Source organism: Dunckerocampus dactyliophorus, chromosome 13 (assembly GCF_027744805.1).
Source record: "Dunckerocampus dactyliophorus isolate RoL2022-P2 chromosome 13, RoL_Ddac_1.1, whole genome shotgun sequence".
NCBI classification, from domain to species: Eukaryota; Metazoa; Chordata; class Actinopteri; order Syngnathiformes; family Syngnathidae; genus Dunckerocampus; species Dunckerocampus dactyliophorus.
The window spans coordinates 5,895,227-6,141,996 of NC_072831.1; the positions used below are offsets into that span (position 1 = coordinate 5,895,227).

At 40.4% G+C, this 246,770-nt stretch overlaps 2 protein-coding genes across 17 annotated transcripts; one reads left to right on the top strand and one right to left on the bottom strand.

The window, feature by feature from the left end:
* The first annotated feature begins 14,119 nt into the window (after positions 1-14,119).
* On the top strand, positions 14,120-191,224 carry nrxn3a (neurexin 3a). Of its 15 annotated transcripts, none has more exons than XR_008573310.1 (25): positions 14,120-14,393; positions 32,647-33,768; positions 44,196-44,216; positions 45,417-45,443; positions 47,455-47,523; positions 93,690-93,991; positions 97,562-97,723; positions 115,792-116,085; positions 116,266-116,413; positions 118,341-118,724; positions 128,547-128,750; positions 134,765-134,791; positions 138,166-138,285; positions 138,546-138,666; positions 141,751-142,011; positions 143,373-143,563; positions 145,169-145,342; positions 158,588-158,707; positions 160,417-160,598; positions 164,322-164,493; positions 164,786-164,875; positions 167,072-167,367; positions 170,391-170,484; positions 174,290-182,386; positions 188,805-188,954. XR_008573310.1 is itself a non-coding variant. In XM_054795478.1 (24 exons), the coding sequence occupies exons 2-24, from the start codon at positions 33,081-33,083 to the stop codon at positions 189,732-189,734; spliced, it is 4,446 nt and encodes a 1,481-aa protein (XP_054651453.1). In that variant the 5' UTR covers positions 14,120-14,393; positions 32,647-33,080; the 3' UTR covers positions 189,735-191,224. The 15 variants fall into 15 exon arrangements, 6 of the variants coding, with proteins under 6 accessions (XP_054651453.1, XP_054651455.1, XP_054651454.1 ...); XR_008573311.1 differs by having other exon boundaries at positions 180,671-182,386; XR_008573306.1 differs by having other exon boundaries at positions 181,828-182,386.
* Positions 190,932-237,025, bottom strand: dio2 (iodothyronine deiodinase 2). 2 transcript variants are annotated; one of them, XR_008573315.1, is made up of 4 exons: positions 236,858-237,025; positions 220,247-220,530; positions 198,293-209,728; positions 190,932-197,875 (listed from the first exon to the last, which is right to left on the bottom strand). XR_008573315.1 is itself a non-coding variant. In XM_054795483.1 (3 exons), the coding sequence occupies exons 1-3, from the start codon at positions 236,868-236,870 to the stop codon at positions 209,138-209,140; spliced, it is 888 nt and encodes a 295-aa protein (XP_054651458.1). In that variant the 5' UTR covers positions 236,871-237,025; the 3' UTR covers positions 190,932-209,137. The 2 variants fall into 2 exon arrangements, 1 of the variants encoding a protein (XP_054651458.1); XM_054795483.1 differs by having other exon boundaries at positions 190,932-209,728.
* Positions 237,026-246,770: the final 9,745 nt, after the last annotated feature.

Sequence of the window (246,770 nt, forward strand, 5' to 3'; positions counted from 1 at the left end):
GGGACCCTCAAGATGTTGAACTCCAGAGAAGAAGCCATCATTGCAGAAAAGTAAGGTCAGTCTATATTATCTCGCAACTGCAGAAAAAAAATGCACAAAGAGCAGGAAGGAGGCAAACTAGAAAAAAGGAGACATCTCTTTGGGCATTATGATTAGTTATTAAGAGAAATTCACAAGGAAGATGCTGCAGAGGCTACAGAAATGACTTGAGAATTCCCCCCCGACTTGCTTCAAGAGGCGGTGGAAAAGTTAACCCATTCACGTGAATGAGACACTCTTTGTTATAATTGGGTATAGGTTGCGATGTCTTCACGTTACTTTCACTACTCGTTCACAGAAATGATGCATGCCACAAGCGCATTGTCCTTGCACGCAGCCCCGCCCAGTTTAGACATACTTCACACCTGTTTAAAACCAGTTTACTCACTGCCGTGCAAAATTGCGTACCACTGCAGGGTCATAATCCATATAAAGGACACTTGGGGGTGACATGTCACTGCTGACTATACCCACTGTGCCATTAATGCCAAATGAAATGCCAAAAAAAAGGGGTACACTTTGGACTGGTCCCAGTCTATCACAGGGTAATAGAAACGCACAGGGAGAACATGCAAACTCCACACACAGATTCAAACCCAGATCTCCTGACTGTGTGGCCAACATGCTCACCACTTGGCCACCGTGCGGCCAGAGGAGGGATGCTCTCCTGCCCATGTGTTCGTCGGTGCCGTCACAGTGTTTTGATGTGTAAATTGTTTGGACAGCATAGCGTGAGACTCGAGATGAAAGCATGTGTCACACCTGACCATGCACAAATCAAACGGGAGAAAGAAATGATGTTTGATTGCGTCACTAATTTCCTTTTGCTTTCACTCGTGCTTCATTATTCCATATCCTGAAGGAAGGAATGCACGTTGGTGTTTATTTCACCGTTGCATTTGTTAGCCACCACCTGGTGCAGCAGTTGTGCCACTTGACAATGTTTGTTCACATACTCGTTCATCCAGTGGCCGAGTGCTCCTACGTTTGTGTACCACATCACAAAGCAGGAGGCCAGGTGATCGAATTTCACAGGTAACAGTTGGCAACTGTACGTGTGTGTGCGTGTGTGTGTGTGTGTGTATGTGTGCGTGCGCTTTGGTGTCACGTTTTGTGAACACAAATTCTGTGGACTCACATTTTATGCTGAAGGGTACGAGCAGTATTCAGGTGCACGTGAACATTTTCCAAAGCATGTTTTTTCTGAAGTTGGTTTTGCAAACCACATGACTAAAGAAGATAGCTAGCATCCAAAGTAGAGTGGGTAAAGTAGATGCGGAGTACATGGACACACACTGACAACCCCCCTTCCAGTGTAAGTTCTTCACACCTTCACGCCGTCTCTATGCACCGATGTCTAACAGCTGCTATGCGCTCGCCGGCTTGATCTGCCAGGCAGGAGCAGAAAGGCGCTGCAAATGAAAGACGTTTGTCCGATTGTCCCAAATGGCTCCTCAGCTTTTATGTTCATTAAATTAAATTAGTAGCAAAATAATGTAAAATGTTCAAATAAAAAAAATATTTCAAATAATTACAATTATGTTTTCAATCATAATAGTAATGCACATTATATCAAATGTAACATTACATTTTAAAGTACAAACCATTTGACAAAAAATATATTTGATTTTTGCTCAAGATTTATAAACTTGCAACAATACATCTTCCAGTCTCATACAACTAAATTGTGGGTGCATTAATTAATTACATTAATTAATTAAAGCATTAATTAATTACACTCAATCAAATGTTTTATTTCAAACTTTACTGTTTTTGTATTCCGTTGCCTTTCAGTAAAATCTGTTTTTATAGCGCTCCAGACGTCACATGACTAGCTTTGCTTATAGCGCCATGTTGGCAGGTCAAGCAGCGCTAAAACGAATTCCACCAGCATCATTTTCAAGCCTTGTGGATTTACTGAATTGGTTAAGCATAACCGACCAGGATACTGTAATGCACCCGGTGTGTTTTTTACATCTAAAGGACAAAGTTCCAGACCTATAGCGTCTGCGCCGGTTAACATGTTATTTGGGGAACGTCGAAAATGTACACCACAATTTTGCCCCGGTTTGCATACATTCTCCGGTTAGCGTACAAGATGGCACACGTCTTGTCGTGTTGTTCATTCACTGCGTTTGTCCAACTATGTTCTTAATAGGAATGTCCGATATTGGCATTTTTGCCGATATCCACTATGCCAATATTGTCCAACAACCGATACTGATACCGATATACTATAAGCTCACATATCTCCTGTTGTGGAATTAACACATATTTGATGTGAATCTAATGGATACAGCATCAGCATTTAGCTTCTCGACGTGGCTGTAAACAACATCACACACGAGCAAACTACCGTGTCTGCCTGACACTTTTTCCGTGTTGTTTTACGGGCTGCTACCCCACAGACATATGATGAATTAACTGTGCACAGGAATACAGTGTTTTCCACAACGTCGGAAAATGATGCTCTCAAAACGATGTTCTGATGGCCAAATCCTGCAGTCTACCGGCCAAATGCTATCAAAGGTGATTGTTAAGTCTTACCTGTGAAACATTTTTCCCTGGGATTTGGTTTGCAGCACATGAATGGGACATCTTCTTCCACGTCCTGCCACCCCGAACACGGTTAAGCAAAGCATCGGCTCAAGTATATGCTGCGTGTTGACTCTTATGGCGACAGCAATGTTGCTTGTGTCGCTTAAAGGGCTATATCGTTTTTTATCATAGGGAAAAAACCTGATACTGTCCGAAGGCTTTACCTGGCTAGATTTGAATCTTCCACTACGGAAAGCGGCAAGCTAACTGTGGTGTACCGGCGACAATAGACATTGACACCTGGACTTACAACCGGCTTGAGAGAAGACATCTGACAAAAAAATGTTAACTTTGTGACCCGTCTTTCAAATTTATACAGTTTCTTATTGGGGAACTGTCCTCATCTCCCGAACCAAACACATTTATACAACCCAAAAATCCCGCTCACCCAAAAATCACAAAATCATTCAATGTACTGGTGTCTGCAAAACCGGTCCTGAATTTACTTGGTATCTGATTGATACAAACATTTACATTGCCCAGGATGAGCCACTGTACAAAAATGTTATTATCGCAAAAGAGTCACAGAAGATGATAAAGCAATTTGCAGAGCAAGAGCTCTTTGGCATGGGGATGGATCGAAGAAGACAAAGGACGTTGGTCTTTGGTGCTGAAACTTGAGTTGCATTGTTTTTGTCATATGCTGTCCATTTCAGTGGACAAAGGGAGAGACAGTGATGAATGTCTCATATACACTCTGCGGACAAAGTTATTACGGCCCATTTCAGTTCATGAATCAATCCAGCGTTTCTACTACTACGAATAATAGTAGTGATGCTCCCCTCCTTGCAGATGTAGAGACCAGTGTTTAAAAGGTTAACACATTCTCATCATCAGCAAGATTCAGTATTCTTCAAATCGGAGGAAACAAATTCCTAACAAATAAGTTGTGCTTGCGTGCGAGTTGCTGTGCATTTGACGGCTTGAACGAGCGCGAGCTGGGATAATGTCATTTGTTGAGGGACATTGCTTGTATCTAACTTGTGAATTAAAATTGCTGTGTAATCACTCTGCATTGTGGAGCGGCTCAATACTTGACACTGCAGGTCGTTGGCATAACAAGCAGCCCTTGGGCCTGTTTCACCACTCATCTGCACACCGGCCTGATTTCCATTGTGCCGTTTCCTGCTTAGACCACACAGTCAGACAGACATGCCTTTATCCCCTCAGAGGACATTAGAATGATTACAATAACCCCCATGTACACTTTCCATACCCATATAAACTTGTTCAAAAGATGAGGTAATCCAACATTGGTTCACCCCAGGTAGCGGGTAGACTTGTGTGGAGAGGTGAACCTTCCATTGCTGCATTCCAGCAAAACATACATGTGCTACATGCCAGTCCAACATTGACATGCTATGAGCGGATGCGATGTAAAGCAGCCTGCGCTTTGGACACCCGTGAGGTATGCACACTGACATCTTGTGAGATTTTCAAAATCACACAATAATCAATCCTCCTTTTCGTCCTTTCCCCAACTTTTTACTTTTGAGGTATTTAGAGGCGTTCTAATTTTGAGATGACAATAATCCCTTGACACATGCTTCTAATTTTCAGCTTCACTTTATTGTGTTTTATCAAAAATATATTAAGTTTTGTGGTTGAATATGCCCAATTATTAGTCAAAAATATAAATATTTAAGCACATTTTACCTATTGTTTTGCCTAAATTATTAATTTTATAGCATAAAAATGGCTAAATGACCTAAAATATAAATATGAAGCATTCAGAAGACACATTCAAAGACGTTGTGATGATATGTAGTATTCTACACTGGTCACTAGCTGTCAGTAATGTTACTGTAATGTTCGGTGAGACACACAAGCACCAGACTTGAGGTTTGAATTCTCTCACAGCAGGCACAATAATCCCAATTAAAAACACAAGCTACGGTTGTGGACGTAACCCACGTCAAGCTGAAACTCAACTGTGAACCCCCAACGCGTCCTGTCTGCCCACCACTCTACTCCCCTAACACTGGAACACATTTATAGCAACACACGTGAGTACGAGTCTTATTTAAGTCTTCACTGGCTTATTTTCTGTTATTACGTGTCTAATACAAGTGTGACTACAGGTTATTTCATGTCTAGAGGGCTCTAATAATAAACCCCATATTTATAAGGTAGTAAACACTTCTATGTTATAACGACGAAAATATTCCATTTATTAAATTCACCTATCATGACACGTGGAACCAATTACCCACAATAAACAAGGGATTGCTAGCAGGTGAGATGTTTCTCGGGTTGGGCATTGTTTGAATTTGAATGACTCCGGTCCGGATTCCTCATTTCCTCATTTTGCTTTTTAGAGGCTGGGTCATAAAAGTCTGCACAGTTTAAATGAGGGCGTTAACCAGAGTGATTTTAGGATGAAATGTCCGAACTTTCCCATGAATTGTTTAATGATATGTTTGTTTTTTTATCAACTTTACCATGAATTTCATATAGGGCTGTTTTCAACCAGTATATAAATATCAAAGCATTCAACTTGAATATAAATGTTATAAAGTTATTTTTAAGGAATTATTATTATTAAGGGAGACAAAAAATCCAAAGCTACATGTCCCTGCATGAAAAAGTGATTGCCCCCTAAACCTAATAACTGGTTGGGCCACCCTTAGCAGCAACAACTGCAATCAAGCGTTTGTGATAACTTGCAATGAGTCTCTTACAGCGCTGTGGAGGAATTTTGGCCCACTCATCTTTGCAGAATTTGTATGAAGCGCCTTTTTAAGATCATGCCACAGCAGCTCAATAGGATTCAGGTCAGGTCAATTTCAGCTTGAGGTCACCAACAGATGGTCGGACATTCTCCTTCAGGAGTTTTTGGTAGACAGCAGAATTCATGGTTCCATTTATCACAGCAAGTCTTCCAGGTCCTGAAGCAGCAAAACAGTCCCAGACCATCACACTACCACCACCATATTTTATTGTTGGTATGATGTTCTTTTTCTGAAATGCGGCGTTACTTTTACGCCAGATGTAATGGGACACACACCTTCCAAAAAGTTCAACTTTGGTCTCGTCAGACCACAGAGTATTTTCCCAAAGGTCTTGGGGATCATCAAGATGTTTTCTGGCAAAATTGAGACGAGCATTAATGTTCTTTTTGTTCAGCAGTGGTTTTGGTCTTGGAACTCTGCCATGCAGGCCGTTTTTGTCCAGTGTCTTTCTTATGGTGGAGTCATGAACTCTGACCTTAACTGAGGCAAGTGAGGCCTGCAGTTCTTTGGATGTTGTTGTGGGGTCTTTTGTGACCTCTTGGATGAGTTGTTGCTGCGCTGTTGGGGTCATTTTGGTTGGCCGGCCACTCCTGGGAAGGTTCACCACTGTTCCATGTTTTTGCTATTTATGGAGAATGCCTCTCACTGTGGTTCGCTTTATAACTTCCTTCCTTTATAACCCCAGACTGATATATCTCAATTAATCTCAGTTAAGTTATGTTTAAACGGGGGGGTGACCACGTTTTCATACAGGGCCATGTAGGTTTGGATTTTTTTTCTCCCTGACTAATAAAAAGTTCCGTTTAAAACGCCATTTTGTGTTCAGTTGTGTTGTCATTGACTAATATTTACATTTCTTTGATCTGAAACATTTTTAAGTGTGACAAAAATGCCAAAAAATAAGAAATCAGGAATGGGGCAAACACCACTGTATCGCAAGCAACACCTTTTTGGGGGTCTGACGAGCATCGGCATGTCGAGCCATTAGGGAAGATAGTATTGTTGATCTAAATGCCCTTACGTGCGCAACAGATTTGCTCTGCTGTACCCCTGTTATACAGAATTTATGTGACTTTATTTCATGTTTTGTTTTATGCTAATGTGGAGCGGCCGGACCGGAGCAGGAGGGGATCGAGAAGAAGAGAAAAGAAAACAGAGGGGGAGGTGCGGGGACAAGAGGGGGACAATACAGAGAGAGACAAGAGCAACAGCAACAATTGCGACGACACTAACAAAACAACAGGAGCAAACAGGACTACATCAGCAAATGCCTGTGACGCACATGATGATGGACCATCCGTGTAATAAAACCAACAACATAATAACACCCAAATAAATCGGTGAGTTATGTGGGGAAGTACATATGTACTGTGATTGTGTATATGTACACGTGTACAGGTATATCTGTGTATGTGTGCATGTCTTCATACTGACCATGAAAACAGTTCTGCTTACCAAGTGGCCCACTAGGCTGCTTGCATTCCACGCCGTGGATCCAAGCCAGCGAGCCAGGCTGCTTATGTATACTGTCTGAGATAAACACTAAAAATATATTCAACTTTTGTCTGGACAATGTTAGTTAGTAGAGAGTAGAGAAACGATCCGGAAAAAAAGATCCGGAGTCGCCCTGGTAACAACAGAGATGCATTGTTCCTTATTATTAGCCAGTGTATAAACCAAATGCTTTTCCAGCCGGGCCACCTCCAGAAAAATGGAAGAATGCGGGGTGGCACTTTAGATTTGGCGCATTAAAAACACTAAAACCAATCCAAAGTTGGTGAAAACATCCACATTTTTAATTTACATAATGAGGTCCAGCCTCCAATAGGCTGGGGTTCATAATGTCGAATGTGACAAAGATAAAGATTTTTCCTTAAAAATACCCAACTATATACTGGCTTTCTGTGAAGGTATTCCATTTACATACACAACTGTCTTTTAAGACATATATGCACACAGACACCAATACTCCCTGTGGGGCAGGCATGGCTTTTATCCTCTGGAGTAGAGTAGATAAGAGAGATGTGATCAATAGTACTTTGTTGGCAACCATTACCTGTGTCCTTAGGATATATACTCTTTGAAGGTAGTAAAAGTCCTAATGGATTCAGCCTCTCTGTTTCACACTATCTTTATCACCATCAACAAACCCCAGTGTTCCATTCCCAACTGAAATTTCTTTACTATCCAAGGGCAACTAAGGTATTCTCAGCAAAGTAAACAATCATATTTTCCACATAGACTGCTGGATAACTGACGTTAATTGTAATTTACCACGAGTGCTATGTAACAAAATGTCTTTAGGATTGTTGAAAGACTTTACCAGATGAGTATAGGTGAGTGAATTTTCCATTTAATCCAAAAATACCAAGTAAAGACTGGTACCAATCATTTTTACTTTTGTGCCTGGAAAGCAAAAGCCAAGTCTGCGTGAAAATGAGAGTTAGCTGGTGTGAGTGAGAACAATGCATCCATTGTGTCTCCCAGTAATTTTCCATGAGTCATATCTAAGTGTTGCGCAACTTCAATTGTGCTAGGTGAGTGTGTGTGCCCATGTGTGTGTGAAAGCCCCGATAAGAAGTTATTAAGACGAACAAAGCACTGAGCTGTAAAAGAACAGTTCTAAACCAAACCAACCATAAACCAACTCATGTTTTCTTATGAGAGTTAATTGTTGAATTTGCCGCATGCAAACATTTCCACTTCTCGAAGTCAATTATGATTTTTTTTGCTTGATGTTTTTTTTTAAAGAAATCTATTGTATTGACCCGAAAGACTTCGTTTTCAAGACATTTGAGAAATATTTTTTGAGAAATAAATCAAAGACAGCAAAATCAGGCAAAATGAATCTCTATTTAAACAGTAAAGAATCTAGTAGTTTGCAATAAAGTCTCTTCCAGTGTAAGTCCAATCCAGTCCAGTTCCAGTAAGAATTTTTTTTCCCATTGCTATTTCCAAAGCTTTCTTCTGCAGAACACTTCCGGTAACGGGCATACCCTGGTTACAGTTTTTCCGTCACATAAAGTATTCCCTGTCCTGTCATTCTCATGGAAGCAATCAGTTTGTGGACGACGATTAGCCTTTTCTGACTGTGTGCATTTTTCAGCATGTCTTTTTGGACGCACCATCTGGGTACATTACGCTCAGTGGCTCCTCTGCAGTTTGATGATCTGCTTCATTTATCACCATCATCTTAAAGTTAGCATCATAAATGGTTCTTTGCTGTTTGCTCCATTGTCGCTTTGAATAACCTTTTTCGAGTGAGTTTCTTTGTTGCGGTTGCATCTCTCTCGGTCACTGGTGTGCGTGTATCCAGGAAGAAACGCGATCGCCCGGTGAGAAGTCGTTTGGCACCACCTAAACTCCCAAACTGTTCAGACTGTACAATCATAATCATCCAAAAACTGAATATAATACTCCTGTTTTAAGATGAACCCTGAAGATATCGTTCACAAGGTAGCCAACATTACTTATTGCTTGACTGCACATCCTGAGCAATTTCCTTTACATCGATCTTGCACTCCATCCTTCCCTCACTTGTGAAAAAGACCTCACGGTACTTGGACTCCTCCACTTGGGGCAGGATCTCGTCCCTGAACCGGAGATGGCACTGGTTAGGATGTTTAGGACCACCCCAGGAACCACCAAAGCTCAAGCCTGCCACCAACTGCAAACTGCCGGAACATCCGTGTCACTGTCAGCAGTGAAGCCAGTTTTACATTGTCATAGACATTGTCATGGACCGAGAAAAAAGCCCCTTCTCCGAAGTCAACCCCTTCAAGCCGGACTATTTGGTTCTGATGACCAGGATTGGAGGAGTCAAGGTGGGGTTTTCAAACCTAAGACCACTGTTGCCACCATCAAGCATGGTCGTGGTACATGGTTCTGTTCCTCGTCAGCTCCAAAGTACACCTTTTTTTTCAACCAACAATTATAAGCCTGTGTTGCCAGTAGTGGTTCAAAAGAGCAGATTGAACAAATGTCTGTATTTGTCACAATTCAAAGTTAAACTCTGTAAAAATCTAATTTGACTCGAGTAAGAGGATTGGTGTGCAGGGCTTGCACTCAGCGCTGTCTGGTGTTCATGTAAACGTCCACGGCGTGTGCTTAATACAACAACAGGCTCAGAGAAGCGACCAACAATTTGGAGGCATTGTTTGGTTATGGTAGCTAACGTTAGCAGCTAAACGTTGTCACATTGCTTTTGTTAGCTGACAACAAACATGGGTAATGTGTGTGTGTTGCGTGGGGGTGATTTGCAGTGTCGGAGCAGGAAGTAATAACTGTTATAAGTAGAGCTGTTGATTAAAATGTTTTAATCAGATGAATCACAGTTTTTAAATTAATTAATCATGATTAATCACCTTGTCACACCATGTTACCTCATACCACCTTACCATATTACCTTATCCTTTTCATATGTTTTTTTTAACTAGTAAAGAGTACATTTGGAATACAGGAAGGGAACAAATGTAGGATTAAATAAGCTTTGCTTCCTCCTACTCCTTTTCGGACATGTAGAACTGTGAATTGTATTATGTGATGTATTCCATTTTAAGTTGTACTGTATGCATGATCAAAATAAATTAAACAATTACCATTACCATGTGCAAAATATGCCCATTTTTACTGTATTTTATTGAAAGAAAGATAAATGACAGGGCAGGATTCTATATACCTATATTTCTATGTAATAGAAGCGCCAAATTAACTTAAAATTTAAATCAAGTTAAGAGATGGCACATATATATGAAAATCTATTTACCTAACACTGGTTTCTTTAATAGCAGAACATATGAATCACACCTTTAACTGTGTTTGTTATGAGCAATGAGGTGTTGGGTTCAAAGACACCACCTCATGTAAGTTGCATTTTTGAGTGATTTTCTGGGATTTCCGAGCACACTTAAATGCAGCAAATTGTGCTTCCTCATTAAGTGTTACAAAGTGAATGATAAGAATATCCACATATTGATTTTCATTGCATTTCTGTTTATTTAGACCACCCATACAAGCACAATAAAGACGGTGTTGTGATGGTCGGAGTGGCAGTAAACGCATCTCGCGGTCTCTCGTGGCAATGAGGGAGTGTCGTTCCAATAAATGGACTAGAGACGTGTTTGTTTGGAGTGTTGCACTGTTGGTGATGTGTTCAGGTAACAATACAGTTATAAGAGAGCGTCAGACACTGTGTGACTGTGGGGAGCTCTACTGTGCCGCCGTCTGTCGTCACAACAGAGAGCCGTGGCTTGCCAAAATGCGTGTGCGTTAATTACCTTAAAAAATCTAATGTACTTAATGAAATATATTAGTTACCGCCATTAACGCGCTATTTTTGACAGCCCTCGTTAGAAGTGTTTCTTCTTTTTAATTAGAGGCATGTTCCAGCACCTCGGACAGCAGCACTTTCGCCTTCACAAACCACCGGGAACTTTGAGTTCGTGCATTTTTGAATAGCAAATGCTGAGCTGTGTAGTTTACTGTGAATCAGAATGTTGTATCAATTTCCATGAGCCCTCTTGTAATTCATTAAGCACACTAAAATCACCAATGTGGGTCAAGATAATCTGAAGAAAAAAAAGAAAAAACAGCCTGGTTTTAGCTAATTCTTCAAGATTATTATTATTTCAGAAAATAATTGCCTTTGCCTTTTTGAGGACTTTAACGTACTGCAAATCCTACCAATTCTTGCTAGCATGAGTATCCTGACTGCTGAGATATTTGTTTCCTCTCTTGTTCATATTGTCCAGTACATCTGTTAGGACAAATATAAGAATGACAAAAAATAGCTCATAAGAGTTGAATTTAAGAGCTGCTATCGAGCCATTTCCAAGGTTTTCATGATAATAACCAAAATCACTTAAGTTCTTACATCAATAGCTACTCTATGTATATGGTTTTGTACTGCCAAAAATTGAACTCTTTTGAACTATTTTTGTTGTCATCATTATATCTGTCCAAGCAAATGTACCTTTAGTTGTACAAGGCATTAAAAACCGAGGCACGTACCGATCAAAATTTTGATATCAGTTGAAAAATTGCAAGAATTTACATTTTGCACTGTTGGATCTTAAGGAGGTTCTTAGTAGAGCCTCAAAATGCAAGGGAGTGAGAAGAAAAAAAAACAGTAAGCAATTCTTGCAAACAACTATTAAAGTGAAGTAGGCTGTTCATCAGCTGATCAAAAGTTTAAGACCACAGCCTTTAATAGCCAAAATCTTGGCAAAAAAGTGGATTCAGTGTCATGTTCTGTCAAGTATACACACAGTCAAGATCTCCTGATGGCAAAGGCAAAAAAGCTTTCTCTCTTTGAACGCGGTCGGCCTCTCCCAGTGCGCCATTGCTGCTGAGGTTGGACTTAGTAAGACGGTCATTTCAAACTTCTTCAAACATCCTGAGGCTCATGGAACAAAAAAGTCAAGTGGTAGACCCAAAAAAATGTCACCGGTCCTGAGCCGGAGGATCCAAACAGCTGTCTGTCAAGACACGGGAGGATCCTCAGCCCAAATGAAGGTCGTTACTGGTGCAGAGTGCAGTCCAATACCCATCAGACGGCATCTGCGAGAGAAGGGTTTTAAGAACAAAAACTGACCTCAAAAGGCCTCGCCTTCTTCAACGCCAGAAAATTACCAGTTTGGAATCTGAATGAGAGCACCAAATAGTGGACACAGTGGAGCGGGTGCCATCATGATCTGGGAGCTTCAGGTTGTGCAGGGATGTCAAACGGCAGCTGGCTATGTGGAGATGTTGCAGGGGGCATCCATTTTGACTGAAGGCCCTCGTCTGTGTGGTAATGACTGGCTTTTCCAACAGGACATCGCTGCAGTTCACAATGGCCGCCTGACATGGGACATCTTCCAGAGGAATAAGCGCACTCTTTTGGACCATCCTGCGTATTCCTCTGATCTAAATCAGGGGGATGGATGGCAAGGGAAGTTTACAAAAATGGTCATCAGTTCCAAACAGTGGATGCCCTCCGTAAAGCCATCTTCATCACCTGGAGCAAGGTTCCCACTACCCTTCTGGAAACACTCGCATCAACCAAGCCCAAACCCATTTTTGAGGTGATTAGCAAGAATGGTGCAGCTACTCATTACGGAGTCCTTCTTTGAACATTTCATTTCTATTGTAGGGGAAGTTTCAGATTTTTTTTCAGCTATGGTTAGGGTGAGGAGCTCGGGACGGTCTCAGAGTAGAGCTGCTGCTCCTTCACATCAAGCCAGTTGAGGTGGCTCCTCATCTGCAACTAGTCCGCATGTCTCCCAGATGCCTCCCTGGTGAGGTGTTCCGGGCATGCCCAGCCAAGACAAAGCCCCAGGGCAGACCCAGGACACGCCGGAGGGATTATGTCTCACAGCTGGCCTGAGAACACCTTGGTGTCCGCCCGGTGGAACTGGAAGAGGTGACTGGGGATGAGGAAGTCTGGGCTTCCCTACTGAGACTGCTGCCCCTGCGACCTGGACCCGGATAAGCGGAAGAAAATGGATGGATGGATGGATGGATGGATGGATGGATGGATGGATGGATGGATGGATGGATGGATTGAGCTATGGTCTTAAACTTTTGATCACCTGATGAACAGACTATTTTACTTTAATTCTTTGCATTTTTTTGTCTCACTCCCATTTCTTCTTTTTTCATTTTGAAGCTTGACTATGAACCTCCTTAAGACCCAACAGTGCAAAATGTACATTTTTACAATTTTTCAACCAGTCTTAATATTTCGATAAGGAGTGTGTGTCTTTTCACAAGGTTGGCGAACAATGGCAAAAGTCTGAGAGTAATCCATAGTCCCATAAAATTGTCTTTTTGACACGACTCTCTCCCCCTAACCCGTACCCACGCTAGCTTGACGTTGTCTTACGATTTCAGATCAACATTTGCTATAAAAGTGACTGTTGTAATGATTAGATGAGATTCACCTCCAGATCCCTCCCCATCTGTCTTCAATATGCCTCACACGCGTATTTAACCCTTTTTAAACGTAGAAAACACTCACCTCTCGGGAACGATCATGTAAGATGATGCAGCTAGGGTGCATTGAAGGATGGCCGAACAAGTGCCAAATCTTGACACTTGCCAAAGAAAACAGGAACAAACATACATTTCAGTGAATTCTAAAGACATAAACAAGTCAAAATTGTGGGCTTTTTTTTTTGAGCAGTGATACATGCGTGCTGTACATTTTACCTGTATTGTCACATTTATAAATGATTACAAACATACAGCGAATGACAAAAAAGATCTCTCTCTCTCTCTATATATATATAGACATATTTTTTAAAATACAATTTAATATAGTTTCATAGATTTTTTTTTTTATTTTTACCAAAAATGCAAATTCAAATATGCGGGGTCCTGAATGCTCAATCATGACTGTGCAGGGATCCACTATATACAGTATAGGCCTACGATGTACATTAATGATGCAACATTAACTATTGTTAAAATCAGCATTATTACTGTTTAAATGAACCATTTTTGGCACCGCACTCATATATTTCTGTATATCTGCCTGTATATTTTAAAATACATATTCCTGTGTTGTTTGGAACCAGCCCAGACGTTGAACTGTCCCCAGGGATCCTGCAGTGCATCGAATCCCACGTCCACACGTGTACTGCTTGTGTGTCGGCCTTTCGCTGCGCGTCGGAGCTGTGCGCCTTTAACATGACGCGCGCCGCCGTGGAGGGAAAGGGCGGGCCCGTGCTGTGCGTGTGGGCGCGGGTTGCGTGTGCGTGCTCGTCTCTGCCCACAGGCGCTCCGAGTGGCACCGAGGCGACCAGCGGCTTGTGTGTGGACGCCGTGCACCGTGGTCGACGTTCAAGTCCGCCGGTGGTCACCCATCACCACCCAACAACTTGCACCAGCACCAGCGAGCTGCTTTTGACCACATCCTGGATTTAAAATATATATATATGTATATTAAATATATATATATGTATATTTAGCAAAATTACAGCTCTCTGGGGACTTGAAATTGGATTTACCATTTTTATACTGTTGTTGGTCTTAATGGCGGAGGTCAGTATCTTCATTCTTTTTTTTTATTGTTTAAGCTGTTTATTTGCATTTAAAGCTCCCCAATGGAAGGGGAAAATGGTTTATTCTCAGGGAGGGGGGTAAATGTTTTCCTCCCAGTGGACACTTTTCAATGCCAGTTGAAATGTAAACATTAAAATAGGAAAATGTGTTGGATCATAATGGAGGAGACGCGGGGTGCAATTAACGGGTCTTCTCCTCTGTTTTCTCTATGAATATTTTTTTTTCTTTTTTTGGTCTTCCAAGCACTTCACATGCGGCATCTCGTCTTTGCGCCTGTACGACCGTTGCCAGAAATAATACTTTAGTAATTCAATTTACCTTTATTTATTTATTTATTTGGAAGGATTAATTATACATGGTTTGAACGCCGGTGTCAAATGTCCGCGCATTGTTCTCGTTGGCATGGATGTCCCTTTGCGCATATCACGCACACGCACACACACACAAACACACCGTGTAAATGCAATACATCTGCCTATTTAGCACGTCATGCACTTGCATATTTTTTTACGTCTTATTGGCGTGGATGGACACCAGCAGACTGCGCATTTGGCGCTCCACGAAGCCAAAAGCACCAAGTCACATCCCTTCCATTTCTGCGGCTGCACAGTCCTTGCACACGCATACACACACTTGCGTGCGCACACTTCCAGTATTTGAATTCCAGATGTGACAAAAGAAGCCAGCGTATATACGTTAAACAGTAACGTTGGCATGCAAACTGGATTTATATGCGACGGCATGCTCAGCAAACGTGAGTGACTTTATCACATTTCACTCCTCGAACGTCTCCTGACACTGCAGGGGGGATTAGCGGAAATGTGGCCAAATAAACTGCGTTCCGTGCCGCATTTGCGCCAAAAATTAGCCGTTTCTCATATATTTTCCTCCATCTGTCTCTTATATAACACGATAAACCGATTTTTTTTGGACGCGAATACGTGTTTTTCTGTTTTTTCGGAGGGCACTGAAATGGGATTTTTTGCTGTCATTTTCAACAGCAACGAGGCCTTCTGTGGTGCGCCATCGAAAAGAACTGAAGTGCGCCTGCAGTGAAATAAACAAGGAGGCCCGATGGAGTCTTCTCCATCTAACGCCCTCCCTTGTAGAGAAAAAAAAATGTTGAAGGGCTAAAGTGGCGCAAAAACGGCCATGTGATTTTTTTACGCACTACGGTAGCTCACATTTCAATGTGTCGGATTTGAAGAGTTAATAGGATTAGATGATTGTCGTGCATTTTTTCATGCGAAGGGAATTCCTAATCAGGCTTTTTTCCAGTAGGAGCAGGGATGGGAGTGGCCCTCAGGATTTGCCCCCCACCCCCCTCAAAAAAGGGTGTTTCATCTTCCACTTTTCCTATTTACGTGTGGTGTGTGATCACGGTTTAGTCTGGGGGGGGAAACAAAGTATTTGCCGCATTGCCGAGTGTGTGCTAATATATTTGCGGGTGTGTGACCAATATTGACAGTTTGTCAGGCGTGAAATTGATGCGGATGCGTAATGATGTACATGCGTTATATGAGTTTTGTGCGCGGGGATTGGGTTGGGGGGGGGGCGGTATTTTATTTTTAACATTTTCACTCCCCCTACTCCATTTTGAAGGGGTTGGAACGGGCAGTTTGGGTAATTTGGCTGTCCTGTTTTTTTTCTCCTCCTCCGGTTGGCAGGCGATTAACTGCTCTGACAAATCAAGCGCGAAAAGCCAAGGGCTCTCAAGGTAACTCGAATCCCTTTTGGGCGGGTAAAGTCAAATATTACGTGGGATTTCTGCAGAACGTTCGCTGTTAATTTCGTCAAGCTTGTGTTTATGCACATTTTCAGTTCGATTTTTCGGAAAGACACCTGTGCGTATAATTACGCACACGTTGAAATCGGGTAATAAATACGAAAAAAGGCAATTATAAAGGAAAATGGTGATCATTGGCCTTTATGTTGTGTACTGTTGTAGTAGTGACATGTGTGTATGTGTACGTCCATAATGTTGTGCGACAGTGTGTGTGTGAGGTGCTCTCTAACTGGGTGATGTAATGCCGTGAAGGGTGCTGCAGCAGAACCACACAACCCAAAGAAGGCGTGTCCCGCCTGCGGGAGTAGCGGGAAAACACACACACACACACACACACGCACGCACACACAAACAACGTTTTGCCCACGCGTGCAGTGCACTCGCCAAAAATCCACAAATTGCCTTTGCGCATTTGCTCTCGTGCATGTTCTAATCAGACTAAAAAAAAAAACCCAACAAAAAAGACTAAAACAGATTAAGCGACAATCACATAACAATATTCCCCCCGTTTTTGGTAAAATAATTTATTTCATGTGTTGTGTTAATTAAATAAAAATAACATTATATCATAATGCTCTTTCTAGGGTGTTCAAAGTGCGGGACAGGGGCCATTTTCGTCCCACAGCTCGTTTTTGATCGACCCGACTGTAAAAATATAATGAATTCATTACAAATGAGATCTTTTATTAGACACTAATTTGTTTTGTCGGCCACAACACAGAGCTACGCTGCGGAGGCATCTATGCCATCCTTGGTGGGAAAGCTTTGGACGCCTTATTTTAGAAACTGATCCAAACGTGATATAGATTTCACAGGGAAACATCAAATAAGATAAGAATGAAGTCCAATATGTATTAAAAGCGGTACTTTAACAGACACTACATCTTTTCTACACATTTTACATTCTATCTTCGATAATAAAATGGCATCACGGGGTGATGGAGTGTTTAGTGAGTGTAGGGTGCAAAAAGGCGTAATGCAAAAGGGAAAACAAAGAAATGCAAGCAATTATATTTGACACTCTGCCGTTACTGCTTGGAACATACGTGTATACCCGCTCTGGGAATCATTGTCCCTGGGAGGTAACTTTATAGCAAGGGTGTCCAAAGTGCGACCCATTTTTGGCCCACAGCTCGTTTTTTGTTTTTTATGGGCCCTCGGCAGACTGTAAAAATAACATGAATTCATGTATTCTTATATATTATTAGATATGACACTACTCTGCTTAGATAGCTGAGCGACATTGGATTGGTTTTAGCGTCTTTATTGTACAAAATGCACCCAAGTTACCCTCCGTCATTTTTATGCATGCGGCCCTCACTGGAAAAAGTTTGGTCACCCTTGATTTAAAGGTTTATTGTTGGGTTTGAACGTTTTTATTTTTGAAATATCCTGATTATTTCACTGAACAGAAAGCATTCTTCAAATTTTGTTTGCAGTTATGTCATGTCACGATTGGAGCTGCAACAATTAATCGATGATTAATCAGTTATCTCATTAATTGACAACTATTTTGGTATTCCATTAATCATTTCAAAAAGCAAATATGCTCTGATTTCAGCCTCACGAATGTAAATAGTTTTTAATATTCCTGGGTCATCCGTGAAAGCAGACGTATGTTGTTTGTGTTTCAGGCAAAAGAGTGATGGACATTTTTGCCTCTTTTCTGTTAGGTTATGGACCAAACCGCTCACCGCTTGTGTTTGGTTCGTATTGATTTGGTTCGTCTAGGGCCCAACCGATTACTCAATTAATTGAAACAACAAGCTTCAGATTAATTGACTGAGAAAATAATTGTAAGTCATAATAATTGTTGTCGTTTTTGTATAAAATGCTTCATCCAGGGTAAGCACAGGTAAAAGTGAGTACACCTTAATGAAGCTATGGACTTAAGGACTACAGTGTATCCCCCTCACATTTGTGATTTAGCATTCATGATCTACCATTTTGCAGATTTTTGCTTCCAAAATAATTTATATTATTTTTTTTTTCCTCCGAAATCAGGCCGTTTTTTTCCTCCGCAGAAGTGGGGAATAATTTTTAAACACGTGATAGAGGAAAGATGTAGAGCGTACTGTACAGTCCACAAGTTTTACGTTCGTGTCTTTGTGATAGTTTTTTTTCGTCAAGCAATGAGATTTCGCACTTTGTGCAGCAATCCTTAAACGCACCATACTAGCCATGAAACATACACAGTATTGGCCTATAACTTGTGGTGAGTACCTATACATTTTATGCTTTAAAAACGGCATATTGGAGGGAAAAAGGAAGCTAAGCTACTAATTACAAGTTACTCTTATTGCAAATGTTGATCCAAAATCGAAGGAGAACATCAACGTCAAGCTAGAAGGAGGCAATTGAGCCGTGTATCAGAAGTAGACATATTTATGGGCGTCTCGATTACCCGCGTCTGGATTTTCACCATTCGCTGGCGGTCCCGTTGTGTAAGTCTCGCGAAAAGCTGGGATCTGCTGTACTGTTTACACGTCGTGCACAGGTAGATGCAGCCGTGTGACTTATAACACAAACTGGCGACCAAAAAAACCCCAAAAACAACACATTCATGTTGTTTCCTGGGCTGCATGGAAATGAACACTGATTTCTTTATTTTTTCATGTATTTTCTTTACGATAACTCCGCTATTACACTTTTTTAAAATCCTTTTCTTTTACTGTAAAAACACAGGAAGTGAACAACCGATCACTAAATTGCTGAGTCATGGAGAAGGGGTGGTAATAAGCTCTGCTTCTTCCGACTGCTTTTCGGACATTTTAATTGTGCGAGTGTAACGGCGATGTACTTGTTGTGGTTCACTGTAACTGGAAACAAAGGGTTGCGTTCAAAGACAATTTCATTTGAATTCACGCGTTTTGAGTGTGTTTTCTGGGATTTCCGAGCACGCGTAAATGCTGATTTAGACCACACGTACGCACATAATAAAAATGTTGCTGTGATGTTCAGAGTATGGCGTGTCCGTGAATGCACCTGGAGGATGAAGAAGCGAACGTGCAAACGTGTTTGTGCGTTGGAGATGCATGCGTGGTGCTGGAATTGCACTGCTGTTGATGTGTTCAGGTCAGAATAAAGTTACGAAAGAGCGTTAGACGCGTGAGGACGCCAGCAGTGCCTCCGCCTGCTGTCATGTGTCATGTGCACATTCGTTAACCCCGCTAAAAATGTTAACGTAATAGATTAAATAAATGTGTTGCCGGTTTTTAACGTTAACGCTGTTAATGCATTATTTTTGACAGCCCTAGTTTTTTGTGGTTTATGGTTTATTTTTTTTGAAAACACCACTGGTGTGCATAGCGATGCTTTTGAACTGCGGGTTGGGGGGGATGTGTGCCCGTGCGGACATGGCCTTAGAATCATGCGTTCCGTTCTTGTTCCCGTGAGATTGAGATCGACCTAAAATGGCTGGCTGGCTACAAGCTTGTGTGTGTGCGCGTGTGTGTGTGTGTGTGTGTGTGTGTGCGTGTGTGTGTGTGTGTGCCAAGAAAGTAAGCTTTGTGCTGGAGCAAGGTGATAAAGAGAAGAGAGGAAGGAATGGCTGATTTCTGGGTGCTTTAGGTGCTGCACGAGTGGATGAGGTGGAAGATCCCTCCATCCCCCCCCCTCGCTGTCTGTTTCCACTCGTCTTCTCCTTTCCTCGTCACGCGCAGCAAATATGCATCAAACACACTATTTCTAAATACTCACGTGGCTAAATCAGAGCGGGATTGCAGTCAATCCTTTCAAGCTGTGGAGGACATTTTGTCACCGGATGTGAGCTGCGTTACTGTGGCTTTTTGTCCATCGAGTCACCTGCTGTAAAATTACTGGCAAGTGGCACCCATTTAAACACAAGGGGCCCGCTGGTGGGCTGCTTTTATTTGTATTTACACACGCACGCACACACACACACGCACACACACACCACTTCCCCCAGTGCTCATGTGGTCGTTAATAGGATCCAGAGTGCTGCTGCCTTTTGTCAGCCTGTGTGTACGTGGACTCATCCCTGCGGTGTTGGTCAAAAGAGCCTTTCACTGAGAACAATGATCCATGTAGTTTAGCCTTTTAACCCCTGACGCTCCCTGCACCGCAACAAAAGGCACACACACACGAGCACACGCGCAAGATTGGCGAAAAAAGAGAAATACGGCGTGCCGTTCTGCAAGTGTGTGTTTTTGCTCTTGCATAAAGCACAGTGTGATTGAGTATTTTACCTGCACAGGCCTTAAAGTGCGTTCTCTAGCGACATCTCCATCCATGAAGAGTCCAACAATGTTCTTTGAGTGCACTGCTAAACTGGTGGTCCACTTACTTGGTGTGAACGCAGCCTAAGATAAGTGGATGTGAGTGTTAAGTGACAGCCCCACACCTCCCCCCCAGACTTCTACTTAATTCATTCATTCATATTAACATGAGATTTAGATTTGACGCTGCAGGCTTCAGTTGTGTGATGGAAAAAATACACAAAGAGAAAGAACGAGGGGCCAGTGTCAAAATAATGCTAATACGGCAAAGTGAAGCAGAACGAAATCGGTGGACGAAAACCTTTCTTAAAGCTTTTAAGCTAAATTGATTGTGGCCAGTTTTTGTGTGTTAAACTCAGGGGTGCTGCCATGAAAAAAAAAATCAGGTTGGGCCCCTCCTAAGATTCAGAGATGGGTTGGGTGGTTTTAGGAAAAGCTTTAGGAAAATACCAGTTGCCCACTAAAAAAAACAGCTTTTTGTGAAAAGATGCATTTCAAGCATAACTTTCACTTTGACACACATTTTTGCTTTTGTTACAGCTGAAATATCTAAACAACGATACCACAACATAAACAACACAAAATGGGTTGTTTTACATCACAATAACAATTGATTTGCCAATATAACACCATGAACTATTTACAATTTTCACATTTGGAACTAAGATGTGTGTGCACACACGTGTTAAAATGTCCCTACAATGGGTAACCTTCTGCACGTGACACTCCTCCACGCTCTCTCACTTCCTCCTTGCTGTCGAACACGTTAATACACGGAAAAGATCCATGCCGAGCTCTTAGCAAATGCACTCCTGCCACCCTGTGGCCGTTTTTATGGCTTAAAACTGCATGAAACGTGACCTGTTACATTGAGCACTTGCGTCATCACCTCTTTTTGCCTCTCACGCAAAAAAACGTAAAAGACGTATAAATAATACATCTTTGATGTATTTATACGTCTTTGGGAGCGGGCGTTCGGGTTTAACAAAACATATAAATATGTCTTTGGGTTGAATGAGTTTATCATAATATGCAGATTTAAACAACTTTTATGTATTTTTTTCCTAAATTAAGCATTTTCAAGCATAAAAACTGCTAAATTAACTAAAATAGAAATACTGGGCATTCAGAAGATACATTCAAATATGTTGCGATGATATGTAGTATTCTACACTGGCCACTAGGTGTCAGTAATGTTACTGTAATGTGCGGTGAGACACACAAGTACCACCCTTGATCGGCACAGGCTTTTATTGCAGGTCTCACAACAGGCACAATGATGGTTAGCATGTTAGCAATGCTAACATTAGCATGCTAACACCTAGCATGACAGCACAATGTACCGGGAAGGCTAAATGTCTCAAATGAGTTGAGAATTTTGACTTTGGAACGGTCTGAATCGGTTGAGAAACGTGGAAGTAGTCAAAACTCTTTAGATCAAAGGCATTTTGTATTGCCAAACATGGGAATGTCAAGAAAAGTGCTCATTGGTATGTGGAAAATGGCATGAATGTCCTTAATTAGTTGAATGCTTTGATGTTGGAACGGTTTGAATCGGTTGAGAAAAGTGGAAGTAGCTAGAACTCTTTAGATCAAAGGCATTTTGCGTTCTGGAAGAATACATGTGGGAATTTTTGTGCCGTGGCTAATAGCATGAATGTCCTGACTTTGTTGAATGAGTTGATGTTGGAATGAGGTGAAGTGGTTGAGAAATGTGGAAGTAGTAGCAGGTCATAATAATTAGTTGTAGGGGAAAGGCTGAATTTTGGGAACATGTTCAATTTGGAATTTTGGATCACCCCCAAAATTTAATCACTTCTTCCATAACCCATTTCCGACAATTCCTGAAAATTTCATCAAAATCCATTCAGAACTTTTCAAGTTATTTTGAACACAAACCTACGAACACACAGACAGATAAACGTTGGTATAAACATAACGTCCACGCTGCGCTTGGCGGAGGTAACAATTACAACAGTGGCCTGAGCTGTGTGTCACAAATTAACATTTTTTATGGCGTATCAATTACTTATAATTACGTGCGTTTTTTTCGCCATTCCCGATTGGTCCCGGAACATAAACACCACAAAAAGGTGGGATATTCTATACATTTAAGAAATAACATTGGTGCGTTAGTAATACTGCACAAGTTATAAATGATAATCAATGATGTTATGCATGAATTATACATACTGTACAGTGTTATCTTCACGAATAGCCATTAGGCCTCTCTTGGCTATGTTTATTGTGTAATACAAACGCAATGTCATCAATCAAGCGGTGGGATAGCATCTTCTTGCTCGCATCAACACAATAGCGTATAATATCGCTCGAGCAAGAGCGGCATGTCGTCATGCTGGTGTGAGTCCTTCCTTCCTCATCCCTCTGAAATGCTGCACAGAAACACACCACAATACAAGAGTGCAGCGTTTGGTTATGCCACTTATTCGTGACCGACAACACTGTTGTTTTGTGGCTTGCACATTTATTTACCTCGACGTCTGGGCCTCTCAGCTGAAGAGGAGGTTTGATTGTTGTTCCAGACATGAATAGTAAGCTTTTAGAACAGCAAAAGGCATATTTTTGCTCACGTCGACGACATGAACACCATCATTGCATGTTAAGATAAATGGCGAATCGCTGTCTTATTAGACAATACAGCCATCTCTTGCAACATCGCGGTTCGAATATCTCTCCCTCACTTGTTTTGGTTTTGCAAAAATTAATTCATTAATAAATGATCGCTGTTTCGTGGTTGACTATGGCCTATTATTAGTTATATATCCTATTCTGGCCTCTAGGCATCAGTAATGATGAGACATGACTTTACATCACATGACCGTCACACTGCATGTCCAACATGATAGAGTGAAAAGATGTTTTCCTCGTATTCCGTGTGGAAGTGGTTAGCTTTTGACTTCTTATTTTGTCTTTCTTCCCCACTTTTTGTTTGAAACCATTTCTTAAGTTTAGCATAAATACACTGGAGGCTAACTAGTTAACTATCTAGCATGCTATGCTCAAAGCCGTGGCTGTCTCTCGTGTCCCCACAGTGACCCCGTAGCCTGCACATTAGCAATGTGGTGTAAACAAAGAATAATAGGAGTGTAAAGGTGACTATAGGGATGCTATTTCATGGCTACAAGGCTCTAATAATATCCAGAAAGTCATGTACAGGTTATCTACGCTCTAACTACAAAAATATTCAATTTATTACCATTGAATCTTATTTCACTTAAGGATCTAGGTCTGGAGCCAATTGACCGCGATAAACGAGGGACGACTGTATACCACAATTAAAGCAAACAGCTAACTCTGGTGAGAGTTAGCTAACAAGCCAAATAGTCGTACTGAGCTAGGGTAACAATAGGACAGGCCTGTCACGATAACACATTTTGCTGGTCAATAATTTAAATTATCATTGCTAATCGATATTATCGGCATTTTTTAGCCCATTTTTTCATTAATTATATGGCATAATATAAGCAAGTGTGTCTGGCTCGCCTCTTCCCTCAGCTCACTGCGATCGGTTTTATCTTTGTTTTATTGTTTGTTGTGAGGACCACGGACTCTCTGCTGGTGTATGATTGTCAGGAATTACTTAAATTCCAGGACATTGTGGCCAACTGTGCGAAATAGGAGGAGCCAAACAAACCGCACCCCTCTTACCTGGATGATGTGCCAGACTGTGCTGCGTTGGAGGCGGGAAAACATGGGCGCAGGGGAACACAGGCTGGCAGACTTGTGAAGCTCAAAGCCTGGCTGGCACTTTCTCCTGAGGTGGTACGGTTCCCACATAATGTTCTACGGATTGTTTTCGCTGCTTCGTTTCTCGCTGCAAGTTGGTCGTGTTCCCCTTTTTCCTCGGAACTACTTTCGAACAAATGCGACATTTCGGTTCATCTGTGTTCATGTGCTCACCTTGTCTGAAATGTCTGAAATTCATCATCAGAATTTCTTAGCCAATATAACATAATTTTCCAATTTTAGTTTATAATATACATTAAAAAAACCTTTTAATAAGGATTTGGTGTACAGTATTTCATGAACATGAATGAATTAAATGCCTTCACATGTGACAAACTAATTCTTTATCTTTCCAGAGCATTGTAGAGGAAAGCTCTATGATGTCAGCAATGGAAGGCATTGACTGGCTGATACGTCGTATTTCATGCAGGCTTGGTAAGCAGCTCAGTTTGTATAGATTGAACCTGGAGGCACAATATAGAGGTTCTGCTCAAGTTTGATAAGAGTGCAGCTTAAAGAACATGATAGTGGTTGATGTGTGGTGCTTGAAGTTGCTGTCACATGCCAATATAAGACGCTTGGGTTTGATTTTGAGGTACTGAACAGGGGAAATGCAGAGGTTTGTACTGTTTTTATATGTATACTGTCATGTACTTTCACAATTATGCACTAATTGAGCATGTGAGGCGCACCACCCCTAAAGCGGCATCGTGGGGTGACACTGGCAAAGAAAATATGACAGAAAACGACATTGAAAAACCCAAATTATGGAAATACTGATGCTAAATGTTCAAACTGAATGCACTGAATGTGTAAGCATTTCTGCCATTGGTTTCCTAACAGAATGATACTTTGCATTCAAAGACGTTAGACTTTGAAAACAAACCAGACAAATCATGCAAGTGATTTTGTTTTTTCTTGACAACAAATCCTTAAAAAGGATCATGTAAGATGACTGATAGGAGAGCCGTTGGAATCAGAGTCTCGCCTAGCCTTCAGCTTGGCGGTCAGGCTACCACAAACTGCGCTTCTGTCTTCTGACGCGCTTCCTCCGGTTCCCCCTAAAGCGGCTCGTGGTGGTGTGTTGCTCTGCTGCTCCACAGTCCGCTGGGTCATCCTGGCTAGCAGAACGAGTTGACTGATGCAGGTGTTCCTTCAGTGGCGCATCTACATAATCCACACGGCTTCTTATTATCAAGCATTTATAAATTATGACCGACTTGGGGCGAATTAGACGGGTTTTCAGCAAAATATTGCCTATTTTGAATGGGCAGGTTTTCACACACACTCTCAAAATATCAAAATCTGTGAATATTGAGCCGATACCAAGTAAATATACGACCAGTAATGATTTTGTGATTGTTGTTATTGTTATTTGTGAGCAATATATGAACACAACAGTAGAGTACAATGTCAACAAAATAATATCATTACCTTTTCCCTTTTATTACTTTCAGTTGTTTCAGCAAAATAAAGTCAATAGAGGAAAATAAAGCAAAAACTATTACTGGCTGTCATTCAAATCCTTTGGCTTTTTGCCCCTAAAGCCCTCGTGTATGCAAGGACAATATCAACCATCTAACAAAAAACACAAAAAAAACCCAAAATGGAAAACACACAGATATTTGTGAAAGTAAACATAAAATAGAACTGATCTCATCGTGCTGATATCAGTCCCATACTGACACTACCCTTGGCGTCAATACAAAACAATGAAGTCATGCGCCTTAATGTTCCTCTTGTATTAACTTCTTAAACCCTGGCCTTGAGAGGCTTGCAGGAAAAAGACATATCCCAAATAAATAAAGATTTTTCTCTGCATCTGCAAGTTCTACATGCACAACCTTGGCATCGACAGTAAAGAGGAGACTTTGACGCTTTCTGTAGATGTGAAAATGTACATACCATATCTTTGCAACTGGGTAAGAGTAAATAGCGTTGCTTCTTCAGTGACTTGCACTGGTAGAGGAAGGCTACTGTACTTGTATCGTGTTTTGTTTTATGAAATTATCCATGACATGCTGGTCTCTGACTGCTTTGCCCATTTAAACGTGGGCGTAATTGTCTTGTTTTTCTAAGATTGCTTTGGTTGAGCTTTTAGCTGAAGTCCTTGCAGTTACGTGGACGTGCATGTATTAAGGACACCGGTTAAAATACCGGACCTTTCGGTTTGCCTGACCGGGCTGGCGAAAAGCCCTCCCTGTGACGTAATGTCTCATTTCCCACAATCCCAAATGAGGAACTGTCTGACTAAAAGCAGACGAAAAAAGCGCGGCATTCGTTGTGGGCTGCCTGGCGGTGCCCTGCTCGTCGGTGCCGGTGATATGTGTGGAGGAGACTCAGGACGTGCTCCTGGTCAGTCCAGCGGATCTCTTTAGCTCCAGACCTTGACCTCCAGGTGAAGTGCACCTATGTTGAATCTCATTCAGCCTCTTTGTGGAGGCCGGGCTACTAGCTACTACCCTAGCAGCAGTTAGCTTTGTAAGCAATACACTAACATGAATGGCAATACAAAAGCGATAGTTTTTAAGGCGAATGCCATAGCCACAGTGTGGGAATATTTCGGTTTTACTGATGACCTAGACGGACAGTTTTATCAACTGGGGAAAAAAATGCTAATATCTCAAACAGGTACACCGTACGCTATACTTGAGCACCATCCATTACACCTCTAATGGCAATAATTTATGAAAAAATTGTCTCAAAGACTGCTGCCGATAATATTGAATATCGCCGATAATTCGTTGCACAATTATCAACCAGCAAAATTTGTTATCGTGACAGGCCTAGGTGCACCTGTTTTTAAACACTTCACCTCCTGTGAAATACGTAAAGGGACAAAGATGAGTGCATAAGATGAAAGCAGCATGCTGCCATTGTTCAGTCGAGATGAGAACGGGCCGACACGCTGCAACTATTAATGCTGTACTTCAGGTAATAAGGAACTTTACTAAAAATAAAATAATCATCACCATGTTCAAACTTACAGTTGCACCTTCCTAAAAAGAAACACTGTAAACCAGGGGTGTCCAAAGTGCCTTCCAGGGGCCATTTGGGGCCCGTAGCTTATTCCTTCTTGGCCCATTAATTGTTATTAATGAGCTATATTTGTATATATTACACTAATTTGCTGTGTCAGCTATAACACAAAGCTTATATAGCGTGTAGTACAACATACTGTTCGACATTGGATTAGTTTTACAATTTTATAATCTCCCCCATGTCTTTCAATCATATTTTTTGGAGAGGGCCGCATGGTGGCCTAGTGGTTAGCATGTTGGCCACACAGTCAGAATATCTGGGTTTGAATCTCCATTGGGCATTTCTGTGTGAAGTTTGCATGTTCTCCCCACGCGTGCGCGGGTTTTCTCCGGGTACTCCGGCTTCCTCCCACATTCAAAAACATGCATGTTAGGTTAATTGGAGACTCTAAATTGTCCATAGGTATGAATGTGAGTGTGAATGGTTGTTTGTCTATATGTGCCCTGCCATTGGCTGGCGACCAGTCCAGGGTGTACCCCGCCTTTTGTATAATGTCAGCTGGGATAGGCTCCAGCATACTCCCGTGACCCTAATGAGGATTAAGCGGCACAGAAAATGAATGAATGAATGAAAAATGAATCTTTATGCAGAAAAAACACACAGAAAGCGAACAGCAACTGGGGCCCAAAAACCAAGGTCGGTACTTGGTTGCACCCCGAGTGTATATTGAGTATTGAGGTGTTGCGGTTTTAAAAGGTTAAATGTGAGCAAGCCTTAGGGATATTCTTGAGGGTATTGGAGCTTCTGGCCGCTCTACAAACCAGTCGCAAGACAGTTTGTCTTTTGTTTGAACAAAAGCATCACACTGACATGTTTGAAATAGTAGATGGAAATAAACTATGGGTGCCCGATATTGATTATTCATCAACCAGCGTATCACATTACCCATAATCACAGAAATAAACCATGTCATCCATCAGACTGTGTTATTGGGACTCATACGTCTTCCCTCCTCCACATCTTTGGTGGTCGCATTGCTGATTTTCAGGTCCATGACCGGGCTAACATAATACAACCAGATTATGCACATATCCTGGATACTACAGTAGTACACATCAGTAAGCATTATTCTTGACAATATTGTTTCTTGAAAATCCAATGACTGTACACAATATTGGATTTTAGCAAAAATATCCTTTTAAAAAGGCCTTAATTCAAGCATGGACCATATGATGTAAGCGAGGAGCAAGAAAATGGTACACCTCTATACCCAAACAAAGGTTGTGTGCCTATAGAATCTGATTATAAGTGAATTCAATTTCAATGCTCTGATCCAATAATCAACACAGACTAGAGTAGTATTCAATACAATCCAGGCTTTTGCTAAGGTCGAACAATCCTTAACATGTCGGTCTGACCAAATTTTAAAATCATGACAGTCCGGGGGTTAATGCTCTACTCCAGTCCTGTACAAAATTGGTAGCAATCACAACCCACAGTAGGGTTTCTGTCACTACAGCTTCAGCTAAGCAACTAGCCACCCAACAGTCACTGATTAAAGCATATCAGCATGCGGTCCGTTTGGAATGCTCAAAAACCTCCACTGTTTTCGACCATTTGGTATCAATAAAATTGGTTTTGCCTATCAAACTATCATGTTTCTGTGAATCAACTATATTTACTACAGTGTTTGCTTTCACGGATTTGCTGTTTTTTGAGTGCCCCCTTTTTTTTATTACAGCGTATGAACGCTGTTACAGGCCGAACCTGGCCCTTTAAGAAGAATTATGTTGTGGGAAGTTGAGTGTCTTTCTCTTCCCTCTCTCATCTGTCTGCACCGCCCATTGATTGGCCGTAGACCATTGTCAATAAATCTCCTTCGTGCCGCCCTGCCATGTCTCCTGTGTCATCGCTATCTTGCTTGCTTGCTAGCTTGTAAATGAAATCTTTGGTTCGTCTGCAGCAATATGTTTTAGCAAGGATACAAGAACGCTACAGTAAAGCGGAACGGCAACAGTACGAAAGGGGTGAAGCACAAATTCATACAAAGGTTTGAACTTTTTTGAGAGTGTTTAAACAAGAAAGAAATGTGAGAAAATGTTATTGCCTGTCTGAGAAAAGTATATAAAGTGTATGGTGAGGGGTTTTACAGCCTTAAAACAGATATAATCATTGTAAAAAAAATGAAGTTGGCTACTTTGCCGGATTTCACTTATTGCGGGCTATTTTGGGAACCTATCCCCCGCGATAAATGAGGGAACACTGTATATACGTATCAAATAAAACAAACCGTAGGCTTGAGGTGCCTGTGTGATGTAATGATATGTAGTATTCTACAGTGGTCACTAGTAATGTCACCTTGATGAGACAATAGCCACCGCAGGAAGTACTCGGTGATGTGATGCTCCCAATGCTAACATGTGTGAGTCTATATTATGTCTTATCATGTTATCGTGTCTACTATATTGGGTAATATGAGTGTAAAGGTGACTATAGAGGTATTTGGCTTTAATGTTAAAAACCGTATTTAGAAGGTCGGAAACAGGTTTTTGACTATGTAAGTGTTCCATTTAGGGATCCTCCTTCGCGGAAATTCATTTATCACTGTCGGTCTGGAGCCAATTCATTTACATAAACGAGGGATTACTGTATAAATCGTACTTCTCCGTCCCTCTTCGTCACACAGGCTCCTGCGTAAACAAACCCTCACTCTGCTTTGTGCCAAAGCCTTGTTTTCTAGCAGTTGCTGTGACGCGCTTCCTATGATGGCTGTAATGACATGTTGTACTTCTCTGAAAAGTGCAGTGCCTCTAGTTTCACAAACCAAATAATTTCCAAACTGCAAACGACTCATGGTACGGTATGACATTGCAAATCCTGCCACCCGTGACAGTTTCCATGTCAAATAAAATCATGTGGAAAAGTTATACAAGTTATATAAAGTTTGAGACCATCCCATGCAGGATTATAAAAAGTAATTAATTGAGATGTCCGATATTGGCTTTTTTTTCCAATATCCAATATGCCGATATTGTCCAACTCTCAATTTCCGATTCCGATATCAACCGATACCGATATGTGTAACATCACATATCTCCTGTTGTGGAAGGCCTGGACTGGACTGGACTGGACTTATTACCTTATAATGTATTATTATGTATTATTGCACTACAAATTTGATGACATCTGTTCCGTATTTGTTTATTTATTTATTGTTATTCTATGTTCTTATTTTTCTTGTTGCTCATGTCTTGCCTTGGTTGTTTTATTTTGTGACTAAGTTCATTCTGGCATTTTTGCAGCGCTGCTGTAAACGTGAATTTCTCTTGGAGATTAGTATCTAAGTATCTAGCTGTCCGCCCACCCGTCCGTCCGTCTCAACACACATCTGCTGCGAAGCCAGTGGATACATCATCAGCAATTATCTTCTCAAAATGATACCGATATCAACCGATATCACATTTTCATGCCAACAACTAGCCGATTATATCGGCCATCTCTAGTAATTAATTACTGTTCCAATTTACTTTACCAAAAAGGTCACTGAATTACTAACGGAATTACTCCTTAATAAAAGTAATTTGTTGCCAGGGAAAGCAATCATGCCGTATGTTTTTCAAATATGCTAATAAATTGGGATTTAGCTTTGCAGTGCCACCGAGAGATCTTTCATGATATTGGAGTTACTCATAACGGATGTGGACAAACACTTTGCTCTGGGACATAATGTACACTTCACATGCCTTTCACATCAATGACATTGAAGTGTCCTACCAACACGGTTTTGCATTTACAGACTGCCTCTTCTTGCCATTGCGTCGATTTCTAATCTCTTGTGTGTGTGGTGCATTGAGGTTAACGCCCACCTACCTCAACTCTGGCACTGATTGGCTTCGCATGAGACTGTACTGTACCTTTAGTCAACCATCCTTATTTATGTCTGTACTGTATGTCTGCAATCCCTCCACAAAAGGACCATCAGGACGAAAAACACTTTTTGTACATGCGGCGCTTGTGTGCTCCTGCCTGGCTGATCGAGCCGGGGAAGAATAGATATCGGTATTTAGTAACAGGACGGTAACAGCGTTGTATTGTTTGAAATAGTAATTTGATTGGAAAACAACGGGGTTACTCTCAACACTGACAAGACATCATCAGGAGGGTAAAACTCACATGCATCACGATGGTCTTGTTAGATATTTTGGACAGATCTTTCACATTCTAATAGGTTTAATTTTTCTTCCTGTTTTTGCTAGTGAAGTTGTAATGACAGCTGCATGTGTCCAGTGTAAAACAGAGCCAGGAATCTTCCTCACTGCAGCCACAAATCTGTCCCATGGCCCACTCTCATATGGTCTATATAAGCTGTAGATGTGCACGCATGTGTGTGTCTGCATCCGGTCGGATTCAGCAGAAAGCTGTCTCTCCAGACTCATCATCAGATAAAAGGCGTTCTGCCCGGCTGACTGATAGTAATGCACTGCCATGAGAATAATGGGACTAATTTACCCGGCAGATGACCGATAACTACAAACAACCTTTGTGAGGAGGGGGAAATGCTGCACTATCAAAGGCACTTTTAATTAAGATGGGTGACTTCCAGCCATATAGTAATATAATACATGTTAGCTGTGAGATATCCCCAATATAACTCCCTCATCTTGTATAACCATTTCTATAAAATATTTCACATCCAAATACGCTAAGATTTAGAAGAATTCAATGGTGTTGCTGTCATACCCGTCAAACCATCCATTTGCCTGTTTTTACTGGCAACCTCCCATTTTAATAGTTTCCGTATTTTAACATTCAGGAAAAAAAACTCCCCTTTGGTTTTGGCGGAACTGCACAGCTTCCGGTCGGCTCTGCAACAACATCGGCGTACTACATCCTGTACAGTAGCCTTCAACGTAAAAGAAGCTGGTGGAAATTCTTCTGGAAGAGCCCTTATTTTTCCTTACTTTTCAGGAACATTTCATTTATTTTATAATGCGAACGTTGACATGTGTGAGCTGAATCAATTAATTCATGAATCAATTAGGGCCGCAACTCACGATAAATTTGTTAAATTTGTAAATTTGTTTAGATTAATCGAGTAATCGCTTTGGCCGTAGACGGACCAAATCAACACGAATGAAATAAAAACAGTGGCTTGGTCTGCAATAGATCACAAAAGAGGCAAAAACGTTGATCACTGTTTGCCAAAGTAAAAGCTGATGGTTGGGAATATTTAGTTTTGCCTAAAACAAAAAGATGATAGGCCTGCTTTCATGGACGACTAAGGAAATGAAAAAATATTCAAATTTGAGGGGCTGAAATCAGAGGATGTTTACATTTTCAAAGAAATAAACAATGAATCAAATACCAAAATAGTTGTCGATTAACTGGATAATGAATTAATCATCGATTAATTGTTCCAGCTCTAGAATCATTGCTGTTTGACCTTTTGTGACCTCCTCTTTTTCTCTGTTTTCGACAGTAATGGAACACAGAGAGACCAGAGATCCCACGTCAGCGTTATGTCTCAGTATACAACATGAAGAAGGATGTTCCGCTTGACCTTATAGCCAGAGGGCTCACTTCCAGCAGGACCTTGCACCATGAGTCTTCACAACATATGCACTAAAGTGTAAAAAAAATCATCTAAACGTTACCTCCTCTCCCTCTGTGGACCCTCAGGAGGAAAGCAAAGACCACTGCCTCCCAACTGACAATTTGACAATTTCCTGATGTGATCGGCCTCAAGACTGTTAGCCGCAACGACTGTTCTCCTGCTACTGCCCTTGTTCCTTTAGAAGCATATTTTTTTATATATGTACAATATTTATCTGAATAGATCTCTAAAAAGATGAATATGATTACTGGAAATTAGTCCAACCAGACTGAATTCCAATCGAACATCTATTTTTTGCAATGATGGATCTCCTAAGTTTTTCTATCAAACTGCAGATGTTCCTCAGCACGTGTATGGGACTGGAATTTTTAGGCACACCAGGTCAGTGGGCTCGCTACCTCCGTTGGGATGCCAGCACTCGTGGTGATCTCAGCTTCCAGTTCAAGACAGAGTTCGCCGAGGCGCTGCTCCTCTACTTCGATGATGGCGGCTATTGTGACTTTCTGCAACTGTCGGTGGTAGAAGGTCGACTCCAGCTGCGTTTCAGCATCGACTGTGCCGAAACAACACTTGTGTCTGACAGAAGGGTGGATGACAACAACTGGCACTTTGCGACTCTGAGCAGGTATAACTTGCGCACTGTTCTGGCACTTGACGGACAGGCCAAAGCGGACGAGGTGCGGCCTCAACGCCAATTTATGAAAATTGTCAGCGACCTGTTCCTGGGTGGAGTGCCTCAGGATATCCGCAGCGGTGCACTCACACTGCCCACAGTGCGAAACATGCAACCCTTCAAGGGTACAATCACAGACCTTAAATATGGCAACTCACAGCCCCAGTTCTTAGGAAGTCTTAAAGTTCCCCTGGAGTCTGAGGGCTGGTGCACCACGAACCCGTGTGAAAACGGTGGCACATGCACCGTGGTGGACGGAGAAGCTGTCTGTGATTGCTCCAAAACAGAATACAAGGGCCGCTACTGCACTGAAGGTAACACACATTTCTTACTATTGCTTCGCAATTTAAGTTGACAATGTAAAATGGACAGAAGGATAATGGATGGAAATGTAAAAGAGCATTTGTGAGGTTAGTGTCACGGTCTGCTTTTTTGTGTTTTTTTGTGCTTCGTGCTGGTTTGTCTTCCATTGTGACACGGTCCACACCTGGGCCTGTCATCAGCACACCTGTGTCTTGTCCTGATCCTCGTGTCTTCTCCAATTAGCTCTCTCCTTCACCTCGGGTCGTGTCCAGGTGTACCTTGATGTCTAATCAGTCTGTGAGTATTTAGTGTCCCCTTTTCCGTTAAGCCGTTGTCTGGTCATTCTGTCACGGTTCGGATGTGGCGGCATGGCAGGTGGACCCAAATGCAGGCAGGCAAGAAAGGAGAGGCGACAGTCATATGCAGGTTAACAAAAAAACCCCGAGAGCACTGGGGAAATTCAGTATTTGAAATGCAAAATAAAAAGACTGCGACTGTCCAAAACAAAGAATAAACTCAGGACACACAAGCAGAAAAAAAACTACAGATAGCAAGGGGCAGACTCACTACAAGACGAATGACCACCAGACAAAGACTTAACAGAAAACAGGGAAGTAAATACATAGAGACTGACAGACCTGTACCTGGATAAGACACAAGTGGAAGGAAGAGCTGATTGGAGGAGACCAGACACAGGGCATGGCACGGGTGTACTGATGACGGGACAAGGTGGAGACCAGGGGTCACCAACGTGGCCATTTTCATTTTGTAAAAGTAGCTCTCACAAGGAAAAACGTTGGTGACCCCTGGTGTAGACCATGTCACAATGACCACACGGAAGACAAACCCGCAGGAACCAGAACACAAAAAACAGACGGTGGCAGTTAGAGATCAATGATGTCCACAATCTCCAGTTCCGCCCAAACATGTTTGATGATGCTGTGGTCAGGATTGGTTTCCAATCCATGTGGTTTCCAACCATACATCTATGGAGCTGGCTTTGTGCTGTCATGCTGTAACAGAAATGGGCCTTTGTCCGTAAGGTTTTGGTGTGCCAAATAATTAAAATTAGGAAGGGGAATAAGTGGTTTAGTCCCCCCACTGATTTATTACCTTAATAGGGGGTGTGTCTCAATACGTTTGTCGTTTGTAGTGCACGTCACAGTGCTCATCCTTTGGGACTTTCTGTGACACTCTTATAACTCTTAACAAATAGGGAAGACAGCAAAATTTGAATCAGAATGATCAAGACTTTGAAGACATGATGTGCTTTCACAGTAGGGCTCATGATTCTTTCCCTTTTCCATGCGTTCTACATAGCCACCTTGTCCTGGCAGTTTTTCAGTAACAATTGAGGTAATTTCGATTCACCTATTTCGCCTTTAGAGCCCTCTAAAAAAAACATCCAAAAGCAGCCAACAACACTCCATGTACAGTACGTTGTATGTATTTTGGCAGCATAAAACTGAAACGCAGCCTCGCCGTGTTTAGTCCTGACTCTGGGCACCTGCAGCAGACCACTCCCTGAGCTTCTCAGAGCTCGACACGGTTTATGTGGCTCTAACGTGTCAGAGATGTACTTTGGTGCAAGACCATGAAAAGACTTGTACACAAGCAGAGCCATTTTAAAGTCTGTTCTCTGATCGACAGGAAGTCAGTGCAGAGGTCTGAGTACTGGACTAATAATGGTCATATTTCTTGGTTCTAGTCAGGACTCGAGCAGCAGCATTCTGGATGTACTGCAGCTGTTCTACGGCTTGTTTAGAGAGCCCGGTGAGAAGGCCGTTACAGTAGTCTAGCTAGAGTTAACGCAGAGGAACTACTTTTCTGGCGTAGTGACACGGCTAGATGGATTTCTGTTAGCATGGGTCCACATTGACAACACCAAGTCATGCCGGTCCTGACAATCTTGGCCCTCGTCTGCTCCGACGTTTCATCCTCTCTTCTTGTCCGCTTCACTTCTAAAACCTATATTTCACCCTCCGTCCTTTCAGGCTAAAAAAGATCAGGTTCTGGATCTTTGTTTGTCTCAAAGTAGTCATCTGAGGCTCCCACAAAGTCTGCCATGATAGCAAACACAGGACACGCTCTCTGTTCAGTCATTGTTGACGCCATAGCATTAGTTGCTCTGCGCTCTGTGAAATTAGTGCGCCCAGGAAAGAAGTTCCGGTAATGCTTGAAATGATCAAAATACTGTAAGTATTAGGTGTTTTCATGAATGTGCCTGTTAGTAGATGGCACAGCATGTATGTAAACCATTGTTGGAGGTATTTGGATGTTTTTTTTAGAGGGCTTTATAGGTGAAATAGGTGAAGCCCAATTGTTAGTGAAAAACTGGAAGCAACATAAAAGGGAAAGACGTGTTCTTGTCTCACAGAGTGATTGTGGATGGGCAAAAACAAAAATAAAAAGTGCAGTTTTCCTTTAAATAAATGACCATTGGTCTTTCTGTTGTTCTTAATAGAAAAGAACAGACAGAAAATAATCTGTCAAGTCAAAAACTTGGCATGCTTGTCATACATTCATGCACGTAATAAAGACAAGTCAAAAGAAAGTAATTTAGTTAATGCACTGGCTCCCTCCTGGAAACTGATAAATGACACCGTAAAAGGCTCGCTGGTGTCATCAGCGGGTATGTGGAACCAGGGCAGCGCAGCTAACGCACCCCGGCCGGCGCGGCTCGCAGGGGGAAGGTGAGAGCAAGGAGGAAGTGTTGGCCGCTAGGCCAAAGAGAGTGCATCGTGGTTCTTTGAGTAAAATAGCAATGCTTGTTTGTGATGCAGCTCGTTAAGTGAAATGTAAAAAAATAATTCCGAAATGCGATTGCGTCGTTAGTGTGAATCAAGGTCTCCATTTTTTTGGGTGAACACTCCTTCACCACCTTGACATGTCCAATGTCATATATTTTACTTCTCTGTCTCGACTTAAATTACTAAGTGTTGCAGACTCACAGGAGTTTCAACTTGATTGGCTGTCTCTCTCACAGTGATCGAGCCTCATGTACGCGTATGTGTGAGGGTGACTGAGCTGTAAAATCTGAAAGCTAATCTCAATACGGTTAGCCAGTATGACACATTCTAATGACATTGGTCCTGCAGCCACTGATAAGGATGTCTCTCGAGAAAATGGAGCTCCCCGGACCCCCTTTCATCACCCAATAACAAGATGGCAGGTGTTTTATATCACATTCTTTTGTGCTGGAAATTGCATCCGCACGGCGCACCGCTCTGCCTGCTTACTTGGCTTTTCTCCGGGTACTTCGGCTTCTTCCTCCCACATCCCAAAAGCATGCCTGTTAGGCTAATTGCAGACTATAAATTGTCCATACCTGCGAATGTGAGTGTGAACGCTTTGTCTGTATGCGCGCAGCGATTAACTGGCATCCAGTCCACCGGGAAGAGAGAGCACAAAGACTAAATACACAAAGAGGAAAAGGCAATCAGGTGCAGGTGGAACACATTAGGGGTTGACAGGGAGCGGGGAGCGGCACACATGAGGTTCCAGCGGTGGGACTCTGAAATGAAAGGAAATATTAACACGAGATACCATTATAGATGATGTAGAGAAAATCTGCTGATCCGCTGTGAAACTTGACTGGTTTATCAATATCCGATTAAGACCAGTGCAAATAAGATGAGCTCTAGTGCTCTTTAATCAATGATTAATTAATGAAATCAGAAGGAACAGGAAATTAGTGGACGTGCTAAGCTGGATAAGTAAAATTGATGATGGAAGAGAAAGCCAGAGATAACCCCCCCCCCCATGATTAGGTCATTTACAGTAACGAAACATTTAACGGCACTGTAAACATTGCTGCTCGTTACACAAATGTTTTTACATTGTTGTACACTTCAGCATTTCTGCTTTGTTGCACATTTATTCTTCTTCCGGAATGACTTTTTTTTAACCTGGACATGTGTGTAAATATTTAGCATGAACACACACACAAACACACTCTGAACACCCATCCATCCATCTATTTTCTATACTGCTTGTCCACATTAGGGTCACAGGTGAGCTGGAGCCTATCACAGCTGACAGTGGGGAGGCGGGAGGCGGGGTACACCCACCCTGGACTGTTCACCAACAACCATTCACACTCACATTCACACCCGTGGGCATTTAGTCTCTAATTAGCCTAACACACATGCTTTTTAATGTGAGAGGAAGCCTACTGTGAGTGTATCTTAACTTTAACCCCCCCAAACCTAAACATGTTGCATGTTCGGTGATGTGCGGTGAGGTTCATGGCTGGTGAGGTACTGGCTTTAGAGGGTTTTTTGAATACAGTAGAGCTTGTTTATTAAGAAGATACAAGGAGAAAGAACAGACTAATTCTCTTTTCTTAAAAACTATACTACTAATACTTTTTTTTTATTAACTGAAAAACATCTATGGTCTTACCTTTTTATTTGTGTATGAAGTACATGCAGGAAAAGCTCTGATTCTTTGTTGTAAAACCTTCTGGTGAGCTTGGATATATAAGCCTCCGTCTTGGCAGTCAAATTTGTTCATTCATTCAACAGAGCAGAAACATATGTTTAATGCATTTGACTTGCTGCTCTCCAGCTGGTGCTGCTGCTGTCCACCAACAAGTACTGCAGCGCCGGCGTATGACATTTCTCTGTATTTTGTTTTCCGATTAGCAAGAATTATGTCACACCTGCATTAAAGACATCCGACAGGCTGGAGAAAGTCTTGGTGTATAATAAATGTTTCTGCAACATTGGTGACACTGGTGATTGCTGATTATTGGTGACACGCTTACAAACAGAAACTGGCAGGCGCCATGATCCGAGTCAGTGCAGTCCGATGGTAGGCAGGGCTTGTGCTCAAAGCCTGGCACCCTCATCTTAGGTGTCTAATCTGTATTTGATCAGGAAATTGTCAAATTCAGTGAATTCTACTGAAGAAAATGTTAAATGATTAAACATTTATAATAGTTTTTAATGGACAAATGTTAATATTTATGTTACGTTATCATTATTGTTTTTTGGGTTTTTGTTCATCGTGACAAGTGAGGAAAGTCAGTTGAACCGCTCGTGGTATCGTAAAAATGTCACTCAGAAGTGTCACTCAGTCAAGTCAGTGTTTCCCCTACTTTTATAGTGTATCAGGTGGGCACCACGCACCCCCATGGCAACTCCGCACTTTTCTATAGCGCCCGAGCACAAAATAGGCAATTTACCTTTCCTATTGAACAGGTATAGAACGTGTCCTTTAATGAAACAAACCAAATAGCTTTAGCTTAATCATCTTGTTTACACAACAACATGTCATGAACTGTACATGATCGCCGGAGAGGTATTGTATTGAGTATTGAAGTGGTGACAAGCTGCGGTGCGATGTGGTGAACGGTGACCTTTATGCTCTTTTGCTGTGCTCTGGTCTGCAACAACATGGAAATAAACAGTGCAATGCAACTAATGTTACACCTAAACGTCCATCCATCCATTTTCTATGCCGCTTCTCCTCATGCTGGAGCCTATCCCAGCTGACTTCGGGCGACAGGCGGGGTACACCCTGGACTGGTCGCCAGCCAATCCTAGGGCACATATACTGTAGACAATACACGTCTGTCTGTGCAGCGTCGGAGAAAGTCGTTCACATAAATCTCAATCTGTGTCAGACATGGTGTGTTCAAGGACCACCGAACAAAGTCGCCGCAACACCCGAAGAAGACACATTATTCATGAAAGCATAAACGTACTTGGGGGCTTTCTAACATAATCAGCGCGTCCACTCAACAAACAAATGACTCATGCAGCTCAGAAAACACTAATTAGTCACAGAACCACGTAAGAAGACCAGCTCTCATTTATCATCTAAAAGATTAAACACTTTTAACGCACGACACCGTCATCAAACTTACGTATTTGTTCATCTAACGCACACAGAACAGTGAACAACCTCATGCTGTCACCTTTCTTCTGCACTGCGCTACCGGCTTTGGCTGTTCACATGAGGCGTTTGAGCGCATTACGTAAATCTCAGTGTTCGGCGCTAATGTAGTTAATTTTTTATTCACGTCCCCCCTACGGCAATCTGCGTACCCCACCTTGGGAACCTCGGTTCTACGGGATTAAAGTTCAAAGACTGGCGAGGCCACTCCATGATCTTAATGTGCTTCTTCTTGAGCCACTACTTGTAGGAATTGACCTTCACAGACCACTTATGTGCCTGCGAATTAGTCCTGTCAGTGAATGAGGTGAGTGTTTTGAATACCACTAAAGTAGAAAAGTGACATAGAATTGGTAGATTTAGTTATATAAACATAGATGTTTCCACAGGCTCTTGTGTTCCTGTCCACTCTGAATGTCCTGAAGTCAGCTAGCTTCACGTTAGCATCTGGGACTCTAGCTGTTAGCCATTCAGTGACACACAAATAAGCTGCCTTGACGTTCTTGCCTCGTCCTCGTCCTCCTGCTCGGTAGTGAATTCACGTTTCCCATGATAATAGAAGGTACCGAAGGCTTGAATCTCCGCTTCCTTGCTGGCCGCTTGACTTTCATCTTAGCCCCGGCTCTGCCGCCTCGATATCAATGAGTAGATGGCACGTAAAAATGTGCTTAAATAAACAAACAGAGCTGCTTGACAGGCAGCCACTCGTGGCGGCGGTGTTCATTCCGCGACAGCAGATATGTGATGTTACACGTATTGGTCATTGAGAGTTGGACAATATTGGAAAACGAGTAGATAGATAGAGAGATACCTAGAAAGACACTTTATTGATCTCCAAGAGAAATTTCCAGCAGCACTGCAAAAATGTCATCATTTAACTTAATCTTAACATAACTTAACATGAACTTAATCACGTAATCACAAAATAAAACAACAAAGGCAAGACATGACAGATAAGAAAAATAAGAAAATAGAATAAGAATAAATAAATACGGGACAGACCACGTCAAATTTGTAGTGCAATAATACATAATAAATAACAATAATACTTAATAATACACAATAAGGTAATAAGTCCAGTCTTGTCCAGTCCAGTCCTTCCACGACAGGAGATATGTGACGTTACACATATCGGTACCGGTTGATATCAGAATCGGAAATTGAGAGTTGGACAATACCAGCATATTGGTTATTGGCAAAAAAGCCAATATCGGACATCCCTAGTCTTTATCCTTCATACCAATATGAGACTCTCCAAAGCTTTTATGTTGCCTTCCTGAGTCAAATCAAATTTAAACATTGAACTTCTCACACAAGCAACAAAAAACACAAGAGAAGCTCTCTTCCAAAAGGGAGATTATGACAAATTAAATTAATGCACACACACGCTTTGCACACACCTCCAACTTTCCTCTCCTCGAACACCATTTGACCAAGTCCACTTAAACAAGTTTTCATTTGAAAATGAATTAATAGTTCATGCATATCTGATTGCCGTCCATCTGCTTGTGTTCACATTACCAGCCACACATGCCCAATTAGTCCTCCTCCAGGACATTTAATGCATCTTAAATCAATTACCTTTTATATTACATTACATTACAGCAACATGTTATAAAGCACACCGAATCCAATCAAACTCAATTGCCAGTATTAACTAACAAAGTCAGGTTAATACATAATAAATAGTTATTTTTGTTTTGCATCTAGTAACTATAGCGTTTGTCTGCGTTGAAAAAACGTATGTGAATGCCAAGAAGGATGATTGTATATCCAAGCTCGAAAACGTCTCCAAACTGGACTATCAGACAAAAACAGAAGGTCATCAGACTTTTACAACAAAGTAACAGGTTTTCCTGGAGAAGGATAGGGTGCATGTGAACCACTGTCATGCTCTGCATGACTTGCTGGATTGGTTTGTGTTGGTTCTCTGTTGGTTTCCTGTTTTACACTCTTATTTTGCGAGCGCTTCCTGTTTTTGTGCCGTTTTCAGTCACAGCGGGTCTTCGTTTGTAATTAGTTGGCTTCTTCAGGAGAGTGTGTGTTCTTTGTTGTTTGCTGGCTCATTGTCGTTTGGTTGGACTCTCACTACTTCTGTGTAGTCTTTTCCTCCCCGCAGTGCTTCCTTTTTCGCACGGTAGCTTTTCATTGTATTTTGCCTGTTTGCATCTGATTGTGCAGACATTAAAGACTTTATTACCTGCACTACGCTCTTGTTTCTGCCTCCTGGGGTCATGATGGTGCCTAAACGTGACAAGCACAAGTGGTCTTCAGTTTTATAAAAAATAAATAAATGGGACTAAGAAGTACAGTGGAACCTTGGTTCGCGTCCGCCCCACACCTGTTTTTCGGTTAACATAGAAAATTTACGCCAAAATGTCATTGAAGACAGACACGGACACAAGCTTTGTGTTTTTCTATGAATGATTGAATTCAATAGGGTTTCTCCCCTTCTTTTTCAAACACCGGGACTTGCAACTTTCTTTGGCTCCATTTTGGGTTGTTGAGGTGAATGAAGAAATAACTCAAGGCAAAACAAGAAGGTGGTGTTCGTATGGTGTCTCGCTGCCACATCGTGTTTTTGGGAACAGTCACGTCAAGAATTAAGGCTTCAATGGTGGTAAAAGTAACCATAAATATTAATTTATCCCTTCCATTCATCATTTATATGTATACACAGTGGTGTGAAAAAGTGTTTTTTTCTTCCTGATTTCTTATTTTTTTGCATGTTTGTCACACTTAAATGTTTCAGCTCATCAAACAAATTTAAATATTAGTCAATGACAACACACCTGAAAACAAAAAGATGCAGTTTTTAAATGAAACCTTATTTTTAATAATAATTGAGATTTATCAGTCTGGAAAAGGTTATAAAGCCATTTCTAAAGCTTTGGGACTCCAGTGAACCACAGTGAGAGCCATTATCCATTTGTGGATAATGGCTCCATTATCCTCCTAGGAGTGGCCGGCCAACCAAAATTACCCCAAGAGCGCAGCAACAACTCATCCAAGAGGTCACAAAAGACCCCACAACAACATCCAAAGAACTGCAGGCCTCACTTGCCTCAGTTAAGGTCAGAGTTTATGACTCCACCATAAGAAAGACACTGGGCAAGACTGGCCTGCATGGCAGAGTTCCAAGACCAAAACCACTGCTAACAAAATGAACATTAAGGCTCGTCTCAATTTCGTCAGAAAACATCTTGATGATCCCCAAAACCTTTGGGAAAATATTGACGAGACAAAAGTTTAACTTTTTGGAAGGTGTGTGTCCCATTACATCTGGCGTAAAGTTAATGTCGCATTTCAGAAAAAGAACATCCTACCAACAGTAAAATATGGTGGTGGTAGTGTGATGGTCTGGGGCTGTTTTGCTGCTTCAGGACCTGGAAGACTTGCTGTGATAAATAGAACCATGAATTCTGCTGTCTACCAAAAAATCCTGAAGGAGAATGTCCGGCCATCTGTTGGTGACCTCAAGCTGAAACCAACTCCTGACCTGAATCCTATTGAGATGCTGTGGCATGACCTTAAAAAGGTGTTCATGCTGGAAAACCCTCCAATGTGGCTGAATGACAACAATTCTGCAAAGATGAGTGGGCCAAAATTCCTCCCCAGCGCTGTAAGAGACTCATTGCAAGTTATCACAAACGCTTGATTGCAGTTTTTGCTGTGACCCAAGCAGTTGTTAGGTTTAGGTGGCTTTTTTCAACACGGCCATGCTTTGAATTTTTTTTCTCCCTTAATAATAAAAAGTTCAATTTAAAAACTGCATTTTGTGTTCAGTTGTGCTGTCATTGACTAATATTTAAATTTGTTTGATGATCTGAAACATTTGAGTGTGACAAACATGCAAAAATATAAGAAATCGGGAAGGGGGCAAACACTTTTTCACATCACTGCATATACATTTAGAATTGTTTTCTGCATCTAAAACTATAATTGTAAAACGACAAAAAGGTGTTTTGTGTTAACATTTTTTGCTTTCTGTAAAGGATTAATTGGATTTACATTACTTTTTTATGGGCAAAATGTGAGTCGGCCCTTCTGGAACAAATTAATGATGCTACCCAAGGTGCCACAAGAACAAGATTTTTACTAAAGCGAATTATTCTCTTCTTTTCCTTATCCTTTTAAGGACTAACCTGTATTAACATTGATTAGAGCCTAAGAACATAAAGAAAAAAAAATATGTCCTTGCCTCACTAGCCATGAACCTCATTGCACGTCACTGTTACACAGTACTTTCATATTAGTACACAAACGCGATTTGAGATACAGCCAAAATCTGGGTAATTTCTCCTCATTTCCTCATGAAGATTGGGTTGTGATTTCAGACCCACATGCTCCTTCTTGAACTGCTCATTGCCTCAAAAACCTGTCTGCTCGGTACCGGACATGCACATGGCTGTGCTCACTGCCAGCCCTCTGTATGGACAACAAAGAGTGTGATCATTTGCATGACAGACAACATGCAAGTCAAACGAGTGTGTCTAATTCTGTCTTTGTTTGCTTGTTTCTTTGTCTTCTTTTCCAGAGCTCAACGGCAAAACACCAGGTGAGTTGGAATGGGAAAAGAACAATATATGCGAATGTGAAGGGCAGGTTTACAAAGTCTAAAAGAAGGGACATTCGTTAGACTTTTTCATCTTGAGTATTGTACAGTGGGGGAAATAATTGTGTTCCCCCTCTCATTTTCTACATATGAATTGGTTGCTGCAGTGATCGCTTGCCACTTGCGCTTCGAATTTTGCGGCTTCACTCTAGCACGGGTTTTTAAAAATATATTAATAAATCATGCTCAAACTCATATTTTAGTAAAATGGATGTATCTTTATCCCTAATTTGAGCATTTAAAAAAATAATAAAATAAAATACAACTATAAGGCATTCAGAAGATGCATTCAAAGACATGGGATGATATGCACTGTTCTACACGGGTCTCAAGGGTTTTTTAGTGCAGGTTTGAATTATCTCACAACAGGCAAAATAATCCCTAACACGGATTACTGTGGCCAAGCTAAAACTCAACTCTGAACCTTCGACGTCACTTCCTGTCCGCCCCCAAGTTCAGTTCCGCTACCACCAGAACACATTTACAGCAACACACACGAACACAAGTCTTATTTATGTCTTAAATGGCTTATTTTCTGCTATTTGTCTACTATATTGGGTAATTTTGAGTGTAAAATTGATCATGGGGTGTTAATTCATGTCTAGAGGGTTCTAAATATGTTAAAGACTAAAATATTTAGAAAGTCATAAACGGGTTTTCTATGCACTAACTACGAAAATATTCAATTTTATTAAAAAAAGCAATCCTACTTTGCGGAAATTCACTTATCACCACCAATGAACCGCGATAAACGAGGTATATTGCTGTATATTCAAATGAAGTCATTTGGTAAAATGTAAAAATAACTGAATGAGGCTGAAGATGAGGTCCCTTATTATTTTATAGAAAAAAAGTTATGAAATTTATTGCTGTTTGTCCATTTAAAAATATATACATGCATCCACATTTATCTGTATCTATTTATGTGCATACTGTTTGTACACATACATATTCTATAGTCTTTAAGCAGCCGTTCAGCTGTTCAACCTCAACTTTGTGTTCCCTGTCAGTGTGTCCTGATGTTATGCTTTCTCTCCCTGGGAAAACATATCATCACAATACCGATAGTGTATTGGAAATGTGCTGAAGTGTTCCATTTTCTTCTTCTTTGTGCTCTCTTCTTCCTTCTCTTACTGTCTCAAGGCGTTGCACACATGATGGCAGAGCAAGGTATGCCTCTCATCCTTCTTTCTGGCATGTACTGTAATTGCATAGCATGTTGTGATGATACTGGTGTGATAAATACATAATGGGCATAATGTTGCTGTAGACACTGCAAAGGAGCACTTTCACCTCTTTAGACTTTGGCCATGGTTCTTGGAGAAAAATGGTCAAAATCCACAAACAAGGTTTCACTGCAGCTAAAGATCGACACAGTTTAGAGTTTGATGGTTTGATGTATGTGGCATCAGACCAGTAATTTCACTTTTTTGCCGGGATGTCTAAGAATGGCACTCACCTGTACAGCTTCTACTAAAAGTCTTTATAGCGTTGCTCCAGTCCATTTTATGAGCAAAAGGCTTTGCACAGGTGATAATCTGATGTTTTTCGACTCCTACAGCATATTACAAAATGGAATTTTAAGCCTAAATTCAGATTTTGTTTCATGAGACGGAAATAATGTCCACATTTTGTGCTATATGTACAATCACATGCATCTACGTGCTCCATCAATCATGCTAGTTTGTAACCAGAAAAACTTCCTCTTGCTCAAAAGGATGCTCAGATACGCACTCATGTTTGATGTGGTTGCATGTTTGAAGTGGCTTGGGATGTACAATTTGGTACTGTACATCTGTTTATCTCAATGGTGCAAGATCTCATGAACAGTTTATAGAATATTACGTGCAAAGTAATACATCGCACAGGTGGTCCTCTTGTTATGAAAGAATTCCCTTTCTACCGTGCGTTTTAAGTCAAATTTTAGTGCAAGTCGTAACTTATTGAATTAACATTTAAGTCACTCACGCTGTGCTGAACACATGAAGGACATGAAATCCAGTAAGAAAAACATTAAATACAAGAAGTAAATGAAACAGTAATAAAAAAAAACACAACATAAAACCAACATGCTCAAGGATAATGTTGCCACCTGGCAGTGTTCCAGTGTTGTGACTGCGATCGTGTGAGGGACAAGACGAGAGGACAGCTGAGTTTGCTGATGTTGTTTTGCCGTGGTTGTGGCCAACAGCAGCCGGTTACGTCATATGTTACAATATGATCTTTATCCTCGATGAAGGTCGTGGCAGTCACTTGTTGAGTTGTTGAGCCGCACATAGCGTATTCCTCCACTCTGTTTAGTTCTCGACTGAGTCTTGTGTTTACGTATCAAAATGACATTTTTAATTAATATGTGGGAACGCGTACGCAACCACGAAACGTGGTAACGCAGGATGCCGCAAACCGAGGACCACCTGTAATACATATCGTTGCTGTCCAAAGACTCAAAATTATTTTTTGCCCCTGAAAACAACAAACCGCATGCCATAATCAATATCTGTGAGGAAGCTGGACTACCCGAAGAAAACCCACGGACACACAGGGAGAACATGAAAACTCACACACAGAGATGGCCCAACAGAGATTCGAACGCTCGAGCTACTGACTGTGAGGCGGACATGCTAACCACCAAGCATCTAATTAAGAATGAATTAAGCTGCGAGCCAAAATGGTCCAAGGTTAACAAGGTTTCTTTTTAGGAAAATGCAATGATGCACACAAGTGTAACAGTAACCATTTGTACAGTCTTGTTGTTTTATTTTTTGTAAATTTCTTTATTCACCTGTCCATTGACCTTTTTCACCGAGAAGGCCGTGTTTTCCCAAACAAGAGACTCCTTGTCACTCGCGGTAGCCATGACTCCCGCTGTCCAAAGGCCGGGCTGCACCATTTGTTTACCGAGTAGACGACTAACACCAGGCACACTACTTGTCCGTACTCAATGTGAGGGACATCAGTAGTGAAAGGACCGTAGCAAAAATTTGATTCTGAATATAATATCTCTAGTATCCTACAAACAGTTCATGAGACTCCATTTCCTAATAACATGTATTCATGAATGCAATGATATATGTGATGACAGAGTCTAATTTTTGTCTCACTTCTTCTCCCCGTCTGTGTGTCTTGGCTGTCTTGGCTGTGGACTCTTCTCTCCTCTTTCCACCTACTGCTGCTCTTCTAGCTAAAAGCAAAGGTACAGCTTTTTCGAAATCTTTCCTTTTTCGACATTATGAAAAGCGCCGCTTTCTCTGTGAGTGTGTGAGAGCCTTGCTGCAACATATGTACAGTAATGTTCTTGATGCTCTAATGCGTTTGCTCTAATGTTTACTTGTCTGTGCTCATTTTTTTGTTCCGTAATGACTTCTCAACGGAGGATTAGGTTAGTAATTAAGCCACTCTTAATTGGAGGAGAAAGAAAATAGAGTACATTGCTTTGCTGTGCACGTTTGCTAATTCGTCAGAGGGCTGCATTATGTGTGAAGTGTTGCCGAAAATTATTTTTACAATTTCAAGAGAACACCTGACTCATAGATCACCTTTCCCTAGGAAAATAATTCCCTAACTCAAACAGTAAACCACTAAACTAGTACAGTGCGACCTCGATTGTTGTTATTGTTATGTATAAGCCGCTACTTTTTTTTGCGGCTTATACAGCGATGCGGCTAGTTTATGGCTAAGTTCTAATCTCGTTTACTGCAAAAGTACTACTAATTGTTTAAATACATTGCCACTCAATATAACAGTCTAATGGTGTCATCTTACAAAGAACACTAAACTTATCACACAGCAACTTCAAACTCAAAAGGTGTACCTAAGAAATATACAAAGAAGTACCAATAGGAGTTTAAAATGAAAAAACAACTATTTAAACGTTTTCCCATAATGCATTGTGTCTGAGCAAAGCACTCATTGGTGACTGCCGGGGCACTGCAATGACGTCAGCTTCCCTCTCGGCTCCTCTGGCTCTCTCTGGTGGACAGAGGCAACATTGCAGCACCATCCAGCCATCTATTTTTAATGCTCCACAACACAGTGTTGGGTAGCGGCGTTACTAGTATAACTACATTTCTCGGTTGAGTCATCGTAACGACGCTGTTTTCCACATCAAATATCTTGTCAGTAGTGAAGGTATTTTACTGACCAAATAACGTGATAGCCTGCACAGGAGCTACATTTAACCAGACATTTCTAAATCTTAAATGCAGCAGAGTTTCTGCTGCGGTCGTAGCGGTAACCATGGTGATGACAGACGCTCCTTCAAGTGACATTACGTACCCGTCCTGACTCCTGCTGCAGCGGGGCGGCTTGGGAGCACGCAGCGGGTGACAGTGACAGAGGAAAGGAGAGAAGTGTAGAGCGACTTCATGTCGTGAATCTTGACAAGCTTTGGGAAATACCTGAAGGTGTTCCCTTAAGTTCTGCTTTCACGTCACTTGCCATTTTTAATCGGCCTTTTACCATTTCAACATTTACTAAGCTTTTTTTTAATAGAAGATTCAAGAATGTGATTGCCGATCAGGTGACCAAAGAGAAGGATGTGACCATGGAAGCACAGCCTAATCACAGTAAAAGTATCACAGTGTATTTCTAATACAGGCACGCCAAATTACCCTGGCTCCTTTTAAAAAAAGTAAATGATTCAATAAATAAATGAACAGGCAAAGATTTTAACCCCCCCAATGGTGGGCCCAAAGTCACGCCCTTGGCCATAGCACAACTACTAACTAAGGCTGCATTCACACGGCATTTCAAGATGTTTATTGTCATGTGCACAGGAAGCCTGTTTGGTACAAAATGTTTTAAAAAGGCAACGAGCGCACAGGGAGCAGCAGTAATGGCACTGTATTGATGCCGTACAGCGTGACCCTGTGTGAGAAAGAGGGACAGAGTGACAGAGAGGCGAGCTTTATATGACAAAGTTCTGCGAAAAAAGTGATTAATTAACCAGACATTTGTACCATTTGTTTCGCCCTGTTCCTTTTTTTTTTTTTGCAAACATACTGAGGTCAAAACATGGCTGATACGAAGTTCTTTTTTTGTTTTTAGTTTTACCTGTTTAATGTTTCACATTCAGGGCGTCTTATTCAGTCAACAACAGTAAAATTCAACTCTACTTTTTTTCTTTTACTGGTTTGTCACGATACTTTGGTGTAACACTTAAAGCATGCACTCATGCAAAACAGATGTTGAAAGACTTGTTGAACTGTTTGTGTGTGTCCGCAGTTTAAACAAACACTCCATCCACCTGCCAAATTTCAATACTTACTGTGGACGGCGAGTGATTCCGTAGTCGAGGGCACCTGTCAGCTATGAGGCCTTAGAATTGTTATCACTTGATCACACGTCGACACTGGACAGCGCAAGTCAAGGGATAGATTAGTTACTATGGACATTTTTCATTGGTGCCCAATTATGTTTGAACAGAAAACGTTGTCAAAACCTCTTCACCCCTGGGCTTGAGTATCCAAACTAAACAACATTTTCAGATGCATCTGCATCTGGTATCCAATAAAGGGAATACACTTATGGTTATTGTACATGTGACAATGTACAGTACATACTATAAGTGTATCTTTGCCCACTGCTATATAGACTCTGTGTACTTTCTTTTTGGGCTCTTTTGGGCTCAATCTTCCTAACTGATGATAGAGTCCAGCGCTGTAACCTATGACGGAGTGTAATGGTCACAATGGAAAAAAAAAAAAATCTGAGATTTCGTGAATTTACGAGACAAAAAGTCGTAAATTTACGAGAATAAGGTTGTACGTTTAAGAGAAAAAACATGTAACAATACGAGAGTAAGTCGTAAATTTACAAGAGCAAACTTTAAGTTACAGGCATTGCCTGAGACTTACTGTGTGTGACCTTTGGCCTTGGGCATGTGGAGTGGGTGGGGTAATGAAGGCGAAAGTGAGAAGGGCTCAACCTGCTAATCTGTTTGCGCCCAACTGCTCTGTTTTGCTGCCACGTTATAAATAACGCTTGCCTGAAGCGAGAGGAGAGTTTCCTTCCTTCCTGAAGAGCTACGCTGACACGTATGACACGTAATACTACGACTTGATTCTTGTACATTTACGACTTTACTCTCGTAATATTACGCCTTTTTTTCTCTGAAATTTATGAATTTATTCTCGTAAATTTACGACTTTATTCTCGAAATATCAGGGTTTTTTTTTCAATGTGGCCCTAATGCTCCATTTTATTAACCAAATATATTGCTCTTATTTTTTAATACATTTTGAAAACCTTTTAAAATGTGTGATCATTGACTACTTCTCCAATAGCAACGCGATCCAAAAATCCAGGAAGAAATTCCACAGAGAAGTAAGAGACATTACAGTGGAAGGACTAAGTGTTAGCCTTCAAATGGTGCCAAGTTTGTTGCATTAGTGTTTTGTTTTATGAAATTCTTCATGAAATTGTTGTGGTTTGAATTGTGTTATTTCTGAGCATTTCGCTGACTTTCTTCCTGTTACGTGTATGTAGAGCATATGTACATTGATACAAGCATTGCGTAGGAGTTATCACAGCATGCAACCGTGCTGCCCCCTGTGCTGGGGTCCAGCGGTTTTAAAAGGTTAAGCTAAAGGAAATGCATTTCTCCATGTCTTGTTGAATGAATGAATTTCAAAATATATGTAAGTAAAAGGCCATGAGCTAAAACAAATTCACCCGCAGTAGTCTGCCACAAACAGATATGTAACATGTGAAACCGTGCACCCCATCCCAGGTCTCCGTGCTACCATCTGGTCATAGAAACAAACACCCCCGTCTGGAAAAAAGGCCAACTGTTCGGTTACGGGGACAGATCTATGAATGTATCTCATGATACGTGTCTTCTCGAGGCACCGAATCGATCGCAACGGGGCTGTTCAGGTTGTCCTAGAAGACGTTTGGCCTCTCATCCAAGCAGGATTCATTAGCTTGTGCTGAAAGACTAGATAGGACAGCGCTAGTCTATACGTGCCTGTTATGTAATTGTTTTGTTTTACACACAAGAATGAATCTGTATCTACAAAGAAAGTATAATGCATCGCATTGTCATGTGACTCATGTGAAATCCATGGTTAGTAAGCTTCGCCCTCACACTCTGTTAAAGCAGTGCCATATTGTGGGGTGCTCTGAGCTGTCAAGTGTCTGGTGCCAAAAGACAGCAGTGGCATCATATAAACAACAGACTCAGCCATGCTGGAGCAGACCGAGCAAAGCCCTGGCAAATCATTCTTTACTGGTTGCATCTCCCACCTTCTCCCTGTACACGCTCATAAATATTTAAGCATTAAAAAAAATGTTTGACAACTATTTTCTCAAAAAAGGAATCAGATGTATCAGTCTTATAAAATTGTCGAAAATGTGATATGGAAGAACTGATTACATTTTGGGGGATGGTCCAGATCACCGTCTGGATCCAGGAAGATTTCAAAGGATTCTTTAACATTGCAAGATAGGTCAATTTTCAGCATTTGTGCATATAACTCCACAAAAAAATGGTTTGACCACTTGTTCGGGACATTTAGCTTCCATTTTACTTGTTAGCATTCTAATGTTAGCATTTTAGCATTGGTAGCATGCTAACATTAGAATGCAAGCATTTTTGGCTATTTTCATGGGTAGACATTTGTATAGACACTTAACACTATCATGCTATGTGTTAGAATGCTAACATCAGTATGGTAGCATTGCTAGCATGCCTTTATTCGCATAGTAGCACTTTTAGCCATTTTTATAGGTAGACACTATTATGTTAGCATGCACTTAAGCAGCCACATAGCGTTATCATGCTAGGTGCTAGCATGCTAATGTTAGCATGCTAACATAATTATACCAACATTTTTAGCATTTTCAAGGGTAGGCACTTAAACACAGCGCTATTATGCTAGGTGTTATCATGGTAACGTTATCATGCTAGCATTGTTAGCATTTTTTAAGTCATTCAAACCGTAGGACTAATATTTATGGTGGAAATCACAACATAGGGGCAACTATGGCGCTTGGCGGAGGTCTTTTCTACTTCCTATACAAAATAAAAGTTTTGCTCCAAGTGTCGACCCTTGAGGTACGCCTGAAACCATGTCCCAACATGAATATTTGTCTTCTCTTGGTGAAAATGTGACAAATGTGTTTTAAACAATAGAAAAAAACAAAATGGGCTAAGTAAAATTATAAACCATTAAAATAAATAATGAATGATTAAGAACTACTATTAGAATGGAAAGTAATTCCCAATTCACACATGGCTGTGTTTACTATCAGTCGTCGTGCCAACAGACTGAGACCGACTGACTGAGCAGTGTGCTGCTGCGCTTATGCGTTACACACTTACCCAGGCCGAAGACAAGATCTCAATCATTTACTTACTTTGCACTGTGTTCCTGTTAATGACATACATTACTTCAAATGACTGACGTGTCAAAGTATTGGTATTTGGATTCGAGAATCAACCGGAGAGTATGAAGATCTGGTAATGGAAGTATGGATATTTCCGTATCGATCCGTGCTAGTTTGCATGATGTGTATGAAATATGATTCAGTTAGCGGAGGGTAAATTTGAAATGAATTTGAAGAAACACCTCTCATTTTATGTTCTATACTTGAGATTGATTTTACCCCAGCTTAACCACTTTAACTTGTCATCAAAATCACCCAAAATGTGGTTAACACATGCCAATATTCATCACTATTGCTGATCTGTAGACTTAAATTAATATTTGCAGCCGCTTCCAGATAAATTAACAATAAACATACTGTGTAACATTAACATTAACTCATTTTTTTATCACAACTGGTCAGCACATTATAAGAATATCATTATAAGAAGAGACATTGAATGGCTTCAGCAAGATGCTTGCTGCTTGTCAAGCTATATTAAAGTCCCTGATTTACTTCAGAGTGAAACTTGACAACATTTAATTCCTCATTATGTCAATTAAATGCTCTCATCTTCTGAGGCCCATGCATTAGTCACTCTAAGCTATTTAGACACAACTGAAGAGCGTCCTAAAGAGCAGGTCGGACATGTCCCGAAGACCCATACAATGAATTGTAGCCCTTTTAGTTGAGGATGCCAGCCCCAATAGTCCAATTGCCCCGGAGCAAACACATTTGAGCTGCAGAACACTCCCCAGACGACATTTCAAAGAAGAGGTGGGGGGGTGGGCGGGGGGTGAGAACATGCTTCAGGGGAAGAAAAACATGCTGCTGATCTGGGAAACGATTAAACCCAAATTCCTACTGACAGCGTTCTCTTTTCCCAGAGGGAGATGGCGATGGGAGCAGGAGCATAGACAGAATTATGGCTTGAGAGAGAGAGAGATAGAGGCAAGAGATTATGGTCGAGGAAAGGTTGGTTATCATAATTAAATGGAAGTGCTTTTTATCCTTCTCCTATTGATATGTGCAAAAGGCAGCGTGTGTTCACCAAAGAAAAGTATGAGCTGTAATTCCGGTTTGGAGCCGGTATTTTTGCTCTTGGCAAATGTGGATACCGCGGTCAACCAACTATTGACTTAGTCATTAACAGGACTCTTAGGAATAATGTACGTCTGCCAGATTCAATTTGGGTCATGCTTTGATAATGTACAAATAGGTGAAATACTATACCATATATGAACAGGACTGTTTTTATAAATAATAATGCACGTTTACACGTGTGTTTGCATGTGTCATCCATGTTCTATTCAATGGCAGTGATAGCATCTCACAGACAAGAAAAGACCTGTGATATAAAAGGCAATGCATTGATACAGGTCCTGTCCAGGTCTGGTCAAAAATTGTAGACCTAATATGCACACATCATATACAGTGTTGTGAAAAAGTGTTTTGCCCGCATCCTGGTTTCTTATATTTTTGCATGCTTGTCACACTTAAATGTTTCAGACCATTAAGCAAATTTAAATATTAGTCAATGACAACACAACTGAACACAAAATGCAGTTTTTAAATGAAACTTAAAATTTTAAATGAAAAAAAAAATCCAAACCTACATGTGCCCCTACGTAGTAATTGCCCCCCCTGTTAAAACATAACTGAGATTAATTGAGATTAATCAGTCTGGAAAAGGTTATAAAGCCATTTCTAAAGCTGTGGGTCTCCAGTGAACCACGGTGAGAGCCACAAATGGCAAAAACATGGAACAGTGGTGAACCGTCCCAGGAATGGCCGGCCAACCGAAATGACCCCAAGAGCGCAGCAATGACTCATTAAAGAGGTCACAAAAGACCCCACAACAACACCCAAATAACTGCACGCCTCAGTTAAGGTCAGTGTTCATGACTCCACCATAAGAAAGACGCTGGGCAAAAACTGCCTGCATGGCAGAGTTCCAAGACCAAAACCACTGCTGAACAAAAAGAACATTAAGGTTCATCTCAATTTTGCCAGAAAACATCTTGATGATCCCCAAGACCTTTGGGAAAATACTCTGTGGTTTGACGAGACAAAAGGTGAATTTTTTGGAAGGTGTGTGTCCCATTACATCTGGCGTAAAATTAGTGCTGCATTTCAGACAAAGAACATCATACCAACAGTAAAATCTGGTGGTGGTAGTGTGATGGTCTGGGGCTGTTTAGCTGCTTCAGGACCTGGAAGACTTGCTGTGATAAATGGAACCATGAATTCTGCTGTCTACCAAAAAATCCTGAAGGAGAATGTCCGGCCATCTGTTGGTGACCTCAAGCTGAAACCAACTTGGGTTCTGCAGCAGGACAATGATCCAAAACACACCAGCAAGTCCACCTCTGAATGGCTGAAGAAAAACAAAATGAAGACTTTGGAGTGGCCTAGTCAAAGTCCTGACCTGAATCCTATTGAGATGCTGTGGCATGACCTTAAAAAGGTGTTCATGCTGGAAAACCCTCCAATGTGGCTGAATTACAACAATTCTGCAAAGATGAGTGGGCCAAAATTCCTCCACAGCGCTGTAAGAGACTCATTGCAAGTTATCACAAACGCTTGATTGCAGTTGTTGCTGCTAAGGGTGGCCCAACCACTTATTAGGTTTAGGGGGAATCACTTTTTCACACAGGGCCATGTAGCTTTGGATTTTTTTTCTCCCTTGATAATAAAAAGTTAAATTTAAAAACTATGTTCAGTTGTGTTGTCATTGACTAATATTTATATATACTGTATATATTATATATATATATATATATTTGTGTGTGTGTGTGTGTGGTGTGTGTGAGTGAGACTCCAACCTCAGCCACATTTACTCAACTTATTACTAATGAAAACGGATGAAAAAAAATTGTTTACATGACAACAGGGACTATTCAGTTAAGGCCAGGGGTGTCCAAAGTGCAGTGCAGGGGGCCATTTGTAACCTGTAGCTCATGTTTTATCAGCCCGCGACATATTCTACAACTACAAGTTCTCTTGGAGATGAATAAATTACCAACCAGCCATCCATCCATCCATTAAAAACAGCCAAAGGAGGATTAGCGCCACACAGAAAACAAAAAAAAACAAAGAAAATTCTGCTCAAAGTTGGTCTATATGACAGAAGGGCTCTGCTGTTTTTAAGGACCAACTGCAAATATGCTAGTCAGATTCTCTATATGACAGGAGCACTTTGCATTTTTTAAGGACCTACCCCAATAATTGCAGACAAAGTTCCCCTGTATGACAGAAGAGCTGTGCTCTTTTTAAGGGCCTCATTCAAAAACACTAGTCAAAGATCCTCTAAATAGCAGGAACGCACTGCCGTTTTTAAGGACCTGCTGCAACAGTGCTAGTAAAAGATTCTTTAGAAGACAGGAGAGCTCTGCTGTTTTTAAAGACCCAATTGAAAAACATTAGTCAAAGATCCTCTAAATGGAATGCTCTGTTGTTTTTAAGGAACTGCTGCAAATACGCCAGTAAAAGATTGTTTAGAAGGCAGGAGAGCTCTGCTGTTTTTAAGGACCTAGTCCGAACATTGTAGTCAAAGATGCACTATATGACAGAAGAGCTAGTCTTCAGTTTTTAAGGACCAACTGCAAAAACATGAGTCAAAGATCCTCCTCACGTGTCAGTGGAGGGCTGAGACTCTGCAGGTTTTTTCTCCAACCAGTTTCTCCAGCAGGTGATTTAATTGATGAGCTCTTTCCATCAAATTGAAAGAGGCGTTGACCATTAAAATCACCTGTTTTAGTGACCGGCTGGAAGGAAAGCCCGCAGTGTCTCAGCTCTCCATGGCACGAGTTTCAAAAGATCCTCTATATGACAGAAGCTCTCTGCTGTTTTCAGGACCTCCTGTATAAAAAAAATAATCAATGATCTGCTCCATGACAGCCATCCTGCAAAAGACTTTACCAGACAGCAGTTCAGCTTTTTTTGGGGGGGATTTTTGTGGCTTTTTTGCAACGCAAAAACGAGCCGACCTTATTTACTCTCCATGTCAGATCAAACAGCATCTTCATGTCCTTGTAGCGTCTACACAGGCATGTATTGCTGATCATGATATTTGATGACTTGACATTTTGCAATTCAAAAGAGAGACCACTGAATGATGAATGAATGACAACATTAAATGATTTTCATCACAATAGTTTCAATCCGATACAGATACTGCCCTTGGTATAGATTCTATGGAAATTTAGATCGATCCACCCACCCCTAATTTTTGCCTATGTGTCCAGATTTAGGGACACCATGCATTCCCCTTACTTGCCTTACGTCCCCTACCCCCTTATTCATTTTGATTTTAGGAACTTAATGTTAACGTTTGTGTCAAATGCACTTTGCTCCAGGCAACATAGCATAAGTATATCTTTGCAATTTTAGCGACCGGTTTTCTCGTTGGCCCATTTTCCCATTACAGGGAATGACATTTCTTTCTCCACCATCATTTATCTTGCCAGACTTTAGCCCTAAGCTCCCCTCCCTTCTTTCATGTGGTTCTCTGTGCACACACAGTATGTTCACACCATAGAATTATTCCCATTTGATGAGTTATGCTATTATATTATCATAAACGTGCCATGCACTGGCTGTATAGCGTACTGCACATCATTGACACAAACCTGTTTTGCATACCCACATATAGATTTGTGTTGTGATGTTTTAACGTATGTACATTAGGGGTGTAAGAGTACGCCGTAAGTACTTCAGTTTTACAGTTCAGTCCATTCTTGCTACAGTAAGAGAACACAATGCAAAACATAAAACGATTAGCTTTGTGTAAACAGTTTTAATTATTTAAAAATGAAACTAATAAACTGCAAACTGCTGGCAGTCAATTCTCCAATAAATTCTCAAATAAAAATAATAAAAACTAGAAAAGCACTCGGAGAGCACAAACCTCCGCCAAGCGCCATAGTTCCCCCCATATTGTGATTTACACTGGAAATATTAGTGCTACATTTATTGTATCTCCATATTTCGATTCCTTGACCATGAAAACACACCTTTAGCAGTTGCATTCATAATGATATCAATGTTAGCTCAGTAGTAATGGCAGTTTTCTTCTGGATCTAGTGCCATAGTTGGTGAAGATACAGCAAACCCGTTGGTGCTCTCCAGATTCCACAGTGCCTTGGCTGTATGTTATGGTGTTTATTGTAGGTTTATAGCTTCATTTGTTGTCTTCCTATGATGAAAAGGTCCCCTGTTTTTTCATATTCTGGATCATAGTATGCAGACTTATTCGTTATCTGGATCAGTCTTTGATATTTTGTAGAACCTTTTGGAAACTTCCCGTATTTTTTTTTCCAAGTGCTTTGACCATTTTTTGTGGAGTTACAGTATAAGCACAAATGCCGAAAACGGTCTCGCAATGTTAAAGAATCCTTTAAAACATTCCTGGATCCAGAAGGTCATCTGGATCACCCCCAAAATGTAACCAGTTCTGCCATATCACATTTTCGACAATTCCTGAAAATATCATCCAAATCCGTTTAGAAGTTACAAACACTGGCAAAAACACAATCTCCTTGGCGGAGGTTAAAAATAATATATCCTAAAAATCACATTACAAATATACTGTATGTATCGTTACACCCCTGATGTAAATGTATTATATTTTTGTACCCTAAATCCCAGAAGAGCAAATGTACTGAAATGTGGAGCAGAGACACACAGGAGTTACATACAGTTGACAAATGAGCACAACTCTTTAACCCGCCCCCACGCTTTAAAATAACAGCTTTGAGCAGTCGGCCAACTTCTCTCGTTTGTCCACACGTTTGCCATTTCTTCCTCTGGTTATTAACATGACTGTCGTCTCTTAGGCAGTATGGAGTGTTCGTGTGCTTTCTTTTGATTCCAGTGATTTTGATTCATCCCCAGCTTGAGAAATAAATGGGGGGCACTTGCCTTCTTTGATGTGCACAGTGTGCGTGTGTGTATTTGTACTTATCGTCTGCTTTGTCTTAACATAATGCTTTTGTGTGTGTGTCTGTGTGTGTGTGTGTGTGACAGCATTGTTTTTACTTGGTTTCTATGTTTAGCTTTTGAGTTTCTTCCAGAGTGAAACAGTGTTTAAATTGGCTTTTAATGGCCTCCGGTAAAGGGGGGCTGCATACTGCAGAATCGTGGTCAAGCTTTTAACATTTGAAGAAAATGAGCTTTTATGAGTGTTCAAGTAAAAAGCCATTGCAAAATAAAGAGCCCGCTGGGTAGCAACAGGACCCGGAGTGTCTTTGTTGAATGCATTTCTTTTGCATGAAAAAGTGAAGCCCTACCCATGTATATTATTTGTTTTGGGTACACGAGAAATGTGTACTGAATAAGCAGTGTTACAGACATTAAAAAGTGCTGTGGAAATGGCAGGCTAAGTTGACCGTACTTGTCAAGGAAACCTCACTGAGGAAAGAATCCAAAACCTAAGCCCTAAGCCTAGCTTTACTCTAAGGGGCCCTCCTGGGGGCCACATGGTGAACTGTCAGGCCGTGAGAGGCAGGGAGGACTTTCAGTATTAGTGCAGAGTCTAGGACTGGGCGATATATCGATATTTTTAAAATATGGATATTTCTTTTAAGCACAATATCAAAAACAAGCATATCGTTCATGTCGATATAGACTGGATTTGCGCTGTTCTCTTATATCTTGACACTAAGGTCTGTCTTGCTCTGTTGTGTGTGTCAGCGCTCCTTAGCGGGGCTCCCTGCTCCCTCTCCCTGCCCCCCCTCCCTGTTCCGTGCTAGATCTGGCGACATTCCAAACCCTTTTCAAACCTTTCTCAAAAGCGACTCGCAGCAAATCTAGCTCCTTTTCCTTGCGTCGTTGGAGAGTTTACTGGTATTTGGGAACATAAAAGTGAAAGTAAGGCTCCCACTGCACACTGCATAGTGGAGATCCACGCATCCTAGAGCTGTGATGCCACCGAGGTGGATCTTGCCCTGTTTTACAGAGCGAGATCTCAGACATAAATGTTTCTTAATCTTCATTAAATGACTACTCATTACACTCAAGGCTCATTTGGACTCGGTCACTTACCTGTCAGTGTGTCAGAATATGTGATTGAAAATGTGTGATACATAAACAAGTAGTCCTAACTAAGATAAAAGGTGGAGGCTGGAAGCAAAACACCAGCAATCAAACTTACTGTAGCATGTTGGCAGGTAAACATAGCACACGTCACCAAACACCTTATAAGGCGTCCTCGCTGGGGCACTTCAGCGGCGTCACTGCCAGCAGCATTTATTTATTTATTTTCTATTTTCTATATTAAACAGTAAGTTACATGTTTACATGTGCATTATTGGTTGTAGAACATTGATATTTAGTTTGATATATTTTTTACATGTTTACAAATTGTGGTTGCAACAGAATAATGTGTTTATTTTGTGTTATTTTGTTAATTGACGGTTTTGTGTGTGAGTGTGTGAGTGTGTGTGTGTGTGTGTGTGTGTGTTTGGGGTGGGGGCAACAAAACTAGGTAAAAGTGTTGTTAAATATTCAGTTGTCCATTCATTTGTCATTTGTAATTATTTTTGCATCGTTTTCCGCATGTAAAACTATAATTATTGTCTATAAAATGTGTTTTGTCTTAACGTTTTGGGTCGATTCACTTACTTTGGTTAGAGTCCGTTTTGGTTTGAGTCGGACCTTCTGGAACGGACTAGCACCACTGTATTAATATTAGTCACATGGGAAAATTTTGTTAAAATATCACCTGTACAATTAATAAAGGTTTTACGATGGTGAAATTGTAACCCTGGAATAAATTCCACCCACTAAATTTCTAAAATATTTCAGGATACAGTAATCCCTTTGTTTTTGGCTGAGGCGGTGGAGTGGTTGTCTGCCAACCTGAAGGTTGTGGTTTTGATCATGTCGAAGTATCCTTGGGCAACATACTGAAGCCCGTGTTGCTCCTGATGCTGCGTCATCAGTAGGTAAATGTGCTAACAGTATCAAAGCACTTTGAGTCCCTGGGAGGTGGAACAAGCGCTGTAGAAGTGAAAAAACATTTACCGTAATGTTCAGTGAGAGACACAAGCATCAGACTTGATCGACGGAACAACAGGCTTTTATTGCAGGTTTAAATTATCGCTATAATCCCTAACATGAGCTACTGTTGCGGCCATAGCCCACGCCGAGCTAACTCCATACCACGCAAGGTCACTTCCTGCCCACCCCCTCTGAGCTCCCCTAGCGCCGGAACACATTTACAGCAACACACACAAGCATGAGTCTTATTTCTGTCTTAAATGGCTTGTTTTGTTATTACGTCTACTATATTGGGTAATACTAGTGTAAAGGTGTTATTTAATGTCTAATGATGTTAAAAACTGTATTTAGAAGGTCATAAACAGGTTTTCTATTCTCTAGCGCCGAAAATACTCCATTTCTAAATAAAGGATCCTACTTCATGGAATGCTGACTGTATCAGTAAAGATCAAGGCAGAGTAACTTTTCCACTCAGTTGGACTATTTATTGTACTTGTAATGTCAACGTGATTGGAAAAGAACAAATATGCTGTCATCTGTTGTTTTTTTTTTTGCAAAGAAAGTGTTGTCACCAGACGGATCTGCATGATTTTGTCATCATACAGATTCACATACATTTTATTCTATGCAATAATACTCGGTAGTCAGAATTGCCATCCATCCATCTTTCGTTGCTTCTGCCTTGTTCCATTTGGCTGAGTCGCAAAGATCATCTGATCGTTTTTACTCAGCTGTAACGGCAGCAATCACAAAGCTCTGACAGATACCGGCACATTTGAAGAGTCTCACTGCCTCCTCTTTTGATATTTTTACAGTCGGAGGAATTATTACTTATGCTGAATATGTGAACGGACAAAAGAAAACTATTTCTTTGTGTTGAAGGTGACCTGTGATCCTTCACGGTCCTGCGTATGAAAATTAGAAGGTTGTTGCTATCAGATGTAAGAAGGCTAAGCCGATGTACACACCGTGTGAAGATGGCGGAACGTGTATTAGGTGAATGCCTATCATTGATGGATCTGCCTTGCAGTCTCACGTAATTTTCAAAATCCAATCTATAAATGTTCCCCTCAGGGCCGTGTAGTTTCTCCAAGAGGTCAAACCGTCATGCTTTGTATTGTTATTGTAAATGAGACTCCTTTTTTGTACCTCAAGGCTTTTCAGCAAGCCCACTGAGGTTTTAACCATTTGTAGTTCGTATTGTACCTCCTGCGCAATACGTCTACAGTTGGTGACTGGCTTGGGTGTGAAATTTAAGAAATTAAAAGAAAATTAAGCAACAACAACAATAAAAAAAACACTTTAAACAAGTGATATCCATTTGCAGCTGTCTCAGGCATTTTGACAAGCCAAATATTCTTGTTTTGTTGGTCTGATCAAATCATTGTGGTAATTGTTAGTAATATTTCTATTTATTTTAATACATCTTAAGTACATATTACTTAAGACAAGCAAATCGGTACTCTCTAGTTTAGGGGTGTCCAAACCTTTTCCACAGAGGGCCACATACTGAACTAGAAAAGCACTTTGAGAGCGCAGACCTCCGCCAAGCGCCATAGTTTCCCCCCATACTGTGATTTACACCATAATTATTAGTCCTACATTTATTTTATCTAATATTTGGACTCCTTGACCATGAAAACGTACCATGGAAGGATTTGAATGACTTAAAGAATGCTAACAATGCTAACATTATCCTGCTAACACCTAGCATGATAGTATGTGCTTAAGTTCATATTTGTGAAAATTGCAAAAAATGCTACTAACATTCTAGCAATGCTAACACGCTAATGTTAGTATGCTAACACCTACCATAATAGTGTCTACCTATGAAAATGGCTAAAAATACTTAATTAAAGTACTTAGTTAGCATGCTACACTCAGCATGATAGAGCTATAAAAATGGCTAAAAATGAGGATACCTTTAAAAATGGCTAAAAATGCTACTATGCTAACATTAGCATGCTAGCAATGTTAACATGCTAATGTTAACATGATAATACCTAGCATGATTGTGCCAAGTATTCATTGTCTACCTATGGAAACGGCTAAAAATGCTACTATGCTAATATTAGCAATGATAACATGTTAACGTTAGCATGCTAACACCTAGCATGATAGCGTAATGTACCAGGAAGTGTTTCTTGAACAAGCGTTCTGACCATTTTTTTTTTGTGGAGTTATATGCACAAAGGCCTAAAATGGTCCTATCTCGCAATGTTAAAGAATCCTTTAAAAAAATCCTGCATCCAGACGGTGATCCGTTTCACCCGCAAGATTTAATCAGTACATCCATATCCCATTTCCAACAACTCCTGAAAAAAACTGCACCTCAGCTTTGTGATACAGGTCTTTTATTAGTAGGAACTTTAGGCTTTGGTGTTTTTTTCCAGAAATTTTCCAAATATTTCAACTTTCTTTGTTAATAACCTTTGTACATGTTCTTTTCATAATATTATTCCCATAATATTTTGACTTTATTCCCATAACTTCTTCCCCAACCTAATTTTCCAAAAATTACAGCCTTTTTTGTTTTGTTTTTCTCATAATATTAAGACTTTTACAAAAGTAATGTATTTTTTCTTTAACATTAAAACTCTATGCTTTATTCCCCTAATATTTTGACATTATTCTCTTAACTTTTTCTGCAAGCTAATTTTCTAAAAAATTATATCTTTATTTGTTGTTTAGTTTTTTTTTCTCAGAATATTACAACTTTTTTAAAGTCTGTTTTTTTTATTTTTCAACTTTATGCTACTAAAATTACATGATTTTTCCTCATAATAACGTCATTCTAGTAAAATTACAAGTTTTCACGTAAAATTACAACTTTTTTCTCTCAATATTTTGACTTTATTCTTGCAAAATTACTGCTGATTTTTCAATTTTTTTTTGCTGTTGTTTTAATTTTTTTGGAGTTGTCTTGTTAAATAATATTTTTATAATATGCCGGGCCACTAATGGCCCCCGGGCCACACTTTGGACACCCCTGGTGTACAGTATTCCCTTGTTTAGCGCCATTAAGTAATTCCAGAACCAACAAGTTAATTTTTGCGAAGTACGAGTGGTTATTCATAAATGGAATATTTTTGTAGTGCAGTAGAAGAACCCTCTACATCTGAAGTACCACCCCTACAACCACCCTTACAATTGTACAAGTATTATCCAATAATCCCCACATCATCAGAGAAAACAAGCCTTTCAAGAAATAAATAAGGCTGTTGGTGGGGTGTGTTGCTGTAAAAGAGGACAGGAAGTGACTTCGGGGGTTCAGAGTTGAGTTTCAGCTTGGCGTGGTTGACGGCTGCAACATTAGCGTGTGTTTTTATTCGGTATTTTTATTAGGTGTTATTGTGCCTGTTGTGAGATCATTCAAACCTGCAATAAAAGCCTGTTGTTCCGGCGATCAAGTCTGGTGCTTGTTTGTCTCACTAAACATTACTGTGACATTACTGACACCTAGTGACTGGTGTCAAGTACTACTTATAATCATGTCTTTGGATTAGCCATTTTTATGATTGAAAATGCGCATAACCACACAATGACAACAAATTATTAGTCGCTATTCGGAGGCCCTTGTTGTGTATGTGCACGTGCGACGTATTGTATGTGGTGAGGGCAGTAAGGGGTCACTGAGTGGGCCCATTTGCTATGCTGAGTTTTTTTTCATCATTATGATCAAGACAGGTAGGGGCACGGAGTGGTTATGTGTGTGTGTGTTGTACGATGCGATGGGTTGCTAGGTTGATTGAAGCACGCGGAAAAAAGAGCCAAATTATCCGATCTGCAGAGTGCAATCTGCAATCAGTGCTTTGCTCCGTCTCCTCAGTTTATGCAGATGCGGACGTGTGCGTGTTGTGCATGCGGTATGCGCACTTTAGAAAGTAAGATTAACTCTCTTCAAACAAGGTATTGTGCTTATTTTTTGTTCGGTAAGAGTCTCAAGGTTGTTTATTATTAATGGACATTACTTGTTTTATCCCATACATCAGGGGCGCGCACGCTTTCTCAGCCTGCAAGCTACTTTTAAAATGACCAAGTCCCAAAGATCTACAGTACCTCCTACTATGAATATAGAAAAGATATATATTTACTATATTTATTTTAAAAAATATGAGTAGGTATTTATGTAGGTTATACATGTATATCAGGGGTGCACGCGCTTTTTCAGCATGCAAGTTACAAGTCAAAATGATCTACCTCTTTCTATAAAACATCCATCCATCCATTTTCTATACCGCTTCTTCCTCATTAGGGTCGCGGGGGCATGCTGGAGCCTATCCCAGCTGACTTCGGGCGACAGGCGGGGTACACCCTGGACTGGTCGCCAGCCAATGGCAGGGCACATATAGACAAACAACCATTCACACTCACATTCATACCTATGGACAATTTAGAGTCTCTAATTAACCTCACTTGCATGTTTTTGGAATGTGGGAGGAAGTATGTGGGAAGTACCCGGAGAAAACCCACACACACACGGGGAGAACATGCAAACTCCACATGGAAATGCCCAGGGGAGAATCGAACGCAGGTCTTCCCGATCTCCAAGCTGTTACTGTGTTGGCCAACGTGCTAACCACTACACCACCGTGCGGCCCTCTATAAAACATAAGATCAATAAAATCTAACCGGTAAACTTTGAAATTCTATTGTAAATATTAATGATTATTATTTCCCATTCCCATTTTCAAAGTTTACAGGTAAAGTAGTTTATTTCCTGATTCTATTCAATAATAATAATTTGATAATTACACATAATTCCTCATTAGTTGTGTACATAACCTGAGTACTGGTAATAAGTCTGTCAAAATAGCTACGTAACGTTCATCAGGAGACAAAGTTCACGTATTACACCCAGTTAGCATTTGCTATCAAACGTTACCCATATACAAAAGACAATGCAGCCGAAGTCAAGGCAAAATATTGAAAAGGTTTCAGCAATGGGCACATTTTCCATTTCATCATAAAATAATAGTTTAAGAAGGGGACGTGTAGAAAACACTTATTTCTGTAGTGGAGTTCATAAGCATTTTACCGCTGAGTTATTTTATCCGTAGTCAGAATAATAAAGATGAAAGTTGCATCTCCGTGTGTAGCTTGAAATGCCGCTGACTGATGTCGTATGACATCTACAAAGTGATGTTTACGTGATCTACCGGTAGCACGTGATCGACGTAGTGGGCACCCCTGCTGTACATACTGTTTGTATTTTCTTTGCAGTTTAGTTTAGGTGAGTTTTGACCCGGACTGAGAATTCCTTCATCATCCATCATGTCCTTAGAACTTATTTCCTTTTAGCTTACCTTGGGCCACACAGCCAGTATTACAAGCCCCATGTAGGCCTGTACAGTAGTGTGCAGGTGTGTAGCATATGCCCCATCATTTTCCGTTTTAATGGGTTGACTTAGGGCTGTCTAGGCCTGTCACGATAACAAATTTTGCTGGACAATAATTGTCCTCCAAAAGATTGTCGATAATAATAGTAGTAGTAAAATTTTAATTTTACCATTTTAATTTCTCAAGAGTATTTACAAGTATTTTTTGTAATTGGAATGTCAAGAGCTTGTAACAAAACCTAATAAATTAAACACACAAGACAAAAAAACCCTCAATGAAAATAAAATGGACTCTTTGTACGTTCTCCCAGGCAATTCCTACTGTTTGTCAAACATTTCTTGTCAACCATGTTGAAAGGTTGCATTTCTTTTGCAGTGTTGTGCGTTATTTTGTTTGTATTTACTTTGCCGACCAAACGCCTCAGTCAGCGTTGGCTGTCGGGACAAATGCTCCGCTGCACCTCCAGCTGTATTTTTTTTCTCAGCTGGGAAAACTGAAATGGATGGTTGCATTTCAGGTGTGCATACAAGTTGGTCACTACCACTACCAGTTCCTCGTCACTACTTTCAAACAAATGCAACATGTCGATTTGTCGGTGTTCATGCGCTCACCTTGTTCATTCTGTTTAAAACCGAAATATTCCCACACCGCTGTGGCATTCACCTTAGAAACCATCGTGTCTGTGCCTTCGTTCATGTTAGCGTATGCTGGCTTTCTGCTGGCACGCTGTATCCACTCACTAGTCGTCCGACCTCCACAAAGAGGCTGAATGAGAAAAGGGTTCACTCTCTCCGTTCATTCCACTTTAGAACCAATGATGCAGAGTGAAGCCTCTTGTCCTCTCGCCTGTGTGGTTTAGAGAGACCTGGAAATGAAACACACAAACATGCACATGTCATTTTATCGAGGCCGGCATAATTATCGACATTGTTTTTTGTATCGTTCCATCAATCGATTTATTGATTATCGTGACAGGCGTAGGGGTGTCTAAACTTTTTCCACCAACAGCCACATACTGCAAAATGAAAGGATGCAAGGGCCACTTTGATATTTTGTAAAGCAACACATTTAGCTAAGCTAAAAAGTTATAGATATCAAGAAAAAACTGCATCTCAGCTTTGTGATAAAGGTGCCCTTTTATAAGCCCTTTTTTCCCCCCATTTTTGCTGTTTTTTAAATATATTTTCCAAATATTTGAACTTTCATTTTAAATAATTTATTGTTTTCTAATATTTTTGACTTTATTTACTTTTAATAGTATAACTTTTTCCCAATTTCCCTAAATTAAAGAATACCACTTTTGCCTGTTAATATATTGATTTCATTCTTGTAATTCATTCATTCATTCATTTTTTCCCATTGCTACTGCTGTCTTCTTGTAAATTTTCTTCTCGTATTTTTTTTCTCATTAGAATGGGACTTGAAAAAAAAGATTTTCTTGTTGTAATCATGGCTTTATTTCCATAACATTTTGACTTTATTCTCGTAACGTTATACATTTTTCTGCAGCTTTAACTTTCCAAAAATTCCCACTTTATTTGTTTTTTTGTTTCTCATAATATTACGGCTCCAAAAAATAAAGTGTCGGTTTTTTTCTGTAATATTTCCATTTTATGCTACTGAAATGACATTATTTTTCCTCATAATATTACGACATTATTCTCGTAAATTACAACTTTCTTTCTTAATATTTTGACTATCCTTGTAAAATTACAGATTTTTTTTATTTTTTCTCTTTTTTTTCTTGTTAAATAGTATTTTCAAAATGTGCAATAAAAAAAATGCCAGGTTATATGACTAGAGGGCTCTCATAATATTAAAACCCGCATTTAAGCAGGTTTTCTTTGTTCTACAAAAATATTCCATTTATCAAGAAGGAATCCTACTTTGCGGAAATTCACTCGTCACGGTCGGGTCTGGAACCAATTAACTGCGATAAACAAGGGATGACTGCATTTTGCTCTGTGGATGCAATCTTTAGTTCCACATAAAAATGTATATCCAAGCATGCAAAGTTTAGTTTCTCAAATGACGCTTTGTTGGATTAGTATTGGGTGTTTACGGAGCGTGCGGGTTTTGATTAACACCGTGCCTGAGTAAATTTGATTATTGGTAAGATTTTTCTATACAGTTTGTGGAAGTGTTTGCGGAGCAGTTTACTGAGGTGGACCGGGCCCTATCTCTGCAGGCCAGGTGCTCACTGTGACACACCGCTTACATGATGAATCAGAGGGAGAGCTGTTATCTCTTTCCCTGCAGATTCGGCCCTCCCACACCCCCAGCCCTCCCCCTCATCATCACCTCTCCTGTCCCTTCGCATTACTTACCATTGTCTTTCTCCTCCCGCCGACTGTCATCTTTATTTATGAAGGACGACTGCGCTATTAGTCTGTATAATGTTGGAGGAGTATTTACATTTCTATAGCAAACAACTAAACATAACCAACATTTTTATTATTGTGCAGAAAACAACTCCAGATTCCTATTTGACGCCTGTGAAATATCTGCATACATCAATTATTGTTGCAAACAAACAGTGATTGATACTGTAGATTGTAGGATACACACAGGGCTGGCGATATATCGATATTTTTAAAATATCAGCATTTCTTTTAACCACGATATCAAAAACAATCATATCGTTCATATCGATGTACACTGGATGTCATGCGGTCTCATGTTTCAAGATGGCGCCACAAGAGCGGCAGCTAGTTACAGCAGCGCCGTATTTTCTGCGGCGTTTTTAGTGTTTATTCGTGCTTTCTTATTGTTTTTTGTGCCACACCGACCCCTTGTTACGTTTGTAGCTTGCCTCTTGCTTGTTGCGAGAGACACATTCATTCACGGCTCCATTGTTTACATTCGGGAGCAGCTGTTAGCTTTGAGCCACACAGCCATTCGCTACGCCGAGCGACCGGAGATCCCCGCGGAGGATGCGTCGCGGGAGTGAACAGCGGAAAGACGGTCTAAATGTTGCTCTTTAAAAATGGTATAAACCATGGAAGAGCTAACGGCGCTAACCAGAGCAGCCTGATTAAGACTGAAGATTATATTTTACTTTTTCTATATTTTTCTAAAAAAGAGAATGGACTATTTTATTTCAGCGGGCTATTTTTATATAAATATATGCGCATATTTGGCTGCGACTTTTCTCTAAAGTAAAAATATTGGCATATATACAGTATCGTATATCGATATTCAACCTAAATATATCGGAATATGAGTTTTGGTCCATGTCACCCAGCCCTAGATAGAAATAGAAGTTTTTGTTTCAAGAAGAAAATAGGGAATGGTGGGAAAAGATGCTGCTGAGGGTGGTGCTGAAAACAAGCCAATCAAGGGTCTGTTACGCTACGCTCCACTGACTCCCACCTCAATAACGCCCCCGCCCCTTGTTGTTGAGAACCCATCTACTCACACACACACACGCACACACACACACACACAGCTAGGTTCATTTATCATCCGGAGATTTTTTTTGTTTGTTTTTTATTTTTTATTTTTATTTTTTTTTTACAACCATTGTGTTTTTGGACTTGTTTGGAAGAAACCCAGGTTTATACAGCCGTGCTTTTTTACTGGAGTTCTCAGTTCCTTACAATTCCTGATGGTTATCTGTGTCACATTGGTGCCAAGCAGTTCTTACACATTTTTGTTGCCCGTGCATCACTTTAAGTCGGGTAAGCGAGTTTTAGTTTAAGTTTTAGGTCACACAATTTGAGCAATGTTGCATAATTACAGAATTGGGGGAAAAAAAGGTGTTTGTCAAAATGGTTTGACAAATTACACTCAATAAAATTATTACAAAATTGTGTTTTTATGTCTTTTCTTTCTATACTATACACAAATCTAGATTCATTATTTAGGAATTTATTTATATAGTAATCCATTTATTTTCTATGCCGCTTATCCTCCTTAGGGTCTGTCTTTGGGCGAGAGGCGGGGTACACCCTGGACTGGTCGCCAGCCAATCACAGGGCACATATAGACAAACAACCATTCACACATAAAAGGAATGTAGGAGAAAACCCGCGCACGCATGCAAACTTCACACAGCCCAAGCAGAGATTGGAACCCAGGTCTTCTCGATCTCCTGACTGTGTGAACAACATGCTAACCACTCGGCCACCGTGCGGCCTATATAGTAATCCCTCGCGATGAATTGTTTCCAGACGCAGTGAGTAACTGTAAAGTAGGATTCCTTATTTATAAATGGAATATTTTCGTGGTTAGAGTGTAGGAAACTTGTTTAAGACCTTCTACAACCAAGCCGTTACGGCCGCAACATCGTATCTCGTGTTAGGGATGTGCCGGTTGTGAGATAATTCAAACCTGTAATAACCTGTTGTTGCGGTGATCAAGTCTGGTGCTTGTGTCTCTCACCGAACATTACAGTAGCATTACTGACACCTAGTGACCAGTGTAGAATACTACATATCATCACAACTTTGAATGTGTCTTCTGAATGCCTTAATTGTATTTTAGTTAATTTAGCCATTTTTATGTGTGGAAATGCTTTATTTAAGCAAAAAATAAGTAGTATAATAGGCCATATTCAAAACTCGAAAGCATGATTTATTAATTCATATATATTTTTTAAAAACGTGATAGAGTTAAGCCACAAAATCAGAAGCGTAAAGCAGTGAAGGACGGCTGTAACCTCTTTTAATTTTCATGTACAATACGGGCCAAACATTTGGACACACACAACACAACTGATGGTCCCAACCCCATTAATAAGGCAAGAAATTCCACGAAGTAACCCTGACAAGGCACACCTGTGAAGTGAAAACCATTTCAGGTGACTGCCTCATGAAGCTCATCGAGCGAACACCAAGGGTTTGCAGCGCTATCAAAACAATTTGACATAAAATATATGTCTAAAATATAAAACATATTTCAAGTTATTTCACACTTTTTTTTAACACACAGATAGTTTTGAGAATCTACAATGTAAATAGTCATGAAAATAAAGACAACACATTGAATGCGATGTGTCCAAACATTTAGCCTATACTGCAATTAATGGATCAATATGTATCAATATTTTTCTATTATATATTTGAAAATGACTTTTTTTTTACCCTTTGTCACTGCACAAGTCATTTATCTACTAGTATTGTTACACATATTCATTTCTCTCCCTCATTAGAGTTCGCAAAATGTGATGTCAGTGAGAGTGATTTTATTCCTTGTCTTTCTGTAGTGGATGTTATAGACAAGACTCACGTCATGTTATAGACAAGACTCACCTGGATTCTGGGAATTGGAGAGGTGGTAGGTTTGAATTATCTCTGCTTCTTCCTACTCCTCTTTGGACGGGATGAATGGTGCAAATGTAAACGCAATGCTCGTCAGTGTAACTTGTGAAGCATGTCTGAAAGAAATAAAACCATGACATAGCCATTCCAAGACAATTTAGACATGTATGTGTTTTTTATATTGAATCACTACAAAATGCGTTAAAATGCGAGCGCGTCAATTTATTGTCTTCTTTTTTGTATAACTGCTTAACTAAGTGTCTTTTAAGCTATCTATGCCGCGTCTATCTTCAGGTTTATTGAGTTCCACAGCATCTGACTTTATGCCACAGTGTCGTTGCACAAAACAAACAGTATGTTATCAAGTTGGGTTTTTTGGAGTATATGATGATAGATATTGCCCAGAATGAGGTCTGAGCCTGGTGGGTTGTGAGGGGAAGGGGGAGGGGGCGGATAGACGGAGGTGATTATTAGCGGTCTTCTGGGGCTTTTGTCTGGGCCCCATGAGAGAAAGAGGTTAATGCCACTTAGCCTCGGGATAGCCTACAGACGTCCATTGTGTGTTTGTATATGCGCGGCTCACGGATGTGTCTGGATGATAGGCCTTCCCGCTGTGATCCTAAATCACTTACTATTTTCCTCAACCCTTCTCTACCCCCCCTCCTTTCCTGCACCCATGGTTACACAGAGACGATTATGTTTGGGCAAACATAGTTGTGAAAAAGGCCAATCACTGCTTTTGTCTTTATACACATTTGGTTGTACATTACTGTGCAATGACAATACAGGCATTCTATTATATTTGACTCTATATCTGACATATTTTACTTAAAATACCTTTTTTGTTGTTGCTTATTTTAAACCTCAAGGGTCCAGGGTGTGATTTCCCACTTTTGCTTACTTTTTTGGGTTTATCTTTCTCTTTTATGTAGTTTTAAAAAAATTACAATCTCACATATTTGACTGTACAATTCTTTTTTTTCATTTTCATTTAGGTAGGTAGATAGATACTTGATTAATCTCCAAGAGGAATTTCCAGCATCCCTGCAAAAAACACCCCCAAAAATCAAAGGAAAATATTTATTCATTTCTTGATTTTTACTGGAAAAATCTCAACCTTAAATCTCAAAAAAGTATAACTTGCATGCAATTATAAAATGTATAGTGAAAAAATGTATGTCCAAATGTATTAAACATTAATTGTCTGATTTCTAGGGGTGTAACGATTCATCTACTACATCGATGTATGAATTTATAATCCTATGATCCAACTACATCGATCTGTGTTCGGCAAGTTGCCATTCCGGACTACACATATCGATCTAACATTGTTTAAAAGGTAATCGATAGATTGCATCGATATTAGGAAGTAAAGCATTGGATTTAAGCATTGCAGACTGCTGTTACAATTTTCAGTGACACATTTTCACTATGGTTCATTCTCTCACTGGAGTCATGTGACTTATGGCGAGAAACGGGGTACACCCTGGACTGATGGCCTGTCACGGGACAAAAACACGATCATTCACATTCACGCCTGTGGGCATTTTTAAAGTCTTCAATTATCTTAATGTACTGTGCATGTTTTTGGCATGTGGGAGGAAGACCCCAGGGAGAACTCGTGCAAGCAAAAGGAAAACATGTAGAATTGACATGTTCTCCATAATTGGTAATACAGAATGACCTTCGCTCATGACTCTTGCACTCACACCTACGGAACCTCTTAAAAAAAAAAACAACAAAGTAGAGGATGGTATTTTGTGGTCAGGCAAAGAACATTAAAATAATGCTCCCTGAGCCAAAAAAATCTTCCAGCTGCGGTGACGCGGATTGTTAAGGCCGATTGTCGTAACGCGTCGACCAGCTCTAGCCGCAACGACATTCGCCCTCTCCTCTCCAGAGTCAGCCATCAAGCCAAACAGAGTTGTGGTTTGCACACAGAGAAGAGGTGCCCAAAGTGTGGTCCAGGGGCCATTCGGGCCAGAGGCAAACCGTAGAAACAAAATTAAAACCAAAAAAAAGGTAAAAATAGAGCCAAAGGCCAATGAGTAAGAACTGAAACATTGACACCAACAACCAATACTAAGACAATAATAACACCATATACTGTATGTGTCTCCAACTCTCAAACATGCCTCTAGTCCGCTAATGGGCCTTCCTCATTGCTGCTACTGCGAGATGCATTCAGGGACATGTGTGTATGTGCGGTCTAAATAAACAGAAAGACAAAGAAAAAAAAAGTGAATAGTCTTATCATTCACCTTGTAACTCAACGCAGAAGTACAATTTGCTATATTTAATTATGCTCGTAAATCCCACGAAATCAACTAAAAACGTGAATTCAACTTAAGTTACATGGCGTCTTTCAACGCAATTCATCACAATTCATTATAGCAAGGTTAGAGTGTGATTCAAATGTTGTGCTGCTATTAAAGAAAGTAGTGTTAGGTAAATAGATTTTCAGTCATGTGTGCTATCTTTAAGCTTGGTTTAGTTTCCAATTCATTTGGAGCTGTTAATACAAACAAGTATATATACTGTATATATTTCTGTCCTGTCTTTTAGATTTCTTTCAATAAAATACAATAAAAATGCGTGTGTAATTCAGACATAGTTGCAAATGGTGATTAATCATGCTTAACTTAAACTGTGATTAATCTGATTAAAATGTTTAATAATTTGACAGCCCTAATTTAAATGCAAGTGATATATAGTATTCTGGTCACTAGGCAGCAGTCATGAGACTAAACATTGAGGCGTTACCTTACGTTACATAAAATAACATTAGCACTGTGTGAAATCATGAAGGAAAAAAAAAAATCTCCTCCCATCCCGTGTGGAAGTGGTAAGTTTTTGGTGTCTTAAGTTTAGAATAACTCAATTCGAGGCCAAGCTTAGCTCGCCAACTCGCTAGCTAGCCGTCTCGACTCCATGCAGCAAGAGTTGCAATATGGTGCAAACAATGAATAATAGGAGTGTAAAGGTGACTATAGGGGTGTTATTTCATGTCTACAGGGCTCTAATAATGTTAAAACACGTATTTAGAAAGTCATAAAGGGGTTTTCTATGCTCTAACTACAAAGATATTCAATTTATTAACATTGAATCCTATATTGCTGAAAAGCCCCGGTCCCAACCCGCCGTACTTGCAAGTGCGTGCTGTCTACTTCAGAAAATCATTCCATAAAAACATAAAATCATTTGAAAATGAATACATAAAGTTCCATAAATCATTCCATAAAACAAAAAAAAGATTAATGAGTGCAGATAAAATACTTTCCCTTGTCATATGCACAGTTGACTAGAAGTGTTTTCAGCTTGGATTTGAACATCTTCTGGAAGATTGTTCCAGATTTTGGCAGCATAAAACTGAAACGCAGCCTCACCGTGTTTAGTCCTGACTCTAGGAACCCGCAGGAGACCACTTCCTGAGCTTCTATTGTCTATTGTCTATTGTCTGAGCAACAGGAAGCCAGTGCAGAGACCTGAATACTGGACTATTATGGTCATATTTCCTGGTTCTAGTCAGAACTCGAGCAGCAGCATTCTGGATGTACTGCAGCTGTTTTACAGAGAGCCTGGTGAGAAGGCCATTACAGTAGTCTAGCCTACAGTATTCTAGCCTGCAATTAACCTAGCATGCATGTTTTTGGAAACCGGAGTACCCGAGAAAACCCACGCAGGCACAGGGAGAACATGCAAACCCCACCCAATGGAGATTCGAACCTAGATCTTCCAGATCTCCTGACTGTGTGGTCAACATGCTAACCACTAGGCCATCGTGCAGCTTGGCCAATCACATGTTAGCAAAAAACAGTATAGCCGGTCAATGAGCTTATGGGTGATCTAAAAGGAAAGAGGCTTCAGTGGCCGTTGTCCGCTTGGTCGTAGTGGTTAACCAGTCTCCATTTAATATAGCATAAAATTGTTTTTGGACAAAAAACAAAACTGCCTTTTGAATAACTCCAGCGGACATGTCTCCCCCCCAGCCCAAATTAAGTCAGTGCTGACAGGTGTCTCAACATTAGCATCATTATTAGCCCTGCCACATCTCATTGTTGCAGGTATTCATTTCTCCTTGTTTGGCATGACTGCTCACACTCCACCTCACAGCTGTCCTTCAGAAATGAGTTTAATGTTTATGATGATTCTGCCCCTTGTGTCATCTGTCCCTCTCAAAATGCAATTATGTCTCTGAGGTAAAGGCCAAATCATCCATCAGCCACATCTGAAGACAAATCAGCATGGAAGAGGAGGCTTGGAAGAGGAGCGGTATCAGATCAAAGAATGTTATGAGCACCCGAGAAGAAGGTGGAAAGGTGGAAATTATTACGTATATGGGACACAGTAATATCAAACATGTATTGGCAAGAACAATACCGCGGCAATTACAGTACATTGGAACCTCGGTTAACATGTTTTCCATATGTGACCACATTTGCCTCAGTCTGTACGCATTTTCCTGTTAGCGTACAAGATGGCGCGGTGTTGTCATGTTAATATGCGTACACTGCGTGAGTCCAACTGTGTTCTAAATTTATTTTTATCGCAAAACCTTCTTCCATGTTAGCCTCCGACTAGCTAGCTAACAAAATGGCAACCGGAACCGGAAGTCAGCCTGTCATCAGCAGTTGACTCTCAAAAATGTTAACAAAATACATTTTTATAGTTTTACAATTATACTTTTACAAGCATAACACAATTCTAAATGCATATAAATGATGAATTAAAAAGATAAATGAGCTTTTAAGGTTACCTCTACCTTCAGTGACTGTTTCCGAACACACGATGTGACAGCGAGATCATCACCTTCCTTTTCAACACAGCCTTCCTGTTTTGTTATTTCTTGAATTCAGCAGTGTTTCTCAGCTTCTTCATCAAAATTCTGGCACTTGCAGCTGTCCTTGGCTCCATTGTGGGTTATTTAGGTGAGAAACAGTATTCAATTCAAGAAATAACTCACGGCAAAATAGGAATTGAAGAGGAAGATGTTGATCTCGCTGTCACATTGTGTCTTTGGTCAAAACAGTCAAGTCAAGAATCACGTCTTCAATTAGGTTAAAGTAACCTTAAATGTTTCATTTATCCTTTCATTCATCATTTATCTGTATTTACACACATTTCAAATAGTTTTCTGCATGTCAAACTATCATGGCAAAACTATAAAAACTTGTTTTGTGTTAACATGTTTGGCTTTCTGGAACAGATTAATTGGAGTTACTGTAAATTCCTGTGTATAAGGCGCACCGGTGTACAAGCCACACCCACAAAATTTAGAGGAAAAAACAGATTTGTTTTTATATAAGACACAACGGTGTATAAGCCGCATGTGTTTACGTCATGAAGTGACATACTGTGCCATGCACGAGTTCGTGAGAACCAGTCAGCTCTTTATTTGATAGGAGCCAATCATGAGCTGTGAATAAACTCAAGACGAGCTTGTCAACCCATTGGGAATTGCAGAAGGTCATTACTCAAAATAACAGTCTGACTCACGGTGTCATCTTACAAACAACATTACACTCATAACACAGCAACTAACACTCCGACTTATACCTCAGAAATATAGAAACATTTATCAATACGAGTTTCATATGATGCCCTGCAATTGGCTGGCGACCAGTCCAGGGTGTACCCCGCCTGTCACCTTAAGTCAGCTGGGATAGGCTCCAGCATACCCCCACGACTCTAATGAAGATAAGCTACATAGAAAATGGATGGATGGATGGATGGATGGATGGATGGATGGATGGATGGATGGATGGATGGAATGTCATATGAAAAAACCCAACATTTTAAAGTGTTCCCATAATGCATTTAATTTGAGAAAACCATTTAATTGGAGGATAGCATAGAAAGCATAGAAAATAGCGCTGCAATTCTGCTTCTTTCCACCAGAGGACCTGCAGTCCAAAGCAAAAATAGGGAAGCTGACGTCGTTGCAGCGCCCCAATTAATGTGTTGCTCAGTCGCAATGCCTTATGGGAAATCATTTTATGTTAAAGTCATATTGGGACATGTTTGTATATTTGTATATACACCTTTTGAGTATTAAGTTGCTTTGTGATGAATTTAGCACTGCTAAATAGCACTGCTAGGAAAGTGTTCTTTAAAAGATGACACCGAGAGTCAGACTGTTATGTTGTTATAGTGGTATACAGTATACTGACCTCCGCTGACTTCAAATGGGTTGACAAGCTAGTTGTGAGTGCACTGAGAGCTCCTGATTGGCTCCTGCCAAAGAAAGAGCTATTGTTTGCTCACTGACTTGTGAGCAGTACAGTATTTAAACAATTAGTAGTAGTTCTGAAGTAAAGGAGATGTCACAAGATTAGAATTAGAATTAGAATTTAAATTAGCTGCCTCGGCTACAGGAGGTGCAATGTGGTTTTCGTCCCGGTCGCAGAACACTGGACCAGCTCTACACCCTTGCAAGGATACTGGAGGGTACATGGGAGTTTGCCCAACCGGTCCACATGTGCTTTGTGGGCTTGAAAAAGGCATTTGACCGTGTCCCTCGCGGTGTCCTGTGGGGGGAGTACGGGATTGGTGACGCGCTACTACGTGCCATTCGGTCCCTGTACAACTGGAGCAGGAGCCTGGTTTGCACTGCCAACAGTAAGTCGAGCCTGTTCCCGGTGAACGTTGGCCTCCACCAAGGCTTCCCTTTGTCACCAAGTCTGTTGATAATGAACAGAATTTCTAGGCGCAACCAAGGCATCGAGGGAGTCTAGTTCGGGGGCCTTAGGATCTCGTCTCTGCTATTTGCAGACGATGTGGTCCTGATGGCCTCATCGGGCTGTGACCTTCAGCGTTACTGAGGCGGTTTGCAGTGTGAAGCGTTTGGGATGAGACTCAGCACCTCTAAATATGAGACCGTGGTTCTCAGTCGGAAAAGGGTGGACTGCGCCCTCCGAGTTGGGAGTGAGGTCTTGCCCCAGGTGGAAGAGTTCAAGTATCTCGGGGTCTTGTTCACGATTGAGGGAAGGTTGGAGGATGAGGTTGACAGGCGGATTGGCACAGCGTCTGCAGTAATGCAGTCACTGTACTGGACCGTCGTGGTGAAGAGAGAGCTGAGCCGGAAGGCAAAGCTCTCAATTTACCCGTCCGATGTATGTTCCCAACGTCACCTTTGGTCATGAGCTTTGGGTTGTGACCGAAAGAACGAGATTGTGAATACAAGTGGGTGAAATGAGTTTCCTCCGTAGGGTGGCTGGACCCTAAGAGATAGGCTGAGGAGCTCGGTCATCCGGGAGGGGCTCAGAGTAGAGCTGCTGCTGCTTCACATCAAGAGGAGCTAGTTAAGGTGGCTTGGGCATCTAGTTTGGATGCCTCCCGGTGTTCAGGACATGCCCGGCCGGCAGAAGGACAGACCTAGGACACGCTGGGGCGATTATGCGATTATGTCTCACAGCTGGCCTGGGAACGCCTTGGTGTCCTCCCGGTGGTGCTGGAAGAGTTGGCCAGGGACCGGGAAGTCTGGGCTTCCCTACTGAGACTGCTTCCCCCGCGACCCGGACCCGGATAAAAGGAAGGAAATGGATGGATAGATGCATGGGTATATCCATGAAGCCAGAAGAAAGCTTAGCCAAACCAACTTTAGAAATTCAAACCACAGACACTTAAATATCTAACAGAAGCAAGTAGTCCGAGACCAGCACATGCCATGAATCATTATATAAAACAAAACACTAATGCAACAAACTTAGCATCATTTGAAAGGTAACACTTAGCCGCCCCAACGATGAAAGTATCATTCGTCTACCGCTAAAATTTGATGGACAAGCAGCTTTATTTACTCTTATCTAGTAGAAAAAAATATGTACATCTTCACAGTAACCATCAAAGTCTCCCCTTCACTTTGATACCAAGATCATCCATATAGACCTTGTAGACGCAGAAAAGCCTGTAAAGACGAGGGTTTAGGAAATAAATTGGGTTTTACTATGTTGCCATTGTCCGTAATTAGTGGTAGGCAATGTACTTAAGAAATATATTTTTAAACATGATCAAAACAAATACCAACATTTTCAGATCACAAGCAGTTTTCATTTAAATATACCCTCCACCCCTACCATTTTTGCCTCCCCCTTTATCCCCATGTAGCCATGGTGACCATCAGCTGAGAAATGGCAACCGTGGCCCTTCATTAGCTATCAAAAGAGGCTCAGACGGTGCAGATAATAGCCAATAAGTGTTTGTGTGTGTCTTTGTGAATGTGTGTGTGTTGGGAGGGTTTGGGGAGCACAGGGATGCGGCATTATGTTGGGCAGTAAATGAAAAGCCCCCAGGGATGAAGCCAACCTTGCTGTCATGCTTCAAGGAGTTATCGGTTGGTCGGGTTTGTGTGCCCTTCACTTCTCCGCATGTGGGAAGACACACACGTGTGGACATGCGCACACACAGACTGAGACACATCATGTGCACATGTATCCACTCGCATCCTGTCATTAACGTGTATGTGTCACTGTTCACTGTTCTTGGCCCATCTCTAAAACTGAATCACGAGTGCATCAACTACGAGTCCCCCAAAGTGGGTTTATTTGCAAAAAAGGTAGACACAAACAAATGTGCTGTACTGCGTGTGAGGAACGTTGTGTGATTCCACAATAATTCTTCCTCTTCCCCTCCAAGAAGATGCTTTGGTAGCTGCACCTCCCCTCTGACGCCCAGCGCCTTGATTTCACAGTGCTGCTTGGTACAGATACCCCAATGCACCATTGGTCAAGCCCTAAACAAATGGAAATCCACCAGCACACTGAAATTACTGATGGTTATCTGAGCTACGTGTCATTGACCCCCCCCCCCCCCCCCCCCACACACACACACATACACACTTACTCAGCCTATCTTCATAGACTCTCTCCAAACAGTCTTTTTTTCGCCTTTTTTCCCCTTCAGCCATTTTCCACCAAGCTGTATTTTCAGTGCAGTGGACATTGGGGTTGCTCCTTTATTTTCTTTGTTTGCGTGATTCTAAACACAAAGCATCTAAACCCAATCATACATACAGTGTAGAGCAGCAGCAATTAATCCATTAACCAATTAATCAGCAACTATTTTGGTATTTGATTAATCATTGTTAAAAATGTAAATATCTGCTTATTTCAGCCTTTCAAATGTGAATACTTTTTAATTTCTTTTGTCATCCATGAAAGCAGACCTATTATCTTTGTGTTTTATGTAAAACAAAATACTCACACACATCAGCTTTGACCTTGGAAGACAGTGATGGACATTTTTGCCTCTTTTCTGATGTGCTGCGGACCAAACCATTCACTGTTTGTGTTTGGTTCATATTGATTCGGTCCTTCTGGGGCAGGGGCGTCCAAAGTGCGGTCCGGGAGCCATTTGCCCAAGGCACATTGTAGAAATAAAAAAAAACAAAAACAGTACAAATGGGGAAAAATAGAGCAAAAAGGCAAAATGTAAAGAAAAGAAGCTGAGATGTTCTGATAATTAATCATAAAACAAAGCTTTATCTTTACATGTATATAAAGATTTTTTTTTGCCTTTTTACTAAATTAAAAAATTCATTAATACAATAATACATGACCCCATAAACCTTGGGCTAACCACTCACACACATGAACTGGACAACGCGTCACTGCACTGCTGTCATCGCACTGGACACTTTGTATTTATTTATTCATGTCAATTGTACGTCATACTCTTACATTTACCTCATATTTTTCACCATTTCTTTGTTGATCCTGTGTACTATATATGCCCTCTTTTATATTTAGATTTTAAAATGCTCTGTATCCACACCTCCTTTATGTTTTACTTTACATACTTCTTATTTATACTGTTTAATTTAATTGCACCGTGGAGGGAAAACCATAATTTGGATGCTCTGTATGTCCTTGATATATGGTGAATTGACAAGAATGTTGGATCTTGAAAGTGGGTAATCCTTTGATTTTCAATATGCGGCCCTCGATGGAAAAAGTTTGGATACCCCTGGTCTAGTGCCTTTTCGATTAATCACAAACAACAGGCTTTAGATTTATTGACTAAGAAAATCATTGTTACTTGCAGCATGATACAATGTACCAAATACAGTGGAAATTAAATCAATTAAATACCTGAAGTCAAGGTCAGTTCTTTTTTTTTTAATGACACTTTTTGCTGTGTAGTGCGGTCGCTCAGGGTGGAAAGATACATATTACTGATAAGCACAATGGTCTCAGATAAAGATGCCCGGTAACAAAAAAGGTCCTTTTAATCACAACCAATCAGCACTTTTTGCCTTGATTTAAAGCATTCAATCTCATTTAGAGCTCTGACGTTTTGCAGCGTATACACTGACTTAAAAAACGTCACGTCTGATGAGGACATGAGAGTCTGAAGCTTTGTCATGTTTTCACTCTTTTAACAATATTCTACTGACTTAATATCCCAGATATGGCCAATCGTGTGTATGTGGCTGCGAGTACTCGCACAAGAGACTCATTACAGGCTAAATGTGTCACTTGCAGTCATCACTCACGTCTCTTCCTTCCAGCCTTCTTTTCTTTTGTGCCATCTGTGCGTCACAGGCCATCATGTAGTACATAATGCACTCAGTGGGGCATGTAATAAGTTTTTTGCTGTGTGTCCTTTTCTGTGCGGATGCAGAATGTTGCCTACATTGCCGCATTGATCTACATCAGCATCATCCAATTAAAATCTGTTTTTGCCGACTAAAGCAATAGCTTTGCCTGAATGTGATGTGTTCCTCTGCTCTTTGTGTTGATATTTGGGATTGGTTCAGCTTGGCTGTCTGTCTCCCCTGGATTACTTTTCAATTGCTGATGTCCTTTGTTTGTTCTTCTGGTGTCTTTCCAGCATTGAAGACAAAACAGTGTCATATGCATACAAACATGGTTACATTTCATTACATCGATAAACTTAAAGAGTAACCGTACCTAACAGTGACATTAGGCCGTGTGCTTAAGAGCCAATGAACTCTTTGTTTAATTCTGTCCCACGTTTAGCTGTAGCATACGGCGCAGCATTTTTTTCAAAACTGAATGTGGAATCTATTGACCATCAAGAACATTTCTTAGTGTTCATTTATTTCCCTCTACATCCAGAATGTAAGTCAACACAATTAAATAGGAATACTCAAAATAATACACAAAAGCAAAACCCACAGCACCCACAGATAAATGCTTCTCGGCAGTTCCCAATGATGTTACATTTCATAAGAAAAAAAATAGGAACACTCAAAATAATACACAAAACCAAAACCCACTGCTTGCAAGTCCGTTAGAGCACGCTATAAAGATGTGCCATTTAACTCATTCAATCACAGCCATTTTTCAACAAACAAACCCCTTCAACCCCTTTTTGAATATTGTGTTCAATGGCTATATAAACATGGAACCTAACAAAATAAAGATTAGACTCTCATCTTATCAAAAAACATTTTTTCTACCTAAACATTTTTTTACGTTCTTTAGTAATCAGCAGTAGGTATTTCAGGAAAATATCAATTCCCGACTAAAAAAAGGGAGAAAAACACTTTTTTGTGAAAAGATACATTTCAAACATAACCTTTGCTTTGACACAAAGTTTTGCTTTTGTGACAGCTCAATTATCTCAACGACTATACCACAACATAAACAACAGAACAATGTTTCCATTAACGTAACAAGTTGTTTACAAATATAACACTATGAACTATTTACAATTTTCACATTTGGAATGATACTGTGTACGTACGTGTGTGTGTGAATGCGTTGAAATTTCCCTACAATGCTTAACCTTCTGCACGCTACACTCCTCCACACTCTTCCACTTCCTCGTTGCTGTCAAGTGTGTTTTTACATGCAAATGATCCATGTCGATGTAACGGATGCCAGCCTGTGAGGCTGTGCAAGTGTACATTGGTTAACCTCACTCCCCTGACTTGAGAGCTGCGCTGAACACGCGGTCGACAGTCCGGGCTTTTGGCCATGTGGTCAGTGCTCTCGCCTCCCATTGCAAAGGTCCCGTGTTCGAGCAGGCAGGTTACACCAAACTCTTATCAAATGTACTTCTGCCACCTGTGGCCGTTTTTATGGCTTAGAACTGCTCTCAAAGTGACATTACTAGTGACATATATTAGTGTGCAGTTGCACCATCGCCTCTTTTTAGCTCTTGTGCAAAAAAACGTTGGAACGGGCGTTCGGGTTAATAAAAACGTATAAATACATTTTCGGTATTGAACGAGTTGATTAATTTGATTGCTTATTTCCAGTTCGTAATGATAACTGTCATGTATTGTCAAAATAACAAAACAATAAAAATAACAAAAATAAACATAAATACTCAAAATAATAATAATACACAAAACCCGGTGCATTACATTCAAGCAGGTAATAAAGACATGCCATTTAATTCATGAGATTGCTTATCGGCCAATGCCAATGCTAAAGCTATTCATGTAAGATCTTAAGTGATTTGGGTTATTATCAAGAAAACCATGGAAGTTGCTAGATATCAGCTCTTAAATTCAACTCTTATGAGCTATATTTGTTATCATCATTATATTTGTCCAAACAAATGTACCTTTAGTTGTACCAGGCATTAAAATGGATCAATAGAACTGAAGAAGCAAGGGTGGTCTAATCATTTTTTCCGTGACTGTATTTATAAATGATAAACCCCAACAAGAAACCAACACAGACAGGATCATGACAAAATTGACCTACATTGGATTGGGTTATATACAGTATATATATATATATATTAATAGAGTTACATTTTTTAGGGTACCAGCGCAAGCACGCCTCTCTGTTATGACGGCAGACGGAATCACAGTGGAGCGTCCCCCCCACAGTCACACAGAGTCTGGAGCTCTTTGATAACTTCAGTCTGACCTGAACACATCAACAGCAGTACAATTCCAACACCACATACTCTACGTATCTCCGACTCACACACGTCTCTAGTCCGTTCAACCTGGGAACGACACTTCCTCATTCTCATTACAAGAATGTGAAATGCATTCAGGGACACTCCGAACATTACAAAAGCAACTTCATTGTGCGTGTGTGTGTGTGTGTGTAAACAAACAGGAAGATAAAGAAAAACATGAAGTTGATATTCTTATCACTCACTTTGTAACTCTTAATTCGGATGTATAATTTGCTACATATAAGAATGCTGGGAAATACACTGAAAACAAGTAAATGTACCTTAAATTACGAAATGTCTTTGAAAGCAACCCCTAAGTTCTCGTCATAACAAGGTTTAAAGTGTGATTCAAATGTTCCGCTACTGTTAGAGAGACTAGCGTTAGACACATTTTTAGACTTGTGGTATCTTTTAGATTGATTGACATATTCAGTTCATTTGGAGCTGTTAATACATACAAATATATACAATCCCGTCCTATTTTTTATCTTTCTGTTCATTAAATACAGTAAAAATGGGCATATTTCAGACATAGTGTGCTAACGTGATTAATCATGATTAATTAATTTAAAAAGAGTGATTAGTCTGATTACATTTTTTAGGCATTGGACCGCTCTAATATATTTCAATGGATCCTTCAATTTTTCTGGATGCATCTCTCGGTGGAAAAAGATTGGTTGAATAAGGTCATATCAATTTCTCTGTGCCGTTTGCCACGTCTGATGTCACCAATGGTTTTGTAATACATGTAACACTTCCCACAAATACCACAGCCCCCTCATTCCTCACCTTTGCTGTTGCCGTAAAGCTGTAATGGAAAGGTTAAAGGAATTAATGCAATAACGCTAATAGAAGAAGATGAAAAAGTATTTGTCAAATTCAAATTAGCCGGATGTGAAATTGCTTCTGAAGAACCACTCCTCGGCAGCAGCTGGGTTTGGATGGTGTGACCAGCAGTTCTGACAAAAGCAAATCATTTTCACAAGAGGTGAGAGACGGTCTCTAAAATTGATTTTATTTATCTTCTTTGTGTTACTGTTTCTAACAAGTACAAGCACTTAATAGACACAGAACAGTGCAGTGCACCAGAATAATACCGTACTTGATGCTCGAAAAATGTTTTTATTTTCAAAAGAAGATACTTCTATATAAATTTACTACTATATAATATCATATGAACACTGTAAATTCCGGTGTAAAAGATGCACGTGTCCACGTCATAAAATGACATACAGTATTGTAGCACACACAAGTCCGTGAGGACCAGGCAGCTCAGGAGCCAACCGTCAGCTCTGAAAAAACTCACAACCAGCTTGTCAATCCATTGGAATTTGCACGAGGTCATTACTCAATATGACAGTCTGACTCACGATTTCATCTTACAAACAACAATAAACTCATCACACAGCAACTTAACACTCAAACGTTATACCTTAGAAATATAGAAACATCTACCAATATGAGTTTAAATAAGAAAAAACCCAACACTTATTCCATAATGCATTTCGTTTGAGAAAAACATTTCACTGGAGGAGCATAGAAAATGGTGGATGGCACTGCAATGCTGCCTCTGTCCACCAGAGGACCTGGAGCCCAAAGCCCAGAGGGAAGCTGATGTCATTGCAGCGCCCCATGATTGCGTTGCTCAGACGCAATGCCTTATGGCAAAACTTTAAAATGTTGGGTTTTTTTAATATTTAAAATCATATTGGGACATGTTTTATTTCTGAGGTATACCTTTGGAGTGTTAAGTTGATGTGTGATGAATTTAGTGTTGTTAGTAAGTACACTAAGTCCCCAACTAACAAACACAATTGGTTCCAGACGACTGTTCTTATGTTGAATCATTCTTAAGTAGGGGAAAAGGTAATATTAGCAATGATATAGGTACTACATGTACGTGTATACATATACAGTATATGTGTATGTATATAACTATGAGTTTGGATGTAGTAGTAATATTAAACAAGGATAATTAATGAAAAAAACAATAATAAAAGTGATATAATAATACGTAATAATAAATGTTATTTACCTTTGAAGAGGAGTCGCCGAGCATACGTCATTGTGGAGGAGTTGGAGGAGGAGATACTGAAAAAAAGGACAAATGTAGTGTTCTGTGGGTGGTGTAGAATTAAGCAGGCCTATTAACTCTTCATAAACTTTAATCACACGCTCTGTCCGCGTTGTACAATTTAGCTTTCCATTTAGCTTTACACTGTATCTCCCCAGCGTCTAACTCTTCCTCTGTTGGTCTCATTAGCTCTAAGGCTGCATTAGCAGTGTCACAGTGCCCTCTACTGGTCAAGCATGTACAGTAGCAGTATAAATACTGATTGAGCGACTGACTACAAGGCAAAATAAAATAAAATACAGACCAGTCGGCTTGTGTTCGTATCCACGAGTGTTCGCTAGTCGGGTGTTCGTAAGTTGGGGACCTAGTGTATTCTTTGAAAGATGACACCGTGAGTCAAACTGTTATGTTGTTATACTGGTATATATACTGACCTCCAGCATTTCCATCAGGTTTACAAGTTGTTGCTCCTGCAAAAATGTTCTCACTTAATCGCATTTAATCGCGAAAATAAGCAACATCCATTCATCCATCCATTTTCTATACCGCTCCTCATTAGGGTCGCGGGGGCATGCTGGAGCCTATTCCAGCTGACTTCTGGCGACAGGCGGGGTACACCCTGGACTGGTCGCCAGCCAATCACAGGGCACATATAGACAAACAACCATTCACACTCACATTCATACCTATGGACAATTTAGAGTCTCCAATTAACCTCACCTGCATGTTTTTGGGAATGTGGGAGGAAGCCGGAGTGCCCGGAGAAAACCCCCACACACACAGGGGAGAACATGCAAACTCCACACAGAAATGCCCAAGGGAGAATCGAATCCAGGTCTTCCCGATCTCCAGGCTGTTCCTGTATTGGCCAACGTGCTAACCAGTAGACCACCGTGCGGTGGCAACATAGGATATGAATTTAATTATTTCTATTATTTATTTTTCTGATGTTTAGGAAAAACTAATGTTTACAACTAATGTTTAAGAAAATTGTTAGACTGTTTAAGATGGGTGACATGAAAGTATTTATTACCAATCAAAATGTAACTTTGTATTTGGTTGGAAAGCAACAAGAGAGGTCAGACTGCGTGTGAGTGCTTTTTTTTTTTTACCCAAAAATACCTTTTGTCAGACTATTTCGCTTATCTTAAAGGGATAGTTTGGATATTTGGATATGAAGTTGTATGACATCCCCATCAGCAGGGTGGTAGGTACATCAACAGTGACTTACCCCACAAATTGATCCCGTGTGTCCGGTTCTGGTCAGAGATCTGTGACGAGATACATAGTTCCGCTTAGTTGCAGGGGCCACTTAAGTAAAGAGATTGGCTTTTCAAAACAATACGCGTTCAAAAGAGCAATACATTTGCATCACCAAAATGCCTCTTCAAAAAACTCAGACCTCACAAATCGCTTGGCGTTATATTTGTCTCCTGACATATCCCTGCAAACTTTCGCCTGTGCATTTCTGTGCATGTGATGAAGACACTTGCATTTTCTTCCACGACGGAGCGCCTCAGCCATCTTGTGTTGCACGGCGGAAGAAAATGTAAAGTCTCTTTAATCAAGTTCAACAAAGGGCGATGGTGTGTAAAAGACAGAAACTCAAAGACACCATGAACAATGGTCACACAATTAAAGGTACCCAAGCTGGAGTGAGGGCAGCAAGTGGGTTGACCTTCCCAGGAGACGCTGGAGAAAACATTATCCTCAAGAGAAGAGACCTCATTAAGCACACAGGACAAAAGCAACCATGGCTAATGTCCACAAGTTTCAATTGAAGTCCATACATACGCGTGGAAAGCAGTGAAAAATAACCCAGTGTCTCCCAGGTGAAGTCCATCTACTTAAATGTGGTGGAGCCAATCAAGTTCTGCTGCACCCGGTTGTCCCACCTCCAGCCAGGAGAAGGCAGGGCAGAACTAAGGGCAAAAACAGGAGGAGCATAAAGTGAAACATGATATTTAATTTCATGCAACACACCATGCACACTCACGCAATTGGAGCTAATAATTTCACCTAATTGCTTCAATCTGCCGAACATTGTACAAACATACTGAGTGTGTATGTGGTCACCTGGTCCTTGAGGTCACGTGGTTGCAACCCAACAACATGTTGAATTGAACCTGAACCAGAACCTGAGCACATGCACATGCACATGCATTGACTGCGCTGACGCCTACTACTGATTGGAATTGCTAACTGTTATAACTACTGGTCTGCAATTTTGATTTAGATTTTTTTGATGGTGGTGTGAGAAGGCAAAGCAAATGACTGCATGATGGGAGACGCCGAGACGGAAGCAAAACAAACAAATAGAGAGCGTCAAATGTGGTTCGAAGCTCAAAATGAGATGGACTTCAGAAATCAGGACCGACTCAAGTGTTTGTTTATCGTATCCTGCAAGCCTTACCAACTATAGAGTTGGCCAGAAATGGCCACATCAATGGAGTTAGCATACAAGCTAACAGTTAGCCTATCTCTTCTTTGTCCTGGGTACCCTGCGGCTCTTTACTGGAGAGTCCAGGTACTACCAACAGTCTGTGATTGTTGGTGGACTAATCATTCTGTGTGTGGTCTGCTCCTTGGTCATCTTAGGCTGCTTTTACACTTGTCATTTTTGGTCCGGTTAAAACAAACTGGTGCCTTTATGCTGCTAGTACGGTCCGTTTCATTAAGTGTGGTACACTAAAGTGCATGCTGAGTTTTTGTAATTTTTGATCTTGACTAGGATACTGGAGTACAACACACTACAAGAACAATGACTGCACACACAATTTTTTATTGGTATGTGTTTAGCCTCTTACATCTTAAATGTTTAAAAAAATCTTTTACGTGTGTGTCGGACCTAATGTGAACATGAAGTTGAACAATGGCTGCCATTATAGTGGTGAACAGGTAAGTTACATTGCACAAAAAGCCCAACAATTAAATCACCCTTGTGACGACATTGCACAGCTATTCAGATCGACAGATTTGAGTGTTTTCCTTTATTGTCCACCTCCTGTATACTTCCCTTGAGCCATATTCTTTCAGCATGAGCAAGAACAGCTGCATTTTATATTCTGTGGGGGTGCAATTGATGATGAAATGCAGTTTTACCTCTGCCCCAGCCACCCCCCAACACTCTCACTGCTTTGTATCCCCTTGCTCGGTTCTGATTTCCAATCCCTACCCGCGGAGAAGGGGACAATGCAAGAATCACATTTATATTCTGCACAAGTCAAGATAATGCGTTTCTCATCCGGCGACTCATTCTCTTCTTGCGGCATGTTCACTGCCTTCTCTCTCTATTAAAATTACAGCTTTGAGGATGAAATAATTGCCTTAAAGCAAAGAAACAACATCGAATAGGAGAGAGAATCGATTGAGAAAGAGCAATAGATTGTCTACCTGGAAATAGCCCGATGCGTACCGTACTTTATGTTGAGATGATTAAACTGTAGCATATTTTTAGTTCTTGGACACCCGCAGCAAGCACCCTCCTATTACCTATAGTTGAGATTTAGTAAGACCATAACTTTCATGTTTGCTACCTTTCATTCTGACATTTTTATAGACAACCCCTTGCAGGACTTATTCTAGATAATCCATCAAATGATGGCACGATATTGAATGTCTTATATATTCCATTAAATCATTCATAGCATGACAACCTGCTTACTTCATCCTTCTTTTAGTAATAACCTTTGACTTGATTACCATTTCATGTTAGTGAAACAGCAGTGATGACTCACTGACTGACCACTACTTTCGGGCAATTTAACAAAAACATGGGTTTGTTAACAACTGACAGAAGTGAAGGGACAGCACCTATTCAGAGATTCAGAGTACCACCTTAAATTCCGCATAGTATTATTATCATTAGGGCTGCAAGGGCACGGCATAATCACGGTTCGGTTAATGATGGATCCAGAAAGGGAAGAAAATGCAAAACATAAAAGTATGTATTTTTATATTGTCATACAAATAACCACAAAAAGTAAAATTGCAGTTGTTTGCTCGCCTCAGTAATTAAAACCACAGATGTCTGGACTGGTCGTCCAATATTATAGACAGTAAGTCCTCCTCTCGGAGAGCATAATACAGCTGTGGCCTCTTCGACTCACTGGCGTCCAATAAAGTACAGTATCTCACAAATGTAAAAAAATAAGCATTTTGATTTCCACTTTTTGTAGCGTAGTGTATCATTGCCCTTTGTTCCTGCCATCAGACAATACGGTGATTCACTTTCGCTCTGAGATCTTTATGATGCGTTCACTTTGTGATGGCTAGTTCTTATCTTTACCCTTTCCTCCTGCGTCTTTGGACCACTATTGGAGAAGTAGTCAGTGGTCACATAATTTAAAAGGTTTTCAAATTGTATTACAAAATAAGAGCAAGTTATTTGGTTACAACATTGGACTCTGTCTCAATGAGGGAGACTGACGAAGAGCAAAGTATGAAAGTACACAGAGTATATGTAGCAGTTGCCACACCCCACTAAACAGTGAAAGTTAAGCTTGTGTGAGTAAAAACAATGCATCTATTTTGTGTCTCCCAGTATTTTTCCATCAGTCATATGTAGATGTTGTACAACTCCAATTGCGTGATGTGTGTGTGTGTGTGTGTGTGTGTGTGTGTGTGTGTGTGTCATGGAGGGTGCGTGTGTGTTTTGTGAAGGCCTCGATGGGAAGATTTTAGACTGACAACGCACTGAACTATTAGACTGAATATAAAGTGTAAAAATAATATCTACCTGAGATTTCTATGTGTTTCCTTGTGTCCGTTTGATATCGTGCATGGAACCTTGAAAAGCATACTGTAGACCCTTATGCCAGTATTGATCAGATACTGATACTGACACTACTCGTGATATCAATACTATCAATATTTGGATCATCCCCCTAAGATCATGCCGTAAAAAAACTGTGTAAAATGCTTTGAAAGATGTTTCTTGATAAGAATAATTTAGAAACAGCAAAAAAGTTATGAGTGGTGTTTGTATGGGTCTTTTTGTTGAAACTTATGGGTTCCTGTACAGGTGTTCCGGTGTTTACCCACAGTCCAAAAACAGTATAATTATCTAACATACTGTATGCTATTGAAGGTTTATGAAAGCAAATCATGCCTCTTAGCTGGACTGCTTTTTTTTGTCCAATCAGATTTCAGCTTCCATGGGTTGCCATGTCAATTTAATCTGCACAAGGCCTTTAGAATCAGCAATGCTGGCCCTGCCACTCACATTACTGTATGTTAGCAAAGGGGCTGTTTCTTGAACCAGTCAGATTTTTGATTCGCCTTACCGGGCCAGCTAACAGGCATACAATAAAATAAGCATTTATCCATCCTCTGATTGGTTGATGTCTGAAAGCCTATTCCCTAATACTCAAAGTAATCATTGCGTTTGTATCGATGGTTTGTGTAATTGTGACGTGATAGCGGTGGTACTAAGAGATGAATTGGGTTGCTTAGGTCTACACTGAAGGCACAGGTGCAAAATGCACCACACGCCACTAATAAAAGTGAGAAAAACGCACCTTATTTGTTCAAAATGTTCTGCTTATTTAGTGTGAGTGGGGGTGGAGCTCATGATGCCTCACAAGTGTTGATATTTTCTGTGCCATGATGGCTGATATATTGTCCAGTTTGTGACTGAGCCCTCTGTCTATAGTATTTTCCCCTCAGAGACAGTGAGTTAATTAAAGATGATCTCATAGATAATGACTCTTGACTAGGCCATTTTTCTGCATTATCCTGCAGCATTTCGATACCTTTTTTTCTCTCAGCAGCTGCTGATTCTCCTGAATTACTTGTTTCTCTTCCACCAAGGTCAAAACTAAAATGCAGTGCACCTCCTTTTGGATTTTTTTCTGACTTGTTTTATTGTATTCATTATGCGTTGGTCTGACTATTTGCCAGGAAGTTATTTCCACCGGCATTTTTAGACAATTATCAAATAATTGTTTTTTTTTTATCCTCTATGACTTGCATCTTTGCGAATCCTCTTAGCATTCACACATGTGCTTTTCTGCACCAAACGTTGTTTTATTATTATAACATTAATGACGCTAACTGAAACAGATACAACATTTTCACCTAAGAAATAATATGAATTCAATTAATCTGTTCCAGAAAGCCAAAATGTTAACACAAAACATGGCTGTATTTGGGCTGTTGAATGATTAAAAATGTTAATCAAATTAATCAGTTTTCAAATTAATTCATCATGACTAATCACCATTTGCCACTATGTGTGAAATATGGCAATTTTTGCTTTTCTTTAATGTACAGACAGATAAACAGTTAAAGTCAGTGTTCGTGACTCCACAATAAGAAAGAAACAGGGCAAAAACGGCCTGCATGGAAGGGTTCCAAGATGAAACTCACTGTTGAACAAAAACAACATTAAGGGTTGTCTCGATTTTGCCAGAAAACATATTAATGGTCCCCAAGATCTTTTGGAAAATATTCTGTGGTCTGATGAGACAAAAGTTAAACTTTTTGGAAGGAGTGTGTCCCATTACATCTGGCTTAAAAGTAACGCCGCATTCAGAAAAAGAACATCATACCAACAATAAAATATGGTGGTGGTGGTGTGATGGTCTGGGGCTGTTTTGCTGCTTCAGGACCTGGAAGACTTGCTGTGATAAATGGAACCATGAATTCTGCTGTCTACTAAAAAATCCTGAAGGAGAATGTCTGACCATCTGTTGGTGACCTCAAGCTGAAACCAACGTGGGTTCTGCAGCAGGACAATGATCCAAAACACACCAGCAAGTCCACCTCTAAATGGCTGAAGAAAAACCAAATGAAGACTTTGGAGTGGCCTAGTCAAAGTCCTGACCTGAATCCTATTGAGATGCTGTGGCATGACCTTAAAGAGGTGGATCATGCTCGAAAATCTTCCAATGTGACTGAATTACAACAATTCTGCAAAGATGAGTGGGCCAAAATTCCTCCACAGCGCTGTAAGAGACTCATTGCAAGTTATCGCAAACGCTTGATTGCAGTTGTTGCTGCTAAGGGTGGCCCTACCAGTTATTAGGTTTAGGGGGCAATCACTTTTTCACACAGAGCAATGTAGGTTTGGATTTTTTTTTCCCCCTTAATAATAAACTGTTTCATTTAAAAACTGTATTTTGTGTTCGGTTGTGTTGTCATTGACTAATAAAAAAATCAGGAAAGGGGCAAACAGTTTTTCACACCACTGTATTTGTTGACCATTTATGTAGATATGGCCTTGAGCGGTAACATAACATTGCCATGTGTGACTTAGGTATTTCACAATTATATACTGTAGATACATATAAATTAATGATATCAATCCTTTTAATTGGCAATCCACACAAAATATTAGTGGTGACTTGCTTATATTCCGGTTGTAAATTCCTATTTCTGTAGAGTGACTGTACATTTTTCTGGGATATGTTAAAGTGAACTAATGAAGATTTAATGCTTGAAAATTAATGATTCCACACTTGTGCTCTTTTTGTAATCTCAACACAGCACGAGAAGAGAACGTGGCCACCTTTCGTGGTTCTGAATACTTCTGCTACGACCTCTCTCAGAACCCAATTCAAAGCAGCAGTGATGAGATCACGCTCTCCTTCAAGACGTGGCAGCGCAACGGCCTTATACTTCACACTGGCAAGTCGGCTGACTATGTCAACTTAGCGCTGAAGGATGGCGCCGTCTCCCTTGTGATCAACCTGGGCTCCGGAGCCTTTGAAGCAATTGTTGAGCCTGTCAATGGAAAGTTCAATGACAATTCATGGCATGATGTCAAAGTGACTCGCAACCTCCGACAGGTAAGGTAGAGAATGTTGCTCTTGGCAACTGCCCTTGTGGCCTATAGCTAGAACCGCTGCTGCATTTGGTTACTTGGTGGGTTTCTCTGCCCGAGTTGAAAGTTACCTGCAAAAGTATTTAGGATTTGCTCAGAGCACAGAATTGGGTGTTCAATGTTAGGTCCAAAATTGTAATAATTGAATTTGTCTTACTCACTGCAATACTCAACTCATCTGAATCTTTTCCATTTGATTTGTTTTTATGTACAAACAAACCATTGCTTCTCATAAGTTGATCTCTAACCTCCGCCACCTTTTTGCAAAGCAATCAGGTATTGGGTACACCATGATCAACACACTCCATTGTCTGGTAGATATCAGTCATTCGTTATTGTCGTTTTTGGGTGTTGGGTGCTGTGGATTCTTCCATTTGCTCTTTCTTTTACTTTGGACTATAAGTTTTACAATAACAATTCACAATTCAAAGGTTTGTATTTCTCAAAATTGATAATGGAATAACTTCTCTTTCCTCTTTTACTTGAGTCAAGCTATGACCTTCATTTTCAGTGGCTATGTTTACATGGAACGTTTCCCAATTCTTAGCATTATTTTAAACATTTGAATTTTAAGGTTTTAAGGTTAAGAATAATTTCACTTACATGTTGTAAAACATAGCTTGCCATCTTTATCACACGTTCCATCCAAAAGCTTAACTCTTGTTTCCTCATCATCCCAAACATCAAGCAAGTCAAATTGGGATTATGATATCGTCATACCTGCTGTATAGTCATCTCCATGATTTATTATTTGGACTTGGTATTACAATCCCTGAAATTTCAACACATTTCTTGACGGAGTCTTCCTTTCTCAGCCTTGACCACAAGAATGAGGCCAACCTTCGACACATCAGCTCATCAGCTGTGTACCTCAACTCAGGTGTTTCGGCTCTGAATCACAATACTCCTCAGTTAAGGAAGGCGCACCGTAGGCTGATTAGATGTGGGTGTGTCTCGACTTGTTGATTCATCCTTCAGTCATCCCAGGGCCCAGACAGGATCCTTTGTCCTAATCAATAGCTAATGGCTACATCTTTGTGGGACATTGGTCAGCACGTTGATGGCTTTCATTTGTGCTTGCCCACTGATTCCCAAGACCTTTAGGAACCTTGTGGTGGAACTGGTGATAAAGCCTCTGCACATCTAGCTTGGCCACACCTCATCCTTCTACCCTACTGTTTAAACTTTCGTCCCAGGTCTGCGTAATGGAGTTTTTTTTTCATTTAAAGGCCTCTGCGATAGGATCCTCACAAGGGTCTGTCAGTTCCACAAGAAAGTTGCGCTGACAGGGCTTTGACCAGATCTGTTGTACAGTGATTGCTGCAATCTCTGGTGGACAAGATACACTTGTCCAAGTCTACATAGAATACATCTCCTTGTCCCTGGATCCCTTAACTACTGTTGCCCCATCACCCCAAATATCAATCAATTCAAATTGTGATTATAGTATTAGCGTACCTACAATAGTGTAACCAATATTGACAAACTCTACATTGATGATCACATTTTGGCTAAGATATTTTGAACATGATTTTCAAAGGTATGGTCATCACTGTAACAAGTATTGCCTTTGTAGAGTTAATATTGGAATATTGATGTCCATGTAAACATAATGACATATGGTGGTCCTGAGTTTTTCCTTCAACTACAGCTTCTGTATATCCTTTTGGTGAGATTACTGTGGAAACTGTTCAGGCCATACTATAAGAAACACCAAAAAGAAAGCATGGGAGCACTGGCTGTGGATTGTATATATCCTTTATATCATCTTCATTCACATTCACTGATGAGGTAACCCACACTGCAGAGATATCATTATTCCATAAATGCAGTATGTTTTCAGGATTGTGTTCAATAGCTTTTTATCATAGTATTTGGAATCTACCACAAAAATATTAACAAAAAAGTCCACCAAGAAAACTGTTCAAATCTCACAAACAAAATCTAAAAACATTGCTTACAGTCTAGTAAGTACATTCTTACTCTATGCCAGCATTGGGAGTAAAGCAGTTCTTGCTTTCAAGTAACAGGTAATTAATTAATTACTATTTCAAATGTTACAAAGCAGTTACCATTCCCGACCAATTATTACCAATGTGGCTGCAGGATTGGGTCTCTGCTGTTTGCAGATGATGTGGTTCTGCTAACTTCATCGGGCCATGATCTTTAGCTCTCGCTGGATCAGTTTGCAGCTGAGTGAAGCGGCTGTGATGAGCATCAGCACCTCCAAGTCAGAGTCCATGGTTCTTGCCGCGGAAAAGGGTGAAGTGCCATCTCAAGTCAGGAATGAAATCCTTCCCCAAGTGGAGGAGTGTAAGTAAGAGATTGACAGGCACATTGGTGCAGCGTCTGCAGTGATGTGGACTCTGCATTAGTCCATTGTGGTGGAGAGGGAGCTGAGCCCAGAGGCAAAAGTCTCATCTATGTTCCTACCCTCACCTGTGGTCAGCTTTGGGGAGTGACCGAAAGGACAAGATCGTGGGTAGAAATGAGTTTCTGCCGTAGGGTGGCTGGGTTCTCTCTTAGAGATAGGTTAAGAAGCAATGTCATCCAAAAGAAACATAAAGTAGAGCCACTGATCCTCTGCATTGAGAGGAGCAAGATGAGGTGGCTGAGGCATCTCGTCAGGATGTCTTCTGGGCACGTCTGACTGGTAGGAGGCCTTGAGGAAGACCCAGGACACGTTGGAGAGCTATGTCTGTCAGGAGCTGAACAAAGCAACCTGGGAGAGGAAAGCCTGGGCTTCTCTTCTTAGGCTGCCGCCCCTTCACGACCCGATCTCGGATAAGAGAGATGGATGGCTGGACGGACATTACCAGTGTGGCGATTATGCGCTGATCTTGATATCAATGAAATGGGTGTCGCTTCAGTCGCCATGGTTCACTACTGCTACACAGGAAACTAAGTACAGTACGTAGTCAACAAGAGTTGTGGTTGTTCACTTTGAAGAAAACACCGTCCCTAGCATTTTGGTGGAGAACTGCAAATTACACACTCAGCCTCCGCCTCATCTCATGCAATGGCAGACGTAACTACAAAGCTAAATCCCAATTCTTTTACATATTTGAAGCTTTTTCAAAAAAAGTAACACAAAAACTACTTACCCTGCTAACTAATTACATTTATGTCAAAGTAATTCTGTTACTACTTCAATTACTTTTTTGGGTGGGAGTAACTTGTAACTACAACTCATTACATTTGAAAAGCAATTTACCCAGCACTACTCATTGCTGTTTTTGGGTTGATAGTAAAACCAAAAATATCTTTGCTTCATTAAATTTTTAATGATACCCTGCAGAGTGGGTCTTTCATCCTGTGTGACCTTGCATCCATTTTCAAATAATCATATTTATTTTTATTTTGCATCGTACTTGTTGTAACGTCTCAAGGAGAAAAGGAATCTCAAATTTGCTGTGTACACAACCCATTAATTGTCATGTTGAATCACAGCAAATATTATTGCAGTCTTTCTCTCTGCGGTGAACATATAAAAATCATGATTACATCAACTCTTGTATTCCACCCACATTGTCAGGTGACAATATCGGTGGATGGGATTTTGACCACCACGGGCTACACCCAGGAGGACTACACCATGCTGGGCTCAGATGACTTCTTCTATGTTGGCGGAAGCCCCAGCACGGCCGATCTGCCTGGATCTCCTGTCAGCAACAACTTCATGGGCTGCCTCAAAGAGGTAAGATGTCTTATTTACTGTGTTTCACAAACTGCTTGTGTGATGATAGTCTTGAACCATTTGTGTTATCAAAAGCATTCCAAAATTTCTCAAACAAGTAGTCCAGTGCTTTCTAGTGATAGCTGGGTTATTACAGAAATACAAGGGACTGCGTCACAGCAGCTCCCTCATGACAAGGCTTTGATACAAAGCAGAGTGGAGGTTTGTTTACATAGGAGCGTGAGCCTTCGTGATAAAAGTTCTGCAGAAAGGTGTCGCACATTTGGGTTGTTTTACAAAATTACACAAAATTTAATGGAACAATGGACTTATACAAGGATTGAAGTTGTAAATAATGTAGGTCAGTGCTTCTGGTAGTGTTGAGGTCAGCAGAGAAGGCCTTGCCGGCGCTGACTGCACACCTCTGAGCAATAGTGTTATGTCGGTGTAGACTCAATCATCCAGGTCATGGTAATCCGGAAAAGGTTGAATCAAGGCAACTGGACACTTATTGTTGGTTGAAGATGACGACGGCAACCCGTTGTAACCACCCACATGGGTGTCACTCACCAGGGGTATATACAGTAAACGGGAACTCCGCACCTCAAATTTGGAACTGAAGAAGCCTTTCAAAGAACACAATTCATGGCGTTTTTTTGTAAAAGGTAACAAGGTTATGAATTCATTTGTATAGTATTGAGTGAAGTATGTACTGTATTTGGTTCCATGTGAACTAGCGAGAATTCTGACCCCCACATACAGAATCAGCTAAGTGCCCATCAAACACACACTTGAGGCATGTCTGTCCAACTAAAAATCTGGAATTGATGAAAGTATATACATAGTATACAGCATAGTCGACATGAGTTAATCCAATCTCTATAAACGATCTAATTAAGGTTTTTATAATTAAGGAATTTAGGCAATTGTTTACTTAAAGTGAATGTAAACACTAATTGTCTGTTCCCTGGTAAGAATTTGAAGTCATAACATCAGAACATTGGCTTTTTAGTTGTTTTGCCTACACCAGTTTGTAAGGTGTGAGTTGCAAGGGTGCCTTGATCACCGAAACACAAACATGCTCAGACAGAAATATGCTGCTCCCTCAAGCTCATGATGTCATATCTAACACTTGAATGGAGTTGGTTGCTGCAGCATGGCGGCAGCAGGGAACTGGCTTTCTGTGACACAGTTCCATGACAACACACACACACACACACACGCACTGAGTGTGCACGGTATCATATGGGCTGCAGGGAGAGTGAGGAAGTAGCGCAGTAGCCATTTAATCCCCCTCTGGCCTACTTCCTACTCTGTGCTGTGCTTGGCAGGTTTGCCGTTCCCTGTATCACCCACTCCATGCAGGCAGTCTCAAATACAACAATAATAGCAACTTACAGACATGTAAATAGAAGCACACATTCATTTTGTCTCCGGTTAAGTATTAAACTCTAAAATACTGGCCACTCTGGGATTTCAGTCAGAGAACGCGCAGTCATCAGATGGATTCATCAACTTTAACTGTGAACTTGTAGTGTACACACGGCGCAATAAAAAAAAAAATACCACAGGGCTGCACTACAAAGCAGGATTTCTTCTTATCCAGATCAGTTTGAGGCTAAACTCCGGATATGCAGTCCGACTAAGCTATGTTACCCTGCTCCATGGCAGGTTATATTCGGGTTAAGAAATTAGACTATTAAAGCACTGCCTACTGTACAGAAAATAGTTTCCATTTTCAAGTATCTTAATTTTATTCACATATCAATCATCTGCTATGTGTTGTTGTCTGTCGTTCCAGTAAGCAAAAGTAAAATCAGTCTGTTATTTATATATTTTTATATATTTGATTTTGACTTGCTCCAACATTTCCCGGAATCCACTCAGGTTGCAGCTGAAAGAACAAAATTAAGCTGTCAACTACACCAAAAAGGAGTAATACAGTATATTGCAGTCCATAGAGTGCGTGCAGTGTCTATTTGTTCATTTAATTATGTGGCAGTGATTTCATGAAAGGTTCATATTCACGCAGCCTGCAATTTTCTGTTTCCTTGGGTTAGAAATATATCTTTATATTTTTCATACTTAATATTATTCAGTGTTCTTTCTGTGCCAAATAAGCTGCTCTGCTGCTGGCCAGTCCACTTGTTCATACACAGTCCCTTTAGCTGACTTTTCTGTGCTTGTTACGTCCTAAAATAATTTCAGTGCAACTTTCTCACAAAGTTGCGGCAACAAATTCAATTGTTTTCAATCACATTCAGAATGAGAAGCTTATTTTTTTCAATAACATTGCATCAGCTATCAATGCTTATCATTTGCTGTCAATGCATCAGCTATCTATCACCTCCAAAAAGCACAGGATTTCAACAAATAAACAAAATCTGCTTTAAAGTAATCTCTTTTTTATATTGGTTAATTGGTTCCAGACGCAACCGTGGTAAGTGAATTTCCACAAAGTCCATCGATCCCTTTTCTATGTCGCTTATCCTCACTAATTTCTGGAGCCTATCCCAACTGACTCCGGGCGAGAGGTGGGGTACACCCTGGACTGGTCGCCAGCCAATTGCAGGGAAAACAACCATTCACTCTCGCATTCATACTGTACCAGTACCCGGAGAAAAAACACGCACGGGAAGAACATGCAAACTCCACACACAAATGCCCAACGGAGATTCAAACCCAGATCTTCCCGATCTCCTGGCGGCGTGGCCAACATGCTAACCACTAGGCCATTTCCACAAAGTAGGATTCTTCATTTGTACATGTAATATCTTTGTAGTAAGAGCATGAAAAACCTATGTACGGCCTTCTAAATACATTTTTTTATATTATTAGAGCCCTCTAGACATGAATTCTACTGAGAATTACTGTATGGGCAAGGTCATTTTCAATGTATTGTTTATAGAGAACGTGTACGTTTAGGCTTCGTGTATTTAGCTACATTTCTTAACCAGTACTTACCCACAGTGTTTTCCAGAGAAATACAAGTACCTGTCCCATATTGAGTTGACAAGGCACGCACTTTTGACCCATATTACTGTGACAATCAAAACTGTAAAATGTGGAGTCTGTTGACGACAGCTTGTCACAGGCTAAGCCAACTGATGCTGGCGTGTCAGATCGCTTCCCTATCAGTCTCAATGGCGTTCTCCTTTTCTAGCATCTTTGTTTACACACGTTTCCTGGCTGTCACTGTGCTTCACACTGGCAGCTAGCTAGCTAGCTAGAGCTATCTACCTAGCTGGTCTGGTCATATTTGTCTTTTTACCCCAATGGCATGCAATGTGGTTAGTTTGGAGCTCGTTTTTGTCCCACGGGGAAGCTACGAGTGGGAGGCACATGCTTACTTTTTTAAAATGTCATTTAACAACTTTGCTCCCATTATCGTTCTAATAATCTCTTATCGTCACAACACACCAGTTGTGTGTGTAGGTCGCGTGACACAAACGTATAGCTTTATGAGTGACGCTATCCCAGGGGTCTCCAACAGATACGTAGCTCGTGAGTTACAAGTTGGTCGCCATCAGATTTTGAGAATATTTGCTTAAACGCTTCGTATTTGTTTATTGGCAACCTTATTCCACACATCGCATGTAGTTTACACCCATTTTTGTTGAGAATATTAGGGAAGTGTTGAGCGCAATCCATGGCGGTGATTTGATTTTAGTTGGGAAATGAACGATTGAACGATGGCTGGGTTTTGGGACAAGTTCCTGGAATGGAAACCGCGTTTACTTCGCAAAAGACAGCAGCATGTACCATGACAATGCCAGCGTACACAGTTGTAGTATGTTACAACAAATAAAAGAAACCAATTAACTAATATAATTATCGGCCCAATATTGGCATAAAAATGTGATATCGTTTTTTTACCGACAATGAAAGCTGATATAGAGCATTTAGCACCAAGGTCGCAACATTGCAACATTGCTGAATCATGTAGTTAATACTGTCTCGCTCACAAGCCTGTGAGGAAGAAGTAACTCTTTATTTAACAAGCAGAGTAACAACAAAGCTCGCAATGAACTTCCCAGCTCCATAGAATTCGCTTCACGGGGGGGGGAGTGTTACCGTTCCACATATCATTCTTACTCATGATGTCTTTAAAGAAAGAGCGAAATAAAACATCACACAGCAACGTAATAGTTAGATAGACAGACAAGACCCTACCAACTATGTGAGCCCTAAACGTGTAACTCAGGCGGCCATTTACAACAAGAGTATAGCAAACCATGCTGAAAAACAGGAAGTGCTTTTGTCAAAACCACTGCATCGAGCGTCAACATCACCGCCATATTGGATGTGGCAAGGCTGCGCTATAAGTAAATACAAATAAACGTACTTACTTTCAGAAAGCGCCTTTCTGCAAAGAAAATTAAGTTAATGCCTCTCGTTTTTACATTCACACACGCACTAATATACTTGGTAAACAGTTAGGCATTAAAAACTTTATGGATCCCAAACAGTAATTCACATTACATCACCTATAGAGCACAAAGTAGTGCCGATATACATATACACACATATATGTGTGTATATGTATAGGTATATGTATATGTGTGTGTGTGTGTGTAGTAGTAGATATTGTAGTTTTAATGAATAGTTTTATTGCAATAAAATAACAATATAAGATAAGAACCTGAAAGTTATCAATCAGAAATAAATAACCAGCAAATTAATGTATTTTAAACAATTCCAATTTAACTAAAAATAAATTAAATCTTTCCAAAAATAACATAAATCAAGGCACAAGAAGCACAAATGTACTGTTGTATCAAATATTTAATACATTGATTATCTACTCCGAGATGGGTGGAGTAGCCAACAAAACAAATGTACTCATTTAAGAGTATTGTTACTTATGAACAGTTGTACTCAAGCAAAAGATATGTGATGTTACACATGTCGGTATCGAAAATAATCGGAATCGGAAACTGAGAGTTGGATAATATCGGCATATCGGTTATCTGCAAAAAAGCCAACGGCCATCGGACATCTCTAAATTTACGTCATTTGTCGTTAAATATGAAACGACGTCTCAGCCCTTGAGGTTTTATACCATCTCTTTTAAACTATGACAGTACTCCCCCTTACACAGTTTCACATGTTCACCGGTAACCAGCTAGCCTTTTCTTCTATCCAACACCCTCTTATCCTGCACTCCCCACCATTATGGGGCTAATTTGCTTGCTAGCATTGCTCTTGTCCTCGCTATCCAGAGTGGCATTATAGAAAAATGTTTTGTTACCATGGCACCAAATTCTGGTTGCTCTCGGTAGCCCATGTGGCTGGCTGGCCCATGATTATTTTGCCTTTCATAAGCCAGCAATTACAGAGAAAGCCTACATCTCAGAGCCTACAAAATGCATAATGGCCTACAATAACGCATAATTGCTGTAATTGTCACCCCCCCTTCCCAGTACCACCTATCTGCCTCTCACATTGAGTCCTCTTTCTGGATCAGCAGATAGTGAAACACAAAGGACTGCACCCTGAAGAAGAAAAAAACACTGCAGTTCTCACATCCATCTCGTCACATTGCTTAACTTCTCTATTTGAATTTGTATGCCGTGTGTGTGCGTATTGTGTGTACTGTGTATATATGTAGTTCCCCGCAATACAATTATCTGATGTATACCTAGGGTGTCCAAAGTGCAGCCCAGGGGCGATTTGCGGCCCGCAGCTGTTTTTTTTTGTTGGCCCGCGGCACATTCTAAAAACATAATTTAACAAGAAAACCAACAGCATCAAAAATTGAAAACCCAACAGTAATTTTACAAGAATAAAGTCAAAACATGGAGGGAAAAAAGTTGTAATCTAACAAGAAAAAGTCATAGTTTTAATAATAATAATAATATGATTAATAATAATAATAATAATAATAATAATAATAATAATAATAATGATAATATTACGAAGACAAAATAACATAGCATAAAGTTGAAATACTTTACAAAGTCATTTAAGTTGTAATATTATGAGAAACAATGTTATGAGAATAAAAACCAAATATTATGGGAATAAATTGTTTATTCCGAGAAGCAAATTTACACAAAGAAAGTGGAAATCGTTGGAAAATTAAACAAAACAACAACAGAAATGAAAATATCAGCTGTAAATTTAGGAGATATAAGTCACAATACTAAGAAAATTGTATTGTAACAAGAAAAAAGTTGCAATTTGATGAGAATAAACTCAAAAGTTTTCATTTACGAAAAAGTGGGGGAAAAGTTATATTATGAACTGACTGTTCTCCATTTACCATACTGTATATAGGGGAGGATTTTTTTAGTCCCTTGCAACCATGAATGATAGGCTGTGGACCTGCTGCCAGGCCAGCAGGAGCAGATGGTTCTCGAACAGGCTTATGGGAGAGTGGGAGGAAGCTCCTGAAGCTGAATAGCATTGGGTAGTTCTTAAAGAGCATAGCAATGCAACTAGCCAGACCTATGTTTTTAGACAAAATACTAAACAAAGAAAAAGAGTCCTGATCATTTACCCAAATAGTGTGCACAGTTGTATATTATTTCTGATAACGACAAAAACGCTAGTTGCATCATATTCTTAGATCAGGACAAAACAGATGATTTAGTACGACTGAGGCGGCGTACTAACTCAAAACGAGAGTTACGTGTATATCAACGGTTATTACGGGATATCATTGCCTTGCGCTTATAAGGGTCAAGTGGCTATCCCAACAAAGTTGGTTATATTTCTTTGTCTGTCCTTACTGAATTTTCTCACAAGAACAGGATTCTGAGTGAATGACTTCCGGGGCATCTTGTCTGGATCCTCCCTGGTGAGGTGTTCTGGGGATGTCCAGCTGGAAGGAGGTCTCCGGGTAGATCTAGGGCACGCTGAAGGGAGGATGTCACACAGTTGGCCTGGGAACGCCTTGGTGTGCCCCCGGTGGCAGTGAAGAAGGTGGCCAGACCAGAGACCGGTCAGTCTGTTGCCCCCACAACTTGGACCTAGATAGCGGGAAACAATGGGATTCATAGAGCCTTAGTTACATGCATAAAGAATTCTATATTTAATCCTTCGTGACTTCCAGAGGTGGTGCATAAAACACTAAATGACATAACATGACATGACAATGTCACGTTCTAACAGTGCCACAAGGAATCAATCCACTTACAGTGAGTAGTAGTAGTTGACCTCAGCAAGAGCAGCACGCTCACTGGATGGGCAGTGGCGATGCTCACTCTGTAAAATTAAAATTGGTTGATGCCCAAAAGACTTCTGCCCATATGGCCTCTTGGGACTCCCCTCTCCCAAGATGTGGCAATACTCACGTCAATCCAGATGGAAAAGTGCAGCCCACTGCCCTGTAGGCATAATGCATAACATCCACAGCCCAGTGAGATAAATGCTTTGAGAGGGTACAACCTGTCCTTCAGCCAACGTGACGCACTGCTGGTCTGACTAATGCAGGACCTAGGTACCTTCAACATAGGACTTCAACGCCAACAAGCAACAGTCATCATCCCTGCCTGTTTCCAACGCAGCAGATTAGTATGCCAGTTGGATGGTATGATTAATATTATAGCGTGGCAGCACCTCCTTACGAAAGCAATATTGAGTCATCAGGGACCGACCTCAAAGAGTTGCTCACTGACGAGGTGTGGAATTCCACAACTTGGCCAAACCTAGAGGAAGGTTGTATTCCCAGACAACCAAGAGTGACACCACACTGTGGTACTCCACTGTGCCACCATCACCCTGGATGTGGCAAGACCTAATCCTGTGTGTTGCCTGTGTGTTGAGAGCATCCAATCTCTGTTACGGACAGAATTAATGGATTCACTTAGCTGTGGTTTGGCCACGGCAAGGTTGGATCACCTCCGGCTCAAGTGCCGCACCCGCCCGAGGTCAGGTCACCTACCGCTGCCCTTTCCGCTCCACGCCAGGCCAAGGTTGACTCACCTCCTACCCTAATTCACACCAAGGTAGGGTCCAGTTGCCCCTCTACCCACTTCCTCACCTGCGGCAATGGGGTGTGAACTTCAGACGCCCACCTTCCCGCCAGCTGCTGCGTCGCTCTACTCACCGTCGTCACCTGGATCTTCTTTGTCGACTGTAAAGACACCGGGCACTGGTTATGGAAACATGGCTGCCAATTTGCGTCAATGGCCTCTCCGACCATCATCAAACATTCATTCACATTTATACACCAGTGTGATCGTCACTGGAGGCAAGGCGAATGACGTGTCTTGCCCAAGGATGCAGCAGCAGTGACTCAGATGGAGGAAGCTGGTTTTGAACTGCCAAGCTTCCAGTTACTGGATGATTCGCTCTAACTCCCGAACCACTGCCGTCCACTGTCTATTGACACATTTTGCATATATATTTATGGTTTAATGTGTGTCTCAAATCGCATTGTTGAATATGATTGGACAGGTGGGTGTTGCATCCCCTATTCTGGCACCAAGGATGAGGTTGCGCTATGGTCGCCTCTATGGTCAGAGTTTTGAGTAAATGCTAGGGATGTGAGCGGTAAACTGTTGTGACGGGATATCCGGTGTTTGAACGCCAAAGTTTGGAACCTCTTTGGATTAATTTCGAGAAGGGTGCAGAACTTGATCAACCAGACCAACAGGGGTGAGTATGCTTGCTAGCTAGACGGCTTTTGAACGCCGAAGTTTGGAACATCTTTGGATTAATTTCAAGAAGGTTGCAAGCAGAATTCACCAAGCTTTGGGTTGTTCACCCATTAATAGGGAATGTAGGACCAGCAAGACCTATAGCTCGGGACATTTTTTAACATGATAAAATGTATTTATTTTATTTATTTTTGCTGACATTTAAAGTAAAACATTACAGAAATCACAGAGTTAAAAATAACATTCAAAATCATAAAGTTTTTTATGCATTTTAATCCATCCATCCATTTTCTACCGCAGTGCGGGCGGCCAGAGCCAATGCCAGCTCCTTTTCAGACACCAAAACTTGATTATTACTGGACCATGCGGTAGCCTACCCGGGTCATTGAGAGGTCAAGGTGTAAACTCCGATCTCTTAATCAAATAGTCAGCTAGCTAATTCAGCAGAGCCAACTCTTTTGATGAAGAAGATGGCGAAAAGAAAGAAAGATACGGAGTAAGGTGCAAAACCATGCAGCAACAGAAGTTACATTAATGGTAAAAAGTATTTTATTTATTATTGGTTAGCATCAGTATAACAACAAAAAGGACCAACAAGCTAAAACAGCATTTTCATTGCACTCATGTGACAAATACTTCTATTTACTTATCTGTGCTTGGAAGAGATGAGCCATTATATAAGGGGCTTTGCAATATGTATTTATTTTGTATTATTAATTGGACTGAAGGTTATATTTCATTGTTATATTTGATATAGATAGATTGATTGATGTTTATTGTCATTGTACCTGGTATACAACCAAACTTCCATTTCTAGCAACATTAAGACATGCTAAAACTTAAAATTTGCAAATCCAAATTTAGCAGGTATAAAAATACAGATATAAAATATAGAATGTAAAATATTGATCCTATCAAAGAAAAAGATGTTCCTACCAAACTTTTCTTTTCTCAACAATATATACATTTGACATGTTATTCTGCGGACTTTATTTACAGCATGCTTGGGGATATGATGTGCTCTTTTACACATACAATACTGTAAAAATGACACATTTATATTATGTCTTCTTTATTTTATAATACAAGATTACGTAATATCTACATCAACAAACATTAACCGTAGAAGTGAATCGAATCGAATCATTTGTACAATGCATAGAATCGTATCAAATCGTTCTGTTTTTAACACATATCGTTTTTGAACCTGTGTATCTAGATTCAAATCGAATCGTCTGTCACAAAGAGATTTACATCCCCAGTAAATGCTGTACCTATGAAGTAGTCATACCATTAATGGGACTCCGGTTCATCGTCCAAATTATTGAATACGATGTCACAAGGATATCTGGGTTCTAATGTCCATTTTTGTTTTAAATTCTGGTCTCTGCTTGCATGTGTTTTCACCAGGTATGTATTCTGGCTTCCTCCCACATTACAAAACATGCATGTTTGGTTAAGTAGAGACTCTAAATGGCCTATTGGTGTGAACGTTAGTGCGAATGGTTGTCTGTCTTATGTGCTCCTTGATTGACTGGTGACCAGTCCAGGGTGTACCTCCCTATCACTTGTAGTCAGTTGGCTATAATGTATATTTAAATACTGGATGGATGGCTAATGTCAGGTTTCTTGGAAAGTCCCACTCTACAGCACAAAAGTGCTCAAATGTCGTACAAATCAAATGATTTCAAATGCACAACTTAGTTCGGTGTCAATATGCACTAGGTGTGACTGCTGGGAGGCGTTTAATTGTGAACTGGTGAAATGCAGTGAGGGAATAACCTATGGTAAGGCAATGATGCTAAATGTCACACTCAGGTTGACATGTCTGCCTACATTTGCACTCACTCACTGATCGTTTGTGGTGAGCAAATGACAGAACTATATGCAGCAAATCTAGTGGCTGCAGAGCAAATAGAGCATGATGGCTGTTCTGTGCTAAACAAATGACGCCACCTTGTGGGTAACACTGTAAAAACACTCACCCCTGATATTACCTAACCATGACCAATTACATGCTCCTCACCCTTGTGACCTATTTAATCTGGACATGCTAAAAATATATTTTCATGAAAAATATATACTGACGTGGATACAATTGTTGGTACCCTTATATAAAAGAAAGAAAAACCCATATGGTCATAGAAATAGTTTAAGCTGACAAAAGTAATAATTTTTAAAAAAGCCAAAATGCATAATGACAAGCTACAAAGCTTCTATGGGACAGATCTGGGGCTTTTTGGCAAGTAACATCAGTTCTTGCAAGGCTATCAAGGCATTCTGGAGCCAAGTGTCAGAAGGCCCGGTCACAGGTCATGGCTCCTCCCTCGGGACATTTATTAGTCCGGCATGGAGAAAATCCAGTTTCCCGTCAGCAAAGCAGACAGAAGCAAAACACCAGAATAAGCATCAGTACTGTTTAAAAGAAATTCACATTATCTATGTTCAAATACATACTGTATTTGCACCACGCTATTAAAATGAGCAGCAGCAGTGTACCTGGTCATTGTACACAAATACTACACTGTGTGGCATACACGTTCAGACATTTGACCTGAAGCCATGCACCCCCCACTCCTGCTCCTACTAAAAAACATATATAAATATTGAAACGTGATTAATTGGTTAATTGATTTTACAGGAAGGACAATAATTCTGGTTCAGAAATATGTATTTTGCATGGTCAAATTTTGATGAAGGTTTTACACGAGCATTGATAAATAGATAAGTATCCGTCCTGCATATATTTTGTTTCAGCTGGATGTTGGGATCCTTCCATTTGAGCGGGTTCAACTTCAGCATTTACTTTTGTCCACTTGCAATTGCTATGATTTAAATCTGCATATATTTGATACCAAACTGAAATGGAAATTTTAACAAACATGATAATGCAGTATCCAAAGTACAAAAATACACGCAACCAGTGATAAAGCCTCATTTTCGGGGGAAGCCGCACATCCACGCACATGCATTGACAGTTTCTTCGCAGTACGAGGATTGGAACAGCTATATAAAAGAAATCTGCAAGATTAAACGCTCTTAATTTTTGAAGAAGAAATTCCAAAACTCTCGACGATGGAGGAATGGAATGAAACCATAGATAGGAATCTCAATTCCATGTTTCTCACTGATGGAACTAAAAAGGAAATCACTGACGTTGTCAAAAACATCAACTGATTGTAATGGAATCAAAATGGAAACAATTAAAAGGGTTATCAATGAGACTGTGCAACCGTTATTAGTTCGTTATATTAGTAATTTAGCATTTCAGACTGGAACATTTCCTAACAAAATGAAAATAGCTAAGTAGTTCCAATTTTCAAAAATGGAGACAAACATCAATTTACAAATTACCGACCACTTTCCATAATTACCCCAATTTTTTTTTTATTATCGAGAAGCTATTTAATAACAGGTTGGACAAATGTATTGATAAGAATAAATTCTTAGCAGGTAGCCAAGAAGGATACAGGGCTAACATTTCAACTTCTATGGCACTGATTGAAATCACGGAGGAAATTACGACTGCTATAGACCACAGAAAGTGTGCAGTTGCAGTATTCATGGATCTTACAAAAGACTTTGATACAATTAATCACAATATTTTAGCAACAAAGTTAGAAAGGTACGGAATCAGAGGATTAGTTTTGAATTAGGGCAAAAGCTACCTAGCAAACAGGAAACAATTTGTAAAGCTAGGAGAATACACATCTGCAAGTTTAAATATCATGTGTGGAGTACCCCAGGGGTCACTATTGGGACCAAAACTGTTCAATTTGTATGTCAATGACATTTGTAAAGTGACAAAGGACTTAAAGTTGGTATTATTTGCGGATGATACCACTGTCTTTTGTTCTGGGGAAAGCACATACAAGCTAATTAAAAAGGTCAAGGATGAAATGGTCATAATAAAAAAGACATGGTTTGATAAAAACAGATTATCCTTGAACTTAAGTAAAAGTAAAATAATGCTATTTGGAAATAGCAGAAAGGATACACGTACGACCAAATACAAATAGATGGAGTGGACATTGAAAGAGTGAATGAAAATAAGTTTCTGGGGATCATACTAGATGAAAAAATTTGTTGGAAATCTCATGTCAAAAATATACAACAAAAGGTGGCAAGAAATACTTCAATACTGAATCAAGCAAAATTTCTTCTTGATCAAAAACACTCCACACTCTTTACTGTTCTTTGGTATTACCATATCTAGCTTATTGTGTGGGGATATGGGGTAATAATTTTAAAAGCAATCTTCACTCACTCAGTGTACTGCAAAAAAGATCATTGAGGATAATTCATAATGCCGCGTATAGATAACATTCAAACCCTTTATTTTTAAAATCACAGATATTAAAATTTGCTGATTTAATACATTTTAAACTGCTAAAATCATGCATAAAGTTAACAACTTGTTACCCAGAAACGTCATACAGTATTTCCCTATAAGAGAGGAGAAATATGATCTTAGGAAAAAATGAAACTTAAAACACTTATATGTGAGAACAACGCTGAAAACCCACAGCATTTCATTATGCGGAATTACATTATGGATTGGATTGAACAAGGAACTCAAACAATGTACCAATGCTAAATACAAGGCAGAAGAGTCTTGAACTTGCTTTTTTTATGCTTGTCTTCATCTTATTTATTTATTAAATTGATTATTATATTTATTGTTCTGTCATGCTTGTATATTTATTATTATTTATTTATTATTACACTGATTATTATATGGAATAATATTATATGGAATACAGGAAGTGAGTAATATGTGCTGCTGTGGAACGGATGGGGGGTAGGATTAAATAAGCTTTGCTTCTTCCTACTCCTTTTGGACATGTGGAACTGTGAAATGATTCATGAGATGTTTTCCATTGTAACGTGCATGCATGTTCAAATAAAATTAAACCAAACTTATGCACAACATAAAGTCTTCGCCCCCTTCCTGATTTCTTTATTTTGCATGTTTGTCACACTTTAATGTTTCAGATCATCAAACAAATTAAATGATTAGTTAATGACTAACACAAAATGCAGTTAAAAAAAAACTTTTTAATAATTAAGAAGAAAAAAATCCAAACCTGTGTGGCCCTGTGTAAAAAAGTGATTGCCCCCTAAATCTAATAAGTGGTTGGGCCAACCTTAGGAGCAACAACTGCAATCAAGTGTTTGCGTTAACTTGCAATTCAGCCACATTGGAGGGTTTTCCAGCATGAACACCTTTTTAAGGTCATGCCACAGCATCTCAATAGGATTCAGGTCAGGACTTTGACTAGGCCACTCCAAAGTCTTCATTTGGTTTTTCTTCAGCCATTCAGAGGTGGACTTGCTGGTGTGTTTTGGATCATTGTCCTGCTGCAGAACCCTCAATAATAAAACGTTTCATTTAAAAACTGCATTTTGTGTTCAGTTGTGTTGTCATTGACTAATATTTAAATTAGTTTGACAGTCTCAAACATTTAAGTGTGACAAACATGCACAACAAATAGCATAAAAATCAGAAAATCGGAAATTGAGAGGTGGACAATATCGGCATATCGATTATCGGCAAAAAAGCCAATATCGGACATCCCTAATTATAGGGTATATGACTTCCTGGATAGTTTTTGTATATGTTTTTTTTTGTCTTTTCACTGTGTCCTCATTTGAATTAAGTATTTTGAATTAAAGTACTTGTGACTAAACTAATCAATGGATCACACCATGATGTTGCCATCTGTACTTCATAGACATAGAGAGATGATTATCAGTGGCAGGAAGAAATAAGAGAGAAGAAAGGCAGGGAGTCTTCCAGAGAAGGCATAGGGAAGGAAACAAAAACCAGATAAGTCTTGATAATGCAGTAGAAAACCTGTTTACAACCTTCTAAATATTTTTTTAACATAATTAGAGCCCTCTAGACATGAAATAATTCCCCTATAGTCACCTTTAAACTTGTATTACCCAATATAGTAGACATAATAACATAAAATAAACCATTCAAGACATAAACAAAACTCATACTCGTGTGTGTTGATGTAAATGTGTTTCAGTGTTGGACAGGAAGTGACTGGGGGGGGTTCAGAGTTGAGTTTTATCTTGGCATGGATTACGGCTGCAACAGTAGCCCGTATTTGTATTACAGATTTTTATTCTGGATTATTGTGCCTGTTGTGAGATCATTCAAACCTGCAACAAAAGCCTGTTGTTCTGGCAACGTGTGTCTCACTGAACATTACCACTACATTACTGACACCTAGTGACCAGTGTAGAATACTACATATCATCGTCGTTGAATGCGTCTTCGGAATGCCTTATATTTGTATTGTAGTTTAGTTTAGCCATTTCTATGCATGGAAATGCTTAATTTATGCAAAAAACAACACATGTGCTTCAATATGAATATTTTTTGACTAATAATAGGCCGTATTCAACCTCAAAAACAGCATGAATTATTAATGAATACATTTTTGAAAAACCGTGATAGAGCGAAGCCGCAAAATTTGGAGCACGTAGTGGTGGGGGAAGATTCTATCGTAACATTTACTGTGCTTCGTGTATTACAATTATAACTGCCTACCGTATTTCCCAATCCTCACCATATAAGAATTGATATCATGACCACTTTCAGACCAGTGTTGCCCCCTTCTCATCAAAATGTATTGCTGTCATAATTACCCTCCGCATGCACCAATCCTCTCCAAATGTACTATGGTAGGTTTGGGACCATCCATTACTTGACCACATGCACGTATTGACTCCATTGGCGCCACCTTTGTAAAAAACAAAGTAAAAACCGGTGCTTCTGCTTAAGATGCTGTGATTTCTTTTGAACCCAAGATACGTCACGTCATGTTTTTTCAGTCAGTACCACCATATTATTCTCATGTGATACTATCTTTGCCATCTGGACAGATTTAAGCGCAAAAAATATGTAAATTTCAGGAAGCAGCTGCCTTATGGTTGTCACGGTTCCTTTCAAATTAGATAGCCAAACTGGACAAGGTCACGTAGATGATAAACTGTCACAGTGTGTGAAAAGACCTCAGCACCCGGCTGATGGCAGATTGTAGGGTGCATGTCTCCATGGAGTCTGTTTCGTCTCTATTCACTTGTGTTCCAGAGATAAGTGTGGAGGGGAATAATAATAGGGCCCGCGTGAAGCCTTCGTTCTCGGCTTGATGTTTCGCGCAGATGCGGGGCCATTTTTTTTCAGCTTATATATTCACAAAAGAACAAGCCTTGAAATAGTTTAGCTGTTTGTTGTTGTTTAGAGGCCATTCTGGAATAACTGGAAGCAGAAGGCAACATTTACTAGGAATTCATGTACATTGGGGAAAATAATAAGAAGAATAATACAATTTTCCAGACTACATGTGACAGTTTTTTTCATGGTTTGGCCCGGTCCTGCGACTTATACTCCGGAGTAACTCATATATGGGTTTTTTTCACACTGACAGCCGCGACAGGGCGCTCTACGCTAGTGTGCCATTGAGTGTATTTGTTGTGTTGTTACACTTCAACGCCCCTAGATGGCACTCATGTGTTAGGCCTCTGTAGAATATGTCTGTTGTATGGAGGAGCTATCAGTTGTGCTGTCGCTATGCTAGAGACAAGATGTTGTCGCCCGCTCTGAAATAAAGCCACCCAAACGAGAGATACGTTTCTCTCTTTTTAGTTGATATATGAGGGTAGCACAGCTAGTATCTGCTACTCCTATACATGCGATACAAGAACAATGATGTCACGTGACCAGAAGTGAGCATTGACAACAAGTCTAAATAATATCTGAATATTTCGACGAACATGACTCACCTCAGTCGAGATTCTCCTCATATTTTGTTGTCTTCTACTCCATAATGAAGTAGTAATTAAGAAGCTTTATAGGGAGAAACGCATATGGCTGCATGGAGGGTGATACTGATCGATGCAAGGAGGGAGCTGAGAGTGGAAGGATGTAACAAAACAAGAAGGAATGGCAACATAGAGAGGGAAGAGAAGAGAAAAGACAATTTCCCACCCAGTTCCCAACCACCTGGAGGGATGAGTTTATTTAGTGTCAGGTCCGCTGGTGGTTATTGATAATCTCAGCCCCTCACTCACTCACTCAGACAGAACCTTGGGCGCGCAGAGTAAAAAAGATATACATATAAAAGTGAGAAATGGAAGAGGAAAGTGTGTGTTTGTGTGTGACTGTGGCCAAAATATATCCAGACAGAGGGTATTACTCTGCCCGGAGAATTAGAGGGGGAAAAAGGACCTTCAATTTTCCACTTGAGCAGATTTCAATTTGCACACACGTCCTCCCCTCCATGTCTCCATCCTATGATTATTATTGACAGCATTTAGGACTGCTGTGATAAGAGATTGGCCACTTAATTTTTTCCCTGTTTTGTTATCCTCCGTGGACACATGCTCGTACGTAAGACCAGCCGAGTCCCACTTCTGACAACAGATGTTAACACACTTCCTGTTCCTCACTTTGAAGATAAAACCAGATTATACATGTACCATTACACCCCTACCAAATGTATCAAAATAGACCCCTGAAACCTTCAATGCATGCAGCCCTCAGTGGACAAAGTCTAGGCACCCCTGCAACCGACTGTACTCAAAATGTGTACAGTCGGTTGATGTCGGTTTATTCTGCCATTTTTGGGGGGATTAATGTGGAACAAACTGTAAGAAGGACCCCCGCACGTTACAGTGTCGGATTCATGCGGTTCGTGAGCAGAGCGGTATTTATTTTTTGGAACATTTCATGTAGCTTACGATAGCACAACTATGGCACACTACAGGCTTTGGTGGACACTTTTGGTCCTTAGTGCAATCTAAGCTAATTTCCACATGCAAGTACATATATGGCTTTATGTAGGGACACTTAAGAACTGGCTTGGAACTTTTGGTAGTTAGTGCTATCTTGATAGGTGCTAGCATGCTAACTGTTACCATGTTAGCATTTTAGCTAATTTACTCAAAGCCCACTCGCCCATTAGGCAATATAGGCAAATACTAAAGGTGCCATGGCGTCCAGGGGGCCATGCTAGGTGTTACCATGCTAAAATTTAGCATGTTAACATTAATAGCATGCTAGCATTAGCAATCTAAAAATGTATAAAATAAATGCAGCACTAATATTTATGGTAGAAATCACAATTTAGGGGGAAATATGGCGCTTGGCGGAGGTCGGCGCTCTCAGAGTGTTTTTCTAGTTTACTATTGACTTGGTTTAAATTGGTTTAACTTGAACTGTAATACAACAAGGGACTCTTAGCAGAAACCTAATGCCGGGGGGTAGAAGCTGCTATACAGGTATGTGCAATAATAACAATTGTAGATGACTTTCATTTTCACTTCTAAAACACTGCCAATATATCTAGCCAATATACATCTGCAGATTTATTTTTTTTATGTTGAACCGTGGTTTTTGAGCAGCATTGTTTTTTAATCTTTCAGTACGTGAAATCTATGAATTCTTCTATTGTTTTCTCAACACAGGTGGTGTACAAGAACAATGACATTCGCCTTGAGTTGTCCCGACTTGCTCGCATTGTTGACCCTAAGATGAAGATCCAGGGTGAGGTATCCTACAAGTGTGAGAATGTGGCCACCCTGGACCCCATTTCTTTTGAGACTCCACAGGCCTATATCAGCTTGCCCAAGTGGAATACCAAGCGGATGGGATCTATCTCTTTCGATTTTCGCACTACGGAGCCCAATGGCCTCATCCTCTTCACCCATGGCATACCACAGGAGCGAAAAGATGCCGCCCGTAGTCAGAAGAATACCAAGGTCAGGCTTTCCGTGTGACTAATGTGGGATAAGAGGACCTTGCTTACAGTCTCTGTTCTTCTTCATTCATTTCATTGTTTGTTTGAGCTCACAACTCTTGTCAGTCAAGTTTGTCCGCACCAAACTAAAAATGTCTTTTCAAAATGTCTTTTTAATGCTTTTTTTTGTTGCTTTGTTCAGGTGGATTTCTTTGCAGTCGAGCTGCTGGATGGAAGCCTGTACCTGTTGTTGGACATGGGCTCAGGGACCATAAAGGTGAAGGCCACTCAGACAAAGGTCAATGATGGTGCCTGGTACCACGTGGACATCCAGAGAGATGGCCGCTCAGGTCAGTTCCATCAGAAAATGCGGTAATGTTGAACACGCTCACACGAAATTTGAATGGTATACCATGGTCCTAAGGTTCTTTCCTTTAGCCTTTCTTCCTGGTTCTTTGGACTGTCTTGCTATTGGAGAATTAGTCAATGATCAGACAATTTAAAAGGTTTTCAAATTATATCAATAAGATATAAATAAGAGCAATATATTTAGCACTGGACTCTTAGCATCACGAGGAAGATTGAAAAAGAGCACAGAATGAAAGTACACGGAGTATACAGCATTTGCCGTGCCCCTCTAGAAGGTGAAACTTAAGCTTGTGTGCCTGGAAAGTGACAGTTCAGCTGGTGTGAGTGAGAACAATGCATCTTTTGTGTGCTTCCCAGTAACTTTCCACGAGTCATACCTAAGTGTTGCACATCTCTGATTGTGCTCGATGAGTGTGTGTGCGCGCGAAAAGTTATTAGACTGACAATGTACCGAGCTATTAGACTGTATATCTATATCTAACAATAATAGTAATAACATTTGGCGCTTTTAAAGACGCTCAAAAACACTTTACAGCAGAATTAAAGATAATTCATTATAGATTGTAAAGATGAAGAATCCTTGAAGGGACAAAATTACAAAGTCACATACTGTATTAAAAGCAGTTCTGTCGAGGTGGTGTTTTAACAGTTTTTGAAAGTTGTAAGGTTCTGACACGTGCGGATGGATAGGAGGAGAGAGTTCCAGAGGGAGCGAGTGAGGAGGCGTGCAGCAGAATTCTGGATGAGTGTATGAATGACTTTGGAGGATGAACCGTAGAAGATACTGTTGAATAGTCAGTCAGTCCTTTCAAACTTGCGAGGCAGGGAACTATTCTTTACGTTATCCTACATATTACATATTACACTTAGCTCACGGGACAAAGTGGATGAAAAGCCACTGATGATGCGCTACGCTGCTGATGGGGATGTAATACAACTTCATGTCAAAAAATCCCAACTGTCTGTTTAAGTTTATCAATGCATATTTGACCAATTATAATTCATTTTTTTATTATTATTAAAATATATATTGAATGTAAAGGGAAAGGTCAGCTTCCATTATAGTCAATGAGCAATCTGGACTGAAACCAAGGGTTTGGTGCATGGTTTGCAAATCCAACAGAAAGCTGAGTGAAAATCACCAAAATGTAGTTAAGTGTAACCCCAAAAGTGATTGCCCCCTAAACTTAATAACTGGTTGGGCCACCGTTGGCAGTAACACCTGCTATGAAGAGTTTGCAATAACTTGCAATGAGTCTCTTACAGCGCTGTGGAGGGATTTTGGCCCACTCATTTTTACACAATTGTTGTAATTCAGCCACATTGGAGGTTTTTTCAAACATTAAGCGCCTTTTTAAGGTCATGCCACAGCAGGTCAGGACTTGGACTTGGACTTGGCTGCTTAAAAGTCTTCATTTTGTTTATCTTCAGCCATTCAGAGGTGGACTTGCTGGTGTGTTTTGGATCATTGTCCTGCTGCAGAACCCAAGTTGGTTTCAGCTTGAGGTCACCAACAGATGGCCGGACATTCTCCTTCAGGATTTTTTTGGTAGACAGCAGAATTCATGGTTCCATTTATCACAGCAAGTCTTCCAGCCCCAGAACATCCCACTACCACCACCATATTTTACTGTTGGTATGATGTTCTTTTTCTGAAATGCGGCGTTACTTTTACACCAGATGTAATGGGACACACACCTTCCAAAAAGTTCAACTTTTGTCTCGTCAGACCACAGAGTATTTTCCCAAAGGTCTTGGGGATCATCAAGATGTTTTCAGGTTTTGGATCCTGACCCAAAGTTTGCCTAGAATGTCTTCCTGACACCATTCCATCTATTCTATCATGATACGTGTTATCCATGTGACCTAATCTTGATGTTGACTCTCTCCCCATCATCTACCCTACAGGCACCATCTCTGTAAACAGCAGACGGACCCCATTCACAGCAAGTGGAGAGAGTGAAATCCTCGATCTGGAAGGTGATATGTACTTAGGGGGGCTTCCCACAGATCGCGCTAACCTCATTTTGCCTACGGAGCTGTGGACAGCGATGCTCAACTACGGCTATGTGGGCTGCATCCGTGATCTCTTCATTGACGGCCGAAGCAAAGACATCCGTCAGATTGCTGAAGCGCAAAATGGTGCCGGGATTAAACCTTCATGCAACAAGCAGCCTGGGAAACAGTGTGAGAGCTACCCTTGCAAGAACCGAGGTGCCTGCAAAGAAGGCTGGAATCGATTCATCTGTGACTGCACCGGCACTGGATATTGGTCCCGCACTTGTGAAAGAGGTAAATCTGAGTGTGTGCACACTTAAATCTCTTTGGCTGTGTCTCAAATTGAATACTTCCATCAGTATGCTTCAATGTGTTTACTGTGTGCACTGTGAATTTTTACATTGTAGTGCTGTCCCAAATCGATTGCAATAATGCCTTGCCACTTCGCACTTCGAATTCTTTTTGCTTTGTTTCAAAAATACAGTATCTTAAATAATAAATCATGCTATTATTAGTAAAAAATATGCATATTTAAGAAAACGTTACTTATTTTTTTGCCTAAATTAAGCATTTCAAGCACAAAAATGGCTAAATGAACAAAAATACAAATATGAGGCATTCAGAAGACACATTCATAGACATTGTGATGACATGTAGTATTCTACAATAGTCACTAGGTGTCAGTAATGTTACTGTAATGTTTGGTGAGACACACAAGCACCAGACTTGATCGCCGGAACAACAGGCTTTTATTGCAGGTTCGAATGATCTCACAACAGGCACAATAACCCCTTTTAAAAATCCCTAATAAAAACACGGGCTACTGTTAGTAACCCACGCCAAGCTCAAACTCAACTCTGAACCCCTGATGTCACTACCTGTCCTTACTGTACTATCATTACGCATGTACTGCGCAATAGTTACCCGCCTCTCCTTTGTTCACTGGGGCTGATTTAAAATAGTGTTGGTGCTTAAATGGTCCTTGAACCAGTACTTTGTATTTGTATTTTCTATCATGCAAGTTGAACAGAATAGTAGGGCTGTCAAAAATAGCTTGTTAACAGCGGTAACTAATTTATGAATGAATGAATGAATGAATAGTTCAATGTTTTTAGCGTAATTAACGCATGACCGTCATGTCAAGCCACACCTCCCTGTTATGACGGCAGACTGAAGCATAGTGTAGAGTCCCCACATGTCTGATGCTCTTTTAGAACTTTATTCTGACCTGAACACATCAACAGCAGTGCAATTCCAGCTCCAACTCGCAAACACGTCTCTAATTTGCTCAGCTTCGGAACACCACGTCCTCATTGTCACTAGACAACCGCAAGATGCTTTCAGGGACACTCTGAACATCACAATGTCTTTGTTATGCGTGTATGTGTGGTCTAAATAAACAGAAAGACAAAGAAAAACAATATGTGGATATTCTCATCACTCACTAATGTAACTCTTACTGCGGAAGTATAATTTGTTGCCTTTAAGTATACTCGGAAATCCCAGAAAATACATGTACAGTCCACTCAAAGCATGTTACGTGGTGTCTTCGAACGCAACCCCTCATTGCTCATAATAACACAGTCAAAGTGTGATCAAATGTTCTGCTACTATTAAAGAGACTAGTGTTAGGCCAGTGCATTTTCAGACATGTGGCATCTTTTAGCTTGATTAAAATTTTCAGTTCATTTGGAGCTGATACTACTTACATACTGTACATATACAATTGTGTCCTGTCAATTATCTTTATTTTAATAAAATACAGTAAAAATTGGCATATTTCACACATATTCGCACATGGTGATTAATCATGATTAATTAATTGGAAAACTGCAATTAATTTAAGATTTTAATCATTTGACAGCCCTACACAATAGTAAATTAAATGTTACTCATCTAAATAAAATTATAACAAAATAATAAATTATATCTCTGCTCAGCAAACGACACATAAAAAATATATATATATATATATATATATATATTTTTTTTTGTTGTTGTTGTTGTTTTTTTTGCCGTCAAGTGCTCAACAGATTTACTCTGCCAGAGAGAAGTGTGATATACAATTCCCCTGTTATACAGAATTTATTTGACTCAGATGCTTGTTATTAAAAATATATTTTCAAAGCTTTTCAGGAAATCTGACCTGATAGAAATATCACAATATAATATAAAAATAGGCAACATATTTAAGGATGTGCCCACACTTTGAGAACCAACCACAGGTAAAACAAAAAAAACAAAAAAAAACAAGCAATAATAATCAAGCAAAGTACAACATTGAAATTGGAATATCCAGTATGTGTCAATAGAGTCTGCAGTAACTATTTATATATGTCATACAGCTATGGAGATAAAATTGCTACTTGAACAATATAATTGCAGGAGCCCATGCCGTAAGTCCATTTATCAACTCAGCTGCTCTTACTGTCAGACCTGCAATGCAGTGAATGCATACAACCACTTTCATTCCACAGTGGTTGTCAATTCTCAGGCCCTCCTTCCTGTCACGTGCTTCTCGGCTGCTGCTTCTGAGCTGCTACCACCGTCACACGTGTCTGCAACAAACCAGTTCTAAATATATTTATGTATGATGAAGTGCAAGTATGTACATACAGTGTGTGCATCCAACTGCACCTTTGCCTGTTGTAACTGTAATAATGTAATTATTTGTACAAAAACAGCTGCAGACTCACAGCCTGTGAAATCTTCACACTGCTGCCTGAAAGAACAGTGCGAGTACATGGAGCTGATTTAAAAAAAACCCACATTATCACTGTTGAAAATTAATTAACTTGACAGCCACAAATTGCCTCATCTAACTGTTTTTTCTCCTTTTTTTTATAATCGGGCTTGTAATTAATTTCACCCCAAATCTACTTTTTACTCCTAGAGTAAACACATTTCAGGGCATCACGTTGGTCAATCTGATGGGGTGTATATTTTATCCCTAAATTACTTCCCAAGAGAAGATTTAGTCAAATGTTAAAATCTGATTATGATAAGCAGCCTAAAACAGGATTTATTTTCATTGTAATTAGCCTTGCATTTAGACAAATGAGTAACAATCTGACTTCATTTCTTAAATAAACAGTGTAACAGTCCTTGTTTAAAAACACTGGACGATACTTCATACAAGGCAGGTGCCAGAGCGCAATTATAACATGCCCAATTGTGCTATTCTAAATGAGGGCTTCTCAAGGGGAACCCCTTATAATCCTCATGCTGATTAAAAGAATTAAATACAATTCTGCCATTTATAGGCCACACATGTCTATAAGCCGCAGGTGTCCACTTCATAACATTGAATATTTACTCCACAGAAAGATGTTACACACAAAGATTTTTTAAAGTTTTGATTAAATAAATGCTTTTTTCCCGTTGTAATATAGCTAGTTAAACAGTGCCGAACAATGAGTGTAATATGACTAGTTAAACAGTAGCCAACCAGAAAAGTCATTTAGCACCGTCCTCGTCCTCCTCCTCCTCCTGGGAACTAAAACGTCATCTTAAAAGCATCACAATTGAAAACCTAATAATTCCTTCATCAGTCTCTCTCTCTCTTTCTCTCTCCCTCTTTTGTTGTCGCTCTTTAGGGCTGGGCGACATGGACCAAAACTCATATCCCGATATATTTAGGTTGAATATCGATATATGATATACTGTATATCCTGATATTTTTTTCCTCAAAGTGATTTCAGACAAAATCAAAGCCAAATATGTGTGTCAAGTTGTTTTATTAAAATAAATACTTAACATGAGGATGTTTTTTTAAATGTTAAAAAAATCTGATCTAAAAATAGCCACTAAAATAAAGTAGGCCCTTGTGTTTTTGAAAGAAATATAGAAAAAGTCAAATCTAATCTTTTTTATAACAAACCTTTAGCTATGCTGAAATCCTCAGCTAGTAAAAAAAGCATGAAAGAACAAAATATGAAGGAGGAAATTTTTAAATGTCAGGAACTCCAAAATACTTTAAATTGAACAGAAGTATTTATTAGGTCAACATTTTTAGAAGACACGAGCATGTCCTTATTTTGTGCCAGGAACACCAACCTGCCAACCTGCAACTATCTGTCTAACTTCCTTGTACCTTTGTGGCAAAGCTTGTCGTGCTAAATAATTGTGACTGCAAAGCTCACTGGACTTTATGGGTCCATTGTTTTCAGCAGGTTTTTAAATCATTTTTCCCACTGTTGCAACAGGGACCATATCTTGCAATGTGATAGGACACCACTTTGCTTTTCCTTTCATGAGGAACGCAACAGGAAAAAGAAGCAAGCAGTGAGCATGGTGTTGTGGCAGGAGTTGTGCAGCCGGCGCGTAGCTTCACACATTCCTCGTATTGGAGTTTGTGCCAAATTTGAAGGTGGTGAAAAATATGTTTTTATGCTCTGAATTCCAAGTTCCTCCAAATTACCGAGCCACTGCTTTTTCGTTGCTGATTAATTCTTCCACCACAGACGATGTCGCGTCCTCCATTTTCATCGAAGACTGCTCTGCTGGGCTTCTGCTCCACCACTTCCTCCTCCTGCATGCAAGGAGGGGGGCGGGGCAGAAGCTCGCACACAGCGCAGAGAGATGAGGGAGATACAGCGCAAATCCAGTCTATAGCGATATGAACGATATGGATGTTTTTGATATTGTGCTTCAAGTAAATATCATATATTTTAATAATATCGATATATTGCCCAGCCCTATCGCTCTTTGTTGTCTGGGCAAATTAGCCATTTAGCTTGAGCTATCCTCGTCATTCAGTCCAGCCTTTTGAAACCCATTGGTGATAGGGGATGGTTGGCGGTCTGAGTAGTCCAAACAGAAGCTATAGTAATTCTACACTTGATCAAACTTACTTAAGATGTGTCAGAGATCACTGCATAAGACTTCAAAACTTGATATAGGCTTCCACTTCACTCATTCACTTCATCATGCGAAATTTAGTTTTTAGCCATAAATTAGTCACATCAATGTACAACCCGCAGGGTACAAAGCATAAGAAAAACATAGCTCCCTCATTCATATTAGTTGATTGGTTCCAGATCTGACCACGTTAAATAAATTTCTGTTATATAGAATTCAATGTTAATAAATAAAATATTTTTTAGTTAGAGCATTGAAAACCTGTTTTTGACTTTCTAAATACGGTTTTAACATTATTAGAGCCCTGTAGACATGAAATAACACCACTCTAGGCCCCTTTACACTCCTATTAATCACTGTTTACATCACATTGCAACTCTTATGTTGCAGGGACTCAAGAAGGCCGCTAGCTAGCGAGCTAACAAGCTACCGAGCTAGCAAGCAAAGTTATGAAGCCAAAAACTTACCACTTCCACATGGAATGGGAAGATAACTTTTTTTCACTCTGTCATGTCAGACATGCCATGGCTGATTTCATGACTTTGTGCAGTGTTAAGGTAATGTAATGTAAGGCAATGTCTCAATGTTTTGTTTCATTACTGCTGCCTACTGACCAGAATACTACATATCACTTGTACATCAAGATTTTTTGAGTAATAATAGACCACAGTCTACCACAAAACAGCGATCATTTATTATTAATCAATTAATTTCTGAAAAAAAACGCGACATAGCGAGGGAGCGATAATCAAACCGCGATATTGCGAGGTGGAACTGTACACCGGAAATTATGGTAATTAACTTATTGCAAAAAACGAAATAAATAACAGGCCCCCAGCCTATGGCTCGTGGACCCCAGTTTGAGAATCCCTGTTCTAAAACACGGGGGGTTACAGAAAGTGATTTTTTGCAAAACATTTGATGCAATTTAGTTAAGATAAATGAGTATCTATCTATATTCATATAACTACAATAAAGAAGCAAGACAACAAGTACATATAAGGAATAGTGCGAGCCATGCTTTTTGCCCACCAGACAGTCCTGACTTACTGTAACTCTTATCTAGTGTTTGTCCAACTTTGTGACTTTGTTGCTTGATTTGGTGACTTAAAGTGGTCAAGTAAGCTGAATACTCACACGAGGCCATTTGTACCATGACGGACTTGGGTGAATTTCCCCCCCCTTTCCTGGGCCCCAAGGGCATGCACTCGCACAGAGCATTCATGCTTCAGCTTGCTCGTGACATCGCTTGCACACTGCAATTTCTCTGACTTTGTGTCTCATTTGGAGTGGATCTGATTATTTCTATTGTGCAAGGTGGTGTCTGTCACTCATTACCATGAGAGGAATGATGGCATTAATTAAATGACACATCTTAGCAGCATGACCAGTGCCCCGGCCCACCTCTGCTAATCATGCACAGTGTACCTGAGCACGGATCAGAGCGCTCACATAAGCTTAAAGTGTCGTGCTTTGAGTGTTAAGTGGGCCCAAGCGCGGTACGATTGGCTTTGTGTGAGTACACCCTTTACCCCTTGATTTGGCAACTTTCCCAAACCCTTTTTGGTGACTCAAATTGTCAGAAGCCACTAACTTAGCAACGTTTTGTGGTGCTTTTGAAAAATGAAATAATTACTTGATGATTTGTAAGTTGACCCCCTTACAAAGATTTTGGTGGTAGGTTTATTGTAACAGAGATAGACCGAACGTCAAAAAAAAACAAAAAACGAGAGAATGAGAGTAGAGGGGCAGACGGTAGCTTCTGAGAGAAAACAGCCACACATGGGGAAGCAGGGAGTGCCAACCACAGGGGAGTGAGAGATGGAGAAAGAGGTTAGTCACATGCAGTACTGCATGGACGGGCGCAGTCCACCTAACAATAGCTGTATCGATAGCAGCAGACGTGACATTATAAGCAAACAGAGACCAGTGGCCAACTCCTCCGTAAGAGAAGTAGCTATTGGCTGTGTTAGAAACTCTTTACAGTCGCGTACCTCTTTAGACATTTCACTTGAAGCCATGTACCCCCTACTGCTGCACACTTAAAAAACATAAACCATTTTTACATTTCATTCAATTGAAATATTAAACATACATACATACATCAGCAGGTTTTCACCGTGCAGGGATTGGAACACCAATATAATATAATAATATATATATATATAAGTATATAAGTATAAGTAAACCTTCAAGATGAAACACTCTTACTACACAACATAATCATCAAACTTACTGACTTATTCACATAACTCGCACGGAGCAATGGCGGTGTGCTCTGTGCTATGAGGCATTCAGGTGCGCTTGTAATTGTGAGCGTTAGGCGCTAATCGTTTTTCATTTTTATTCACATAACCCCGATAACAATTGGCGTACCCCTGGGGGTACACATACCCCACTTTGGGAACCGAGGTGCTAGATAATGCCGTCTGATAATTTGCATATTATTTGCATATGATGTAACAGATGCTGCAGAAAAAAAGCATACCAAGTGACAGAAAAGTGAGTAAAAACACCTTGGTTACGTTTACAAATATGATAGATTCTTGGTTTGTTCATTTCAAATTGGCCATCCCTTCATTAAAAATAAAATAACTTCTCAAATAGCCTCTCAAAGTCTTGATGCGTAATAATGGGAATCATTTGCACTTTGGATGTGGAGGGGCGTAGAGGTCCGCCATGCTCTCGGTGCGCCACGGGAGCTGACTGGAGCGATCACTCTAGTGTCTGCTTTGTGGCTGAGAGGACCTCAGAGCCCGGTGAGAACAGAAACTGCAGAACAATACGTGTTTTCATTTTTAAGCATCCAAATACCAGAAAAGTCTCCAACGACTCCATAAAAAGCTGCTAGATTTGTTGATAGTCACTTTTGAGAAAATAAATCACCAAGAGGGTTTGGAAAGTCGCCAGATTTAGCGAGAAGGTTGTCAAGTTGGCAGCACCTATGGAGATGTAGCGATAGGGAAGCTAGATCGAGAGAAGAAAGGGAAAGCTTGGTGCAGTCTCGTCCGATGGCAGCAGAGATGACCAGGACATGCCTGAGTCAGCCCTGACTATAAGCTTTACCCAAAGGTACGTTTTAAGTTTAGTTTTGAATGAAGAGAGAGTCTCTTTCCCCTTGACTGAATCAGTAAGAGGGTACCACAGGAGAGGAGCCTGACAGCTGAAGTACCTCCCATTCTATTTTAAAACACAAGTAAACGTAAGCTGTGGGAGAGCAGGATTCTACTGGGTTGGAGCTCTTTAAGGTAAAGTGGTGCCTAGCCTTTCTGTGAAAAGCATGGACTATGTTTCAGCATCAGCAAGGGGCAGGAAAATTCCATCCATACATTTTCTATGCCTCTCGTCCTCACTGGGGTCACGGGGGTATGCTGGAGCCTGACTTTTGGGCGAGAGGCAGCGTACACCCTGGACTCCAGCCATTCGCTGACCTAACATGCATGTTTTTGGAATGTGGGAGGAAACCGGAGTAACCGGAGAAAACCCACGCACACACAGGGAGAACATACCAACTCCACACAGAGATGCCCAGACAGAGATTCAGACCCAGATCTTCCCGATCTCCTGACTCTACGCTGTTGTTATCCTGTTGTATGTGAGAATTAAAGGATAGCGCCTGATTAAATGTAAGGTTCCTGACTGTGCTGCTGGGGGCGAACATAAAGCCATCTCAAGCAGCTACAGTATATAATTAGAAACCTTGCCTTTGAGGTGATGGCACCCGAGGACTATAATTTCAGTTTTATTTAGTTTGGTAGGAGTAAAGGTTACCGATCATCCAGTTCTTCAAATCTTTAAGACTCACCTGGAAGTTGGAAAGCTGGTTAGTTTAATTTGGTTTCATTGATAAATAAAGTTACTGCATAAAAGTGGAAACTAATAGAATGCTGTCTAATAATATTAGCTAATGTAAGTATATAAAGACTGAGCAGTACTCGTCCAAGCACGGATCCATGTGGGACGCCATGGCTAATTTGAACAAATACAGTCTTTATTACTAGTAGATAGAAATAGTAAATGATCCGACAAATAGGATGTGATGATGTGTTATAATATCTGTACAGTAATCCCTCGTTTATCACAGTTAATTGGTTCCAGACAATGGAGTGAATTTCCGCAAAGTACGAGTCCTTATTTATAAATGTAATATTTTCATAGTTAGAGCATAGAAATAGAGAAATAGAGCATTAGCGACCTCTAGACATGAAATAACACCCCTATAGTCACCTTTACACTCGTATTAATAAGCAATTTAAGACATGAATGAGACCTGTGCTCATGTGTGTTGCTGTAAATGTGTTCCCTTGGGGAGCTGAGTGAGGGGTGGACAGGAACTGACACTTAAGTTTTAGCTTGGCGTGGGTTACGGCCGCAACAGTAGCCCGTGTTAGGCATTATTGTGCCTGTGGTGACATAATTCAAATCTGCAATAAATGCAAGTGTGGTGTTTTTGTGTCTTACCGAACATTACAATAACATTACTGACACCTAGTGATCAGTGTTGAATATTACATATCATCACATTGTCTTTGAATGCATCTTCTGAATGCCTTATATTTGTATTTTAGTTCATTTAGCCATTTTCTATAATTAATTTATGCTGAAATTTGCCTTAATATGCAGACTTTTTATTAGATAATGTTTTTAAAAAAATGCAAATCTAAATTCGAAGTGTGAAATGGCGAGGGATTACAGAAATTGATTTGAGACAGCATTACAATATCAAAATTTGCACCCAAGGAAGTAAATACACAGTGGACACAATGTACAATATAAGTCTGCGTCCGCTGAATGCCTTCTTCTGAATATTTTCTATTTTAGTTCAGTTCGCCATATTTATGCCTGAAAATTTTTGATTGAGGACAAAAATATCTGTAATGTTTGCCTAAATATGCATATTTTTGACTAATAATAGGTGTATTCACACATACATATGAGCGGTATTTACTATTAATATATTTTCTTTAAAAATGTGATAGAGTGAAGCCACGGAATTCGAAGTTGGAAGTCACGAGGGATTACTGCGTTAGGATTGGCTGTCAATTGTGTCACATGCCGCACTAAGATTTACATTTGCCCCATTACTGACTGGCGACCAGTCCAGGGCATAGTCCGCCTTTCACCTGACATCAGCAAGGATAGACTCCAGCTCCTTGTGACCCTGAACATTGTAAATTGTAGAAGATTATATTTGAGTTTAAACCTAATCTGCAAAATTTTATTTCACACAATCGCATGTCTCGACCTCTCTTTCAGAGGCTTCGATCCTCTCCTACGATGGCAGCATGTATATGAAAGTGGTGATGCCAACCATCATGCACACTGAGGCAGAGGACGTATCTCTGCGCTTTCGCTCCCAGAGGGCCTACGGCCTCCTCATGGCCACCACCTCCCGAGACTCAGCCGACACGCTCAGGTTGGAGTTGGATGGAGGCCGCGTCAAACTCACGGTCAATCTAGGTAACGTAGGCACTCCTCTTCCATCTGTGTCCACACCTCCATTCTCTTCACAAGATGGTTTGCTGTTGAGTGCTAATCTCCCCTGTCACTGTTTTTATGATTTTGTACATATCTTTTCCTCAAAGGTTATACTTTGGTCCCACTCAGGTTTCTATTAGCTTTATCTCATTTGCATGGGTTTCAGTGTAGTTTGCACACACAGATATGCATCTACAGACTTACTGACGACTGTAACTACAGTGAACCTCAACGGACACTGGTTGATTTATATTTTGAAACATTTTTTTCCCAAAGGACATTTGTAACTGCACTCAAGTTTACATAAATATAGTTAACCTTAATTTGAAAACAATACACCACTCTCCTGCAAAATAATCCCTTGCTGCTGGAGTCTTCTCAGTCTTCATTCTTTCAACATTCCTTGCTGAAGCACTGAGGTCCTTAGACAATAAATGAGGTTACTTCTTTGATCTTTTGAGCTACGCTGATATCTTGCATGATGTGAGCAGCGGCGGCTGTCTATTTTATTGGACTAAGTGTTGCAAAAAGTCACAAAAAGCTACCTTCAAGGAAACTCCCAGCCAGAATTAGAGGTGCAATGGTACGTCATAACCTCGTAGCTCGGCTGTAAGGCTACAGTTTGGTTCATGTTCGTTTCTGTGTAGGCAGTTCATTGATTTTTAAAATGAAACATAAAACCCTGCAAACTGCAGGCAATGGAACCTTGGTTAGCATCATTCATTCGTTCCAGAAGTTCGGACTGTAACCGAAAGCCCCCGTCACACGAAGCACAAATCAAGTTTCAAAATTGTCTCCACATTTGGGAAAAGATTTGAATTCCGTTCAAATACTTATCAGGAATAAGAGTTGGTGCTTTAGGTGCTCCCTGGATTTCAGCACCTCTGTAGTGTGCACGGGGGCAGCCGGTGGTAAGTTTGGCTCCGTTTTTTCGGCATGACGTGATGTAAATTGGCAAGTGGTGATGTAAAGTGGTGAGTGATGCTGGCTTTCAACCTCTTTTCTGCGCTGCCCACTCTGGCGGCCTTTTTGGAGTTAACTGGGCTCTTTTTCCCTTGGCAGTGATGTGATGTGAATAAGGCGGCGCTGAACTCATTCCATCCCAAAGACGTATTTATAAGTTTTTATAATCTTGAACGCCTGAGTCCACCAACGTATTCTGTATTTATCATTTTTGTCCGAGAGAGGCAAAAAGAGGTGATGACGCAACTCTCCACTAATGGATTTTACTTCTGAGCACTTTCAAGCCATAAAAACGGCCACAAGGTGGCAGAAGTGCATTTGATGAGAGCTCGGCCGTGATCAAGTGAAGGGAAAGTCATACATGACAGAAAGGAGGAAGTGAGAGAACCTAGAGGAGTGTAATGTGCAGAAGGTTACGCATTGTAGGGAAATTTTAACGCACACATGCACACTCATAGTTCAGTTCCAAATATGAAAATTGTAAATAGCTCATTGTGTTATATTTGTAAATACATAAATAGTTATTTTGATGTAAAACCACCCCTTTTTGTGTTGTTTATGTTGGTATAGTTGTTTAGATATTTCAGCTGTCACAAAAGCAAAAAAGATTTGTGTCAAAGTGGACGTTATGCATGAAACGTTTTTTAAAAAAAGCTGTTTTCTCCCTTTTTTAGTCGGGAACTGATGTTTTCCTAAAACTTGCCTGTGCTCTATTGCTGATTACTGAAGAACGGAAAAAGGTAGAAACACACTTTTTTTCTGATTCCATGTGTATAAAGCCATAGAACACAATATTCTGTGCGCCTTGAAAGATCAGTCAAAATTGTCTAAAATGGCTGGTACTGCAGGGGTTGTCTTTTGAAAAACTGCTGGGATGGAATGAGTTAATAGTGACACTTTAGTGGCTTTTTTATGTGATCAGGATGTTTGGAATGTTGTTAAAGAATATTTAGAATGCAGTCAGAGTGCATTTAGAATACATTTTGAATGCCGTTCAATGTTTTTCCACTTCGAATCCACCTCGAAAGTTTTTAGCAGGCTAAAAACACAAAGGCCGGCCACAAGAATGGGCCCTAATATTTGGAATGCACTCAGAATGCAGTCAGAATTTTTAGAATGCACTTAGAATATATAGTTTTAGATGCAGAAAACAATGCAAAATGCATATAAATACATGTAGAATAAATGATGAAAGGTTACTTTTACCTTCATTGACGATTTACCTTCTTTGATTGTTGGCAAAAACACAATGTTCCAGCGAGATCAACACGGACACCACCTTTCTGTTTTGCCATGAGTTATTTCTTGGATTGAGTAATGTTTCTCACCTCAAGTCTCTGCTTTTCTTTTGAACACGGCTGCAAAATAACCCAAAATTGAAGCCCAAGAAAGTTGCAAGTACCAGCATTTTGGTAAAAAAGGTGAGAAACACCGTTGAATTCAAGAAATAACTCAGAGCAAAATACAAAGGTGGCGTCCATGTTGATCTCGCTGCCACGTCGTGTCTTTGGCAACATTCAAGATAATCTTTAAACCTTAAATTTTCGTTTATCCCTTTCATTTGTCCTTTTATACGCATTAAGAATTGTTTTCTGCATGTAAAACTAGTGTTTTGTGTTAGCATTCTTGAGACTTGTTCCGTAACTGTGTTAGTTAGCAAAGAACTACAGAATCAACCGCTGACAAGACGCGTGCCACATTGTACGCTAACCGGAAAACACAGGAAAAATTTGGGCAAATATTCTACGTTAACTGAAAAACACGCTAACCGAGGTTCCACTGGAATGCTACAATAAATGAAATGATCAAATTAAAAATAAAATTATAGATATAGTGTACAGAAAAATGTAAGGATTGGGTAGTCACATTGATAGATTTTGTGCATTAAATATCTTGAAACCAGTCCAAAGCAGGTCAATATACTGTGGAGTGAAAAAGTGTTTGCCTTCTTCCTGATTTCTTTCTGTTTGCATGCTTGTCACAATTACATGTTTCAGATAATCAAACAAATATAAATATTAGTCAATGACAACACACCTGAACACAAAATGCAGTTTTTAAATGAAACAATTTTATTTTAAAGGGAGAAAAAAAATCCAAACCTACATGGCCCTATGTGAAAAAGTGAAAAATCCCACAACAACATCCAAAAAAACTGCAGGCCTCACTTGCCTCAGTTAAGGTCAGTGTTCATGACGCCACCATAAGAAAGACACTGGGCAAAAACGGCTTGCATGGCAGAGTTCCAAGACCAAAACCACTGATGAACAAAAACAACATTAAGGCAAAACATCTTGATGATCCCCAAGACCTTTGGGAAAATACTCTGTGGTCTGACGAGACAAAAGTTGAACTTTTTGGAAGGTGTGTGTCCCATTACATCTGGCATAAAAGTAACACCGCATTTCAGAAAAAGAACATCATACCAACAGTAAAATATGGTGGTGGTAGTGTGATGGTTTGGGGCTGTTTTGCTGCTTCAGGACCTGGAAGACTTGCTGTGATAAATGGAACCATGAATTCTGCTGTCTACCGAAAAATCCTGAAGGAGAAAGTCCGGCCATCTGTTGGTGACCTCAAGCTGAAAGCAACTTGGGTTCTGCAGCAGGACAATGATCCAAAACACACCAGCAAGTCCACCTCTGAATGGCTGAAGAAAAACCAAATGAAGACTTTGGAGTGGCCTAGTCAAAGTCCTGACCTGAATCCTATTGAGATGCTGTGGCATGACCTTAAAAAGGTGTTCATGCTGGAAAACCCTCCAATGTGGCTGAATGACAACAATTCTGCAAAGATGAGTGGGCCAAAATTCCTCCACAGCGCTGTAAGAGACTCATTGCAAGTTATCACAAACGCTTGATTGCAGTTGTTGCTGCTAAGGAGGGCCCAACCAGGTATTAGGTTTAGGGGGTAATCACTTTTTCGCACAGTGCCATTTTCTCACTTAATAATAAAAAATATATATTTAAAAACTGCATTTTGTGTTCAGTTGTGTTGTCATTGACTAATATTTACAGTTTTTTGATGATCTGAAACATTTAAGCGAGACAAACATGCAAAAAAATAAGAAATCAGGAAGGGGGAAAACACTTTTTCAAACCACTGTTAGCTAAGCTATGGGACGAAAACATCAACATCTTCGCTTTGTGTTATAAGTGACCAACAAATTAGTGTAATCTCTCATAATATATCTCTCAGTAATAAATTAATGATATTTTTAGAAGGCCAGTGGGACACACTTTGGACACCCCTGGTTTACAGTGGGGGTTTTTTAAGGCAGGGGTGTCCAAAGTCTTATCCTGCGTCTACTTACGGCCCGTGGCTGTTATTTTTTAATCAACCCTCAGCACATTCCAATTTGCAATTAAACAAAACAAAACAAAAAAACAACAACAAAAATGGGAAGAAAAGAGCAGTAATTTTTACAAGATTAAAAACGAAATATTTGGAGAATAAGTCCTAATATTAAGAAAAAAACATAAAGTTAACATGTTCAACTAAAATTAAGCTTGTAATAGTATAAGAAACAAACAAAACAAATAATGTTTTTTTCTTCCACCAACATTTTTCCTGAATTCCGATTTACTTTTGGACTTTTTTGAGGTTCTGCTGTGTATTTAAAGACTATATACAATGTTAAGCCACACCATCATAGCATTTGCTTCAGTTGTGCAATGTTTGGTAAAGACAAGCCACACTAATACTCACATTCTTCATTGCAGATCTTTTGAGCAAGTCACAGCGCTAAAAGCACAGATTGTGGTAGTTATGCCGTGACACATGCACCAAGGATTTTAAGAGCAATAATGTGCTGAGACGTTCTATCTAGGAGAACACGTCCACAAAGTACATCCACTGAGTCGCAGGACGCCAAAAACTTTATGTTCTGTCACATTATTCTGTTATGCATTACCACTTCCCTTTCACTTTTCTCTCACTCTGAGTGATTTGTTTCATTTACTGACGATGGTGTGTGGAAATTTCTTTTTGTATGTAAATGCCATTTTTCATTATGCGTTGTCAAAAGATGGTATTCACCCCTTCAAAGGCCTTAAGCCTGCGGCCCGTCAGGCGAACAGCCCGAGAACAGAGCCCAGCAAAACCTACAGCTGGCTGTGACCCCAAGCCTTTTCCCGAATACGTACTCTAAATTAACTAGGCGGAGCAACAAGTCACATCACTCAAATTGTAGCGTTTAAGGTGATGCTAGTAAAATCCTATGGTGTAGCATAGTATTAGAATAGCAGATGATGACTGCATTGTCTCAATGCTTTTACCATTTCTAACTTCTATATACGTATATTCATATGTACAGTACGTATATGTGTATATAGACATACATTCATACACACACACACACACACACACACACACACACACACACGTACATACAGTATATACTTACATAAATATAAGCATAGTATAGGATTGATGGCTGGGGTCCTGTGCCTCTGCATGGTGCTGGTGCTGACTGGATCGTGGCTGTTTGCTCCCACTTTTCTGTTGCGGTTGACGGCACATGAAACTATCAGCCTCATGGTGACCAACCCTTGATGTCCTGAAGTTTGTACAGTTTGAAGTTTTTATGGCTTCATTGGGACTGTTGACATAACTCTCAATTTCTAAGCCGTACCACTTTTGACTCACAAATTCAATGTTTTCTCCATAATAGCAAATCATAATCCAAACCATATCAGTCCAGTTCAACATTTGTGGGTTGGAAATCTAATGCAGCTGGTACTAAAAGTGGCCATTTTACTCTGTCTTAATCTATATTGTTCCTCAGTAATTGGCGTATAAACTGTGGTGAGCAAAAGCTCTCAATTAAAAAAAAGTCACATTTCTGTAACAGACAGACATGGCATTGTTTTATTTCAGTCATGTCTTTGTGTGAGAATTTATTAAATGGTAACAAAATGGCTGTCTTTCTACATGTGTACGTCCCCGGAAGGGTGGATCTTTTGTTTTTGGATGTCTGCAGCAGTAACCTTGAAGGATGCAATTTCATCTGTCATTTATTCTTCCCCATCTAGACTGTATCAGGATAAACTGTAACTCCAGTAAGTTAACACTCAAGTTTCATTTTGCTTTCTATGTTGATGATGTGTTGACATGTTGATGCAATATATGGCAACTGTCCTTTGTTTTTTGCACCGCCTATCACTTGCTCTGAATGCCGAACGTGGAGAATTACAAAATAATTCTATTGAATATTTACTCTCGTAGTTTTAAATGAACCTCATACTTCAATTTTCCTTTGCACCATAAACAGTAGTGATTCACATATGATATATAGTGCACTGATATACTGTAAATGATGCTGTCCAGGTAAGGATTTTGAAACACAATCTACTTTTGCCTGGGTAATTAGGTTGACTGTGTAGGCTTTGATTACAACTAATTTGGATCGCACAATACAGTATGTTGCACTCTGCTGCCCTCTCTCGGGGATTGGGAGCTTAATTTTACCTTGAATGTTAATGGAAAGTTTAATACAAACTGCAAAAGCATGAGAAAATGTACCTGTTTACAAACTGGACAGTAGCCTTTTGGAAATATATATTTTTTTACAGTGGCTTTCCATCATCCACAATACAAAGAAACTAATGACCAGTGATGATGGGAAAGTAGCTATTTGAGAGCCATCGCTGGCCTACAGTGAGGGAAAGAAGTATTGTGATTCCCTTATGAAGATATGACCAGTCTAGCTTTTGTGTGGTACGTTTATTGTAACAGAGAGAAATCCAGAAAAAAACAGAAGGTTACAAATGAATTTGCATTTGATTGGGGGGAAATATTTGATCCCCTACCAAGCAGACCGTAACCCTACAAGACCGTTTATGCCGCTTATCCTCATTAGGGTCGCGGGGTACACCCTGGACTGGTCGCCAGCCAGTTGCAGGGCACATATAGACAAAGAACCATTCACACTCACATTCATACCTATGGACAATTTAGAGTCTCCAATTCACCTAACATGTATGTTTTTGGAAGGAAACTGGAGTACCCGGAGAAAACCGGGAGAACATGCAAACTCCACACAGAGATGTCCAAGCGGAGATTCGAACCCAGGTCTTCCCGATCTCCTGACTGTGTGGCCAACATGCTAACCACTAGGCCACACATTATTCCTGTTCCTTTGGGAAAGTACTCATAATCGCAATCTGTTACGTAGGAAAAAGACACCTGTCACAGAAACTCTTACGTTCAAACCTCTCCACCCCCATGGTGAAGACCAAAGTGCTGTCAAAGCACCTCGGGGACTGGAATGGGTCATCAGTAAGAAGAAAGAGAGAACAGTTGACGCAATAATCTGGAAATGGAAGAAATACAAGATATCCATCAATCGCTTTCGCTCTGGAGCTCCAAGCAAGATTCTGAGACTAGTGAGGGCTCAGCCCATAAATACAGTTTGAGATCATGCAGTGGCCTTAAGGGGCCACTGCTCAAGAAGACACATGTACAGGCCCATCTGAAAAAGGTATGTCCCGATCAGCATTTTTGGCTTCCGATACCAAGACAATTTTTTGGCCTCAGATCCGATCCAATTTCGAGTCCTGATCCGATGCTTTGACAATGTTATTATAGATTCAGGAACAGAAAATGTTTTTAGTAAGTAACTAAAGTAAATATGATGACACATAAAAAAAATGATGTAATTACATTTAGAATTTGATAGTATTGTTATAAATCAACAATGTAGTGTCGTGATGGCAGTACATAACGTCAATCCATACATTCTAAAAGATGGCAAAACCACAACACACTCCACAACAGGGATGATTTGGTTGTCCTACCTTTTCAGTGATCCACTTTGCCTTTTTGCTCTCTTTTCGATATTTGTCGAAAGACCAGAGTTTGTTGGTTTGGCGTAGCCGCCTTTTGTGTTTGGTCCTCAGATGCAATATTCAATTTGTGGCATTGAATGCAGCTCTGCTAGTACCACCCCGTGAAATTGCCATTTTTCAAACACTGCATGTGGCTGTAGGACTATTTTCATTTACAGTACAGATGCACTTTAACACGGTTAACATGGCTTTGTTTGATTTTCCGGCCTGTTGCAAAACCAAAGCACTTTACGGCAGCTGCCGCTCAATAAAAAAGGAAAAAAATCAGCCCGGGATTGGGACATTGTCTAAATGCCTGTGAATATTCTCATTCATCTACATCCTTAGATTCATTCAGTCGATCGCAACTGGACTGTTCAGGTTGTCTTAGAAGACGTTTCACCTCTTATCCGAGCAGGCTTCATCAGTTCATGTTGAAAGACTAGGTGGGACACACACCAGTCAGACTAGATAGGACAGCTTTAGTCTCGTTCATGCTCAAAGACTAGGTCGGACATGCGCCAGTCAGACTAAATAGGACAGCTCTAGTCTGAGAGCCTAGTGGAAGATCCAATCTATGACCCAGACAGGAATGGTTGGCTCTTCTAGTGCTGTCAAATGACAATTGTTAGGATACAATGGAGTGGGGCCTTTGCCTGCCAACGATGGTCATTTGGGTGGTATCACCTTCATTGGCATCCCATTCAGATGTACTGATCATCATGGTCCCATTTGAATCCAAGGTGGCTATGCATTGTTTATTTGTTGGAGGCTAAGAGCCTGGGTCTTTTAGGGATGGATGAAAGAACAGCATTGTATGTTCAGACATGGCTTCTTAACCTTAAAGTAGATGGCTTCTGGAATGTCCAGAATGTCTACATTTTTGTCTTCAAAAGAGTGCTCTTGTCTGAAGTTTGCCTGTGAACACCAGAATGATTCAAACAAAGATTAGGAGAATGTGATGTGGTCAGATGAAACCAAAATTGAGCTCTTTGGCATCAACTCGACTCGCCGTATTTGGAGGGACAGAAATGCTGAATATGACCCCAACAAATCGATCCCTACTGTCAAGCACAGAGGTGGAAACATACTACTTCGTCCGGGCCTCAGCTTGAACATTGAATATGGCTTGAGATATGGATGCTTCAATGCAACAAAGGGAAAAAAATGACAAAAAGAAATCCTGGAGAATCTGTGCTTTCTCCACCAAGTACCAAGTAGCATCAGGAGAAAATACTCATTTCATTCAATCATACGCAATTCATTTTTATCCTCTTTTCTGGGCATTATTGACATTGGCTCTCTCTGCAACAATAAATCTGCCATGAAAATTCTACACTGATCATGTCAAGTAAGTAAGTAAACTTACCTTATTAGCAGGGGATCAAATACTTCAGGTATTCAGGTCTGTCCTTTGAGAAATGTTGATTTAAAGTTGTTGTTTTATTCAACTGTATTTCACTGATTAAACCAAACCTTTGTTTCCCAAACAATTTGAAGCTAGATGTACTGGCATCTTCTGCCATTAGCAACTGTTACCCGACTTGTGGGAAACAAAAGGATTGGTTTAAGGATCAGGATGTCTTTAACTGTATGATTTGTCTCAGGCAAAGGACCGGAGATGCTGTATGCCGGGCAAAAGCTCAATGATAATGAATGGCATACAGTGCGTGTGGTGCGTCGCGGCAAAATCTACAAGCTAATCGTTGACGATGATGTAGCAGAAGGTACTTATTGCATAAACCTGGGCTCATGCTGTAATTACTTTGTTACTCCACATGTTGCCACCAATAGCACAGATGCTTTAAAGAGAGCATGTAGAAATGTAATCTGGAGTGGCAGCTTGCATCCCTCTAATACTGTTAATGTAATTTTCTCCTTAAATCAGCCCTTTTGTGTTAGTGTCAGACAGTGTTCTCTTTTCTTTTTCCTTTTTTTTTGTCTTTCTTTTCAAAATTCCCATCCCCTGCACCCTCCCCATCTTCAGGCCAAATGGTGGGTGACCACACACGTCTGGAGTTCCACAACATCGAAACAGGCATCATGACAGAGCGCAAATTTGTTTCAAGCATTCCCTCCAGCTTTATTGGTCATCTGCAGAGCCTCAGGTATAAGAGACCACTGGTCATGTTTTGTATTTTTATTGTATATTGTGTATGTGATTTGTGAAACAGTGGCACCTTGGTCTCATTGGACCACCACGCTGGTTTTTCAGCAGAACAATAAAAAAGTAGACTACAAGTAGACACTAGCGTAAAATGTCAAATTTTGCATGTAAAAGTCAAACCGTCGGCATCACCGGTAATATGTTAGTGATATTTTAACATTCCCAGCTGTCGTACAACTGCTAACTGATGAAAGTTAAAACCAGCTTGTGTACTCGCTGGAGGTGGGAGAAACTCAGTGTTTTGCAAGTCTCAATTCAAGCCTCAAGTAAAGACATGCAACTCCAAGTCAAGTCTCAAGTCAAGGCTTGGCGGTTTGAGTCAAGTCCGAAGTCATAAGCTTGAAATTTTCAGGACTTTATAAGTCTTAAGCATTGTCAAATGTTTACCAAAATAAAATCCTCGGTAGAATGTTGACACATCTCGGTGCTAATCACTGCCACTCTCCAGCAGTCTGGTGTTCACAGAAATGTAAACCACACCCTCGTTGTTTATTCTTAAGCCTGGCTGGACATTAATAGATGCATTCAATGAGGCAGATTCTGTGGATAAATTTGGTTTTGCTGGAAATGACATAACGGTCATGTTAGTTGAATGGGGACACATTTTACTCAACACGCTCACTGAAAATCTCAAGTATTTTCAAGTCATCAGACTAAAGTCTGTGTCACGTCCCGAGTCGTTGATCTCAAAGTCCAAGTCGAGTTGCAAGTCTTTGATGATATTGTCGAGTCCAAAGACTCGAGCCCAAGCCGTGTGACTCGAGTCCCGTAAGTTTGATGATGCATGACTGGCGGCTAAAGTAATGGGAAGAGGTGAGGGAAGTGATTTGACTACTTGCATCACACTTTTTTATATTCCTAAAAGTTATGTCCCACACTGCTGCTTAAAGATTCTGCTTGCCTCCATCTAAATATTGACGTCAGACAGTCACACGGTGTCTTCTTCAAATCCTAATTTTTTGGCCATGGGCGGTAGATACTGTAGAACGGTATGAATAACGTTCAGATACGTCTGAGAAGCGTCTGCTTAAGTGTGAATAACGTCATAATACAGTGGTGTGAAAAAGTGTTTGCCCCCTTCCTGATTTATTTTTTTTGCATGTTTGTCACACTTAAATGTTTCAGCTCATCAAACACATTTAAATATGACAACACAAGTGAACGCAAAATACAGTTTTAAAATGTTTTTTTTTATTATTAAGGGAGCAAAAAAATCCAAAGTTACATGGCCCTGTGTGAAAAAGTGGTTGCCCCCTAAACCTAATAAGTGGTTGGGCAACCCTTAGCAGCAACAACTGCAATCAAGCGTTTGTGATAACTTGCAGTTTGTCTCTAAGAGCGCTTTGGAGAAATTTTGGCCCACTCATCTTTGCAGAATTGTTGTCATTCAGCCACATTGGAGGGTTTTCCAGCATGAAGCACCTTTTTAAGGTCATGCCACAGCATCTCAATAGGATTCAGGTCAGGACTTTGACTAGGCCACTCCAAAGTCTTCATTTGGTTCTTCTTCAGCCATTCAGAGGTGGACTTGCTGGTGTGTTTTGGATCATTGTCCTGCTGCAGAACCCAAGTTGCTTTCAGCTTGAGGTCACCAACAGATGGCTGACATTCTCCTTCAGGATTTTTTGTTGTTGATTGTGTTGTTGTATTGTATATTTTATGTTGGACCCCCTTGAAAAGAGATGATTCATCTCAAGGGGCTATCCATCAATAAATGTGAAATCTGAATTTGAAATCTAACTCTGAGTAGGCCACTTGTTTTTCTTCAGCCATTCAGAGGTGGACTTGCTAGTGTGTTGGGGTCTTTTGTGACCTATTGGATGAGTCATCGCTGCACTCTTTGGGTTATTTTTGATTGGCCGGCTACTCAAGGGAAGGTTCCCCACTGTTCCACGTTTTCGCCATTTTTTGGTAATGGCCCTCACTGTGGTTTGCTGGAGTCCCAAGGCTTTAGAAATGGCTTGACAACCTTTTCCAGGCTGATAGATCTCAATTAATCTTAGTTATGTTTTAACAGGGGGAGCAATCATTTTTTCACACAGGGCCACATTTAGGTTTGTATTTTTTTTCTCCCTTGATAACAAAAAGTTTCATTTAAAAACTGCATTTTGAGTTCAGTTGTGTTGTCATTGACTAATATTTAAATTTGTTTGATGATCTGAAACATTTAAATGTGACAAACATGCAAAAAACAAAAAAGAAATCCGGAAGGGACAAACACTTTTTCACACCACTGTATGTCATAGCTGTGACTTTTTTTTTTTATTTTTTATCCTGTTGTTCTCAAAAAGTTGCATACAGTGATTTCCATGGCTGGGGGAGGACGGGCTGTCTGCCTTCCAAACAGCCATAAAGGTCTAAAAAGATTCTGAGTTAAAAATGGCAAAAAATTTGCTGTCCAAAGCTGGCCGTTGAAAAATCTGAACATGTCCAAAGTTTGGAACGGCTAGTGACGTCTGTCAACATCTACATACGTCTATAAAGAAAACAAATAAGAAAGTATGTCCCATTCAGCATGTACCTTGGATTTTAGGTCACAGTTGTGGTTATTTTAGGTACAATAAGGGAACAGAATATAAAGCATGAAAGTGCTTCACTTTTTTGTGTAAGCAGCTGTAATGATTTTAGAAATGTAACACGTAACATTGCAGACTGCTGGCAGAGAATTCTCCAATAAATGCAGTACAAATAAATAATAAAAATATAGACATAGCGTGATGAAAAATTGAAGGATGTGATTTTCTTTCGGCTTTTCCCATCAAGGGGTTGCCACAGCGAATAAATTGCATTCTTGATTTGGATTAGTCCTGACGCAACCGTTCTATTTATCTGGACTTTGGTCCAGCACGGGATATCTTCATTTGTTGGTTTTGGGGCCCTAGCCAGGAATCGAACCCGCGCAGTCTGCACAAAAATCAAATATGAAATAATATATAACAGTTTATAGTTTGATGTTAAAGGTGACAAATGCATGCATTCCATAAATGCACATTTTACTAAGTCGCTGTTCCTTTAATTTCCTTAGATTTAACGGCATGCTCTACATCGACCTGTGCAAGAATGGTGACATTGATTTTTGCGAGCTCAACGCCCGCTTTGGGATCCGTTCCATTATTGCCGATCCAGTCACCTTCAAATCCAAGAGCAGCTATCTCAGCCTGGCCACCCTGCAGGCCTACACATCCATGCACCTATTTTTCCAGTTCAAGACCACTTCCCCAGATGGTTTCATACTGTTCAACTCAGGAGATGGGAGTGATTTCATTGCTGTCGAGCTGGTGAAAGGGTAGGTTTTAAAAAGTTACATACACTTTAGAGTTACACGTGCATACACGTGCACATCTTGGAAAAGACAATACATCATCTGTATCAAAAAATGTGCCATTACAAATATGTTATTGCAAAGTTTAGACGGACACTGTCAAATAAGCTTTCCAATACAATGCTTATAATTACGGATGCAATTTGCAGGTATAGTTCTGCCCTGCATTATATCCACAGCCCTCGACATCAGCATGCCAAACAGTATGCTGCAGGGAAATTCTACACCGATGATAAATCCAACCACATTTATATAAATTATCCATCCATCCATCCATCCATCCATCCATTTTCTTCTACTTATCTGAGGTCGGGTCGCGGCGGCAGCAACTTAAGACAAGAAACCCAGACGTCCCTCTTCCCAGTTGCTTCGTCCAGCTCCCCTTGGCAGATCTTGAGGTGTTCCTAGGCCAGCTGAGAGACATAGTCTGTCCAACGTGACCCGGGTCTTCCCTGAGGCCTCCTACTGGTCAGACGTGCCCTGAATACCTCCCGTCTGGGAGGCATCCTGACCAAATACCCAAGCCACGTCCTCTCAATGCGGAGTAGCGGCTCTGCTCTGCTTCTCACCCTATCTCTAAGGGAGAGCCCCGCCACCCTACGGAGAAAACTAATTTCGGCTGCTTGTGCCCGCGATCAAGACCCCAAGGTACTTAAACTCCTCCAACTGGGGCAGGATCTTATCCCCAACCTGGACATGGCACTGGTGGAGTTTCTTGTCATCCCAGCCACTTCACACTTGGCTGCGAACCGATCCACTGAGAGCTGAAGATCATGGTCTGATGATGTCATTGTTTTTCAGTGATGTCAGTATCTGCATGAAGACTGGGCGTCTGTAAGCTCTAATTCTGACAAGACATCTGTCTTTGTAAATGTTGACATTTTAGCTGTTTAGCTGGGAGGCAGACAGTGTTCGACTTTGAAAATCACGGCGTCATTATGGATAAATGTTATGGATAAATGTTTATCAATTATCAATGCTGAAAACAACTGAAAACTTACCACTTTCACTCGGAATGAGAGAACTTTTTTTCACTATCATGTCGGACATGCCATGGCTCATGCAACATTTAAGTAATTTTAATGTAACGTCTCACCAATGTTCTGTGTCATTGCTGATGTCGAGTGGCCACAATACAATATAATTTGTGTTTCCATATTTTTGCCTAATAATGGGTCAAAGTCAACCACGAAAGAGCGGCCATTCATTAATTCATTCATGTTTGAAAAACCAGGACGAACTGCGATGTAGCAAGGAACGACTGTGTATCTCACATTTGGCCTCACAAATACTAAAGGTCTTTTTTTACATGTTCTCTCCTGCAGTTATATCCACTATGTGTTTGACTTGGGAAATGGACCTAATCTGATAAAGGGGAAAAGTGAAAGGGCCCTTAATGACAACCAGTGGCACAATGTGGCCATCACCCGAGACAACAGCAACACCCATACACTGAAAGTAGATGCTACAGCTACAAGTCAAAGCATCAACGGGGCCAAGAACCTGGACCTGAAAGGTATGCAAAGAGCATTTCATTTAGGGTGTTATGTCACAAATCATCACCTTATAACCATGTTGGGTAAGTTTAATACAGAGCCATCGGCGGCTGCCGAAAGAGCCACCTGCTGCAGGAGACGCTGCAGGAAGGAAAAAAATAAAATTAAATAAAATTAAAATATTAACTCTCTTTTACGCTTTTTTGCACGAGCGGCAAAAAGAGGTGATGACGCAACGGCCCACTAATCGATGTGATTACGCACCAGTGTATTAGTATCCTGACTAAATGAAACATTCAAAAAAGCAACACAGGATAATTGATCATTTTATCAAGAAAATAATGTATTTGCCAATCATGAATAATAATGAATAATAATAAACCTGACCTTCTAAATATGGTTATTAACATTATTAGAGCCCTCTAGGCATGAACTAAAACCCCTATAGTCACCGTTACACTCGTATTACCCAATATAGTAGACATAATAAGGGTAAATAAGTCATTTAGGACATAAACAAGACTCGTGTGTGTTGCTGTAAATCTGTTCCCTGGGGGAGCAGAGTGAGTGGCGGACAGGAAGTGATGTCGGGGGTCAGAGTTGAGTTTAATCTTGCCATGGGTTCGGGTTGCAACAGTAATTTATGTTTTTATTTGGGATTTTTATGAGGGATTATTGTGCCCGTTGTGAGGTCATCCACACCTGCAATAAAAGCCTGTTGTTCTGGCGATCAAGTCTGGCGCTTGTGTGTCTCAACGAACATTACAGTAACATTACTGACACCTAGTGACCCATTTAGCCACTTTTACGCTTGAAAATGCTTAATTTAGACCAAAAATACGTAACATCAGCTTAAATATGCATATGTTTTGATGAATAAACAGCCGTATTCAACCACGAAATAGCACGCTTTCTTTATTAATTTTCTTTAATTTTTTTTGTAAAATGTGATCGAGTGAAGCCATGAAATTCAAACTGGGGGCGGGGGGAACGACTGCATGTGGGTTTAAGTTTTCAAGAAATTCCTCAGAGCCAATGTGCATGTGCTCAGGACTCAGTTTCTCGCTTTTCTTTGTCAGTTTATGAAAAGTCATCAAAAGCAACATTTATTTGTCTTACCACGACCTTTATTTGACCGGATAGCGTCAGGATCGTGTGCGTAAAGTTACACTTATTACCGTACTTTCCGGACTATAAGTCACACTTTTTTTCAGGGTGTGGCCGGTCCTGCAACTCCGAAGCGACTTAAATGTTTTATTTCCACACTGACAGCCGTGAGAGGGCAGTCTAGGCTTGTGTACCAGTATCACTCCTGTACCACTGGATACGTACAATGTACAACTTCTTAAGACAACTGAGAAAGACGGAACAGAAATGCCCCCAAAAGAAAATCATATTCTGCAGATTACAAGCTGCAAGTAAACTAGCTATGTTATGTTGTTTAGGCTAGAGTTATCTGAAGAACTGTTAATACGCGTACCATCTATTCACGTTACGTTAACAGATGCCTTATTGTTATTACTATAACTTGCCTTTCAAGATGAAATGTCTGTTCTTGGTCAAGTATTCCAATGAGTGTTAGGCCTTGCTTATCTATGTTTTTTTGCTTTTTTTTTGCTCTTCAGGTGACCTCTTCATTGCTGGGCTGGGTCCCGGCATGTATGGTAGTCTGCCTAAATTGGTGGCTTCCAGAGAGGGCTTCCAAGGCTGTCTGGCCTCAGTGGACCTAAACGGGCGCCTTCCAGACCTCATCAGTGACGCATTGTTTCGTAGCGGGCAGATTGAGCGTGGATGTGAAGGTACACCGTCCCTCAGATCTGAGCCTGACTTAGACTACTACACCATAAACGTCAACTCAAGCTCCGGCAGGTCGTTCTACCGGCTCAACACAAACAGTAGCTCCGCATCCTTGCATCCAATAGGCCGTTCATCCATCTTATTAACTGTACTTGTTGCCTCTGTTATGCATTGTTAAGGCAAGGCCAAACCTCAGGGACCTGTTCCAGAAAGCATATTTTATTGGCCACATTGGCCGCTGTCTGACAGTGTCCAAATCACCATTACAGTTACAGTTACACTAAACATGGCGAGGTGCTCTATTTTATTAACTATTTTTTGTAAAGGTTGTTTATTACACTATATTATTATACTGTATAAGATATAGCATCTAATCCAGTTGGCAACACAAGTATGCTTCATGAATTTATCTGACGGAGGTGAATCGATCTTGTTTTTTTTTTTTGCTGATCCACCATCCCCATCCTTTGTAACTTATCATCAATATCAGATAGTTATTCAGGTTTTTGTTTGGGTTTTTTTCAGAATTTGTTTTGGGTCAATGTTGAAATGATCAACTTTTGGTTTAGGCAGCACGGTATCCTAGTGGTTAGCCTGTTGGCGTCAAAGTCCGAACATCAAGGGCTGAAATCTCTTTTGGAGCACCTTTGTGTAGAGTTTGCAGGTTCTTCCTGTGCATGCATGGATATTCTCCGGATATTCTGGCTCCCACATCCCCCAAAACCTTAATTTTGGGCTAATTGGGTACTCTAAATCAGGGGTGTCCGAACTTTTTCCACCGAAGGCCACAAACTGAAAATGAAAGGATGCAAGAGACACTTTGATATTTTGTAAACCAACACGTGTAGATATGCTAAGAAGTTATATATATTTCATGAAAATTATAAAAATAATATTATTAAAAACATTTCACGTCTGAGATTGGTAATGTAGGTGAAAAAGCGCATGGACTTCTGTCTTTGCTCCTGTGGTTCCCAAAATAGCCCGCAATAAGTGAAATCATTTACAGTTATTATATCTGTTTTAAGGCTGTAAAGCCCCTCACTATACACTTTTTACACTTTTCTCAGACAGCCAATAACATTTTCTCACATTTTGCTCTTGTTTAAACACTCTCACAGTTGAAACCTTCCTTTGAATTTGAATGACCAACCTATGAGGTTGGACACAAGAAATGAGTGACTCACGTGTATTTCACTCTTCTGATCGTGCATCTTCGTCCTAGCGCCGCTCCGCTGAAGTGTTTTTGTATCCCTGTTAAAACATATTGCTGTAGTACTCCTGTTGCAGTCCTCCTCCTCCTCCTCGAATCGAAGATTCATTTATTCCTTAATGGCGCCTTACATCCGCGTAACTTCTACCTTCATTCAGAACGTCAAGAAGTCCAACTTTTTGTGCGATGCTTGGCTTCCTCTGCCTTTTGGGTGCAGAACGTTAACATTGTGGGTTTTGCCAGGGAGAAAACTTGCAAGTCACACTGCAAGGCAAGCTGTTTGCTAGCGATAAACACAACAGGACACACGGCCGTGCGGGCCGGCACGAAGGAGATTGATCGACAATGGTCTACAGCCAATCAGGTCGCAGAATAAAATGTGCATTCATACGCTGTACAAAACAAAAAGCAATAAAATTGCAATAAAAAAACCAGCGAAACAGCGAGGCCGCGAAAGGTGAACTGAGATGGAGCGAGAGAACGCTGAATTATGACTTTATTCCCATAATATTTTTTACTTTATTCTCACATTGTAAATTTTTCCCCAACCAAAAATTCCAAAAAGTACAACTTTATTTTATGTTGGCTTAAAAAAAGTTAATTTCTTTGATATTTGATATTATTTAACTCCATGCTACTAAAATGACATTATTTTTCCTCATAATATTACAAGTTTACTCTTTGAAATTGCAACTTTTTTTCATGTTAGAATTTTTTACTTTTTACTTACTATCAAATCACCACTTTATTCTCATGAAATTGCAGCTGTTTTCCCATTTTTGCTGTTGCTTTTAAAAAAATTCAACTTTCTTTGTGTACATTTTCTTTTCAGAATTATAACTTTATTCCTATAATATTTTCACTTCCTTCCAATTATAACTTTTGAAACCTAATTTTCCCAAAATTACAACTTCATTTGCTCTTTTGTTTGTTTCTCATAATATTCCGACTTTAATATTTAAACTTTATGCTACTAAAATTATCTTATTTTTCCTCATATGACCTTATTTTTGTAAAATTACTGCTGATTTTTTCCATTTATGCTGTTTTTTTGTGTTTTTTTGAAAGAATGTGCCGCAGGCCAATGTAAAAACAGCCGAAAGTAGCCTCCTTGGCCACACTTTGGGCACCCCTGTTCTAAATTATCCGTATGTTCTCTGCATGTGCCCTGTGATTGACTGTGAACCAGTCCAGGGTGTGCCCCACTTCTCACACAAAGTCGGCTGGGATAGGCTGCAACTCAGTCGGGACTCTGATGAGGACAAGCGGTATAGAAAATAAATGAATGAATGAGCTTTTGCTCTTGAATACCGTAAATTCCCGTGTATCAGCCGCACCCACAAAATTTTGAGGAAAAAACAAATTTGTTCATGTATAAGCCGCACAGGTGTATGAACCGCACGTGTCCTCGTCATAAAGTGGCATATTGTGGCGCGCACGAGTCTGTGAGGACGAGGCAGCTCTTTATCTGACAGGAGCCAATCATGAGCTATGAAAAAAGTCACAACGAGCTTTTGCCAACCCATTGGAAATTGCAGGAGGTCATTATCAATATCACAGTCTGACTCATGATGTCATCTTATAAACATAATTAAAGTCATCATACAGCAACTTAACACTTACAAGGTATCTACGAAAACTACATTACATGTACCAATCCGAGTTTAAAATAACAAACAGCAGCTATTTTAAAATCTACCCATAATGCATTACTGCCAGAAGAGTAGTTCACTTGAGGACAAGCAACATAGATACCGTACATGGCGCTGCAAGAGTTTGGGAGTTTGGCTCCCAGAGGGAGGCTGACGTCATTTGCAGCGCCCCAATGAATGCATTGCTCAGACGCAATGTCTTATGGGAAAACTTTAAAATGTTGGATTTTTTTCATTTTGGTATTGGTAGATGTTTTTATATTTCTGAGGTATACTTATGGAGTGTTAAGTTGCTGTCTGATGAATTCAGTGTTCTCAGTAATATGACACTGTGAGTCAGGCTGTTATGTTGTTATACTGTACAGACCAATATACAGTATAATGACCTCCTGTGAGTTCCAATGGTTTGCCAAGCTCGTTGTGAGTGCACTGATAGCTCGCGATTGGCTTCTGCCAAAGAAAGAGCTCCCGTTTCCTCACTGACTCGCGAGCGGCACAGTATTGAAACAATTAGTATTAGTTCTGAAGTACAGCACATGTCAGGAGATTAGAATTTAGCCATCGATTAGCCGCACGGCTGCATAAGCAGCGTTCAAAGTTTAAGAAAACAGTATCCACTTACACACCGGAATTTATGGTACTTTTGTTTAACCTTTTAAAGCCTCCAGCTCCGTGTACAGTGGGCAGCTGGGTTGTACCTGTGTTGTCGTGCGTAGGAATATTTTCATTTACAATGCAGAAGTACTTCCACAAGGCTGAAATGTCTTCGTTGGCTATCTGGCCTGCTGCAAAAACAAAGCACTTTACCGCAGCTGCCCATCGGGTGGGCTCATCCTACGATCTCCAATCAATAAAAAAGGCAAGAACCCAGCCCATCTTCAATAACAACCGTGTAACAGACAACTACCAACATTAATACCCTGCATTATGCAAAAACCGGAAAATAGAGCGTTATGTTTAGTAAACAATAATTATTTGGCTGTTTCACTCCAGTTACATATATTACACACTGATGTAATTTTTACATAGACACACAATACACAGTTGATGAAAGCTCCTAAAGTAATTACAATTACAATATTTCATTAAAAGGTACAACACAATTGTTGCTGCGTACCTCAAAACATGCCAAAGTTCTTTTCATTCGTCTTGGCTTGTAGTTGTAACTCATTTTGGCTTATCATATGATGGCAGCATCACAACGGGCTTTTGATGCATTTTGCATGGGCAAGAAAATGTCAGTGGACAAAATGTTTCCATCTTCCTATAGAAGTTGTTTTATGGTCGTTTTCTGTCATCCTCTTAAGCTTGTGGGTCAGCTTCTAGATGCTGTTCTTGTGTGCATGGAAATCATTCACGATACAGTTTTTGGTTGACTGCCATATCATTCAGCTGGACATTGAGTGGACTGTTTTTTTTTCTTTTTCTTTTTGTTTCAGTGACTTACAGACTTCCATGTTACATAAATGAATGTTTGTTTCCAGCAAGCGACAGTGTGTTCCATGTCTGTCCATGTTGTGACATCAAAATGAGTTTGATTATAATGTTATTCACTGTGCAATAATAAAATAATGGATGATTGATTTATTTTTCAAAATAAAATCTCATCAATCACAGTTTGTTGGCCTTGTTTCATGTCCATGGCAATCTGCTGTCTCATTTGTATGTGTGCTTGTACTGTGGGGAAAATAAGTATATGATCCCCTGCTGAAGACATATAGCCCCTTACAAAAATATGGACATTGCAGAATTTTTATGGTAGGTTTTATTTTAACAGAGAGACACAGAATGTAAAAAAAACAACAAAAAAAACAAGTTCACGGAAAAATAACATGAATAAAGGTTAGAAAGCAAAAATGTTGTCCACCACACACCGGTTATGTGCCCTTAAAGCACAGAAACGAGTCCTGTCCGTGCAGGAAAGTACAGTAATCCCTTGTTTATAGTCGTTAATTGGTTCCAGATCCCACTGTGATAATTTAATTTCCGTGAAGTGGGATTCCTTTTTTATAAATCAAAATGTTTGTCATTAAAGCATAAAAAAACAGTTTACAACCTTCTAAATACAGTTTTTAACATTATTGAACCCTCTAGACACGGAATAACAACTTTACACTCATGCTGTATTACCCAATATAGTAGACCTAAATAAGACTCATGCTTACATGTGTTACTGTAAAACTGTTCTGGTGCTGGAGGGACTCAGTGGGGGGCGGACAGGAAGTGACGTCGGGCGCTCAGAGTTGAGGTTTAGCTTGACATGGTTTACGGCTACAGCAGTAGCCCCAGTTAGGGATTATTGTGCCTGATGTGAGATACCAAACCTGCAATAAAAGCCTGTTGTTCTGTTCTGTTCGTCTCAACATTGTGTGTCTCACTGAACATCAAAGTAACATTACTGACACCTAGTGCCCGGTGTAGAACACTACATATCACAACATCTTTCAATGCGTCTTCTGAATGCCTTATATTTGTATTTTAGTTCATTTAGCCATTTTAGGCTTGAAAATGCTTAATTTAGGCATAAAATACATAAACATTCACTAAAATTGCATATGTTTTGACTAGTAATAGTCCGTATTCAACCATGAAACCGCATGATTTATTAATTTTGATAGATAGGTGATGATAGGTGCGAAATTTGAAGCACTAAGTGGCAAGGAATTACTGTACCCTAAGTTCAACTCATTGTATGGATAAAAGACACCTGTCACAGAAAGTCTTTTCCATGCAAACCTCACCACCACCATGGGCAACAGACAAGGAGATAGACCTGAACAAGACCGGAATGGGCTACTAGACCATCAACAAGAAGCCTGGTGAGAAAGCGATGACTATTGGCCCAACCATTTGGAAATAACAGCGCTCTGGAGCTCCATGCAAGATTTGACCTGGTGGGATGCAGGATGATTGTGAAGTGGTGCGGCGTCTGCAGTGATGCGGACTCTGCATCGGTCTGTTGTAGTGAAGAAGGAGCTGAGCCGGAAGGCAAAGCTGTCAATTTACTGGTCGATCTACGTTCCTACCCTCATCTATGGTCATGAGCTTTGGGTAGTGATCAAAAGGACTAGATCGCGGGTACAAGCAGCCGAAATGAGTTTATGCATAGCGTGGCTGTGCTCTTCCTTAGAGAGAAGGTGAGAAGCACTATCATCCGGGAGAAACTCGGAGTAGAACCGCTGCCCCTCTGCATTGAGAGGAGCCAGATGAGGTGGCTTGGGCATCTGGCCAGGATGCCTCCCGGACGCCTCCCTGGGGAGATGTTCAGAGCACATTCGACCAGTAGAAGGCCTCGAGGAAGACCCAGGACACGTTGGAGAGACTACAGTATGTCTCTCAACTGGCCTGGGAATGTCTCGGGATCTGCCAGGAGGAGCTGGACAAAGAGGCCAGGGAGAGGGAAGTCTTGGCTTCCCTGCTTAGGCTGCTACCCCCTCGACCCGACCTCGGATAAGTGGTTAAAGATGGCTTGATGGATGGAAGAACTGAGATCCTGCAGCACCCGCAAGGTGCCCTTGATGACAGTTTACCAATGCACAATAGAATGACTCACACAAGGCTTGGGGGAATGCGATGTGGTCAGATGAGCCCAAAATTGAGCTCTTTGGCATCAACTGCAACTACAAAAAAACGTCTGCCCGCTGTGCTTTCCAACAAGGGTTTCACCACTAAGCCACATTTGGGATCAAATACTTCTTCCCCTCAATCAAATATAAATCAATTCATAACAAGTATTTAATGTTAATGTAATGTTTAGAGTCTGCCTCTCTGGTTACAATAAGCCAACCATAAAAATTCTAGTGTGTTCATATCTTTGTGAAGGGGTAAATTTACAAAATCAGCAGGGGCTCAAATACTTCTTTTCCCCACTGAATGTGTACATCTTTTCCTGCACAAATGCATCATATTTTTTCATGTTAGATTGCATTGCCATGTACGCTTGAACTTCATTGCAAGCTTGTCTTCTGCCTCCAAGCCATTACATCTGAGCCCATCAGTGGTGGTTGATTTGCCACTTTGCAAAAACAGTCATTTCAGACACTACATACTAATCATTTTAGCTGAACAGGATAGGCACATTTCAGTAACCAGGTATGGAAGGAGGTGCCCAGAAGAATATCAGTAGCCTCCTGCAGCTCCTCATTAGTTTACTGCATCGTGACCAACACATCAGAACAACCAGCATTATTTCACCAGGTAAGTTTACACTCAGCACATGTACCTCATTAATAATTACAAATACATCATCCCTTGCCACTTCGCAGTTCAAATTTTTCATGGTTAGCTACGTTATTCTAACGTAATAAACACGCATATTTAATCATATTTGACGTATTGTTGGCCTAAATGAAGCATTTTAACCATAAAATGGCTAAATGAACTAAAATACAAATATAAGGCATTCAAATGACACCAAGACTGGATATGTAGTATTCCACACTGGTCACTAGGTGTCAGTAATGTTACATTGATGCCGCCACAGGAAGTACGTACAAGGAACTCTCCCAGTATTGGTGTTATTTCATTCACAGAGGGCTCTAATAATGCTAAAAAAAAACATATTCAGAGGGTAGTAAATAGGATTTCTATGCTTTATTTACAAAAATATTCAATTTATAAAGAAGGAAGCCTACTGGGCGGAAATTCACTTATAAGAGGCGGGTCTGAAACCAATTAACCATGATAAATGATAGATTACTGTAATTTGATTACACTTTCACAATTCAACATGCCCAAAAAAATCAGACCTTATTTAATCCTACCCGTCTAAATGTCTTCACAGAAATACATATCATTCAGTGTATTCAATAACAATGAATGATACAGGTTATGATGTAGAGCTGAAACAATTAATTGATTAATCGATGCTTAATCGATTACCCAATTAATCGACAACTATTTTGGTAATCGATTAATTGTTTTTTATTTTAATATGTAAATATACTCTGATTTCAGCCTCTTAAATGTGAATATTTTTTTATTTCCTTAGTCATCCATGAAAGCAGACCTATTATTTTTGTGTTTTAGTTAAAACAAGATATTCGCACTTAAAACAAGATATTCACACATATCAGCTTTGACTTTGGAAAACAGTGATGCCCATTTTGCCCTCTTTTCTTACATGTTACAGCCACTAACTGTAGGTGTTTGCTTCATATTAATATGGTCCGTCTATGGCCTAACCGATTACTCCATTAATTGAAACAACAAGCTTCACATTAATTGACTAAGAAAATGATCATGATTGTATTTTTGTGTACATTTATTGTTTTACTGAAGCTATTTGACAACCATTTTTATTTTTTTTTTTAATTCAAATCAAAAATTAAAAATGCGGGTTTTTTTTATCGGATTCATTGATTAATCAAAAAAATAATCAACCGATTAATCGGTTATTAAAATAATCGTTAGTTGCAGCCCTAATATGATGTCGCAGTATGGTTCTCAGCATGTTCTAGCTTTCCCCTTGTAAAAACCTTCAGTTTTTGCTGTTTCTGAAAGGGAAAGTTTGGATTTTTTGACGTGAAGTTGAATGACATCCCCATCAGCAGTGTAGTCCACCAACATCAACTCACCCCCCAATTGGTGCCTTAAGTCCACTATTGGTTGGATTTCGGTGATGAAGAACGTAGCTCCAGGTAGTTGCTGGGGTTTCACAAGTAAGGAGTTTGTGTTTGTCTACTCAAAAAAAATCAGACCTCACAAATTGCTCGGCATTATATTTGTCTCCCGCCGTATCCGTGCGCACTGTCACCTCTGCTTTCTTGTGTATGTGATGAAGACGCTCGCATCGTCTTCCACTGTGGAACACACACGTAAACAAGATGGCCACGGCGCTCGCGGACGTAGATGCGAGTGTCTTTGTCATACACACAATGGAGAGGCGACATTGCACAGATATACGACAGGAGACTAATATTATGCCGAGCGATTTGTCAGGTCTGATTCTAGAACTATGTTCTCCATCACCAAAATCTGACCAGAACTGGACTTAGGAGACCAAATTGGGGGTGGGTCATTGTTGATGGACTACACTGCTGATGGGGATACAACGTCATGTCAAAAAAATCCCAACCATCCCTTTAAAGTCTGTCATATTAGTACAGTGGTAACTTGGTTAGTGTCATTAATCCGTTCCAGAAGGTCCGACTCTCACCAAAACATAACACATCAATTTTTCCCACATTGTAATGATGTAAATCCAATTCATCCATTCCAGAAAGTCAAACATGTTGACACAAAACCCGTTTTTATAGTTTTACAGTTATAGTTTTACATGCAGAAAACAATTCAAAATGCATAAAAATGCATAGAAATTATGAATGATAGGGATCAATGAACATTTAAGATTACTTTTACCTTCATTGAAGATGTGACCGTTCCCAAAGACACGAAGTGGCAGCGATATCAACAACGACACCACCACCTTGCTGTTGAGTTATTTCTCTTTTTCTCACCTCAAGTCTCTGCTTTTCTTTTGATGATGACTTTAAACATGGAGCCAAAGAAAGCTGCACATGCCAGCAACATGGCAGTAGGTGAAACATACCAGCGCCAAACTTCATTGCGGAACAATAGGCTTTTATTGCAGGTCCTTAATATTAATAATAACATAATAATCATCATAATAATAACACGAGCTGCTGTAATCCAGCTATAACTCAACTCTGAATCCGTGACGTCTCTTCCTGTCCACACATCCGGAGCACATTTATTGCAACACAGGGTGTCAGTTCATGTCCAGAGGGCTCAAATAATATTAAAAACCGCATTTAGAAGGTTGTAAATGGGTTTTCTATGCTTTATATTCCATTTATCGGTCAGGAATCCTACTTTGCGTAAATTCACTTATCACGGTTGGGCCTGGAACCAATTCATAGATAATACTGTATGATTATCCTAATTAATTTACAGTATAGTTTGGGAGAAAAGTGTTACACCACACCATACTTAAAAATGTGTGACTAGTGAACCAGTGACGTTCACAGAAACACAAATGATACGTAAAATTAATATTTACATTTGTCCATTGAACTGTTTTAAAGTTATTTTCTGTATGAGTCAAATCATTTCGCATTTTCTTAAATAAAATTTGCTAAGTTTGCACATTTCCTGATCAAATACAAGACAGAAAAACCTGAGATGAGGCTGTGGCGCGTCTCTCCTCTCGGCTTAGTGCACAAACCAAGCCTATCATCTGAGTGCACTTTATTCAGTGCACTGCAGTTTTACGTTTGTCAGCCTGTCAGCAATGTAATGATTGCAGATTTTAATTTAAATGTGGCATCATTGTTCTTGCTAATCAGACAACAAAATACAGAGCAATATCATAATCTGAGTACTCCTCCTCACTGTAAAAGGGGTGGGGGCGTGCGTAGACTGGAAGGTGCTTGTCGCCGCTGTCCTTCTATAGAGAGGAAAGTCCAGCGCCAGTGTTTTTTTCTTTTTACTGATTTACACAAGCAGCAGCATAGAGCTGAAGTCAGTAACAAGGCAAGGGCAATAAAGTTATTTGTAATGCTTTGCTGAATGAATGAATGACTCTGACAGCCAAGATGGAGGATTATATATCCAAAATCAAGATTATGAAGTCAAAAACTAAAAAAATTGTGGCGTTACCTTTTATTTTTAACCTATCCTTCTCCAGGAAAAGTTGTGATACTTTGTTGTAAAAGTCTGATCACCTTCTGGTGAGCTTAGGTACAATATATGATCCTCTAACTTGGCAGTCAAATTCATTCAATCATTCAGCAGAGCATAAAAATATATTGAAATGTGGGGGTGGGAGTTGAAACTCCTTCTGACGGGAGACCTTGCCAGAAGAATGTCCAAAACATGTGGCCCAGGGCGTCCCAGTGCCAAGTGCACACGTGGACACCCTTATGCTTGAACATGGTGTTTGTTATGGACAATCTGTGACAAGCACAGTAGTCCAATAACAAAGCAGTCACGCCTCTCCACGTCCCACAGCCGAAATAGGAGGAATCCCATTATGTGCTTTATTAGTTGCCTTGTGCTAGCATTTTTTTAAGTTTACAATGCACAGAAAAGGGAAAGGTGTGTGTTCTTGCCTCACATAAGGATTGCGGCTTCCAAAAAAAAAAAGCATTTTCCTTTAATGCACTGAAATGTTTTAATAGACATGTTTTCAGCTGTTTTTTGTTTTTTTTAACAGGATTAACAATAAATTTTATCTTAAGAGACGTTCATTCAATTCACTAAATGAGTTCACAGTCATTTTTATTGAATGAAATGGGTCATCCGGCCCTTGGTCAGGGTCACTGACATTTGATTGGCCGTGTCATCATAGAATTCGCCCATTTCTGTACCGTAAATTCGGTGTATAAGCCGCTACTTTTTTCTTAAACTTTGAACCCTGCGGCTTATACAGCGGTGCGGCTAATTTATGGCTAAATTCTAATCTCGTGACATCTCCTTTACTTCAGAGCTACTTGTAATTGTTTAACTACTGTGCCGCTCGCGAATCAGTGAGGGAACGACACCGCTTTCTTTGGCAGGAGCCAATCATGATCAGTGCAGTCACAACGAGCTTGTCAATCCATTGGAAGGCAGTGGAGGTCAGTGTATATACTGTAGCAGTATAACCACATAACAGATCGACTCACGGTGTCTTCAAAGAACACTTTACTAACAGCACTAAATTCATCACACGGCAACTCAATACTCAAAAGGTGTATATACAAATATACAAAGATAAGAAAAGCAACATTTTAAAGTTTTCCCCTAAGGCATTGCGTCTGAGCAACACATTCATTGGAGCGCTGCAGCCCTCTTTTTGCTTTGGGCTGCGGGTCCTCTGGTGGACAGAAGAAGCATTGCAGCACCATTTTCTATGCCTTGTACGCTCTCCTCCAATTAAATGGTTTTCTCAACCGAAATGCATTATAGGAACACTTTAAAATGTTGCTTTTTTTTAATATATAAAACTCGTATGGCTACATGTTTTTATATTTCTGAGGTAGGAGTGTTGTTGTTTCACTGTTACATTGAGTAATGACCCCCTGCCATTTCCAATGGGTTGACCAGCTCGTCGTGAGTTCATTCATAGCTCATGATTGGCTCCTGTCAAATAAAGAGCTGACTCGTCCTCACTGACTCGTGTGCGCCACCTTATGACACGGAAACGTTCGGCTTATACACCGACTTCGGCTTAAACAGTATAAGAACATATCTGGTTTTTAGTGGGTGCAGCTTATACAACGGTGTGGCTTAAACAATGGAATTTACGGTGCACTTTTGTGGTTGGGGTTTTCAGTGGTGTACAACGGCACTTTCTAATATTTGTAATCTCTCATGTTGCCAAATGAGGTAACCACTACGTTCGCACTGCATCTGCCACCCACAAGCTCCTCGGAACAGACGTCACAGCAGGTTCTACACAAATTACCACAGCCAAAATTCTTGCCCTTTTTCTTCTTAAAGGGATACCTCGGATTTTTTTGACATGAAGTTGTATGACATCCCCATCAGCAGTGTAGTGCATCAAGAGTGACTTACCCCCCCGTCTTCGTTCCGTGAGCGGAGTTCTGCTCGAATTTTGGTGAGGAGGAAGACTCCTGTCGCAGCAGTCTCCATCCATGCACGTAAACACTGTGGAACCCACACAAAACAGTGGACAGGCAAGAGCACGTAGTGATGCAAACAGAGAGGAAATAACGCAGAGCGACTGAGAGGTCTGCCTTTTTTGTAAGCAACGGTTTTGTGATACAAATGTATTACTCTTTTAAACTCATACTGTTAAGAGATGCCAAACTCTTTACTTAAGTGACCCCAGCACGGAACAAAGTGGGGGGGGGTGAGTCACAGTTAATATACGACACTGCTGATGGGGATGTCATGCAACTTCATGTCAAAAAATCCGAGCTATCCCTTTAATCTCCTACGTGGAATCATTTGGTTGAGAACATGTTGACTTCCGTTGCACAAAATCCTTGAAATTGCCACAAACATGTGAAGGGCAGCACACACCGCAGCAATCCTTGCTTCCATAAGCACACGGAAATGCGTGTGACGTTGTGCTTCTGTGCATGCACGTCACTTCCCGGACGCTTTGCTTTCACATTAACAAGCCGCATTTTTAAAATCAGATTTGAACAAAAAGTCCGAATGGGGCATCATACCCTGCAGTGTGAACGTAGCCGTAGTTTAAGCAGTCAGACATAACTCAAGCCGAGCTTAAATACAGCGTTGTGCACTTAATTACCAAACAAATATCTCAAGGCTCTGGTTAGAAAGTACCTGTTTCCTCGTCAGGTGTGTGCCACTCAAGATGACTTCTCTGTTAAATCCAGTTTTGTATTTTTTGTGGGTCTTTGTGTGTGTGTGTGTTTCTTTGTACGATTTTGGTGACTGGTGGACAGGTCCCAGCACCACCTGTCAGGAGGACTCTTGTGCCAACATGGGCATTTGCATCCAGCAATGGGAGAACTACACTTGTGACTGCTCCATGACCTCCTACACAGGAACGCAGTGCAATGACCGTGAGTACCTTATGCACCTTACTATCTCAGTACTGCAGCCTTGTCTGTTCTGCATTTACCGAGATAAAAATGCTTGAACATTGTCCAAGGGTTAACTGGGCAGCTGTGGATGAGTGGTTGAGGTCTCCTGCCACTGAAAATATCATAGATTACACTGAAAGTCTGTGCATTTTATTTCTGTGTGTGTGTGGAACTGTGTGGTGGCTGTTGGGAGGAAACCTCCCGTACTGTTTAGTCACGGCTGTCAGGTGAGCCACTTAAAAAGATAACCGTGTATACACAATTTAACTGCAGCTGTAAAAATGTTTTTTTTAATTATCACCACTGGTTTCATTAGAGACTGTGAGCAGAGTGAGAAAAATGTACCCCAGTGACATATTCAGTACCCTTGGGAAGTACAGTTCAGAAGTTACTGGCTTCACTTATTACAGAATGTTTACTTCAGGTTGACACACTGAAACGATTATTTTTAACCATGCATCAATAAATCGGCGCAGATTTCTTTATTTTTGGAGTTGGGCCGATCCTTTCATATGTAAACCGATTTCATCCACCTCTGCAAAGATCTGAAAGTCAGCCACTGTCTCCTTTTGCTCTGCCAGACTGACAGCCAGCATCAGCTAAGGCTACAGCTAAAGCTTGTCGGGGAGGACAGCCAGGCAGCTGCCCCCTATTAGCGCTTAAAAGCAGTGAAAAGAGCAGCTACTGCCACTGCACGATCCGTATCGGAAACACGATCCGTTCTGCACATGCGCGAGACCTACGTCGCTTCCTCCACGTGCCGTGATATTTGTTAGTATTATATAAATGTATTAACATAATTGGTCACTAGCCATACGTCATCTAGACATAGCATACAAAAGAAAAAGCAAATACAATAAACAGAATTAAAAAACACATAAAAAGGTGTGATATTTCAATGGCAACCACCGTAAGCCGAGTGCAAAGATGTATTTGTTGGGTTTTTTTTCCTCCACAGAGAGATGCCATCCACCCATCCATGCAAACATATCTTGCTAGCAAAACCTCAAATAATTTATACAACAAGGAAAAGAGGGTTTATAATTTCTCCACCATTTTTTGGAGCACGTGCGTAGCGCATGCTTAGTACACATCGTGTTGCCTGACGCTTGCGCAATCTTTGACTCCCGTAAAATAGGTCGACTGATGACGTATTTTGCACATGCGTGGTACAAATCGGGTTGCCTGATGCGTGCACACGCGCAGAACGGATTGAGTTTCCGGTACGGACGATGAGGAAAATAATGGCGTTCATTGCATCGCCACGTCCAGTCATTTTCGGTCGCTGTGCACTTTATTTTTGGTAAGAAGCTCAAATCAGGTCTGCAGTGTAACCGGCAGTGCAAGTTTGGTTTGTTCTGAAAATGTGAGTAATAAAAGACTAATGGAACTGATATGTTTTAGTAGTTGGGACAGCAATTTTCTACACGTTTCATTTATATTTGAGAGAACTACCTCGTGTGCAGTTACAACAAAAAGTTTGTAATGTTTCATGTTTATTGTTCAATGTTTTTCAACCACATTTTTGTTTGATTGGAACATTGAAGGTGGATGTTATCAGTTATTTTTTTAAATCGGTATCGGCCAAAATTGGAATCGGCAGGTCAGGCTTTTTAAAACTCTGTGATCGGACAGGAAATTATTATCGGTGCACGGCGAATGAATATCAAACTTTCCTCTCGTCTCAGCTGGGACCACATACATCTTTGGCAAAGGAGGGGGCCTGGTGACGTTCAAGTGGCCAGCCAATGAGAGACCAAGCACCAGGACCGACAGGCTGACCGTCGGCTTCAGTACGTCACTGAAAGACGGCATCCTTGTCAGGATTGACAGCGCTCCTGGTCTGGGCGACTTTCTCATGCTCCACATCGTAAGTTCATAGTCATTGCTCTTGCTGTGAAGATAACACAGATGGGGGCCTTCCCTAGTTTTCAGTGGAATAATAACCATGCTCTACGTCAGGGGTGTCCAAACTTTTTCCATCGAGGGCCAAATACTGAAAAATCGAAGCATGAACGGTCCACTTTGATATTTTACATTTTGTAAAGAAGTTACGGTAAATATATTTCAAGGGACCCTGACACGATTCATTAACTTTGCTTAAATATGTTTTATATTGTTGCTAATTATGTTTTACATTGTTCGATTTTTGAAAGCGAACGGTAAATTTGCAAAAGTGCCGCCAGCTCAACAGCCTCATTTCCAGGAGTGATGTCATCGGGGTAACGCCTCTCAGCTAAAGCTAAAGTTGATCATCGACTTGGCTCAGTATACTTTTCATCAAAATAGTAGTCATGCCAAAATGTTGTGCTGCTGCTGGATGTTCATAGTATCCGAGTGATACTGTAAGTTTGTTTTCTTTTCCAAAAGAGGATGGTTTAAGACAACAATGGACAAAGCAAGTGCAGAGAACGAGAGACAGATGGACGCCCGCCTCCAGTTTTGTTCTTTGCAGTGATCATTTCTCTGATGACTTCTTCAAAAGAACACCTTTACAAGAAGCATTTGGCTTGAAAGCAGGGTATAAACGCATTTTGAAAAGCGAAGCTGTTCCGCCGGTACGCAAAACAAAGTAGAATGACCCTTGTGTCAAAGTTGCCACAGAACAGACTAAGTCATCTCTTGTTTACATAATGTTTACATAATCTAAACACGATTCCATGATAGCGACAAGGCTGCAAAGCATTATACATTTTATCTAAACTTCTTTTGACAGCGGTATGTTCACGTTGGGGGGCGGGGGCAGCAACGACAGCAGCGAACGTTTATCCATAGTTACAATTAAACAGGCTATAAAAATACCTTTACGCTCCTTAAGGATCAGCAACTCCGGAGTGATTTACACTTACCATTCCGTGTTTTGAAGGCGACCAAGCTTCATCTCCGTGTCATAAGGCCTAAGTCCGTGTTCGGCAAGTTCTCTATTTCATCTCCAACATGTTTCTTCCTCCTAGACTCACATAGGGGTGGCAATAAATCAATACCTGAAATGTCTGGAAAATGTCACGTAGCTCCGCCACCGTGCAGCAGCGTGCTGTATTTGTGTCCAAGCCGCACTACAAATTGCATGTACACAGTATTTCCCAGCCAAAATGAACATATTTCATTCACACGATCACATTTTAATGAAATTTCATATCCTACATACCCTTCATCTTGTCCTGAAGCTCCCATCCATGAGTTTAAAGTTGGACTTAACATTCAAAGCCGCCATAGAGCGACATTTTCACAGACGCCCCCACGGACTCTCCTAATCGAGCGCGAACACAGCGTCAGATTTTACCGTCGCTTACTTCCAGGAATTGTTACATTCCTACTGAGGACAGGCGGCATATCTAGAAAATGGGATGAATGGAAGGAGCAAGCTAGTTTGCCGCTAGTCACCCACGTTTGTTTCCACGCTTGAGAGGCGGTTTGATGAGGTCATCTTTTGCACGCCGGCAAGTACGGGAGCTCATCTTTGCAGAGCATCTGGAAATGTGAAGAGTAATAAAGTATCTATCTATGTCATGGAATTAACAACGCCGCCACAAGTGGTTTCCTTTCAAGCTACTTTGTTTGCTCATTCAAGCACATTTTCGCGTGCCATGAGAGCGATGTCCGGCATCGGTGTGATTCCCTGTCTAGCCATTGATATCGAGATGAACATCAAGCGGCAGGAGATTCAAGCCTTCGGTACCTTCTATTATCACGGAAAACGTGAATGCACTACCGAGCAAAATCGTCAAGTTGGCAAGAACGTTAAGACCTTCAAATTTGTGTTTCACTGAATGGCTAACAGCTAGCGTCCCAGAGGCTAACGTGAGGAGCTAGCCGACTTCAATACAGTCAAAGTGGCCAGGAACACAAGAGCCTGTGGAAAGCGCAAGGGAGGTGGGCTTGCGCTGTATGTCGACAAACTGTGGTGTCATCCTGGCCATGTGAACATTAAAACGTGATCTATACAACATTTTTTTAATAGCGGTTTTCATTATCGGGGAAAAAAATCCAATACCGATGTCTTCCCATATTATCGGACAGCCCTAGTGAGAGCTGCTTGCTAACCGCCAATAAACAATAGAAGAAGAAGAAAAAGAAGCTAACTGGCTAAATGAATCTTCGGTTCAAGGAGTAGGCTGAGGAGGAGGATGACGGCAGGAGCAATATGTTTTACAAGGATACAAAAGCGCTACAGCCGAACGGCGCCAGGACGAGGGACGCTCAAAGGAGTGAAATATACGCGAGTCACGTGTCCAACCTAGTGGACTGATCATTACAATTCAAACGAAATTTGAATTTTGAGAGTGTTTAAACAAGACAGAATTGTGACAAAATGTTAATGCCTGTCTGAGAAAAGTGTATAAAGTTTATGGCGAGGGATTTTACAGCCTTAAAACATATATAAAAATTGTAAAAAAAAAAATGAAGTCGGCTACTTCGCGGATTTCACTTATTGCGGGCTATTTTGAGAACCTATCCCCACCACAAACGAGGGAACACTGTACAAATTATTATGTAAAAAATATGCATTTTTAAGCAAATTTTACATATTTATTTGCCTAAATTAGGCATTTTCAAGCATAAAAATGTCTAAATGAACCAAAATACAGATATACAGCATTCAGAAGACACACAAAGATGTTGTGATGCTGTAATATTTTACCCTGGTCACTAGGTGTCAGTAATGTCATGTAAATGTAACTATAGGGGTGTTATTTCACGTCTAGAGGTTCTAATAATGTTAAGACTTGTATTTAGAAGATTGTAATCAGCTTTTCTATGCTCTAACTACAAAAATATTACCATTTTAAATAAGGAATACTACTTTGTGGAAATGTACTTTTCACGGTAGAGTCTGGAACCAATTAATTACTCTATTAGGGTGGTATTATTTATATATTATCTAATAGTGCTGACAAATTGGCACTGAAAAAAAACAAAAACATACAGATTTTGTCCCAAAACATGCCTTTTCATTTTTACAGAATTGTGTGACATGCATGTTGAACAGAATACTAATTTAAATACTTCAGCTATCCAAATAAAATGATAAATAAGTCATAAATTCCCCCAAATGAAATAAAATCCACAACAAATTGTCAACCAGCATCAATCCAGAACACATGGAACGTTGTTTGTGGATGCGCCTTACTCTATAAGGGTGATTGGCGGATAAAGAGGAGGTGTTGTGTTGCTGGTGTGGAGAGCGACGGAGAAACGTGTGTGTGAGTTTGGAAATGAGCGCCGCCGTCGGCGTGTCAAGGTCGGCAGTAACGTGTCAGCTCTCTGTGTATTCCTGCCGGGAAGCCGTATCACTTGCAAGGCATTACTTGCACAATATCACCTTCAAGCGGTCGGTGCAGGTGGCTGAGCCTGCATTCATTTAGCACCGAAATGAGACACCGATAACTACCTTGTTTACGTCAGCACCGGTTGCCATTACGATACAGAGTTGCGGTATGTGTCCCTAGGTACTACACTGATAAACGCATTACTGGATCACAGGATCTTGAAATGATTGATACATAATCATAATTATCATGAGTATATTTCACGAGCAGGCCAGTGTTTATTTACAATTAATTCTGTTTTTTTTTCATCTGATTTATTTTAGCAACAAGGCAAAATTGGTGTGACATTCAACATTGGGACAGTGGACATCAGCGTGCAAGAAGGCAGCACCCCAGTGAACGACGGGAAGTATCATGTGGTCCGCTTTACCAGGAATGGCGGTAATGCTACTCTGCAGGTTGATAACTGGTCCATCAATGAGCACTTCCCGACAGGTACCAACCATTTTATAACCTCTTATTACAGTTGGTGTGGTGGTTCAAAATGGTTCTGCATCATCTGACCTTTTTGTTGATGACATTTGGCTGTGAAGTGGCGGTAAACCCACAGAAAACACTGGGCAGGGTTGTGTTTTTGGGAACAAACCATAAAAATAAGACAAATCTCTAATTCTAAAAAGAGCTGAATGAATGGCATCTTCTTCTAAAGTGAATTAAACAAATTGGCCTTGTTAACGTGCAAGGTTGATTGTCAGTAAGTGTTTGTAAATGTCTTCTTCAACTGCAGGAAACAGTGACATTGAACGCTATCAAATGGCCAACAAGAAAATCCCTTTCAAATATGTCAGACCAGTAGAAGAATGGCTACAAGAAAAAGGTAATTGAAAACATGCGTCAGGTTTTCCGTGTGACACGGCAAGAGGTTCGGATCCCAATGCAAGACACTGAGCACAAAAAGTGCAAAGTAAAAAGGTTTAATATAACAAAAAGAGTCCACAGGCGCAAAGCACAAACAAAGGAAATACTAAAGAAAAACACTGACGGCAAAAGGCTGTCAGGAAAAAACACTAAAGTACAAACAAATGACACTGAACGCAAACCTATCAGGAATCACAAAAATGCAAAGAGCAGGTATTTAGCAAGCAAGGGGTAGAGCCAGGAAGCAGGGTAAGGAAGCAAGGAGCCGGACGGAGCGGGGAGCGGGGAGCGGGGAGCGGGGAGCGGGGAGCGGGGAGCGGGGAGCGGGGAGCGGGGAGCGGGTGGTCAGGAAGTACAATCTGGCGCTGGTCTGGAGTTTGGCTGCAGCTTAAGTAGGCAGGTTGTAATGAGCTGCAGGTGTGACCAATTAAATCCTGGGCAGGTTCAGGGATGTGCTGCAACACATGAACGGCAGAGGGCAGCACACAGAACATGACAACATGTTTCTTATTTAATATGCTCATAAACGGTATAACAGCAGGGTCCCAACTTGTTCCCTCAAGAGCCGCTTACATAAAGCATAACGTTTAGGATGCAGGGGCCACTTTCATATTCTTCATATTCAAATTTGTGTTGATAAAACACGGGAAAGCCAATCCAATGTAGATGAAGATCTACTAAGCGTTTACAAATAGTTGACTGCGTACACAAGTCACTGGCAGTGACCGATTCACTGCAAGATACAAGACGAGTGAGCAGTGGTCGCTGTTTTGCTAGCCTTGAAATTTGGTATGAAAGCCCATATTATTATTCTAAGATTTGCAGAATATATCTATATCTATATATATATATATATATATAATATATCTGACTTGTTGTTTATTTCCACCTGCGTCAGTCAAGATGACCCCTGAGCAGTGAGCCTTTACTAGCCTTAACCTCCGGCATACATACTGGGGTAAGAAAGAAATTCCGATTAGCTTGTTCCGGCTTTATTAAAAATAACAGGTCCTTCTGATCGCTAACAGAGTAAATTATCCCAGCTCCTTACCAAGAGCAGCAAACCTATGGAGGGGAAGCAGTTCTAAAGTAGAGTTTCAGTACAGTGTTGTACTTTTGTACAATGTAAATCCGTTACGCCCTGCGATTGGCTGGCGACCAGTGTACCCCGCCTCTCTCCCAAAGACAGCTGGGATATGCTCCAGGTTACCCCCACACAGGATTAAGCTGTATCGAAAATAAATGAATGAATGAGTAAATCAGTTACTCTATTGTTGGGGTCTGGATGCAGCAGGACCACCTCTACCCTTTAAACCCTTTAAACTGAGTAGTCAGGCGGAAAGTGCTTGAAAGAGAAGAAGGCTACCAGGCTTTGAACACTTGTGTTGTCCGCAGTCTGGGTCAAAAAAAGATAGTCGGGACAGTCGGGGTAATAACCACTCAGTCACAAACTTTCCTTTATCTGAGACACGGCATCAAAACAACTGTCCTTGAAATGTGTCGAAAAACAATACCGAAAATCGTGACGCAGCGAAAGCCGTCTTTTGGAAATGTGAACATCTCCATCTCCATCTGCTCAAGGGTTTGAGCAAAAGCCTGCAACACAACAAGCACGTATAATATTAAAAAGATACATATCAACTACACACACCTCACACAGAACACATGCCTTTCAATGTTATTTTTCACAGCAAAAATAACATAAGATGTGATTTGGTGACATGAGGGCTTTAAACACGAGTGTTCGGTGTTAGCTGGGTATGAATAAAAGTTAAGTGCCAACAAAAGCTCAAAAGTGGCGTAATCCAACTTCACTACATTCACAAGTCACCTTGTTTTGATGTAGAGTAAAAATGTCTGTTGTGTTTTTTAGTGATAAAACAAGATATGCTGCATGCACTTTTGAATTTTATCACTAAAAGTGCCCCATTAAGCCAAAGGGAGCACAGTATACAGTTCAGGTATAAGTGGGAAAAGACCAGCACAAGATTCATTACATGCAAAAAATCCCTTTCCCACGCACGTGCAGTTTTTTGTGGGTATTAAAAAAAGTTAGTTACATGATTGTAATACAGAAAGAAAATCTTACCCGTTGCTCTAGCCACCAAAACCGCTTTCTTTCTGTCTGTTTTAAAAATATGCATGTCTTCTCTAGGACGACAGCTCACCATTTTCAACACTCAAGCCACCATTGCAATTGGCGGAAGTGATCGTGGTCGGCCTTTCCAGGGCCAGCTGTCAGGCCTTTACTACAACGGACATAAAGTGTTGAACATGGCTGCAGAAAACAACCCCAACATCAAAATTAATGGGAGCGTGAGGTTGGTGGGTGACGTCCCCAGTGGCTCCACCAGGTCCACTGCCATGCCCTCGGATGTGTCTACGACCTTCATTGAGACAACCACCATGATGTCCACCACCACCACACGGAAACACAGATCCTCTTCAACGGTACAGGTTTCAAAAATAAGTATTCACACACTACACTATATATTTTTTTGTGCAGTGCTGGATATTTACCACCCTCAACTGGCAACGCTAACTTGAAATAAGGGCGGCTGAGGAGCAATCCAGTCCATCGAAGAAGCGGGCGATAGTCATTTCCAATGAGAGTACAATGACAGTACAGTGAAAACTTGGTTAGTGTACGCCCCCGGTTGGCGTGGTTTTCAGTTAACACCAAAATTTGGTCTCGGTTTGCGTACATTTTCCGGTTAGCGTACAATATGGTGTGCGTCTTGATGTGTTACGAGCACACTGCGTGACTGCAACTGTGTTCTTAACGTATTTTTATCACAAAATGTCCTTGCTCACATCCTAGCTTGCTAATACATGGAAACCGGAAGCCACCTCGTCAACAGCGGTTGACTCTGATTTGCTGACACTTTAACACTTGTCAAAAATGTTAACACAAAACATGTTTTTATAGTTTCAGAGTTATGGTCATTTCCAGTGTATAAGCCGCTACTTTTTTGTACGCTTTGAACCCTGCAGCTTATGTTGTGATGAGGCTAATTTATGGCCAAAAGAAATACAGTTCACATGAGGCTTACGGTGCAGCTTCAGGAAGTAGTGAATTGGATGCTAATTTCACATTTTGCAGTCTTATGCAGGGATCGTGTTTAGATGTGACAAATCTTAAGTAAGTTTGAGCAAGTGTAGAATTACTACAGCTTCTGTTTTGGACTACATGGACACTGGCGGATGTTGAATTCTGATGAAAAAAACGTCTCATCATCGGAGCTAAAGAATGACATTGGATTGCAAGGTTTATAGTGTTTTTCTTTATAATGTGTCAAAAAATCCACGATCACCAACGGGTTTCGAAAGGCTGGACTACCGCGTGATTAAGAGGACAGCTCAAGCTAAAGGGCTAATTTGCCTCGAGATGAACGTGACACGGAGGGCAACAACGAAAGAGAGAGTGAGACTGACAACGTTTTTGACGAATAGGGTTGGGCATCATTTGAATTTGAACAAATCTGGTTCCGGTTCCAAATCCTCGTTTCTATTCCGGTTCCAAACAATTCTCCATTCCAATGCTTTTAAAAGGCAGATTCATAAAGGTTTTCATAGTTTAAATGAGTTATTTTTGGATGATATGTCTGAACTTCCCAGCGAATTGTTTAATATGAACTTTTCATCAACTTTACTATAAATTTCTTACAGGGCTATTTTAAACTAGTATATAAATATCAAATCATTCAACTTGTATATAAAGGTTATTGTCATGCTCCGTAGGACAGGAGCGAGCACTTCCTGTCTTGCGCTTTTATTTTGGCGGGCTGTACTTCCTGCGGGGAGGAAGAGGCAGCCGCTTCACTCCTGGTGGCCGCGCAGTTGCCGGCAATTAACATTAGTGGCGGTTAAACAACCAGTGCGGTCGGATGTACAGCGCTGGTTCATTGTTGTTCCTCGTACCCTCACCAGTGCTGTCACCTACACGGTCTTGTGCTGTTTTTCCACAGAGCCATCCACTCTGTCGCCTTTTGTTCTTGTGTTTGTGAGTACCTGCACCATTAAAAGACTTTCACTTGCTCGCTGCTGTTTCCGTCTCTGCACACCGGGGGTCAAGCTCTCCACAGCCTCAACCGGATCGTGACAGTTATGACGTTTCTTTAAACAGGAGCACACTTTCACACAAGATGTTTACTTTTGAAAAGTAGCATACAGTCATGGAAAAAATGATTAGACCAGCCTTGTTTCTTCAGTTTGTGATCCATTTTATTGTCTGGTACAACTAAAGGTACATTTGTTTAGACAAATATGATGATGATAACAAATATAGCTCATGAAAGTTGAATTTAAGAGCTGATATCTTGCAACTTCCATGGTTTTCTTCATAATTACCAAAACCACTTATATGAATAGCTATAGCATTGTACCGCCAAAAAATTTAACTCTTATGAGCTATTTTTGTTGTCATTGTTATATTTGTCCAAACAAATTCATCTTTAGTTGTATCAGGCATTAAAATGACCAAGAAACTGAATAAACAAGGGTGGTCTAATATTTTTTCCATGACTTTGTTTGCTGCCTCAATGTTGGCGTAAGCTATTTTTTACGACACCCTTACTTTGTAAAAACAAGTAAACAAGAACGCTCTAATTTTGACGGCCGGAAGTGTGTTGTGTGAGTTGAGAAGGTCCCTTGACTGTTGCTAACAGAGACGGACTGTGCAAATGATAAACATGCCTAGCCGTAGCTCCCGTCTTTTATTTACACCGAACTTCCACATCAGCTAGCATCCTGAAACCCTGGCTTACTGTACACTGGCATGACACTTGGCTTAAACACTGCTTGACAAGGCGTAACTAAGTCATGCGGGAGCGTGGTAAGTTCATGCCAATGCGCGCCATTTCGGTCACGAATTGCGTGCCAAATGCATAATTTATGCCAGACAGAACGCAAAGAGTTCGCAAAATTTATGGCACGCTCCTCAAGCGTGCCATAAATAAATAAACGACACGCATTATCAATTGCGGAACAATGGGGAGGCAAAATGCGTGCAATTGTAACAACTGCTTTACTTAGATGTCACCGTTTGAGTCCGAAATCAATAAATCTTCCGTGAGTCCGTTCTTAAATTGAGAAAGTTAGCTAACCACTTTTATTCTTACTTTAAGACAAATATTCTTAATCTGTTGCTGAAGAATAATAAAAATTAAGTTTTTAGCTTGTCATTCGAAAAAAATAACAAATTTACAGCGAAAACAAATCTATTTCTCATGTGAAACTTGCTAGACAAGTTATTATCAGAAACTGTTGCTTAAAATGGGACATTTTTGCTTTCTTGAATTAGTTTTTGCAGTGCTGTACATGTGTAAAGCATCCAAAGACAAATCTTGAGTAAAGATCTTTTTTATATTCTGCATTTTCCAAACTGGAGACTTAACTTTCATGTTTTCTGCTGTCTTTTTGCATCTTGGGCCGTGGGGGTCCTTGCTGTTCCTGATCATCAACTTCTGCTCAAGAAGCATGCGTCAGATGACTTTGTATCATCTGCAGAGTGTTCCAGTGACGATGAAGACTTGGAGGAGTGTGAAACTGGTCATCCAGGTGGGCTAGGTTAGTTTGCATTTGCTTGCTTTCTATGTGCTTTCATGCATTTGCACCGGATTGGATGATGGCATCCTCAAGCATCACACCCCCATGGTTAGACAAAGTGTACCAGTTTTCAAAATTCTAAGATGGTTATTCAGAGCACCATTTGTTAGGGGTGGGCGCTACTGCAGATTTGGGTATCGATTTCATACCAAGAGAATACAAGCCCAGCGTTGCAGATACCGTTACTGATACCAATGCTTGTTACTTGAACTTTCCCAAGACCATTGAATGATTTTGCAATTGTACCTTTAATTTGATGGTCATGATTCTAATCACCGTGATAAAGAATAAACGCAAGACGAAGATTTTTGGCAAACAAAATAAATCTTTTTAGCAAAAAACACATTCACGAACAATTGATCAACGTATGTACAGTATACAATATAAGACAATGTAACAATATCAACCAAATAATAGGATTATTCCCTTATTTTTTTTATTACATACCATTGTTTGAGCAAAATTAAGTCAATAGTGCAAAATAACGAAACAAAAGCAAAAACTACAACAGGTGGTCCTCGGGTTATGGCCGAAATCCGTTCCTGTGATGGAAGTTGCGTTCAATAATCTTTATCCTAAATGATGGTCGGGACAGTTGAGCGGTTGGGACCAAAAGAGCGGCCAATGTTGGTGGGCGTGTCTCTTGTCTCGGAACTTTTTAAGATGTTCATTTTCACTTCCTTTTCCTTGGCTCATTGCCACTTGGGAGACGTAATGAAGTGTCTCAGTGGCTGAGCAGGCGGACATTGTATTTATCTGCCCAACAGTAGGCATAAGCCACGTCCTTGTGCTGTAACCAGTTCTCAAATGAGTCTCGTGTTTACGAAAAAAAAATACATTTTTCATTTGTTTTTGGGAGCGGTTCGTAACCACGGAACGTCGTATACCGACCACTACTGGCTTGCATTCAAATGCTTTGGCTTTTTGCCCCCAAAGCCCTCCACAAAAACAACATAACAATGTCACATAACATATACAGCAATCCCTCGCCATGTCACGCTACAAATTTTGGGGCTTCACTCTATCACGTTTTTTCAAAACTATATTAATCGTGCTTTGTTTTGTGGTTGAATACGACCTATTATTAGTCCAAAAATATGCACATTTAAGCAAATGGCCTATGTTTTTGCCTACATTAAGCATTTTCAAGCATTAAAAATGGCTAAATGAACTAAAATACAAATATCAGGCATTCAGAAGACGCATTCAAAGATGCTGTGATGATATATAGCATTCTACACTGCTTACTAGGCCAGTAATGTAAATGTATTGTTCAGCGAGACACATAAACACCAGACCTGATCGCCAGAACAACGGGCAGATTTTAATTATCTCACGACAGGCACAATAATCCCTAACAAAGCGTGTCTCGAGGGGCTCCACAAGTTTAGTGAATCCGGCAGCAGCGTGTTTTCTGCCGAGGAGTCTCCCTGCATCTGCCTGCCGCTATTTCTGCATTTCTTTACATTCCTGCTACCCCACTCACCATTACCGGTGTTTTGACAACCCACCACATCCTGCCACCCCGCACACGGTTAAGCAAAGCATCGGCTCAAGTATGTGCTGCGTGTGGACTCCTAAACTTTGCATGGAAACACGCCCACAAATGTTGCTCAGACTGATGTTAAGCAGGCCTTACATCCCGACATACGTGTTACCACATGCACGGGCGCCGCAATTTTTGGGAAATCTGTTGGCCGTGGCCAGCACGTAGAGGAAGTAGGGTATCAGAGGGGTTGCAAGTGTGTCGTACTTAAGGAGCAAGTGATTTGTGACACCCACGTGCTTGCCGCTCGCCCTTCGTTGGTAGCTTTTAGATTGTGAGTGTGGCGTTCGACTCGTGCGTGCTAGGTGCGCTTCATGTGAGGCGTAGGTTTCACTCGCCGGGGACGTAAGTGTGTGGGCATCGTACGAGGCTCGTGCAGCCCACTCACTTCGATTGCACGATGGTGCGTACTGGCTTCCTACGGCACCTACGCCTATCATGACCGGGAGAACCAGAGTGTACAGAAGGAAGAGTCACTCGCCGTGGTCGTGTAAGACGCATTAATGTCGGACATGCTTTGTGAGCAGTTGCCGTGCGTCCACAGAGGTCGGGAGAACCAGAGTGTACAGCTGGAGGAGTCGCCGTGGCCGGGCAATGTACACGATGTACTTTTAAACTTGCGACACACGCACTGCTCCTCTGCCTTGCCTTTGCAACCTGGCTGCGTGCAAGGTTTTCCTGCTTGCACGCAGAATATAATTTGCATTCCAATTTTCTTCCTACGGGCTTTGCGTGCTGTCTTCGGGTTTGAAAATCCGTGCGTGTCTCTTGCAATTTTCCCCATTTTTGCACATAGCCAGCGCATACGTTGTAAAAACATACGGATGTAAGGCCCGCTCTACAGATGTCCGCCATCTACTAGTGTAAAGTATTAACTACATGAGGAATCATATTAGCAGCAAATTCAGCAATGTTGCTTGTCACAATTTTGTGACTTTGGCGCTTAAAGGTCTGTATCGGTTTTCATTATAGGGAAAAAACCCAATACCAATTCGTCCATCCATCCATTTTCTATGCCGCTTCTCCTCATTAGGGTCGCGGGGGTATGCCGGAGCCCATCCCAGCTGACTTCGAGCGACAGGCGGGGTACACCCTGGACTGGTCGCCAGCCAATCACAGGGCACATATAGACAAACAACCATTCACACTCACATTCATACTGGACGATATTGACCAATATTACGCCAATATTGGGCTGATATTATCGGTGGGCCAATATTATCGGACATCCCTACTATTACCCAATATATTGGGTAATACGAGCGTAAACATCTAGATGGCACTAATAATGTTTAAAATATTATTTAGAAGGTCTACTTCCAAAAATATTCCATTTATGAATAAGGAACTCACTTATCACGGTTGGGTCTGGAACTAATAAACCGCAATAAACGAGGGATTACTGTAAATACAGCAATATCAACTTTATAACAAGATGAAGAACACAACAAAAAACGCAGATATTTGTGAAAATAAAAATAGAAGAAAACCCCCAAAATATGCTAGTATTGATCCGGTACTGATACTACCCTTGGTATGGATACTATACTATGTGGATCAATTCGCCCACCCCTATTTGTTACCTCATAAATTGGACCCAGAAGCGCAGAAAGTCATTATTGTCACGAGCTACACTTTCACATGGGGTCATCCTAAGTGGTAACCAAGGCCACATGCACACATACAAATTTCCTTTGCTGAGAGAAAAAAATGTTAGCAAGTCCGTGTCATCGCAAATGACTGAAATTTGTACAAAAGTGAACCATTAGGAACCAGTGATGCTGCCATTCATCACCTTACTTCTTTTTTTTTTCTTTTTATTTTTTTAGCAAAACCAATTCCATTTTCACTGAATTTTCTCAAGAATTCTCAAGTTGTTGTGTGCTATTTTGTTTTCATCATTTACTTTGTGTTTGAATTCCCATATTTAGATGCCTGCATTTGTGTTATCTAGAGAGAACAGAGAGAACAGATATCATTGAATTTCTGTATTTATTTATTTCTATTTCTTTTTTGGGTTTTGCTCACAAGCGTACTTGTTATTCTGTCTTTTTGCACCAAAATACTAAAAGATCAAACACAATTAATCCTTAGTAGAGAATACATTTGAAAGAATTTGGGAATTTCCACATTTGCTTGAATGTATGATTATTCCTTCTACCAACATGGAACCAAAACAAAGTGTTAAAGGGCATATTTTTTCTCTCTTTCTCTTGTCAGACATTTTAGCGGACAATCAGTTGGCCATTCCCAATTTCTTTTAAAGAGTATGCAGGAGATCATTACGTAAATGACTTTAAAGCTGTGCTGTGTATTCTGAGATTCATGGGGATTTGTGAAGAAAGACAAAGACAGGGCCCCAGTCATCCAATCATGTGTTTACACAGAAATTCACACCATCTGTCAATTCCAAATTGACTTTTCTGTTTGTCTTTTCTTTCTTAGTATTATTAGCCCTTTTATTTGATTGAAATTTAGTGATGAAGCCACTCCCACCTGTCTGCTACTTTTCTTTGCCTGTGCTTTGCCCTCCACATGTCCATTGTTTCTATACAGTGTTCCCTCGCTACATCGCGGTTCACCTTTGCAGATTTTTTAAATTGCAATTTTGCATTTTTTGGCAGCGTATCCTTGTGGTGTTTAAGAGCGATCTATCGGTGCTCTGTTGTACAGTATGTGTCTGTCATTGTATTTACTACTGCTACCAGTAGAGGGTGCTGTATACTCATGTGAGAGTTGAAGACAGTGCCGCTCCACCTGTCTCAGTATGCGTTACATTAGGAACCCACAGCAGACAATAACAGCAAAGTATAGAGCCATATTGAGTTTTTATCGGCTAAGGGAGAACCCGCCCATTGTGTTCTGCGTCCTGATTGGTTGTAGACCATTGTTAATCAATCTCCTTCATGTCGTTTCCTGTTGTGGTTAATAGTTGCTAGAAAACTAGCCAACTGTGTGAGCTGCTTTCTCACCGCCAATAAACAATAGAAGAAGAAGAAGCTAACCGGCTAAATGAATTTTCGGTGCAAGGAGTAGGATGAGGAGGACGACGACGGCAGGAGCAATATGTTTTAGCAAGGATACAAAAATACTACAGCCAAACGTCGCCAAGGCGAAGCACAGTCAGAGGAGTGAAATACGAGTGAGTCACTTAATAATTTCTTGTGTCCAACCTAGTAGTTGATCATTAAAATTCAAATGAAAATTGAGCTTTGACAGTGTTTAAACGAGAGAAATGTGAGAAAATGTTAATGCCTGTCTGAGAAAAGTATATAAAGTGTATGGTGAGGGGTTTTACAGCCTTATAACGTGTATAGTAATTGTAAGCAAATAAAGTTGGCTATTTAGCAGATTTCACTTATTGCAGCCTATTTTGGGAACATATCCCCCGCGATAAACAAGGGAACACTGTATTTGCTTTCACTTTCATAGCAGACAGATGAAAACATTCCCAAGGCAAATTCTTATTTACACAGTAACCTGTAAGACTCAAATTAAATCTATTTGATCATGCTTTCATTTGAAAAATTTGAAAACATCCTTGCATTCTTATGCTACAATGTACCAAACATTTGAAGACATTTTGCCCTCAGTGGTATGGAAATGTTTTTTTTGTTTGTTTGTTTTTTGCCATCTACATTTTGATGATTATGACTACGGTTTGTTCAGAATTAACGTTGTTGGTCAGTTTGCATGAGCCTTAGTTTTACATTCCCTAAGGGACAAAATTGATTGCTTTGTCTGCATTCATTGTATCTGGAAATCATTTTTGCGGTCACAGCAACATCAAATGTCCCCTGCATTATCTTTCTTTTGTTATGTTTCTTTGGTTGTCAAGTTGTTTAGTGATACTGTTCTCTGTTGTCCATCCGTTGTGTCCTTAATGATCGATTTCATAAGATGGCAAGCGAGGATAGTTTGAAAACAATACATTACAGAGCCATGGCCAATGATTAGGATAAGAAATCACTGGTATTCTGGGACAGGACCGATCAATATACAGTACATAAGTACACAAACATACAGTACATCATTAACTCATTTCGTTGCAATGAACATCAGTATTGTATGTTTCACTTCTTCTTGTGAACTTCAGTATCTTAAACGTGAAAACGTTTTTGTCATACTTTAGTCATTCGCCAGTGAACGACCTTGAAGGGATAGTTTGGATTTTTTGCCACAAAGTTCCCCATCAGCGGTGTCGTCCAGCAATGATTTACCCCGCACTTGGTCCCATGAGCCCAGTTCTGGTCGGGTATGGGTGATGACAAACATTGTTCCGGTTAGTTATTAGGGAAGAGTTTGGCTTCTCAAAACAATATGCGTTCGAAATAGTAACACATTTGCATGACAAAAATGCCTCCTCTTAAGAAAATCAGACCTCACTAATCGCTCGGCTTTACTTTCTCTGACGTCGTATTAATGTGCGCCATTGGCTGTTCAGTGTCACTCTTTACTTAAGTAACCCCGATAACTAACCGGAACTACATTTCTCATCACCGAAATCCGACCAGAACTGGGCTCACGGGACCAATCATTGATGGACTACACTGCTGATGGGGATGTCATATACAACTTAATGGCAAAAAATCCCAATTATCCTTTTAAAATACGAGTGAAATGAAGTCGTGATTCATAATAATGACAATTATGTATGGGAACTTTGGAAACCTGATGACAATTGTTACCTTTTGTGTTACCTTTGCGTTAATTCGCCTTATGTTTTGCTCCTAATAGACACCAGCTGCAAAGCAAGAAGCTATGCTACAGTTACGCGGTCAAATTAATTGACGTAAATAAAAAAATAATCATCTAAAAATCAGGCGGTGTCCAATCATCACCGTCGTTATCACTGACATGAATGTTTTGTGAGTGCAAGGTTTTATTTGCCTTTAGTTTTCATGGACATGAACATTATATAGTTGTCTTCACGTTTTTTTATGATGTGACAGTGATTGATCACTGCACAAAATAAGCACGTTTTGATTTGGATTTGAATTTTGACTCGCTTTATCAGGTTTTTGTCAGTAGGTTTGGAGATCGTGTCATATTCAAAACTAGAGGAGGTAGATCGAGAGGGTCAGTGGACTACAATGTCACAATGTATACTGTATACAGATGTACAGTATATAATAATAACAGGGCAGTACTACTATTTTAACAATAAGCTGAGTTAAAAGCTGGTGGTAGGAAGAACAATAACAAGATACGAATGTTAGCAAACTTGGACAGGAGCTTGGTCCGTCAGGGGAAATCCCTTAGGATTCTACGTCTACAGTCTGCTTGGGCGAATCATGCAGTCAGCGTGGCGTTTCTCCACTTTCTCAGCATTCTACGATGCATAATTTGAACTAAAAAGAACAAAAGTGACGTCCATCGTCAGTAGAGCAATACACGACGACATATTCTTCCGCGTACGTATTAATAATTTAGCACAAAATAACCACGAAACATAACACGAAAAGCCTGTAGGAACTTCTGATGGATGTGTTGTTTCGCTTTGTTTGGCTAAAGCATTTGCATCGAACAAAATGAAAATCCCGGTTTTAGTTAACCACGTACAGAGCATATACTTGTACTACACACAGAGACACACATTGATATGAAATACTCTCTATGCCATCTAATGGAGTTTACTTGATTATATTTTTATAGACAACATACATGTCAAAGGACACTAAAAGTTTAAAGCCTGTATCCATACAACACTTGTGTTAGTCCAGGGTTAGTCTGCCTGGCGGTGGAGATAATGTCAAATGTACTGGAAACTGGGAGTGAATTTATTTAAAAATGTAAAATGTGTTTAATGGATATATACTTTAAGCTTGTCAATTGACAGTTACCATCCATGACATACTGTTAATATACAGTGGAAATCAAAAGTCAACACATCCCGAAATTGAAAATAAAAAAAACACTGAAATGAAACATGGTTTTGGAGCGTGACCACCCTTATACAGATATTTTGGTTGAAACATCTTTTCTCAGGTAGCCAACAGATTTTCAGTTGGATTCAGATGTGAGATCAGACTGGGCCATTCCCTAACATTTCTTTAATTCTAGTGGAGTCATTCTTTTGTTCATTTTGATTTATTTTTGACTCATAGGTCATTTTGTTACTGACTTTTGTCATTTTGCGTAGCCAGTTCTTGGTAATGTCACCGTTTCGCCGTACCTTTGGAAGTACCAACAAATTCTATGACAGTTCTTTTGAATTTTTCTCCTGATCTATATGCAATTACAATTGGAATCCTTTGATGCCTTTGTTATAGCAAGTGTATTTGATGCTGTGTTCACACTTGTAGTTTGGCACTGTACTGTACTGTTCTGTACTGTACTGTTCTGTACTGTACTGTACTGTTCAAAAATTGCTCAGTGTAGTCACTAACCGATTGGACAGTGGTTGTGACACCTCTGTGACGCAACTCAAACTATCAAAACAACTACCGGTACACTGTCTGCTGAGCTACATTCACATACGTACCCGTTGACCTGTCTTGAAAAACGTTCAAATTTTCCGCAAATAGCTGCCAGAATAAACTGTTACTTTGAAGTTACTTTGTTACTTTGAAGAGTGAGGGAAAAAGGACTTTATAAGTCTTATACAATCCTTGTATAAGACGTAAACACATATGGCTTTCTCTTTTCTGTGCATTTCAAAGATATAAAAAGTGACAGCACAGTAGTGCAAGTAATGGGATACACCTATGCGGCCTACAAAGACTGCTACTAAAACACCTCGAAAAACCTTCAACAATAATAATGTTAATAATAATAATAGCAATGTCGCTGTAGCCTGGTTAATATGCATGTCACGTTATATGTAAATCGAGCGTTGTTGGCGCTCTTTCAGACGACTTTATCGGAGGAATAAGTATGTCCCATACATGCAGTAATGAGCTCACTCTTTTTAGCTGTTTTTACATCGTTAAAATGCACAGAAAAGAGAAAGACATGTGTTCATTCCAAAATTCCAAAAAAGGTGCAGTTTTCCTTTAAGCTGAAGTCAACAGAATGACAACAGAGTTGACTGAGAGAGAGATTTCGGTCTGCTTTTTATTGCTTTTAAATTTCCATATCACCAGTGTTCGCACTTGACCAATACAATCACACAGTCCGAGCAATCACAACTGCAGTTTGTATGAATAGAGCCAAACCTGACAGGTGTGAACAAAACCAAAGGTGTAACCCAGAAAATCTCAGCTAAATTTAGCTAGATCAGGTGATTTTTTAATACAGTCCCAAATATGAGGGTTTCCACACTTGCACAATACTAACTGCGTTATAATTTCTGCGTTTTGCTCCCAAAATAAAATCCAACTGATCATAAAGTATATATTTTATTGGGGATGTGTTGAATTTTTATATCCAGTGTATGTTTAATTGTTGTATTTTGTTCCTGTCCTCCACTGCTATTAGTTCAAGCGGACCTGTATCCCAATTTGTCTCTAAATTCCAAGTAAAGTGTCGGGTGAGCCAGACATGTAACGGAAGTTGATCTAAATTGATCAAATGTTATACTGTCATGACAATGTATAGCATTTATGCTGTGGAATTGGGACACAGAGTCTGTCAGTCATCGATTTCAGTCAGTCTTACCTCCCCCCAGTTTTCTATGTTCTTTTCTTTTCTACTTTCCCTAAATGCAACTTACTTTAAGCATGCATCAACATCCTGCAGTACAACTAAAACTAAACAAAAAGAAAACAATATTAACTCATTTCCAGCCAGTATTGTCACTCTCTGTACACCCAGACTGCACGGCCGGTCCATGTTTAAAGATTGACATTACAGAAAAGATTTGCCATCAAGAAACACATGAGAGAGGAGCCCGTCCCTTAGTCGAGTCCCTCTCTCGCCAGTGTCTGTTTTCTCTTGTGTGCATCTGGTTGTAGTGTGTGCAAAACCTTTAAATGGCTTTGTTCTTTCATCTTTAACATTTTGCATTTGATAGTTTGAACAGGTCTTTTTTATGATTAATCCAAAGGGTATTTTGGTTTAACTTTAAGTGTTTTTTTTTTCTTGCTTTCTTTTCCACAATTGGATTCCAATTAAAAACCATTGTTAAACATTTCCTATATAATTTGACCATTTCGGATTTAGAACAGCATGTCCATAAAGTCTCTTCACAATTTAACAAATTTATCACAAAAACAAACATATAGGCATGTCCGTGGAATTATTGCAAATGGAGAGTAGATATTGGGGGGGATATATTGGGATTTTTTTTCACCTCTATATGGGCACCATTAGTTGCACGAAGCGTACAGTAGTCTATTTCTTGCCATGATCTCATCAATGGTGGCAATGTGCTTCAGGTCTTTGATGTCCGATGTTTCATAAAACCACCATACACCTTTTCTTGAGGGGTAGCCATTTTGGGGGGACCGGGTTATTTAACGAAAACTATTTTATCAGGGTAGCGGAAATACACAAATGCAATGTGATTAAAAACTGATAATCGCTGAATACATCAAACAAATCTGAACATATCTCATCAATTGCTTTTGTAATACATTTTTTAAATTGTAAAGAGACTTTATGGACACCCTGTACGTCTACTACTAACGACTACTAACTACTTTGTGTGTTTTCCTTCAGATGCGTGCTTTCTTTGCAAATGAGATTAAAAACTAATTAATCTCAAGCCCGAAATTTTTAAGAAATGCACTTTTTTTGGAATTTTGGCCGTCATCCACAATCCTCATGTGAGACAAGAACACACCTCTTCCCCTTTTTGGTGCATTCTAGATAGCCTCCTCGTGCTGGCAGTTTTTCACTAACAAAGCACGTAATGTGGATTTGTCTATTTTGCCTATAAAGCCCTCTTAAAAAACATCCATAAACATTCAACGTTTTAGATGCAAGCCGTTCCAGAGCCTTATCTTTTTGAGCCTGAATATATGGAGGAAGAGCTACAGGTGCAGATGGTTGCCAAGAGAGTCAGGACCGGAGCTTGCCGAGCCATGCTGGCACTTTAGTGTTTCTGCTGTACTGACTGGCACACTGCACTACCATCGATGGAAAGGCTTTCAGTATCTGGCGAGGAGGACACCGCTCCAAGTGACTGCATCATACCAACGAATTGTTAGCTCTCACAAACCCTGCAGTGTTAGAAGCTTTTTTCCACCGACCCAAAATCAACTGGAAAAGACGCCCCGGGCCAGCTGGACCAGACAGACTTAGCACTCCATCGAGTAAGTCACCATGATATTGATTCTGATACGTGGAGCACATAGTGCTTGATATCAGAGCTATATACTGTACACAATCAATCTATGCCAGAAAGGTAGTTCCTCTGTGTTAGCTCCTACAATAACAATATCGCTTTAGCTTGGTTAATATAGGAACGATGTTGGCGGTTTTTGGATGTTTTTTTTTTTTTTTAGAGGGCTTTATAGGCGAAATAGGTGAATTCAATTAACTGCATTGTTAGGGAAAAACTGCCAGCATGAGGCAGCTATATGGATGTGTGTTCTTGTCTCACATAAAGAACGTGGCTGATGCTGGCGAAACTCCAAAAAAGTAAAGTTTTCCTTTACAGTATGTAGATGGCTCTAAATCTGGAAACACCAGTTTAACAAAACTAGTGAATATTTACTGAATAATACTTTGTAAGGGAATCAAAAAGAATTGCATGGCTAAAAAGTTGCAGTTTAGGGTTTGTCAGACCTGTCAGTGTTAGAGTTCTTCTGTTCTTTTATGTAGATGGGCATGTATATGCTCATTGTTTGTATATCCCCATCCCTTCCTTACAGCCAAAAGCTCTATTGCCGCCCGACCGCCTCGTTCTGCCTTTACATGGACATGGCAACTGACTTACACTGTCACCCTCATCAGCCTCATTTCCTATGTAACATGTTCATAGGTCCCACCCCTTCTTCACCTGCTCCCTTGTTGTTAGAGGTATCTGAAAATGTAAAGTGAATTTATTCATTCTACTCTATAAAAACAAAATGAGAATCTAATATCAACTTAACTCCAACATGAATAGAGTTTAGATACTATTGAAGTACTGCAGTGGAAAAAAAAAATGTAGATACGCATTTTTTTTTTTTTGTAAAAACACAGAACAAAGCAAATTATTTACAGAGTGAGAAATTAAATATAAAAACAGAATTATGGTGTTTATTTTTATGTTTTGTGGTGTGAATGTGTGTGCTGTTGCCTCCCTGTACTGTCATGTTTAAGCTAGAATACACCCTCTGATGGAAAACAATACAGTATTTTTAATGGTACAAAATGGATATCCATTATACAACTTTTATTTTGTAAATTCTTTTCTTTCTGCCAAATTCATGCGGGCAATATGTTGATGTAAGTTGACAAATTTTGTATTTTTCACTCTCTTGAAATTGTTTTTCATTGATGCAGTTTGTTGCTTGACCAAGATCCAGCTCAGTCTGCGACTCCGCAGGTTGTCCCTAAAGTCAGGGCAGATATATATACGTTTTTTTGTTTAGCATATACTAGTATAATTAAATAAACACTAATAATAATATATGTGTACTATATGTGACTTTAGGAGCACCCTGTACACAGTAAGATAACATCAGAAACTTACAGTAAATGCGGAACGAAAGATCCTTGAAATACAAAGTACTTCATGTTGTACGATCTGTTATTATTGACAATACTGCAGACATTATTGTGACCCAACACATTTTTGGCCTGCTATGCAAAAGCATATAAACTGCATCGTTCATCAATGTGTGGACATTTACAACTGGATAATTCCTTAACAATGTTCCATGATGTGAAAATGAATAAAGTGTCATTTATAGAGTTGTGTGCTCGTGAATGTATATGTTGGTGTTTGCAATGTGCATTTCATGTTGGGTGCGCACATTCTTTTAGTGGTGGATACTTTCAATGTCAATGGCAGTTTGAATGTTCACTTTACCCAAACCTGCATTACAGTACATTATATATATATTACTGTACATGAACATGTTAATATCACAGAGAGAAAAAAGATATTTTAATTTCTATATGTATGTATGAATATACTATGTTGTAAAGTCAGTATTTTCCTCCATGCACACTGGAGTGTGGGGGATACAGCACATTTTGATATTGATAACCAACTAAATACATGGCTCGTTTTGCCGATACTGATACGATTTTGCCTTTAATTTGTTGATCGTGATTATAATCAGAATAAAACACAGGACAAAGATTTTAGGTACACAAAAATATATTTGTATCGACAAACATAATATATAAATATAACAGTATAAAAGAATATAAACAACAGCATAAAAAGACAATTTAACAATATCAAAACATACAATCAATAAAATAAAATTACCCCCAAGTGTGTATTTACAAACATAAGGCATTCAGAAGACGCATTCTAAAACACACTCCAATGTTTGATGAGACACACAAGCACCAGACTTGATTGCCGGAACAACAGGCTTTTATTGCAGGTCTGAATTATCTCACAACAGGCACATAATTGTTAATAAAATCCCTGATAAAAACACAGGCTACTGTTGTAGCTGTAACCTACGTCAAACTAAAATTAAACTCTGAACCCCCGAGATCACTACCTGTTCGCCCTCCCACTCAGTTCCCCTAGCACCGGAGCACATGCACACATTTATGTCTTATTTTATTTTGTTATATTTTCTGTAATATGAGTGTACATAATTCCACGTTTTCAGAATCTACAATGTAAAATAGTCATGAAAATAAAGAAAACACATTGAATAGAAGGTGTGTCCAAACGTTTGGCATGTACTGTAAATCCTAAAGTTAACATCACTTGTGGATTTCATTTCATTTGTAAAAATGACTGCACAGTGTGTATTTGAAATTATATAATGGGAAATCTGGTCCGGTGTTCTTCTCATGAGGAATTGATCACTGATTTGGACCTTCGACAGGTGAGCATTAAGGTGACTTTGTTCTGCCATTGACATCGTATCAATATTTTCTTTGTTACAGAGCTGCTCTAGTGACAGTGGAATTCTCAGATTCATTTTTATGTCAGAGAAACCTCAATTACAGTAAACATAAGAAATGGGTAGAACTCCAATAGTGGGGTGGCAGTAAAGTAAATATGTATTATATTTGTTATTTAAATTATTTGATCCTTGCTGATTCTGTAGGTGTATTTACACGAATAGTGTTTTTATAGTATGTTCATTTTAATGAGACTCAGCGTATGTACAAAAGTAGTCAATAAATAAAGTCAACAAATAACAATTATGTAACAATTAAACAAACACATTAATAAATTAGCACAATTTTAAAAATTATTGAGTGAAAAAGTGTGAGCCTCATACAAAACATGACTTGGTGGAGAAGCCCTTGTTTCGAGAGACATTCCTTATAGTCGATCATATGGTTTGTGCACATCTCAAGAGGGATTTTGGTCCAACCCTCTTTACTGATACTCTCCAAATCCTGAAGGTTTTGAGGCTGTCATTCAGCAACTCAAAGTTTCATCTCCTTCCACAGATTTTCTAGAGGACTAAGGTCTGGGGACTGGCCAGGCCACTCCAGGATTGTAATGTGATTCTTCTTGAGCCCTTGCGTTGCTTTGGGGCATAACAAGCTCCTTCTGGACAGGATCGCATCTTTCCATCCTGCCTAAAGGTCTGTGTTGGTCAGCCGGCTTCGGTCCTCATGCAGACCAAATCTTTGGAAGTGCTTGAAGTCCAATCGTGCTGCAAATGCTCTTATTCCCATCCCCACGAAATCTGACATCTCAGGACAGAATGACGACAGGACTGTTGGTCTGACATTTATAGTCATCAAGTAATTTGAACGCCTCATGTACAACCTGAAGATTTTCACACGACACCTGTTGTAGCCCTGCAGTTGACTTCCAAAGCAAACAGGTCAGTGGATAATGGGGAACACAGAGCTGCATTACATCCAGGATCCTCTTTGTGGACTTGAGCTTTGCGTTTGTCTTCTCTGAACTCCTCCAGCTTGGTGTTTCACCCACTACATGTACTTACCAGTGGATCTAAAGCTTCCTGTAGGAGAGGGTTAAGCGGGTGAGACTGGGAGAAACATCATCTACACGTACCATCAACACTGGGGACCCCCAAGGATGTGTTGTCTGTCCTCTTCTCCATGTACATGAATGACTGCAGCTTGACTCAACCAGAGATCAAGCTTGTCAAGTTTACAGGTATAGACAACATCACAGTCATTGGAGGTAGATGGTGCTTTTATAGCTAAACACGTCCCAGACAGTGGAGGTGATGCTGGATACCAGTAGACATCCATCACCAATGCTAACCCTGGCTCTGACCAAACAGCATTGTGTCAACGGTCAAAGACCTTCAAGTTCCTGAGAACTACTCTTCCTCAACACCTGAAGTGGAAAACAAACATCGTCAGTAAGGCTCTGCAGAGGATATACTGTACTTTCTGCGGCTTCTAAGGAAGCATGATCTGCCACAGGATATGTTAGTACAGTTCCTAACAGCAGTGTCTGAATCAGTACTGTGTTTGTCCATCACACACTGGTTTGGTTCTTCAGATAAAAGGACAAAAAAAGACTGCAACAAACAGTAAGGACTGCAGAAAGAAATATTGGTGCCCCTCTGCTCACTCTTGAGGACTTGAGGCAGGATCCTTTCTGACTCATCCCGCTGTTATAATGACCTCTTCCAATTCTTTCCATCTGGTCGGTGCTGCAGAACACCGCACACACAACAGACATTCCAACAGCTCCTTTGCCATTGCCATCAAGCTCATAAACAGTTGACCAGTATGTTGTTAGCATGTAATTAGCATGACGACTATGACACTTTGCACGCATCTGCTCTACCGTTATCTCGGCACCCGTTATTGTAGCATTGGAACTTTACTGTTTTTTGCACATTTGGGTTTTATCAGCCTTTCTGCTGTACTGCACGCCAATTTTTCTTTCCAGTTGAATTTTTTAAACCTATAAATAGCTCTAATAGCTGTACTGTGTATACACTCAATGTGTATTCATGCATAATGTATTCTTCTAGAACTACTTGACCGAAACCAACTACTGGCAACAACTCGGCCAATAAAGATGATTCTGATTCTCTCATGTAATTATAGGCTGCTTCTTCAGCTTGCCCAGAATCATCTTTAACCACAGTTGTAATCTTGGACGGAGTGCTAAAGACAGGCCAATTGACTGAACTCTTGTGTTTTTAAATTATTACGCCAACAGTATTCCCTTTTTCTCCAAGCATCTTGCTGAAGGTACAGATGAGGTATCTCGTCCTTGGGGTTAGGTGTTCGGGGCACATACAACCAGTAAGAGACCTTGGGGAAGACTCAGGACACGTTGGAGAGACCATGTCTCTCAACTGGCCTGGGAATGCCTCAGTATCTGAGGAGCTGGACGAAGCAACGAGGGAGAGGAAAGTCTGGGCTTCTCATCTGAGGCTGTTGCTCAATACCTGATACTGTGGATAAGCGGAAGAAGATGGATGAATGGATGTATGCTTCATAGATGCTGTATATGAAGTGGGGAAAGTAGTTATATGATGCCCTTCTAATTCCCCCCCTCACAGACAGGTTATGTGCCCATGAAGCTCATGAAGCACACCGATTAGTCCTGTTCCCAAGAAGGTTTGTGAGGCCTTTCTTGAAGAGAAAATGGAAGAAATACAAGATAACATGCAATCATCCTTGCCTGGAGCCCCATTAACAATTTCACCTCGTGGGGTAAAGATGATTCTGAGAAAGGTTAGGGAGGCGCTTGGATTGAGGGGCTGATGAACGGGGCCAAGAACTGGATCACCATGGATAAGAACCTCCTGGCCTCACCTAGAACACTGAAGGTGGGTTGTGGATGGGTCTTCCAGCATGACCATGACCTAAAACATAAAGCTAAAGCAACAAATGAGTGGCTCAAGAAGAAGCACATTAAAATCCTGGAGTGGCCTAGCCAGTCTCTGGACCTCAATCCCATAGAAAGTCTGCAGAGGGAGGTCTCCCTCAGAAACTGTATCTGTATCTGTAAAAAAGGAGTGGACCAAAATCCCATCTGATGTGCAATCCTGGCAACCAACTACAAGTAACCCCTGTGCTTCCCAACAAGGGTTTCATCATCAAGTAATGTTGTGCTAGGGGATCAAATACTTATTTCACAATCAATTTGATCATCTGTCTCTAGGTTAAAGTAAACCTACCATAAAATTATGAACTGTTCATGTCTTTGCCATGTGAGATTAGTATTATTTCCCCCAACTGTGGGTTGTTTCTCTTTCATATTTGAACAAACCGGGGCTCATTTATGAAACTCACACCAATCTGACCCACCAGGTTTGATAGTTATCAGTATTTAAAATATGCCATGCTATATTCAGTACCATTTACTCCCAACTTTATTCAAATACTGTAATCCCTCGCCACTTTGCACTTCCAATTTCACGGCTTCACTCTAAGCAGTTTTCCAAAAACATATTAATTAATAAATCATGCTGTTTTATGGTTAAATATGGCCTATTATTAGAAAAAAATATGCACATTTGCAAATGTAATATGTGTTTTGCCTAAATGAAGCATAGTACGGCATGAAGGCATTCAGAAAACTAATTGAAAGACATTGTGATGACATATAGTGTTCTACACTGGTCACTAGGTGTCAGTAATGTTACTGTAATGCTCGTGAGACACACAAGCACCAGACTTGATCGCCGAAACAACAGGCTTTTATTGCAGGTTTCAGTTATCTCACAACAGGCACAATAATCCCTCATACGGGCTCCTGTTGCGGCCGTAACCCACTAAAGCTAAAACTTGACTCTGCCCCCCTGATGTTCCTTCCTGACTGCCCCCCACTCACCTGCTGTAGGGAACACATTTACAGCAACACACATGATCACAAGCTTTAATTTATGTCTCAAATGTCTTATTTTCTCTTATTATGTCTACTATATTGGATAATGTGAGTGTAAAGTTGACTATAGGGGTGTTATTGTATGTCTAGAGGGCTCTAATAAGTTTTTGAATGTCGTACACAGATTTCTTATGCTGTAGCTACAAAAATATTCCATTTCTAAATAAGTAATCCTACTTTGCAGAATTTCACTTATCACGGTTGGGTGTGGGACCAATAGCAATAACGAGAGATTACTGTAAACATAAAAATAATGATACTAATAATATGTTTTCATTAAGTTAATATGGGACAATCACACCTTCAGTTCATTTCCAGATTCGCTATGAAGTGAGTTTTTGAAAGCAAAAATGAAAGTTTGACATTCACTCCTCAATGTGGCCACATTTCGCATTGGGCAGTTTAGGTACTGTACATTGGATGTTTGGCCCATTAGCCTTCAGCTCTGTATCAGAGAAATATTTGTAGATCTATCATTTCTGTTTATCGTGAGAAGCCAGCAAGAGGTTTAAAGTATTTGGAGAGCCACTGAATGATGAATCTGCTGTCAGCCTGGATTATTTCTAGTCATTTAAAATATCATTTGAACATTCACGACTGGACTAATTGCTTCATTCAGATCGCTGAGAAGTTTTTTCAAATCTGTTTTGTTGTAGCAAATTGGGTATTTCACTTCTCTGGCTCATCCTAACACATTCTTAAGCCTTTTGAGAATGGCACCAAACTGTGGATGGAAATCTGTGGCTTGATTCTGTTTTGATTTGGCAGTCTTTTCAGCGTGCTATGCCAAGTTCCTTGTTGTAGTCTGTGTTAGTTTGATTGTAAGTCGTCAGAGTGCACATGCCTCCACCTAACATTCTGGATGTCTGTGTTAAACCCCAGGAGCTGAATTAGTCCCCCCAGTTCTAGAGGATCCAATAGTACACCCCTTTGTCGATCCTCGTGCACCCTTCATTCCCACTCCCTCAACCCACCAACCACTCCTCACCATTACTGAGACCACCAAAGAGTCCCTGTCCAAGGCCACTGAGGCGGGGGCACCGTGCTTGTTGGACCGAGGCAGCGATGATTGTGATGATGATGGCTTGGCGATGTCGGGGTATGGCTCTGGGGAAGAGTTCAAGTCTAACCAGCCCTCTACCACTGATGAAGATTTTTACGCGACCTTCTCCTTGGTAACACTAAGACCTTGTCCACGTCGGGCTTTGAAGGTGGCTACAAAGCTCACGCACCCAGGACTTTTAGAACTAACAAAGCTTCAGTCTCCAGACGCAGTAGGACTATCACTACCGCCATACCACAAAACGCCAGAGCCGCACCACCGCCACCTCTGCCTTTACCACCACCCTCCACAATGCACCCGCCAAATATCCGAATGGGAAAATGAATAAGCGCTAGCTAAAACATCTGCCAGACCTAGAGTTGCTTCCATTGTCCACATCGTTTGAGGTAGACGGCACCCAGCTGAGGGGCTCATGATTAACCTCCCCCGTGTTCCGTAATATACCCACAGCACTTCCCACAGAACCAGGCGTCAGGCCGGGGCCTTCAGAAGTGGTCCGGGAATCAAGCAGCACCACCGGGATGGTCATCGGAATTGTGGCGGCCGCTGCCCTGTGCATCCTCATTCTTCTTTATGCCATGTATAAGTACAGGAATAGGGATGAAGGCTCCTACCAAGTGGATGAGAGCAGGAACTACATCACCAACTCAGCCGTACAGAGCAATGGTGCTGTCATGAAGGACAAACAGCACAGCTTGAAAGGCAGCAATAAAAAGCAGAAGAATAAGGATAAGGAGTATTACGTGTGACTGAGACTTAAGAGCGTGACCAATGAGAGAAAGAGCGCGCTTAGAGGACGTTTACTTAACTTGCGAGGAAAACTGACAAATGATGGTATTATATGGAGCTTGGATGATGCTTTACTGTGCTGAGAAGCTGAACTCATGACATGTACTATAATATTAAAGCACACTTACTTCTGTAAGCATACTGAGGAGGCTTAATAGCAAATTTAGAGACCTTACTCTTCTATCTGGTCAGAGACATTGTCAGTATAGAAACATGTCCCAGCTACATCTTTCTCCTAAGTGACTTTTAGAGCAATGTGATCCTTGACATTACGACAAAAAAAAGTATTTTGTATGGTTACAAAAAGCCTCACAAGCTTGACCATTATCAGCATGTAAGCGATGCGTAGTGCTTAACAAGATGGGGGTCAAGCATACAATCGTTCAAGAAAAAAAAAAAAGACTCTTGTATCAGAATATGACAAATTTGTATGGTTTATAAATACTAGGTGTGGTGTCTTATTTATTTTTGCTTTGAGCAAAAGAAAAAGTGAGGTCACAAAAATAGGAACAAGAAAACAGCTATTTCTATGTATGAAACGACATCAAGCGAGCACATGGACAGAACTCGTTGGATCTGTTCACCGTGAAATCTTATTTAGTACGATTATTCTGATTGTCAAACACTTTGTTTCAAGAAGTGGAAGTTCTCTTGAAAAAAAAAAAAAAAAGCAAATGATTGTAAAATGCATGTCATCCTAACTTACAGTACAACAGTCAAGTCATTAGTGTTTAACTTGGACAATATGATGCCAAATGGGTCTTCAGTAGAGAACAGAATCAAACCCCTCCTCGTTTTTGGACACCCCCAAAATGTAAGTTGTGGCAAGTGAGGATCTCTTGAAGAGGAGGTGTACTTTTAATGCACAGCGAGTGGCGTTCTGATCTTTTTGCAAAATTGTACGTCAGTTCATTGCCTATTGTTCTTTTTTTTTTAATGGAGGTGTCAGGAGAAACACAAATGCAGTACTAAAGCATTGTTAACACATGTATACAGAAATCAATCAAATGGTGAAAGTGTCAATATGTATCTATTGTCACAGTCAACTGTGTCAAAAAAACAAAAAACAAATTTGTTTACATATTTTATTACATACTAACTGTTGTACTTTGTAGGTAGGAAATTGTACATATACCATGACAGTTTTAGTACCTCTATTGTACAGACTGAACATATGGATTATCGACATATTTCATGACAAAGTCTATTAACTGTTAATTTACACTGAGAAAAAGAATGTGGAGAATAATATTGATATTTCGTAAGAAATGACAATGTATTGTTAGCCTAGAGATCTAAACAGAGATGTTTCTAAAGTTGCATGAATATTTATCTACTTGCAGTGTTTCAAGAAAATAAGGTGCCCTTCCTTCTGTATCACAGCTATCCTGTTCTGGGTTCCAATAGTCTCATTCTTTTTGAAAGAAAATAAAGTCAGGAATATGACAAATCTGATGATTTTAATGAATGGGGGCTCAATGTTGTTGTTTAATAAAACAATATATTTAGGGCTGCCAATGTTAACGGACGTTTCCTTTAACGGCACTATTTTTTTTCATGCGCGATTAATGTGTGCACGTCCTGTTTGACCCTTGCCCCACGCCTAGTTTGAGGAGGCACCAGTGACTATAGCCACAAGCGGGAACAAATATTGAGCAGAAATGGACACAGAAAAGGGTATTTTGATAGGTTTCAAACCCCTGGCAGATGCAACAAGACCAAAGTTATTTGTATCTCCTGTTGCTGTGATTTGAGTTATCACAGATTAGTCTGGAGCATTGCAGGTATTGTTTTTATTGTCATATAGTGGTACCTTGGCATACGGGTGTCCCGACTAAGGAGTGTTTTTTAGATGCAAGCCGTCTCTCCGCTGATTTTCGCTTTGAACTGCGAGCTAAAATTTGGATGATGAGCTGCTTTTTACGGGCTGTCAATGTGATGACCGTGGCTGAAGTTGAGAATGGCTGTAATTACCATTAGCAGCGCTAGCGTTAGCAGCGAACTATAGCTAGTCCCCAGGAAAGATTTTCAACATCTCAGTAAAACATACGTACATTATAGCGATAGTCCTGAACAAATATGCACATTAGCACTCAATAAGGTCATCAAATCTTACCTTTATGCATTCCCACTTAGCATTTGGGACCAAATATGAGGTGAAAGAAAAAAGGGAAAAATGCAGTATAGTAGTCTGTGCATGGGAGAAAGTTGGAAGGTGTGTTCAATGACCGTCAAACAAAATACGACAAATTGGCAATTGATTTACACATTAAAAAACTGGGGGATTTCTAACTATGTATTTTAATGACTGTGTTTTAAAAGAGAAATTACATTTGATTATGTGTGCAATTTTGGCTACATGTTACTTTTAGGACTATTGTCCTGCTCAAAGATAAAGGTAGGTATTTAGGTATTTTCAGTTGTACATTTCATTAAGGAAAGATGCACAAATATTTAATAATCATCGTTTCTGACTGTTCCCAAATAGACTTTTCTACTCACAAACATTTAGAATTTAAAACCAGTATCGTAATAAAGAAATCTTAGTTTGAGCTGACATTGTAATAAAAAAAAACATGTTTGTGCCAAAGTGAGACATCTCAGTGTCGGAGGTCTCGCTCGCTCACATGTTGTACTTGCTGAACCTTTTTGGGCGTGGTTAAGAGCTAATATAATACTAATAAAATAAAAATATAATAAAAAATAATATGCTATCTAATTGTATATATATTTTTTAACAATGGCCCATATTTCCTAAATGTATATCCCTTTGCTTAAGATTGGATGTAGTTATCGTTGTAGTTGCGTATCGCATCGTTCACCACAAAGATATTTTCCCTACTTATTATAGATTTAAAAATGCATTTCTATCTGTGATTAATTCTGAGTTAACTCTACAAACTGTGATTAATCACGATTAAATATGTTAATGGATTGACAGCCCTAAAAAGACTATTTTTTCACAGCGTTGTGTGGCTTGATGAAGCTTAAGCGCTGATACAGCTGAAACCAGAAGTTTACATACACTATGTTAAAAACAGAAATAGTTTTTTCTCACTATCTAAAATGAAATCAGACTGAACTTTTGCTGTTTTAGGTCATTTAAGATGACCAAAATTATTTCTGTTTGCTAAATGCTGCAATTACAAGAGAAGGATATTGAAGAGAGTTTTTTTTTTTTTTTTTTTACTTTTTTCAAAGTTCCAAATGCACACACATTGGGAGCCTTGCCTTTAAATTGTAGGACTTAGGTGCTTTGGGTGTCCTTCCACAAGCTTCTCGCAATATTTTGTTGGAAATCTGGCCCATTCCTCCTGACAGAGCTGGTGTAGCTGAGTCAGGTTTGGAGGCCTTCTTGCTCGTTCGACTTTTCAAATTCTTTATTGAATTGAGATCAGGGCTTTGTGTGGCCACTCCAAAACATTGACTTTGTTGTTCTTAAGCCACTTTATGACTATTTTGGCGATATGCTTAGAGTCCTTGTCCATTTAGAAGACCCGTTGGTGACTAGGCTTCCACTTCCTGGCTCATGGCTTGAGATGTTGCTTCAGTATTTCCACATAATGTTCTTTCTTCGTATGCCATCTATTTTATGAAGTGCACCAGTTCCTCCTGCAGCAAAACATCCCCACATTATGCTGCCATCACCATAAAATAAAAAAAAAAAACTCTCTAAAATATTCTCTGTCTTATAATTGCAGCATTTAGCAAATAGAAGTAATTGTGGTCATCCTAACTGACCTAAAAGAGGACAAGTTTAGTCTCCTTGCATTTCAGATAGTGAGGAACATACTGTAAATGTGTTTTGACACAGAGTACGTAAACGTCTGGTTACAACTGTAGCTAAAATCTTACCTTTTTCATTCCCGGAATGGAATCGAATAAACGTAAGGAAAAATATTTATGTTGTTTAGGGCTCGCCCATTCTGGAAAAGATGTGAGTCACATTTATCTATTTTAGAATTGAGATTGCGATTCTGTTTTACACGCACACACACCGTCTTCAGGGCCATGCGCTTGCGTTTGAAAGAAATTGCGCTTATTTTATTATTATTATTATTATCATCATCATCAGTAAACTCCTCCTGTCTTGTTCTGCACTTTCTTTAGGAATTTTGCCCATCATCCACTGTCCCTACGGACACACAATTTCTGTTTCTGTGTGCTCGAGATAGCGCGATCTGTGGTTGCTACCAATAATCATCACACACTAAGTGTGAGCCGACACCGTCCACTATTTTGGGACAAAAGACGAAGCAGAATCTTATCTTTTTTAGCCTGAACATATGGAGGATGAGCTACGGGTTTTAGAGCTGAGCAGGCAAGAAGAGAGGGTGAAACGTCGGAGCAGACGGGGGCTGAGAGACTCAGGACCGGCATGACTTGGTGGTGTAAAGGTGGAGTTTGTCAAGCCACGCCCGACATCGATGGAAAGGCTTCGTGTATCTGGCGAGGAGGACACTGCTCCAAGAGACTGCATCACATTGAAGATTTGTTAGCACTAACAAACCCTGCAGTGGTATAAACTTTTTTCCACCTGCCAAAAACGTCAATGTCTTGGTTAATATACAGGTCATGGCATGTAAATGGAGCTTTGTTGGCCTTTAGAAGCAAAATAGGTGACTCCCCATTCACTATATTGTTAGAGAGAAACTGCCAGTACGAGGCAGCTATCTAGAACAGACAGAAAAGGGAAAGACGTGTGTTTTTGACTCACATGGGGACTGTGGATGATGGACACAATTCCTAAAAAAAAAAAAAGTGCAGTTTTCCTTTAAAGAAACATCCAGTGGTCTTTCTGCCAATAATGGGAGGTCCTGGAAGGACAATTGACTGGGGAGTTTCTCAATAGAAATTCATAAAAGACTGAAAATAATCCATCAAGTCAAAAACCTGGCTCACTGGCTCAAAATAAAATTCAAATCCTTTGGCTTTTTGCCCCGAAGGCCCTCCTGAGTCCAACGACTTTCCCGAGGTTCCTTTTTTGTACAGTCGTCCCTCTTATCGCAGTAAGTGAATTTCCACGAAATAGGATTCGATATTAATAAATGGAAGATATTTGTAATTAGAACACAAAAAACCTCTTTAAGACTTTCGAAATACGTTTTTTTACCATTATTAGAGCCTTGTAGACATGAAATAATACCCCCATTAGTCACCTTTAGACTTGTATTACCTAATATACTATATTACCTAATATAATAGACACAATAATAGAGAATAAGTTATCTTAGACATCAGTGTGGCATTACTGACACCAAGAGACCAGTGTAGAATACTTCTCTACTGCCGCTGTTTCTAACGATGCCCTTCAATCACTTTATTAGCAAGCAGAGAACCCATGCAGTGAACATTCACACAGGAGCTGCTGTCAGCCACTCTCTACACTGCTAAGCTGCAGTCAACTCTAGCCATTTGACGCCACACACGTCACTTCCCAAGGCGCACACAAGTCACAGATGCTGAATTCATGCTTCATAGCACGTCTTTTGAATACCTTAGATTTGTATTTTCCTACATTTGGCCATGCTTACACTTGAAAATGCTTAATTTAGGTCATGAATGCGTACAATTTGCTTAATTATGCATATTTTTTACTAATAATAGACCATATTCAACCACGAAACAACGATTTATTAATTAATACAAACATTTTTAAAACGTTATTAAATGAGGGCGCGATGTTCGAACCGTGTTGTAGCGAGGGACGACTGTAAAACAATATTCAGTGTAAATATAACATCATCAATGTGACAATATCAGCACAACACAACAAAAAACTCAGATTTATGTGAAAATAAACATAGAAGAGAACGAGAGATGGCTCGATCTGCCCACCACTATGAATCCCAGGAGTGTGGTCACTTCAAACTGCAGAAGGACTTTTTCTTGCAGGGATTGATGCTGCTGATGTGGGGGCACTGGGAGTGTTGTCGATTGTCTGCTGAGAATTTCAACTCAGGTCTCCGTACAATTTGCAGAAGCAGCCAGCATTCTGTAGCCACACAGAGCATTCTGGCTGACCCAATTATTTGCCTTTTTCAAGTGCACAATGCACAAGTAGACCATCCAGCACTCGCGCATTGTGAAAAGGTGCTCTACTGTTCTATGGCCAAAGGCCAGAGCCTTCTTTCCAGCATTCTGGCACAGTCTTTCACAGGGAGCTGGAAGAGAGTCACCCCACTGTAGTTGGAACTCCGAATATGTCCAGAGCCTTCAGCATTAATGGCTAAATGTCCTCGTTGTGTGTCGTGCCAGTGAGTCGACAGCTCAAACACTTCCACCGAGGGTATGACTACGCTGTCACAGCATTTGCCTTTGAGTTCCTCAAAAAGGGTATCTCAAATCAGAATGTGCCACACAACTCAGTTCATGCAAGCAATTCATTCCAATTAACCCCCTGCAGGTTTCTGAGAAATTTCCCACTGTGAGCTTAGGACATCCCCCTGCAGAACAATGGCGCCATCCAAAAGCACAAAAGGATGTAATGTCGACATGACATCATAGTCTACGCCAGGGGGGTTTTCATGTGGGAGGTGTTCTCCCAAAAACCTGTCTTCGGCTAAGAATTTTCATAGTCGAATCTGATTCGTTGGATTTTGTCCAAAGCCAACTAACCGTAGAATGTCGGGTTTTTTTGTTCTTTTGTTTAGAGCACAGCTAAAGGGGATTCCGACAAATAAAGAGATTTCATTTGGGACCTTTTCCACCTCAAAGCAAAAGGCTAAAACACGCAGATGAACAAATAAACACGGTTGGTGTGCAACAACAGTACCTTCATTTATTTAGAGTCACAGACGGCAAGATGAACAAAAACGAGTGGGGAAGTGCAGCAAGGTGCACATAAAATAAAAACAACAAGGTTTGAAAAACAAGAACCTGCCAAAACTCTCACTTAGCAGCCTAATTTCTTGGATTAAAAGTCACAGTTTGGATACGAAATGAAGCAGGCATAACAGCCTTTGTTTGTTTTTTTTAATGTGAAAACAATGTTCAGTATTACAGTGTATGCGACATCAGGGGTGCGCGTTACGGCGATCGTGAAGCAGTGTTGGTCACGTGTCACCTGCATCATTACTTTCACTTCGTAGATGTCACATGACATCAGTCAGCTGACAATTAAGCACCCTCCTGGCTCGCTCCTGTGCCGCGGTGGCGGCATCAAAAAAAGTGGAGAACAGATGTCGGCAGGCACACACGGATAACGCAACTTTATTATTTCGATAGCGGATAAACTAACTAAGCGGTAAGATGTCCGGGTGATTGAAAAGTAACTATTTTTAGGTACTTATAATTTACTTATCATTTATTTTTGAAGTATAATTCTGAACATGAGAAGGAAGTGTATTGCATGGAGTTTTATTTAAAAATTTGATAGTGGGCGCCAGTTGATGTGGAATGTCTTACTTTAACGGTCCTCCGCTGTCTTTGCACTTGAACAACGGACCTCCAAACTACGTTCCTGTAGGGTAAGACGTCCAGCCATTTTTACAACATATGAATAAATTATAAGTATCTTAACATAGGGAGTGACTTCTCAATCACCCTATTCCGTATCCGTTCACTTGTAGCGGCTAGTTATTAGTTGTTTCATGGCTGCGCTCCGCGTCATGAACTCCACTATACTTACGTTTTCTCCTAGTTCGTTTGTTAAACTACTATTTAACGATGAATTGGAGAATGTAATTAATGCATTTGTTGTTCAAGCCTGTAGAAACGACCCTAATGTTACCCTAAGTACCCTAAATGTGACCCTAATAATTACCGACAGTAAATGTAAATATAAAAAAAAAATATTCCTGCCACAGCGACGCAGCCGCGGCACGACACAAGTAGCCCACCACCACAGCTTCAAAAAAACCCTAGGGGAAACCCTACTTACCCGTTTTAAACAATACGCCATGTTGGTTGTCGTGTGATATGTAAGAATCTGCTGACACAAGTTCCACTTTACTGTCTCTGGCTCCTTTGATGTTTTTCGTAGCCATTACGAGCCAATAAGTCCATCGATATTGACGGTCATCCTCGCATTCACCGCAGCTCCTTCGGATTGTGCCACTGAAGCGAGCGATCTTATTCGTGTGTTGTAAGTACAGGTCTTCTGTTAAACACACACATCATCTTCAATTCTTTATGAACAGAAATTAGGCTGATTTTGTACCAAAATAAGCTATTTATAACAAAAACAAAAACATTCCATTTAAAAATGTATGCTCAATATAATATATACAGTATATATATATATACATACTGTATGTATGTATATAAAAATATGTATTCAGAATGGTACAATCGTGGCCACGACATTTTCATATGATTTGACGACGTGGTTGACAATACAAGCAGACTCCTCCGAATTGAATCGTTTATCGTAATATTTTCAATACCAGGGTTGTCCGGAGACACCCAACTCACTAGTCGAGACGATGCACGAGATTGGGTCTACGAGAATGAGACGAGATTAGATTTTCACATTCATTTTAAGAAAATTACAATGAAAAAATATCACTGGACATACAAGCCTGCGATTGGCTGGCGACCAGTCCAGGGTGTACCCCGCCTGTCGCCCGAAGTCAGCTGGGATAGGCTCCAGCATGCCCCTGCGACCCTAATGAGGAGAAGCGGCATAGAAAATGGATGAATGGATGGATACAAACTTTTATTTAAGTCACAAAACAAGGCCTATTATTAGTGAAAACATATGCATACTTCAACAAATGAAACATTGTTTGCCTAAATTAAGCATTTTCAAGCATAAAAATGGCTAACTGAGCTAAAATACAAATATAAGGCATTCAAAAGATGCACTAAAAGACCTTGGTGTAGTATTCTACACTGGTTACTAGTAGGGGTGGCCTCTCTGGCCCCCCTCACGATTCGATGCGATTACGATTCAGAGGCCTGCAATGCGATGATGAAACAATTAGCCATCTTTTTTTGTGATCAATAGTTTGTCCATTTTTTTATGCTTAATTTTTTTCTACATATAATTTCTTTTTACTCGCTGTGTACTACTAAAACAAAGCATGTTTGTCATAATCCACAATGAAAATAAACATGAAACAGATGAATTTACTTTGATTATCTTAATAATTGAAAGGTTACATCGACAAACATATTTCTCAATGTACAGAACACGCAGGAAAAATAAATTGGGCCAGTAGCAGCGTGTATAAAACTAACACAAACGTCGGAATAACCAACATAAAAATCTGCCATTATTCATAAATAAATAATAAATAATTCTGGGCATAGAATCTCTGACAAAAATAATATTTTTGCTATATAGCAAAGTCAAAAACAGCTTTCATGCAAAATATAGATTACCGTACCAGCAGCTCTCATACAAGAATAAAGAATATTACATTATGAATAACCAAAAAAACTAGGCTGCCCTCATTCCCAAATAGTACAAATGAATAAACAAGAAATCAACATGCCTCTGCAACATTGAACAGCTCAGCCATATTCACACCCGCACGGCTCTCATTCATTCCTCTCGTTTGTAGGATGTGAGATGCTAGCTTCCAGTCATCAGTAATGAAGTGCGCCATTACGGTGACATAACAGCGCCTTTTCCGAGTTGGGTGGAAAATTAGTTGTCACCTGCTCGATGGTTCTGTGGTCGGCAACAACTTCAGCTGGCTGTTTTTCCTCCTCGTCCGAGTGGAAACGTGCTATGTGGTTTCTCATATTTGTTGTGTTGCCAAAATATTTGAATCTTGTTTGACAAAGCTTGCAAATTGTCTGGCTCTTGTCCAGCTCATTTTTACCTCCAACTACGTGAAAGCCAAAGTGCTTCCAGACGCTCGCTTTGAAGCCATCGGGTGCGGGTCAGCGTTTACGCTCAGCCATTCTGGTCGCGGCTTAGGTGCACCACCATAAACTGTCCGGGGGGCACTTGGGCTTCCTGTGTTTTTGTTCCGTTTTTTTTTTTTTGTTCCATCAGCATCGATTAGTGACATTTATGAATCGATTGATAATCGTCAATGTCCGCATCGCGATGTATCTAAGGATCCATTCCGCCACCCCTAGTCACTAGGTGTCAGTCATGTTACTGTAACATTAAGTGAGACGCCACACTTGATCGCCGACAGGCTTTTATTGCAGGTTTGAATTATCACAGGCACAATAACCCCTAGTAAAAATCCATAACAAAAACACAAGCTACTGTTGCGTGCGTTACCCTCGCAAATCCGATGTTTCTCCCCTAGGGAACACATTTACAGCAACACACACGAGCGCAAGTCTTTTTTTATGTCTTAAAATGGCTTATTTTCTGCAATTATGTCTACTATATTGGATAATACGAGTGTAAAGGTGACTACAGTTAGTTCATGTCTAGAGGGCTTTAATAATGTTAAAAACTGTATTTAAAAGAAAAGGAATTCTCCGTAGCAAAAATTCACTTATCATGGTGGGCCTGGAACCAAATAATCGCGATAAATCGGGATTAGTGGAAATGGGTAATGGCATTTCCACTATTTCAAATGTTATTTTTGTACTTACAGCATAAATGAACCAACACAAGTGCAAAGGGATTAAAAAAAAGGGGGCTTCTGTTGTGCAGGCCTTGTTTACTATTTGCCCCTAATTCTTTGGAAGCGTCTCTCAAACACTCACACCTGTCTTTGTGCTCCGTCTTTGTGTCACTGGTTGTTTAACCTGAGTAGCTTATTATTAGTCCCTTCCTTTCCAGGGTGTCTTTTGTCACACTTTAGTTTCTGACTGGGTGCATTAATAAACTTTACAGGTTGCCAGGTAAACACTTTGGTTTTGTCTTCTTCATCTAGTTGTCATTATTCCCTGTCCTTGGCTGTGCTCTTTGTCCCTGGATTTTTTGGTAAATCTGAGGGGCTATCCAAACGGAAACCTAGTATTATAATCGGAAACGGCGTTCTGGGTGACCTGAAAAGGTATTTTTTTTTAAAAGAACTTTCAGAGTGGGAAAATCTGAAAACGCCGGAGACTTTAAATGATCTAATAAATGATCTAATGATTGAAACGTCATCTAAAATGTTTTATCTACAATGACTGAAATGAATGATTACAAATGTTGAAATAATGACAGTGGGTGTAGTTGAATGTGATAACAATGTGTGGTGGGCAGTGGAATAATGATTGGTTTCCATTTAACACTAGGACCTGTTGCACAAAAGTAGGATACGGATTAAGCTTGGATATCTTGGTTATCCTGGATCAACTTATCTGTGATCCGGTTGCACAAAAGTGAGACAGTGGAAAGTGGAATATGTTCTGACATAAGTTACCATGGAGATTTATTCTGTGGTGTTAGCCTGCTGCAGACCAGGCTAAGATCCAGGATCTATTTCATCTCATCCCTTATCTCAATCAGTAGTCACTATAAATGGAAACCAATCATTATTCCACTGCCCATCGTTCATTTCAATCATTGTACATGAAGGGTTTTAGATGACGTAGCAATCATTAGATCATTTACACATACTATATGTAAAATACACATCCAATATAAATACAAATACATACATAAGAGTTATGCAGTCTGATGGAGTTATATGTACAATTCGAAATTTCATACACATTTGCAGTCAATTTCACCTACAATTTCAACAGATTCATATTCACAGCGCAACTGCGTTTTCAGAGATGTTAATTGCATTGGTTGTGGATGTGTACTACATTACCCAGAAGACTTAGCGCTCAACGGGAAACCAGAGGTTTACACACTGTTGAAGCGATGAGAGAGTAATGGTGATATGCTAATAAAGCAAAGAGTTCCTAGGTATTAGTGTGCATCACTGTTCTTGATTTTGTTAAACAAGCAACAAACATAACATTAACTAAATATTTGGATTGTAATTATGATGTTTCAGCGGAGCAGTGAGTGTGTATGCTAAAGGACGTAGGTCTTGTGCATGTGCAGAACGTGCAGTACGTCCAGTACGTACTGCGTAGTGACAGGCGGTTAACAAGCGGCTCACACAGTTAGCGAGTTTGCGAGCGACTATTTACCGCAACAGGATACGGCACTAGGGAGATTGATTGACAATGGTCTACAGCCAATCAGAACGCAAAACACAATTGGCCGGTTCTCCCTTAGCGAGTAAGGACTGTTGTGGTTCTATATGTAGCTGGCTGTTGTTTACTCTGGGTTCCCAATATGCTTGTACAGGCACGTAAACACATACTGAGACGAGGTGGAGCTGCACACGTCTTCAACTCTCACATGAGTATACAACACCCTCTACTGGTAGCAGTAGTAAATACAATAACAGACACATGCAACAGAGCACCGATAGACAACTCCAATACACCACAAGGAAGCAAAACACAATGCGCGTTCATCCATCCATCCATCCATCCATTTTCCTCAGCTTATCTAACCCGGCCACCTCCTCCAGCTCCACCGGGAGGGCACCACGGCATCCCCGGCAAGCTGTGAGACATAATCCCTCCAGTGTGTCCTAGGTCTACACCGGAGCCCCTTCCCGGCTGGGCATGCCCGGAACACCTCACCAGGGAGGACTAAATGCCCGAGCCACCTCAACTGGCTTCTCTTAAGGTGAAGGAGCAGCGGCTCTACTCTGAGCTCCTCCCGGATGGCCGAGCTCCTCACCCTATCCTAGGGTGAGTCCAGCTACCCTACGGAGGATTCACAATCTCGTTCTTTTGGTCACAACCCAAAGCTCATGACCATAGGTGAGGGTGGGAACATAGATCGATCGGTAAATTGAGAGCTTTGCCTTCCTCAGCTCTCTCTTCACCACGACGGTCCGGTACAGCAACTGCATTACTGCAGATGCTGCGCCGATCCCCCTATCGACCTCACGCTCCAACCTTCCCTCACTCGTGAACAAGACCCCGAGATACTTCAACTCCTCCACCCTTTTCCGACAGGGGAACCATGGCCTTATATTTGGAGGTGCTGATTCTCATCCCAGAAGCTTCACACTCAAACCGCCCCAGTAAACGCTGAAGGTCACAGCCCGATGAGGCCATCAGGAACACATTGTCACCAAACAGCAGAGACAACATCCTAAGGCCACCAAACTGGACTCCCTCGACGCCTTGGCTGCGCACAGAAATTCTGTCCATGAAAATTATGAACAGAATCGGTGACAAAGGGCAGCCTTGGCGGAGGCCAACATTCACAGGAAACAGGCTGGACTTACTGCTGACAATGCAAGCCAGGCTCCTGCTCCAGTTGTATAAGGACTGAATGGCACGAAGTAGCACGCCACCAATCCCGTACTCCTGGATCACCCCCCACAGGACACTGTGAGGGACACGGTCAAATGCCTTTTCCAAGTCCACAAAGCACATGTAGACCGGTTGGGCAAACTCCCAGGTAGCCTCCAGTACCCTTGCAAGAGTGTAGAGCTGGTCCAGTGTTCCACGACCAGGACGAAAACCACGTTGAGCCTCCTGTAGCCGAGGTTTGACTAACGGTCGTACTCTTCTCTCCAGCACCCTGGAATAGACTTTCCCAGGGAGGCTGAGGAGTGTGATCCCCCTATAGTTGGAACACACCCTCCGGTCACCCTTCTTGAAAATGCCAATCCAGAGGTACTGTTCCTGACTTCCATGCAATGTTAAAGAGACGTGTCAGCCACGACAGTCCCTCAAAAATAAGCAAAATTGCACACAAAAATCCATGCAACAGTGAATTCGAGAAAAGTGAACCGCTATGTAGCACAGAAACACTGTATTGCAGATCGGCTCCGCAATACAATTTGCCATGCTTTCTCTCTTTGTTTTATGACTGCGGCGGTGTTGCCTTTCCTTTTTAATTGCTCTTTTGCTTCCTCGTAAGCCTCTTTGAGACTTTCCTCTTCCGTCTCTTTGCCAGGGTGAATCAGTGACTCTGTGATCGATAGGCGGGGTCTATTTAACCAAGCCACGTACGCGCACTGATCTGGGATTGGTTTCACCTGGCTTGATTAATCAGCGTCTACTCATCCTGGCTTGGGCTTTGTACGACCAGTTACACTCTTGTTTTGAGTTAGTTGAGCTGCAGCTCAGTCATTTATCCTGGATGTCCAAACCCTACTTTTGTGCAAGGGGCCCCAGGTCATGTCAGTGCCCAGAATGAGTCACAGAATGCCATGCCACAAACTGACCTATAGCCGTTGGAAATGTCATACTCATAACATGTGCGGCAGGTTTTTACAAATTTCAATAGTATCTTTTTGTTTTACATCAAATGGAAGAGATAAAATCCATCAGCACACACTCACACACATTTATTTCTACTTTATTATTTCCCTCCACATAAAAAACAAAATAACATTGCAATTAATAGAAATTGAAAACGGAGGACAAAATATAGTTGAACATTAAAAAAAAAACAAAAACAAAAAACAGATGCAGTTGGTCTTTCTCAAGTCGATCAGGTGTGGTTTACGATCCAACCAGAGACTGAGTCACAGACTCTTTCATCACAGGTTTTCATCAGTACACCTTTATCATTATGAGCAGGAACAAGCATCTGTACCCTACCGACAGTGGCAGATTCCCATAGCACTCAAAATACATCTACAATGAATATTAAAAAAAAACAAAAAAAAAAAACATATTGCAAACATTTTTACAAGTTGCACGAGAACTGTGACACAAAGCCCGGTTTTGCCCTGACTGAATGTATGCTTGGTAAGGCAACTATGGGGCAAACATGTTAGTGCAAGAACATTTTAGGCCATCTTAAGTCCATCCATATGTTTTCCATTATGCTTGTCCTCAAAGGTGAGATGGAGCCTATTCCAGCTGACTTCGGGACTTCTGGTCCTGTATCTGATTTTTTCATGTCAGTGTGAACACTACAATTCCAATTTTTTATAAATGTGACCTATGACTCGTTTGCATGTAGATATAAATCTGATATGTATCAGATTTTACTGTAGTCTGAAGGTGAAGGTCGCGTATACCCTCGATGATGTACACTACGTGTTTTGCTGTGAAACAGTTGGGGAACGGTACTCGCACATGAAAGCAAAAGTTCTTCTTGTCATCCGAAAATGATTTTAAAAATCTGCTTCAGTGAAGCGGCTCACGTCAATGTCCCACCGCTCCTGGCTCCGAGTTTTCATCCACATGCTCCTCGGAACAGACATCGAGCAAGTTCCCCACAAGCTGCCTTCACCAAAATTCTTACAGTCACACGTGTGACGTTTTGTGCGCATGCGGGGTCTGATGAAACGGGTTCCACCGTGTGAAAATATCCCTTTTTTTGATTCTACACATTGCAGTAAGATTTTAGATAATTTGAGCATGTAAAAATGTCATAAATGGTCTTTCACTCAAAGCACTTTAACACTGTTAGCACATTTACCTACTGATGACGCAGCGTCAGGAGCAACTGGGGGTTCAGTATCTTGCCCAAGGATACTTCGACATGATCACAGGAGGACAGAGGATCGAACCCGCAACCTTCAGGTTGGGAGACGACCACTCTACCACCTGAGCCATGTTGCCCAAGAAAATACGTTTTTGGGGAAACCCTGTCGATATAGTAGGGATTTTTTGCTGACCCTTTTACAATTAAACCAGTGCAACAGGGAACAAATTAATTTGACAATAAAAATGTTGGGAAAAAATTGAATCTAAATATCTCGAAAACAGTACAGCGAGTGCATGCCTCTCTGAAACAGACTGGAGCCTATCCCAGCTGACTATGGCTGATTGCACCTCGAATATTTCGCCAATCAATCGCAGCGCATGAAGAGACACATACAGTGGTGTGAAAAAGTGTTTGCCCTTCCTGATTTCTTTTTTTTTTTTGCAAGTTTGTCACATTTAAATGTTTCAGATAATCTAACAAATTTAAATATTAGTCAATGACAACACAACTGAACACAAAATGCAGTTTTTAAATAGAACTTTTTATTATTAAGGGAGAAAAAAAATCCAAACCTACATGAGCCTGTGTGAAAAAGTGATTGCCCCACTGTTAAAACATAACTGATATTGAGATCCGTCAATCTGGAAAAGTTTATAGAGCCATTTCTAAAGCTTTGGTACTCTAGCCAACCATGGTGAGAGCCATTATCCACAAATGGCGAAAACTTGGAACAGTGGTGAACCTTCCCAGGAGTGGCCAGCCAACCAAAATGACCCCAAGATCCAACAACATCAAAAGAACTGCAGGCCTCACTTGCCTCAGTAAGATCAGTGTTCATCCACCATAAGAAAGACACTGGGCAAAAACGGCCTGCATAGTTCCAGAGTTCCAAGACCAAAACCACTGCTGAACAAAAAGTTAAGGCTTGTCTCTGTTTTGCCAGAAAACACCTAGATGATCTCCAAGACCTTTGGGAAAATACTCTGTGGTCTGACGAGACATGTTACATCTGGCGTAAAAGTAACACCGCATCTCAGAAAAAGACATCATACCAAGAGTAAAATATGGTGGTGGTAGTGTGATGTTCTGGGGCTGTTTTGCTGCTACAGGACCTGGAAGACTTGCTGTGATCAATGGAACCATGAATTCTGCTGAAAGAAAATGTCCGGCCATCTGTTGGTGACCTCAAGCTGAAACCAACTTGGGTTGTGCAGCAGGACAATGATCCAAAACACACCAGCAAGTCCACCTCTGAATGGCTGAAGAAAAACAAAATGAAGACTTTGGAGTGGCCTAGTCAAAGTCCTGACCTGAATCCTATTGAGATGCTGTGGCATGACCTTAAAAAGGCGCTTCATGCTGGAAAACCCTCCAATGTGGCTGAATGACAACAATTCTGCAAAGATGAGGGGGCCAAAATTCCTCCACAGCGCTGTAAGAGACTCATTGCAAGTTATCATGAACGCTTGATTGCAGTTGTTGCTGCTAAGGGGGCCCAACCAGTTATTAGGTTTAGGGGGCCATCACTTTATCACACAGGGTCATGTAAGTTTGGATTTTTTTATATCTCTTAATAATAAAAAGTTTCCTCTAAAAACTGCATTTTCCATTCAGTTATGTTGTCATTGACTAATATTCAAATTAGTTTGATGATCTGCACCATTTAAGTGTGACAAACATGCAAAAAAATAAGACATCAAGAAGGGGGCACACAACTGTACAAATAGGGTATCAGGGGGGTTGCAAGTGTCTCGTAATTATATGGAACATGTGATTCGTGACACCCACATGCTTGCTGCTCGCCCTCTGTGGGTAGCTTTAAGAGTGTGGCATGCGACTCGTGCGTGCTAGGTGTGCTTCAGGTAAGGCTGTTGTACGTTTCACTTGCTGGGGACGTACCGTGTGTGGGTATCGTACGCAGCTTGTGACGCCCACTCACTTCGATTGCAAGATGGCCATACTGGCCTCCTACAGCTATCGTGACCAGGAGAACCACAGTGTACAGCGGGAAGAGCTGCCCGCCGTGGCTGGGTAAGGCGCATCAATGTCGGATACGCTATGTGAGCAGCTGCCTTGCGTCCATGGAGGTCAGGAGAAACTGAGTGTACAGCTGGAGGAGCCGCTGCCGTGGCCGGGCAATGTACACAATGTACTTTTAAACTTGCGCCACACACAAAGGTCACGCACTCCTCCTCTGCCTTGCGACCTGGCTGCGTGCAAGGTTTTCCTGCGTGCACGCAGAAAATAATCTGCATCCCAATTTCCTTCCTACGGGCTTTGCGTGCTGTCTGCGGGTTTAAAAATCCGTGCCGGCAATGCGTATGTCTCTTGCAATTTTTCCCATTTTTATACCTAGGTCGGAATGTAACTCCCCCTTAACCGCTAAATCAAATAATCGAAACAACCAGCTTCAGATTAATCCACTAAGAAAATAATCATTAGTTGCAGCCCAAGTTGAAATATTTCTAAAAGTGTAAAAAAAAGCTCATAGCAATAATGTCACCTATAACCCAAACCTGAGATGCAGGCTGTTTTTCTTTAAATACGTAACTTCTTAGCCTGTCTACATGGGTTGGTGTCCACAACGTAAAATATCAAAAGGTCCCCCACATCCTTAATTCTTATAACAATACGTTACATGCTATTAATAATATGTTAAATTACATGAGCAACAAGTATCCTGGAAGCTCGTCTTTTCTGCCAGATGGATTTAAATAACACGTGAGCGCACCTGGCTTTTAACAGGAATGAGAGATCAGTCAAATTCATGCTGCAACACGACCGCAGACTGTAGCGCACATTAAGTTGTAAAGCAAGAATGCAAAATCATTTCATTTTCAAAACTCGAGAGAGTTAAGTGACCCCTGCGCCTCTGCTCCCACATGTTCTGAACACATCACAAAATAATAAGTCAATAAATTGGACGTGTCGAAATATTAACTGCACTGTATTCATGTACGTGGAGGTTGAAAAGGATTTACAAATCGTCACTTTAAAATGACCTGCGCTCCTTGTGATGGTTTCTAATGTAAAACAATGGCTTTTACTGTTTGCTCGACATACATTGGAGTTATATAGTTCACACAGAGAGAGAGAGAGAGAGGTTTTTGTCATATTTTGGTAAAATAAGTACAGTATCAGGTGGCTCGTGTACTACTGAATGCCATATGTAGAGTTGTGATATACTGTATAGAGCACTTTGTCTTCCGTGAACGGGCATTTTTACACGATGGAACCTGTTTTAAGTCGACATCCCTCGGATAGGCTGACATAAGCGGTTGTCGACGTAACCGAAAATAGTCAGCGCTTGCACATTTTCATGTGACTTTCAGGACGTCAGGAGAATAGGCGGATTTTGAACCTATGGCAGTTGACACCGTTTTCCGCCCCATCTGTGCAAAATTTCAGCGGGGATGAAAGAAGCCAAGAAGAAAAGACCTTTGGTCCTATGCCGAAGCTTTGAAGGTAGGTGTCCCGTTGTCCCCCCTGGAACCCCCCGTTTGTTTTTATTGATTTTGACATGAGCACAAATCTGTTTTTGCAAAAACACGCAAGCGATAACATGTCGACAAAAACAGTGCGGGAAAATGACCTCTTTAGGGATCACATTTTATGTCAACAAAAGGGTGTACCCCGCCCAAAGTCAGCTGGGATAGGCTCCAGCATAGCCCCGCGACCCTAGTGAGGATAAGCGCCATAGAAGATGGATGGATGGATGGATGGATGGAAAAGTGGTCAGCCATGAATGTCGACGTTTTGCAGGCACTTTTCAGTAACAGGAAGAACACGATGGACGAGGACTTGAAGAGTTTGGTCGAGATAAACAGGGTTGACTTAAACTGGTTCCACTGTACAAGAAAGAGCCAAATAAAATAAAACCATCATAGACACAATTAACCCTTTAAAAACATTTGGGTTACACTGCACAAAACATATTTCAAGAGCAAGCAGCATGAAATGGGTTTAGTTAATTCAGTCTGTTAATGACTTCTAATGTCTCAAATGCATGAAATGGATCTTTCCTCTTCTGTACATCGTTTACTTCTACCGTTTACCGTAGCTTTCCTCCAGCCATTGCCGCACATCCTTCAAATTGTAAAAGAAAGGCCCCTTGCCACCAAGGTAGCTAACCTTTCTGTGTTGTACTATACACACCCGTTCATTGGACACACCATAAGCCACATTAGCATTGTTGTCCATGCAGTCAGCCACTAGCTGTAACTGCGGAGGCAGAGAAAAGTGATCAATGAGCTTGCGCGCCGCTCCAATCCTCTCCTCTAAACTCCGATGCTTCCGCACACTGAACGAGCAAGAGCCCATATGTGGGGCCACCCAGCCGTCAGCCGGATGAGCCTCGTCAATGTACACCAACAGAAAATCAGCAACGTCGCTGAAGTCTTCCACCAGCCGCCGGAAAGCTGGCAAGTGGCTGACGAAGGGGGGTCAGGTGGCTGAGCCAAAGTTCACCACCAGGGGACGATCGGAAGACTCAAAATCCAGAAGGTGGCATTCGTCCCAATTTCGGACCGAAGCATCAGGTTGCTCATTAGGTACAGTGCTAACCTTGTGAAGCCACTGAGGACGATCCGGCACCTTTACCACTTTGGAGTTGGGTGCCTCACAGCCAAGTTTGACCTACGGATGTAAAAAGAAGGATTGGCTGATTGATTTTCAGTCACTACGTTAACATGCACACAATATTACTGCATTAACCAGAATGTAGCAAATAAACTGAAAAATGTTGAGACATGTAAACAGCTTTCTGTGATTGTCAATTCGAAAACAAGATGCATTTTCCGGTTCTTACATACCCTATTCAAACTATACCAAATTTTAGGTCAAATAAATGAACCTGACTGGAATATTAAGTCGTTATTGCTCATGCACACTGCTCAGATAACATTACAGGATGTGTTGGGTCCAGCATGACGTCGCTGTTATTTGGGATAATTGTGACTGGTGTGAGATAATTCAAACCTGCAATAAAAGCCTGTTTTTCCGCCGATCACGTCTTGTGCTTGTGTGTCTCACCAAACACACCTAGTGGCCAGTGTACAATATTGTATACCATCACAACGTCTTTGAATGTGTCTTCTGAATGCCTTATATTTGTATTTTAGCTCAGTTTGCCATTTTTATGCTTGAAAATGATTACTTTAGGAAAGAATATGTAATATTTGTTGACATGTGGAGCAAATAATAGGCCATATTCAACCACAAAAAAGCATGTTTCATATATTTTTGAGAAAACGTGACAGAGTGAGGGTCAGTCATGCCAATACTGATACAGATGTTTTTAACTTGAAATTTTTCAAGATTATTTAATGATCTTGTGATTTTGCCTTTCATCTGTTCAGAACAAAACACAGAACAAAGTTTTTAGGCAAATAAAATGATACATTTTTATCAACAAATTTGTTTTTGAACAATATAACTGTAACTACACCAATATAAGACAGGGTTGCGGCCAACGGCTGGCTTTCTTTTTTTTTTTTTTAATTGGCGCACAGCACATTGTAAAAATATGACTTAACAAGAAAACTTCAACAGCAAACAAAAACACTGCAGCAAAAGTGGAAAAATCTGCAGTATTTTTACAAGAATAAAGTCAAAATATCAAGACAAAAAAAGTTGTAATGTAACAAGAAAACATTGTAACATTATGAGGAATAATAACATCATTTCAGCAGCATAAAGTTGAAATATTAGACATTTTTAAAAATTTGTAATATGAAAAACAAGCAAAACAATAAATGCAGTAAAATGCAAAACTGTTCAATTTGTATATCAATGACATCTGTAAAGTGACGAAAGACTTAAAGTTGGTATTATTTGCGGATGGTACCACTGCCGGCCGGACGGTGGTCTAGTGGTTTAGCATGTTGGCCACACAGTCACAGTCAGGAGATCAGGAAGACCTGGGTTCGTTGGGCATTTCTGTGTGTGTGTGTGGGTTTTCTCCAGGTACTCCGGTTTCCTCCCACATTCCAAAAACATGCATGTTAGGTTAATTGGAGACTCTAAATTGTCCATAGGTATGAATGTGAGTGGGAATGGTTGTTTGTCTATATGTGCCCTGCCATTGAGTTATACCCAGTTCAGGGTGTAACCCGCCTCTTGCCCAAAGTCAGCTGGGATAGGCTCCAGCATACCCCCGTGACCCAAATGAGGAGAAGCGGCATAGAAAATGGATGGATGGATACTACTGCCTTTTGTTTGGGGGGAAGCACAAAAGAGCTCATTTTAAAAAGTCACGGATTAAACGGCCATATTAAAAAGATGGTTTGATAAAAACAGATTATCTTTGAACTTAAGTAAAAGTAAAATAATGCTATTTGGAAATAGCAGAAAGGATACACGTACGACCAAATGCAAATAGATGGAGTGGACATTTGAAAGGGTGAATAAAAATAAATTTCTGGGGATCATACTAGATGAAAAAAATGAGCTGGAAATCTCGTATCAAAAATATACAACAAAAGGTGGCGAGAAATACTTCAGTATTGAATCAAGCAAAATTTGTTCTTGATCAAAAATCACTCCACACTCTTTACTGTTCTGTGGTATTACCATATCTAACTTATTGTGTGGAGATATGGGGTAATAATTTAAAAGCAATCTTCACTCGCTAAATGTATTGGAAAAAAGATCAGCGAGGATAATTCATAATGCCACGTATAGATAACATACAAATCGCTCATATAGTAAATTTTCAAACGGCTAAAATAATACATAAAGTTAACGATAACCTGCTCCCCACAAATGTCATACAATACTTCTCAACAAGAGAGGAGAAATATGATCTTAAGGAAAAACTAAACTTCAAACACTAGTACAACTCTAAAAACCCACAGCATTTCAGTATGTGGAATTAAATTATGGAACGGACCAAAACCACTGTTGAAGAAAAAGAACATTAAGGCTCGTTTAAATTTTGCCAGAAACATCTTGATGATCCCCAAGACCTTTGGGAAAATACTCTGTGGTCTGACGAGACAAAACCTGAACTTTTTGGAAGGTGTGTGTCCCATTACATCTGGCGTAAAAGTAACAGCGCATTTCAGGAAAAAAACAAACATCATAGCAACAGTAAAATATGGTGGTGGTAGTGTGATGGTCTGGGGCTTTTTTGCTGCTTCAGGACCTGGAAGACTTGCTGTGATAAATGGAACCATGAATTCTGCTGTCTACCAAAAAATCCTGAAGGAGAATGTCCGGCCATCTGTTGGTGACCTCAAGCTGAAACCAACTTGGGTTCTGCAGCAGGACAATGATCCAAAACACACCAGCAAGTCCACCCCTGAATGGCTGAAGAAAAACCAAATGAAGACTTTGGAGTGGCCTAGTCAAAGTCCTGACCTGAATCCTATTGAGATGCTGTGGCATGACCTTAAAAAGGTGTTCATGCTGGAAAACCCTCCAATGTGGCTGAACATCACAATAGCTTATTTATCATGCACGTCTGTGTGGTCTAAATAAACAAATAAAAAAGAAAATAAGTTGTCGATGTGTGAAAAGGTTTGATAAGACACAGAGCATGAGGGGTTGGGTGTGTTGGGCTTCTGGGTGGAATGTCGGGTTGGACGGGTGTGTGCTGTGGTCTCTGTGGGTGGGTTTGGCCTTCCCTAGGCTTCTGGGTGTTTGGCGTTTCAATGCTTTTGCGTGGCTGGCTGTTCTCTGGCGGGGGCTGGGGCTGGGGCCAGACCAGCCTGCAGATGGTGCTCTCTGGCGCCTGGGCTTGGTGGATGCTTCTTCCGGGAGTATCCTGTTTGGAGCGTCGCAATGACGAGGTCCAAATGGTTGCATATTAGGTGCCACCGTGAACGCATGTTGTTGACATGTTGGTGGCATGATGAAGAACAGTTGGCCTGCCCATGGATCATACACGCTTGTGGGTTTGGCCACTTTGGCTCCTTGTTTGTGGGCAGCGGGGTATGTGGGGGCTCAGGGTTTCCCCTATGATTTCCTGAAGCTGTGGTGGTAGGCTGCATGGGACTATGTGACTTGTACAGAACTACAACATTTTTGTTTATTTTGTTATTTCATTTTTTTTTCCTAATTTAGTATTTGACACAAACCTCAATTTAATTTGATGCCTGTTTTAGAGTAAAACTAATGAATAAATGAATTATTCAATAATATATTATTTTGTTCAAAATAACACAATTAACAAAATAGAATAATTGAAATCTTTCTGTTATAGAAACCTGTCCTGTATAAAAGAGTATATGAGAGCCCAGAGTTAAGATAGCAACTTGCAGCACCCTTAAAGCTACTTTGACAAAAAGAAAGGAGAGGTGAGCTATTTGTGTTTTATGTGACTGCCAACATGTAATTGTACTTTATTTACAAAATACATCTCCACTCTGTGTGCTCGTTTGTCATTAACTACAGGTGTCCTGTCTGAATAGAACACTTCTAAAAACACTAAGAGGTGAAGCAAATATTGTTTGGTGAAGCTCTCGACATCAGCTGGTGAGCTTGTGCTAGCATCAAAGCTAACTGATGGAGACCCCTGTGATAGCATCGCTACATAAAGCTGGACACACTACGTGTTTGTTGAACTACTTCGTCACACATCTAATGTTTTGAAGACAAGCCGTAAGTATAAAAATGATAACAAGAGCGCAAGACTGTAGAGTGACACTTTAAAAAGTAAGTTAGCATGAACGTGATAGTCACTTCTAGCTCGCCTGTGGGACAAAAACAAGCTAGCTAGCTAGCGCCAGAGAGGCAGTGCAAAATGGGTAAAAGACGGCAGAAAGTCGAATGAGATTAAAACGTGAGCGATCACACACACTGGCATAGACTGGCATGTGACAAGCTGCTGTCAATTCACTACATATTTTACGCACTATTTTTTATTTGCAAGGTAATAAGGATCAAAGACAACATCAATACAAGACGCGTACTTTTTTCTGGTCACTCATGAGCAGGTGCTGACACTGCAGACAGGCGATTCTAAGGTGTGGCGGCTTTTATTTTGTATTGGTACGATCAATTACATGTAGCGGACACCCTGTGGCTGCTGGGGTGCTGGGCATTGGATGGGTGCATTCGGGGCCTGGGGTGTTTGCCTGGGGAGGTGATGGGGTGCTCTGGCCTCATCCTGCAGTCTCGCTCGGGGGCCTGATGTCCCCACCTTTTTGTGACTTTTGTGATTAGTGCATATGGACACAGGGAGTGAAGAAATCTATAACAGAATTAGTGACTGCTGTGATATGGAGAGGTGGTAGAATTGAATAAGCTCTGCTTCTTCCTGCTCCTTTTTGGACACGCTGAGCCGTGAATTGTGAACATGTGACGTATTTCAATGTAACATTGTATGCATGTTTGAAATAAATCAAACTAAACTAAACCAAACTACACCAAGTGGACATTCTTATCACTCACTGACGTAATTCTTAATGCGGAAGTGCAATTTGCTGCATATTTCATATTTGCAAATGGTGATTAATCATGATTAATTTGAAAAATGTTATTAATCTGATTAAAACCTTCAATAATTTGACAGCCCCGATTTTTTTCTTCATGTTAAAACTTTATGCTCGTAAAATTACAACTTTTTTCCTCATAATATCAAAACTTTTTTTCTTTTTTCCCTGTTATGACTTTATTTTCCTAATATTTCAACTTTACTCTCAACGTTACTTGTCTTTTTCAAATTGTTGCTATTGTATAGTTTTGAGCATTTTCTTGTTTAGTTGTATTTTTGAACGTGCGAAGGGCTAATAATAAAACAACTCTGTGCCGCAACCGCCCTATGGACACCCTTGGAATTGGCAATGGTTAAAAGGGCTTTGCAAGCCTCAAAGGTTTCTGAATGCAGGAATACGGCGTGCGTGTAAACATAGTGAATGCCCCAGAACACCTGTGACCCTGAGATGTGACATTGAACACGGGATAGTCAGTTGTTGCAGTTACGCCCCTGGCAAAAACGATAGAATCACCTGTCTTGGCAGATGCTCATTCCGTTGTTTCATTTTGTATTAAAGGAAAACTGCACTTTTTGGGGGGGAATTTTGCCCATCATCCATCATAAACACATATTTATTTCCCTTTTCTGAGCGTTCTGATGAGAGAAGACGAGTTAGCATGAGCCAGCTAACATTGCACGTTATGGGAGGTGCCTATTTTGACGATAAAGCCCTAAAAAAAACCCTTAAAAAAACACCAACAGGGTTCCATTGACACAACTGACCTGCATATTAACCAAGCTACAGCGATATATTTATTGTAGCGGCTAACACGGAAAACTAGATTTATATGGCAGAGTAACACAATGCCTCGCTAGTCTCAGCGTCACTCACAACGCCTCAAACCACTGCAACGGGACAGACGGAAGAGTGGATACTACTGGCTCATCACAGCATGTACATAAAACAATAAAATGTTGTTAGAGGGTTTTTTTAAGCGGGCTTTATGGTGGTAATAGGTGCCTCCCATGATGTGCAATGTTAGCTGGCTCGTGCTAACTCGTTCTCTCTTTTTAGAACGCACAGAAAAGGGAAATAAATATGTGTGAATTGTGAGCAATTTTTTTTTTTTTTTAAGTGCAGTTTTCCTTAAAAAAAAAAAAAAACAGAACACAAACATAAAACAAAACTAAAGTCATCAAAAATGGCAACTTTCTGGCTTTAAGAAATACTAAACGAAATTAAGGGAAAAAATGTGGTTGTCAGTAACAGTTACTTTTTAGACCAAGCAGAGGGAACAAAAATGATGGACTCATTCAATTCGGAAGAAAAAAAAACTATGGAATCATGAAAAACAAAGAAAGAAAAGCACACTTCGATACACCACTAGTCCTTGCAACATCTCGGGCTTTTATGACAGCTTGCAGCTTCTGAGTCATGGAGGCAATGAGTGACAAACGCTACTCTTCACCAATCTGGCTCCAACTTTTTCGGATTGCTGTTTCCACATCAGCCTCGTCATGGACCATTTTCTTCGACTTCCACCACAGATTTTCAATTGGATTGAGATCCAAACTATTTGCAGGCCCTGACACTGACCTTATGTGTCTTTCTTCACGGAAAGTTTTCAGTTTTTGCTGAAACAGCAAGATGCATTAACATCTTGGAAAATGATCTCATCATCCACCAAACATCCTTTCAATTAATGGGATAAGAAAAGTGTCCAAAATGTCAACGTAAACGTGTGCATTCATTGAAGAGTAATGACAGCCTTCACCTGACATGCTGCCCCTTGGCACTTGCATGTCTTCTTCAGGCAGGTATCATGGGAACGCCACCAAGCAAAAGTTCCAGCATCATCACCTTGCCCAATGCAGATACGCGATTCATCACTGAATACGACTCTCATCCAGTCATCCACAGTCCACGATTGCTTTCTCTTTGCGCATTGTAAACCGTTTTTTTCCTGTTGATTCAGCTTTTCTGTATGTAAATCCCATTTCCTTTAGGCGGTTCCTTACAGTTCCGTCTGTTGTGGAACAAATGATTTCTTAAGAAAAGAGAATGCCTGAAATCAAGACGGGGAGTTTGCTCAGTTTTCAGTATTTCTTTTGCAAACGAAGTCAGACAACATACACAGTGAGTGGCAGTCTGCAGATGTCTGGCCCCCGAGGGCCTCCCGGCTCCAAGTCTTTATACTCCATTGCATGCAAATGAATTACACTGTAAAAGAAATGAATCGCTTCCCCGATGCCGCTTTGTCTATGGCATCAAAAGGTAATACTTGGGTGTCAACAGATGTTTTCAGGACCCCCTACTGGTACTTACTGGGGAGGCAGCCTCTGAGAGATAGCCTGATCACACAATGGTATCCTTTTTGATCTTTCACCTGACCTGACGTCATTTCATTTACATGAAGAGACACCCTGTATTGAAATGTAACAGTCAGACTCCCCAGACATTATACAGACTCAAATAACGTGACTGAAGTTATAGCTGAAAACTATACATTTTCCAGTTTCCTCCCATTTTCCCATTACAGGAGTTTGAAGTCCAGGACCACAAGGCTGGCAAACAGTTTTTACCCACAGGCCATCAGGCTCCTCAACGAAGCACTCGCACACGCCGCACGCAACACACGCACACACTCATAGCACTTTATTTATTTATTTATTTGTATTATTTACTTGTATTAATGTCTCGTCTGTTGTTGTTGCTTAATTTATTGGTATATATGTTTATGTGTTTATGTTTCTTATGTTCTTATTCTTTCATTTGTTTTCTTTCTTTTCTTGGGAGAATGAACAGAATAAGATTTTCATTGCATGGTATAACTGCTGTTTTACCATGCACATGACAATAAAACTCTCTTGAATCTTGAATCTTGAATCTTGAATTTGTTCCTCATTTGCTTTGGTGTGCATTTTCTGTTTTCAAGACATATTGCTTTAAGTTTTGGGTCTTGACGCCTTGATGTCTTCCTTGGTCAACCAGAAAAAAATGAAAACAAAAGGTCTTCAAAAATTTTGCAGATAATATCGGATATCGCCAATAATTTGTAGCACAATTATCAACCAGCAAAATTTGTTATCATGACAGGCGAAGTTGCACCCCGAGTGAACAACCAACATCTTTTGCAACATTGCTTGATGATTTCAAGTGAAATCTGTGTTGGAGCCATGATGCAGTCAGCCCACTTGGTGCAACAGCTCTCCAAGGTGTGATCACTCCTTTTTAACTGCAAGGCTAACAAACAGATTTATTCTGATGGAGGTGTTTTGGGAAAGAAAATTTACAAAGTGATACCATATTTTTTTCCACAGAATTGATAGATTCCAGAAGTGTTTCTGAACTGTTACTGACTATCACAATCTTTTCCCTAATTAGTTTAGTGTTCCTTAAAGCCAGAAAGTGACTTTAGTTTGTGTCATGTCTGTAATCTGCTTTTTGTCTATAAAACTAAACAACTGAATGAACACCCTTGACACTGAATGACTGGTGATTCCATAATTTTTTGGCAGGGGCGGTGTTTGTTAAATCAACAATGATTAAATTAGTTGAGGCCGGATGATGGCGTCAGTCAAATATTTACATTTGGAGAACATCATGTTACTGTTGACTTGAAATTGTGTCAAGAAAACCAGAACCCCTCCTACCTGAAGCCCTGCAGGGCGCTGTTGCGTGCCAACAGTCATCCCCAAAGTCATTCAAGACAACATAGAGCAGGCCTGCCACAAAAACATTCCAACTGAGGTGGTGCAAGCCGGTCAGGATTCATTCTAGTGAGCCTTAACGCGGCCTGGTCCGACACGGTTGCTCTCATTTCGCCTGACGGTGTTATTTCTAGTTGCGCTGTCCCATTATGACGACAACGAAACATGATCACAGCAGACACATGCAGCCGAGTTAATCCTGCAATAAACAGAGTGTGTGTTGGGGGGGGGGGGGCACTCGATCCAAATATCGATATTATTGATACCACCGTTAGTATCAGAATCGGACTGACACTGGTGTTATGAGATCAATAGTTGACAGTTTTTGTTGCTGTGTTGTTCACGTTGCCGTATTGTTTAGTAACTGGGCTGCATGGTGAGCGAGTGGTTAGCAGGCTGGCAGTCCTGAGTTCGAGGCTTTAAATCTCTTTGGATAATTCTGTGTGGAGTTTGCAAGTTCTCACTGTGTGTGTGTGTGTGCGTGTGCGTGTGTGTGTGTGTGTGTGTGTGTGAAGGGGTTCTTCCTTCCACAGTCCAAAAATATGCACGTTAGGTTAATTGGAGACTGTACTTTGTCCGTAGCTGTGAATGTGAGCGTGAATGTTTGTCTATATGTGCCCTGATTGGCTGGCGACCAAGTACAAGATGTACCCTGCCTCCAGCCCAAAGTGAACTGGACTAGGCTCCGACTCACCTTTGACCCTTAATGAGGATAAGTGGTATACAAATGGATGGATTTATGTCTAGAAACTCGATAATGAAGTCCTTGTGCAGTGTTCTTCGTTTATCGCGGGGGGTAGGTTCTCCAAATAGCCCGCAATAAGTGAAATCCGCGAAGTAGCCACTCAGCATGCACATTTCTCAGACAGGCATTAACATTTTCTCAATTTTCGTTGAATTTTAATGAACAACCTACTTGGTTGGACACGAGAAATTATTAAGTGACTCACGCGTGCGTTTCGCTCCTCTGGCCGTGGCGTTTTTTTTGTCCGTGTTGCTCCCGCCGTCGTGTTTATTTCCCCCACATCGTCCTCCGTGAGCCGAGGATTCATTTGTTCCTTCGGTGGCGCCCTGCAGCCACGTGGCTTTAGCCTTCCTTCGGCGTGTCCGGCTTGCTGTGGGGTGGCTGGCTTCTTCTGCCATTTCGTCGGCATTGTGGGTTTTTTCGGGGGGAGGGTTTGCGGCCGTGCAGCGTTCGGAGTCGCACGGTTGGCTTATTCTGTTCCTTCTATTATTTACAGTATTGTCGGTGAGCAAACAGCTCACACGGTTAGCTAGTTTGCTAGCCGTGTATGGCCGTGACCACAACAGGAGACGGTAGCCAATCAGGACGCAGAAGACTACAAAACAACACTCTCCTTCCCACAATGCAGTTCTTCTTAAAGGGGCAGACTCGGCTTGTAACAGCATTCATATTCTGTAAAAACACTTTTTTAAGTACTAAAATTGCACTAAAAAAATCCATGAAAGAGCGAGTCTGTGAAAGGTGACCTGCAATGGAGCGAGGGACACCGTGCACAAGAGCGCTCTGAGTGCAAAAAGGATTTGCATGAGAGCCAACAGTAGATCCTGCTTTTTTTCCTCCACCATTGACTATTTTGGTCAAACAGTTGCATGTAACAATAGGGAATAACTGGATACAATTGTTGACCAATAAGTGAGATTGGCCTGTGTTTCATATTCTAATTATAACCATGATCAATAAATTAAAGGGAAAATCACAGAATCATTCAATAAGCTTGATCATTTTCAGGCAAACCTTTTGCTATTAGCAATACAGGTCCTGTATTTACTTGGTATTGGACCAATAGCAACATTTAACAGCAGTATCGGCCAACTTTTAATAATCAGAACCGGAGCCGACCAAAAAATGGGCCTGAAGCTTAACGCTGTGTATACGTGCTAAAATTAACTAACAAAAACGTTCATTCGCATTAAATCAACCACAGACATACAGGAATCGCGCCTTTGCTAACACATTACACTGCGGGCGACTTTGCTAGAGTTGAAGCTCTGCCGGTTACCTGTTTGTAGGCGTCCAGGAGGAAACTATTCCAGATGGAGCGGAGCCCCGCCGTAGTCAACATGCGGCGCCACTCGCCCGAGCCGGCGGACCTGGAGCAGCTCAGAAGCGACACGATGCGCTTCACCAGCACCATGGAGTCGTACAGCGCCAAGAAGAGACAGTTTGAAAAGAAAGCAGGTAATATCTGGAGTGTTACCAGCAGGTCGTCACTGGCCATCCCCATCTTGCCTCTCTGTGCTGTGCGGCGCAGTCCATGCACACATGCTTTCTGCACGCTCCCAACTTCATGCACAGGACAGGGGAGGTGTGTACTGATGTCACTTCCAAACACTAGGGGTGGGCGATACTGCACATTTTGGTACCGATCCGATACCGGGTAACTGTAGGGGCCGATACAAATACTTGTGTCGTTTTTGTGTTTTAGCTTTTAACGTGTTGATCATGATTATAATCAGAATGAAACACAGGCAAACGTAACGCCAAAGGTTACATATTCTTGACCTAAATTAAGCATTTTCAAGCATAAAAAATGTTCGAAATGAACTAAAATACAAATACAGTTAAAAGCAAAACTGCACTTTTTTATTTTACCCATCAGCCACAATCCTTATATAAAACATGAACACACGTCTTTCTCTTTTCCCGTGCGTTCTAAAGATATAAAAACTGCTAAAAAAGGCAGATAAGAATGCACGTAATTCCACCTTTAAAACCTTCTGAAAAAAACCCTCCAAAAAGCGCCGACAGTGCTGCATTTGCATATAATGTGGCGTGTATCTTAGCTAAGCTACAGTGACATTCTTCTTATTATTTTTATTAACATTTAACATTTAATTTATGAACAATTAACATGAATTAACTACGTTACTGGCGTAGTGACACCTCAGCACACCACACCGGCTAGCTACTAGCTGGTTAGCGACTAGCTTCAACCACACACTCGCTGGCAGGGCGTTAGCGCCGCGCTCATAATGCCTCAGGCCGCTAGCAAAAGGTAACGCTGCATACTTGACCTGTCGCCACTGTTTGGGGTGCTTTTGTTTTTGAGTTTGGAAAAGTGAACGCTAGGTGGAGCGTACGTTTCTGTGTTGCTATGTGAAATCAATCAAATCAAGGAAGGAAGTTCCGGTAATGCTTAAACTGCCCAAAATACAGCAAAATACTGTCAGTATTACATGTTACCATGAATGTGTCCGTTACTGCATGGCCACAGCATGGATTTAAAACCATAAAACCTTGTTGGAGGTTTTTGGAGGTCTTTTAGTAGCGGTCTTTGTAGGCAGCGTAGGTGTGTCCCCTTAATCACCTGCATCTGTTTTATCTGTTTTTGTATCTATAAAATGCACAGAACGTGTGTTCATGTCTCACATAAAGTGCACTTTTCCTTGAAGGCAATACAAGACGTTGATGAACTGTAGTCTACTGGCCACTAGGTGTCACTAGTAACAGGCACCAGACTTGATCGCCAATGGCAGGCTTTCACATGTTGCTGTACATTTATCACTTCCTGTATTTCATATGTGATCTTTTTCATACATACAAAAGTGATAAGGTAATGTAAAAATATGCTCATTTCATTGTCAAGGTTTTTCCACAATCATAATAAATAGTGATCATATATAATAATCGATATAATAATAAATAAATAATAATAAATACAAATAAACATAACAAATTCAAGACTCTTCTTCCTTGTATTTTGCAAACTGCTTATGCTGTTTCTTGAAATCGGTCATCTTATGCATTGAGTTCCTTACTCAATCTTAGTGCTCATCTTAGTGTATTGAGTTCCTTACTCCATCCGTTCCATAATTTAATTCCACTTACTAAAATGCTGTGGGTGTTTAGCGTTGTTCTCGTTTATCAGTGTTTTAAGTTTAGTTTTCCCCTGAGATCATATTTCTCCTCTCTTGTAGAAAAGTATTGGATGACATGTTTGGGTAGCAGGTTATTGTTTGCTTTATGCATCATTTTAGCTGTTTGAAAATGTACTAAATCAGCAAATTTTAATATTTGTGATTTTAGAAATAAAGGATTCGTATGTTGTCTGTACGCGGCATTATGGATTATCCTAACTGATGTATTTTGCAGTACATTTAGCGAGTGAAGATTGCCTTTCTAGTGATGAGCAGTAAAGAGTGTGGAGTGATCTTTGGTCAAGCACCAATGTTGCTTTATTCAACACTGAGGTATTTCTCGCCACCTTATGTTGTATATTTTTAATGTGAGATTTCCAGCTCAAATTTTCATCAATTATGATCCCCAAAAAAGTATTTTCGTTCACCCTTTCAATGTCCACACCGTCAATTTGTGTTTGCTTGTGTGTGTCCTTCTGCTATTCCCAAATAGCATTATTTTAGTTTTACTTTCAAGAATAATCGGTTTTTATCAAATCATCTTTTTAATTAACTCTTGTGTGCTTTCCCCAGAACAAAAATCAGTAGTATCATCTGTAAATAATACTAACATTAGGTCTTTTGTCACTTTACAAATCTCATGAATATACAAGTTGAACAGTTGTGGTCCCAGTATTGACCCCTGGGGTACTCCACACGTAATATTTAAACTTGCAAATGTTCCAGGCTTCAGATATTGCTTCCTGTTAGCTAGGTAGCTTTTGACCCAATTCAAAACTAACCCTCTGATTCCGTACCTTTCTGATTTTGTAATTAGGATATTGTGATTAATTGTATCCAAAGCTTTTGTCAGATCCATAAATACCACAGCTGCACACTTTCTGTGGTCTATAGCGTTGGTAATTTCCTCCGTAATTTCAATCAGCACCATGGAGGTTGAAATGTTAGCTCTGTATCCGCATTGGCTATCCGCAAGCAATTCGTTGTTATTGATAAATTTGTCCAACCTGTTATTGAGTAGCTTCTTGATTATTTTAGAAAATTGTGGCAATACTGTAAGGAAACTGGTCGGTAGTTTGTAAATTGATGTTTGTCTCTGTTTTTTTAAGTCCACTATATTGGCTAATATGAGTGTAAAGGTGACTATAGGGGTGTTATTTCATGTCTAGAGGGCTCTAATAATATTAAAAACTATGCAGTAGGTCGTAAACAGGTTTTCTATGCTCCAACTACAAAAATATTTGATATATAAATAAGGAATCCTACTAAATCGAGAGATTACTCTACTATAAAAACGTTTTGTGTTGACATTTTTGAGACACGGCGTAACTGTGTTAGTTAGCAAAGACCTACAGAGTCAACCGCCGTGTATTAGCAAGCTAATAGGCTGCTATGAAGGACGTTAAGTGACATAAATACATTAAGAACATAGTTGGACAACAAGACGCGAGAAATGGAAAATGTATGCAAACGAAGGAAAAATGTGGGCGTACATTTTCAACATTAACCGAAAAACACGCTCCATTCAAATGATTCGTCTTTTTGACCTCAAAGCTACGGTGGCCGACAGGGGCGAACCCGCAGCAATGTCCAGTCGCTCCAAACACAGAAATGACGCCAAACCAAAAACCACACAAACAGTATAAAACAAAATGCTGCAAATTCAGAATTCTGCGATCACATAAGCGCTGCAGGATCAAAAGCAACCGCAAAAGAAAAATGTTGCAAATGCCAAAAGCGCACAAAAACCCTCAAAACAAAGTCCATGAGAGAAACTTCTGCAAGTTCTCAGAACCAAACAGAAGTGAGCCAGGCTACCAGGGGCTCCAGACCACAGTCTCTCTCCCTGTCAAAATAAAGCTACCTTCATGTAGCATTGTAAAAAGGTAAACTTACATAATCAGCAGGAGATGATATACAGTACTTATTTCCCCCAATCTACAGCATATTGTCAAAATCCGAAAAACGTTGTCATTGCTAACTTCTGGACCCTCCAGTACGTCTACTGTATATCTTTGCGTATGAGAGACTGTAAATGGACAGAGGGGGTTTCCGGTTTGTGCAGTCTTGTGCATGGGGACCACAATGGGTCACACAAAGTGGCTGAAAGCTGGGCACTTGGCAAAGTGTTGAGAGACATGGCCAGCGTGGGAAGTGGACCACTTTATCCAGGACTGACAGGATTGTGTCACACTTCCAATGCACAGTGCCCAACCAATTCATCTCTGGCACATCAGAAACATGGGAGACAATAGTTCACATCGACCCACTTGCCAGCCTGAAGACCACCAGGGAGACAATCATGTACAGAACCCAATCCTGGGTATTCCCTCCTGAGATCCTGAGGTCATCGGTGCATCAGCTTAAACCTTTTCCACTGAGAGTCGCATACTAAAAAATTAAAGGATGCAAGGGCCACTTTCATATGTTGTAAACCCACACATGTAGATATGCTGAGATGTTATACAGTATTTATTTCAAGAAACAACTGCATCAAAGCTTTGTAATGTACGGTGGTGTCAAAAAGTGTTTGCCCCTTCCTGATTTTTCTTTGACTAAAAAGAACTTTAAGGCTCGTCTCAATTTTGCCAGAAAACATCTTGATGATCCCCAAGAACTTTGGGAAAATACACTGTGGTCTGACGAGACAGTCCTTTTTGGAAGGTGTGTGTCCCATTACATCTGGCGTAAAAGTAACGGCACATTTCAGAAAAAGAACATCATACCAACAGTAACATATGGTGGTGGTAGTGTGATGGTCTGGGGCTGTTTTGCTGCTTCAGGACCTGGAAAACTTGCTGTGATAAATGGAACCATGAATTCTGCTGTCTACCAAAAAATCCTGAAGGAGAATGTCCGGCCATCTGTTGGTGACCTCAAGCTGAAACCAACTTGGGTTCTGCAGCAGGACAATGATCCAAAACACACCAGCAAGTCCACCTCTGAATGGCTGAAGAAAAACAAAATGAAGACTTTGGAGTGGCCTAGTCAAAGTCCTGACCTGAATCCTATTGAGATGCTGTGGCATGACCTTAAAAAGGTGCTCATGCTGGAAAACCCTCCAATGTGGCTGAATGACAACAATTCTGCAAAGATGAGTGGGTCAAAATTCCTCCACAGCGCTGGAAGAGACTCATTTACTCAAGTTATCACAAACGCTTGATTGCAGTTGGGTGGCCCAACCACTTATTAGGTTTTTCACACAGGGCCATGTAGCTTTGGGTTTTTTCTCCCTTAATAATAGAACGTTTCATTTAAAAACTGCATTTTGTGTTCAGTTGTGTTGTCATTGACTAATATTTAAATTAGTTTGATGATCTGAAACATTTAAGTGTGACAAACACTTTTTCACACCACTGTACGTGAGTGTATTAGTATGAAGTTCAATCTTTGCTCTTTTTTGCTGCTGTTTTTTTTAATTTTCCAAATATTTCAACTTTCTTCTCAGTCTTTGTAAATTTTATGTTGTAATATTCTAACTTTATTCCCATAATACTTTGACTTTATTGTGATAATAAATAATAATAATGATAAATAGTAATATAAGTAATAATATAATAAATAATATACAATAAATAATATTTCCCCAACCTAATTTTCCCCAAATTACATTTTGTTTTGTTTCTCATTATATTGCAACTTAAAAAAACATGTTTTCTTTAATATTTTAACTCTATGCTCCTAACATGACGTTTTCCCATCATATGTTGACCTCATTGCTGCCGATTCCGACACTGATCATCCATGAGTGAGAACGGCTGATAACGATCACATGGCTTAACTTTTCATTTTATTTATGCTTAGTGCTTGGGGCACCGTTAGACAATTCCAAGGCCCCTGGCAAATATGCAATTATTTAAAAAATAAACATTTATAATAATAATAATACAAATAAATATCTTTATTAAATAGAAATGTGTCCTACGTAACTTAAAAGAGAATAAATTGAGTGTCCAGGTATCACCATCATAGTATCACCATCATAAGGCTGGACACACTATGTGTTTATGTTCATTAAACAAGCACACACAAATTGTGTTTTAAGGACAAGTTTGGATTTGCACGACAGCACCAAACATGGGACATTGAAAGGTGGAAGGAAGTTTTATTCTCTGATGAGAAAAAAATGGAACCTTGACGGTCCTGATGGCTTCCAACGTTACTGGCATGACAAGGAGATCCCACCTGAGGTGTTTTCAACATGGCATGTGGAAGGGGTGACATCTTGATCTAGGAGCTCCATGTTGTGCAGGGGCGTCAAACGGCAGCTGGCTTTGTGGAGATGTTGCAGGGGGCATCCCTCATGACTGAAGGCCCTCGTCTGTGCTCTTTTTTAACAAGACAACGCTGCAGTTCACAACGCTTGCCTGACTAACTGAGAACATTTGGGGATGGATGACAAGGGAAGTTTATAAAAAATGGCCATCAGTTCCAGACAGTGGATGCCCCCCGTGGAGCCATCTTCACCACCTGGAGCAACGTTCCCACTAGCCTCCTGGAAACACTGGCATCAAGCATGCCCACACCCATTTTTGAGCTGATTAACAAGAATGGTGCAGCTACTCAATACTGAATCTTTTTTGAACATTTTTCTATTTTACGGTTGTTGTTTTTTAAGCTATGGTCTGAAATCCTCAGGACGAATCACTTGTAGGGTTTGGAGTCTCTTTCTATAACTTGTATTTCAGTATTTGACGTATTTTGCAGTGTTTATTTGTGAAATACATCCAGGAGAAGAACCATAATGTGTTCATTACACAACATTAGCCTGAGGGAAGCGCTGCAGCAGATATCAGTATCAGCATCTCCATTATTTTACCACTAATGACTTTATTTTGCTGAAACAATTGTATGCAATAAAAGTGAATCTGTGTCAGTCTGTATTTATGTATCGGATAGATGTCCAAATTTGCAGTATCACACACCCCCGTGAAAGTTTGTTGAAAGTTTGGTCTCCAAACATTTCTGAGGGGGGCACAACAGAACCAGGGCCAACCTATTGCAACATTTATTGACCAAGTGAAATGATGCAATGTTGCATGAGGTTACATCTGAACATCAAAAGTCACCTCAATGTTAACGTCCCTTTAAAAACATCAGTGAAGAAGTGAATAAGAGTTTTCCCCAAACTTTCAGAATTGACATGCTGCTTTATTTTCACTGTCCTGAAGAGAAGGTATCAGTGGCACAGTGTCCTGGCCTCTTTTACCAGCCGTCATCACCTACACCCTCGGCTTAGCAAACACAGTACGTTACGACGCATAAGCTTTGCAAGTGGCATAACCTTATATAATGTTGCATAAGAACTTAGATGGATAAGAGTTCATCCACTGTTTATGGTGACCACAGCGTGTCCTTGGTCATGGCTTGACTAGCAGACTTTGCAGCGATACTCTATAAAAGTGTACACTGGTGTGAAAAAGTGTTTGCCCCCTTCAAGATTGCTTATTTTTTTGCATGTTTGTCACACTTAAAAGTTTTGAGATCATCAAAGAAATGTAAATATTAGTCAATGACAACACAACTGAACACAAAATGCAGTTTTTAAATGAAACTTTTTATTATTAAGGGAGAAGCAACAACTGCAAACAAGTGTTTGTGATAACTTGCAATGAGTCTCTTACAGCGCTGTGGAGGAATTTTGGCCCACTCATCTTTGCAGAATTGTTGTCATTCAGCCACATTGGAGGGTTTTCCAGCATGAACACCTTTTTAAGGTCATGCCACAGCATCTCAATAGGATTCAGGTCAGGACTTTGACTAGGCCACTCCAAAGTCTTCATTTGGTTTTTCTTCAGCCATTCAGAGGTGGACTTGCTGGTGTGTTTTGGATCATTGTCCTGCTGCAGTCATCACTGACCTTAACGACCTTAACTGAGGCAAGTGAGGCCTGCAGTTCTTTGGATGTTGTTGCGGGGTTGTGGATAATAGCTCTCACTGTGGTTCGCTGGAGTCCCAAAGCTTTAGAAATGTTTTAAAAACCTTTACCATATTGGTAGATCTCAATTAGTCTCTGTTATTTTATGGTTTAACAGGGGGAATCACTTTTTCATCTTCTTGATGTATTCTTTGAGGCCTGTTGTTTACTCCTGGACAGTTCCTGTGACACTGACTCGTCCTCGGGCCCCCTCTTTTCGCTTAGTGTATAGCCTCAGGATGCTGGACTTGGGGTGGAAGCCTACATGCATTGTAAGGAGATTTCTTGTTTTGATATCAGTGTCTTACATCTCTTCCAGTGGCTAGGGTATTATGCCGGCGAGGTATCTGATTACTGGCAGGGTCTATGTGTTAATTGCCTGGATCTTATTCTAGGCATTCAGCTGACTCTTCAGGATCATTTGTGCTGCTTCAAGTGTTCTGTGTACAGTGTGAGTGACGTAAGTGTTAATTTAGGCATGAACTCGCTCGTAACCCTACGACCACCTGTATTTCTTCATAGGTTTGCTAATTATAGCTTACTGCTATTAAAAAATATCCAAATTCAGTATCTATTTTTTGTGTGTGGAGCAATTGTAGACCTGCACAAGACTGGAATGGGCTCCAAGAAGCTTGGTGGGAAAAAGAACGCTACTGGTGTAAAAATTGATCAATGGAAACAACGCAAGATAGAATTAAATTGGCCTCGCTCTGGAGCTCCATGCAAGATACAGTATCACCTCGTGGGGTAAGGATAAACGTACCTACCTGATATCAAGCCAACATTATTCTGTAGTCAGAGGAAGTATTTCGCCATAGTAGGAAAAAAACTTTATCTCAAAACACACAAGCAAATATAAAAAGCAGTGCATGGTTTTGGGATTTGTATTTGCTCATTCAATAACCTGACCTGGCATTCCCTGACAGAGAACAAAGTTTAGAACGAGGATGTGACTGGTAGCTACCTTGGAGGAGTTCCACCGTACGGTGGCAGCCTGCAGGCTCTGCTCACACCCCGAAAATGCACAGTAATGTACTGTATGAACTGTTAGACAAAACTAGCTTTTACTGTTTTAACAGTACAGTTGTTTTCTAGCTTTGGTTCATTTCCTTTCTCAGGTATTTACATTATTCTATTTAGTGCTTTACTAAGTGCTCATTTAGTCATCTTCAATCTTAAAATAATTATAGAAATTCATTCCAAAGACAAGGACGACATTATGTAGTATTACACGATTTTGCGCTGCTGGATTGTAAGGATAGCAGCATAGAAAAAGAAAAACAGGAGCAAAGGAGACAAATAATCTGCAACGTATTCAAGTTTGCATTTAAACTCACACATGCTGTTCATGAGCTGATCAAAAGTTGAAGAGCATCGCCTTGAAAAGCCAAAATCTCAATCAAGCCTGAGATGTTGTCTGGGCCTGCTGCTTTTCGTGGGTTTGTTTTGTTCAGAACCCTGCGCACATCAGCTGATGTCACCATGAGAGGTGAGTACTGTGTGCTCCCCAGGTTCAGCCACCCTCTCTGCTCATCAGGAGTCTGGGTGTCAAAGCGGGCGTAGAACTCGTTCAACTCATCTGGAAGTGTGGTTTGGCTGGACGTGGCTACGCTACTTCGCTGTCGATAGTCTGTGATGTGCTGGAGCCCCGCCCACATGCGCTGAGGGTCTGAGGTGGAATAGTAGCCCTCCAGCTTCTGTCTGTACTGTTTTTTGGCCTCCCGTATGGACCTCCTCAGGTCATATCTGGCCTTTTTGTAGTCCTCAGCGGTGCCCATGACAAATGCAGTCGAACGAGCACGTAGCTTAGCCCTTACATCACAGTCGATACAGGGTTTTTTATTAGGGTATTTTCTGTAATACTTTGTGGTGGTAACAGTCTCTATGCATGTGCTAATGTAGCCAGTAACAGCGAAAGCATATTCATCCAAATCAACAGTACAATCTTCCCTCCCCTCTGCAGTTTTAAACACATCCCAGTTTGTGCAGCCAAAGCAGTCCTGAAGTACTTGATCAGTTTCTTCATTCCACACTTTAACAGCTGAACTTATAGGGGGAGCTTGCTTGAGGAGTTGTCTGTAGGTTGGATAAAGGAATATGGAGATGTGGGTAATATTTGGGGAGAACAGTCCTGAGGTTGCAGTGGTTGAAATCGCAATATTATACAAAAATATGAATAGTCCATAGTTTCTATACTGTAGTAGGTTTATTGTAAACAGACACGGTATATAAAAAAAAAAATCCTGAAAAAATAGAAAAGCACTCTGACAGTGCAGACCACCACCAAGCTCCATACACATTAATGTTAGCATGCCAATACCTACCATTATAGTGCTAAGAGTTTATATAATAGTCTATCTATGAAACCAGCTAAAAATGCTACTATGCTAATGTTAGCATGCTAGCAATGCTAACATTAGCATGTTAAACACCTAGCATAATAATGGTGTTTATATATGTGTCTTGCTATGTAAATGGCTAAAAATGCTATGCTAATGTTAGCATGCTAGCGATGCTAACATTAGCATGCTAACACATAACATGATAGTGCTAAGTCTTCATATAAGTGTCTACTGATGAAAATGGCTAAAAAAATGCTACTATGCTAATGTTAACATGTTAGCAATGCTAACATGCTAACATCTAGCATGGCAGTGCTAAGTGTTTATATATGTGTCTACCCATGAAAATGGTTAAAAACACCAGTATTTAACGTTAGTATGCTAGCAATGCTAACATGCTAAAGTCTAACATGCTAAAACCTAACATGACAGCGCAATGTACCGGGAAGGCTAAATGTCACAAATGAGTTGAGAACTTTGACTTTGGTCTGAATCGGTTGAGAAATGCGGAAGTAGTAGTAGGTAATAGCCGTTTTATGGAAAAGTGTGAATTTGGGGAAAATTTTGATTTTTTTTTTCCAATATAAATATAGGTAGCCTGAATGTCGTGAACGTGTTGAACAGTTTGATGTTGGAATGGATTGAATCGGTTGAGAAAGTTGGCAGTAGTAGTGAAACGGAGAGGGTTCTCAGGGTGTTGAGATGTCTCCAAGGATGCACTGGTTTGGAGCGGTCAAAGGTATAGATGTGTGTTCAAGTCAAAGAACACGGCAAGTTGTCCTCTGTTTGGTGGATTTGGTCAATAAGCGGCAGCAAGCACTGGTAAACTGTGGTCTTTATAAGGCTTTATGCTGTGGTACTGTACAGCGTCTGAGAAGTCATAAAAAAGACGTTTTAACTGATGCAACGTCACACTACTGCGGTGCGTTCACTGACGGCCGAACACAGTGGGACAAAACAACGCCCAAATCTAAACATTACCAGCATAAACATAAACATAGCATAAGCATAAACAACACAAAACATGGTAAATTATGGGCTTTCTAACAAGTAGCAGGTAATTTGTTTTAGGGAAAAGGGTGAATTTTGAATTTTGGATCACGCTCAGTTTTCTCCGGGTACTCCGGTTTCCTCCCACATTCCAAAAACATGCATGTTAGGTTAATTGGAGACTCTAAATTGTCCATAGGTATGAATGTGAGTGTGAATGGTTGTTTGTCTATATGTGCCCTGCCATTGGCTGGCGACCAGTCCAGGGTGTACCCCGCCTGTCGCCCAAAGTCAGCTGGGACTGGCTCCAGCATGCCCCCGCGACCCTAATGAGGAAAAGCGGCATAGAAAATGGGTGGATGGATGGATCACGGGCAAAATTGAATCAATTCTTCCATATCCCATTTCCGACAAATGCTGAAATTTCATCCAAATCCATTCAGAACTTTTCAAGTTATTTTGAATACAAAACAGACAAACAGATAAATGCCGGCAAAAATATAACCTCCGCGCCGCGCTTGGCGGAGGTAATAACAATAACTAAAGAGTGTAATTTAATGTGTATTTCATTGAGGAAAATAAGTACTTGATCCCTCCCAAAAACATGACTGAGTACTTGGTGGAGAGCCAAAACCCACGTAGAACCCGTCTTCAGTGCTGTAGCTGAGACTGGTCTCATCCAAGATGGTACAGCACATGGGCCTGTTCATGACCATCCGACAGTAGGGGTGGTTTGTGGGGCTCATGTTGCTCTGCTTCCTAACGTGCTGAATAGAACTGATGCCATAGAGCTCAATTTTGGACTCGACCGGGATAAGGTGGAGGAGGGTTTAACACGAATGCACAACATTGTTATTTGTAGTCACTGATAGCAGGCAGTTTTACAGTAGATAGCCTTGAAAGGACATGTTGACCAGACGTAAAATCGATATCAACTAAATCTCATTCACTGAAATAACCATATGTGTCCTGTTTATTTCCTGTCTGCCTTGTACCTTACTGTTGCCTGCCATTCAGTTGGATGTTTGCTGTCTGTCTGTCCTGTCAGACAGGTCAATAGTCCTCTCTAACGTTCTGCCAGTGACCAAGCCAAACATAGCAGTCCGAGCTGTTACTCTACCGTATTTTTGAATAGAAAACCAAAAAGCTTCCTCCTTCACATTGAGAGATCTTGCATGTCCCCTCAGGGGCTCCGTAGTGGCAGTCAAATTCATTTCAATTAAGCAAAGCTGCATTTTCCATATGCAAAATCTGTCTGACACCCATCCACTACTTTGCTTGCATGTGCTTTGAAGATTTGGTGTACTATTTCTTCAACGGTTTCTCCTGTCGCTCTGACATGAAGTTATGTTTTGTAATGCAAATTTCGGGATCAGTAATGACATCTAAAAGTTTCCCAACCCTGTTCCATCACCTTAATTCTGTCAGGACTTTGTACTTGCCAGAAATTACTAGGGGTGCAACGATACACAAAATACTTTTGTGTTACGGTTCGATATAAAAAATAAATTACCTTGCCTTTTTTAATTAGAATTTTATTGAGATTGCCAACATTTTTTCAAATTTTTCAGCATGATATGAATGTGGGAGGCGGAGCTCAGTGGCTCTGTGCTTGACAATGCAACCTAAGCCAGAGTAGTTGATCGTAATTACACTAAGATTTCAGCACAGAGTGCCGTCAGAAGTTGATCAAACATATATGAAAGTGCTTATTGTACGATCCAGGGGTCGCGGTTCGGTACGCATGTGTATCTGTTCCATACAGATATACGTATGGTTACACCCCTAGAAATTACAGTAGGAGCCCCCAGTATCTGAGAGAATCTGAGTCACGGTATAGAAGTGTCACTTGTGAATCTCACAGAAACTGTGGTGTGTTCACGGACCACCGAAGAAAGTGCAAAATCGCAACACTTGAGGAAAAAACAGTATAATTTAAATATGTGGATAAAATAAACCCCTACCTGTTTAAAAAGTGGCAGAAAATTTGTGAAGAAACCAGTTTCGATACGTGGCATGACGCCTAAGCACATCCCCGTTGAAACATATCAAACAGTATTTTAACGCCAAAGGTTCAGTTTTGTGTTCACAACTGTATTAAAATAGACTGAAAAGCATATGTCTGTGTTTTGTTAATCGGTGATAACTAAACAATAACGACGGTAGATAACATAAAAAGCATTCTTTGCCTTTTAGTAAATATACAGTCATTCCTCGTTTATCACGGTTATTGGTTTCCAGACCCGGTGTATTTCTGCAAAGTAGGATTCCTTAATTAGGAGAGGAATATTTTTGTAATAAGAAAATAACACGCATTGGAGAACAATTGGCAGGCGTGATAGTAGACAGTAGACATAATAGAAAATACGCCATTTAAGACATAAATTAGACGTTCCGGTGATAGAGGACAAGAAGTGACGTAAGGGGTTCAGAGTTGAGTTTGCCATGGCTTACGGCCACAACTGCATCCTATGTTTTTATTCCGGATTTTTTTTTATTTATTAGGGATTATTGTGCCTTTTGGGAGATCATTCAAACCTGCAAGAAAAGCCTGTCATGCCAGTGATCAAGTCTGGTGCTTGTGTGTCTCAGCAAACATTACCGACACCTCGTGACGGGTTTGGAATACTACATACAGTATCATCATGACGTCTTTGATATGTGTCTTCCGAATGCCTTGTATTTGTGTTTATGTTCAGTTATCAATTTTTATGCTTAAAAATTCCAAAGCAAAATTAGCTTAAATATGCATATTTGTAAAACTAATAATAGGCCGTATTCAACCACGAAACAGCATGATTTATTCATGATTACATTTTTGAAAAAGTTAGAGTGAAGCTGCGAAATTCAAAGCATTGAGGGAGAAAAACCTCCACAAACAACATCCTTAATCAAACTTTATTCAATGAAGTCCGAATGGACTGTCCATAATATAGAACATTTTAGACAAAGTCGTTGACATGTAATCCATGAATTAAAAATAATTCACGGCGTAGTGGAAAGTTTGTATTAACTACCGTATTTTCCGGACTATAAGTCGCATGTTTGGGAGAAAATTTATTTGATAAAATCAGAGACCAGGAGGAAGACATTTCATCTTGAAAGGCAAGTTATATTAATAACAATAAAAATGGAGAACAACAGGCTAAAAAGGTGTCTGTTAAGGTACCGTGAATAGGTGGTATGTTAAAGTAACGTATTAACAGTTATTCAGATAACTTTGCCTAAACAACATAACATAACTAGTTGTCTTGGAGTTTGTAATCTGCAGAATATAATTTTATTTTTTGGGGGGCATTTGTGTTCCGTCTTTCTCACTTGTCTTTATAAGTTGATGTTTACATTGTAAATCTTCAGCGGTGCAGGACTGTTAGAACTAGCAGATACTAGCACACAAGCCTAGAGCGTCCAGCGTGGGAAAAAAAAAATACATACATAAGTCGCTCCGGAGCATAAGTCGCAAGACCAGCCAAACCATGAAAAAAAGTGCGACTTATAGTCCGAAAAATACGGTAGGTGGTCAAAGCAAGCCAACACACGAGGGCATTTTTTTTCTATGCCTCTGAAGAGAACCATAACCACAAAAGGCAAAGCAGATTCATTTAAACACACATTAAACATTTAGCGAGCGCACATACGAGATGTGGAAAGTTATGTTATCCATTTGACCAGATGGCTTCTCGTAGTGCCAAATATCGGCATGTAGTGTTCTCTCTGAACTTCGGTCTTTGCTCTTTTATTCCAATTGTTGCTGGGGTTTTTTCTCCAAATATTTCAATTTTATTCTCGTAATATTAGGACTTTATTCCCGTAATATTTTGACCTTATGCCCTTTTTCACCAACCTAATTTTCCAAAAATGACAATGACAAAAATTATGTATTTTATTTCTCATATTATAAAATTATGACTTAAAAAAAATTATTCTTTAATATTTCAACTCTATGCTACTAAAATACTACTAGTTTATTCTTGTAAAATTGTGACTTTTTTCTCATTAGAATGACTTATTTTTCTCTTAATTCTTTTTCTTGTAAAATTACATCTTTTTTTCTGCTGTTGTTTTTTTTTCCCAACTATTTCAACTTTCTTCCTGTATATTTTTTGTCTTAGTATTTTGACTTTCTTCTCGCAATATTTTAACATATTATAATATTAGAATTTTCCCCCAACCTAATTTTCCAAAAATGACAACTTTATTTTCTTTAATACTTCGACTTTATGCTACTAAAATGATGTCATTTTCCTTCATAATTCAACATTATCCTCGAACAATTACAAAAAATTCCGGTGTATAAGCTGCACTCATAAAATTTACAGGAAAAGACAGATTTGTACATATATAGGCCGGACTGGACTAGCTTGTCAACCCATTGGTAATCGCAGGAGGTCATTACTCAATATAACAGTCTGACTCGGTTTCATCTGACAAAGAACGCTAAACTCATTACACAGCAACTTAACACTCAAAAGGTAGCTGGGAAATATACCACCTACCAATACGAGTTTAAAATGAAAAAAATACAATTTTAACATTTTCCCTGAGAAAAGCTTTTCATTGGAGGACAAGTGGCAGAGAAAACGGATGGCTGGATAGATGGCTCTGCAATGCTGCCTCTGTCCACCAGAGGGAGCCAGAGGAGCCCAGAGGGAGGCTGACGTCATGCACCAACGGATGCTTTGCTCATACTGTGCGAGTGGCACAGTATTTAAACGATTAGTAGTAGTTCTGAATTAAGGAGATGTCACGAGATTAGAACTGAGCCCTAAATTAGCCGCACTGCTGTATAAACTGCAGGATTCAAAGTTTAAGATAAAAGTAGCATCTTATACACGGGAATTTACGGTACTCGTTACCAAGAGATTACAACTTTTTTCTGTTAATATTTTGACTTTACTCTGAGTTGATTTTTCCATTTCTGCTGTTTTTTTTTTTTTTTTAGTTTTCTTGTTAAATTAGATTTTTAGAATGTACTGCACTTTGGACACCCCAGCTTTAGCCATATAGCTAAACAAACTGTAATGACCAAAATCGACCTCTACTGTTTCGGAGGCACAGTGTTTCGAAGTTAGGGATGGTGCTTGTAATCAGGGACTTTCAATAGAAGTATGAAAAATGGAGATTCCGAACTATTTCGGGAATCCGACTGTTTTAGTGCATGTAAACGCACTGACTGTAGTGCCAAATTTTCTCCCTCTTCTGCTTTTTCAGTATTCTCATATTGTTTGGCATGAAAAGATTTAATGTATCGAGGTTAGGGTCACCGCCAGGTCACACTGGTGCTCCGTTAGTCTCCAATTCATGGTAAGATTGGGCCTTGGTGGTTCCCGAGTTGTTCCTGAACATCCAAACCCATTGAAATAATATTGTACTTTTTGTCTTGAAGTGATGCTCTTAGAATCTGTACTTGGAATGTGCAATTGTCTCTAAACAGACTTTCATGAATAAAACAGTATTTTAAAGTGTCACAAAACATTTTGCACAGTTGTTTCATGTTCACATACCTGTATTTATCATGAAAAGAACTTCATGGGCCAAAGAATAAAAAGCCAAAAATAAAAAAAGTCATGTCCTGAAATCTGCCTTGATCCATTCGGCTACCATTTCAGCGACTTCTCGACCTGCGTCCAGAACGAAGGCATGGCGGAACCCGTTTTCACACAGTCTGAAATCTCCTGTTGGAAATTCCATCTTAATCTCATCATAGTACTGTACAGGACACCAGCGGTCTGTTGCTCCATAATAGAATAGAAGCTAAAATGTCAACAGAAAAGGCAGTAAATATGACATCTACAATACAAACAGCAAATCTTTCAAGTTGACGACAAAACATGAACAGTACGACTGTACACTACTCACAAAAAGTTTGGGATATTGTGCTTTTAGGTGAAATTTCAGGATGAACCTAAAATGCACCGTAACCTTATTTTAATATCGCCGCGATCAACTTCTAGAACCGTCCCTTCTCAGTGAGCCGAGTCACCATTTTACATGTCATCTAGGAGGAGCTCCTCGCCAGAATGGAAAAGAATTGGGCAGAAACCACAGAAGAAGAAATTAAAGAAGCACCCAGACTCTACCGCCAGTGGCCCCCCCGTCAAATTGAGTTTGAGACCCCTGTTTTACAGCAAACTTAATTTGACCTTCTCTAAACTTTTGAATGCACATGTCCAACTGGTCAATGTTTCAGTGCATTTAGTACAACTTGCTGTTCTCTAACAAAGAGCTGAACGGCAAAATTCACAAATGTGTGTGACCTATCAATCGACCATTAAAAGATGTACGTTATACCATCATTCCACTCTAGAAAAAGAGCCCAAAATGTATATAACATTCATTACCATTACGTGTACGTGTATGTAAATTCTAGGCCTGTCACGATAACAATTTTTGCTGGGCGACAATTGTGCTACAAATTAGCGTCGATATTCGACATTATCACCACGATTTTTTTAGACCGTTTTTTCATGAGAGGTGTAATTAACATTTGAACCACTAGATGGTACTCAAGTATCGTGTACGGTGTACCTGGGTGATACATTAGCTTGACACAGAAGTTGCCTGTATGTATGATTTTGCAATGTAGCCAGCAACACTGTGTTTTGTTTATATTTGCAGACCAAACGGCTCAGTAAGTGTTGACTGTCGGGATGAAGGCTCCGCGGCCCGAGCACCTCCATCGGTAGTTTTTTTCCCAGTTGAGAAAACTGTCTGTGTTGGTTGTTAGTGTTCATGCGCTCACCGTGTTCACTCCGTTTAAAGCCGAAATATTCCCAGACTGGCATTCCCCTTAAACTATTGCTTTTGCGCCGTCATTCATGTTAGCGTATGCTGGCTCACGAAGCTAACTGCTGCTGTGGTAGTAGGATAGTAACTAGTAGCCCCGCCTCCACAATGAAGCTGAATGAGATGAAGGCCCACTCTCTCGGTTCATTCCACTATAGAACCAATGTCCACAGACAGATGCAGAGTCCACCCTCTTGTCATCCAGCCTGTGTGGCACAGAGAGACGAGCAGGTACGCAAACATGCACAAATCAAGAGTTTCGATTTATCGATTATCGTGACAGGCCTAGTAACTTCTGACCAGAAATATATCATCCAATGTTATATACAGTGGAACTTCAACATTCTAATTCAATTTTCTGCTTTGATTTCTTTGGCTTCCGAATGACTCCCATAAATAGCAGATATTGAATGAATCAGCTTTAAGGTCAAAGTGTCGCCATGATAAAGCAATGATTCTTCATCAGTCTGGTGTGACAGAGCTGTACACATCACTGAAGGAATGTGAATTTGTCATTGTATCGTCTATGTTCTGGTTGATCCTCAAGTGTCCAAGGAAAATCTAAATGCAGGAGAACCTTTTAGCTGATCTAAGGTGCTGGGAGATTTTCTGCCTTGCATGACCGACTTGAGGCATATTTTAGAAAAATATTTGTCTACAGTGTTCCCTTGTTTATCGCCAGGGATAGGTTCCCAAAATAGCCCGCAATAAGTGAAATAAGTATATGTCTTAAGGCTGTAAAACCCCTCATCAGTGAAAGGTGAACCGCGACATGGCGAGGGAACACTGTATTTGTAAATTGCATGACTGTTGGGGCTTCCAAATTTGGAAGTTCCATTGTATATGCTCAAGGGGTGTCACGAGACAAGACGATACACGACATTGGGCCTACGTGAACAAGACGAAATTTTAACTTTACTTTTAAGAAAAGTACAATGAAAAAATAGATGACAATATATTTCAATCTACTAATACAATTTGTACTACGTTACACTCTTCTGCACTCAGTGTGTATGCTCGCCCACCTCCAACCACGGAGACAAAGAGACTGTATGACTGACAAAAGGGCTCACTCCGTTCATGCCGTTGTTCTATGAAACAAACTCGCCAAAGTGCTGAAACCAATGCACAGAGTGAACTCTCTTCCTGCCGTTTTGGAGGTGGGAGACAAGGAAGACAGACACGCATGCACATGGCAGTATACTGAGGCCGGCAAAATGATCAAGTTCATTTACATTTATTGTGTGATAAATGAATTTAATATCATCCCAGGCATAGCGCCCACGAAAAATCTCTCTTTCATCTCTCGTATGATCTTGTGACACCCCTAATATGATAACTAAAAGCATTTGTGTTACCTTTTCAAGGTTTTTCTTAATGGTTAGGTTATCTCTTTCCAACACCTTCTTCATTTCTTGGCCCCCCATGTAGACAGCATTTGCTACAAAGAGATTGAAAAGACAAATACATTAGTTGATGTGTTTCATTGCATATTTAATGATTTTTAAATGTTTTCATTGACTTATTGTTTAAATCAGTTTTAGTTGGACTAAGTACAGTAATTATCTATACACTACATAATATTATAACAGATTTACTTATTCTCTCATGATTAACTAAGGCATTATTGTATTTAGTCAAGAGATAAATTAACAGAGATTAATAAACTATGCTCTGTAATTAATTTATCTAATTAATCTATTTTTTAATCTCACCAAAAATTACTGAGAAAAGCCCTCATGGTTTTCGTTTAAATTCATTCCAATATTGTGTCAGATCACAATATTGCGACAAAGTGTTTTGCACTGATGTGGTAGGCTAAGCTTGGTCTGCTTCAACTCCTTACAAAGAAGGCGTAGCACTCTACCTATTTTAGTGGTCTGTCGAGGTGTTTTTGAAATGTAAATTTCCCTTTCATTGGACACGCTCCCATTCGGTTGCTCCCCCATTTGCACGTCTCCTCTCCGCTAGTCACGGCTCCTCACCTTGCCCGCCCCAACTATAAAGGGAGCCTATCAGCAGCTACTTAACAAGCCCAAACACAATGACAGCCAATCAATGTCCACTTTAGGGTGTGACTCACCATTGTTTTCTAGCCCCAACAACTCGAGCACAATAAGCCCAATGCATAAAAATTTATTTTTATAAACAGGCAACTTGCATACAGACAAAGTAAAGTTAGAGATGAAAAATTTGATTAACGCAATAAAACAACAACGCACTAAATATGGCTGTAATTAATCGCAATTGATGCTTTCATTTGACAACCCAGCTGTATTATCATACATATGCTATTTATTATTGTATCTACATGTATTTTACTCGCTTATTTTTTTAATGATATAGATGATAACAAATATAGCTCATAAGAGTTGAATTTAAGAGCTGATATCTAGCAACTTCCATGGTTTTCTTGATATTAACCAAAATCCCTTAAGTTCTTACATGAACAGCTATAGCATTGTACTGCCAAAAAAGGTAACTCTTATGAGCTATTTTTGTTGTCATTGTTATATTTGTCCAAACAAAGCTATCCTTAGTTCTATCAGCCACTAAAATGAAGAAGAAACTGAAGAAACTCAGGGGTCTATTTTTTCCACGACTGTACTGTATATCGAGGAAAAGGCTTCTTGAGACGTCATCTGTACTTCTGTGAAGAAGGTGTCGGACGTTTCACTCCTCATCCGAAGAGCTTCGTCAGCGAACTAATAAGTGCTGGTAGCTTAGGCCTTAAATACAGTAAGAGTGGGCGGAATTGGTGTGCCAACACCCTCCTCCTATTGGTTCCTTACACTAAGCCTGGGCGGAGTAGTGGTATAATCCTATCCTGCTATTAACACCTCCGATAAAAGGGAAGTGTCACTCCCTGAGTTGGGTATGAACGACTCTGATACTGGCTCGTTAGCATCTATTGTTCTGGCTCGGCCCTGGCTTCACCTCATTTGCAAGACTAAGAGCTGTGGGTTTTGGTCTCAGTAACCTGCTGAACACAGGGTCCAAATTAAACCTCAAACCACCATTCCGATTCAATGATGGGTTCTGTTGTTTGACAAAAATAGCTTCCTTTACTCCTCTTTCAAACCATCTGTTTTCTTTGGCCAAAATCTTTACCTCGCTGTCCTCAAAAGAGTGATTGGTAGCTTTAAGGTGTAGATGTACTGCTGATTGAGGACCACTAGAATTGTCCCTGCGATGTTGATAAAGCCTTTTTTGGAGCATTTGCTTAGTTTCCCCAATGTAGTGCTCTTTGCATTCCTCATCTTTACAGTGGATGGAATAGACCACATTGCTTTGTTTCTGGTTTGGAGCCTTGTCTTTAGGATGCACTAATTTTTGTCTCAGGGTATTTACTGGTTTGAAATAGGTAGGAATTTTGTGTTGCCATAAGATCCTCTGGAGTTTTTCGGAGACCCCCGCTACATAAGGGACTACCATTCCTCTCCTTTTTGCTTCTGTGGGCTTTTGGGTTTCTTTCCCTACTCTCTTCTTTTGACATTTGTTAAAAGCCCACCGTGGGTACCCACAGGTTGAGAGCGCTCTCTGGACATGTTGTGTCTCCTTTTTCTTTCCCTCAGCACTAGTTGGTATTTGTTCCGCTCTATGTTGGAGGGTCCTAATAACCCCTAGTTTATGTTGTAGTGGATGGTTTGATTCAAAAAGCAGGTATTGGTCAGTGTGTGTGGCCTTTCTAAAGACCTCTGTAAGTAGCTGTCTGTCCTTTCCTATAATTACCTTGCAGTCTAAGAAGGCTAGTTGGTTCTCTTTAGTGTCCTCGCGAGTAAATTTGATATTGGTGTCCACCGCATTGATGTGATCTGTGAAAGACTGAATTTCTTGTTTTTTGATTATGACAAAGGTGTCATCCACGTATCTAAACCAGTGCCTTGGTTTTGTCCCTGAGAAGGATGTGAGAGCCTGTTTCTCCATCTCTTCCATGTACAGATTCGCCACTATGGGTGAGACTGGTGAGCCCATAGCACAACCATGAATTTGTCTGTAAAATTTCCCTCTAAACTGAAAATATGTAGTGTTCAGGCAAATTTCCAATAATTGGCAGATGTGGTCAGCACTAAGTTTTGTTCTCCGATGCAGAGTTGAGTCCTCGAGCAGTCTCTTCCTCACCACCGAGACTGCTGCTGAGGTGGGGACGGATGTGAAAAGTGAAGTCACATCATAAGACACCAAAGTTTCCTCTGGCTCCAATCTGAGGTCTTTGATGCTCGCAACAAACCCTTTTGTGTTCTCTATATGATGATCAGTGTTGCCTACCAATGGGGATAAGACTGTTTTTACATATTTTGCTACATTGTACGTGGTAGAGTCAATGCTACATACAATGGGTCTGAGGGGAAACCCTTCCTTGTGAATTTTTGGAAGGCCATAGATACATGGTGTAGCCTCCCCAGGGTATAACCTATGATACATCTGTCTGTCAATTAGTTCTTCCTTCTCTAACTTTTGGAGACAGTGTATGATTTCTTTCTTATACCTATTGGATGGGTCCCTTTTAAGTTGCTCATATGTGTTGGCATCACTAAGGAGAGGAGTGGTAGTCCCTTATGTAGCGGGAGTCTCCGAAAAACTCCAGAGGATCTTATGGCAACACAAAATTCCTACCTATTTCAAACCAGTAAATACCCTGAGACAAAAATTAGTGCATCCTAAAGACAAGGCTCCAAACCAGAAACAAAGCAATGTGGTCTATTCCATCCACTGTAAAGATGAGGAATGCAAAGAGCACTACATTGGGGAAACTAAGCAAATGCTCCAAAAAAGGCTTTATCAACATCGCAGGGACAATTCTAGTGGTCCTCAATCAGCAGTACATCTACACCTTAAAGCTACCAATCACTCTTTTGAGGAAAGCGAGGTAAAGATTTTGGCCAAAGAAAACAGATGGTTTGAAAGAGGAGTAAAGGAAGCTATTTTTGTCAAACAACAGAACCCATCATTGAATCGGAATGGTGGTTTGAGGTTTAATTTGGACCCTGTGTTCAGCAGGTTACTGAGACCAAAACCCACAGCTCTTAGTCTTGCAAATGAGGTGAAGCCAGGGCCGAGCCAGAACAATAGATGCTAACGAGCCAGTATCAGAGTCGTTCATACCCAATTCAGGGAGCGACACTTCCCTTTTATCAGAGGTGTTAACAGCAGGATAGGATTATACCACTACTCCGCCCAGGCTTAGTGTAAGGAACCAATAGGAAGAGGGTGTTGGCGCACCAATTCCGCCCACTCTTACTGTATTTAAGGCCTAAGCTACCAGCACTTATTAGTTCGCTGACGAAGCTCTTCGGATGAGGAGCGAAACGTCCGATACCTTCTTCACAGAAGTACAGATGACGTCTCAAAAAGCCTTTTCCTCGATGGACAACTCCTGTACGACTGAGAGCCTACACAGATGTACTGTATATCACTGAACAAGTTACCCCTAAGCTCAAACAACTGCACTTACAAATATTTTCATCCTTTTCATTCACCAGAAAATTGGTAAAATGGTACATGATAAACAAAGGCAGTGAACAACTATCAGTGACTGCTGAAAAAAGGAGAAAGGGTAGGATTAAATAAACTCAGCTTCTTCCAACTCCTTTTCGAACATGTTGAATTGTGCAAGTGTAAACGTGTGACGTACTGCTAGGTAAACTGTTTTGCATGTTTGACATTAACCATTACCATTACTATTAAATGATTTTGTAAGTATATCCCTTTACAAAGACATGATCAGTCCATAAATTAATGATAGGTATATTCTAACAGAGTAAGAATATCAACAAAAATTGGGAAAAAAACATTAAATAAAAGGTTATAAATAAATTTGGAGCTCTGGGTTTGAATCTCTGTTGGACATCTCTGTGTGGAGTTTGCATGTTTCCTCCGGGTACTCCGGCATCCTCCCACATATAAAAAACATGCACATTCTGTTAATTGGCGACTCTAAGCTGTCCATTTTTTTTTTTAAACAGCGTATGAACATGCATTGTGTTCTGCGTCCTTGTGGTGTATTAGAGCAATATATCGGTGCTCTGTTGCACGTGTCTGTTATTATATTTACTACTGCTACCAGTAGAGGGTGTTGTATACTCATGTGAGAGTTGAAGACGTGTCCAGTTTGTCTCAGAATGTATAGCTCTACAACAATCCTGATTGGCTAAGGGAGAACCCGACCAATGTGTTCTGCATTCCAATTGGCTGTAGACCATTGTCAATCAATCGCCTTCGTGCAGGACGAATGTTGTATGATTGCTAGCTGATAGATCATTAAAATTGAATCGAAATTTGAACTTTGAGAGTGTTTAAACCAGAGAGAAATGTGATCATGTTAATTCCTGTCTGAGAAAAGTGTGTAAAGTGTATGGTAAGGGGTTTTACAGCCTTAAAACATATAATAATTGTACAAAAATATAGTTGGCTACTTCGCGGATTTCACTTATTGCAAGCTATTTTGGGAACCTATAACCGAGGGAATACTGTATATGCAAACTGCCGTCATGAAAACTGAGGCAGCAGATTTTGTGAAAATTCATATTTGTGTCATTCTCAAAACTTTGGCAATCACTGTACCTGGGTTGGTTTACAAAATGTCAAAGTGACCCTTGCACCCTTGGATTTTACAGTATGTGGCCCTCTGTGGAAAAAGTTTGGACACTCGGTCTCAGGCCTAAAAGATTACCCGAATAACCAAAACAACAAGCTTCAGATTACCCAAGCATGAAAACGATGGTTAGTTGCGGCCCTACTGTTAAATCAAACCTACCATAAAACTTCTCATGTCTTTGTAAGGGGGTAAAAAAAAAATCAGCAATAATTATAAAGTTTTCAATAACTTAAAAGAGAGACATTGTAGGTATGCAATCACGAGAATAACCTGCACAGTCCCCACTCAGTAGGCCTACAGTAGCTTGGACAACACAGGGATCCAAAGAGCGAAGGCCACCAAAAACCAGTTTGACCAGACTTCTTTTGAGTCCCTCTGGCAGCAGGGAGAGCAGGAAGATGGGCAGGTAGGCCATGTACCGCATGTGACACAGCACAGGGGTCATGACTTTGCCTTGAGGAGTCAGAGCCATGCGTTCGATAGTGGGAAAAAGCATGACAGCCTTCAGAACCTGTATGAAAAACATTACAGTTGCGGTCAAAAGTAGATATACACTCACATTTACCCATCTTTGCATAAATATTTTAATAAGTGGTGCTGAAAGCTGCAGAATGTATTTTAATTGACAAGGCCAATCCCTATTAACTCCTGAGTGATCAGGATTGACAGGATCTGATAGTTTCTCAGAATAACACAATTTGTCTGACACTGGATTGGCCAATACTCAGAACAATGTGAAAGTCCTAGGAACTCAGTGAAGATCAACAAAGAATTGAAGTTGGGAAGTCTTTTAGAGCCATTTCTAGGCATATGCAAATACGTAAGCGCAAGCTCTGGCATTGAATCACCATGATTAGGGGTGTCCCGATCTCAAATTGATATTGCATATTAGTCTGATATCAGCAAATAAAACAAGTATCGGATTACAGGAATCCCTCGTTGATCGCGGTGAACTGTTTCCAGGCCGAACAATGATAAGTCATGATGAATATTCAATATGAGATGATGATGATGATGTGATAAAGAAGCTGAATAAAGAGCACTTTATTACAAGCTTCATGAACAGGTCGGCCTGTGAGAAGGCTCAGTCAGATCAGAAGCACTTCTAGTGTAAGTCTAGCCAGCAGTCACACTTAATAGGTTTTGCAAACTATTACATCAGCCTGTTGGTTTAAGTTTGGGCTCTTTCCTTACATGGTCAAAAATCATCTGACGCTGACCAATGACTGCCAGTCTATAGAATCTTGGCCCCAATCAGTCTCGCATCTTTGCGACTTTGGACATTTTCCAAAACACCGTCCATGTCTGGCAAGTCTAAAGGATGCTCGGGGCACCAGTGGGATTATCTTCCCAGGTCTACCTATGTGTGTGTATGTGAGGTATAATTGCAGCTGATTTACTGGCGTGTCTAACAGTCCCAACTGATATACGATTGTTTACTGTTCAGGCTGCTGGTAGAACTCTCGCCATCAGTGCCTCACACATGTCAGATAATGCAGTCTCAGATACTACAGTCAATTTCCACAAAGTAGGATTCCTTATTTGTTAATCAAATATTTGTAAAGAGCATAGAAAAGCTTTTGATGACCTTCTAAATGTTTTATAACATTATTAGAGCCTTCTAGACATGCAATAACACCCCAAAAGTCACCTTTATATTCGTATTACTCAACACAGTACACATAATAACAGAAAATAAGCCATTCAAGACATAAATAAGACTCGCACTTCTGTACGTTGCTGTAAATGTGTTCCCTAGGGGAGCTGGGTGATGGTTGGAGTGGGTTATAGCATCAACAGTAGTAGCCCGTGTTATTATTATGTTATTATTGTGCCTGTTGTGAGACTATTCTAATCTGCAATAAAAGCCTGTTGTTCCGGCGATCAAGTCTGGCGCTAGTGTGTCTCACCAAACATCACAGTAATATTACTGACACCTAGTGACCAGTGTAGAATACGACATGTCAACATCTGTGCATGCGTCTTCTGAATGCCTTATATTTGTATTTTAGTTCATTTAGCCATTTTAATGC

Excerpts from the sequence above, each read along its gene's own strand:
- nrxn3a (XM_054795477.1), top strand. The coding sequence starts at position 33,081 with ATGATGGATCTCCTAAGTTTTTCTATCAAACTGCAGATGTTCCTCAGC. Across the intron at positions 116,086-116,265 it reads GTAGTCAGAAGAATACCAAG|GTGGATTTCTTTGCAGTCGA; the intron begins GTCAGGCTTTCC and ends TGCTTTGTTCAG. Across the intron at positions 128,751-134,764 it reads CAAACTCACGGTCAATCTAG|ACTGTATCAGGATAAACTGT; the intron begins GTAACGTAGGCA and ends TTCCCCATCTAG.